This window comes from Ochlerotatus camptorhynchus, unplaced genomic scaffold (genome assembly GCF_037179485.1).
Source record: "Ochlerotatus camptorhynchus isolate MF236.1 unplaced genomic scaffold, CSIRO-AGI_Acam_v1.1 ptg000046l, whole genome shotgun sequence".
Classification (NCBI taxonomy): domain Eukaryota; kingdom Metazoa; phylum Arthropoda; class Insecta; order Diptera; family Culicidae; genus Ochlerotatus; species Ochlerotatus camptorhynchus.
The window spans coordinates 1,280,787-1,525,000 of NW_027040537.1; the positions used below are offsets into that span (position 1 = coordinate 1,280,787).

The 244,214-nt window shown below is 40.7% G+C and overlaps 2 protein-coding genes and 1 long non-coding RNA gene across 6 annotated transcripts; 2 read left to right on the forward strand and 1 right to left on the reverse strand.

Moving 5' to 3' along the window:
• Positions 1–44,493: 44,493 nt before the first annotated feature.
• On the forward strand, positions 44,494–231,084 carry Atf3 (Activating transcription factor 3). Of its 4 annotated transcripts, none has more exons than XM_065239020.1 (6): positions 44,494–45,666; positions 97,296–97,360; positions 184,301–185,258; positions 216,263–216,346; positions 226,777–227,058; positions 227,124–231,084. In XM_065239020.1, exons 3-6 carry the CDS (start codon positions 185,076–185,078, stop codon positions 228,348–228,350), a joined length of 1,776 nt encoding a protein of 591 aa, XP_065095092.1. In that variant the 5' UTR covers positions 44,494–45,666; positions 97,296–97,360; positions 184,301–185,075; the 3' UTR covers positions 228,351–231,084. The 4 variants fall into 4 exon arrangements, with proteins under 4 accessions (XP_065095092.1, XP_065095090.1, XP_065095089.1 ...); XM_065239018.1 differs by lacking the exon at positions 97,296–97,360 and adding an exon at positions 119,818–119,888; XM_065239017.1 differs by lacking the exon at positions 97,296–97,360.
• Positions 44,773–91,039, forward strand: LOC135716084 (uncharacterized). Its single transcript, XM_065238908.1, has 6 exons — positions 44,773–44,889; positions 59,064–59,198; positions 88,496–88,864; positions 88,928–90,060; positions 90,149–90,470; positions 90,593–91,039. The coding sequence occupies exons 1-6, from the start codon at positions 44,773–44,775 to the stop codon at positions 91,037–91,039; spliced, it is 2,523 nt and encodes an 840-aa protein (XP_065094980.1).
• Positions 228,976–234,058, reverse strand: LOC135717118 (uncharacterized). Its single transcript, XR_010520302.1, has 2 exons — positions 233,974–234,058; positions 228,976–233,589 (listed from the first exon to the last, which is right to left on the reverse strand). It is a non-coding gene; the product is annotated as an uncharacterized LOC135717118 (long non-coding RNA).
• Positions 234,059–244,214: the final 10,156 nt, after the last annotated feature.

Consider the following 244,214-nt stretch of genomic DNA (forward strand, 5'->3'; position numbering starts at 1 on the left):
ACGTTGACTGGGCAGGAGATATCGAGAGCAGGAAGTCGACGACTAGGTTCAGTTTCTTATACGGCAGTTCAACGGTAGCTTGGGCCAGTAGGAAACAATCATCAGTCACGCTGTCTTCAATGGAGGCTGAATACGTTGCATTAAGCGAATCTTGTCAAGAGATCATCTGGCTCAGATCAGATCTGTATAGCTTTCGTGAAGTCGGAGCGGTCATCTCGTCGGTCCAAGCACGTGGAGACACGAGAAAAGTTCGTTCATAATCTCTGCAACCAAGGAACGATTGAGTTGAAGTACTGCCCAACGGAATCTATGGCAGCTGGCTTTCTTACAAAACCTCTAGGACCTCAAAAGCTTCGTCGTTTTGCTGAGATGATGGGATTGCTTGTTGTTTCGTAGTTCTGCGGCTCACACTGAGGAGGAGTGTTGGTAATAAGTGTGTGCCCAATCGATGTTTTTCACGTTTGACAGCTTTGCCGACGCAGCCAACTACGATGCGTGCAGCGACCGACATCAGCCATTTTGTAGGCTGATGCAATTCATTCGTTACTGTACTACCGGAAGAGAAAGACGTTCAATAAAGTTTCTTTTAAGTTGTTCATTAAACCAGTTATTATCGAATCAATTCCTTCAATTTCCTCGTAAGTCAACAATATTCACCTGGCATGCGACAATTTCAACACCCGACACTGCAGGAAGGATAATTCTGTAAAACGAGTGACGTTTGTCGATCCCCAAAAGCACACCCCCATAGAAGTCTACACGATCGAGACGGACAATGCTAAAGCTGTGAAGAGAAAGATTGATGTCTAAGAAAGCTTGAAGATGCTTAGCAAGAATTTAAACACGTCTAGTTTCGGAAAAATGCTTCTACAATTCCATTGTAGGAGAGATACCGTATCGTTATTTGTAAAATTGTCCATTGAAGGAAACGATCGAAGATTGGAAGCTAGTTGCTTCAGAAGAAGTGTTCCTTAGAGGGTCAGAGATGTTAGGCAAATCGAGAATGCTGTCCACTATTCCAGAAAACGTGAACAAGGCGTTACGCTGTTCTGGCTGTGAAACTGGGACATCTGGGGTTTTAGATGTTCCCGGAAGCTGCGGAAATGCTTTGTCCGGTTGAACGGGTTTCGGGACATTTCCACGACCTCTTGATTTATCCAAGGGGGCTTGGGAGTCAGTACTAGTGGTATTTTTAGTTTTCTGCAAACCATTCCTGGCTCGCTTCCTAGAAGGACCTTGGAAAACAAAATGACTTCCGTCATTGCCCCCGGCATCAGTGTCGTCCTCATCAACCGGGAAAAGGTTGAAAGGATTAAATAATCCTTTATTGTCGTTTTTTTCCGGAGTGATTCTGGGAAGAGGATTAAAAGCCTTCAAGATCTCTGCAAATGAACGCTGAGAGCGAGCCTTCAGAGACCGCAAAGATTTAATGCTTCACAATCGAAATAATAGTAAAGGGTGTCCCACATCAAATTGCATCACGGAAAAAAAACGCTGTAGAAACTTACCCATTGGGTATTTTCTCTTGAAAATTTGGGGAGAAGTAGTTTAGAGTGTATTGTTTACACTGTATTTTTATAGCTGGCGAGTTTTTCAAATTTCTCATCGGGACATCGGAAAACAACTCGGAATCGTGCAGTCAACGGTGAGTCGTGTGATTAAACGTTGCTACGAAACTCTGAGCATCGAACGGAAGGAGAAATGAGGTCAGAATTGATGTTCTATTCACAAGCGTGTCGTGAAAGCATTTAAGCAGAATCCCAATGCTTCGGTCAGGGATGTGGCCAAAAAGTTGAATCTGTCCAAGTCTTTCGTTCAGATAGGCCAAAGTGCAGAAGGCTCCAAATCGTGACGAACGGCAAAATACGGTGAGAAAGTCACGAGCCCGGAAACTGTATGCTGATGAAGCCTCATTGTCTCATTATGGATGATGAGACTTACGTCAAGGAGGACTTCCGGCAGCTTCCGGAGCTACTGATTTTCACCGCTCAGCACAAGTTAGATGTTCCGGAGTAAGTGAGGAAGCAGAAACATTCAAAGTTTGCCAAGATATACATGATTTGGCAAACGATCTGCTTATGTGGCAAATTGAGTGCGCCGTTCGTGACTATCGGGGCTGTAAACGGGGAGATCTACCTCAAGGAGTGTCTACAGAAGCGCCTGCTTCCTCTGTTCAAGCACGACCTTCTGGCCGGATCTAGCTTCAAATGTTGTCCTGGAGTGGTACGAAGCCAACGGGGTTACTTTCGTACCCCCAAAGACATGAACCATCCCCCTACCCGGAACTACGGTTATGACATTGAAGTTGAATGAAATAAATATGTCAAAAGCTTACTAATGGGTCATATTTTATTGTCTGAAAGTTTGAAAAAGATCGGTCAACTAGGTAATTTCCTACAGCGTTTTTTTTTTCCGTGATACAATTTGATGTGGGACACCCTTTAAGCCTCGCCATCATAATAGGTCATATTATTGGTCGCAGAGGAAATGTACCCAAATTAAAACAACAAGTTGCTTTTACACCTTTTGACTTAATAGCATTTTCCCGAATTTTTTTTAACTGTCATCTCATGACCCATTTACGGACACCAGCAGCGCCGTTGGAACTTGAAACAATATTGGAACCCAACAATTAAGATGCTCCAGCCACCGGATCACTCTCTATCGAACAAAACGGCTGATTCATCCGGTACAACGCAGCGTTAGAAAAAAAAGTAAACAAACTGCCATAAATTGATAAACCACGACGGGTAAAAGGAGCTAAAGCTTTCAATCAACCCAATGCCCAGCCACGGACGCGGGATTGGGACGCTCAATGACAAGTCCCTCCCTTTTTCCATCCTCTCACAGTCAGCCACACCACCGCCCGGCAGTCGTTATTAATGATTAATCTCGCTAAAAATAGAAGCTTACATTGAGCATTCAAATTCCCTGTTCTAATGGTCCAAGCCTACTGCTGCTGCTGCGGCTACATGCAAGCGCACGACTACTGCGTCCCTGGTTCGAAGGCTCTGAGTCAGTGCATACTTAGATCAGAATCTCAACCACTCAGCAAAGGGTCGAACCTCAGTTCCAGGGATTGGTTGCAAAATTCCTGCGAATTCATCCCAGCACGGAGGAGGGTGGAGCGTGGGTGGATTCGTCGTCGATTGACTCAGCTAATCAAGTTTTCAGTTTGAATTATCGCGGAACGCGGAATTGCGTGCTTCGGATGGAACCGGATCGATGACCTTGTGGGATTTAGGAATCGATTTTGCGGGTAAACAACAAGATTCTCGCACCCTCCCCCAAACCAGGTGCCAACTTTGGCGGATCAACACATTGTGAGTGAGTGTATGTTAGCTCATCTTCACATTTGGTCGTGAACCGAAGGGGTCTTCGGGGTGCCAAGAGTCGGGATTCAATTAAACAAGACTCGCTTGGGCGCAAATGTGCCGAGAGTCGTGCCACAAGATCGAGCTGTTGATTACATTACATGCTGGCAGTTTGATGATAAATGTTGTCATTGACACCGTACCGAAGCATACACGCGGGTTAATGTTTTTTTTAACAGAGATTCTGTGTTTCTTTCTCATTTTGGCCCATTGTCAGCCAGGAATTGAATATTTATGAACCGTATGTCCATTCCATCATCTAAAAGACGACGACGACGACGAAAACGCACGGTACTTATGAGCCGAGCAAGCGTTGCGAATTATCATAATTCCATTTGCCTTTCGATTATTAGGTATTACCGTTGCCATGGTTCGATTGGATTCGTAAATGTTGTGTTGTCCTCCCCCTCCAAACCCCGGCGGCTCTCCAGACACAATATCTGCGATTGTTCTTCTGGAAAAGTTCCATAATGACAAGTAGGTATGTGCCGCCGTTCGCTTGCTGAGTACATATGGGCAACCGATGATGAAGTTTAAGTGCTAACAACAACAAGTACTTGTTGTTTTCGAAGGTGAGGTGTGTGACAAATTAATTCAAAACGGGTATCTCAAACATAGAACATACCTAATGAGGGGTGCTGTTCTAAAATCTACAAACTATTCTCTCATTATGATCTGCATGCAAAAGAATTGCCTTCTCCGATTGAGATTAGATACCACCTGGACATTCGGACAAGTGACGTAATGCGGAGGAATTCCTAGGTCATGAAAGGTGCCCAAAGAAACACGCGTCAATTCGATTCACTTATCAGTCCCCCAGAAAAAAAAGTAAACAAAAATTCAATCAATGTTCTCCGCTTGGTCAAACGTTATCGCGTCTGAGGTTGTCGTCAGTGTCTACCGCGTGGCATCAATCAGAGTGGCATTGGCAAAAGAAAGCAACGCCTGCTGGTGACTCGTTTGATGTTTATCTTCGTGACTTGTAAACGGAAATAAGGCCAATTTGTTATCGAAATAATAATGTCTTGGAATTGTTCCGAACAGTTTCTCACTTTACGAATTGAGTTTCCAATATTCAATCACCGCAGTAAACACCTGAAAGCCGATCGTAGCTTCGCATTAGACGTGGGTTTTTTTGGTAGGTAATCAAGATTTGTCATTTGCATATTTTGCATCGAAATCTTATCTGCTACTTATCAGTCTGCTTCCATATTTGCAACCAAATGACTCGTTGATGTATTTTCCATGCGATGATCAAATACAATTTGGCGCCGTTTTACTGCTTCAGTTCAAGGTACAGTAATCGCACAGACAAACAGACATAACGCTCACAATCACATACTTCGCAAATAAGGTTTTAGTAGGGGATGTGCTCGCATTTGCCTTGGTGGCGCTACTGAAGTGTTAAGAAGCCACCTTATTTCAACATGTCAGTGATGCCAGTTCTTTTTCAGGTAAATTTAGTAGATGTCAGCTCTTGAAAATTATAAGAGGGCCAAGACATCCCACTGGAGACATATACAACTTAGTAATTTGTATATTGGCTGGTGAATATCTCCTACGGGTCCGAATTTCTGCAAAATTCAATCAATTCTATAGATCTACGTAAAAATTGGTAGAAGCCACATCACTGACTTGCATTTGTCTTGTTTTGACGTAGGACTACGTCTGTGGTAACTATATGTGGGTACACTTTGTGAAAACCGAAAATGTAACATGTGACAAAATCATGAAAGATTTTGAACGTTAATAACTCAGCTGCCCCTGGACCAATTTCAATAATTTTATCACCAATTGATCAGATATATTTTTACGCATCTGTTAAAGTTTAGAATTTATCATTTTTCAAAATGTCACTATTGAAAATTATCACCGATTGCCTGCGAAAAGCGATTTCCCTAAAACAGATTTCAAAATTCAATTCCATTCGGTCTCACCAAACGGTGTGATGTTCTCCAGCACACAACGAAAGACTCCCTGCAAGCAGCTAGCTATCAATGCTGGCCTCAACCGTTGATCGGATTCAGTTCCAATCACTGTGTGTGGTGGTGTCCGGTCGTCGGCACCAGCACCAGCAGCAGTACTTTCGGCACGTGGTGTTAAACATTGTTCTCCAGTACACAACGAAAGGCTGCCTGCAAGTAGCGAGTTGTACCCACATGAGCAACCATAGAAGGAGGAAGAAGCCGCACCGCTATTGATCGTCAGTCGCTGTGGGCCATCTATGCCAAGCGCGTCACCCTTATTCCAAACAACATACAGCCTCATCTGTGTTGAACACCCTAATAGCATAGAGGTAACTTTAAGACCAGAAGGTCCCGAAGAAACGTGCTAACTTTTTGGCTCAGCTCTGCGAATCAAAACAAACATAGTGTAGTACTAGAATTTCGTCTAGAATGGAGTACGTTAATCTATTTGCTTGGGACCAATAGGCTAGCCAAGTAGTGAGCCAATTTCAAATCGATAGTTTCGTATTGATTGTTGCTAATAGCTCAGCATTACTCAATCATCACGACAAAACGGTCCTTTTCAGGACCACCATACATGTGTAAAAGAGTATTTTTTGGACATTTGTCAAGGTCATCAATCGGATGTCAGTTCCGATATCAAGATAGAGCTGGATTTAGGGCGTAACAGCTTTTGTACACAATGACTTCTTTCGATGATGTCTTGAAAGTCAAGGCTCGCCCACGCAAATCAACATCACCATCAGGTAGGGTAAGGCCATAGAGGTAACTCTAAGACTAGAAGGTCCCGAAATAACGTGCTCAACTTTTTGGCTCAGCTCTGGTACTCTCTTCGGTCCCAAGCTAATCGATTCACCCCTCGAAACATAGGAAAAACCAATAACCTCTCATTTTATCTGTCAAGCTTTCATAGCGAATCAAAACAAATATTGCGTAGTACTAGAATTTCGACTAGAATAGGGTACGTTAATCGTTACTAAAGTGGTGAGCCAATTTAAAATCGTTAGTTTCGTATTGATTGTTGGTAAGACTTCCTCTACCCGACGGTAATGTTGGTTTGCGTGGACGTGCCTTGAATTCCTAAAAATCATCGAGAGAAGTCATTGATTATTTACAAAAGCTGTTACGCCTAATTCCAGCTCTATCCAGATATATTTAAATCTAACATACCATGTAATTTAAGGCAACATTGGGGGTGCAATTTCAAAAACCAAAGTCGGTCGCGGCATGAAAGTTGTCTGATTTTGATCCAGTGATGATGGATTTTAATTCTCTATACGCCAATCGATAGGAATCTGTTAAAATAAAGACTTTATAATTTTTCAAAATGTCACTATTGAAAATTGCACGAATGTGCAACTGTTGCTATGATAATAAAAATATTCACCGATTGCCTGCGAAAAGCGATTTCCCTAACACAGATTTCAAAGTTAAATTCCATCCCGTCTCACCAAACGGTGTTTATTCATTCACCGCGTGGTGAGTGTCACCCTGGGGGCAAGACAGCTGCCATCAGAGTAAATATATTTGCAGCGAGTAAATTTGAGTTACTCATATTTACTCAAAAATGAACAAAGTAGTTTCGATTTTCTGATCAAAGAAATATCGTCTGACAGCATATTTCGTTTGAAGCATCTGTTCGCACATTTGACAGATCGAATCGCTCGTTTAACAAATCGAATTGTGGACAAACGAAATGCTACTGTGGTGGTTTGACTGCACGACGGTTTTACGGGGCTTGGATGCCTTTCAGGCGCCTTCCCTATAGTCGCTATATTCAATATTCGCTAAATATAGCGACTATAGCCTTCCCTCGTTGGTGATGATTGACACGGCCTAGGACGATACAGGAGTGACTGGAGTGACCCGTTCCAAAAGGGGAATGCTCCTTTTCGGTTACCTGAGGTACAACCTGAGCTTGAAACTTCGTTCGTGGTCAATAGAATTGGTCCTTGACTGCTGATTGTGGTATATTATGTAGCTGCTGATTCTAGGTCAGCTCTGGCCAGCTTCGCCAACGGAAGAAAACCACTTCAACTGTAGCGCTTGTTGCAAAACGACCTCTGCAGGGACAAAAGCATTGGTCGTACCGGCTAGAGCATGAATGACTACCACAACAAAACATACGATAACATAGTGCAAGCTTTATTTCCCTCCCATGTTACACCTAACTCCTGAGCTCCTGTTCTTCAGAATCGCCTAACTAGTTCTTTTTTCTTCTTCTTCAATGCTTCATCTCTTCACTGGTGTACTCACTGCTACCGGAACATCCGCACATCCTCTCGTTCACAGCTCATCACCGTCGATCTTCGGACTGTGCCGACGTGGAGGCACCGTGCATGCTCCACCGCGACCGGCTTCGAGGGCCTGATGACGGTTGGCGTCCACCTCAAAGCGATCGTGTTCAGATCGTCACCCGTTTACTGGCGATGTAGGTCCGCTTTCAGTTCGCACACCTTGCACGACAACGTATCGGCACGTACGGTCCAATCCGAGTTCCTTTGACGGTGCAGCGCCGACCAGGGGGCGACTCAATTTCGGACCGAGTTCACTCAGCGTTGCCGCTGTACCCTGAGCTGGTCAAACTATTATGTCGCTGATTCTTTCGTCGATTCGAGCTGGAAAACAAAAAGCCCTGAGGCAACAACTCGTTAGCCTCCATCTGTCGGCAGTGTACGCAGTGGGCAACTTACTTCGCATTGAAGGCTTTTATCTTTTGTCTTCCGAGGCTGGCCGTATCCAGCCGCCGTGGCCCACTCGATCGACTGTATGTAGGAGCAGATGCTGGAGGAAGGAAAACGTGTCAGCAATGCCATAACAGTCATGAACATGGAAGTGGCTTACCGCTTTTAGTATCGAATCACGACTTTTCGTCTCCGTCCGACTTGTGGCCGCAGTGAATATCGAGTCCCGAATCCAGCAGTGGTTCACGTGTCCCAAGTTGCCTCACGTGTCTGATGTGCACGATGAATCCCGCAGACTGATGTACAAGATGGCGTCCGAGGTCACAGCGTGAGCGCTCGTCGTTTCTCGGCGGTTCTGGTCAATGCCGATGTTGTTGCCACCAGCTGCCTACTTCCCCAAGGCAATCGTGTCGGAATCGAACGTCGCTTCAACCTGCCGACAATGGACTGTCGCTGATACTGCGCGCACCCGTCAAAAGAATCCACTCGCGACGACGGCAAATATGGGCAGTGACTGCAAATGACTTTTCGTGCCGTACTCGGCGCTCACAGTCTCCACAAACTGTCTCGATGGCCTCTTCGAAATGCCGCAGTTGCTTTTGGAGCTATTGCGATCGAATCGCGAAAGTTTTCGCGATTTTCACTACCGCGTCGGCGATCAATGAGGTACAGAGAGAGGTGAAGCAGATCGTGAAATATGGTTGTATTAGTAAACCAAAAAATCAACGTAAACGCAAGTAGTGACGTCACTACTTGCTTGTATCGTACAGGGGTTTTACTCACACAACTTAACCGATTGCTTCATCTCGGTAATCCAGCTCATTGGTCGGCGATGGCCGCCCAAATCAGACCACGCTTTTGCACTTTCTGCTGCTTTGCTGCTGCTTGAGTCCCTACACAGAAATTCAAAGAAAGCACGTCAACTAACTTTGCTTGACAGCATCGGTTTCAACGTAATTTTCAGTATAACAATCAGGTTGCTATGAGTATATAAGACATTGAGCAGCGTGAGTTACTCAGAGTTACTCAAAATTAACTTCGGTTTTACTCATGATCGATAGCTGTCTTGCCCCCAGGTGTCACCGTCATACTAAAGAGTATAAACAGAGAGAACCCCGCTCAAATTCCTATTCCTACACAAAACACAAGCTTCTACGGCAGTTAACAAATAAGATTAATTATATAAAACCACGTAGTCCTACGTCCCCATTGCGTACAATCCCTTGTAATTTTTAGTTCAACACAGCTGACGTGTTGACAGAACGAGGGAAAAGCAACTGGTGAAAAAAATGCATGAACGAGGGATGCTCCGGTTGCACATCAATGCTTGGGAATGTGGATGATAGAGGGTGCTAGTGGGCATGCAAAAGACGCTTGACGATATTTTTTGAAGAATTTTCTTTTAAGCGTTATGTCTGTTTGTCTGTGGTAATCGGTTGTGTACCGAATCTTCGAATCGAAGTCAAATGTCAAGATCCCTGCGTAAAATCTATCTATCACAACTATTAGGCTCAGTTTCGTGTACGAACGAACATGCTCCATTAATTTATTTATTAAGGCTCAAATGTTCAAAAGGACTCTACGGAGCCGAGAAACAGTGAATAAAATCATAATAATTCAAATATATTAATGAATTCTTCTTATTTTTCCTAGGAGGCGACCTGATTTTTGCTTGGCCTCCTTTTCGTCCTTAAGTATAGTCTACAGTTCTAAATTTGTAGAAGTATTTTTTCCGCTGTCTGAAGTCCTTTCAAACTACCTATTTTGATGTAAAAAATCACAAAAAATCTATTCGACATCCAAAATGGTCGAATTTTTGTAGAGTTTTCCGATTCGTCATTTGGTTGAAACTGCTCAATTCGCTTTCAGTAAACAATTCCCTAGATTTTTCATTCAAGCCAGAACTCTCCCGGAATTATTTTCCGACTTCCTTTGAAGTTCTTCTGGAATTATTGTCAGATTTAATTGCAATCCTCCTTGTGGAATACTCTCAAAGTATTCTCCGAAAATTGCCCTGGACTTATGCTCCAGATTATTCTTCTCCCTTAAACATCTTGAAATTATCCTCAAAATTCTGCTCGCAACTTCCTTGGCGGTCTCTTCAGAATTCCTTAAGAATTATCTTCAGAAATTCCTCTGAACATCCATGAAAATTTCCTTTGAATCCTATTCAAGCTTTACTTGGAATTCTACTCAGAACTATCATGGTATTCAGATTGCACATAGAATCAGGAGTTCCTCATTTTTTTTTTCCTTGGATTTGTTTTCCGTCGATCTTGTTTTCCGTGCTGAGCACCAATGCTACCGACGCCAGGAAGGCAGCTCCCACACCTGGACCCTACCTATCGACCCATCAACTCATGAACCGGGGACCAACGGCTTTACTTCCCTTCCGAAGGAAGGCGTGATTACAGATGTTATGCCTCAGAACATCCCGGCGGCGCCGACTGGGATTGAACCCAGGCCTGCTGGGGTGAGAGGTAATCACGCTTACCACTACACCACCGGCGCCGCTGGGAGTTCCTCATGACCACCATGAAAGCAGATTGCATGAGCCTTGAAAATTATGCAAGGTCCTTAATATTAGTGTTTTTTTTTCAAATGTGTGATCTTTGAAAATACCTAGTAAAATACTCAATGTCCGGCAGTATGAATATGTGCCTATGTTTCTGGTTCATGAAAATTACATCAAATATGAGTATTTTAAAGTCCAGAATTTGGACAAATTGGATCAAATATAAATTTTATGAACCTAGAACCAAAAAAAAAAACAATTCAAGTCTCTCAATTTTTAAAAATTAATTAGGTGATGATGATAAGATCCACTTAGGATCTGCTTAGTTAAATGAGTGCATAATAAAATGTATTTTATTCTTTAACTTGTTTGATGAAATTGCCTTAAAATTCCTGGTTTTTCCAGGAAAAATAAAATTTCATGAGTATTTCTAGTTTGCCAGGTTTTTTACAGGTAGTAGCGATAACAAATTACCAAAAAAAAAATTGAAGTACTTGCTGAAAAGTGAGATGCTAGATTAAATTGTTCGAAATAATAGTAATTTTGCGACTTAATTTGGATTTTTGTATTGCAAATATTTGAAACAATTTCAACTAGCATGTACTCGAAATTGACCTCAATTTTAAATTATTAAAACTCTACTAACTTAGCAACACCGTATATCAGTGTTCACAGTGCTGTCGACAGAAGCAGGCCACTCTCGATATGTATCACGCGATCGTCTGTTAACTCGGCAGCAACCATTGTGTGGTCCTCCTCATTGTTCTTCATCAGCAGTCGATTTCGGTCGATTTCGTCGTCGACTTTGGAAAGCAACCGTTTCGTGATGAGTGTGTGAGTGCTGACCACGTTTTGCGTCCATTGCTGCAATGGAAGCTCTCTGCCCCCCATATTGGCAATACTACCATACAATGCAACCACTGGAAGCGGCTCCCGTTCTGATGGAGGAGGCTTATTGGATAGCGGAAGATAAAGTGTTTAGTGTGTTGTACCTTTTGACCTGGGTACTGCGAACACAGCCGTTTTTGTTTTGCAAGTCAGCAGGAAACAACTTGAAAATTTTCCGATATCACAAATTGTTTTGCTAATGCACTGCTCACAATTTGCATATACATGCTGTCGAAAGTTCACCCTTTGGTCCATAAATAACGTGTACATGGTGTTGGGAGTGCACCTACCCACATGACTCTTATAAAGTTAGTTTGCATTCTTCCTTCAGCAGTTCGTGCAGGTTCGTTCGTTCGTTACATTGTTTACATCCGAGTATTTGAGCAAGTTTTTTGTTGAAGAATATTAGTAAAAAAATGCCGAAATGACAATATTTTCAACATTGACCACAATACTTTCTCTGCCGACGGGGATTGTATGAGAAAAGTATCACTTTTAGCAGCTCTAGATCGTTGGATTCTTTTTGACAACCATTTCGTGTTTCTCCGCACCACTCAGCTTTTGACTATTGTTTTAAGATGTATTGTATAGTGAACAAGAACCCTCGGCTCTGTAAAGTTAATTCGATTGAGCCTCATCAAATAAATTAATAAATAACAACACTGTGTATCACATTTTTTCGGAGGAAAAGGTCTCATATTATTCAAATGTCCATTAGGCCGGAAGAAATTAAATTATTTCCTTTTGTCATCCCCTTTCAAAATTGAAGAAGATCAGGAGGAAGGAACTAAATATGAGTAATTTTTGATTTTTTTTTCTATACTGTTTGGGTTGGGGGACAAATCATTGAAAGACAAAACGTCGAATTACAAAAGGTCGAAAATACAAAAGATCTAAGGTACAAAAGGTCTAATGGACAAAAGGTCGAATGGACAAATGGTCAATAGGTTCAAAGAGGGACAAAATGTCGAATGGTTCAAAGAGGGACAAAAGGTCAAATGGTTCAAAGAGGGTCAAAGGGTCGAATGGACTAAACGTCGCATGGTGACAAAAGGTTGAATGTTCCAAACAGCTTTAAAAGGTCGAATGGACAAAAGATCAAATAATTAGAAGGTAGACAAAATTTCTAATGTAAAAATTGTCGAATGGTTCAAAGAGGGACAGAACATCGAATGGACAGTAGGTCGAATGGTACAAATATTTAAAACAATATCATAATGCTCACAGATATCTTAAAACAATATAAGAATATTTTATTTCTAACAAACAAGCACAGTTCTTTCGAATAATAATGTGCTTATGGTTTATGACTCGAAGTTTTTTTTTTTTTTTTTTTTAATTATGGTCACTTTAACACTCTTGGGTCATTCGTGACTTGTCCGGGGGTGACAAGTCATGAATGACCCAAGAGTGTTAAAGTGACTATAAATAAAAAAAAAAAAAAAAAAAAAAATAAAAAAACAAAAAAAAAAATTGTTTTCCCTTCTTTTCGTCTCGTTCTTTCTTATAACCGCTGGTTGAATCCATGGGCACAGTATACGCCTTTTTAATGCACCACCAACGTAGAGTGCGCCACACGAGTTCGAGAAGAAACTTCAACCAAACCGTTTGTTTACATCATAATAACTATTTTTCACAACGCAAATTAAAGCATTTTTCATTCAACATCTTACCAATTTCTATCGGTAATTGTCTTATTGTACGATTTTCCACAGATCTGAACTGATTATTACCTTTACTATCCACACACAAGAAATCCGGAAGATCATAACCACTAAGACACTTTTCTTATTTTCCATTTTTCGCAACAAAAATATTCCTGGACACCAGCAAGATCTTTGCAAAAACGTTATAGAATTAAATTTTTCAACTGTAGATTAAGTTTTGGAGCATCTCAGATGCTTCAATTTATCAGGAAAAGTAAAAAAGTGTTCCGCTTCCTATGTCTCAAGGCAAAAATTTCAGCTTACAGCACTCTTTTTGACGTTCTCCTATTTACCACCAGAGGTTGAATCGATCGTTTAGTTCCCATTAAAAAGGCCTATTGGAATTAATTTGTAATGTTTTTTTTTGCAAGCTGATGTTGAACTAAACGGTTTACAAGTTAATTTCAGATTGTATAGTTTTTTTCTATCCCCATCCGTATGGGGAAAGTTAGTTAGAAAGTTAGAATTGCATTATCAATATTTTTTATTTTCACCAATGCTCGTTCTTTCACATATACAAATTATTAGTCATTTAATATTCAACGCAAGGGTGTCTTAAGCCTGTCAAGTATTTTTCAACTATTTACCATTTTTTTCCTTTCTCATTATTCGAACTTTTGTCCCACTTTGACTCATTCGACCTTTTTTAAATTTGGATTTTTGTAACTTAGACCTTTTGTCATTCGACGTTTTATCATTTTCACCTTTTTATTTTCTCCCACTGAACCGTTCAATCTGTTCTCTCTCTTTGAAAAATTCGACCATTCGAACTTTTGTTCTCCTCGTCATCATTCGACCTTTTTACATCCGAGTTTTTTCCATTCGACCTTTTTTTCCATTCGGCTTTTTTTTCATTCGACTATTTTTCCCTTCGACCTATTTCCCATTCGACTTTTGCACCTCTTTGAACCATTCAACATTTTTTTCCATGGGACCTTTTGGCCATTCGGCTAATTGTCCCCCTTCTCATTACTCGACCTTTTGTCTATTCGACCTTGTTTCCATTCGACCTTTTTCCAATTCGATCTTTTGTACCTCTTTGAACCACCTTTTTTCGACATTTTTTCCATTCGACTTATTGTCCCCCTTCTCATCATTCGACCTATTTTTCCATTCAACCTTTTTCCAATTCGATCTTTTGTACATCTTTGAACAATTGGAGCTTTTTTTCATTCGACTTATTGTATCCCTTCTCATTATTCGACCTTTTTTTCCAATTCAGTCTTTTGTACCTCTTTGAACCATTCGACATTTTCTCCATTTGGCATTTTGTCCATTAGACCTTTTTTTCCACTCGAACGTTTGTCCATTTGACTTTTTTTGCATTCGACTTATCGTCCCCAATCTCATAATTCGATCGTTTGTCCATTCGACGTTTTTCCAATTCGATATTTTGTACCTGTTTGAACCATTCGACCTTTTTCAATTCGATATTTTGTAGCTCTATGAAACAATTGAACCTTTTGTCCATTTGACCTTTTGTCCATTTGACCTTGTTCCATTCGACCTTGTTCCATTCGACCTTTTTCCATTCGACCTTTTTTCCATTCGACTTTTTTCCCATTCAAACTTTTTTGCATTCGACCTATTTCCCATTCGACCTTTTTTCCATGGGACCTTTTAACCATTCCACTAATTTTCCCCCTTCTCATCATTCGACCTTTTGTCTATTCGGCCTTGTTTCCATTCGACCTTTTTCCAACTCGATCTTTTGTACGTTTTTGAATCGTTGGAACTTTTTTCCATTCGACTTATTGCCCCCCCTTCTCATCAATCGACTTTTTTCCAATTCGACCTTTATACAATTCGGTCTTTTGTACCTCTTTGAACCATTCGACCTTTTCTACATTTGACATTTTGTCCATTGGACCTTTTTTCCATTCGAACTTTTTTTGACTCGAATTTTTTTCCACTCGACCTTTTGTCCATTTAACCTTTATGCATTCGACTTATTGTCCCTATTCTCATCATTCGATCTTTTGTCCATTCGACCTATTTTTCCATTCAACCTCAGGGATTTTGTGACAAGCAATGCATTAGGTATAGAAAAAATGTCACGATAGGGGGGGGGGGTAAGTTTCTCCTCGATTTAGCGTGACATAATTAATGCATGGGCCCTAATGGGAGAGAATACAAACTTAGTGTAAAAATTTACTTCGTAGTATAAACTTGCGATATTCCTATTTACTAGCCAAAATGCGGTGAGTGACTGCTGTCAAGTGATTGATTGATAAAAAGTAAACAAAAGGTTCAGTAATGATCAGGTTATATTTTTAAACCATTAATAAATAATAATATAGGGGAATTTACGTATTCTCGGCAACCTAAGCAGCGACCTTCTTTCTATAGCCTTTTTCTCTATGGAACGCACACATATGCAGTATTGGTTTGTTTACAATCTTTTGCTGCCAGCTGCTCTAACAATTTCAGTCGAAAGAATTGTCAAAAACTGTTTTGAAACGCTTTTACAAAGCTCCAATCTTCTCTAGTGAGAGCGAGTATTGTCGGCAACCAGTTTTTCTTCGGCAACCGTTCCATTTGAACTGCATGTAAATCTGCTGTTCTATTATCGGTAACTCGAAATCAGCTACAATTTGTAGTGCGTGTGTTTCATTTCAAGAAAACCCTGCTAGATTGCTTTTTCTCAGTGGTAAAAATATAGTCAAATTGAAGCTGAAAGCATAAAGAATCGTTTGCATGCATTCAGCGAAGTGTTTTCGTAAGAAAATCCAGTGAAAATAGTGTTTCAATTTGGGTTGCCGAAAATAGTCTTTCATGCCGAAGCCGTCATTTCCCCTACCACAAAAAGAAATAATAAAATTTTATTGCTGATTGCATCTGAAACGACTGTCCCAAAAATGCAAAAAGTGTGATAAAAGTGCACGTTTCCGTCAAATCGTTTTGATGTCTTCGGAGCACTTATTGCTTGCATCATAAGGAATAAGTGCACCGAAGACACCAAGACGATTAGACGTAAACTTGCAGTTTTATCACACTTTTTAATAAGTGAAAACGCGCTTATTAGTCCAATTTGGTGTGAAACGCGCAAAACATTGACTGAAAATATCCGCCCGATACCTCGTAATCAGCAATCACAGGCGGATCACAGCTGTAACAATGCTCTCTCGTCAATCGTGCAGTGTGCATTGGAGGAGGGCAATATTTTTGCCGGACCATCAGCGCAGGCTCGTATCACATACTGCTTGGCGATCATGCATCGGACTTTCCCAATACCTACCATGACTCTTTCTCCTTCTTTAAATCATCAGTAGTTCCTTGGGAAATTAAGATAACAAATAGTTACTATGCGTGTCATTGCAAATTAGGATACAAAAAGGTAGTTATCTCTAGAATATATTCTTTCTTTACACTCTGAGCGAAAATTTTCTAAACAATATTTTCTCAATTTCGATGTTCGTTTTTAGAACTTATGTCCACATCGGCTTTTTGCCCATTTCGATCTTTTGTCCATTCAAACGGCTTTTTGTACATTCGTCCTTTTGTCCCTGTAAATTCAATTCGACCTTTTGTTCCTTTAAGTTCAATTCGTTGTTTTGTCCCTTCGAACTTTTGTCCTTTCGACCTTTTGTCTGTTCGATCTTTTGGTTGGTTTTGATTTTCTATATTTAAGAGACTTTCAGCCTTTGGTCCATTCGAACTTTTGCCCTTCATCCTTTTGCCTTGGACCTTTTGTCAGAGATTCATCTTATCTAGTGCTGAGTTTGATCACAAAAAAAAAATTTAAAATTCATAACTTTTGAATCACTGGGCCGATTTCAAAGATTAAAATATCAAATGAAAAAAAATTAATAATACTTTTTCAAAAAAATATAAAAATACCCCAAAATTTGGGTTGTGTATCAAAAACATTATTTGTGTTTATTTTTTTATAGCTTTCATGGTTTGTAGACAAATGCAGCAATGTATTTTTTTTTTTTTCCTTTTTGAGTTATATTTTTTTGAAGTTATCAAATGTTGAGTACTTGCTAGCATCAGGGATGGAAAATCATTTGCATTCATTTCGTGCATTCATTTACATTCATTTGCCTCTAACTTTTTTCATCAACAGAATACCGTGGAATGATGTATGAAGCTTTTGTAGCTTTTGACATTAACTACAACTTTTGTTAATAACTAAAATCTGAATCTCTTATACATGACAAACTAGAGCTGGTAGAACATGTTATTGTTTTTCAGTGAATGCAATTTACATTCACTGATAAACAATGGTGGGTTCTTTTCCTTTTGATTCATCATGCATAACAGATACTGATTTGAGTTGATTACAAAAGATGTAGCTAATATTAAAGCCTACAAAAGCTTCAAACACTATTTTACGGAATTCTGTTTGTGAAAAAAGTTAGAGGCAAATGAATGTAAATGAATGCACGAAATGAATGTAAATGATTTTCCATCCCTGGCTAGCATGAATCGTGACCATGTTACAGTCGCTATAAATCAAAGGAGAAGCATGGTAGTCTAGTCGCATAGGAGTATTGAGCGAAAACCCTGATAACCATAAAAAAAAACAATCCTGATGAATGTGGGCGTCTTAGTGGAATACCTGTATAATGAGAGAGAGAGAAGGATTAGTATTTTCCATTTAATTCCACTACTTTATTTGCTTATCCTTGACAGATACGCGTATTTCGTCTACAATGTGCAGACTTCTTCAGTGTCTTGTACTAATAGTCGACTATTAGTACAAGACACTGAAGAAGTCTGCACATTGTAGACGAAATACGCGTATCTGTCAAGGATAAGCAAATAAAGTAGTGGATAAATGGAAAATACTTATCCTTCTCTCTCTCATTACATAAAAAAAAAACAAATACAATCAATGTTTGTCAATACAAAATCATTTTTTTTAATCTCATTATATTTTTTCAAATAAGTATTTTTAACATCCTTTCATTTGATATTTTGATCTTTAAAATCGACCCAGTGGTTTAAAAGTTATAATTTTTTGAAAAAAATTAAATGAAATGGCCACCCTAATGACAAAAAAAAAAAAAAAAAAATACGGGTCTAATATTTTGCGATAAGGAAAAAAATGTAACGAAATTCTGAGAATCGCTATATGGTTTTGTTATGGAATTGATGTACATATTTCAGCCCATATTTTTTTTTTTTTTTTTTTTTTTTTTTTTTATCATAGTCTCTTTAACACTCTTGGGTTATTTGTGACTTGTCCGGGGGTGAGATTTGAACTCGTGACTTTGGCGTGAGAGGTATGGATGTTAACCACTACGCCGGGGTCGCCCCCGCACACACACAGCCCATATCACGTAATATAGGCTCTCTTGCAATGAGCACTCATACATAGGATTTCCAGTGAAAACTAGATCTATGAGTGCTCATTGCAAGACAGCGTTTATCACGTGATATACGCTATAATGTGAACGGGGTATTAGTGTAATTCATGCAGATGAGGCCGTCGATTACTTTGATGGCTCTCAGCAAAGAGCACTCGGTCGAACGCCATTTCAAGACCAACAATTGAAAAGGCCTCAACTCCCTTTTGCAAACAAACCTTGTAATACCCCGTACAGACTATGGCTTATATCATATAATATAGGCTGTCTTGCAATGAGCACTCAAACATTGGATTTCCAGTGAAAACTAGATGTATGAGTGCTCATTGCAAGACAGCCTATATTACATGATATAAGCCATAGTCTGTACGGGGTATAAGGCCATTTTCTCGCAAACCAAAACTTACATTTGCAAAATTAAAACACAAACGGGTAGAGGGGAATTTCCTCTGCCTGTTCATTTTGTTGGTTTTCGTTGGCAGATTTCGCTTCACGACAAAATGGCCTCACAAGGTTTGTTTACAAAATGGAGGAGTTGAGTCTTTTTCAATAGTTGGTCTTGATTTGGGCGAGCAGGTCCGTAGTTCGAAAGTGGAAAGTGAAAGATTGAATGTGGAAATTGTTTTTTAGAAAAATATTAGAACTTAAGGTGAATCCTTGAAGAGTCCAAAAATGGCCGATATGCCCTATTACTTCGAGTTTTCTGGAGCACAAATCTCGGACACTGTTGCGATATCGTTCATGAGTTTTGGAACTCCCTGTTTGCTGCACTGAAGCAAACGTGGAGTTCCAGTTTAAAAGTTGTTTGTCTTGTGGGAGCTGGTATTTATACTCTTGAAATTTCGAGGTGGTCAATCAAGAAATAAGGTTTCCACAGCGATTCATCTTCATGTGAAGACTTTAAAGATCAACAGAGAGATTTGCTTCCCAAAGCATCTTATGACAATTTCGTCTGCAGTCGATCCAATTGCTAGGAATGTTTAAGATAAAATTGAAGGGCATTGTTTTGGAAAACTCCCAGTGTAGAGTTTTGAGTATAATTTCTAAGGTGAATCCCACGGAGATTGTGATGAAAATACTAAGAAGAATTCGAAAGAATTTTCGTGGAAACCTCCATTGGAATTCCAAAAAGACTTGCAAGGAAATTGAATTCTGAGAGTAGTTCAAAAGAAATATTGAGTATAATTCCAAAAGTTTTCTTTGGAGAATTATAAGTAATTTCTGGAAGCATCAAATTCTAAGAAGAATACCAAGGAGAATAATGAGAAATTTTTGAGAAGAATTGTAGAGTGATTCTGACAGGTATCCCAAGGGAATTCGGAGGAGTATGAAGCATTATTTAGTGTTTTGCATGGAGTTTCCAGAATTTAATGGAGAAATTTTCAAGGAAATATCAGAGAGAATCCACGATTATTTAAGAGGAATTCTGAAAATAACTTTGAGGAAATTATGGGATGATTCTAAGGAAGTTCTTGAGAATATTCCTTCGAAATTTTGTGAAAGTTCCAAAGAAATTATCAACTGATTCAGAAATAGCAAAAAATTAAGATTCAAAACACAAGCAAATTGAGATCTAGAATTTAAATAAGTGGTCAAGGCTGGTGTCGAGAAACGTACATGACAGTGAAGAAATCTACACATTTTAGACGAAATACGCGTATCTGTCAATGGTGAGCAATCAAAGAATTACTGATCTTTATAAAGGGTGATACGGTCAAAATTTGGTCAATATCAACTTGACGTATTTCTTTCAATTTTGCATTTAAAAAACCTGAATACCCCTCATTTTGAAGGTGTGTGTGTGTAGAATGTTGCTCCTATTTTGATTTTGGAATTCACTCTTCAGTTGTCAAAATGCCGTCCAAGCAAGAAGAGCAGCGTATCAAAATTTTGCTCGCGCATCGCGAAAATCCGAGCTACTCGCACGCAAAGTTGGCAAAATCGCTAAAAGTTGCCAAATCAACCGTTACAAATGTAATTAAAGTGTTTGGGGAACGTTTGTCGACAGCCAGGAAGTCTGGATCGGGGGGAAATCGAAAACCGGAAGCCGCTGAGACGACAAAGAGAGTTGCCGGTAGTTTCAAGCGAAACCCTAACCTCTCTCTCCGAGATGCCGCAAATAAGCTGGGTGTATCGTCTACAACCGTGCATCGAGCCAAAAAACGAGCCGGACTATCGACTTACAAGAAGGTAGTGACTCCAAATCGCGATGATAAACAAAATACGACGGCCAAAGCGCGATCCCGGAGGCTGTACACGACGATGCTGACGAAGTTTGTATAATGGACGAACGAACCTACGTCAAAGCCGACTACAAGCAGCTTCCGGGACAGGAGTTTTATACGGCAAAAGGAAGGGGAAAGGTAACAGATGTTTTCAAGCACATGAAACTGTCAAAGTTCGCAAAGAAATATCTGGTTTGGCAAGCCATCTGTACCTGTGGCTTGAAAAGCAGCATTTTCATAGCTTCCGGGACTGTCAACCAATTTAGCTTTATTTAGGAGGCTTTCAGCCTTAGGCTGGTTCGCCTCACTCAACCAAGAAATTTACGTGAAAGAGTGTTTGAATAAACGTCTGCTGCCTTTCCTGAAGAAACACGGTTGTTCCGTACTGTTTTGGCCGGATTTGGCATCTTGCCATTACGGTAAAAAGGCCATGGAGTGGTACGCCGCCAACAACGTGCAGGTGGTTCCCAAGGACAAGAACCCTCCCAACACGCCAGAGCTCCGCCCAATTGAGAAATACTGGGCTATTGTCAAGCGGAACCTAAAGAAGACCAAAAAAACTGCTAAGGGCGAGCAGCAGTTCAAGGCAAACTGGCTTTCTGCGGCGAAGAAGGTGGACAAGGTGGCTGTACAAAATCTGATGGCAGGGGTCAAGCGTAAGGCCCGGCAATTCGGATTTGGAAAAGCGGAAGCCTAACTGAATATTTTTCCTGAATTTTAAACTAATTGAACTTGAAAAAGAAATTTAATTTGATTTTTTAAATAAACGATTTCACCGATTTACACGCGTTTTCCCTTGACCAAATTTTGACCGTATCACCCTTTATGTTTCATTAGGTGGATTGTCTACAATAAAGTCTATACAGATCTAGAAAAAGGGCCTATTTTCTTTGATCGTTTCTGTTCGTCGATTTTCTCTTCCCTTAATAGCTTCAAAAACATTTCCTGTAATACTTTAACTAATCATGTTTGTATTACTTCATGCGTGAAGTTAACGATTTACATAGTTGGAGATGCTTAACGTCAAATATCAGACTTAAAGTGGTCATTTTATGCGATAGATGAAGAGATGAAAGTATTGAATTGAAATTTCCGTTAGAGCACGGCAGTGTGGCAATTGTTCCTAGAGAGAAGAAAGCGAGCAAAGGTCAATTTTGATGAAGGCACGAACAGGGTTGATCATCTCCTTTACCAAACTCCCCAAAGTGGCATCATGTGGATCAACCCGATTCGTTTCTTCCTCAAAATTGACCTTTGTACGATTTTTACAATTTTCACACTGCCGTACTCTAACGGAACTATCAACTCTATACTTTCGTCTTCTCATCTATAGTATAAAATGACCACTTTAAGTCTGATATTTGACGTAGAGCATCTCCAACTTTGTATTTCCTTTGTATTTGACGATATGGACGATGGATAAAAACCTCCTTTAAGAAAAATAGCTTGAAAACGGTTTGCATATTCGTGGTTATCAAATGAAAAAATCGATAAAGACAATTGATCGAAGCAGATAGGCCCTTTTTCCAGCTCTGTTTAGAAATGAGGTTAGATTCGGGTCATGTACTTATTTATTTTGTTGCCAATTAATTTGTTAAGACAAATTTTCCAGGAACCTATACACTTATTGTTTCCTCGAGGATTTCATGCTGGGTTTATAGAGCTCTTAGAAATGGGTTGCAATATAGGAAAGATCAAGCATACCGATACCTTAAATAAAAAGGAAACGGGAAAAAAATCAAGACCAGTCATACAGTTTTGAATTTTCATTCAAATTTCATTAAAAAAAACACAGCCGATTGCTGATCGCGGACCATCATTCATGATGCTACCTTCGTTTCACCTTTTTTTTTCAATTTGCAAACCCATTATGACAGAAGCAATAAATTACCCGTCACAAAAAGTCATGGCCTACCCTCTCTCATCAACTGCCACAATCTGCCTTTCTGTGGCTTTCGGATGGAAGTAACTTTTTACGAGCGCACTCTTCCTGCGATTGTCACCCGCTTTCAGCCTCTTACTCATGTGAGCGAACTTTGTGCGACTCGTGATTTGCATGTAATTATCCGTTTGCGTCCAGTTACCGAAAAACTCCCGCACCTAACCAGGGACAGGCAAACTGATGATAATTAAAATATTATAAATATAAAGACACACCAAGCGTGTGCTATCAGTTGACACAAATCTGCGTGGTGGTGCAACTGCTAGGAAAGCTACAGTCTCTCTATTTCTTAATCAGCGATCGCCATTTTAATACCGATCATGTCATCCGCATAAACCTGCCGATTTTACGACTCAACCTCCTCGACTGCCACCAGCAGCAGCAGTGACATTTTTACAACCCTTTCCATTCTGGTTTTGTTCCAACATGGAGCCGAAGTCAGAACACCTCTCCTGAATGAATGAACACGCACGCACCTGGCAGGCACGGTGTGTCAAGTTGTCATATTAACATTCCTGCGTTGTCAATCGGATTTACGGGTGGTGCGAAAAGCCTTTCAACTCTAGTAGGCATTGTAAATATGTACCCAAGGTATTCATTCATATAGACAAGCAAGAGCGGAGTCGAAGATCAATGTCGGCTTACCCCTCGGAGTCGACCGGCCAGACGCAGTGCCGCCTTGGATCGGGCTATGTTGCAAGAATAGTATTCCCTCGACTAAATGGTTTACGATGATGATTTGCGGTTGAACGTGAAATTCGAAAATAATTGGGGCTTATCTACCCTAGCCGTTTGGTGAGTACTAGTTTGCGAGTGCTAAATTAATCGACCAGGTTGCCTGCTGCTTGCACGGTAATTTGCTGATCGTTCCGGGGGTGGCATTGAACGATCGTAATTAGTGGCTTTGCACAAAGATGGAGAATCTTCAAAGAAGTCATAAGCCTCTGGGGGTTCCTTTTGATTCAAGTTTGATTAGCTTCTTTAGATAAGATGGCATATGAAGGGGAGAGAATATTTGTGACCGAATGGATTTTTGCAGATTGGACAGAATATTCACAAAATACTTTGAATTTGACCGCCGGCTTTGAAAATTAGAGTATGCATCAGCATGGAAATAATGATTCTCGTGCGCATCACATAAACAAAAAGTTTATAAATCTGTGGAAAATTCAAAAATGATAAAATTTACTCCGAACTTGTACACCGTTCGAAAAATTCATGTAAATTTCTGCGAGATATAGCGCACATAAAATTAACGCTAGATTTGGCATAAATTTACGCGATATTTCGTGTAAATTTAAGCGCAATATCGCATAAATTAGCAATATTGTATGCAAGCTAGTAAACGATTTCGCTGTTTATGCCAAGGTCAAAATTAAACGAAGGGAGATTTTAAGCGATAGTTAAAATTAAAAAAAAAAAATTTGTTCACATAGGGGAATTTACGTATTCTCGGCAACCTAAGCAGCGACCTTCTTTCTATAGCCTTTTTCTCTAAGGAACGCACACATATGCAGTATTGGTTTGTTTACAATCTTTTGCTGCCAGCTGCTCTAACAATTTCAGTCGAAAGAATCGTCAAAAACTGTTTCGAAACGCATTTACAAAGCTCCAATCTTCTCTAGTGAGAGCGAGTATTGTCGGCAACCAGTTTTTCTTCGGCAACCGTTCCATTTGAACTGCATGTAAATCTGCTGTTCTATTATCGGCAACTCGAATTCAGCTACCATTTGTAGTGCGTGTGTTGCATTTCAAGAAAACCTTGCTAGATTGCTTTTTCTCAGTGGTAAAAATATAGTCAAATTGAAGCTGAAAGTATAAAGAATCGTTTGCATGCATTCAGCGAAGTGTTTTCGTAAGAAAATCCAGTGAAAATAGTGTTTCAATTTGGGTTGCCGAAAATAGTCTGTCATGCCGAAGCCGTCATTTCCCCTACTTAGTTCTGTTAACCCCAATTATATTGATAGAAAATAAAATGTGTCGATTTCATTGATTTCTGACGGATAACTTGTAGCCGTCACTGGTCGATCTCAGTTAAGTATGCGGCTTAAGCGCCACACCGGTAAAGGAGACCGCATGCCATGAGACTGCCTCAGGGCGAGTCCAAGTGAAAATCTTCCTAGAAAGAAGAGATCGAGTCAGCTTCACTTCCACCGAAATTGATCGGGTAGAAACCCTTAAGCAGGGCAAGTCAATTGATCAACTCAGTTGAATTCAACTGACTTGAACGCAAATTGAACGATTAAACCATGCCATTCAACTGACTCTTGATCAACTCACTTGAATTGAAAAAGTTGAAGCAGGCTCAACTTTTCAAGCCAATTGAATTCAACTGAGTTGATCATTTGACTTGCCTAGTCTAAACCCAGCATTATTGCAAAAACAGCATAATCTCTCACACCTCGAAATATTTCCCCAAAGCTCACGGTAAGAGAGCACACAAACCTAAAACGACGTTACACGTCAAGCTTTCCTCATCGGTAGTTCCACTTATTTCCGCCAGAGCCGCAGCTGCAGCAAAAGAGGTACGCAACATAAAGTCAAACTTCGACCACGCGGAAGACAACAACAGAATTACAAGGACCCGAAACAACGTGAAGACCCTTTCTTCCTCTCATTCTAATTTTTAATAGGACAACATTACATCTAATTCAAATCAAACATTTATTTCACAACGGAAAACGGTAAGTTGAGATTTTATTGTAAACTAGGGCGTGCCTTTTCGAATTTCCGATTGCTTGTATTTTTCTACTCCCCTTTATTCTATTTCTCTACCTAGTCCTATTCATGTGTGCGTACGGTACAACTATCTTCTATCTGTGCTGTGCTCTTGTGTTTCTTCTCGGCGAATCCAACGACCATGCAGCAAGCGGGGAACGACAAAGCTTGGCACCCGCTTGCTGCATCTGCAAAACGAAACACTTCCACTGTAATTTGCGGTTCGAACGAAAGTGAAGCGAAACCGTGACCCAGAGATGCCAGATTGTTTTCTATGCAATTCCGTAGACTTATTCAAATCTACGGATTTCTACGGATTTTTTTTTTTGCCGAAGGAGATATTTTTTTTTAGTTCTGTGGTGATATTTTACGTTACATGATAAATCGATGAAAAGACTTAGGGACAGCCCTCTGGGGTTGTACGCAATGGTGACGTCGGACTATTTACGTGGTCTTATTTAATAAATGTTATTTGTTAACTACAGCAGGACTTGTGTTTTGTGTAGGAATAGGAATTTAAGCAGGGTTCTCTCTGTTTATACTCTTTAGTATGACTATGATTGCCCTGAAAAGAAGCTTTGATATGAATTTTAGTTGGGACATGTTCAGAAATTTAACTCTTTCGGAAAAGCTTGGTGGCCTTGAAAAGGGCATGAATACCATACTTTCACTGATTGCTTCCCGGGGATCCTTGTTCAGCCATAGCAAGATGTGTGCGTGAGGACTTCCACGGTGCTTAAAACTCAATCGTATCAACCAGCTTGTTGAAGTACACACAGAACGTGACTGGATCATCATTGACCAGAGTTGCTCTTTGTAGTGCAGTCAATTCCTGGATAGGATCTGTTAAGTCATTGCCATTGTGTCTTTCTGACAATGTAGGAGATTCAACAAATGGGGCCACTTCACCTCATTTGCACTAAGTGTGAGGAACATCGTAGGCTTTCCCAATTGTCGCATCATGGTGAACAATTTTATCTTCCTTTGTTACCAATACTGTACTAAATTCGGTATTGATTTGAGGAAGGATAGATTTCGCTCAAAAGAGCATTGCAAGCCTTCGGAAACTCTAAGGCGTAGAACTTTCATTTTCATGTACAACGAATGTTGTGGTTTGCCCACACGCCTGTCTTGACGACGAGTTTCACTGGATACCATCATGAAATATGTCATCCGAATCCCTGGCTTGAATTTCCGTAGATGGTTAAAACATATGGCTGGAAAAGCTATCTCTTCGCCGTGCTCGTCATATATTAATAACAGATGAACCCTGTTTTGCGCGGGTGTGATCTCCAGGCATTTGTTCTTATTCCAAAGGAGCGTTTCCTGTTGCCCAAGCAGCAATTCTGTCTCATTATCCACGGCAATGGTTTGCAGCTCAATGTGAGGATCCATTGCAGGGATTTCAAGACCATCTATGGCGATCTGATCAATTGTGATCCCGTAGCGGCGGTATAGTGGTGTCCTAATCTAATAAGAAAGCCACGTTTTAACCGTAGTTTCCTAGAACAACATTCGAACAAAAAGAAAATTACCAAATAACTTTCATATGACACATGTGATTTCGTTCTAATTCCTCAATTTGGTGTCAATTAAACCATTTCTGATCAGAAATGTTATAACTAGGACATCGTTGCTTGCTATTTTCAGAATTCACACAAGCACACATCAGCAGCTCTTATTATGAGAAAAACACAAATACATACATTCGTTACGGCCTTCGGTGACAGTGTCGTATGACAGGGCCTGTCGTATAACATTGGTACTGTTACTTGAAAGCTTGTTTTGCAAGTGTCAGAAGCAAAGGCAGTCGATTATTACAGAAAATGTGTCGACTACGGTCGACCGACACGACTTTTATTCGCCTTCACACGGCACCGTCGAAAATTTTTCTCTTCCAGCAAAGATTTACAGTATATTATGGGAACTTTCTCCGGAGTGAAGAGTTTCACGCACAGTCTGACGTTTGCTTACCGGATATTTCATAGGAGATAAAAGCTACAGAGTCGCCGTCAACGCCAATTCTATCAAAAAGCGGATAAGTGAGCAAGAGAACGGTGGTATTTTACTTTATGCTTCTTTCCCTTCAGAATCAGATTATACTCTAGATTGTAAAATTCGATTCTGAAGGGAGACGTATACTGAAGAAAAAATCCGTAGAAACTGTACCGAATTCCGTAGATTTTGCCTACGGATCCGTATTTCCGTAAAAAAATGTAAAATCCGTAGATCTACGGAGATTTCCGTAGATCTGGCATCTCGGGCAGTGTTGTGAAAATATCAAAAGATCTAATCTCACCAATGTGCATAATCTCATTTGAGTATCGTAGACCAAAAACTCAACACGCAAACAACAGCAGATGATATTACAAGCTGTGATACGGTTGCTATGATATCATGCTAACAAAACTCCCCGGCTACAATTCTCACCAAACTGTGTTGAGTTTGAGCTTCAAGATTTTTGCTGTACATCCGAACACGAAACGAAACTTCCATCACTGCTGGCAGCAGTAACTTCGTGTCTGCCATCTGTGAAGCGTAAAGAAAGATAGCAAACTATGCTTTCTCTTTCTAAGAAAACGATGTGCAAAGGAATCATTTTTGTGGTAAGTCAACTCGTGGCTGCAATTTTACATGTTCTGAATAGTCTCGCAATATCAAAGGAGCTTGTAAAAACAATATCATGCTTGATATTTTATTCCAATATCATGCGTGATATTGGGAGCCCTTGAGAGGGAAACAAAATCATTTGAGTGAAGATTATGCCATCACTGCTCTGCGGTGACCCTCAGATTAGAGAAGGTGACCTCGGTGACGAGCTTAACGGAAGTTCGATTTTTCCGCGAACTTCTTCGAACTAGATTGGCAGTGGGAGAGATTATTCCGATCGCTGGTCGTTCGTTCAAAGTCGGGTGTAGTCACAACTCTCTCTTTTCCCCTTTCCCGAAGATTTCACTGGAATCGGCCTTGGGAGAAATTGCACAAGGTTGAGTGCCTTTACTCACGAGGCATGATATTTTTATAGTAAATCGAGCAGTGTTGTTTCGCTACTGGCATAGTTTTTGGCGTATAGATTAGATCTATTTTGTCCTTAATTTATTTATGGATAATTTACTATTTACACTGTTACAAACTTACGGACTTTGTTACCGTTGGTCACAAATTTGTAGCTTGCTGGCTCCTCCACAAGCATCACAATGTCGATTATCCCGCCTGCCAGTAAGATCCTAACACCTTAATCCAACCTATAATATCGGACAGCCTTACTGGTGGCTGAATCCTTAGCTGTCAGAAGAAAAATACAGAGCCATCGATTTATTTATTTTGTTGACAGCGGTTTAAGCCGACATCCGAACCCATCGGTGTAATCGACAATGAGTTCCTGTCGATATGGTTGCCAACCGTTACGAATAGGAAATGGTCAAACTTCGGGTTTTCCTAGTCGTTTCCAAGTTTGCAGTCCTATAGAGATCTTAAAAAAAGAGGTTCAAGGCATAGGTCGGTCTCTTTCCGTTTGTAACTATCGTAGATAGCAGAAGTACGCCGGTCGTGAAATATAAATGTATATACTAATTTTTGGAGTGTTTGATAGTACATTAAGAGTTAAACCAGTTAAACTAGTAGAGTCGTAGGAAACAAAAGCCAACAGCGTCCTCCAATTCAATCTGCAAGAAAAGGTCTGGACCTTTTCTTTTCTCCTTTCTGGGGATAAACTCCAGAAAATCTTATCTCGTCTGCAGATACACCGGAACACGATTGTGAGTAAAAGCGCGTCGATATTGCCAAGAACAAGCTATTCTCCGACGCCATCTTGGGATTGACTTCATACGAACAGGAAGAAACATCCTGGCCGCCATTTTTCCGTCGCCAGAAGTAGCGACAAAATGGCACGTGTTTGCCCTTGAAGCAGTGCAACCACAACAACTACAACCAACCAATTTTAAGCGTCGACAAGCCGTCGATTATTACCCGCGGGCAACCCGAAAATTCCCGGAATTCGGTCGAACCCGACGGTGACCGGACAGAGAAGCACCTGTTTCACCGCCCCATCATCAAAGCCACTACGATCTCTCCAGCGCACCGATCTGGGATCGGTAAAGGAACCACCCGTCAGGCATCCCGAAACTTCCCGGAATTTGGTCGAACCCGAAGGTGACCGGACAGATAAGCGCCTGTTTCACCACCCATGCTAGACACCGTAGACACCGCCTGCCGTCAAACCGCAAGTACACCTATAGTGATGTCTCGCTCTCTTTTTTCCATACACAAAAGAAGCCCCAGATGGGGCCAATAAAAGCAAAGCAAGCATGTTAAACTAGAATAGGCGTCAACTTATGTCGTTTTCGTTTTTGCGGTGTAGCACTGGTGTAGTGTAAGCAGGAATAAGCGCGAGTCTTTGACAGCTCAACATCATTTGTTTGTAAACAAAGGTGCATCCTATATCTACACCCTAAAATATTTCGGTGCACGGCAGTGTAGCACCGGTGTAGCTACACCGCAAAAACGAAAACGACATTAATTTCCAAGCAAGTACTCCCTAAGATATTTATATACGCCATCTTTGTGTTTTTTCCTATTATCTTAAGGGGTATCCAGGCTTCGATCTGTGAAGCCCACTGAAATATATGACCTTTACCTTGGAGCTTTTTCACCTTGGTCTAAAGTTATGGTTGGTAACCGTTTCGTGCATCAGGAACTAACAATAGACGATGACTTTCGCTCCTGCTAGGGTGAGTGACTTGTGTTGAGGTTTATGTAAAAGTGCTCAGTGAATATAAGCGACCCAGTGCTCAGCTAAAACCCTGGAACATTTTCCCTTCTGTGTAGCTAGAGGTTACAACTTTTTCAGCAATTCACAAATCCAGTAAAAAATGCTGACTTCAGTAAAATAATCTAAGTGTGTACCACTCCTCGGTTGCTAAAAGTTGACGGATATCAATTTCACCAAGTAGAACGAACCATGCGAGAAACTGAAAGAATGTGAAAAACGTTCTCAGCCGAAAACAACTCCAGTTGAATGCGTAGCAACTGAACGGGAAAAAATCTAGACTCAGCGACTGAATTGTTTTTAGCTTAGCTAAAGAATCAGCTTTATTATCTTTAATGCAGTTTAAGTTTATTGCGTAATAGTTTCAATTGTATACGTAAAATCAATGATATTTTTATTCAATTACAAAATTTTATCATTGATTCTCTCACGCTCACTTACCTATAGCAAACGAATGCACTCGAAAGCAAAACAACATGGAACGCAAATCACTGAAATGAAAAAAATAATATATAAATAAAAAATAATTAAAATTTTTTGATCGAACAGGCATTTATTAAAATTTTATGGCGATCGGAAAATTGTAAGACGGTGTCTTTGAATGAAATACTTATTTAAAAAAAAATCAGTATCGCTGAAACACCCACCAAACAAAACCTTAGGGTTTCATATTAGACAAGTACGGAACTGTTCTATCGTGGAGAGATGAACTAGCCTACGGCTAAGAATCTCTATAATAAAGTAAAAAAAAACCTTTGTTTGTATTTTTCAGAGTAAATCACGTCCAAAAATTAACTCTCTCCACCATTGAACATTTTGAAAATAACCTCAAACGAAAGACATTCACATTTTTATAATAATAAAATCCTACCAGTCACCTTTGGTATGCCTAAATTTGGAATTATTATAAAAAAGATCGCCGACTTTTTTTCAGGGGTAATTTTTTCATTCCACTAATTATTAGTGAATTTTCATTTTGAAATTTCCGGTTTTGCCCGGTTTTCCCGGTTGAAATCTCGAACATTTCCCGGCTGGTAATATTCCGCAAGAAACGAAAATGTTTAATCATTAATTTTTTTTTATAACGTTATCAAATACAAACTGTCGAAGATGTTTGAAGGGAAACATTTTTTTAAACTAGTTTGTTTATTTACTAGGCTCAGTCGTGTGTGACACTTTGCGGAGCCAAAAATCTGTAATTTTTTAATTGACATTTTAAGCAGCAGTAAATCTAGGTTAGTGTTGGGTACCAATTACTCGTGGCGGGCTCGAGGTTAATGGGTAATAATTTCGATTGGAAGGAGCTAGGTAGGAAACAGGTTTCTGAAGCCTCCTTCAGATACTACTCTCGAACCGTTGACCAAATGCTGGCTGGGCAGAGGCAAGTACCATAGAAATAGGTGGATAATAAGACAGGGACGCAATGGCTGGAAAATGTGTGGAAAGGAGGGGATGGTCACATCAAACTCAAACACCAAACAAACAAAGGAAATCGTAGATCGCCTGCCAGTAGGGAAGATCACGGGTTCCCAGCACGCAAAGGCCAGTTGAATATCAGATGAATGCAACGCTAGACAATCGTTTGTTCGTTTACTCTTTCGGAAACCAAATTGCGTATTTGAAAGTAGGTTGTTTGATTCAACCCAATGGTCAAGTTTTGATAGGATCATTTTTTCTAATAACTTCCTCAGGCATGATAACATAGAGATCGGACGGTAAAAATTGTGATCAGACGCTGGTTTCCCAGGCGTTTGAATAGCTATTGCTTTGACCTGTCTCCATGCTGGTGGAACTATATTGAGTTCCATAAAGGAATTATACAGGTTAAGTAATCGACTTTTAGCGATATCGGGAAGGTTTTGTAGAAGGTCGAATTTGATCATATCGCTTCACTATCATTGGAGGATGAGCTGTTTCGCATATTTCCATAGCGTTGTTATCGAATTTTCTTTGCATTCAGTAAGTTTTTATGCTTTTTTTCAAGCTTTAGATACTTTTCAAAAAGCTCAGATCTTTCGTGTCTACGATAATCTTTTAAGGCATCGGATTTCTCAAAATACAACTTTGTATATTCGTCATCCTATCAAGGGGTCTTCTTTTGAAGGATGCACTTGGAACACGTCGTTTCTGAGCTTCTAATGCGCTTTTGTAGATCAGTTCAGTAAAGAAACTATACTCTTACAGAGGATCGGTAGAGTCAATACCAAGAGTTACCTCGGAAGCAATTTTTTTTCAATCAATATTCTTCGTGAGATCAAAAGGAACTTAAATTGACTGATATGATTTTTGACGACCACATTTGATTGAAATAATAATTGGTAAGTTATCACTTCCATGGGGATCTCATTGATTATCAGACAATCTAATGATAGTGAGTTAGAGCCCAAAGATATATCAAGACGACTCTCCCGAGCAGGAAGTTTTGCTATTCGTGTTGCTGCACCAGTGTTCAGGATAGTCAAGTTGAAATCGTCGCACAAATCATTTAAAGTACCCGCTCTATTATCATCGTATGATTCGCCCCAACCAGTACCGTATGAGTTCATATCGCCCAGTATTAGAACTGGAGATGGGAGAATAGTAACTAAATTCCAAAGCTGACGGCGGTTTATGGAAGTCCTTGGAGGGACATATACAGAAGCTATGCAAAGATCTTTGTTCTTCACATTTGTTTGGGAAGCGACAATTTCAATGCCTGAATTTGTTGGGATTGAGATTTTATAGAAGGGGTAGCACTTTTTGATCCCCAAAAGTACGCCACCACATGAATCATCTCGCTCCAGGCGGAAAATGTTAAAACCGTGGAAGTTTAGTTCATCTTCAGAAGAAAGCCATGTTTCACAGAGTGCAAATATATCACAATCAGAATTGTGAATCAAATACTTGAACGAGTCTAATTTAGGTATTGAAGTGGCGATTCGTCGGGAAAGCCTCTTACGGTTACCTTTATTAGGTAGCGGTGGTGTGGAATAGCTGCAGCAAGGATTAGAAGGAGCAGTTATTACCGATATGTTCGGCTTTTTAAATGAATCCCCGCTACCTGTAGAATTTTTGCAAGCTTTTGAGAGTGGGTTTAATCTTTTTCCAGCGCACTCCCGGGGAGCTAGTTGACTTCCTTTTACCGGGGGTGTGTACCTCCGGAGACTCACTCTCATCTGCTATGTCACGCTGGAACGATTCCACGGGGAGAAAGAGAGATGATTCACAAGCAAACAATCAGAGGAATGGGTATTAGACTGATGCAAAATTTGAAATTTCCGCTCCACAGTGCTCAAACGATTCCAAATTAGGCCCTGATTAGCCTCCCAAAATTTGAATTCATTTAGTGAGAAACTGACTTGGCACAAACCAGTTGAAGTTTATATGGGAATTACTATAAAGAAACGATAGTTCCGGTTCATATCTATCTCAAAATTCATCAGTTCACTCTAATTTAGAAAATGATAGCTGAGCTTGTTGAAAATTTTCCCAGCTATAACTTTGTTGAAGACCACTCTTCAATGTAAGGAACAAAAATTATTAATGATTCAAGTTACTGATATCTTATGATTATGCTCAATCAACTGTTCAGCAGGCAACATTGCTGTTTATGGCGCGTAGAATAGAGGACAAAAATCATGGCTACTATGTCACACTGCAGAATACAGTGTTGCCCACAATACAGTTGCTCAATCTTGCCATAAGATTATCAATCTCTTAAACAGTTAATAACTATTTAATATGAATTTGTTAACAGTACAATATGTAGAATATATTTGTTAACAGTACAATATGTAAAAAGGCTAGAAGACAATGAACAAAAAGTTTTGTTTTCCCATAGTAATTTCCATATAAACTTGAAATGGTTTGTGTCAAGTTAGTTTCTAACAAAATGAGCTTAAATTTTGGGAAGGTAATCAGTACCCGATTTGGAACCGATTGAGCACTGTGGAGCAAAAATTTCAAATTTTGCATCAGTCTAATGGGTATACAAAAAACAGATAGGGGAAATGGCTCTAATGTTGGCCTATGGATCTTAGATTGGGCCCATCGCAAAAAATCTGCTATTTATCAACTTTATCTAGATGAATACGTCATTGGGACGGTACTAATGGATATTTTTGGTCGCTATTGAAGATTTAGTCGATTGCTGAATTTATTAATGGGCCCAAATTAGGGGCATTTGGGCCGACATTACATCCATTTCCCCTATAATATCGACTTTGGTAGGTGAAATAGATAGAATAATTAATCAAAACACATCGAGTAAAGGAGGTATCGAATAAGAGCAATATCGTGTTAGGGAGAGAGTAAGGGAAAATATCGAAACACAGAATATCGAGTCAGGGAGAGTTGACTGTACTTAGAAAAATCTCTTTATGACTTTTTAAGCTCGACACCTCTTCTGTTTTCCAAGCCTCAGAATATACTGAGAACACTCCGTAGTCTGTACCAACATTTTTTTTTATTATTTGGGTTTCAAGAAACTTTCTATGATTCTGAGGATTTGACATTTGTTCAGAGTCGAAGACAATGATTACGATTTTTTTTCCAGATTTGTGGTTTAAATTTTTTTTCGTGATTCTACGGAATCGTAATGAGGATTTTAAAAACATGAGGGTTTTAAAAACGTTCCTGATCCTAGATTTGAACACTACAAAAATTGTTATAATTATCCTTGGAAAACTTTCAAGTTTCAGGGGCTTGGAAGAAATAAGAGGTATCAAACAATTTATAGGATACCCTAATACAAATAACCATAAAAGAGAGCTTAACGACGTGTTCGGGGTATCATTCAAACCATTTGTGGGATAATTTACACATCCGGGATACAATTGGTTTATGGAATTTGTTTATTAGGGTATTCCATAGAATTTTGACGCGAATTAAAAATCATTTTAGTGTTGATTTCTAAGAGAATTCCTCCAAACATTTTGGTAAAATTGTAAGGATTTCTGACAAGAATTGCAACATATTTCTGAGCTGAAGACCCAAAGAATTCTGAGACGAATTCCAAGGGAGTTGTGAGCAGAACTTCAAGGAAAATTTCAAGAAGAAGCTGAGAATTGTATGGAGATCTATAAAGAGAGAGAGATAAGGATTAGTAATTTCCATTTAATTCCACCACCTTATTTGCTTATCCTTGACAGATACGCGTATTTCGTCTACAATGTGCAGATTTCTTCAGTGTCTTGTACTAATACTCGACTGAAGAAAGACATTGCATTTACCGAATATATATTAACACAGGTAGGTAAAATAATTTAATTTCCTGTAGGAGCACGTACTACGCTGCTTACTCGTTGATGTGTCCTAGGTAGTAACTAGAAAAGCCATGTGCATCCGTTTCCTCGATCCTTGTTGAGTAAAGTTGAATTCCATTGTTTGTTGATCTCCAGGCTCTCTGCAACATCCAGTTTCCATGGTGTAGATACGGTTCGTAAAATCGTGATGTTCTCCGTCGATAGTTGGTAGTCCTCTGTGAAGATGTGTTCTGCAACCTTTGATTTGAAATCATATGTTAGGCCTTTTTCCTCTTGCTGTTTTGGCCTTATCAACCTCCGCTATATGTTCTTTCAATCTAGTTGCTAAAGTTTTCTTGGTTTGTCTTACGTCTTTGTTACAATGATTACAGCTTATTTTATATACACCTGCTTTACCTTAAACAATAACTGGGTCTCTAACAATGATTTCAACTGGTTATGTCTACATGTGAAAACTAAATCTAATCCGAATTGTTTTAAATGTGGTCTTAGTTTACAAGTAATATCTTGATCAAATGGAACGGACACTCGTTTCAAGGGTTCAGGTGCTGCGGTGAGGGTTGTAAATAATCTCCTTTGTAGAGTTCTCGCTTTTTTATCGATGATTGCCTGGATTGTGGTCTCCTTGAATCCGTTGATTCTCGCTGTTTCGAAGATGTACTAGACCTTTCCTGTTTCGCTGAGTGGAAGAGTCTGCATCCGATGAATCATGTGGTGGAAGGCCGCCATTTTCTACTGGAACGAATGGTTGGAAGTATAGGGGATAGCTCTTTTGGTGCTTGTTGGTTTCCTGTAAATTTCGTATTCAAGCGAAGATAATGATGGCGATTCCCTGATGACTAGAATATCGAGAAATCATCCCTATTCCTCGTTGTGTTAATAGCCAGTTCTACAAATGGTTGATCGCATCCTTGACCGGTACGCTGGGAAAAAGAGCTGTGACGTCGAAAGATACCATAATATCGTCCTCGTTGATGTATCCTGAACAGCGAATCCAAACACATAAAGCAACCGACGATACAGACAAAACGGTTGCTACGACTACCACGACAAACTCGCTCTGTAACATAGCTCGATCCGAGTGGTAGAAGGATAATGATATATTGCTTGCCTACTTTGTTGCAATGTACACGGAGGAGGACAAAGCTTGATGTGAATCGAGAAAAAATTCCCATTAACACACGTGTATCATCTTCGGGTTTACTTCGTGAAGCAGCTTGCCAACAATTTGCTCGTTTCCTTCTACCGCCCCGAGTGAGTTGTGTCGCACGGGCTGCTTGTCATGAAAAAGAACGAAGAAGATTATATCATTATTGCTTTCCACTTCTGACATTGCGTTATTATTCGGTTCGTTGATCACTTGCCATTTTGTCATTTGGAGATATTTTTGATTCCTTGCAGTCCTGAGGATTGTAATTACTGGGTGAACTCCTGGCTGTTACTAACAACCCTACTCTGGAACTGATTCAGCATAGTCTGGAACTCTGTGACTAGCCACTTCGCTAGTTTGTGGGTGGGGGGAACCAACTGCAGACACGATCTTGCGCATTTCATTCCCCGGTTTGTGGACTTTGGGGAGACCTTTGATCCTGCGTAGAATGGGATTGGATTCCCGAAACGACCTGCTCTATCTCCTAATATTGATTTCGCGTTTCACTATGTTCTGTAACGGGTCTACTCAAAGCTGTCTATACGGTCCGTTGTTAATCTTCGTTGTCATCTGATTGTCGTAATCGTCCTTGTCTTTGATATCGACCCCATTGCCCTTGTCTGCTTTCACATAGTATAACTACTGCTTCACTTTTTAGCTCCTTTACAATCCGAGTTTCCTTCTCGTTGGCACGACTTTGTTCTTGTCCGTCCTTGATTATGTTCGATGTGATAGTCCTGACCGTATTCTGTGATGATGTTGGAAGTGTCTTGGTAATCGCTGTCTCTTTGAGTTAATTTTCTGTCTAGTAGAAGTTGGTACGAATACTCGCGGCTTACTCGAGGTTAAAGGGGTACATTGTCGAAGGATAGGATCAGGGGAGTAGCGTGGAGGCGGGGTTTCGTTGTCTCATCAGAGCGTTGTCGCCAGTGAGCGACGATGAGACTCATCGAGACGGAGAGACAAGACAAACAAAAACTAATAAAGAAATACAAAAGTCAAAGGAATTAAATGCTTATACTATACATTTGCAGAAACACAGGAATCGACAGCATATAGCAGAGATCGCGGATTCCCAACACGTCTCTGATAGGAAGGAAAGTATGGAGATCTTGAGGAGAACAGAAGGTTAATTTTAATGAGAATCCAAAGAGAATTCTTATGAGCATTTAAAAAGAATTATGAACAGAATTCAAGGGAATTCCGAGAAAAATACCAAAGTAATCGTATTCTGAGATTAATTTTAAAAAGTGGTGGAGAATTAAAATGAAGTTCTTAGGAAATGTTAAACCTAATAGGGACGAAAAATTCTATATTTCTGAGTAATTAAAATAATACGAATAACTGATAGCAATTATGTATGTATGTAAAGGGTATCACTCATTGATGCAGGGCACAGCCATTAGACAGTGGACTGTCCACTTCGGATGACTTGATCAAGTACGCTGTATGAAGGGCCAAAAGCGGAGGGTAAACCCGTAAGAAGAGAAACTTACGCGTGATCCACGGGAGCAAGAATAATCTCCTTCCAATTATAAAAAATGTTCCAACCCGATACAGAACAAGCCATCATACGAAGGAACATCCCAATGAGTGGGGATAACCTTCACCTTCAATTCATGAAATATTAACAACAGGGAGTTGGCAATTCCATTCTCCCTATTCAAATCCCTACAATCATGATATCATGATATGAAAATACGTAGAAGATAAGATTATAATATAATTCCTGCCAACGGCGACTAATACGATGAAACCAGATAACTTGGAACTTACCATTTGTCTAGGATATAAAACCTTTGCTTGGTACCTCCACTGGATCTTCATGTCCACCACCTGAGACTGTCTGCAAAAATATCTAATAGCAATTACCTGTGGTGTGATACTTCCTTCAACGAAAACTAATTTACTTGCAGTGTCATGGTCAACTGGTCGAAAGTATCTTGGAATAACGTCCATGGTGCCTAAACGTAAAAGAAAAGGGAAATCTCTTGATCCCCCTTCTGATGAAGTTTATTTGAGCAATCAATTTGATATGCCCACGGATGATGAGAATGGTCCATCATCAGGGCAAAATTCCATTAAACATTACCGGCTTAATGCAAAAAAGGAAAAGATTCGCCCTATTGTGGTAACCACTTCAGATTTCCATGCTCTTCGCTCGGAACTTTTGAACTTCATTAAATTCAAGTTTTCACCTCAAAATTGGCCGTCGTATATTGACTGAAACCTTGGACGGATTCAAACTAGAGATGGGCGATCCGCTCCCGAGCTGTTCTAAAGACCCGATTCACTAAAGTGAGCTGATGACCCGCGGTTCTTTTTTTTTAGGAACCGCAGCTCATCAGCACACTGTTCTCACAAATCTAAACCATTCAGTCCATCACTTATAGCGGATTTTTTCAAAAAAAATCACGCATTGCTCCTTTACGCTTTGAACAGTCACCGCGTAAACCAAGATGCGCGCGTAATTCAACATGTGCCTACTGATCGATAGCATCAACGATAAAAGCAAACTTCTAAGCAGGGCTGGAATTTCAATGAATGATCTCACGCGATATGTACAGAGATACTTCAGTCGCTTTCGGGGGTGAGAAAACGATGATAGAGATTTTTTCTCAAAATCTCATCGAATTTCTTGTCATGACAGAGCGTGACAATGTTAAGATCATCGTAATTACAAGCTCATTTATTGCTATTAAAGTTTCTTGTACCGAGGAAATCGTAATAATGTATTCACTATACCGATTACATATAAACGTCAGAAAGATCAATTAAAATAAAAACCATAAGATCGATCTACCAAAGATCGATTCTTTGGTACCGATTTAATCAGTGGATCGATTCTAGAGCCAAATATAAGATCTATCCGTCAAGATCGATCTTTCTCTGAGGATCTCCCAATCCTAACCGGCTCGAATAATTCACTTTCTCGGACCCGTCCAGCTCTTCGGATATTTTTTTCTCTCGATTCTTCACGATTCAGCTCTGGATCCGGATCTGAGCTGATGATCTGGAGCTGAAGCCGAGAATAGAGAGAGCTCCGCTCCGCTAATGCATGTTCAGATCTGAATACAGACTTATGATATCAGTGAGCTGATGAGCTGCGGTTCCTAAAAATGACCCGTCATCAGCTGACTTTAATGAATCGGATCTAAAGAACAGCTTGGGACCCCATCCTAGATGTGAGCTGATGATCTGGAGCTGAAAGCGAGAATAGTGAGAGCAAATCTGCTGAAGAATTAACATCAGAAATAAAATCTCAGTGTTCACTCGACTGTCGACAAAAGCAGACCACTCTCGATGTGTGCTACGCGATCGTCTGTTTTCTCGGCAGCAACCATTGTGTGGTCCTCCTCATTGTTCTTCATCAGCAGTTCTTTCGGTCGATGCGTCGTCGACTTTGGAAAGCAACCGTTTCGTGATGAGTGTGTGAGTGCTGACCACGTTTTGCGTCCATTGCTGCAATGGACGCGCTCTGACCCTCGTTGGCGTACAACAATTTGCCATACAATGAAACTACTGGAAGCGGCTCCAGTTCTGATGGAGGAGGCTTTTTGGATAGCGGAAGACAAAGTGTTTATTGTGTTGTACCTTTTGACTATATTTTTAAGATGTATTGTATAGTGACCAAGAATCCTCGGCTCTGTAAAGTTAATTCGGTTGAGCCTTACCAAATAAATTAATAAACAAGAAATAAAATCTGTATGTAACTAGACTGGATTGCATAGCTTGAGAAAAGGCGTAATATCGTGTTATACGATGTCGATCATATCATCGCATGTGACAATTGTAACAAAATTTCTATAATTTAAAGGTGAGCTAAAGATCTGTTAAAAAGAATCGACGCCCTTTAATCAGCTGGACGGGTCTGATCCGCTCAGCCAGTTCAACCTATAATTCAAACGTCTTCTCAAGTATCGTAATGAGAAGCAACACACATGTTTTACTTACGACACCAAAACTGAACGTGTGTTCAAGGTTGTCTTAAAAGGTCTGCCCAGTGGTGAATCACTGGATCAGATCAAAGATGAATTGACAAAATTACTTGGAGTTGAGCCAGTCCAAGTAATCAAAATGAAAATGAAATTCCGTCCTGGTGATTCGCTCAACGCGATTTCTAATGATTTTTATCTTCAAATCTAGTGAACTAAACAACATTAATGCCTTAGAAAAAGCTAGCTTTATGCTCCATGTCCGAGTGAAGTGGGAAATTTCCAAAACCTCATCCAGTGCCGTAAGGGCCAGGGATGGGGTTACGGAACAAATAATTGCTACATACTAGCTAAATGCATGAATTGTGGAGATTTCTTTCAGGCATGAATGAAACTCCTAAGAAATTTAAATGTTCAAATTGTGGTGAAAACTACAATGTAAGACTCGCAAAGCGATCCTACAATCTCGTTCTAAGCGACCAGGTACAAATTTCTCTGCTGTTAACAACGTAGCTCACAAGCTTCAAATTCGTCATCCAACAATGTTCAGCAAGGAAATGGAGCTGCCTATGCCGCTATTGCCGCTGGTAGAAACCGAAGTCAAAATTCTAGTCAACATAAATCTAACGGAAATTTGGATGATGTTGACGTACTGCTCCAAAAATAGATTTTTTTTTATAGAAATCATGCTGAAAACTAACTTCATTATTTGCTGAAAAATATCTCCACGTTTGATGCTATTCAAAATGGAGTTGAATTTTCTAATGTTCATGACTTTGAAATTTACTAATGGATTTTAAATAAGTAAATATTTTGAATTGGAATGCTCAACCTCTTAAGGATAATGAGGACGAACTATTTAATGCAAAACACCACTCATGGAATAATGCACAAAGCAATTCCAATGGTAACATTCTGTTTGATGTCTGCATGTTATTACACTATTCAATATCCTAACAGCCCAAAATGCTTTTCTTCGGAAAGAAATCCCTCAACTATTGATTTGGTCTTAACTGATTCATGTCAACTTTGTAGCCAATTGGTTACCCATGCTGACTTCGGTTCCTTCCAGTGACTTTTTGAATATCCCAAGAAATAATTTCTAATCCCAACAGCTCTACTTTCAATTAACATAGAGCTGATTGGAACATAACTTTGATCCAAACATCCCTTTGCAAACCAAAGATGATGTTAATTATGCTCTTGAATCTCTGACTGCTTCTATAGTTGAAACAGGAGCTGCCTCAGTATCAAAATGCGAGGTTAATTCGATTCAATTATAATAGATGACGATCTTCAGCTCTTGATTCGTCTTAAAAATGTCCGTAAGAGACAATATCAAAGAACACGCGATCCTGCCATGAAATTTATCTGACGGGATTTGCAGAAACAAATTAAAAAGCGATTCTCTGCCCTGAAGAACAAGACTTTTGAAAATAATGTTTCGAAATTATACCCGAGTTCCAAACCCTTTTGAAAGCTCACAAAAACTGAGAGTTTGTCACAGAAACAAAAATCCTGAGTACGGCCAGTGACGGGTCGCTCTTTTGGGGCTTTTTCATTACTGTGTGGCGCATATCTTGTATTAAAGTTGCAGTGTATTATGTGCTCCATTGTGAAGATCCGGATATCCTCCAGAAAGGAATCCCCCAGCAATCGTCCTGCAAACACGTCTTACCTCGTCGAAAGCTGGCTGGCGAAAGAGGAAGGGAAAATGGCTGACTCTAGGACGAGGTACCTATTCTGACACTCACGATGAGCACCCATGCACAGGGTGATTACCTGAACGTTCAGCACATAATACACTGCAACTTTAATACAAGATATGCGCCACACAATTACCTTTCGTTATAGAATGCTAGTTGGTTGGAAATACTATACTAATATCAACATGAAGCTTTACTGGAGAGGACAGGTTGATAGAGTACGGCAGTGTGCCAATTGAATAGAAGTTGAAATTAAAGCTGGGTTTAGACAGTGCAAGGCAATTGATCAAGTCAGTTGAATTCAACTGACTTGAACGCGAATTGAACGTGTAAACCGGCATGGTCAACTCACTTGAATTGAAAAAAGTTGAACCAGGCTCAACTTTTCAAGCCAATTGAATTCAACTGAGTTGATCATTTGACTTGCCTAGTCTAAACCCAGCTTAAGGGAAGGGCCATTAATGCAACAGCCCTTCGTCCAATTTCAACTACTATTCCAATTTTCACACTGCCGTACTCTAGCGGAACTATCAACCTATCCTCTCCAGAACTTTCTCTAGTTGATAAATTATCAAACTAAAGCGTCATGTTGATATTAGTATAGAGATATTAATGTCCGGTTGTATTGGTACGAATCCGAGGAAAATACATAATAAATCGCTGTCAAACTCATTTTGGCAGATCCAATTTCATACATTTTTTAGGTTAGCCAGAGGAAAATAATAAACAACTATACACGGCGTTAAACGTCACTAATCTCTAGACTTATTTAAGATAGGTCAACTGAGCATTCTGTATTAAAAAGTAATGAAAAAGTCCCAAAAGAGCAATCCATCCCTGGTACAGCTCTGAGTAGATAAAGCGAATATTCAAGCGGCTGGAGGGCGTTGTTCACCCAGTACAATAGTCACCTCCGATTCCAATGGCAAAAACTTTTCCAAACTTTATTCGAACTTTGTCGTAGCATAAACAAATAGTCCTATAATGTTTACCCGAGTGCAAAAAACTACACTTTCCATGTGCCACGCCATAGTCATTAAATGTGCTATATTTAAGTCACACATTTATCAACCAAAAACGAGAAAAAAACGCACTCCGCAAAAAATAAAAAAATCGCAAAACTAAAAAAGAAGAAACCCACCAACAATCCGAAAGCAACGAAATTAGTATGCATAACAAATTACTAAAAATGCAAAGCGCGAAGATCACGATCCCACACACGCTCACAGGCCGCAATTCATTCGCACAGCGAGGAGAACAGAAGAACCAACGGAAAACAGTGAGATAGAGAGAGAGAAAGAGCGGAAAAGAGAGAACGCAAAAAAGCCTCTACTGTTGTGCGCCATGGCTCCAAAACTGCGATCGATTCACACGCCCATCATCCATCGCTCCTCCAGCCAACGATCATCGAATCCGATTCGTTAGAAGGAGGGGGAGGGGGGTGGGGGTGATGGTGCAGGGCTATGGAACGAGAGTGGGACTGGGGCCTGGCCCTAGCACCCCTCCGAATGTGGACGTGGCTACGGGAAAAATCGAACAACTCTCGGAACGAAAAACAAACGAAACACACTTTTGAAGGGGAGCTCAAGAGAGTACCAACAGAGACGACGAAATTCAAGAAGCGCAAGTTTTTGAGAACGAAAAAAAAGTTTAGTAAATAAATAAGAAAAATTAGGAACAACAAACTGACGGGCGATTGATCGAGAAGAATAGGGTCGGTTTGGGCACGGTTTATGGGAATTGACAGAATTGACAGAAATTGACAGAATTGACAGAAATTGACAGAATTGACAGGTTGACACTTATCTCAAAACACTATCACTTAAAGCACTAGTAGCAAACCCTATTCCGCGAGCGCTCAAATCCACACATTATCATCATAATGATCTCTCGCGTTTTAATTTTCGCGTTTGTTTTGTTGTTGTTGTGGTTGTTGCTGCTTTCCTCCGCTGCCGCCGCTGCTGCTGTCGCGAATATCCACCAAATCCGGCACTCGGCAGTGTTTTGTGTGCTTCGTCGAGTGTCAGGCTCATCCATTCTCTCGCCGCTGGACGCCGCGTCCAAACCACCGACCGACCGAAGACCGGCTTTTTGCCAGTTTGTTCGTGTCGTTCTTTCACTCACGTGCTTCCAACCAGTAACGACGACCACAGACACAGCCTACCGTATCGCTACACTGATACATTGGCACACATGCGTCCCACTCAACACCACGGCAACCGGTCGACCAATCAGAACCTCCAAATGACGTCTCCGCAGGCCAATCGGCCCCGGTAGCGATGACAGCATTTCTATTTTTAGCGACGTAAATAAACGACCCGAACGCGACGCGAAGCTTTGCGAATTTCGCTCCGCATCGCGACGCCGAGCCCATTCAGTTGAATATCGCACACGGACCGAACCGCATGCTCGTGTTATCGCGCCACCGAGAGTCGTATCCCTTTTTTGTTTGTTTATATTCCGGATGGGCGAGCAAGCCACAAAAACCCAACCACAGTTCCGACTTTCGTGTTCCAAATGTTCCGATATGCCAGAATTAAATCGCGCGGGTCCTGAACGAACTGCTTGCACTTGACAGCCAGAAGAAAAAAAAAAAAAAACACGCCGAAACCAAAACAGTACACACGCGGATAAATATGTCAAATTCTGCTGTCCAAAATAATCTGCCGTTTACGAACCGAGTCCAAGCCTACCTTGACCAGCAGCAGCAGCAGCAGCAGAACAAACACTTGAGTGACTATCGATACTGTGCGGTAATTAGACTCAAATAACGCCCCGCCCACGGCTCCCCAACGAGTGAAAACCGCGACGGGAATCACCCGCAGCCACAAATCCGACGCAACGGGTAGTGTGCAACGACGAGTGCATCTACCTGCCCGAGAAAGTGTAAACAAAAACAGTGCGTGCGTGCGGAATAATTGTGCAACACGAAAAAGAAAAAAAAAAAGAGGAAGGAGCGACCGGGAGTAAGAAGTTCGGGGGTGTGAGAGTGTGCTATTTATCGTCAACTTAACGAAGCAATCTGTCAAATTAATTTGCGACTGTCAACGAAAAGTAAAAACATTTTCCGTACTGATTTGCATTTTTTTTTTTTCGTTTTCGGTTTTCCCGAGGTTTTACTATCTGTTTTTTTTTTTGGTTGTCCACTCGGAATTCGTCGAGTGTATTTTAAAAGCGGAAGGTTACTTGTCGAAACTTGAAATTTTATCGCGGGTGAGGCGCCAACGTGATTGTTTTTGCCGTTGAGGAGGAAAGCGAAAATAAGAAGAAGCAAGGTGCGCCGAAGAAATTGCAAGCAATAGAAGATTTTTCCGTTCCCGGTCTCTGGAATTACAGCGTGCATCGCAACGAAGTACTAGAACGGAAAACGGAGCAGGCGCAGAAGGGCGAACAAAGCGGAGAGTCAGCTGTGTGCGGCTGGAAGAAGGCATCTATAAGTTGGTTGTTTGGCCGAGTAGATTGGATATTGCACCGTGGAGGAGGAGATCATAAGCAGCAGCATCGGCGGCCTGCGGTTGGAGAACAAACAGGTGGTTATTGCTATTTTTGTTGATTGCTTTTACGCTTAGTGCGATTCGTGGTGTTATCCGCGGGATGAGTGTGGGTGGACCTGTTAAAGGCCACCGACAGTTACTACAGCAAGACACGTGTGTGACGTCGTTCTGCGAAGAACAAGTGCCGAGTCTTGTCCAATCTTGCGACCTCGGTTGTTAAACGACACGGGGATATAAATTGTAGGTTTCGGCAATGTTACGTGTTCCGCTGGGACATTGAATTAATTGGACATTGATGAATTGCCGATGGGTTAGTCACAGCCCAGAAGATTTACGGCCGCGGTTAGGTTTTGCTTTACAGACATGCCGACGGGAATATGTGTGAAGTGCTCTTGTATGAAGTATTGTGCGATCGTTAAAAAAAAAGTAATTACAACAAATCAAAGTGCTATGGACTAGGGTTACAATGCACTTGTTATATAACAGTGTGATAAGAGAGAAGCGAGGCTTAGGACAACAATGCAACGATCCGAAACGGCTGTAAAACTATCGAAGAAACATTGTAGCGAACGACAGTCGACGTTTATGACGGTGCACAGTAACTAGAATATAAATCTGATCGGAAGTCCAGAAATACCAGTTGAGTTTATTTTGCTTTGCACCAGGGTTGCTTCCACTCACTAGCTATAAAAAAAATGTTTTTAGGAATTATTAAATCATTGGATCTTAATGATATGTTGTACTTGTAAGCTATAAGAAGAGGTTATAAAGTATGAATCGTAAAACATGTCAATTTCGCTTCCAAAACGCCACAATCAGCGTTCTTATGATTCGTGAGTGAGCGCTCACGAATCATAAAATCGCTTATTGTGAGGCTCTGGAAGCAATATTGAAAGGTTATATGTGTCAAACACATACTTTACATCCTCTTCTTGTAACTTACAACTACTGATTATTATTATAACATCTCATGATTCCATAATTCCGACAAGCATTGTTTTATAGCAAGTGAGTGGAAGCAAGCCTGCTTTGGACAGTTTTATTTTAGAGTGTGATGTTCATTGCATCATTTGACAGCTTATCGCACTGTTTCAAATGTTATGTTTACTCTCATTAAACGAAGTTAGAATCAACTGCATTCGAGCAACGTCAATCCTTCAAGGTGCTGTCGCGTGATTATCTGTCAAAACCGCTATGGAGATTGTTGAAACAGGTTAGATGAGTAAGTCTGTATATTTGTAATGCAAATAAATGGATTTGACATTTGCCAAACAATGCCTGAACATATGCATATAGTTTGTCCATGAAATATTTACAAATCGACTTAAAATGGAATAACTTGATTTTCCGGACGTTACCGGTTGAAAATATTGAGCATTTGAAAGATCTATGTCACTTTAAATATAAACGGGAAAATTTGTGATTTTTGTATTTTCCAGTTTTAACGTACACTGAAAAAAGTTTTCACTTAGTTTTTATTAAGAACGCACATAGTATTTTTACAAAAACAAAAACAATGATTTTTACCTGAATATCACATAGCATTAGAAATTCTATATGAGAAATCACATAGATTTCATTGGACACATAACGTTCATATGATTTAGTGGTGCAATTTCCAATTATGGGATCACATGAAAGTTATGTGAAATTCACATGGATATTTTCCACTGGTTATGTGATTTATTTTATGAGTGTAGGATAACGTCTTTCGGCAACATATTGGGGTGCAATTTCAAAAAAACCAAAATCGACCGCGTTACGAAAAGTGATCAGGTTTTGACCATTTATATCTCTGCCAATAGTGGATGGATTTTAATTCTAAACAAGCCAATCGATTGGAAATTTTTCTACGAATCTGTTCAAATCGAGACTATCAATTTTCAAAAGGTCGCTATGGAAAATTGCACGAATGTGCGACTGTTGCTATTATTATTAAAATTATCACCGATTGCAGGCAAGAAGCGCTTTCCCTAACACAGATTTCAAAATCGAATTCCATCCGGTCTCGCCGCAGTGCTTTCGGCGCGTGGCGTTGTACTACACATTTTTCTCCACTACATAACGAAAGGTTCCCCGCAAGCAGCTAGCTATCAAGGCTACCCTCAGGAACCCTCGATTCACCGAAGAATACCAAGCGCGTCACCCTCGTTCCAAACAACATACAGCCAGCCTCATCCGTGATGAACACCCAAATATCTCAGCATTACTCAACAATCACGGCAAAACGGTTCTTTTCAGGACCACCATAAATTATTGTTGTTTAAGAGTTAATTTTCCTTGAACGTTCGCTCGCCTTGCTGCCAGCCACATCACCCTCAAAGCTCTTTGATAATGTACCCAGCAACCAAACGTTTGTGGTAAAATGCGTAACAGTATTTAAGTGGTACATAAAAATTCTTACAATGACCGAATACCACATGACCTTGTCAGCTAACCTGAAACACTTCGAATTAAGGTAAGGTTTTTTTCCAGGACGCTAGAAAAAAGCAATTAAATCTCGAATTTATCTCGCGATTGGCAAAATTTAGCAAGAAATTCCTTCAATCAATTTTCGCTTTTTTACCGAATAAACCAAAAATTCCGTAATTTTGAAATCAAAAAAAAATGGGGCGTTTCTGTGATGGGGAAAAGTGGTTTCCCTAACACAGTCGCCGAATATTGATACAGAGCACGTAATTCTACGTCAAATCTACGGTCGTGTCTTGGATGCAACCTCTTACTTTTGACGTAGGACTTCGTCTGTGATTTGTATACGGGGGTACACTTTGTGAAAACCTAAAATGGAACATGTAACGAAATTATGGAAGATTTTGAACGTTAATTACTCAGCTGCCCCTGAACCAATTTCAATAATGTTATCACCAATCGATCAGAAATATTTCTACACATCGATAGCAATGCTTCCGACTGTTGATTTTCAACAAAAAACTATTGAAAAAGTGGAATATGTCAGAAATTGTCCAATGCTTATGCTGCTGCCCCAACACAGTCATCAGAGAATCGTTTCTAGACGAAACATGTCGAAGTGGCGTTCGCCTCCGATCTTCGAGCGTGTGCTAATAGGGAGGATGCAATTGCGTAACATTTTGGACACTCATCGCCATATTCAGAACCACACTTTTGAAGCAGGGGTGCAAGTGATTTTGATCGATTCTCTTCATCGACTTTCTGTTTCGTAAATAGCTCGTCGGCAAACACATTTATTGAGCATAGCAGAAATAGTGCGAAATAGTTTAGTGAAGCCATGGTTATCAAAAGAGGAAATCGATGAAGAGAATTGACTTTCACCCCTCTGCTTCTAAGCCCCTTAATTCAGTCGTTGAAAACTAGCATCGCACCGCATTTGGTTCTTGGGTTACACTTGCTGGTTGCAATTCTGCTGTTCGACATTTTCGAAGGAACACCAAAAATATGAAATTACACTATTTTCTAGGGATGCCTAAAAGTCCAATTATTCGATTAACGATTAATCGTTAAGATTTTTCCAGCCATTCGATTGAATATATTTATCGAATTTTCAATTATTCGAGCGCGTAACAGACATCACTTCTTATTTCTACTCGTTTGATTTAGCGCAGTAGAGTAAATAAATAAGACTACTAATTTATCTGAACAGGCATAGAGAAGAACCATGACGTGAAACAGGATCATAAATTCGCCGAAAAAAGTGTTAAGCGTCTTTCTGCTAAAGGCTAAGCTTTACCAACTTGTTGAGAGGGTGGAGTTTAACGAGAAAAACTAAAAAGGGGAGGAGCTTTGGCTGGGTGGACACTGATGTTCTGCGGCCTTCCAACCTGATGCAGACACCAGTTCAACCACTGTCCAGCAGCAGACGGGCCGAGACGCTTGCGAGTGTCCAATCATTGAACCAAAGAATGTGGGATTGTTCGGTCCGATTTGCTGATCCAACTGGCTACACGTCATCATCATCTTCCAAAGGCTTTAAGCCTGTACTACCATCGACCATTTGCAGGGCCACCTAGATTTTCCGAAAGAGTTAAATTTTTGAACATGTCCTAACTAAAATTCATATCAAAAGGTTCTTTTCAGGGCAATCATAGTCATACTAAAGAGCATAAACAGAGAGAACCCCGCTCAAATTCCTATTCCTACACAAAACACAAGCTCCTGCTGCAGTTAGCAAATAACAGGGTGGAAAGTGAACCAGGAAAACCAGGAAAACCGGGAAAAAGTCGGGAATTTATTTTTACCAGGAAAAACCGGGAAAAACCAGGAATTTCATAAATCCACCAGGAAAATAATCTTAATAGCAGACTTAAGCAGTGCCGACGCGTAACAACTTTGAAGTACCTGTTCAACATGTTCAATAAAAAAGTTCTATTTCTAAAAACTTCAGATAATGCCTTCAAACTTTATGCAAGTTCTACAAAATTCGGGAAAGTCTTACAAGTTTCAGAAAAATCCTGTGAACTACTGTGATGACCTACGACGGTCAGGAAATCGCTCCGAACCTTCAGAGAAGTTCTACAAATTTCAGAGAAGTCTTACGAACTTCATTGAAGTCCTTTAATCTTTAGGGAATAACTACGAATTTTACAGAATTTTCTACAGATTTAATGTAACTTCTACGACATTTAGGCATTGCTTAAAACTTAATAATAATCCTATGACACTTATGGATTTTTTCCGAGCTTCGGAGAAGTCTTCAATACTCTTGGGAAGTCCTCTGAACTTAACATAGCTCTCCAAGCTCAAAAAAGTTCCTAGAACTTCCGAGAAGTCGATTGAACTACAGGTAATCCTACGAAATTCATGGGAGCTCTCCAAACTTCAGGGAATTTCCAAGAAATTAAGGAAAGACCCACACACTTTTGGAAAACCCTTCGATATTTAAAGCCTTATGAGCTTCAGGGAAGCTCTTCTAAATTGAGGGTCCTCATATATTCAGTTGCCGGCGCCGGTGGTGTAGTGATAAGCGTGACTAATTTCTCACCCCAATGGGTCTGGGTTCAATCCCAGCCGAGGTCGGTGGGATTTTTCTGAGGCATAAAAATCTCTGGTCACGTCTTCCTTCGGAATGGAAGTAAAGCTGTTGGTCCCGGCCCATGTGTGTTGTTGAATGGGTGCGATATCCTACGCAGGTATGAAAGCTGCCTTCCTGCACATTCGATTGCCGTCAATGGATGGCAATCGATGTCCGTCGGTGATTGGCACTAGATTGCGGAACAGAGACCGACGTTAAATAAAAAGAAAAAAATATATATATTCAGTTAAGTCCTTCAAATTTCAGGGAAGTCCTCAGATCTTCGAGAAAGTTCTTCGAATTTGAAGGAAGTCTTACGAACTTCTGAGAATTTCTACGAACTACGATATTTAAGCAATTCCTATTAATTTAAAAAAAAACTCCGAACTTCAGGGAAGTCTTAAGATCTTAAAAAAGTCCTTCGAACTTCGGGGAAGCCCCATGAAATTCAGGAAATACAAACTTCAATTAACCCTTCAGGAAAGACCTTAACGCTTCAGGGAATTTCTACGAACTTTAGGAAATTTCTATTAACTTCAGTAGTCAGCCTTTTTAATAATAAGAGTTATTAAATCAGCGTTGTTTATGAAATCTTTTAATCATATGATTTTGAAATCATGTTGTAATTAAAATTCCGCTAAATAAGATCCTTAATCGTTGACAATTTGCCGAAAATTTAAACAAACTGGAAATCCGTAAAATTGTTAGAAGCAAAGGTTTGTTTAAAGAGTCCTCATTCAAATAGGTTCATTCAAATCTCAATAATAAAGTTAAAAAAAAATCGCAGTTTCAAAAACAGAAATCTAAAGATTTAGGAGCTTATAGATCTCTAAATTTCAGACATTAGATAGGGCTCCACGCTAGTCCGTCGTATCTCAGCTTTTCTTCGTCATGCACCCCTAAACTCGCTCATTTTACGGGTTATCGCAATTGTTTCAGTGTCAATCGTAATTAATCTTGTAAGCAAAGATGTTTTTGCAAAAACATGAGTGAAACGCTTTGCTATTATAGTTTTAGCACACAGAACGGAAATAGGCGCCATGATACGACGAAGTAGCGCGGCTCCCTACTAGCTTCTTTACAGCAAACAATCAGATAAAGATTTCACGGGCATTCTCAAGAACCTTAATACCTATTTTGGTTTGTGAAATTCCGCATTGCGCGAAGAATGATGGTTGAAGGATGCACTTATTTTATTTTATTAAAAATTGTTTTTTAAATAGGGTAAATGATGGCTTCGGCAGCCATCGACTGTTTTCGGCAACCACAATTTAAACGTTAATTTCGATGTATTTTCTCACTAAAACACTTCACTTAATACATTCAAAACGATTCCTTAGTTTTTCAGCTTTAATCCTAATACATTTTTACGACTGAGCAAACCTGTTATGCCAGGTGTTTCTGCAAAAGAAACATAAGCACATCAAAATACGGCTGATTTCGAGTTGCCGATAATAGAACAGCTGGTTTACACGCAGTTTAAACGGAAAGGTTGCCGAAGTAAAAGAGGCTGCCGACAATAGTCACCTGAGAAGTTTGTAGCGCCTTAAAAACGTTTTCAAACCGTTTTGGACAGTTTTGTTGATTGGAATGGATAGAATAGCTAGCAGCAGATGAATGTAAACAAACAGACACATCATATGTGTGCGTGACACTGAGAAAATGCTAATAGAAGTGCGGAAGCTGCTTAGATTGACGAGAATACGTAAATTCCCCTACATGGTTTTTAAAACCAGGAAATTTTTAAATCATTAACCAGGAAAACCAGGAAAAAACCAGGAATTTCAAAATGAAAATTCACTTGCCACCCTGAAATAACATTTATTATATAAGACCACACAGTCCTACGTCACCATTGCGTACAACCCCATTGTAGTTTTTCAGAAGCTAATCTTTACAGATGTTCCCAAAACAAATCCCAGAAAACTCTCAAAATTATCAATATTTTCCGGAACTTCCTACAATTGTCCGGACTTTTTTGAAACTGTCCTGAAATTCATGGAACTTTTCCGAAGCTATTTATCATTACCTAACGATCTTTGAACTTATCTGATGTTTTCTGAAGCTTCTTGAAGTTCTTGAAAAGTTCCTGAAATTTTCTGTCAAGTCATGAAGTTCATGGAACTGCCCTGAAATTCTCGGAACTTACCCTTAAAGACCTTCAAAATGTCCATACTTGTGAACTTTTATGTAGTTCTCGAAACTATGTTGAAGTTCTTAAAACTTTTCTGAGCGTTTATTTTTTTGAAACTTCTCTTAAATTCTTGGAACATTCCTTAAGTTTTAAAAATTGCTCTAAACTTCCTTGATTATTTTGCGGACTTCCCTGAATTTTTCAGAACCTCCATAAAGTCCTTGTAATTTATCTTAAAATTAATTAAGACGTTCTTGGATCACGTAAAAAGACCGCATGAAAACCGACCAACTGAATTTGATACATTCTCATGCTGTAATCTTTTTAAATGATGGATTATGATTTCCCGTCATTTTAGCATGCTAGGCAAATTTAATTTTTTTTTTAATTTGTGCGCAGCTGCAGGATGGTGAATGTGGATAGGGACCATGCAATAATTCCGTAAGACTTTAAAGGGAAATTTTCTACATTTACAGGAATCTCAGAAATACCTTTTATAAACATGAAGAATACAGAACATGTGCTCGATGTAAGATCTTACTAAGGAACTCACTTACAATGAAGCTTGCATGTTTTGTTATATCAGCGAAAAATATGGCGATTCAAATAGCAGAACTGTAACTTGACCTCTGGACGATACAGTGTTCACTCGGCTGTCGACAAAAGCAAGCCACTCTCGATGTGTGCCACGCGATCGTCTGTTTACTCGACAGCAACCATTGTGTGGTCCTCTTCATTGTTCTTCATCAGCAGTTCTTTCGGTCGATGCGTCGTCGACTTTGGAAAATAACCGTTTAGTGATGAGTGTGTGAGTGCTGACCACGTTTTGCGTCCATTGCTGCAATGGAAGCGCTCTACCACTGTTGTCGATACTGCCATACAATGATACCACTGGAAGCGGAATCGCGTTCTGATTGAGAAGACTTATTGGATAGCTGAAGATAAAGTGTTTATTGTGTTGTACCTTTTGACTATAGTTTTAAGATGTATGGTTTTGTGACCAAGAATCATCGGCTCTGTCAAGTTAATTCGTTTGAACCTTATCAAATAAATTTATAAACAACAATCTGGACCATAGAATTTCAAGATGGTACTGATATGCAATTATGGGTAGCATAGATAATCTTGATCTAATAAGAATACTTTTGAACATAGATATTCCCTTCCCTAAATCAGACTCGCCCTTTGTTGGATTGTTGAAATATTTACCTTCCGGAATTTTGAATCTAAATTGTTTAAATAACAAGATGCTTTCTTAAATAAAGGCTAAATCTTATAATTTGACTAGTGCTCAAACCAGTTGATTCTTGGTCACAGAGGGTACCGACGAACATTCGTTTCTGTTCCTTTATAATGTAGGCGTAGATGTTGGTTTTTTCTTGGCATTAGACTTGCGGATTTGAACCCCCGAGATAATAATTCATGTTGTTGCTATAAATATAAGGTATTGGTGGAGCCATTCATACTGGCGACAAAGCGCTGATGAGACAACGAAAATCCTCCCCTGATCCTATCCTTCGGCAATGTACCCTTCTAACCTCGAGTATGCCGAGAGTATTCGGCCCAACTTCTACTAGACATTGAATTAAGTGAATTTTGTTACAAACAGTGAACAATGAATTGTCGGCTCCGTAAAGCTAACGCGATTGAGCCTTCCAACTAAACGAACTGGATAATAAAGGTATTGCTAGAGACATCGTAACCAATCGAGTCAACTGGTCAATGCTGAAACACTCATCGAATACCAGGACAAACTGCCGGTTACAAAAAGCCGTAGGCGCTTCATGCCCAAATAGTAAAGGGTGTCCACAGTTAAATTACATCACTTTAAAAAATCTGTAACATTTTGCCCTTTGGGTTAATTTTAATTAAATGTTGGGTTAGATGACACCAGGGCTACTTCCACTCACTTGCTATAAAAAAATGTTTTTCGGAATTATGAAACCATGAAATAGTATAATGCTAATTATTTCTTGTAAGTTACAACAAGAGGTCATGAAGTATATGTTTGACACATAAAATCTGTCAATATTGCTTTCAGTGCGTCACAATCAGCGATTTTACGACTCGTGAGCACTCACTATGAGTGAACGCTCACGAATCATAAGATCGCTGTGACGCTCTGAAAGCGCAATTGACAGGTTTTATGAGTCAAACACATACTTTACACCCTCTTCTTGTTACTTACTAGCACAACATATCATTATAGCAAGTGAGTATAAGCAACCCTGGATGACACCAGCGTGCATTTTTTACACTGCGTAAGTTTCATTGTAAAATTTCTAGTAGTTTTGAAAATGGAGTCAAAGGAACAGTGCGTGCGCGAGAAAATTTTGCACACTCACCTCAACAACCCACATCTTCGGAATCGCACAATCTACTGTTTCTCGTGTCATAAAACGTTTCGGAGAACGTTCAACTGTCGCTCGGAAGCAAGTGAGTGCAAGAAAACGTGTTCCGTACTGCGTTGAAGAGCACAAGCGAGTGGTTGCTGCCTTCAAACGCAAACCCAACTATTCCGTTCGGGATGTCGCGAAAAAATTGGCCAAAAAGTTTCGTGCAGAAAGCCAAAAACGAGCATTCAAGGTTTTAGAAAGCACCAAACCGCAATGAACGACAGCATCAAAGCTGTACACACAAATGTTGACCAAGCTACACTGCTGTATCTTGAACGACGTAAAAGCGAACTTCAAACAAATTCCGGGAAACCAGTATGTGACTGCGAAAGACAAGTTCGACGTTTCAGAGTCCCTCAACAACAGCAATTGTCGAAGTCCCCCAAGAAAATCATGATTTGACAGGCGATTTGTTCGTGCGGAAACCGGGGCAAGTCTTTCGTAACAACTTCAAGTTGAAGTTGAAGAAACGACTGTTTCCGTTTCTCAAATCACACAACGTTCCTACATTTTTTTTGGCCGGATCTGGCCTCATGCCACTACTCCAAGGACGTTCTGGAGTGAAACAAGACGAATGGAGTCAATTTCGTGCCGAAGGATCTCAATCCCTCAAATACACCGGAGTTGCGACCGATCAAAAGATACTGGGCTATAAAGAAGCACGAACTCCGTAAGCATCCTAAAGTTGTCTCTACGGAATCGTGATTGAAAGCAGAAAAATATGTCAAACCTTTAGGGTGGAATTAAGAAGAAAGTTCGGGCATCTTCGGGAAAATTTCATTACAATCGGTCGAGAGACTTATTTTTGGCGAGTACTTCTAAGTGATTCAATTTAACTGTGCACACCCTTTACATGAAATCAATTCCAACGTGACCCCGATCTGATGAGCTTGCGATTCCTGCAGAAGAGTAGGATGTAAGATTGTCCCACCGAGACTCCCACCGGTGACATATTATGGTCGTCCTGGTAAAACTACCTGACGACTTCGACTCGGTCTTTACCCAGCTTTCCGGTACCGCTGAACTATGGTGTTGAACTGCTCCACACGTTTATCCTTTTGATGACAGAAATCAACATCACACCACATCATATTTCATCTAAATTCCCTTGCTTAACATGCATATCTGCTTCCGATTGGCCTGAAAACTTCCGCCAGATTCCCCATTTTCTTAACGGAGTGTGCTAAAATGTTTGCACTGCCACAGTGCACTCATCTGAACTAGTTTACTCAATTTGAATCCCCCACCCTGCACCCTCCACCACACACAAATCTCCCCCTAGCTCCTATGTGTAGCACTTCACACCAGCGACGGACAGACCGCGACCGGCCGGCCGGTTTCCTTTCGCAAACTCACATTCCACCATTAAACTGCTGAAGCACGAACCGCACCCCAACGGAGACTAATTCCAGCACCACACGCACGCACATACTCACACCTTAAAACGGCCGCGACTCATAAACATCCCGAATTAATGCCCATTCGCCCCATTCGGCGGGCCCCTCTCGCTCTCTCTCTCGTCGCTAAGCTCATGATGGCGAGCCCGTCGTAGCCGTCGACGAGGTCGGGTTCTTGATGTTACTGTTATTATTGCTATCGGTACTTTTTCCACCTATTAGTGTAATATGATTTTAATTCAAGCTGCGCGCTCTGGGGTGGACTCCCATCCCGAGGGAGTGAGAGAGGAGGCATGCCATAATTTAGGGCTACTTAAGTGTGAAATTCCCGGCTCCGGTTCTGCATCCAACGACCGAGAGCGCTAAAATGCATTCAGGAAACGGTGGATTTAAGCCACATATCGGCAATACTCGCTAATTTACAACACACACGGCTTGCGGGCAGGGCGACAGAGAGAGACAGAGAGAGAAAAGTGTGAAATTGTATGTGCGGTACACTCTAATTACACGAACCACTTTGTTTCAGTGTTGCAGCAGCAGCAGCAGCAGCAGAACATCCGATGAGATGGCGAGCACGACAATGGCAACCGGTCGGAACCGGATGATAGCTTCACCGGCGACGACGACCGGGTTGTTTAGATAACACAGACAGAGAGCTATAATGCAGCTGAATTAATTAAGCCTAATGGGAGGGGATATACAGAGAGATATCAATTTTCCTCTCTCAATTGGAGCGGACTTTTCGGTTCAGTTTCAATTGAGTCTGACACTTTGCAACAAAGCAACCTTTGTTTTCCCGCGCCTGAAAAAAAAACGGCCATCAATCGCAGTAGGTTCGAGGCAACCTCAGACCGAAAATCGCGTGAAAATGGAAGGGAAGGTGCCGAACATAATACTTTCGTTCCATTTCAGCTGATGAAAAATTGCAGTTTGGACTTTATCGCAGCATGGGACCACGCCGCAGTCTGTCACGGACAACGGGACGGCTTATAGTCTGTAATCGATTGTGATTCGCGATAGCTTAACCTATACATCAAGAAGGTAGAAACAAACAAACAAACATTCGATGAGAAAAGATTGTTACGTTTAATAAATGACGCGTTTTGCGACTTCCAATCCAGCTCTTCGCGAGATCTTTTCCAAAATATGCCATTCGGTTGTTTGTCGTTTGTCACTGGCTGACATTGGGTCGACACAGGATGGCTTAAAATTAACCCGACATTGATCAAACATCGGTTGCTTCGACTGATATGTTGTACTTGTAAGATAACGTTGAAAACTATGCCTCTGACACATGAAACCAGTAAAGTTCAGAGAGTCACAATCGATGATATCATGATCGAGTGAGTGAAAACGATAAACTGCTGATTGTGACTCTCTGAAAGCGAAATTGACTTGGGTGACATGTCTGTTTTGGGACTCTTTTTCTGGTTCGCTGCCACAGTCCAGTACCATACAGCAATAGATAGGGTACATGTCCCTATCCTGGGTCTTATAAGTAGCCATCAATTACGATTTCAATCGTATCTCAACAAATAATTGATCTGCAGACGAAATTTCACTGTCATCATACGTAGTAATCTATATCTATATATATAAAAATATATTTCTGTCAGTCTGTCTGACCCTTACAGACTCAGAAACTACTGAACCGATCGGCGTGAAAATTTGTATACAGGAGTTTTTGGGGCCGTGGAAGGTTCTTATGATGGTTCGAGACCCCTCCCCCTTCTGTAAGGGGGGGGGGGCTCCCATACAAATGAAACAGAAATTTCTGCATAACTCGAAAACTAATCAAGCAAATGGAACCAAATTAGACATGTGGAACCTTGGAAATTCTCTGGTTTCGGAGCTTTTTAAATGTTTTCAGTACTTCTTCGAATTTCCTTACTGCCCATAAAGGCATATTAATTCCCATATGAATGTAAAAATTGGACAGTTATGCATTTATGGGAAGTTAATTTGTTCGCTGAAATTCTAGAAAGTGAAAAGCTACACACAACAGGTATTCGGGACTTTCCTGAAGTTATTGAAACTTCTCTGATTTTCCTGGAGCATGTCTCATGTTTGGTATTTCTTTGGAAATCTTGGAAACTTGTTTTAAATTCTTGGTATTTCTCTGAAGCATTCGTAAAGTTCTTAAAATCCCTCGGAACATTTATGAAATTCGTCGAATTTCTTTGAAATGTTTGAAAATTCTCCGAACGCATGGTATTTCTCTGAAGATCTTGGAACTTCAGCTGTGGAGGCTTTGGGACTTTGCTTAAGTTCATAGAACATCAGAAGAATCATCGAAGTTTCCAGGTCAGTGCTACCATTGCGGTGAGTTTGGGCATGAGAAGTTTGATTGCCCAAAAGTGAAGAAATGGAGCGGCCGGGCTCAGGTTACAAATGTGTCGATGGATAAGGTAGTAGCACTTGTTTCCGGCGCATCAGTGTCACCCAAGCAATACGAAATAGTGTGGGTCCTGGATTCAGGTGCTAGCTGCCACATGATCAGTAACGAATGATTCTTCCAGGAGATACGGGAACTGGATGTACCGCAACAGATCGACAGTGCAAAGGATGGTGAAATGCTGATAGCCACCAAGGAAGGTACTGTGAAGGGCAAACTATGCGTCGGAGAAAATCGATACACCCTGTCGTTTGGAAAAGTACTTTGCAATTCAATCTCCTGTCCTTGGCAAAACTGCTGAAGGCTGGAGTGAATGTAGAATTCAAACCAGATCGAACAATCCTATCGAAGGATAACGAAATCATCGGTATTGCAAAGCTAAAGGGTAACCTGTTCTATTAGCGGATGGATCGATTGATATGGCAGCCGATGGAGATTCGAAGCTGCAGCTTTGGCAGAAGAAGCATGGTGGATGGATTGGACGACGCGAAGGGCGACGCAGAATTTTGTGATGCGTGCGCTGAAGATAAGATGGTGAGGTAACCATTCAACGGAACAAGACTGGAGACACGAAGGCCACTGGAACGCGTGCATACGTGCATGCGGGCAGATAACTCCGCCAACGGCTGATATACGTACTTCTGAGTTGTTTACCTGCTGAAGAAGAAGGGTTAAGTTTTCGAATATTTCAAGGTGCTACGAAGCAATGGCAACGGTGAAATTTGGAGTGAAGATATCGAATTTGCGATGCGATTTGGGGCGTGATTTTTTTCTCGAAGGAGCAGCTATTGTTCTACTCGTCGAAGGGCATGCAAGTGGAGTCCACGGTCGGATACACTCCGCAGCACAACGGCGTCGCAGAATGTTACAATCGAACTGAAGTTGAGAAAATGAGAACCATGCTGTTGGAATCCAGTGCACCAAAGTATCTTTGAGGAGATGCTATCCTTTTAACGTTCTCCGTGCTACGCTAAGCTGACGGCTTAAGCGCCACCTTCCAAAGAAGGACCGTCAACTTGTTCTTAATTACCCGGCAAGAAACCTCCCTTCTCAGGGCAGGGACACAGATGTTGACACAAACGAACTAACTTATTTTGACCCAAACGTGTAAAGCCAACCAATCAGACTAGGATACTCAAATTTAAAAACACAAATTCAAACCGCGATAATTCTTTAAAATCAACCAAGGGGAAATATGCAATAGTTATTTAAACCCAAACCAATCTAACAAATATAAACATATACAAATAACGTGACGCAAAAGATGTGTGTAGTAACTAATCTAAACTAGAAGTAATATTTATTTTATTCAATTCAGTTGGACAAAACCCGAATATACTTAACTTAAATTTATCGAGCTAGCGATTTATTAATTAAAAATTCAAGGGAAATAGAAATTTATTGAATTAAGGCAAACCTAACAGTTTCCTACTGTGACGTCACGTTTCTAGTTCATGTGTGTTAGCATAGCCATTCAAGATCAAATAAAACTAATTTGAGCAGTTTTCGGACAGATCTCACCTGGTTCCTCCAGCGTATCCGGTCCCTCTTCGGATGTCCCGCGACGTTCTAGTACGCGAACTCAAACAGGATCAGTTGGTCACCAAAAGCTTACGCACCAAGATGACTCGCGCGTGGGCTAGTAAGGGGTATAGGCGTCCCCAAGCGTAGTGGAGTGATGAGCTGTAGTAGCGGTACAAAGGCTACCAATTGCGCAGTACCAGTGGTAATGCGTCGTAGCCGAACGGTTGCGCTATGAGAAAATGCGCAGTAGCAGTAACGGGTGGGCGTAATGGCCGTCTGACTAACAGCCAGCATAGGACGGTGGATGTCCTAGCTGTTTGAAACAGCCCGCTCCAGTTTCGACGATATTTGCCAATTCTAGCACTAGCCAATACAAGCCGATACAAGCCGCCCGCGTTGACTGGGCAAGGAGGGCCTGTTAACGCGGAAATCTCACATAATTTGCTCACCAATTTACTACTAACTAATTAGGCTTACCTGAATTTCAACTTTCACCAACTTCACAATATATATTCAATATCAATTTTGATCAAGATATGATATGAGTGTTTGGATGCCAAGCGTTCTCCTAGGTACCGAAGCAGAAAAGAGGTAAGCTGGATACGCACCGACTGGATACCCTCTCTGGGACATACAATCGCGGAAAATGTTCGTGATGTAAAATTCAACGAGTCCGCATATCCATTCAAGTCAACAAATGAAAGAGCCGATCATAGATAGATTGGCCATACCGGTTCCACCAGTTTTCGAGCTAGAGGGGTATAATCATGATGATCAAGATCAACCTCAACCAAGTGATAATGATGATACTCAACAGGAAGACAACGAAGCAGGTGCATCGGCGGCACTCCCATCACGATCAGAAAGGAATGAAGACCACAAGGTCTAGTGGTCAGGAGAGTCAGAAACCAGGTCGGTTCGCAGATTTCATTTCTCCATATAGAGCTCTTTCTGCTGGTGCTAATTTCCAACAGGCCTGGAAGTTACAACGATGTCAATGGCCATCCGAACGAAGGTGAGTGGAGGCAAGCGACTCAAGACGAGCTGAGATCCCTGGACGAGAACGGAACATGGATCGTGGTCAACTGTCCTGACGAGGTGAAGCCCGTACCATGCAAGTGGGTGAAAACATACGACGTACAATATGAAGATTCATCAGCATTTTTGAATGGGAAGCTCAACATGCAGTGTCCAGACAGAGGGGGCAAAGTTCCATCATGGAGAGGTATGTTTGCTGCAGCGGTCGCTCTATGACGTGAAACAGCCTGGCTGAAACAGCCATTTCAACGAGTTCCTTACAAGTATGAAGGATTTGAATCATGGACTAACAAAGCTGTCCTAGACTAGCCAGATAGAGAGAGAGAGTGATAGTTCATTTTTATCCCCTTAGGACGCGAGCTGAACCAAGACTGCAGTTGAGTCGAGAGACTGGGTGTTGTGAGCATCCCTACCGACCTATGTTTTGTCGTTGGATAATTGGCAAGGTTTCAGGATGCAGCCGGTCATGAACATTTTAAGCACGCCAAACCAGTGCTGAGGTACCTTAAGTAGACGAAAGATTTGAAATTGGTCTACAGGAGGAAGCCGAAGGAACCAGTAGTTACTGCCTACGTGGATGTGGATTTTGCCAGTGACGAAACTGACCGCAAGTGCGTGTCTGGATTTTTGTTGAAGGTACATGGAAACATTGTTGCATGGTCGTCAAGAAAGCAATCAACCGTGGCGATGTCTTCAACTGAAACCGAGTATATTTCCATGAGTTGCTGTGTATACGAGACGATTTGGCTGACCGGCTTGATGACAGACCTTCAATGTGCAGAGTTCCTGTTCCCGGTACCACTATTTGAAGACAACCAAGGAGCTATTGCAATGGCCGAACGAGAGGAGACGAAGCGAGCCAAGCACATCGACGTGAAGTTACACTTCATCCGTGAAGCAGTTGCAGAAGTTGTATTGAATTCTTCAACCATCTTACAATTATCTTCAACAAATGTTTGGAACTTGGCTACTTCCCTGCATGCTGGAAGTTAGCCAAAGTGATTCCAATACACAAGCCTGGCCAAGATCCTACCAGTGAAAAAAGCTATCGCCCCATCAGCCTCTTGTCCTCCATCTCGAAGCTATTCGAAAAGTTGATACTCAGCCGGTTGCTGGAGTTCTCCAACGAAAATAACATCTTAGTCAAAGAGCAATTCGAGTTTAGGAAAAGTTATTCAACGATCCACCAACTAAGTAGAGTTACTAACATCATCAGGCGGAACAAGTCCGTTTCAAAAACATCTGCTATGGCATTGTTGGACGTTGAGAAGGCGTTTGACAAAGTCTGGCATGATGGCCTATTTAGTGTACAAACTGCACCGATACAACTTTCCGATCTACCTCGTGAAGATCATCAAAAACTACATGTCGGATTCCAGGTCTACTTGGACAATATCCCCTCTGATACGTTCAACGTTGAAACAGGAATCTCTGAGGGTAGCCTGCTCGGGCCTACCCTATTCAACTTTTTCACGTCAGACGTTCCTCGCCTGCCGGGTGCCTGTCAATGTTCGCAGATGACACCTCCTTCATCTTTATAGATGTCGAGTGATCCGTGCTCTGGCGAGTAAACTACAATCATGCCTGGATGTTCTGTCGAACTATTTCAAGATCTGGAAGATTTGTATCAATGCAGCTAAAGCACAAACCATTCTGTTTCAACACGCGAATTCACCTCGGCTTGTTCCGTCTGCTAACGTCAAGATCAATCTTGATAGCACTACCATTGAATGGTCGAGTCTACCTCGATAAAAAATTGCTATTCCGATCCCATGTGGACAAGACATCAACAGTGTAACATGTTGATCAGGTCGCTCTACCCTCTGATAAACAGGAAGTCCACCCTGTCCTTCAAAAACAAGCTGTCATCCTCAATGTGTAAAAACTGGTGATCTCAAAATAGGCAATACCAGCGTCGGCCGCGCCCGAACACAGGTCAAGAAAGGTGTTGACGTGACACTCGCTTTGATGGAAGCCGAGAACACCTCTGCACTTCCACGAGGAATCACTGGGATATAGGGTAATAGGGTTGGATTTGCAGCAGGGTTCGTTTTGGTAAACGATAAGCTGGGATTGAACCCAGGGTCTTCTGCTCAGTTCGCAAAAACGTTTGCCACTAGGCAGACGAGCTCCATTTTAATCATCGAGTTGCTGTTATTACCATGTAGTCATGTTAACAAATAAAACGATTGACGAATCTTGAATGTGGATGGGCTTGAGATTAGACTCATGATGTTCTGCTCAGTAAGCAAAATCGGTTGCTCTAAGGCCACCGAGACCCTCATATCACATTATAGCGTTACTCAAGTTTTTTTATGACTATTCAAACCCGGCACTGACGACAGCGAAAAGTTTTACAAAATACACGATGAACAAGCGATCTAACCATACATTTTTAATATGAAAGGATCTGGGACCGCGTTTTTCTGCTCAGTAAGCAAGCCACTGCAACCGACGATCTTTGAAATCCTTAAACTAAAAGCTATGAAAGAGGCCTTCATTAAGATCCATTTTCACGCGACGTTAAATGTTTCGATTTTCTCTTTACGCATGGTTCAGGTAATCATAACAAGCTATGACCGACGTGACGATTGTTTAAGACCTGGTTGAACAAGCTATTCAAATGAAATTACGTTCTCGAATTTTGCTTGGCATGTAATGAACAACAGAAATACGCGATAATTCATATTTTCAGCGGTTGGTGGTTAATTTTAAATATACTAACGGTACTGCCTACGACTACGACGGCGATTACGACAGCGACTACGACGGCGCCTACGACAACGACAACAGCGAATTTGTAACTTACCCTTTGGCTAGGATAAACACCTTTGCCCGGCACCTCCACTGGTTCTTCATGTCCGCTATCTGTCACTGTTTGCAAAATATCTAATAGCAATTACCTTCCAATACCAATACTTCCTGTATTGCCATGGTCATCTGGGAGGAGGGTCGCATCTAGTGCTTTCCCCAGGAACCGTTCACGGCCACCAGCTACTGCCCGTCCAGTCTTGGGCGTATCCAGCGAGGCATCCTTCAGATTACTTACAATCTCCGACACTCAATGCAAATCGCAGACACACTTACGCTAGTTACAAAAAAAAAAACACACCCGTGCAAAGAAACGGATCAAATAAACGTCACTCTCGCGAAAGCACACCCGTCGTCGTCGAACGGCAAAAAAAAAGGAATCGGTGGGCAATTTTGTGATACGGATTTCCAAAATCAACCGGGAATGCACGAATTTCACCACACCCAACTACGAAACACGTTCAGAAGCACTTTTGGTACACTTTCGTTGGAAAACACTTAATTTTTTTCACTGTTCCATCAATAAGAGGGTGATGTTCTATAAATGACCTACATGGAGCATTTATGCCAGGATCTTCAAGCTCTACCGGACCATCAGAGTTCCGACATTTACCGTCGTTTTTAGAGCATCTCCGTCTTATTAATCGGACAGGCTTGCATTTGTCAGATGTGGCGCCTCTCTTGCGTACTGTTCAACGAGTCCCATCGATTTGCCAACCAGTCACTCACTCTTAAGTCACTGATAAGTCCTCACTCTTAAAGCAGTTACTAACAATCTGACGAGAAGTTCACAGAACTTCCTTGAAGTTCCGGCGAAAAGTTTAGAGCACTTCCAACGAGAGGTTCAGAAAACTTCCGAAGAGAAGTTCAGAGATCTTCCGACGAGCAGATCAGAGTACTTTTGATGAGAAGTTCAGCAAACTGCCACCAGGAAGCTCACAGAACTTCCTTGAATTTCCTACGTAAAGATTAGAGAACTTCCGACGAGAGGTTCAGGGTACTTTTGAAGAAAATTTGATCAGAACTTCCTTGAAGCTTCACAGTATTTCCTTGAAGTCCACAGAACTTCATTAAAGTTCCCTGAAGTTCCGACGAGAAATTCAGAGTATTTCCGTCGAGAAGTTTGAAGATCTTCCGACAGGTTCAGTGGGTTTCTGACGAGATTTTCATTGAACTTCCAGCGAAAAATTCACAGAACTTCATTGAATTTCTCAAAAATTCAAAGAACATCATTAAAGTTCTCTGATGTTAGAAAGTACAGTGAACTTCAGTCGAGAAGTTGAGAGAACTTCCGACGATAAGTACTGATAACTTCTGACAAAAAGATCAGAGAACTTCCGACGAGCGATTCAGAGTACTTCCGACGACAGGTTCAGAGATCTAAAAAAAAGTTCCGATAAGTTCACAGAACTTCATTTAAATTCCCTGAAGATTCGACGGGAGGTTCACAGAACTTCCGATAATAAGTAAACAGAACTTTTGATCAAAATTTCACAGAGCTTCATTAAAATTCCCTGAAGTACTAACGACAAGTACAGAGTACTGTCGTTGAGAAATTCAAAGAACTGTCGACAAGAGCTTCTGAGAACTTCCGATGATAAGTTCAGAGATCTACCGACGAGAAGTTCAGAGAACTTCTGATGGGAAATTCCAAGATTTTCTGACAGCAAACTCTGTGAACTTCTGACGAGGAATTCAGAGCATTTCCAACAAGAAGCTCTTATTACTTGTTACAAGAAATGCACAGTATGTTCAGAGAAGTTCACAAAACTTCCGAGGAGAAGTTCACGTAATTTCCGACAAGAAGTCCAGAGGACTTCCGAGGAGAGGTACAGAGAACTTCCGACAAGAAGTTCAGAGAACTTCCGGTGAGAAGTTCGAAGATCTTCCGAGGATAAGTTCAAAGCTTCCGAGGAGAAATTCAGCGAACATCCGAAGAGAAGTTCAATGAAGCTCATTGAATTTCCCTGAAATTCATTCTCTGAAGTTAGCAAGTACAGTGAACTCCGGTCGAGTAGTTTAGAGAACTTCCGACGAGAAGTTCTGATAACTTCCGACAAAAAGATCAGAGAACTTTCGACGAGCGATTCAGAGTACGACGACAAGTTTAGAGATCTAAAAAAAGTTCCGAGAAGTTCACATAACTTCATTTAAATTCCCTGAAGATTCGACGGGAGGTTCACAGAACTTCCCGTAAAGAAGTAAACAGAACTTTTGATGAAAAGTTCACAGAGCTTCATTAAAATTCCCTGAAGTACCAACGACAAGTTCAGAATACTGCCGTTGAGAAGTTCAAATACAAGAGCTTCTGAGAACTTCCAAAGATAAGTTCAGAGATCTACCGACGAGAAGGCCAGAGAACTTCCAAGATTTTCTGACGACAAATTCTGTGAACTTTTGACGAGGAATTCAGAGCATTTTCGACAAGATGATCTTAGTACTTGTGACAAGAAATGCACAGTTCGTTCAGAGAACTTCAGAGGAGAAGTTCACAAAACTTGACATAATTTTCAAAAAGAAGTCCAGAGGACTTCCGAGGAGAAGTACAGAGAACTTCCGACAAGAAGTCCAGAGAACTTCCGGTGATAAGTTCAAAGATCTTCCGAGGATAAGTTCAAAGCTTCCGAGGAGAAATTCAGCGAACATCCGAGGAGAACTTTAAAGAACATTCGACGAAAAATTCAGAGAACTTCCGATGCAAACTTAACAAAATTTCCGACGAGAAGTTCAGAGAACTTCCGACGAGAGATTTAGAGTACTTCCGACGACAAGTTCAGAGATCTAAAGAAAAGTTTCGAGAAGTTCACAGAACTTCATTTAAATTCCTTGAAGATCCGATAAGAAGTAAACAGAACTTCATTAGAATTCCCTGAAGTACCAACCACAAGTTAAGAGTACTGCCGTTGAGAAGTTCAAAGAAAAGAGCTGAGAACTTCCGATGATAAGTTCAGAGATCTACCGACGAAAGTCCAGAGAACTTCCGATGAGAAATTCCAAGATTTTCTTATGGCAAATTCTGTTAACTTCTGACGAGGAATTCAGAGAATTTTCGACAACAAGCTCTTAGTACTTGTGACAAGAAATGCACAGTATGATCAGAGAACAATAGAGGAGAAGTTCACAAAACTTCCCAGGAGAAGTACACATAATTTCCAACAAGAAGTCCAGAGGACTTCCGAGGAGAAGTTCACATAATTTCCAACAAGAAGTCCAGAGAACTTCCGGTGATAAGTTCAAAGATCTTCCGAGGATAAGGAGAACTTCCGATGCGAACTTCACAAAATTTTCGACGAGAAGTTCAGAGAACTTCCGAGGAGAAATTCTGAGAACTACCGACGATAAATTTCGATTTCGACGAGTAGTTCATCTAGAAGAGCAGCATAATCAGAGGAAATTCGAGATTGGCGTATTATCCTCGATGGAGCTTAGCGCTATTCAGAAATTCCATAGCAAAACGATATAGGGGAAATGGCTCTAATGTTGGCCTATGGATCTAAGATTGGACCCACCGCTAAACATTTGCTTTTTATCAATTTTATCTAGATGACCGCGTCATAGGGACGGTACTAATGGATATTTTTGGTCGCTATTGAAAATTTAGTCGATTGCTGAATGTATGTATGGGCCAAATCAGGGGCATTTAGGCCGACATTACATCCATTTCCCCTACCTAGTGGTTCTGAGAGTTTCGGAAAAAAAATTGTAGTTTTGCTCCTTATCGCAACATATTAGACCCGTATTTTTTATTGTGTCATTAGGGTGATTATTTCCATGTTAGGACAGCCCTATGGGGTTGTACGCAATGGTGACGTAGAACTACGTGGTCTTATATAATAAATCTTATTTGTTAACTGCAGCAGGAGCTTGTGTTTTGTGTAGGAATATTCCTCAAAACTGATTGCCATGTCTTAAAAACGTTTGGGTTAATTGGTGTTATTTTTGATCTACCAAAAATAGGATATTTTTAACGCAATTAAAAAAATGACTTTCTTATTACAAGTCTGGAATTTATCCGTTAAGTTCTGGAAAAAACTGGAAAAATCAGGTAATTTTATTTAAAAAATCGAGTAGGGTGTACACAGAGAAAGACGATTAAACGTCACAAAGCATAGAATGATCAATCTTGAAATAAATTCACGCTAAAAAGTTGAAAATAGTGATAAGTACAAGAAAAAGTGACTTTAGTGACTTGGCCTTAAAAAAGGAGACTTTTTAGCGACTAGCTTGAGCCTAAGCTTGAGCTTGATTGACCGCCCACGGTTGCTACTCTGTTACTGCCAGATCAGCTGTAATTACACAGAGAACCAATAGACGATGCTTGGGACTAGCAATCATCTTCAATGTGTAAAAACTGGTGATCTTAAATTAGGCAATACCAGCGCCGGCCGCGCCCGAACACAGGTCAAGAAAGGAATGGGAAGGATTGTGTTGACATGACACTCGCTTTGATGGAAGCCGAGAACACCTCTGCACTTCCACGAGGAATCACTGGGATGTTGGATAAGAGGGTTGGGTTTGCAGCAGGGTTCATTTTGGTAAACGATAAGCTGAATTGATGTCCTAACGATCATATAACGTGAAGGAGCTTGGGACTAAACCCACGGTCTTCTGCTCAGTAAGCAAAAACGTTTGCCACTAGGCAGACGAGCACCTTTTTAATCACCGAGTTACTGTTATTACCATGTAGTCATATTAACAAATAAAACGATTGACGAATCTTGAATGTGGATGGGCCTGAGATTAGACTCAAGATGTTCTGCTCAGTAAGCAAAAACGGTTGCTTTAAGGCCACCGAGCCCCTCATATCACATAATACCGTTGCTCAAATTTGTGTATCCATTCAAACCCGGAACCAACGACAACAACGAGTTTCGCAAAATACACGATATACAAGCGATTTGACCATAAATCTCTTTGATATGTAAGGACCTGGGACCGCGTTTTTCTGCTCAGTAAGCAGGCCACTGTAACCGACGATCTTTCAAATCCGAAAACTAAATACTACGAAAAAGTACTTAGGCCTTCATTAAGTTCCACTTTCACGCGACGTTCAATGATGATTACATCTGAAAAATCCAAATCTGGCCAACGCCCACCCTAAACCTAAACCTGTTCTAATCCACCTGAAATGACTAACGAATGGAAGACTTTGACTACCAGCCATGCAATAGTCTCATTCCGTGCCTTATGGCAACTTAGGAGACTTTTTAGGGACTAGCTTGAAAAAAGTGACCAAGTCACTAAAAAGTGACACGCTACCAGCCCTGTAAACTTCATGGAATATAATAGTAACGTACAATGTTTGAAATTAAATCGTGGTTTGTTGCAAATGCAATGGATCATTTCCGAAAAAGAAAACCACTGAAAAATGCCGAAACATTGGAAAAATCAAAGTACCATGCCAAACAAAATTAAAACGACAATCACAAACTTTGTATCCAACTGAATAATACATTGTCCACACATAAAAAGCACAATTTTGTCTCAATTAGCATTCAACAAACTGGCCCTAATTAGCGGTGCCACCTTCTTTTTTTTTTCAATAGCGCGCGAGGTCTCGCGAGGGTGCTAGCTGATCAATCAAGATTTCCTCACCTGATAAAGATCATGCCCAGCGCTGAGCACCCCCGTTCTCGTCAATCTAATGCACGTATGGGTAAAAGTACTGAAACGCCCTCACTTCCGCTGCTGGATCGTTCGATCGATCGCACATTTGACGGGAGGAAACGCCAACGCGTCTACAATGGAACTCGCAGCGCCATATATGAGCGCCCTCGCGGCCAACGACTTCTACGCCGACCAGGTACCAAGTCGCGCACGGTTATTATGGCGCTAGATGGAATGGGGAACATGAGCATATTGTGTCTCTGGTAGCGGTAACATTAGAATCGACGGAACGTGTTTGCTGTGTCTTGATTATTCTTTGCCATTGAGGTTTTTTTTTTGGAATCAAGCGCGCGCATAGTTTATGACCGTCCAACAACGGCTATTTATCTAAACAACAGACGAAAAGTAGGCCCAGCCAACTGGACATTGCGACTGATGGTGGTGGCAGCAGGCTGCGTGTGATCTTCGATCAACTCAACCTCAAAGTCGACTTTGCAAGAGCAATGTGTGCTCGGATGGAATGCTAGATATATGTTTATCTATTTGGTTTATTGGTCCCACAACTTTGTCCGCAGTCTCTGATCCATTGTTTGTGGACGAAATAGCACGAAATAAATATTTGGATTGGCAAAAAAAACGGCCATACAAAATATGACCGTTCAATCAACATGCGGGTTGTGCGATTTATTCGATTCGTATTTATGACTCGTACCGTATGGAAAATTCTCCAATGTCAATGTTTATAAATAAAACAACTAACGGTCAAAATTTGATTCATTGGTTATTATCTTGAGGGAAATTTTTTCTATGTTTCTCCTACACCGACGTAAACGTCAAAACGTCACACGCCGTAGTAGGCCTTCGCTAGCCGCCGCCAACGTGCAGCTCACAACATTGAAACAAATTGCTGTTTAATTAAAAGATTGAATCTGGTTAACCTGTCGGCAGGCACGGGTCGGCACGAGTTTGCCACTACGAAAATTGCTCCGGTATGCAGCGGTTGTCATAAAAAAATATGAACTCGACTCGCGCACGTATTAGATACGTACATATGAATGCTCAGGCAGAGGTGACATCCCACTCGCCGGTTTTCGCCGACTTCGAAACATATTGGAGCGAGCAAGTGCAGCTAAATAGTCAAGAGACGTCAATTTGTTGAAGCATTTTATCGGCAGGGCACTATCTGTGTGAGCAGAGCACTCTCGATTAAGTGTAGCGAATGCAGGTTTCGATGGAGAGGCTACATCTTCCATCCGGAGAGGTTGTCAAAATTAAGTAAGTGCTCGAATTGATAAGCATCCAAAACTAGGAGATCCATTAGGGGGCAAATTCTGTTCCCCCTAAAAAAGTCGACCAGTAAAATAAAAAGAATAAATCACTTTGAAGAATTTTTAAGAGAATTTCTAAGGAAATTACATAGGAATTTGAGAAAATTTCAGTGTGAATTCAAGAGATAGTTCAAAGAAAATTTCCAATACAGTTTCAGAAAGAACTCCACGAGAGGCAATTGTGTGAGTTCAGAGTATAATTGTTGAGAAGATCTCTGGAAAATTCCACAACGATTGTGCAGAGGATTTCGAGATCCGCGAGAATTATCAAGGGAATCGAATTTTGAGCGGATATTTCCACAGGAGTTCTCAGAAGAGTTTTCAGATAATTTATCGCATAGTCGAGCAGTTCGTTTCGCAGGCTGTATCTACCTTCCTTTATCGGCAGCAGTTATGACGGCAATTTAATCATTTAAAAGCGATTATTGGCAGGTGAAATCCACTTGAAAGGAATTTCACCAATGAGAGCTGGAACTAGGATTCTGAGTGAGATGTGTTTGCCTCGTAAATTAAGTTGTATCGTAACTGTTGAGTGGATTCTAATGCTGAGATCTGAGCTTCTATTAATTGTTTTGATTCATCAACATTTGACGGCGGTAGAATATTTGAATTATAGATTGTGTTCGGAAAAAGTGCGGGAGTGTATTCGCCTATGAGATTTGCCTTGCAAAATTAAGCTGCGCGAAAATAATCGATGAGCTTTCAGGTCAAAAAAGTAACAGGTTGTATCCAAGATACGACCGTAGATTTGACGTAGGATTACGTGCTCGGTATCAATATTCGGCGACTGTGTTAGGGAAACCACTCCAATCAATAGCGGTACGGCTTCTTCCTCCTTCTTCGGTAAATGGAGGCTCATGTGGACTGCAGCTCGTTGCTTGCGGGCAGGCTTTTATTGTGTACTGGCAAACACGCCGAAAGCACTTTTTTGTCTTTATTAGAGAGATTTTTAGCCGTTGACTAGTTCATCTCTTTAAAATAGGGCGCCCCAGAGGAGGGTTCTGCCTGCAAATTTGGTTACGGAGTTGGCTTACAATTCACATGTACTCAAATAGAAGCAACTAAAACAGATTCCAGTAAAAGGATAACAACCCAAGTAACAATTTTGGTTTTATGAGGGTTCTGTAGACCACGATTCAGACTTGTAGAATGCTATAAAACCGCTATAAAACTTGCAATGTTACTTGAGAATACAGGCAACGAAAAAAAAAAAACAATCTGGTACATCAAAGTTATGTAGGGTTCTAAAAGAGATCGGAGCTCCACCGTAGGAGGGGTGTTCCCCCCTCCGACAGAGATGTCCCGTCAGCCAAAAGAAAGTTAAAAGGACCTAAATGTTGCTGTATAGGCCAGCGTCCTTGAGGAAATAAATAACTGTCCCTAAGGTGGAAGGTCCCTAATTCTGTTGGGAAGTGCGTACTGCTCCCGTAGTTGTTGGTATTGCGGACACAGGCGTAGGATGTGTTCCACCCATGCAGTGGTTCTGCAAACGTAGCACGTTCCCGTAGTTCCGACATTTTGCTGACTATCCATCGCTTCATGTCCTGTAGTGGCACTTCGTCGGTGTAATGGGGGCCAGATGGTCCAGATCCTACCAAGCTGTCGGCTTCGCTATTTCCTGGGGTACCGCAGTGTCCAGGGATCCAGGTTAACACCGTGTTCGGGGGTGTGGCCTCTACGATACCCTGTATCCAGGGGTGAGCCGGGGCCTAAGATGTAAGGGCTTGTATCACGCTGTACGAATCGGATAGCACCAGTATGGGCCAGTACGAGGGTGTTGTTTCGGCAACAAAGATGGCAGCAGCTTCGGCGGAGAAAACCGAGCATTGTGGCGGTAGGCTGCTACTCATCGGTGCTGAAATTCCAACTACTCAAATTCCGACCCCGGCTCGGGAAAGCGATCTGTCCGTGCATATGTGGGCATGGGTTGAAGTAGACCGAACATAGCAGTTCGGTTACTGTTCTCCTCAGCGCTGCATAGTTATCTCCAGCCTTGAACCTGCTCTTTATCCGACTCTCGATTTTTGGTGGAGGTATGCGCCAACTTTTGTCTCCGTACCAGTGGACCTTGGCCACTGGGGGGAGCTCCGAATTGGCAGTCATGCGGAGGAGTCTGTCATTGCTGTAAAGGCAGCGGCTTTCGTTGCAATTGCTGCGGTTATACGATGGCGGAAAGGCAGAATACCCGCTTCGATGCATGCGGTATCGGTGGGCTTTGCCGGAAGCTGACCGGAGACAATCCGAACGTAGGTGTTGAAAGTTGGTGCTAGTATCTGCACGAGCTTTTCGGTGGCGATGCACGTCATCTCAAGACCGTACAGTAGGCGACTATCGATGACGGCACTTGCAACCCGGAAACGAGTGTCGCGATTGTTAAAAAGTACCCCCAGAATACGGACCGTCTTTTTCAGTGGTATGGGCTGGCTTTGAACTTTGATAGGTGGCCCGCTGACACGGTGCCGGGATGGACACACGTGGCACCTGACGCTTTTGGTGGCCAAAAACTGAAAACCTACCGACCAGACACCACCGCACACGGTGATTGAATAAGCACCGTTCGGCGAGACCGGATGGAATTCGATTATGAAATCTGTGTTAGGGAAAGCGCTTTTTGCATGCAATCGGTGATAATTTTGATCACCATTGTAACAGTTGGACATTTGTGCAGTTTTCAATAGAGGCCTATTGAAAATTTATAAACCATTCATTCTAGCAGACTCGTAGACTAAATTCCAATCGATTGGCTTGTTTAGAATTAAAATCCACCCGCTATTGACAGAGTTATAAGTGGTCAAAACCTGACCACTTTTCGTAACGCGATGGATATTGTTTTTTTTTTTTTTCGAAAGACGTAATTCAAAAATTGTTTGCTCGTTATTTTTGCGTTATTCATTGTTATTACTGTTATTTTCGCATCAATGGAGCATTCATGAGCGTTCTATCAATTGATGTTTGAGCGGTTTAATGATATTTAAGTAGATTTTTTCGCAAATTTTCTCATAAACGAGTGTCCTTCCGATCATGCATGCTTGTTATTTCCACACAAATTGAGCGCAAAGAGCAAATTTTACAGCTTTATCATTATCTTTATCTTCATTCCGAGCAGAAAAAATCACATTTAAGTAGAGCTTACTTCAAGGCATTTTTTCTCAAATGGGCATCCTCATCTTTTAGCATCAACAGATTACAATCCAAATTATACAAGTTTTCTTAAAACTAGACAAACATTCTAAATTTAACTAGACAAATATTCTAAATTTAACAACTATCTATGCTAATCTATCGGAGCAATTCCCAGAACTTACTTTTATTAACAGAATGGGACAAGTGAAAGTCGAAGACATGATAAAACCAATTGAAAACCTGACACATACCTACTACTAATATGTGAGCGACGAATATCGAAATTCAACTCAACTAATAGAGCAGGGCAATCTATGTGAGACTGAAAAACATCAGCTACGAAAGAAGCCTTAGTTACGTTTCTACGGCTCTCGAGAAGATCGAGACCGATTAGTTTGCAACGATCTTCATAACTAGGAAGGATGAAAGGATCGTCTCAAGCAGTGCTGATAAAAATCATTCCTTCTACACTCAACTTAGCTGAAAATGAAGACAACCTGAACAGATAGACCAACTACCTGCATGACTTTGAATTTTCTCTTGATCAAGGCAACCTCTGAGTATCGAAGTCAACATTTGTTTTTGTTCATTCGTGGCTGGATGTTTGTTATCGTCTGTGTTGTTGTCAATATCAATATGCATCTTCATCTTGGTGGGGATGATTTTGAAGATCAAATGCAAAATGATTATTTTCATATTACACAAATATAGCGCTATAGAACGTGTTGTGTTAGTTTTTATACTTAGATTGATGGAAAATTATTGCCTCATGCTGAATTGATGATAATATCGAAGTTTAAGGCTCTGGAGTCGACAATATTCAAAATAATCATTTTTCCCAAAATGAATTTGATTATTTTGCTTTTGAGGATGACTTCTGATACTTTGACAATTCTGGGTTGGATAATCAAGCAGTGGTGAATATCAGTAAACGCGCATTCGTTGCTGCATAATGTACTCATTTGTTCGTTTCGCTCGTACTTCACAGCGAAGATATTCAAAACGAACGTAATTGGCGAATCAAAGCAAAGCCAAAACTGGTCATGCGACATCTAGTTTTAAAATCTGAAATTACAAAAATAATGATGTACTAAAAAAAATATCATGCAATTTGACAGATTTTAAAACGTTATTGCCATCTGTGAGTCAATCGTCACTTTGATTCTTCAATTCATCTACACTGGGTTGAACCGCTACTCCTCGCGTGTGATGGTAAATGATAAAAACAGACACTGGTCCCAAGGTGATCGTCGAGGAGCAAAGGGGACAACCTTACGTTGAATTGACTCTCCTTGTTGTATACTGTTTTGATAGTATGGAGCCCACACAACAGCTGCATACTCTTATGTAGAGCAAACCAAAGAACCATACATACCAACCGGTGGCAACTAACGATATTAAATTGGCTCACTACTTTACTAGCCTATGTTTGTTTCCCAAGCAAATCGATTAACGTAATCGAAATTCTAGTACTTTGGGACCTTCTGGTCTTAGAGTTACCTCTATGATACAGGGTCTTTAAGCAGTGAATATCTGATAGTTAATCATGTTACCATGCTTCTGCGTTAATTTTCCTTCAGAAGTCACTGCTGTTCTTAATGGTGACATCTATCTGAAATTACGCATGCACTTAGTTCCATTAATTGTTAACAGAGGGCAGTATGGTCAAAATATGTCTGGTACTTCTATGTATGCATGTAGATTAGCAGCCGTAGTCCCTACTTTTTTACATATTCTGCACAACAAGTAATTTCTTAGCCCCACCCCTGACAGGATTTTTCGCCAGTTTTTGGGGCAGAAAATATCTTTTATTTAATCTGAATGCATATATAGAGGTACCACCAGCGTTGCCAGTATTCCAGATTTATCCAGATATTTTCAGTCGTCGTGCCAGATACACAGACAGATCACGTTTATTTCCAGATTTTTTTTAAATATGGGAAATGGCTCTAATGTTGGCCTATGGATTTAAGATTGAGCCCATCGCTAAAAATCTGCTATTTATCAATTTAATCTAGATGAACGCGTCATTGGGATTTTTTAAATGTTTTGCTGTAAAAATATCACTGCAATTGATGGACCCTCTAATCAAAAAATAAAACTTACTACTTTAATAATTAAAGGCCATCAACGTTGGACATTATTGCAACATCATACATGGGATTGTTACAACATGTTTGCAATGGGTTGCAGAATCATGAAAATTGAGACATTTCCTAAGGATTATTGGCTGAAAAAAATCTTCAAGTTTTAAAAATATTGGGACAGGATTTTTTTGACGTAGGACTACGTCTTTCGGGAAGGTTGCCAATCCAGGGAAATGCAACAAAAATATTTAAATAGCTAAAAATTAAGAAATATGGAAACATTCAAATTTCTTATACATTTTCTTCGACCGCAAGATGCTCACCCCTAATACAGCCATCAGAAAGTTGATCCCGAACAACACAAGCCAAAGCCGCTTAATGATTCAACGTTGCACGTTGGACGAGTCGACCTCGAACTTGTTCGCTGCAGCGTGGACATTGTAGCATTTTTCTATTCATTCACCTGTATCAGCTCAATACAGAAAAAAGGAGGAGCATAGAATGATAATCCAAATGCTTAAGTAAGTGAAACGTAGAAAGTTTGACTGCAGTCATCGTTTGGCTGCCGAGTGATAAACAGGGGTGTTCATTGCGTTACACACTTAAAACGAATCAGTAAAAGAGACTCATTCTCTGAGTAATATTTGTTTTCTATGTATTTAGCTTGCCATCTCGGCTAGAAATGGGATATTGGGTAGTCAAGCTCAGTGTGCAATTTGCATCAAATTCCATGTTTTAGTAACATTTGATTCAAAAGGCTTGCTTAAGCAGTCTACATTCACTGAAAACGAATCTTATTCAGAGAGTGAGTCACTTTTACGGTGGTTACTCATGCGCTGAGTGACCAACGCTTTTAGAAATGTATTCTAATGAATGAGCAAAAATAACTCACTCTCTGAGTTAGTTTCGTTTTCTGTGTTTTGACTAGATAGGATATTGCTATCTCTAGTAATGTTATTCAGATGGGGGAAGTCGTGAAAATTCTGGAAATTCAAAATCACCGGAAGGAGTCCGTGAATTTCGATGATGAACCGGGGAAAATATACTTCGTCGTTTCTTTGGAAAATAATAATCTTCTCAACTACTAGATTTTCCGGATACAATCAATTTGAAGAACTAATTCGATAATTTTGATGAAAATTCCGAAGGAATTTAGATGAAATTTTAGAATGAATTCTAGAGATAATACGGTATGTTAGATTCAAATTCCAACGGAGTTTTTGAATGTATTTTAAAGAGTTTTGACTACAACGCCAAGTCTATTGTTTAAGTTCAAAGTAGAATTATTAAGGGGTTCTGTGTGAAATTACATGACGATTATAAAGAGGATTACATGTTAATTTTTAATGAATATTCAAAATGAATTCCGAGAAGAATGTAAAGAGAGTTCTTATGAGAACTTCGAAGAGATTCGAGAGTATTGAATTCTCAGGGAATTAGAAAGATAACTTCAAGTGAATTCTAATAAAAGTTCCTCTACTTTCTACCTTCTCAGAAGAATTTCTTCTACCTTCTCAGGGGAATTTCATCTACCCTCTCGGGGAAATTTCTTCTACCTTCTCGGAGGAATTTCTTCTACCTTCTCGGAGGAATACGAAATGTTTTAAATTTTGATATATCTAGGTAGATAATTTTGATAATTCGCTACGAACTTTTCACAGAAATTCTTCAGAATGATCTCAAGAACTTTTTTAGAATAATTCCCTTTCTCTTAAACATAGAGGCAAATAAGCTTTTACAAAAATAATATTGCATTCTTGAAATTCTTTGCAGAACAATCAACAAAATTCTTGGAAATAGATTATTTTCGTAGTTGGAAATGCTTAACATCAAATATCAGAATTAAAGTGGACATTTTATACGATAGATGAGAAGATGAAAGTAAAGAGTTGATAGTTCCGTTATAGTACGGCAATGTGAAATTTGTATATAGAAAGTAGTAAGCAAACAAACAACAATTTTGAGGAAGGTATGAATCGGGTAGAGCATCTCCTTTACCAAGCTCACCCGTTAATGATGGATGGTGAGGGGTGTTTTCCCTGCCACCACTCGCAAAAGGGATGATTGCCGATTTATTCATGTAACTTCGATGTGCGGAAACAGTTCTATCGATTGTTTCAAACTCAAGTCGCCATCTGACGTAAACAACTACCCGATTCGTACCTTCCTCAAAATTGTCCAATTTTTTACAATTTTCACACTGCCGTGCTATAACGGAACTATCAACTCTCAAATTTAATCTGCTCATCTATCGTATAAAATCTCCTCTTTGAGTATGATATTTTACGTTAAGCATCTCCGACTATGTAAATCGTTAAATTCACGCATGAAGTAACGACACATCATTAGTTAAATTAGATTATTTTTGATTTTTTCTTCCATAAATCCATTATAAATTTATTTGAATTCTCCTTAGAACTTCAATGCAATTAACCTCAGAAATTTCATTAATTTCTGCTTAGACAATAATCTTGGACTTCTCCCTTGCATTTGATTGGAATTCTCCTTAGAACTCCCATAGTATTCCCTCATAATTCTCAAAACCAAAAATCCATCACAGAATAACTTTGAAACTCTTCTCAGAATTCTTTTGAGATCGAACCCTCAAAATTCGATTCCATTGGAATTCTTCTGGGAATTTATTTTGAACTCTTTAGAATTCTCTTGGAAGTATCTTCAGAAATCACCCGAGAATTCTTTTAGAACTATATCCGCAGAGACCATCTTTGGAGTTCACGGGATTTTCATGGAATTTTCATCAGAGCTCCTTTAAACAAAATTTCAGAACGAACTTCTACCTTCTCAGGAGAATTTCTTCTACCTTCTCAGGGGAATTTCATCTACCCTCTCGGGGAAATTTCTTCTACCTTCTCGGAGGAATTTCTTCTACCCTGTCGGGGGAATTTCATCTACCCTCTCGGGGGAATTTCAACTGCCCTCTCAGGGGAATTTCAACTGCCCTCTCAGGGAGCGCCAGCAGCATCCTCGCAAAACAGAGGATGGTTCTCACTTACCGAGTTGCGCCATTGTCATGACTGGACCGAGGTTTCCAGCCTCGGTCACGGATCCACGAATCTGCTACTCCCTCTGTTGGTCCGCTAGTGTCGCTATCCCTTCTGCTGGTCGTCCGCTTTCTCCACAAGAATGCCGTCAACGAGCTTAGGTACCTCATGTTTATAACCCTAGCTGTATCAAAATTCCTGAACCAATCAGAACTCGTTTACATACGGTCTATCACGCTTCACGTTCACTTGATTCTACTCATTTCTATTCCACACTAACTCTATCTACTACACTTAGCAGTCTGAAATACTTTAGAATTCTGAATTGCCCTAGATTTCAGAATTTTAAGGTAATTCTGAAAATAGTTTACAGTGAAGTGTAAAACCAAATCTCACCAAAGAACAAGATCAAGCTTGATTTTCGTAGACAAAAATCAACAAGCTAACAATCGCGGTTGATATTGCGAGCTGTGATATCGCAGCTCGTAATATCAAGCTAGCAAAACTCACCAGCTGCAAATCTCACCAAACTGTGGTGAGATTGAGTTTCATAATGTTTGCTTTACACCCGAACGCAATCGAAACCTCCATAAAGCTGAGTTTAGACTAGGCAAGTCAAATGATCAACTCAGTTGAATTCAATTGGCTTGAAAAGTTGAGCCTGGTTCAACTTTTTTTCAATTCAAGTAAGCGGGCTGGTAGCGATCACTGCTGTAAAAAAAAAGTGATTTTAGTGACCATGTTGAAGAAATAAGTGACTAAATAGTGACTTATAGTGGTAAAAATAGTGACTAAAAAGTGACCCTGAATTGAATTAAAAGTAAATTTTTATGAAAACTCTTAGGAATTTCTGAGGAGCACAACTTCTGTGAAGTTCAAAGGAAAATTCCAAGGGAATTCTGAGGATAGTTTCATAGAGTTTGTGGGAGAAAACAAATTCGGAGCATAAGTCCTTGGATTTTTTTTCGAAAATACTAAAAGGAGGATTACAATTAAATCTGAGAATAACTTCAGGACATCTTCCAAGGAAATCGGAAAATAAATTCAGGAGAGTTTGCCAAACAAATTATAAGAAGAAATTTAAGGAATTTGTGAGGAGAAATGCCAATGAATTCTTAGGAGACTTTCAATGTGAGTAGAATTCTAAGGGAAGGAGTGAGATTCAAAAGGAAATCTGAAATGAATTCAATGAATATTCTGATAATCTTTCCAAAGGGTGACTTATTATGGAGAATTTCAAGGTAATTCCGAGGAAAACTAAAAGAAAATTGAATTCGGAGGATAGCTTCATCGAAATTTCTATTGAATATGAAGTATTTTCCTGAAGTTAATGAAACTGCCTTGAAGTTCTTTTGTAGTTTTGAGAAACTAGCCTGATGCTCACAATATTACTCATCAAATTCTTAAACTTCCCTGAACTTAATTGGACTTCCTAAAGTTTCCTTAATTTTTCTAACGATCATGAATCTCTTCTAAAGGTTTAACAATTCGCTGAAGTTCTCTAAACTTTTTTAAACTTTATGTGACTTCTCTAATGTTAACGGAACTGCTCTGAGGTTCTCTATTCTTTTCTGAAATTCTCTGAAAAACGTTAGAGTAGTTTTTCAGTTTTCATGAAGCTTGTTGTACTGCGCTGAACTTAATTGAACCGTCCTTAAAAATTTTAAGCTTCAGTGAACTTCTGAACTTATGCGAAGATCTCAATTAACTTTTTAACGTCTCTGAAGTTATCTGAAAATCTGGGAACTGCTTGAAATTTCCCACTAACTTTCTGAAACTAATAAAACTGACATCCTCCTGAAATTGGTCGAATTTTCGGAGCTTACTAAACTTCTTTCAAATGCTCCCGTATTTTGCTAATGTACATAAAAAATGCCTGAAGTTCGCGGATCTCCACTTAATCTCCATAGATTTCTATGAACTTCTAAAAATGCTTCTGAAGCCTACTGCCCTTCTGTGAAGTTTTCGAAGTTTTTCTAAATTTATGGAACTTTTGTGCTCCCGCAATTTTCATGGAATTAGAGCGAAATAATAGTTTTATGATCTTTACTCAAGTTCTCATGATTTTTATGAAGTTCATGTAACTTCCATTAAATTATCAACACTAATTTAAAACTTCTTCAATAGTCTAGATTTTCCTGGTGTTATGAAAACTACCTAAACGATCATTGCATGTCTTTAAAGCTCTCTACCCAAGTAACATTGCAAGTTTTATCAAGGTTTTATAGCATTCTACAAGTCTAAATCATGGGCTACAGAACCCTAATAAAACCAAAATTGTTACTTGGGTAGACAGCCCTGAATTGATCAGTATATTTTAAGAATCCGCAACTTTACTGCAATTAATTGATTTGCCTTGAAGTTTCGACAATTTTCCTTAACTATTCTAACCATTATGAACGCTCACTTATTTTTCCTGAACTTATCTACGGTTACCTGAAGTTCTCGTAATTTGTTTGATAATCCGGCAAATTTTCTGATACATATATATTCAAAATTCCCTGACGTTTTTGGATCAATCATAGAATTCTTGGAATACCCCATAATTCCACGGAATTCCTTGTAAGTCGCTGCAAATTTGCTTAAGTTAATGGGATTATTCTGAAGCTATCTGATCGTCCTGAAGTACTCGGAACTTCGCTGAATATCATGAAACTATCTAAATTGTTAGTTCTCTTGAATTTCTTGAAGATATGTATCGCTGCTTGCTTAAAGTTCTAGCATTTAATTTAATTTTTGGAACTTCGTTGATATTTTCTAATCTACTTAGCATTTTTTAAAGTTCTTGAAAACTCCATGAAATAACACCCTTAAAATACTCTCACGTTTTCCAGATGTTCATAAATTTTTTATCAAGTTTCAGAAATTCTATCGGAGCTTTGCTGAAGCTGTCTTGATGTTCGCGAAGCTCCCAATTAAAATTTCCCTGAACTTCTTTGGACTTCTGTGAAGTTCCTGAAATATTTCTGAAGTTTTCATAAATTCTTTGATGGTCTATGTACTTCCCTGAGATTCTCGAAATATCTTAAGGGTTCTCAATTTTTCTAAATTTACGATTTAAACTGCTCCAAAAAGTCTGAACTCAAGTCATGGGAACTGCTCTTAGGATCTAAAATTTCCCAAAGATCTCTAGAGCTAGCTTATCTGAGGTGCTTAGAACTTCTTGAAAATTTGCGCAATACCCCTCAAGGTTTCTATATTTCTCACGTTCGCTTAACACCTAAGATGTGCTCTGAAATTCTAGGAACTTCGTAAAAGTTCCTGAAAATTTTCGGATGTTAAAAGAACCGATCTGAGGATCCCGCAGTTGGTTTATGGAGCTTCACTGAAATTCTCAGCATTTCCTTTCATTTCTCGGAACTTCTTCGAAGTTCCTACAATTGTAGTAAAGTTAATGGGACTGCTTGATTAAGAACTTGAAATAAATTATTTTTAATGTTTTCCCTTAATTCAGGCACTTTGAAAATTTTCAATATCTTGAACTTGTACATGGAATACGAAACTTCAAGACATTGAATATTTTTAGATCTTGGACTTACTCAAATTAAGTACGTTTTTTTTAAACTTTATTAAAGTGAGAAATTAAATAAGTGCTAAACTTCAACATTCAATGGATTTGATTATAAAGTTGTTTCTTTAAAACTGATTACCATATATTAAAAACGTTTGGGTAAATTTACTGTTGTTTTTGATCTTCCAGAAAAAGTATATTTTGAACGCATTTTAAAAAATGCTTTCTTATTATAAGCCTGCAATTTATCCGTTAAAGTTCTGGAAAAAACCTGGAAAACTCAGGAAAGATTATTTAGAATAATGAGTAGACACTCTGAAGATAGAGAAAAACAATTTAACGTCACAAAGCAAAGAATGATGAATCTTTAAAAATTCACAAAGTTGAAAACAGTGACTGATTACAAGAAAAAGTGCCTTTAGTGACTTAACCTTAAAAAGGAGGCTTTTTAGTGACTGGCTTGAAAAAAGTAACCAAGTCACTAAAAAGTGACTCGCTACCAGCCCTGAGTGAGTTGATCAAGTCAGCTGAATGGCATGGTTTAAACGTTCAATTCGCGTTCAAGTCAATTGAATTCAACTGACTTGATCAATTGGCTTGCCCTGTCTAAACCCAGCTTAACGGCTGGCAGCAGTCACTTCATGTCTGCCATCGGTGAAGATAAATAAGAGATAGCATTGTTATACATTCTTTTTCAAAGAAAAAGAGGTGCAACGGAAACATTATTGCATCGATTCAACTCTCAGTTTCACGCGTGATATTGAGAGCGTATGAGAGCGGAAAATAGTAATTTGATAATGATTATGCCATCACTGCAGCTAACAAACACATATTTTGCCGATATATCAGCAAAAGTAAATGCCGAGCTAATCGGCTGTTGGAGATTTTACCGAGCTAGATTGAGTGTGATAAGATTTGTATTTTGAAAAATGCAAACTGACAGCACAAATCACAAATCACAAATTGTACTGACCTATTGCGGATTCGATCCTTATTTTCAATCGAAACGACCTTTAATTTTTATTTTCGATATTTTGATCATCCCAAATAACTCAACGAATTATTTTTTTTATTTGCTCTGTTCATGAATGTCAACTTTGCTAACCTTTACTACCAATTTTTTGTTCCTACCGCCCGGCAAATCATGAATAGTTCTAACCTTGCCCACTAGTCCGTCACATCCAGCGCGGAGGCATTTTAATAGCCCGCACGGCCAAATCGAGCGCGACATTCCTAATGAACAGGATCGTAAAAGTGAATTTAATGTGATACCCCTCGCTCCACCCCCTCCTCCTCCGCCAACCCCCCCAGCACACATACACATACCACTCATCACACTTTTCATCACTGCTAATCGCCCTCGGCATCAATTTAGATCACTTTGATCGTCGCGTAAATGTTGCAAATGATGCGCGGCGGCACGCTTGTATGGAACACCCCTCGTCTCGTCCCACCCCGCTTTGTCCACATAGAAATGGAGTCCTACGAAGACAAATCGTAGCAACCCACGCGTCAGGGTGGGGACCTACTTTTCCCATTTCATTCATGTTCATTCTCGGAAAGCCGGCCCGGCGCGGGTGTAAATCTACATTTGCAATCGATCTCCACCACCACCGCCGCTCGCAGCCTACTTGGATATGCGATGGACACACGCACGCACCTCCGTCCGTTTGTCATTGGGAAGACGATCCGCCGAACCGGACGAGAACGAGTTACGCCGCGTGTCTCTATGAAGACAAAAAAAAATCTTTCGTTTTGGGAGAGACCCCGTAGATGTTTGGACAGTTGTGTCCAACGGACCCGATGGAAGTTTGGAAAATATTTACCCAAACATTTGGAAAACAAATTTTCAAACTGACCATCATAGGTGGATCATCAATGGGCAAAAGGGCATTCCGTTAACTATGTTGAAGTTGTCATTCGTGTTATTTTTTGCCATTGACAGACAGACAAACGGAGACGACCATGGGACCAGTGATGCCAGATCTACGGGTATAAAAAAAAATAGAAACTATTTTTTGAACTAAACTGTGTTTGATAATTGGTAGTATTATTAAAGTGTCAAAGATGCAAAAAAGAGGCTGTCCACTTTGTTCGTGTACAAATTCCCGTAGATGTGGCATCGCTGCATGGGGGACAGTCAGTTAGTTGGTTAGTGAGAATGAAGGAAGCTGTTAAAACGCCTTCATTCATTATGGCAACTATTATTAGTTTTCATAGAAACATGGTCCACTTAGTGTGCCGCAGCAGCTGGTCTGGATATCTACTGTTGATGGCTATTCATTCTTGTCGACAGTCTATCCAGTCGCCCCGAAGAGCGCGAGCGAGGCAGTGGAAGAGGAAGATAGATGAATGAAAGTGATCTCTTTAGAGGTGACGGCATGGCCTGCTGTGCAACGGACGACGGTGGCGGCAGGGCGCATTTGTCATTCAGTAGAATAATCGTAGTAGCCAAGCCACCACCACGCCAAACGGGAGCCACTGGAAGCATAGAATAAATTAAAAGTGTCGCACCCCTCTCGCTCCTTATTTCTCCACCGATTGTCGATTTGACAGGCGTGAGAAAAGCTCGTTACTGGGTCACTTTTGCTGTGAGTGATTCGCTTCGTTCCGCTGAATGTAAAGTTTACAAAATGAAGTTGTCGTCTGAAAGCCCAACCTCAGCTTTACACGTTTACATTTGGGGATAGAATTTCAATTCCGGGGCTTTTGCGGGAGAAGGCATCCACGCCCACATGTCGATCAATCTTCTTTTCGTGGCTTCTGCTGGTCCGAAGATGGAAGGCGAGAAATCGTTGTGCGTGATTTGGGGATCTTTTCTGTTGTCGTCAAGGCTCGCAAGACGAAAAAGTTGAATATGCTTTTATGGCATTTTGCTTGGCCCAAAGCGAAGAAGTTGTTTACTTACTTTACTGCTACCGCGGACGCTTCTCTCCTCCCTTCTGTCTTAGTTTAGCATCGCAGAGGGAGTGCCCCTCGAATTTAAAGTAGGAAAAAAATGTCGTTTTGCTATTCGTGGATATCGGAAATCGCTGTAATCGAATCCTGCTTGAGATCCGAAAAAAGCTGCCTAAATGTAAAATGCGTAGCTTTATACTGTTTGCAGAAATGGATTTTTAAATCCAGCCAAGTGAAGCATTAAATACACTAGCGCACCTAGCGGTAGAACGAACGCATTTACGAGTAAAAGTCAATGCCTACTAGTAGTAGGCTACTATATGAAAGATTACTATCGGCTCGCAAAAATCGCATTTTTTCAGTTACTGTTACCGTTACGTCAAACCCCTGGCCCAAACTAGGCAAACATTGAGCCTCATCGCCACTTGATTTTAGATATAGCAGTTCTCCACTTTTGTTTTGCCGTGCAGAAAATTAGAAAAGAGTTGAAGATACAAAACATCCGCAACACTAAGAAGACGTAAGAAGGCACTTTGCAAAAATTAGCGAAGCACGATCCGGGTTCTTGCGTGTACGTCACGTTGTCACGAATAACACCGGCGAGCCGAGACCCCGTTCGCATCCGGAAACTCCGCTAATTGAAGTGTCTCTGTTGACACGAAATTGGTGTACACACTAATAACCTCAAACGTCGTTTTCCAGGAATACATTACCGCAATGGGCGGCGCCCGGAGCCTTGCTTCAATTCGATTGGGTTGGTATTGCTTTTGGCAAGTCATAAAAACGTCAAATCGGGAATCAATCTCCACCGTAAGCCTACTAAAGCCCAGCAGTGCTCTTATCGCTGTTTGTTTAGATCTTCCCCAAACAGGAATTCCGTTTCGCTTATCTTATTTGCTTTCAGAAATTACATCAAAACTGAAACTCATCTTTGCGAACGCGCGCTCGATTATCTAGCCTTCAGGTCATGTGTGCAAATTCCTTGGACCTTAGCTCATTAATCTTACCAGCCATTGGGAGTGAGTTTACTCAAAAGTTTATACGCGAAGTTCGCGTTGATTGATGAGCGAAAATTTCGCTGGTTCTTGTTGTTATTCTTGTCATCGTCGTTTGACGACGAACCGGACGGGAATCGGTTGGTTTTCAACAAGTTGCTATCAACCCAAATGGAGGTTAAGTGGTAGCGAGTAAATTTGAGTCATTCACTCTTTTTTTTCGGTTGCCAGCTTGAAATCTATTTTCACAGCTTGACGACCTACTGCCACGACGACGACGACGACGACGACGACAGTAAGTCTGGAAAGTACTCAGACGTGAACCATTTTTTGCTTCTGACAATTAGTGTGTATTAAAATCAAGCAAAAAGGATTTTCAGCAATTAGTTTTAGCGTGCATTGTTTTTTTGACAGTTAAATCTGGCTGCGTGCCGAGTGCGATCAAAGTGATCCGTGCATACTCTCAGCAAGCGCATTGTGCATTCCTGTGCATAATATGCCTTTCATTCTGATTAAACGGTTTTTATTATCGCTCGCGCACAAATGTGTGTCAATTGTATTCATTCATTACTGCACTACATTTATTTTTATGCTTTTCGCATACTCGAACGAAACCCTTTCTTTCCGCCACCGCACTTCTTCTGCGTTCCTTAGCTGCCATTCCCATTCGTGTGGGATTGCAAACATTCTGAATCATCTACTACTCGCCGTGTGCGTCGTTTCGCACCGCACACACTCAAGTTTTTTTTCTTTTCATTTCAAAGAGTTTAAATACACGATCCGAGAGCCGACGGCAGCCGCGGAGCGGAGCGTACATACCTACACAGGAAAAAAATAAAACAAACATTTTTATTATAACGCACTCGCACACTCGACTCGACCCGATCATCCCCCAGCTTCGCATCGTAGCAGGCCGGGTGAATCGTTCAAGTGCTAATGTTTGTTTTATTGTGCACTCCATCGTTTTCTCGACGCCAAGCTGGTGTTTGTAAGTCATACATGTGCGGGAGGAGACGATGAAGCGGTGCGGTTTGTTTTAATTTAAATTCGCGTTTTCTGCTTTCGAGAGCATCAAACTTACGAATTTTCGCCCACTTGACTGCGGTGACAGTTGTCAAGTTGTCCACCAGTTGTTGTTAGGATGACATTTGGGTTGACCGGACCAGTGGACCGTTGTTTACCAAACCACTTGGAATGTTTGAATTCTTGATCTTTAGGCTGCTTGGGAATGTTAGAGAAAAGGATCCGTTAATTTATTCGGATGTATTACGAATCATGTCTCAAGGGGGAAGGGCTCAGATCGCCTAGTCAGTTAAGGCACGGTATTACCAAGCTCCGGAGGCGGCGGGATCGATTAATCGATAAATTGGCAAAGCCCCCACTTTTAAATGGTGAAGGTTTCGGGAATGCTGATTGTTTTGGGTTAATTTTATTCTTAAAAAGACATCGTACGCTGAATTCAGATCACCGAAGCCGGTAGAATTTTACCGGGTTTTTGCACAGCTGACTAGATCGGTAAAATTTGCAAATGAACGTTACACGTGATAGGGGAAATGGATGTAATGTCGGCCTAAAAGCCCCTGTTGATTGCGCCCCGTCGGAAACTAAGTCACCAACTCGGTCCTTTTAAAGGGTCCCGATGAGCTGGCATCGCTTCTGTCCGTTTTAATCCGCTTCAGAGAGTTCAAGGTGGCCGTATGCGGGGATATCAGAGAGATGTTCCATCAGATTCTGATGCGGTATATGGATCAACACTGCCAACGCTTCTTCTGGTTAGAGGAAAACGAAATAGAACCCAGCTTGTACATCGTTCAGGTAATGACCTTCGGAGCCTGCTGTTCACCGAGCATCGCGCAACACGTCAAGAACACTAATGCGAAGCGTTTTGAACAGGACCACCCGGAGGCAGTCGACGCCATCATCAAGCGACACTACGTCGATGACATGCTGGTAAGCACGGAAACGGAACAGGAAACTGTGAAACTGGCCCAAGAGGTGAAGGTAATTCATGAGCGTGGCGGATTCGAGATATGAAACTGGATTTCGAACTCCAAAAGGGTTCAGGCAACGCTTAAAGGTGAAGCAACGGAGGAGAAAAACCTGAACATCGGTGAAGAAGCTACAACGGAGAAGGTGCTAGGGATGTGGTGGAACACCACGACAGATCGTTACACTTACAAAGTATCATCCCGATACGACCAAGCCTTGTTAACCGGAAGCCGTCGACCAACAAAGCGAGAAGTTCTTCGAATGCTGATGATGGTCTACGATCCGTTGGGATTTATCTCACATCTGCTAATGTTCCTGAAGGTGCTGCTGCAGGAGATTTGGAGGACAACGATCGGCTGGGATGATCCGATCCAAGATACGCAGTTCGAAAAATGGCTGACATGGTTGGCAGTGTTTCCATACATGAGTTCCGTCGAGGTTCCCCGATGCTACCGATCCTTGACATCCGTTGAAGCAGAGATTGAGATGCATACGTTCGTCGACGCCAGTGAGAATGGGTTTGCAGCGGTCGTCTACCTTCGATTCACTGAGGGAGACACGATCGAATGTGCCTTGGCGGGAGCTAAAACTAGGGTAGCTCCACTGAAGTTCCTGTCAATCCCGCGATCTGAGCTCCAAGCGGCTCTTCTTGGTGCGCGGCTTTCAGACACTATACTGTCGTCTCTGTCCATCAAGGTCTCGAAGCGGTTTTTCTGGACGGACTTCAAGGACGTGCTCTGCTGGCTAAGATCTGACCATCGGCGATACAGCCAATTTGTCGCCTTCCGGGTCAGCGAGATCCTAGAGTCGACGGAGATTAGTGAATGGCGGTGGGTTCCAACGAAGCTGAACGTGGCCGATGATGGAACAAAGTGGGCACGAACTCCAGATTTATCTACAGACAGTCGCTGGTTCAGGGGGCCAGAATTCCTTTGGCGAGAACAACAGGAGTGGCCTGTCTCACCAGGCTTCGGAAAAACTACCGACGAAGCACTGCGCCCACACTTGCTATTCCACGAATCAACAACAATCCCAGTTATCGATCCACAATACTTCTCTCGCTGGAGTCCTCTCCTTCGTCGCACAACGTACGTCCTCCGGTACGTTCACAACCTGAAGCAGTCCACCAGAAAGGAACAACGTGTCAATGGACCGCTGACTCAACAGGAACTGGTAAGTGCGGAAAACTACTTGTTCCGCCTAGCACAGTCCGAAGGTTGCGCGGACGAGATCGCCACGCTGGCAGCGGGATATCACCAAACAAGTCCACATTCGAAACAACCCACTCTTTCGTAGTGCTTTCCTGGACGAAAACGGAGTTGCCCGATTCCGAGGTCGAACGAAGGCGTGCGCATTCGTCGATCGTGATGCTGCTGAACCCATTATTCTTCCTCGTCGTCATCAAGTCACCCGACTAATCATAGCTGAGGCCCATGAGCGGTTCAACCACCAGAACCACGCAACGATTGTCAACGAGCTCCTGCAACGGTACCGCGTTCCTCGACTGAAAGCGACCTACAACGCTGTTCGGAAAGACTGTCAGCAGTGCAAGAATGACCTAGCGAAACCACTTCCTCCGATGATGAGCGACCTTTCGCAGTCACGCCTGCATGCAGTCGTCCGTATACCTACATGGGGGTGGATTATTTCGGTCCAATATTAGTCTCAGTGGGCTGACATTCCGGAAAACAGTGGGGGGTTCGCGTGACCTGTCTGACCACACGCGCTATCTACTTGCAGATCGCTCACACACTCACCACCGACTCCTGCGTTATGGCAATCCGAAACGTCATGGCTAGGAGGGGAATTCCTGCGGTGATCTTCAGCGACCGTGGGACCAACTTTCAGGCTACCAGCAAGGAACTTAAGGCGGCAATTGAGCTACGCGATCAGGACAGACTGGCCAGCGAGTTCACTACGAGTCGTACCCAGTGGACTTTTATTCCACCGGTTTCACCACACATGGGGGGAGCATGGGAACGGCTGATCCTTAGCGTAAAGCAAAATCTAGCTAAGGTGCAACCTAGCAGACTACCGACCGACGAAGTGTTGCAGAACGCGATGGTGGAGGTTGAAAATATTGTCAACTCTCGACCATTGACGGACCTTCCCGTAGACGACGACGAGTCGCCCGTGTTGACGCCCAACCACTTCTTGCTGGGGTCAGCCAACGGCCTTCGATCATAGGTTCCCTTCAACGATAGTCCCGTGTTACCAGTCACAACTTATGGCCGACATGTTCTGGAAGCAGTGGGTATGAGACTATCTACCCTGTCTTACGCGAAGGTCGAAGTGGTTCATTCCAGCGACTCCAATTACTGTCAGTGATATCGTGGTGATCGTTGACGCGAAGCTATTCAGAAACTGCTGGCCTAACGGCAGAGTTATCGCTACGCATCAGGCTCCAGACGGACAGGTACGTTGGGCGACAGTACAAACAGCGTCTGGTGGAATATACGAGCGCCCGGCCGTTTTGTTGGCTGTGCTCGACGTAGGCGTTCGGATGAATACGCTGTCGGAGGATCCAACGCGCATTCCAGGGGGGAGTGTTGATTGCGCCCCGTCGGAAACTATTCGACGCTGTACCACTGTGCACCACACCCAGCGCTGAACAAGGGATTGGAAACTTCACAAAAAAGGTGAACAGCTGCGGTGTAGGAGAAAAGGATCAATAAGGTGGCCATTGTATTGAAGTGAACGTAAACAAGTGAACTTGATTCCTCTACGGAGATTATTTACTACTAAATAAACAGTTAATTAGCCTAACTTAAAGCTAAATTTGTATAATCCTAAAGTCTAGAGTAGTGCTTAAAAAATACAAGAAACTAAATCTAGGTAAGGACAGAAGAAAGGAAGAAAAGTGAAGTTATCTTAAGCTATTGTATACTATACTAAATCTAGACAAAGGAGATCGAGAAGCGTTGAGAAATAGGCAAATGAAGTCCGGTTAATGCTAATTATCACAGTATTCCCAGTTCGTTAGCTCCAGGACATATGAACGCTATAATTGTTGTGAAAGAGTAGTACGAGGCTAGAAACACTAAAAGTAAGTCAAAACATAACCTGTAGGATCGTATTGTTTATACCCAAGGTTTCTTCCGGAGGAATTTTATAATTTTCTTTCTCTTCGTGAATAAATTGATGAAATTTGCTTCCTAGTTTCGCTGACTCCGCAACAGCCCCTTATTTGGGTTCATACATAAATTCAGCAATCGACTAAATTTTCAATAGCGACCAAAAATATCCATTAGTACCGCCCCAATGACGCGTTCACCTAGAAAAAATTGATAAATAGCAGATTTTTAGCAATTGGGGCAATCTTAGAGCCGTTTCCCCTATGCATATAAAATTAAATGCAGTTCCCTAAAAAAAAAGCCTGCACAAGCTCGGAATAAATTTACTAACTTTTCAATTTTTAATTAATTTTTAAACTTTTACCAAATAGGCCCGTAGTTCAAAATTTACCGGAGGTCTGCATTTAGATCGGTTTAACAATTGTAAAGCCAGTTTTTTCTTTAGTTTTGTTCAGGATTATTTTGAAAGATAATTGGACAGAAGGGTGAATACAGCGAAAGTTTATGAGATCGTTTTAAATTTTTAATTTTTTATTCTTGCTCATTGAAACAATTTGGACGGGGAGAGTGGGAATGCCAACTCCTTGTTGATAACATTTCGTGGATAAAGGGCGGGCTCTTCTCCCCACTCGTTTTCGTGGTACGTTACGGGATGTAAGATCTACCACCGATTCCTAGTCCTGACTACTTCAAACTAGATGAAGACTAACTAACTCATTTTTCCCTTGTTTAAAGATCATCCTCGGTCCAGGCAACCCGAGGACTTATCACTATCAACAAGGCATAAAAAGTAACAAGGACTAAGACCCAATCCTTTTTTGGCCCTTCATACAGCGACAATTTGAGGACAATCAGAGGTTATTAAACTTGATCAAGAGAAAAAGAAAAGAGGGCCCACGGCTATCGGACCTAGTTTCCGTGCTACATTGGGTGGTAGACCACTTCCATGCATCATTAGTAGTTCATATCATGATTGATCAAACAACGTTAATTTTGGCTGCCAGAAACTGCCGTTTTCAGAGAAATTTTAACTGTGAAATAGGTGATTTTTTTTTTATAAAATCACTTTACAAAGCAAATGAGGTGCTGTCAAAAGCTGTGTATTTTGATGATATAGCAAATATAAAGCAAAGGGCCCAACAGACTTCCTTGCGGAACACCTGCTGGGATGGAAAACGTGTCTGAAAGACAACCATTCAACGATACCCTAAACGACCTTTGCTGAAGGTAGTTACGAGTGATTTTAACCAGATGTAATGGGAAGTTAAAGTTACAAAGCTTGTACACAAGTCCGTCATGCCAAACATTGTCAAACGCCTTTTCAACATCTAACAAGGCCATGGCTGTGGACTTGGATACAGCCTTGTTACTTCGGATGTTATTCATCACCCTTACTAGCTGATGATTTGTGGAGTGCCCCTTCCTGAACCCGAACTGTTCCAGTAGGAGAATGTTGTGTTCCTCGACAAACTTGAGCAAACGATTGAGGATTAGTTTCTCGAATAATTTGCTCAGCGCTGAAAGGAGGCTGATCGATCTGTAGCTTGAAGCTAGCGTTGGGTCCTTCCCGGGTTTGCGGATAGGTATGATTTTTGCTACTTTCCAGATGCTTGGAAAGTAGTGCAGTTCCAAGCATCTGTTGAAGACAGCAGCCAGCAGAGAGTCAACCTTCATGCTGAGACTTTTCAACACTAGGTTGAATATTCCGTCGAACCCGGGGGCCTTCATGTTTTTGGTGCATTTCAGCGCTGAGCAAATCTGTTCCACGGTGATTCTATCCTCCGGAGGGGAGGAATCAAGGTTGAGTACGCATTGTTCATCCTGAACTTGGCAATATGCTCACCAATCGCATTTGCTTTCTCGTGAGGGGTGATTATGAGCCTATCGTCATCATATTAATCTTTAAGTGGTGCGTCTTGGGGTGCGTCTTTAGGACTTTGACAACTTTCCAGAATGGTCTGGAGCGGTCGAGCAGATTCTGGACGAGCCGCCCGAAACTTTCATTCCGGAGTGAGACCATTCTGGAAGCAATCTCCTACTCGTCGGACGCACGCCACGTCAGCCACGGTTATGGCTTGGTAGAGTCCTTCCAACGCTTGGTCGAAGTCGTCCACGGTGTCAAGCGGCGGGTTGTCGATGATGTGCCTGTCTACCACGCGTCCAAACTGGGCCCAGTTTACGCCATGGTAGTCCTTACGCAGGCTTGAAGCAGGAGCCACGTTGCAGTTCAGTCAGCCACCTCCGGTTGGTGGTCGGAGCTGAGTTCGTTCAAGGCTACCGGCTTGGACAAGCCAGTATTTGTCAGAAACAGGTCTAACGTCGAAGGGTTGCCCGCCGGTGAGATGAATGTTGGCTCATTCGAATACCAAACGGAGTACAGCCTATGCTGCGAGTGGTCGAACAGCAGACGACCGTTCTGGTTCTGCCTGTAGTTACGCCAGGCCTCATGGCGAGCATTTAGATCTCCTTCAACTACGCAACGGGAACCGGTACGGGTGATGGTGGACAGGTCCTTCTTGAATTTAGCCGCTAGTCCACTGCTGGCGGCACACTGTCGAGGGCAGTAGACGGCGATGAACTGGACGTATCCAGTCGACGACTCCACCTCCACACCAAGGGCCTCGATGATAGAGGTGCGGATATGGGACAGACTGAAAAGGAGCTGGTACGATCAAGCCGAATGATGGCAACCAGCAACTGCCGCCGGACTTGAGGTGGGTCTCGTGTTCAACGGGCGTTAGTTGGAGGGAAGCGGTGCACTCGCGGTTGCTGGTTGGTTCGAAGAGGCGGAAAATCGCCTGACCCGAAAGTCGGGGACTTATTTTTCTTACGTCCTGGTAGCCCTAATAAACAAATATCATTGACGAACAATAACCACGTCGTTAAGCAAAATAACCTTTCGGATACGCTTGAACTCCTCGCGTTTGGGGCACTGCCTGTCGGAGCCCTGATGAGCACCGCCACAGTTGACACACTTGATAACCTCCGGACTGTCCTCTGGGCAGTCGGAGGAGGCATGGTTCTTGGTGCAGAAGCTGCAGCGTGGGTTGATGTTACCGTTTCGGGTGCCGTGCCCGAAGTTGAGGCAGCGCTGACATTGCGTTACATCGCGGCGGCCACCACGATAGGACTCCCAACGGATGATGACGTTGAAGAGGGAGCGGATTGCTTGCAACGCATTAAGCGTCACCGTCCCCTTCTTAAAGTGTACCAGGAAAAGGCAATCCTGGTACTTCCTCTGGCTTTCGTTCCTCCTCTTGATCCGGAAGACGGCGATGGGGGCCAGCTTGTACCGGTCTTTAATTTCAGCTTCGATCACCTTCGTTTCGAAATCCGGTAAGCCTCGGATGACTACCTTAAATGGCTTGTCGCCCGGGATGTCATGTGTGAAAAGTTCTACTTTGGAATTCTTCAGGAAAGCCAAAGTTTTGTTGTAGTCCGCTTTGGTGTGGAGGATGATTTTCGTGCCAATCCCGCACAGCTTGTACTCGGCAGCGACGCCGAGGGTTGCCATATCTTGAGCCAGCTTGTCGAGTGGTACTGACTTCACCACCAGAGGTGGGAGTTTCACTTTCGGTCCGTTCTGGCCACCCGTGGCCATGTTTTCAACGGACCCGCCTAAATCACCGACGTCACTACCGTTGATTGCTGTCGCGTCATCCTGGGGACCACTGTTCTTTGGTGTATGGACACTTCCACGGTCGGATGTGTCTCTCTTCGTCTTTTTGCCGCCTTGGGCAGCGTTAGACTGGGTTGCAGGGTTTGAACCCTGGTTCGAGTCTGTCTTCTTCTTCCGCTTCGACACCACACGCGATGCAGCGAAACGACCGCAATCGAGAACAAACGCGTAGCACTACTAAATATCACTGTCACTGAGCGAGCGAATCAAACAACCGACTGTACTGTACTGCACAACGGTTTGATGCAGATTGCAGAATGGTCGGCCCGCTGCTGGACTGCTGGACACCGGTTGAACTGGTGTCTGCGACAGGTTGGAAGGCCGCAGAATATTCTGTTTCACGTCATGGTTCTTCGCTAATCCTGTTCAGATAAATTAGTTCTTTTATTTATTTTCTCTACTGCGCTAAATCAAACGAGTAGAAATAAGAAGGGATGTCGGTTACCCGCTCGAATAATTGAAAATTTGATAAATATTCAATCGAATAGCTGGAAAAATCTTTACGATTAATCGTTAATCTAATTATTGAACTTTTAGGCATCCCTAGAAAATAGTGTAATTTCATGTTCTTTTGTGGACCTTCGAAAATGTCGAACAGCAGAATTGCAATCAGCAAGTGTAACCCAAGAACCAAAAGCGTTGCGATGCTTGTTTTCACTGCTATGAAGACAACTGAATTAAGGGGCTTAGAAGCCGAGGGGTGAAAGTCAATTCTCTTCATCGATTTCCTCTTTTGATGACCATGGCTTCATCAACCTATTTCACACTATTTCTGCTATGCTCTTCTATCATCCAGAACAACAAACGTATCAATGAATGTATTTGCCGTCGAGTTATGAACGAATCAGAAAGTTGATGAAGAGAATCGATCAAAATCACCCTGCTTCCAAGTTTACGCAATTGTATCCTCCCTATTCGCACACGCCCGAAGAATGCCTCTTCGACTTGTTTCGTCTACGAACGACTCTCTGATGACTGTGTTGGGGATCTTGTAACATTTTCAAAATGGCGTCCTTGACACAAAGTTGTAGAGAAAAATTAAGAATTTATGTTAAGTAAAAATGAAAAAAAAATGTTGAGAACCCAAATGTCGCAAAATGGCTTTGCCCGAATTTTTTTTAATTCTTATGAAAAATGCAATCTTTTGGAATGTTCAAACCAATGGACACATGCAAACTGCCAAAAATCGTAGAACAAGAATTTTTGGTCAAATTTATGAACTTTAAAATAAAGTTTAAAATCTGGCCAAATTTTTGTCAATTTTTAGATGTCCATAATTTTAAACATTTCAAAAGATTGCTCTTTTTTTAAAACTTTTACTTGAAATTCTTAAAATATTTATTTACATATTTCTTCCAGAAAAACATAATTTTTCTCTACAACTTTGCCACAGACGTCATTGCGATCAGAAGTGCCATGCAACATTTTTTAGAATTTTTTACAAGATTCAAAATTATGCAAAGTTTTATGCAAATCGAAAATGGTCAAGTTTTTTCGATTCGTCATTTGCCGTGGTTTTCAATCGAACGGGCAAAAAGTAGGGTTCAAAGCTCCAAAACAGCCTTTCAAATCACAAAAGCCAGTCGTAAGACCTCGCACATGTTTTAAAAAGGTTTTAAGCCGTCAACAAAAGCCTGCCAAAATTAAAAATTTGTTCGCTAATTCTAGTTTTTCTCTCTTTACTTTACAGGTATTTAAACCACAGAGTTGCTCATCTTAAACGAAAATACGAATCTGGTTTGCCAGTAACATCAGGTAATTTTTCAAGGCTTTCAACACAGAACTACCTAGGTAGCAGTCAAACATTTAGTAGATGAATCGATTCTATTATATGTACTCTCTCCGGATTCAATGAAACTTCGCATAATTGTTCACCAGGGGCAATGAACCAAGTTTGTGCTGGAACTCAGCCTTTTGACTGTCGCCTAATTTTTCAAAATGGCGTATTGAATATTTATCTACAAATCGTAGCACGAAAATGGGTTATCTAATCTAATTTGTCCTCTGCTGTTCAAAGATGTCTTCTCCACTCTACTAAATCCATGGCCACACTTCGCCAGCCTCGTAGTCTGCGAAGGGTCCGCAGGTCGCCTTCTACTTGGTCGATCCACCTTGCCCGCTGCGCGCTTCTTCTTTTTCTTCCTGTTGGGTCACTTTCTAGAACCATTTTCACTGGGTCGTCGTGCGGCATTCTTACGACGTGCCCAGCCCACCGTAGACGCTCAATTTTTGCAATGTGGACTTCCATTCGAAAACACCAAGGGCACGTTGGGCCTCCACGAGCATAGTCCAGGTCTGGTGGCCGTAGAAGACCACCGGTCTATTCAGCGTCTTGTAGACAGTCAACTTCGTGTGACGGCAAATTGTATTCGAACGGAGCGTCCTCCGGAGTCCAAAGTGGGCCATAATGCGTCTTTGAATTTCTCTGCTGGTATCATTTTCGGCGGTCACCAGTGAGCCCAAATACACGAACTCATCGACCACCTCGATTTCGTCACCGTCAATCTGAACTCGGGGTGGAAGGCTAACATTGTCTTCCCTAGAATCTCTTCCTTTAATGTATTTTGTCTTTGATGCGTTGATGGCAAGTCCAATCCGCCTAGCTTCAGCCTTCAGTCCGATGTACGTTTCCGCCATCGTCTCAAAGTTCCGTGCCATAATGTCAATGTAATCGGCGAAGTCGAGAAGCTGGATTGACTTCCTGAAGATCGTGCCACTCGTGTCTATCCCTTGCCTTAACCCCATTTCGAGATTCAAAAGGAATCGAGAGTGTCCCCGATACTCGAACAACGCACATCACTCGATCCATCGTCGCCTTGACCAATCGCGTCAGTTTATCCGGAAATCCGTACTCGTGCATAATCTTCCATAGCTGATCTAAGTCATCTAATCTAAATGCTGTATGAATTAAAGGAAGCTGGATTGTCTTTTCACACAATTTTGTCAAATATGAAAACAAAATGGTCACAAAAAAACAGATCATTTTTAAATTGTTTCAATTTATGTTTATTTCAAATCTTATCAAAACTGCTGACTTTTCCGATATTGGACACAATGGACACATAAAAATTACCAAAATCGTAGAACTTCAACTCACGAATAATTTCTATTGTTTTTTATGCAGAAAACATGTTTTTCAGTTAAAAAAAAAAGTCGTTTGCTTTGCACAAATTACATTAAACATATTGCGTGAAAAATAAGTTCAAAAGTTTTACAAAAAGTTGATGCTCTACGATGTTTTGACAATTTTGAAGGGTCCATGGTGTCCAATAGTTATTATTGTTGATAACATAATGTAAAAGCTTAAAAGTGCACTTGCAGATTTTAACAGTTTTTTTTTTAAGTTTTTGACAACCATTTGTGATTTTTTTCCGTATGTATTTTTTTTTCTGAAAAGGCAATCCAGTATCCGACAAATATGCCTCAGACTACATTTCGATTAAAATAGTCTTTTTCGTGCTACGATTTATTGAAACAATTTGAATCTGCCATTTTATAAAATTAGGCAAGTGTCAAAATGGCACCTGCAGATTTTACGATTTTAATTTTTATTTTTTTTCAGTGTGTATTTTTTCTGACAAGGCAATCCATTTTCCGACCAATTTGTCTAAGACGTCATTTCGATTAAATAAGCCATTTTCATGCTACGATTTATTGAAAAAAAAAGAATACATCATTAGGCAAAATATTGAATACATCAGGCGATTTTTTCTGTGTGTATTTTTCCTGAAAAGGCAACCCAGCTTCCGACAAATTTGTCTCAGACCTCATTTCGATTAAATGAGCGTTTTCGTGCTACGATTTATTGAAAAATATTTAATACGACATTTTGAAAAATTAAGCGAGGGTCAAAATGGCTGAATGCCACCAGTTTTGACCAAAATTGGTGTATTGTTTTTTTATGAAAAGGCAATCCAGTTTCCGAACAATTAGTCTCAGACGTCATTTTGATTAAATGGGCCGTTTTCGTGCTACGATTTATTGACAAATATTGAATACGGTATTGAAAAATTAAGCGAGTGTCAAAATGGCCGAATTCCAGCAGTTTTTTAACAAAAATTCGTGATTTTTCTTTAGTGTGTATTTTTTTCTGAAATGACAATCCAGTTTCCGACAAATTTGTCTCAGATATCCATTTTAAAAAATTAGGTGGGTGTCAAAATGGCCAAACTCCAGCAGCTTTGGACAAAAATTTGTGATTTTTTCTAAGTGTATTTTTTTTTTCTTAAACCTACATATTTGTCTCAGACGTCTTTTCGATTAAATAAGCCGTTTTCGTGCTACGATTTATTGAAAAATATTGATAACATCAGGCGAGTGTCAAAATGGACAAAATTTCAGTAGTTTTTGAAAAAAAAAATTTTTATTTTTTTCAATGTGTATTTTTTTTCTGAAAAGTCAATCCAGTTTTCGACAAATTTGTCTCAGACGTCATTTCAATTAAATGAGCCGTTTTTGTGCTACGATTTATTGAAAAATATTGTACAAGTAATTGAGTCAAAATGGCCGAATTCCTGCAGTTTTTTTTTACAAAAATATGTAATTTTCTACGGCGTGTATTTTTTTTTTTTGCTGATAAGGCAATCCAGTTTCCAACAAATGTGTCTCAGGCATCATTTTGATTCATGCTACGATTTATTGAAAAATATCGAATACGTCATTTTGAACAATTAGGCGAGAATCAAAATGGCTAAATTTCAGCGCAAAACTTGGTTCTTTGCCCCAAGCGAACAGAGGATTCGTTTACTTTTTCGCTATTTGGCGTAGATTTGCTCATTCTCAGCCGCCGCCTATTCCTGCCAATAAAATAAAATCGCTTAAATCTCGATACAATAACCCATATATGAGATACATTTTACGCAAAGTATGGCTGTACCGCCAGCCATAAATACCAAAAGCAATAGGACACTCGATAAATGTTTGCTAATGACTTAATTTCATCCCTCCCCTCCCCTGGCTCGCTTGGCCTTTTTTGAGGTTATGTAAATTCAATTATCGGCTTACCCATTTATGGGCCATTCTCTCTACCTCCCTGCTCGGTGAACCAATAATACTCCGTCCCATTGTCTCTGCACCGGTCCGGATAGGAAGTTAACTATACATTGAAATTCGGTGTTTGATCTTAGACCTTTTACATAAAAAAAAATGATGCTTCCCAAATTGATACAACATTTTTTGATTTGAACCATTTTCTAACATCCACGGTCTACGGTCGTAATTCCGATAGTTTTCGTCAAAAGTCACCATGGCAACGCACCGCGCGACTCCAGGTCGTTTGGGATCCCATCCAGCGAGAAACCAATCCAAGTTGGCGTCGTTCATTTGCCGTCGTCGTCGTCGTCGTCATGGTGCGACAATATGATTTGTTGATGTTGTCTATGTTGGGCGATACTCCGTTTACGGTCTCAGCTTCTCCGTAGCACAGAGAAGCACAATGTTTAGCACATTGTGGTGACGGAGAACAGCCGATGCGGGAAGAGTTAGTTACCGGGAATCGCAGCAGCAGCAGCAGCAGCAACAATAAAGGTCACATGGCGGCGCCGCGGTGTTCGCAGCCATTGTGTGCTGTGTGTTTGTGTATCAAAGCGCGTTCTTTTTATGGCGCTCGATACGATGCTTCTAATACTATTATTATAATTGTTATTTCTAAATTAAGAGACGAGTTTGGGGTCGAGCATGGAAGTCGGGGGAATTTGATTGTATAGCAAAGCATAGGTCGATTTGATTAAATTAGTTAATTGAATTGCCGTTGACAGCTTGGTGGTTTACTCGGTTTGCTGTGATCGACCATGATTCAGACAACGCTTGCCATTTCCGCCGCCACTCTATATTAGTAGGCCGAGATTAAGCGCTATAGATGCAGTTATTATCACACCCCTTCCTCGAGCGAACGAAGGGCGGGCAAATTTGCTTGACTCTCGTTTGTGTGTGTGTGTGTGTGTGTGTGATAACATCCGCACCCTCAAGTGGGTTCTTATCGAGTTCGGTTACTCCCCGCTTCGTGCTATGGGAAAGGGTGAGGCCAATGGATAGACAAATTCTCACGTGAGCTTCGCCCGTTGAATGGCATTCCAACTTGTATCGGCTTGTTTGCCAGTAAACATCTCTTCGGAATTGCAGCTGCCCGTGATGGCACTTCACAGCAGGCGCTGAGCTTAGAAGAAAAGCTTTTCTCGGACTATGCCGGCACGTGATTATGGGTTGTTTGGATCAATTATATCTACAGACTGATATATCTAAGCAGGCGACAACCTTGACGATCGCCGTGGGGATTTGTTCTTCTCGTTCGGAGAAAGGGAAATTACTCGCAGTGAGTCCCAACCTTACCGCATGAGGTTTTGATATCTGAAAGTAAACCTTCCATACTCGGAACGACCTCCCGCTATGATTCACCACTGTAGAACTGCAAACCATCATCTGAACGGATGGGTTCTACAAATAAAACAGGCAAACACGTTGCGCATTTGTTGGGAAAATCCAGCTCTTGAGCAAATAATCAATATTACATGGTCGAATCACGACACCCAAAAGTTGCGATGTGTTTTCCGGGGGAAATTCCACTTCATTGTGCCGAGAAAAAAAAAACGGATCGCATTAGCCTCTACCGCTCCATCTAATTATTTATTTTTGAACGACTATTTGGCTCCTTGAGTTTATTTGAAGTTTCCGGAACTTCTTCAATGTCTCTAACCTTCTGTGGAGTTCCCTGATATTTTTTTAAAAAATCTATGAATTTTTGCGTATTACCTAGAAACTATTCAGATCCTCCTCTTAACTCTTTCCTACTCAAATTGTTGTCTAGTTCTTGCGATGGTTTTGTCTACTTTGCTTTGAAGATCTGTATGATAAACTGTTCCATGGTTGGAGTACTTCTAAACTGCTTTTAGTTTTCTGAAGTCCTTTTAAGGTTTCCTGGACTGCTCTGAAGATCCCCTGAATTTCTTCGAAGCAGTACTGTGCAATCAGTCAATCCGATAAGACGCATTTTTATTGGTACAGTGGTGATGATGAAAGTGCCAACACCGCAGAATGAGACGTGTCATGGAATAGAGTAATATTTGCGAGTAATAATGTAATTGGTAGTGATACGAGGGGCTCGGCGGCCTAACCGAAACCGTTTTTGCTTACTGAGTAGGTGATCGTGGGTTCAATCGAAAGCTCTTTCAGATTAAATAGTGGCGGTCAAATCGATTTCTTACAGTGTTTTGTTTTCTTTTCTTCTATTTATATGCACGGCTATACTTCCCATAAAAGCATAACTGTCCCATATGAATATAAAATTGGAGAGTGAGAACACTCTTTGTAAATCAAAATCGAATTCTTCGGCAGCAAAATCAAGGAATGACACCAATACCGACCATGCATCAGAGCCCTGGTCTTAACCCCTTGAAACTAGAGAACAACAAATAAAATGTTAGGAATTACATAGAAGACTAATCCATTTTTTCCCTTTAAGTGACGAATCAGTCAGTGACTGAAAGTCACTCTAATAAAGAAAAATTGAGCACCCCGAGTCTTATCACAGCAATGCGGAATACGGACTCAGATGTGTTCCTTGAATTACTTAAAAATCCTGTTCCCCTAGTTTGGAGTAGTCAATACTAAGGTTCGCTGGTGGTTCTAAACCGTTGGAGCACCACCAGAGGTGATTTTCCCGCGTTACGGGGTTTCAGCCAGCTCAAGAGATGTTCAACGAACTCCAGACAAGTTCTGAAAACGGTTCGAGAAGCTTTAGAAGTGCCCAAGCAGTTCCAGATGAATTTAGATAGATTAACGAGTGTTCAGAGAACTGCAGACAAAGTCGTACACAGTACATATTAGTGGGCTTCAGAGACTTCACCATGGTGACCAGCAATTTCCAAGAATTTTTGAAATTGTCCCAGCTGTGCGATACACTTAAGTTAAGCATTCAGTCGAATGCGATTGACCCGAAGCGATAACTAGGTTAAATGGGTCATTACTAAGACAACAATTTTTTCCAGGATTTGGTAAGGCGTTCAAAGTCTTCAAATTTTGCCTATATTTTAAGTGCATTGAAAACTCGCACAAAACGCTGTTCAGAATTCTATTGGGTTGTTCTAACGGATTTCCTGTAGACTCATTTCCTTTAACTGAGTTTGTTGTTGTATCAAGCGGAATTTTCAGTTTAGTTTTCGGAAATAAATTCGCGACGAACTATTTTGCGTTGTATCTTGTTTAGGTTTTTATTTGCAACTGACTAAAACAAAGGTACATAATGCGCGGGAATTCACTTGAGCGAGGGAGTGGTTGGTTGATGTACTCTAAAACAATTTACTCTAAACAACTCCCCAACTTGAGGCAGGAGCCTCAATATCTTAAGCTGTCGGCAGCGGTACCAACTTGTGGATCGGTCGTTGGTATTCAGATGATCCTCTGCGAAGTGTGACAGTCCTCACAACACCTTGACGATCCGGATGGACCGCGATAATCCGGGCAAGCTCCCACTGTGCTGGTGGAGTGTTCTCATTTTTTACTAGAACAAGTCTGTTGATCTGCAGGTTATCCTCCATAGATTGCCACTTGGTTCTTGGTTGCAAAGATGAAACGTATTAATTTCTTCAGCGCTGCCAAATTTCTTCTAGCTGCTTCTGACATATCTGCCAAGAGTCGAGTCGATTAACGGGTACGTTTGGGACTGATGGTTCTGGCAGCAGATTCATCGGCTGCCCAATGATGAAATGCCCTGGAGTCAAAACATTGTAGTCGTCCGGTGAATTGGATATGGCACACAACGGTCTTGAATTAAGGCAGGCTTCTACTTGGGTGAGAATAGTATACAGATGTTCGAAGGTTTGCGGTCCACGACTGAGCACCTTGTATAAGTGCGTTTTGACACTCTTCACTGCCACCTCCCACAAACCACCCATGTGGTGTGCGGATGGTGGTATGAATGTCCACTTGATGCCTACATTCGAAGAAAAGCGGCTTGCTTGAGCTCTAAATTCATCGGATTGGAAAAACTCCTGCATCTGGCGATCAGCACCGATGAAATTTGTCCTATTGTCAGACCAAATCTCTGTACATAAACCACGACGAGCGATAAACCTCTTGAGCGCTTCGATGAATACTGCGGACGACAAATCACTGGCAGCCTCTAGATGAATATCTTTAGTGGAAAGGACACGAACACAACTATGTAACCCTTGGTTAGGAGAGGTTTACAAGGATTGCCGCTTTTGAGGATGATTGGACCGGCATAATCAATCCCAACGTGGATGAAAGCTCGCACTGGCATGGTGCGAACGGCTGGCAAGCAACCCATAAGTTGAGTGGCAGTCTTCGCTTTCATACGACAGCAGCGGAGGCAGTTCTGTACTGCACGACGAATCATGTTCTGGCATCCAATTATCCAAAATCGTTGATTGAGTGTAGCTAGCAACAATGTGGGTCCTGCATGTAGATTGACAAGGTGTGTGTCTTGAATAATCAGCTCTGTGAAACGATGGTGACTTGGTAGAATTGCTGGGTGCTTCATTTCGTAGGAGATATTGGCGTTCTGGAGTCTTCCACCTACACGAAGTGTTCCTTCTCCATCGATGAAAGGATGTAGCGAGCGTAATTTGCTTTTACTGGGCAGGTTGGTTCCTTTGTGGAGACATGTCAGTTCGGTGATGAATGCGTCGTTTTGAGCCATGTGTATTAGCTGTAGGGTAGACGCTTGTTGTTCTGTTGGAGTTATTGTTCCCACTTTTCGGTCTTCTCTACGAACAGATTTGAGGTTACAAATGAATCGGTTGATAACCGCGAGAATTCGACATACTACTCGAATCGAAGAGTAGCGATTCAAAAGATACTGTTCTATGGTGAAATCACTCCTTGGGACAATATTGGTATTTAAAATCATGACTTGATGGTTTGCTTCACATATTGCAGGTTGTGCGACTAGGTGATCTAGGAATTCATCTTACTTGTAAAGCCAGGAAGGTCCTGCCCACCAAAGTGGGTGCTCCAAGAGTTCAGATGGCGTTATTCCTCTTGACGCACAGTCCGCTGGGTTTTCTCCGGAAGCTACATGATGCCATGAGCTTCTTGGAAGTACATTCAGGATGGTTGCAGTGCGATTGGCAACATATGTTTTCCACTTTCGTGGGTGCGATGATAACGATTCTAGTACTATTGTTGAGTCCGACCAAGCATGCATCTGCAGATTGAGGTGATCGAGAGCAGAAGAGATCTTCTTCATCAGCGTCGTCAGGAGCACAGCAGCATTCAACTCGAGACGTGGTAATATAATTTGCTTGATAGGTGCTACCTTGGTTTTAGCGGCGATTAGTGTAACTCGTACTTCACCGTTCGGATCAATCGAACGGCCATAGACTACTGCGGCATATGCGGACTCTGATGCGTCTGAGAACCCAACAAGCTGCATTCTACCTTCGTGATTAACAATCCAACGTGGTATACGGAACTTTTCCAACAGGTGAAGATTGTTTTTAACGCCAACCCACTCTTCCTCAATTGCTGCGGGAAGTAGGTCATCCCAGGTCAAGTCGTACAACCAGAGCTGCTGGAACAGGATCTTGATTTTGACGATGCACGGTGAAAGCCACCCAAAAGGATCGAACAGCTTCGATGCGTCCGACAGAAGCTGACGTTTGGTGTTGCTGCTATCGATGTTTAGATACACCTTGAAGTCGAACGAGTCTTCTCTGGGCGACCAACGTATACCCAAGGCTTTAACAGAATCCGAGTCATTTGTAAACTGCAAAGGAATTGGGCCATCTCTACTATCTGCAATGTCCTCGACGAGTTCTGGTAAATTCGACGACCATTTCCTAAGGACAAATCCAGCATGGCTTAGAATTGTTGAGATTTCGGTGACTTCGCTTCTTCTAGTGTGTCAGCACCAGACATCAAATCATCTACATAAAACCCTTTGAGGATTCTTTCAGCAGCAACCGGGAAATTTTCAGCACTATCTCTAGCGGCTTGTCGAAGAGATTCTGTAGCTAGATATGCAGCACATGATGTCCCGTACGTAACGGTAAGCAGGCGAAAGTGTTGGATGGGATCTTCGGGATTCTTCCTAAACACCACTCGAAGGTAGTCCACTTGATCCTCAGCTACCCATACTTGTCTATACATCTTCTCTGCATCGCTTGTGAACACTACTGGATAACTACGAAAGCGAGACAATACATCCAGCAAGTTTTCAGTGTTATTAGGTCCAATAAGCAATCGATCGTTGAGCGAGATTCCCGATGAACTAACACATGAACCGTCAAAAACGACACGTAACTTAGTCGTTGAGCTATCTTCATTGTGCACAGCGTGATGCGGTAAATAGAAACATTCGTTCGGCTGCTTGTCGATTTCCTCGTCCGGGACAGGTTCCATGTGGCCCAAACGCAAATACTCCGACATAAAGTGTTCGTACTGCTGCTTAAACGTCGGATTCACCAAAAAATTTCGCTCCATGGCATGCAACCTCTTGACGGCAGCCACTAGCGATTCTCCTAGCGCAGTTTTCGTTTCGTCAAATGGTAGCCGAACCACAAATCTGCCAGTTTCATCTCGCTTGTGAGTCGTTTTGAAAATCTCCGTAGCACGGATCTCATCAGCTGTGAGCACCTTCTGCGACGGAACTTCTTCACTCTCCCAAAACATTCGCAGCGATTTGTCGATGTTGACATCGGAGTCGACATTGAGGGACGTACAATGTGTTTGAATACAAGCTCCTCCTTCGAATCGTCCAGCTACCAGCCAGCCAAACACCGAGTTCTGTGCTACTGGCAATCCATCTTCATCGGTAATTTGACCCATTCGGAGCATAGGTAGGAACAACTCTACTCCGAGAATGACGTCGATTTCTCCTGGTTTCCAAAAGTTCGGATCAGCTAACGGGATCGTTTCCAAGAACATCATTCGCTTTACGTCGAAAGTCTGACTTGGCATAGTTGTAGTCAAAACATTCAGAACGTATGCTTGAGTAGTCAGGATTACTTCATCGTTGAATCGAGATGACAGTTCCACATGTACTATCCCCTTGGTAGTACCAGCTGCGGCGCCTGCCACCCCAGTGACAGCGAACCTGGCATTGCTTCGGTTGAGACCGAGACGCGTCATGCAAGCTTCACTGATCAGCGATGCGCCGGAGCAGGAATCGATCATGGCTCTCACTATCTGAAAAGTACCACTCTTACCTCGAATCTTAATGAGTGCCGTAGGTAGCACCGCAATATTGGTAGGCGACTGTGTTGGAAGTACATCCGCTTTGAAGCTCGAGACCTCATTCGTTGAGCGAACTTCCTGTACCGCTGGCTCTGAGGCCGGTGAGCTGTATGCCGATTGAATTGACGGTGCTTGCACTAAATGCGCTGCCTGGCTGTCACCCTGTTGACAGAGGAGCGTGTGATGTCGCTGATTGCAACCATTGACCCTACACGAAGACTTCGATGAACAATTCTTCACTGAGTGCGACGGCCTGAGGCAGTTGAAGCACAGTCTTGACTTCTGCACTAACTCCCTACGGTCAGCGACGCTTAAGGCTTTGAAGGAGTCACACTGATAGATCTGATGCTGTTCTGAAGAGCACTTCGGGCACAGCTGGGGTGCGATGTGAAAGCTTTGAAACTTCCTATCTATCGGCTTCGCTTGATCGTTCCGAATTTCCTTTTTCGTAGCTTCCGGATTCGTAAAGATCTTCCGCGTGAACGAGGAACATGTCTCGAGGGCATCACAACGGTTTTCGAGGAATTTCAGGAACTCTTGAAACGTAGGATTCTGCATATCGACGATTTTTGTGGCCCACTGAGAACGTGTTTCCTTGTCGATTTTTTCCAAAAGGAGGTGAATGAGCCACGGGTCACGCGATTCGTACTGGGCACCCATGCCACTCAGTTGTCTTATAACTTCGTCGGATGTCGTTACTAGTTTCCGAAGGCTGCTCGGGTGCGTAAATGACACGACTGGCTGTTCAAGGAATTCCTTCACTAGCGAGAAAACGGTGTACTTATGTTGATCATATCGTTCCACTAACTTGTCCCACACTTGGTTGTAATTCGCATCCGTGATCGCAAACGAGCTCACCAATGCCTTAGCGTCACCGTCAAGGTATGAAAGGAGATACTGCAGTTTTTGTGAGTCACACAACGTCTCCTTGTCGTGAATGGTACTAACAAAAAGGTCCTTGAAAGAGCGCCAGTACTTGCGGTCACCCTTGAAGATAGGAATGTTGATTGGAAGGAGTTGTACGTTGAGCATTGGTTCAGCTGCAGTGGCACGAAGTGATGCTTGTCGAAAGTCCCCTAGCTGGGCAGTTAACGCACTCGTTTGGCTTGAAACTGCAGCTTGGTTCGACAGGAGCAACCGTTCCGTTTCCAGCAGTGCCGAAACTGCATGCCGTAGATTGTTGGTTGGTTCCTCAAACGTGTCATCACCACCAACAAACCCTTCCTCCATCTGCGAGTAGATACATTTGGCTTCATAATATAACTCCTCAAACTCAGTCCGGTAGTTGAAAACCGATGAAACTGCTTCCAATGACGGCGTTTTGTCTTCGATTTCACACTGCAAGTCGAAAAAATTGTTTCCGAGATGGTGCAGCCGATCGACGCCGTTCCCTAACCTCACAAAGTGGAGGGCTCCGGCTCTGGACGCGTTTCGCCGTATTTAGCTCCCACTTCATCTTCTCGAAGAGCGAGTTCCGCTTGATCGTCAGTTATTCCATAGTCAACCGTTAATCGTGACATCCGGAACCGAAGGACCATAAAATGTTGTTGAATCAAGCGGAATTTTCAGTTTAGTTTTCGAAAATAAATTCGCGACGAACTATTTTGCGTTGTATCTTGTTTGGGTTTTTATTTGCAACTGACTAAAACAAAGGTACATAATGCGCGGAAATTCACTTGAGCGAGGGAGTGGTTGGTTGATGTACTCTAAAACAATTTACTCTAAACAGAGTTCATTTCAGAGGAGAAAAATTTGAGATTCTCTCTGGGAATCCCTTGAACATATCTTTATGACACTTCAGAAATTATGTGCACAGCACTCTAAAAAAATCATGAAATTCGTCCTTAGATTCTCTTCGATTTTTGAAGAGTTTTTCTACAAATTCATTGTTGATTTTTTGACTCGATTCCCAGAATTGCCTGCAGTTTTACTCCAAATTATCTTAGATATAGCCTCTAAAATATTTTGAAGCTTTACTTTTTATTTAAAAAAAACTCTTTTCGAGATGCCCATGAAATTATGCTCGGAATTCACTCCAAACTATTCGAAGGTATCCTTTGGAACTGAATCCTCAAAAATCGATTACCTTGGAATTTTTCACGGATCCAGGAATCCTTTCCACAATCGTCATGAAATTTCCCAGGACTGCTTAATTTTTTTACTCTGAACTCTCATCAGTTGAACTGAAGCTCTAGTCAAAACTAGGGATAGGGAACAGCACAAAGCACAGACAAAAATTAGAGACGTCCAATGTGCTAAGGATTTGAGCTTGTGCTAATGCGAGGCTCAAAACTTTGTAGACTATTTTTTTTCAATCTACAACTATTACATCAAATATTAAAAATCCATCATCACCATCGTGGCGAACAAAATAGTTTTTGCAGTTCTACAATAATTATTAAAAAGTCATTATGATAGCCAGTGTTGGCAAAATCATCAATCAAATTATATTTTTCCGCTCTCATACGCTGTCAATATCACGCGTGATGTTGGAACAAAATATCATGCTTGATATTGATGATTTTGATATTGCGAGACTATTCACAACGTGCAAAAATCAAGCTGAGAGTTGACTCGACACAAAAATGATTCCGTTGCACATCGTTTTCCTAGAAAGAGAAAGTATAGTTTGCTATCTCTTTTTACTCTTCACCGATGGCAAATACGAAGTGACTGCTGCTAGCTGTTAGTTATGGAAGTTTCGGTTGCGTTCGGATGTAAAGCAAAAATCATGAAGCTCAATCTCACCACAGTTTGTTGAGATTTGCAGGTGATGAGTTTTGTTAGCTTGATTTTCCGAGCTGCGATATCACAGCTTGCAAAATCAACCGCAGTTGTTTGCTTGTTGATTTTTGTCTACGAAAATCAAGCGTGATCTTGGGCATTGGTGAGATTTTATTTTTTGATATTTTCCCACCACTGATGACAGCTATCCATACAAAATAACCCGTTAGAGATAACTTCGTGAAGATAGATTTCAGATAGATTTCAGGTCCCACGCAGTTTGTCGACAGCTCAAGTGATCGCGGTTTAATTTTGGTCCAGTTGGATCGAGTCGACTTCGGCTCAATAGCAAAATTTGGAATGACCTCCTGAGAAAAGTCAGATCAGCCGGTGGGCCCGAGAGGTATCTGAGAGATCGCTCAGGAGGCAGCAACAGATCTTATTTTATGACGATCACTCAAGAAGGTGAAGTCCAAGAATGCCTATGTCAGCGGTTCGTGGACGAACGCAAAAAAATCTGCCTCGACGCAAAAGCTCCACATACTTTGTGTGCCGGATTCCGCCATACTAATGGAAATTAACGTACTGATTAAAACGGAACAGAAAGAAGGTGAAAATCGTAAAACAAACCCATAAATTTTATGAACCTCAACAATGTTGTGGTGCAAGAAAGCGAAATCAAGTAGCAGAAAAACCAGGACATGAAACATTCTACAGTCGCGTTCAACTACCGTAGTAGGCACTGCCATCCATAATACGAAAAAGGGGAACGAGAGAGGGAGAGCGAACTGGTAGCAGACGCCAGGTTGTCTGTACACTTGTGCATTCACCGAAAGGTGGGGCAGTGTAAAAACTCCACTCGAAGCTGTTGCTATGCGAGAGAGCATAATGTATCCCCACTCCCCTCCCTCCTTCCGCCCTAGACAGAGGCGGAGAACGATACGATTCTTTCTCCATCTCCGATTCCGATTCCACACACCATGTGAGAACGCCGTCGTCGTCGGTAGGACGCCAAGCTGCTCCAAAAGAGGCGGAAAACTGTCGGTGAAAAGTGCCGGCAAATGGAAAACAATAAACGGAGCGCAACAGAGTAGGCACCTACCTACCTACCTACATAGCAGGCCATGGAAGTACCGGCTGCAGTGGAAGCGGAAAACTCGATTAAATGCCGCAGGAATTGGGCGAAATTGAGTTAGCCAACACGGACCACATATGAACTTCACATTTATCATCCAATGACTTGGCAAAAGTGCAAAAAGAACGAGAGTGCTTGATTGCGAGGTTAGGTTTTTGCTCCGGCACGCTCTGCAGAAGCTCCCATCTGCATAGTAAATCATTTTCAATCGATCGTGTACAATTTACGATCATTCCATAGGGCATATACTTTGTATCGGACCGAGCTGAGGCGCAATTAGTTCTCATCCTTTCAACGGGAAGAGATCGTGCAAAAACGCGAGAAATTTCTCGCGGCTCGTCGCCACCTTTCGACACCTACACATGTCTTCCGCCGCCTGCATCTCCCGAACGGAATGGCAGAAACGTATACCGGTGTATAAACAAGGTGGAAAATTAGCTTGGTAAACATCGATCTCTGGTGGAGGTGGAAGTCGACGACGACGGAGAGATCCCGATCGCACCTCCATCCAAGCAAGCCGTTGACATTCTGTCACGCGCTCGCCAAGGTAACGAAACGAACGGCAGATCCAAGTGACCACTGACTGATTGACTGACTTACTGTGCCGCGATGCGATGCAATAGGATGGGATGCAGAGATTCACCAAAGCCGCCTGCTGCTATACTACCGATCATCGCAAGTCGGTCCCATTTGCGCTTTGGAAGAGTTAGATTCAAAAGAAATTTAGAAAAAACAGCCAAACAGAAGCAAACTTAAAACGCATTTTTGCCGGCTTGCTGATTTGTGCTATGGGACGGACTTGCCATGAGCGGCCGTATACTGGATCTACGGACCGAGGGGTTCGCCTGTATGCGTGAGTGGATTGACTGAGCTGCCAGCCGCCATACAACCAGCGCATCTCCCAGCTGGATTTTTCAATGTCAAAGTTAATTAGTGTCTCCACACTCGGGGGGATCGTTTGTTTGTTTGTTTGTTTGTATGTTTGGCCGATGGCAGTCGATGATGGCGATGGCAAAGTAGGACCGCGTGTGCAATATAATTTCCTAAGCCCCTCGATCGTAATTATAAATTATAACGTTTATTTAATGATAATGATGATGGTTCTCATTCCGCAGCCGCCGCCCGTCATCTTACGCTGGTTTATTTACTACACTATTCCACGACACCAAACCGGATGTGCTCGGATCTCTCACCTGATTCACCGGCTTGCTTTGCTGCTATGACCGACAACGACGCCTCCTACCTCGTTATTATTGTTACTGGTAGTAGGTTGCGGCGAATTTGACCAAAACGATGTACGAGTCGAGTGATCGTCAATCGCGTTCGTGATGCCGCCGCTGCCGCCGACGCGACCGTCGGCTTGCCCCCTGATCGTGATTTATTGTGATATTTAAACTGCGTTCGCATGGTTTTACTTCTTTTTTTTTTTTTTCATTCGTTGATTCGCTTAGCTTTTTTATTTAATTTAATTTCCTCCAGCTTCGCAACGTGTCTCTCCCCTTCCTTCGAATTCGCACGGGGTGAGCTGTCAGACGCGCTGAGCTCGTGCTCGGCAGCGCGGTCGGTAATGTTCTCTGCTGCTGCTGCTACTACTATTTATGGAATTTGATTTATATAGCACGTATTAGGGTCAATGTTGATGTGCAACGACTCGACCTACCCCTCGTGTCACGGGTTCCTTCGACGAAGACCGCAAGATCCATATCAGCATGCAGATTTGTGTGCGAGTGACACGCCCCTCGCGGTCGGGCGTCTGACAGATGGCGCTTGACATTTGCATCGCGTTGACAGTTGTAGAGGCAATTTGCATTTTATAATTACATGCAACGTTCGGGTTGATAACGAATTATTCATGATGCGAATGATTGTGCCTCGCATGAATCGGATTAATTCAAGGGGGCAATCAAAGCGCAGCACGTGCGCGGCTGGTAATTTCTCACGCATCGCAAAAAGTGATTCACAGTGGGTAGACCTGTGCGCCGATGTCGGGCGGGGTGGTTTTAAATCAAACCGAACCAAGCAACACACATGTTCTAAAACAGTTCATGTAACCGTTGTATGACTGGTTTTCGATGTTGAGCAGTTTACTCAACACAATTCTATGCATTTGTGTTACTCGGAAAGTCACTAGTCACTATTATATTTATCCGAGACCTTCAAATTTTAAAGCTTCCTCGGTCGTTGCGTTTGATTGTCGGTAGAAGAACCAGAAGAACAGAACTAAAGGCCCAAACGCAATGTGGATGGAAGTGGAATGGAAACGAAAAGTTTGACAGTTATCACAATCACAAATGACATCAAGATGTCTAACCGAAGTCGATTTGGTTCTAACTAGTTTTCAATCCAACAAGAAGCTTACTCAGATCGGACTTTTTGCTACCGCTGCCGTTCCGCTTCCGCTGTCATTGCGCTTGGGCCTTAATAGTGACACCAATTTGTGTTTGTATTCTCTAAATTTACCGAAAACCAGAAAACGTTGCGAGCGAAAGTGTTATATGATTCATGATACTATATTTCCAGTGCGGGATATCTCGTGAACTTGACCATATGGAATGTTACTCCCCCTTATTCTGTGAGTCACGTGACTCTCTCTCACCGGTGAGGTGACAATTGTCACCTCACCGGTGAGAGAGAGTCACGTGACTCGCAGAATAGGGGGGACTGTCTTCAGCTAAATTTTCCAGGTGACCAGAGTCTTTTGGATGCTATACAGATTAGTTCAGAATTATCTCACTACGTGGCACTAGCGTTCATATAATATTCCTGCATATACCGATGTATCTTAACATCCTGTTTGTGAAAGAAAATGCTAACTTCGAGAAAATTGTTTTCAGGTGATAAAGGCCCACAGAATGCTAGACTCTGAACTAGCTCACTATGCATCGCTTGTGTGCATACTAATGTACAGCTATCCCTTTTTCAGATCTTTAATTAATCTATTATTTTACCGAAAATGCTCGTATTTTTTTTAAGGCTAAATTGAGTTGTTGGTAGTAATTACGGAAAGCATCGACAGTAAATCTAATTTCTCTTCATCATGCCAGAAATGAATCTACCTGGTCGAACCATTACCGTTTCAAATCCACTGTAAAACTAATATTTTTTCAACTGAGTTGTCAAACGGCTCGCACCAGAGGAGAAGAAGAATAAGACAAAACGTCCGATAGCTCCTTTCATGCAAATTCGGCCAGGACTGTTTAGATGCGCAGTTTGGCGAATGTTTAACCTTCGACATCGTCCGGCCAGCATTGCGAAGGCAGCTCTAGCTCCTGCATACAAATTGAAGATGGTTCAAAACTGTGGCGTGGTAGGCTTTCTGGAGCTGCCTCCTCCGCAAAAAAACACTGGAGAACTTGCTTCTTCGCTGGAGCTACTTGCCGCCGTTATTTCATAGATAGCTAGTTTTATTGTGGCTGCTTATAAATTAATATTGGGATTGGTTGTTGGGTATAATGAGAGCAATTCAAATTCGCTTTATCAAACACTGTAAAGCAACCATAAAACCTTTCAGAAATCAAAATAGTATTAGCATCTGTTCATTTTATAATATGATTTTTAGGGTCTTGTAGATAGCTGTAAATAGTATTTTATATGACTTACTTTTTATGACAATGTGTATGACCGTCATAAAACTATTGGAAATTATTGTTGCTCCAATAAAACCTTTATAAAATTCAAAGAAAACCAAGTTGCTCTAGACTTGTTACTGCTTAATTGGTGGAATATCTCGTGATCCTGGACATATAGAAGGTTTCTGCCTTGGGCAAAGTTGTTCAGTGGACCAAGATCTTATGGTTGGTGGACAGTAGTTCAGAACTCTCTCACAACGCGGCGCTAGTGTGTACAGTAACTTCCTGTATAAGCTGTATCGTGGGATCCTTGCTTCATAAAACGTTACTGTCTTCAGCAAAGTTGTTCAGGTGACCAAGTCCTTGCGAATACTGTTCTTATTAGTTCAGAACTTTCTCACAACGTGGCGCTAGTGTGCACAATAACTTCCTGTACAAGCTGTACCTCGAGATCCACGCCATATAGAAGGTTACAGTCTTCAGCGAAGTTGTTCAGGTGACCAAATTCTTTCGAATAGTGCTCATATTAGTTCAAAACTTTCTCACAACGCAGCGCTAGTGTGCATATTAATTTCCTGTACAAGCTGTATCTCGGGATGCTTGCCATATAGAAGGTTACTGTCTTCAGCAAAGTTGTTCAGGTGATCAAGTCCCTGCGAATACTGGTCTTATTAGTTCAGAACGTTCTCACTACATGGCGCTAGTGTGCACATTAACTTCCTGTATAAGCTTACCTTGAGATCCATGCCATATAGAAGGTTACAGTCTTCAGGAAAGTTGTTCCGGTAACCAAATACTTTCGAATAGTGCTCATATTAGTTCAAAACTTTCTCACAACGCAGCGCTAGTATCCACTTGAACTTCTTGTACAAGCTGTATCTCGAGATGCAATGAACTCAATACCGCTAAAGGAGTGTTCATTAACTACGGACAGTTTTTTTTGGGATTCTTGTCCCCCTGACAAACCTCCACCCCCCCCCTTCAACCCTCAACTGTCTACGTAGTTAATGAACAGCCCCAAAGTTTGTGTTCTATTTGGTAAATTTTCACTTAAATTTGACACATGGAAAATTTTTAAATAACCCTGCTATTCCACCTGACTTATTTTTGACAGACAAGGAATTAGTTTTTACAAACAACTTTGTAAAAAATTGATGTTGATTCTCAGTAAGATACGTTTGCATCCGTCCAAGGTTACAGCCAATAGACGACGACCAATTTGAAGTGAAAACTTGAATTTAACGAAGTTCCGTGCGAAGAGCATGGAAATCGGAAGTGGTTATCACAATTGGGGGGACCTTTTCCTTCTTGGCATTAAGTCGGGAAAGTTTAGTGGAATTTTGCCAGGATGATGGATCATTCTCAACATCCGTGAGTATATCAAATTGATTGCTGAAATGAATTTCAACATAAGGGGAATCAAGAGATTGCTCTTTTCTTTTGTACTTAGGCGTCATGATGGCAGAACAAAGTTTCTCCAAATCGAATTCCAAGCAGATTACTCTAAGAATCTGAAGATCGAAGAGAAATTTTCCAAATCGATATCCAAGCAGGATTACCTCGGGTAGTGTCCAAACAAGGATGAATTTGTTGTAGCTTTAGGTAGCAGTAACGCTTCCTTCGGAAAAAAAAGCAAATAGATCCGCACGGCAAAGGAGGATTCTTCAATTTGCTGTTATAACAAAGCAAATTGTCGAAAAGAGGGTCGTTAAAATCGTAAGTTTTACAGATTTCATCTAGTAAGAGAAAAGATTTTCATTCGTTGTTTATATCCAGAAATAACGTATACATGGTGATGGGACTTCACCTGCCCACAAAGCTCACATGACTCTTATAAAGTTTGATTACATTCTTGTTTTAGCAACCCAGTTTTGGCATTATTAATATCAAATAAAAACACTTTTTCGAGCGTCACGCTCGATGATTTACATTATCCGCCTACTAAGGTTGATGTTTCGACAGTTTCATAATTATAATTCTTAATTTGTTTTCCGTAGAGGGCAACACCTTTACTTGTGGTTCAAACAGTAACTACCTACGTGACTTCTGAGCTCTTTTGAATGATTGGCTCCCGGTTGACAGTTTGACTCGGCTCCCAGATGACAAGCATTTTGAGTTAGTTCGCAGTACTCAGAGTTTACATTACCTTCTTTAACTTACCATTTCCAGACCTCGGACCAGATCGGAAAAGACAAAAATAAATTTTGAATGAAATAATTATTTAACTCAATTAAAATCGTTCCTGTCAAATTGCGATCGGCGCACAGCCCTATTCCACAGCCAACCGTTGAATTATTAATGAATTTTTGTTTTACAAACGCAACTGAACTATCATCACAAATAAGCCTCTAGGGAGAACAAAAACGGCAAGAAAATAATTAATCCTACATTGGTGCACACTCCTCTGTTTACTCGGCTCATTTAACGTTATCGAGTCGTCTCCCCGTCTCGCCCCTTCGACACTAGGGCACTCAGCCATTCATTCTTTCTCTTCTCTGGGTCGTTGTTATCTTCTTGATTCGAGTAAATAGATCGTCGTCGTCGTCGTCGACGACGATTTCTCGGAAAATTACTATCTTCTGTTGACTCGCGGCGATGGCGGCGATAAGCGTGGGGAAATGTGCAATTGAAAACAATTGCGATAAAACGCTGGGGGACGACAAAATGGTTAATTATATACAACAAACGGGGAAAAATTACGGCGACGGAATCCGGATTGATTGATTAGGGCAAGTATCGTAATTCGCGCCTTTGTTTACACACCGAATGTTCTCGCTTGAACTTTGTCCTCGCCGCTGTCGTCAAGTTTGGTTCGTTAAGTTAAGGTTTCGCAATGACGAAAAAAAAGCCCTTCTCTCGGTCTCGGTTTTACGAGCCACAACGTCGTTAGAACAATGCTGCTGCAATTACTATCGTTCTATCTTGGTTTATTTTTGCACAACCGATGGCAATGGGTTTTTGTCTATTCATTCCGAATGGAACACACACATATCTCGATTGGCTTTTACGACCGTTTCCGTTCTGCTGGCAGAGCCTCTACTTCAACTACTGCTCGCCAAATTGGACAGCCAAAACAAAGTAGGTCTAGGGGGGAGTCTTTTAATTAACTCTCAACAATCTAATCACGATCGGGCGATCGCATTGGCCAGAGTGACCTTCCCCATTGGTGGGATACGTCGGGGGGCGTTACATATACTCAAATCTGTCATGACGAGAGGGTATATCGTTAAAAATTTAACGATCCGTCAGATCGCGCAGTTGTGCGCCGCCGATTCCGATTTCGCATTCAAAGCGCAGTAATTGAATGATCACGCGCGGATCGCTTCAACCATGACATGATCGACGCCAATGTGCAAAATAAAGTAAACAAGACAATAGAAAATCACGCTTCTTTCTGTCCAGAGGACGACGAAAAGGTGCATCAACGCGACACCTGTTCACCTTCCCGTCCCGTGGCCAGCGATGCCTGAAATACAGATTTTTGTACACGAAAAAAGTTGGGACCCCCTGGACTTATTTTAAAACCAAGAAAAATAGTTCCAAAAATTAACTATTTTTTGAGCTAAAAACTGATTGCGGTATCAACATAAACAAGGGGGTCCAACTTTTTTCGTGTACCAAAATCTGTACTTGTGGCATCGCTGCCCGTGGCCCAAATCAGCAAACAACGAACAAAAGAAAGAAGCGTGAGAATCCACCGAACGAAAGCCTGCTTGGGTATTCGATAAAAAAAAATACAACTCAACGTTATACCTTGATAGGATCGTCGTCGGTCGTAGTTAAGCCCGCCGTAAATCCTTCACACGAAAAGAATGTTCTTTTTAATGCAATGAAATAGTAGTCGGAGCGCCGAAACAAATGAATCGTGCACAGCCATAAAGCACGCATTTTTTGTTGCTCACATTTCCTGACAGCTTGACGGTGCCGTCCGCGGACGCAGCATGCAGGCGCAAATAAACAAAATGAGGTTAGAAATTAATAACTGTCAAAAATGGTTGAACGTGTCGACACCCAGCCTGCTGCGTCGCGTTGTTGTCGTCAATTTTTCATCACACGATTCCCATGCGACGGATTTTGACTCTAGACATTCGGTAGCCGCACGCTGATGCTACTAACTAGTAAAAAACCATCATCAAATGACACTCGGTCCAACAAAAAAAAAGAAAAGCAGCATTTCCCGCGAGAGTACATAAAACTGGATGAAAAACGAGCCGACTGTCAAACGTGTCAGCAAAGGAAAGAGGTGGGGGTGGCGGTTGTACTGAGGTCCGATTTTTCAATTTTCGACTAACTCTGAGCATCGATCGTCGTTTTTGCTCTGCTCTGCGCTCACACATGGCATCTTTGAATCGATTCGTTTTCTTTTCGGACACATGTTTCAAATAAATTTTCAAAAGGGTTACAGTAAACCCAGGAAAAACTGAATCAGTAAGCAGCCGATTCAAAGTGTCACATTCGCTCGCCACCATGATGATGATGACAGCTACAATCGAGATAAATTGATTTTTTAAATTGAGACAACGCACAAGAAAGTTGTCATCCGTTGACGGAAATTAATTTTAACTCATGTTCCTCTTCTTCTTCTTTTTCAGGTCAGTTGGAAAAAAGTCACGCAGCGACAAAAAAAAAAACGAAAGGGAAAATCGCACACCCAATAAAACACGTAAGTTCAATTTAGCCCCACCATTCATCACGCAGTTTTGCTTTAGCAGTTATTAGTTCGAAGGAAGCATAAAAGAATGGATGCATCCTCGAAGAAAGACACACAAAAAACCCCGAGAAATTACTACCAGCTGCTAAAAAGCTGTCATAAATAACCGAAAATAATCTTTCGTTAAAATTTTTGACAGCCACCGTTGCTATCTTCGGCTCGGGGTCCGTTCAAATATTACGTAACGCAAAAAAATCCAATTTTTTTTACGAACACTCCACCCTCCTGTAACAAATCGTAACCATAGTCTAGTAACCTCTACCCGTATCGCGTAATATCTCAATTATCACAAAGAAAACTAAAACAATTTCGATTTCCTTGCGCCTTCGTTGAACGGTACAATCTAAAAATCTCTATTTTAATTATCTTAACCATTTAAACAACTAAAACCCCCACCCCTTAAATTTAGCGTAACAATTGGTCGCAAAAACTGAGCTACACGTAATATTTGAATGGACACTTAGCTTTGGCACCAAGCATCCAAGCAACCCAGCTAACCAGCAGCAGCAGCGCCATCATCAAGTGCTCGTTGACTGATTCGCTCTCTCGTATTTATTTCCTTTCCCAGTGGAGACGCGACGTATTCTTTTCCCGGTTTTAACGTATGTATTTTGTTTTACTGCCGCTTTTGTTATTACCGTGGTGTTTTCCTGCCATTGAGAAGGGGGAAAACGGGGAGGACGCTCTGACGTTTATTAATCGCTCGGTTGCGGAAATTTAATACCGTGTAGTTTTGGGATGGGTTTTACAGCCCCAAAATTGCCATCAGCAGCGAGTCAAAACCTATCAAAAAGAGTCATCTGTCAGAGGCAGGGGCAGCGCTGCCAGATTGTTTTCAAGCTTGTCGGTAGTAAAGGTTTTGCAAAATCGGGATCTAGGTACTTAATTATTAAAACGTTTTGGGGCAAGAACGGCCCTTCCAGGAAATATTGGAAGCCGAAACAACTTCAAGGAAGAGAAGAAATAAGCTCTTCTGGAGGAAACATATTGAGAAATTTCTGGGGAAAACTTAAAGAAAAAATCGGATGACACATCCAGAACAAGCCAAAAAGGTTTCGGAAATCGTAATAAAATTCCAGGAAAAGCCATTTCCAGGGGAAGCTGAGAAGCTGGCAAGAACCTCCAGAAACTTTCCCTAGTAGAAGATTCTACCGATTTCCGCTTTCGACAACCTCCATAAATCACTTTTTTCCGGAATTTGTTTCCTAAATTCTCCTAGAAGTTTCTTTCGACTGTCCCGAAAACCCTCTGGTTTTCGCCGGTAGAAGCTTCCGACCTTGTCCAGAAGTTTTTACCAAACTATCTCAGTTTCATCCAGTGCCAGTGTCTCCAGGAAGTTTCTTCTGTCTTCTCCAGGAAGTTCCTTTAAACTTCTACCGGAAGTATCTATCGAATTCTCCCAGAAGTTTGTTTCGTTTTCCTCTGGAAGTTCCTCCATATGCTTCTTCTGGAATAAAAGAGAAGGATTGGCTATTTCCATTTAATTCCACTACCATAATTGCATATCCTTGACAGATACGTCTATTTCGTCTACAATGTGCAGACTTCTTCAGTGACTTGTGTCAGTCGAGTATTAGTACAAGACACAGAAGAAGCCTGCACATTGTAGGCAAAATACGCGTATCTGTCAAGGATAAGCAAATAAGGTAGTGGAATTAACTGGAAGCCACTTATCCTTCTCTCGTTCTTTTACTCCAGAAGAAGCAGCGAAATTTCTGGGAGAATTCGATAGATACTTCCGGTAGAACTATAAAACAACTTCCTGGAGACGCTGGCACTGGAAGAAACATCCTGAGCAGTGGAAATTATTGTCAAACACCCTTCAATATTGATATTTTCGGAATCGGAATGACGTCTAGAGACCGTAAATCGATGTCCAGCGCCATCTTGAAATCAAAGATGGCAGCTGCCGGTTTTAGAAAAAGTAAAAAACACCTTAAAATACCCTTCAATGTGGATATTTTCGGAATCGAGGTGGCGTCTAGAAACCGAAAATCGATGTCCGACATAATTTTTAAATCCAAGATGGCGGTTTCTGGTTACTGTCAAATACCCTTCAATCCAGTCTTTTACGATCGCTTATGGCCGCGACAATCTGGCTGAGTTTCTGGTAGGGAACATAAGATTTGAAGTTTGGCTTGTGTCGTTTGACGTGTAAACGTTCAAATTTGAACGTTTACACGTCAAACGACACAACCCAAACGTCAAATCATAGGTTCCCTACCAAAAACTCAGTCAGTTTGTGGCGGCCATAAGCGCTCGTAAAATGATGTATAGAGGTATTTTCGGAATCAGGGTGCCGTCTAAAGACCGGACATCATTGTACGACGCCATTTTGAAATGAAAGATGGTGGCTTCCGGTTTCAGAAAAAGTGGAAAATACTGTCAAATTTCGTTCAATATGGATATTTTCGGAATTGCGATGACGTTCCAACACCAGAAATTGATCCAAGATTACGGCATCCAATATTAGAAAAAGAGAGAAATTTTGTCAAATTCCCTTCAAGATAGACATTTTCGGAATTGCGATGACATCCAAAGACCAGAAATTGAAATTTTGAAATCCAAAGTGGCGGCTTCCGGTTTCAGAAAAGAGGAAAATACTGTCAAATACTCTTCAATATGGATATTTTCGGAATCGGGATCACGTCTAGAGCGAAGTCTAGAGACCGTGAATTCATGTCCAGCACCATATTGAAATCCAAGATGACGGCTTCCGGTTTCATAAAAAGTGCGAAATACTTCAAAATACCCTTAAATATGGGTATTTTCTAAATTTCGATAACGTTCAAAGAGTAGAAATTGTTTTTTTTTTTTTTTTTTCCTTTGGTTTGTTTTTCCCGTCGATCTTGTTTTCCGTGCTGAGCACCAATGCTACCGACGTGTCAGGAAGGCAGCTCCCACACCTGGACCCTACCTATCGACCCATCAACTCATGAACCGGGGACCAACGGCTTTACTTCCCATCCGAAGGAAGGCGTGATCAGAGATGTTATGCCTCAGAACATCCCGGCGGCGCCGACTGGTATTGAACCCAGGCCTGCTGGGGTGAGAGGTAATCACGCTTACCACTACACCACCGGCGCCGTTGAGAAATTGATGTCCAATGCCATTTTGAAATCAACCTCCATAAATCACTTTTTTCCGGAATTTGTTTCCTAAATTCTCCTAGAAGTTTCTTTCGACTGTCCCGAAAACCCTCTGGTTTTCGCCGGTAGAAACTTCCGACCTTGTCCAGAAGTTTTTCCCAAACTATCTCAGTTTCATCCAGTGCCAGTGTCTCCAGGAAGTTTCTTCTGTCTTCTCCAGGAAGTTCCTTTAATCTTCTACCGGAAGTATCTATCGAATTCTCCTAGAAGTTTGTTTCGTTTTCCTCTGAAAGTTCCTCCATATGCTTCTTCTGGAATAAAAGAGAAGGATTGGCTATTTCCATTTAATTCCACTACCTTAATTTCATATCCTTGACAGATACGTCTATTTCGTCTACAATGTGCAGACTTCTTCAGTGACAAAATACGCGTATCTGTCAAGGATAAGCAAATAAGGTAGTGGAATTAAATGGAAATAGCTAATCCTTCTCTCTTACTTATACTACAGAAGAAGCATAAGGAGAAACTTCCATAGGAAAACTAACGAAAATTCTGGGAGAATTCGATAGATACTTCCGGTAGAAGTCTAAAGCAACTTCCTGGAGACGCTGGCACTGGAAGAAACATCCTGAGCAGGCTTGGGAATTGTCGCGTTTGTCATTGGTTTCAGAAAAAGTGCAGAATATTGTCAAATACCCTTCAATATGGATATTTTCGGAATCGGGATGACGCCTAGATACAGAAAATCGATGTCCAGCGCCATCTTGAAATCAAAGATGGCAGCTGCCGGTTTTAGAAAAAAAGTAAAAAATACTTTAAAATGCCCTTCAATATGAATATTTTCTGGATCGAGGTGACGTCTAGAGACCGAAAATCGATGTCCGACATCATTTTTAAATCCAAGATGGCGGTTTCCGGTTTTAGAAAAAGAGAGAAATACTGTCAAATACCCTTCAATATAGGTACTTTCGGAATCAGGGTGCCATCTAAAGACCGGACATCATTGTCCGACGCCATTTCCGGTTTCAGAAAAAGTTTTACTGCCAAATATCCTTCAATATGGATATTTTCGGAATTGCGATGACGTTTTAACACCAGACATTGATCCAAGATGACGGTATCCAATATAAGTAAAAGTGGGAAATTCTGTCAAATTCCCTTCAAGATGGACATTTTCGGAATTGCGATGACGTCCAAAGACCAAAAATTGATGTCCAATTAAATTTTGAAATCCGAAATGGCGGCTTCCGGGTTTAGAAAAGTGGGAAATACTGTCAAATACTCTTCAATATGGATATTTTCGGAATCGGGATCACGTCTAGAGCGAGGTCTAGAGACCGTAAATTGATGTCCTGCGCCATATTGAAATCCAAGCTGACAGCTTCCGGTTTCATAAAAAAATGCGAAATACTTCAAAATACCCTTGAATATGGGTATTTTCTTAATTTCGATGACGTCCAAAGAGCAGAAGTTGATGTCTAATGACATTTTGAAATCCAAGATGGCGGCTTCCGGTTTCGGGAAAAGTGGGAACAACTGTCAAATTCTCTTAATTATGGGTATTTTCGGAATCAAGGTGACGTCTAGACACCGAAAATCGATGTTCGACATCATTTTTAAATCCAAGATGGCGGTTTCTGATTTCAGAAAAAGACAGAAATACTGTCAAATACCCTTCAATAGAGGTATCTTTGGAATCAGGGTGCCGTCTAGAGACCGGACATCATTGTACGACGCCATTTTGAAATGCAAGATGGCGGCTTCAGGTTACAGAAAAGGTGGAAAATACTGCCAAATTCTCTTCAAGATGGACATTTTCGGAATTGCGATGACGTCCAAAGACCAGAAGTTGATGTCCAATGAAATTTTGAAATCCAAAATGGCGGCTTCTGGTTTCAGAAAAGTGGCAAATACTGTCAAATACTCTTCAATATGGATATTTTCGGAATCGGATCACGCCTAGAGCGAGGTCTACAGACCGTAAAGTGATGTCCAGCGCCATCTTGAAATCTAATATGACGGCTTCCTGTTTCATAAAAATTGCGAAATACTTCAAAATACCCTTAAATGTGGGTATTTTCTAAATTTCGATGACGTCCAAAGAGCAGAAGTTGATGTCCAATGCCATTTTGAAATCCAAGATGGCAGCTTCCGGTTTCAGAAAAAGAGAGAATTACCACTACAGTCTGTTATTTGAAATTAGCATCTTCAACTATGTAAATCGTTGACTTCACGTAGAAGTAATACTAAAAACATATAGTCAAAGTAGAGAAATACTGTCAAATACCCTTCAATATAGGTATTTTCGGAAACAGGGTGCCGTCTGGAGACCGGACATCATTGTCCGATTCCATTTTGAAATGCAAGATGGTGGCTTCCGGTTTCAGAAAAAGTGGGAACAACTGTCAAATACTCTTAAATATGGGTATTTTCGGAATCGAAATGACGTCTGGAGACTGAAAATCGTTGTCCGACACCATCTTGAAATCCAAGATGGCAGTTTACGTTTTCAAAAAAAGAGAGAAATACTGTCAAATACCCTTCAATATGGGTATTTTCGAAATTTTGATGACATCCAAAGGCTGGAAATTGACGTCCAATGCCATTTTGAAATCGAAGATGGCTGCTTCCGGTTTCAGAAAAAGTGGGCACAATTGTCAAATACTCTTAACTCTAGGTATTTTCGGAATAGAAATGACGTCTAGAGACCACATATCATTGTCCGACGCCATTTTGAAATCCAAGATGGCGGCTTCCGGTTTTAAAAAAGTGGGAAATACCCTTCAATATTTATATTTTCAGAATCAAGGTGACGTCTAGAGACCCTAAATCGATGCCCGATGCCATCTTGAAATCCAATATGGCAGCTTCCGGTTTCAGAAAAGTGGGAATATGGTCAAATATCAATCAATAATAGGTACTTCTAGAATCGATATTTTGAAATCCAAGATGGCATCATCCGAAAAGTAAAAGTGAGAAATTCAGTAAAAGACCCTTCAATATGTCATCTTGTCTTGAGACCGGATATCGTCGTCCGATGTCATTTTTAAATCCAATATGGCGACTTTCAGTTTCAGAAAAAAGTGACAAATACTGTCAAATACCGTTCAATATTTGTAGTTTTTTGATCAGGGTGCCATCTGCAGACCATAAATCGACGTTCGACACCATTTTTAAATCAAACATGGCGGCTTCCAGTTTCAGAAAAGTGGGAAAAACCGTCAAATACCCTTCAAAATATTGGAATTTTCGGAATCGGGATGTCATCCAGATACAGGAAAAGTTGGAAATACTGTCAAATATCCATCAAAATGGGTATTTTTGGAATCGGGGTGCTAGCTAGGAATTAACAATTGCTGTCCGATGCCATATTGAATTCCAAGATGGCGGCTTCCGGTTACGGATAAACTGGAAAGTACACAATATGGGTATTTTCAGAATGGGAACAATATGTAGATATGTCCGACGCAATTTTAGGATCTAAGATGGCAGCCCTCTGTTTTGATACAACTGTCAAATACCCTACAATAGATGGAAAATCGATTTCTGACACCATTTTTGGAATCCGGTATTTAGGCATTTCGCTTTTCGGCATCTACACGTCATCTTCGTTCCGAAAATATCTATAAAGGGTGTCCTCGATGAAATTGCCACACTATGAAATTGCTCTAACTTTTTAACCGTTGGGTAGAATTTAATGAAAATTTGGGTGGATTTAGTTCATAGTGCATTATTTACATCCTGCAAGTTTTAAAGTCCTGTGATCAAAACTCGCGGAAATGGAGTCGAAAGAACAGCTCGTGCGTGATAAAATCTTGCGCATTCATCACGAGAACAAGGATCTCTCGCATCGTTCCATCGCTAAAACGTTGGGAATCGCGAATTCCACGGTGTCGCGAGTGATTAAGCGGTTCGAGGAACGGTTGACCACCGATCGGAAGCCCAGAAGTGAAGGAAAAAGGTATTCCGTACAACACCAAAAATCACAACCGCGTAGTTGGGGCCTTCAACCGAAATCCGAACGCCTCCGTTAGGGATGTGGCTAAGAAGCTGCACCTAAGCCGAAGTTTTGTCCAGAAGGCCAAAACTAAGGCTGGGCTTCGAACGTTCAAGGTACAAAAGGCCCCTAATCGCGACGAGAAGCAGAACAAGTCCGCCAAAACCCGTGCCAGGAAGTTGTACCTCAACATGCTGACGAAAGTTGAATGCTGCATCATGGACGACGAAACATATGTGTAGGCCGACTTCAAACAGATCCCCGGCAACCTGTTTTTCACGGCCAAGGATAAGTTCAGCGTTCCGGAGCATGTCCGCACTCAGAAGATGTCCAAATTTGCGAAGAAATTCCTGGTTTGGCAAGCCATCTGCACGTGCGGGAAGCGGAGTGCACCTTTCGTGACCCAGGACACGATTAACGGACAGGTGTACATAAAAGAGTGCCTCCAGAAGCGGCTGCTTCCTCTCCTGAAGGCCCACAACGTCCCAACAATCTTCTGGCCGGATTTGGTCTCATGCCACTACTCCAAGGACGTGCTGAAGTGGTATGCGGACAATAAGGTAAATTTCGTGCCGAAAATGTTCAACCCTCCCAACACTCCGGAGCTCCGCCCCATCGAGAAGTACTGGGCGATTATGAAGCAGCACCTTCTTAAACGACCTAAGGTAGTGAAGACAGTCGAGGAACTGAAGAAAGTATGGGTTTACATGCAAAAAACGGTTGATTCACAGGTTGTGCAGAATCTTATGGCCGGGGTTAAGGCCAAGCTGCGGGCATTTGCGTATGGACTGTAAATAAAATACGAGTAAAATGGTAAAATGAAGTTTAATAGTTATTTCTCAATCCCTGAAAATTTGATGGCAATCGGATGAAAACTCGAATTTTGCGAATCAATTTTGTGTGTGGCCACCCTTTATTGTAGAGTATTTTCCAGTTTTTCTTAAATTAATGGCCGCAATCCTGGATTACAAGATGGCGTCGGACATAGTTTTTCAGCACCTACACATCGTCCCGTTCCGAAAATACCCATATGATATGGTATTTGACAGTTTATCTAAATCCAATGCTAGCATTGGTACTCAGTACGGAAGACAAGATCGACAGAAAACAAATCAAGGAAAAACAAAAAGTTTGCATTTTTCGTGAGTTTTTTATTTTAATGAAAATTTTGAAAAATCGGTCAAGGACATTTTGAGATAGGGGAAATGGCTCTAATGTTGGCCTATGGATTTAAGATTGGGCCCATCGCTAAAAAAACTGCAGTTTATCAATTTTATCTAGATGTGATTGGGACGGTACTAACGGATATGTTTGGTCGCCATTGAAAATTTAGTCGATTGTTGAACTTATGTATGGACCCAAATTAGGGGCATTTAGGCCGATATTACATTCATTTTCCAAATTTGAGTTATTTTAAAACAATATTTCTCTCTACAACTTTGTCTCAGACGTTGATCATAAATGTTGTTTTCGTGCTTCAATTTATTGAAAAAATTCAAAGGTGGCATTTTGAAAGTTTTACAAATTCAAAATGGTCGAATTTTATCAAAAATGTGAATCATTGCCCATAGCAAACAAATATGCAAAGTTTCATGCACACCAGAGAAGGTCGAGTCTAAAATTCTTTTTCATCTCCCATTGGACACCGAATATATTCGATAGTGTGTTGCTGGAGTCCGAGGAGGAGTGCAGCATCTGAGCGTTTGATCCCAATGTGATGTAAACAGGTGAGTCGATATGAATCTCGCCACGAATCCAGTCCCGTACGACTCGGTTTTGTCTGAACAGAGCTTAAAATCGGGCTCTCGGGAAGGGTGAAAAATTCCACAGATGTTTTGGATGACACCCTGAACACGTCGTTAAGCAAAATAACCATACAAATGTTATTAGGGAATACCGAAAAGGAACCGAAATTATCAAGGCTACTGTTCTCGAGAGAATTACTTTGCTTGACAAAAGTTCTCTCGCTCTTTGTTTTAACTTTTCATTCTCTGTACCGATGAAAAGTGCCGTTTCTCTTCTCACATCAGTGATCATTTCGATCTCTGAATTCTATTAAGCAGATGCACATAGACTCAGAACCGACAGCAGTAGAACGAAACAGGCGAGAATGTGAAGGAATATGCAAACCGAGTGCAATCTCGCAAATTGTAGATTGAATAACGTTTGCATTTAAAAAATGGACTTCTTTCGGATGGTGATAAAAAAAGCTAATACAGATAATTTATTTTGATAAATTTCCCATGGAAGGTAATTACGCCCTTGCGAGCGACCTTCCGGCAGTTAACCGGAACATTCGCCATGGCAGACGAAAACATGCGTGTAGGCATGTTTTTGAGTCCTTTCTTCGTTTTATTTTTCAATTCCTCCTCAGTTTTCGCGACAAAATTGTTGGAGTAGATCTTACGCTTCAGGTTGGCCTAGAAATTCTCGATGGGATGATATTCAGCCGCTCCATCTCCTCCAACGATCGCTTCGAGTAGTGGGCCAACGCCAGATACGGCCAGAACACCGCGTCTTCGCTCTTATGGTATTTCTTGATGAACGACGCAACTTCCGGCAGGCATTTCGTACTATAAATTTCCCCGTTCACGGCCAGTCCGGAGCGAAAGAAGAGCGGCTTTGACATCCTCTTCTCGCTCTTTGTCAGCCACAGCGGCACCTGCTTGGGGAACTTGGTGTGTGAAATGAACTTCACCTCGGAGCTCACTTCCTTCGTGGGGGAAGTAAAATACGAAGTGCCCTGCCAGTCGTTGCCATCCAGGGTGAGATAGGTCTCGTCGTCCATCACCACCGCCACGTCACGATTCGCCGGGGAAAACGAGTTGACCATCTTATTCAGCCGCTGCCGCTGCGTCATTGCCTGCAGCTCCGAAACCAGTGGACGTGACTTCCGCTTCCTGACATGTATGTTCATGTTCGCCAGGTACCTTTTCACTGTTTGGCCGGTTGCACCGACCTCCCGGCCAAGCGCACGCAGCGATGTAGCCACTTTTCCCTCGGTCTTCCTCTTCAACATCCTTTGGAGCTTCTTGTCGCTCAGGGTCGTTGGCCGTCCGGAACCGGGCTTTCTTTCGATGCTCTGATTGTTGTCTAATAGTGCCCAAGTGTTGTAGATGCCGGAACGGGCGTATCCGGCGTCCACAAAGTGCCGCACGATGTCCGTTTTCGACGCGGCGGGGTGCCGTTCTTTGAACGCGCACACTTCTGAACGGAGTTGCTTCACTGTTTTTGCCATCACGGTTAGAGTTCGGCTGATAGAGCTGTCAAATTTTGTCTGCTGACTCATGGGTTACTATGATTGATGCTGCATGGGTAGTCGGGTGAAGGTAAAGCGATGAAAAATCGACTATTTTTGTCCAAAAATTGTATCTACGTATCTATATATCAATATCAATATCACAATTGTGTATAATGCTAGAAAGCAAATGATTGATTCGTTCTACCAAGGTACCTGTTAGTCAGTGTTGGGAAAATGTCAAAAAATAAAATCTCACCAATGCCCAATATCATGCTTGATTTTCGTAGACAAAAATCAACAAGTAAACAAATGCGGTTGATTTTCCAAGCAGCTCGGAATATCAAACTAACAAAACTAACCTCAACAAACTGTGGTGAGATTGAGTTTATGATTTTTACTTTACACCCGAACGCAAGCGAAACTTTGATAACGGCTGGCAGTAGTCACTTCGTGTCTGCCATCGGTGAAGAGTAAAAAGAGATAGCAAACTATACTTTCTCTTTCTAGGAAAACGAAGTGCAACGGAATCGTGTTTGCGTCGATTCAACTCTCAGCTTCAACTTTACATGTTGTGAATAGTCTCGCAATATCAAAGGAGCTTTTAAAATCAATATCAGGCATGCAAATTTCCTCCAATATCACGCGTGATATTGAGAGTGTATGAGATCAAGTTGCCAATGATTATGCCATCACTGCCTGTTACAAATAAATATACTTTAAACCGATTCAATTAGTCACGGCATATTCAGTTGTCAATTTTTACTTTATTCTGTGATCAACCAAACATGTCGCTATTGTCGCAGAATCATACGTCCATTTGTTTCGGAAAATAACATGAAAATACAAAATATTACCTTACTTTAGGCTTTTTGATCTTGCTTCAAATTACTTGTTGCGTAGAACGAAATGATTAGTTTTGATCTGCTGACATCGATTGATTTACAAACGATGACATCAGGTTTACTAAACCAACGTGAAATTCAGAAATCACTGCAACAAGAATATTTTCCTGGAGCATTTTTCAAATTTCCGACTTGCCACCCTGAATTTCGTAAGGGTTCGGCAAACATCTAAGCACTTCAGTGAGCTTCGTTGCACAAGGTTAGGAAAATTCACACGTTGTTAACGCTAGATCTAGCGTAAATTTAAGCGCCATTTTACCTAAACCTGCAGTGTTGCATACAAGCTTGTAAACAATTGCGTTGTTTATGCCGAGTTTAGCATACAATTAAACGAGGAGAGATATTATGCGATGGTTAAAATTCAGTTTTTTGTCCTGTGCAGGTTAGGAAACTTCGTTTTAGTTTGTCAGTGATCTTATTTCAAAAAAGCTCAATGAACTTCAAATTAACAACACTATCTTGTTCAGTGTTCATTCGGCTGTCGACAAAAGCAGGCCACTCTCGATGTGTGCCACGCGATCGTCTGTTTTCTCGGCAGCAACCATTGTGTGGTCTCCTCCTCATTGTTCTTCATCAGTAGTTCTTTCGATCGATGCGTCGTCGACTTTGGAAAGCAACCGTTTAGTGATGTGTGTGTGTGTGTGTGTGAATGCTGACCACGTTTTGCGCCCATTGCTGCAATGGAAGCGCTCTGACCCCTGTTGGCGTAACTGCCATGTAATGAAACCATTGGAAGCGGCTCCAGTTCTGATGGAGGAGGCTTTTTGGATAGCGGAAGATAAATTGTTTATTGTGTTGTACCTTTTGACTATAGTTTTAAGATGTATTGTATAGTGGCCAAGAATCCGCGGCTTGGTAAAGTTAATTCGTTTGAGCCTTATCAAATAAATTAATAAACAACAAAACACTATCTTGTTGGGGAAACATTACCCTTTCTGATGGTGGTGTTAGTTTGTGTGGAAGGGCTAAGAATTTCGACAAATTGACGTTTGAATCTTTGTTTACAAAATCAGATACGTCACTTTAAAAAAGTAATCGAGATATTACTGAATGTTTGATAATTGTCTTATTTGATAGCTTACCAATGATAACTTACCAATGCTACGCACCTTTATCAAATCCCCGGCTTCGTCTACTTTGTAATTAAAATTCAACCGCCGCATCTGTTCGCATTTAAATCAATGGAAAAAAAGATAACAGACGCGAACGCACACCACACGCACCGAAGAGATACCGAGGTGGGGTTGAGTAAAGCCCTCAAGCAAAAGTTTGGACGACTGTCTCCAGAAAACTGAAAATAAAGCCATTCCAATCGAACAAAGCAGTGTATTTTGACCAGTGCTGCAAAATCCGGACCGTTCACAACGATGTTGACGAACTGAAAAAGATCTTCAAAGGATGCCATGTCATTTCTCGGTAAAAAATTGCCTAGATTCGGCGAATAAAAAACATATCCATGTTTTGTTTTCAGTCGAACAAAATTAAATGAATTAAGGAAAATAAATCCATAGATCCGTCAAAGTAAACATGCATCTACGTTCTCGCCTGCATGAATAACACTAATGTTACACCTTTTGTTCCCAGGTGAATATTTGCCACTGGCACAAAAATGAATGAGATTTTGACGAAGGTTCACATGAGAGTCAATTCTTCCAGTGACAATTTCAAACTTAATTTTGTCAAGCGGCAATGACAAAGCTCAGCCCCGATTTTGACAGTTCGTTCGGAACAGCCTTTGGTAGACGTCCAACCTTTTACTGGAGGACTTTAGGGTTGGGGAGCTAATTTATTCACCGATTAGCAGTATCTCCCGGGTGGTACGAAACGACTGTCAACTCTGGTGGTGATGACTGACTCGCGTCTGTCAGAAAAGAAGCCGCTGCGTCTAAAGCGGCCACTCCTTGTGTCATCATGTCGTGCCATCATGTCGGTGACAAATACACACACACACGTGTAATGTTTACCGCAGAAACGTTGCGTTTTTAGGTGAAGGTAGCACTTAAATCCGACGGCTTGAACCGAAATCACGCCTCCATTCCAAGACGACGACGTGACACGACGGCCAACCGTTTGGGTCGCAGCTGTTTGCTTAGCCGCAAACACTCTACCGCATCGCATCGCATCGGCTGTGCCCCGCGGGTTTGGTTGGAGATGCATAATGAGCAATGTCGCAAAAAAAAAAAAAGATCAACCAACAACAACCAATGAAAGGGAATGAAAAATATTTAAAATATTTCTCCGCGCTCAAGTGAGAAACATCAAAGAGCTCCGCGCTCGGCTCAAGGGTTCGCGCGGTAAACACCAGGCCAACTACGATGCGATGATGGCTGCGGCCCAACTTCTATATAATATAGCTGTCTGTCAGCTTGTTCGATCGTGAGTGCAACAGACACAATGTCTCTCTCTAGTTGTTGCTATTTGTTCACCCCTCGGTGCGGAATGTCAAAGCGACTAAAAATGGACAGCTCGTCCGTCGTTTTTGGCGTGCCTTATCACTCCTCCTCCCATGGCTAGAAGGCGAGCGAATGCGGAGCGCATCTACATAAAAAAAACGTTAAGTTTTACCCATAAACAAACATCAAAGCGATGGCAATCGGCGGCTTGATGGGAAAATAATCGGCGGAAAAGTCGTAAAGCGACATCGAACCGCGTTTTTTTTCAACTCAGTGTACAGTATATTCATCGTGTGCGATGAAAATGAAGTAATTAAATTCGAATAGCTATAAACCGATTGACAACCGAATGAGAAAGGTGGCCATAGAAACAACAATTGCGAACGTATGTATGTAAACACTTCCTGACTTAATCCCGCCGCCTCTGGCGGTCAAGTACTTCACTGTTCCGATAAAGTCCCACAGATCTTCAACAATCAATGAACAAATCAATTCGCTACAAAGCCTGACACGAACACGAACGCAGCCATCGGCAACCATTCGCTTATGATTTATGCAGATTAGAAGCATTGAACACTAAACAGTAAGTGTGTACTTGCTTGCTTGATCACCTCAAAATAGCTGTTTATACCCAGCCAGAACAAACAACAATCGAAGCATGCACTTTCCTCGCCGCCGCGCCGCCCCCATCGCCTACTATCCTCCACTGTTTCGCAAACAACACGGCGGCAGCGGCGTGGTGCCTTATTTGTTCTTACACTGAACATTTTCATTGATAGCAAAGCAAGCCGACGTTACTGATGTGGTGGGGTTGACATTGACTCTTTGACATTTGGTGAAGGTGGCTGCGTACGCGGAGGGTGGGCGGTAAACGAGCAACCGAACACGAACTACTAATTGACGTTATCTTACTGCCGCCTCCGGCTCGGCGGAGGATTCTCCTCTTGTCTTGTCTATACGATCAATCGAGCTTATTGCGAAACGATTAGGGATGGAAAATCAATTCATCAATCCGACCGCCGCGTCGCGGTATACTCTTTAATCGATTTTAGTTGTTCCGCCGCGGGCAATACTATCAGGCGGCGCCGCCTTCAACGGGGAATGGGGAATTCGCAGGGACGTTTGCTAACCTCAATCCAGCCCAGTTATTCCGAACAATCGAAATAACTCTTCTCATCTTATGCTACATGTTAGTCGTTCAAGTGTTGGCAGCTAGAAGCTTTCCGACTTCCGACACACTATCTACGCACACACACACACAAAGTAGTGAAATTACATTAGAATTTCAAATGAAAACGACTCATCCCATGGGAACCTTTCGATCATAAATTTCAATGTCGAACCGAGCCCGCATGCAACTAGTGGCTAGGTAGAGAGTATCTAGTAGGCACTGCCACCACCGAGTAGTATAGTAGACGACGACGACAACGACGACGACGGCAACGATGTAAAATATGATGAGATTCCTTGTTGGGAATTGTCAACTCTCGATGGCGCAGAGGGCGCTGCCTAGCTACCTACAATGGGTCTGGGCTGTCTGACTGATTGATGTATGTGCTTGTGCACAGTGCAGCCTAGCAAGGAATTTAATAAAGCCATTACTATGCGAACTATGCGTTCGAGGCACACTACTCTGCTGATGTTGACGGGCAACCGGCAAGGGCCGCGTGGTGGCTTATTTGGAGACTAACTGTCGGATGAACCGGTTTCTCCGGGTTGGAATGGGGCCCTGGATGCGGATCAAAACTTCACCATTGTTTGAGTTGTACCGTTTTTATCTAAATGACATCGGTAGTCAAATAAATCAACACGCGAAATCTGACATAACTGCTTACACAGAAAAATAAAACTATTCAAAGTTTGGGTTGTATTATCCCAAATTTGAGTTTAGCGACCGCTCTCCGTTTAATTCCCCCTCACTATTGTTGTCAAAAATGGAACGAAATATTCGACTGAACCATATTGTTCCGATTCTTCACCTAGATGATCTCAAGAAGAATCAAGCGATGACTGACTGATGAGGAGTAGCTTAGAAGATTCCTAGAGGAAGGAGATTTGCATAGAAATTCTCAGAGGGATTCTCAGAATATTGTAGGCAATCATAAAATACCGTGGGACATTTATGAGTATAACGGTAGTAGAGGAGTTCATAAAATAATCCTAGACCAATCCTTTTAGTCATGTACTGAAGAATTAATTGAGGATTTCCGAGAGGAATTTAACAAAGGCTGATAGAGAAATTCCTTGCCGATTCCTGGAGGGATTGCTTGAAGAATTTGAGAAGATTTCTCGAAGGCTACTAGAATAATTCTTTGGTCTGAAGGAATTCCTCGAAGATTCAAAGAGAAATTGCTTGATGAGTCTTCCAAGCACATAAAGTTGCCACAACTTGATTGTAATCAAAATAAGTCGCATAGGAATTACTTCTAGAGAAATTCATGGAAGGCTTCTAGAGATGATTTCTAGAAGCAGTTTGCGAAGATTCCCATAGGAATGTCACGAAGAGTCCTCGGATAACCTTTCGAAGATTGTTGGTGGAATTCCTTAAAAATCCATAGAAGAACTTCTTGAAGATTCCTCGAAGTGTTCCTTAAGGACAAGGTTGATCGAATCTTACCAATGCCCAAGATCACGCTTGATTTTCGTAGACAAAAATCAACAAGCAAACAACTGCGATTGATTTTCCAAGCAGCTCGAAATATCAAGCTAACAAATCTCACCAGCTGTAAATCTCACCAAACTGTGGTGAGATTGAGTTTCATGATTTTTGCTTCACACCCGAACGCAACCGAAACTTCCATAACGGCTGGCAGCAGTCCCTTCGTATCTGCCGTCGGTGAAGAGTAAAAAGAGATAGCCAACTATACTTTCTCTTTCTAAGAAAACGAGGTGCAACGGAATCATTTTTGGGTCGAGTCAACTATCAGCTTCAACTTTGCACGTTGTGAATAGTCTCGCAATATCAAAGGAGCTTGTAAAATCAATATCAAGCATGATATTTTGTTTCAATATCACGCGTGATATTGAGGGCGTATGAGAGCGGAAAAATATCATTTGATTGATGATCTTGCCAACAGGATCCCCAGAGGAATTTCACGCAGGCTTCTAGAGAAATTCGTCTAGATTCCTGGAGAGCTCCTTAAAAAATTTGAGGCGAATTTCTCGATGGCTTCCTTGGCTTGAATTCCTTGACTTAACGATACCTAGAGATTCCATGAAGATTCTTAAGGGAATTGCTTGATGATGCATAGATTACTCCTGAATGAATTCATAGAAGGTTTCTAGCGATGGTTTCCAGAAGCAGTTTTTTTTTAAGATTCTTAGGGTAATGACAAGAAGAGTCCTCGAAGAATCTTCGGAAGATTCCTGAAGGAGTACGATGAATTTCGGGATGAAATCCTTAAAAATCCTAAGAACAATTTCTTGAAGAGTTCCAAAAAGATTTCCAGAACAATTCCTTGAATATTTCCTCTGAGGAATTTTAAGGAAGGCTTCTATAGAAACTTTGGTAGAATAATTTCTTGGTTTGAAGATACCTAGAGAGATTCCATGAAGATTCGTAAGGGAATTGCTTGATGATTCATAGATTACTCCTAAGGGAATTCATAGAAGGTTTCTAGTGATGGTTTCTAAAAGCAGTTTTCGAAGATTCCTAGAGTAATGACATGTAGAGTGCTCAAAGAATCTTTGGAAGATTTCTGGAGGAGCTAGTTAAATTGCGGGAGGAGTTCTTTTAATTGCGGGATGAGTTCCTTAAAAATGCTGAGAGCAATTTGTTGAAGTTTCTTAGAACAGTTCCTAAATTTTATAAAGAACTATCCCTTGAATATTTCCAGACGAATTAATTTATAATCCCCTGAGAAATTTTACGAAGGCATCTATAGAAATTCGGCTAGAGGATTTCCTTGAAAATTCGTAAACGAATTGCTTGATGATTCATAATTGAATTCATAGAAGATTTCTAGTGATGGTTTCTAAAAGCAGTTTTCGAAGATTCCTAGAGTAATGACAAGACGAGTCTGCGAAGAATATTTGGAAGATTCCTGTAGGAGTTCGTTGAATTTCAGGATGAATTCCTTAAAAATCCTGAAAACTATAGCTTGAAGATTTTTAGAAGAGTTCCAAAAAGATTTCCAGAACAATTCCTTATATATTTCCAGGTGAATTCATTGATGGTCGTCTGAGGAATTTTACGAAGGCGAAGAAACTTCGCTAGAAGAATTCCTTGGTTTGAAGATACCTAGTGAGATTCCATGAAGATTTGTAAAGAAATTACTTGATGATTCATATATTACTCCTAAGGGAATTCATAGAATGTTTCTAGCGATGGTTTCTAGAAGCAGTTTTTTTTAAGATTCCTAGGGTAATGACAAGAAAAGTCTTCGAAGAATCTTTGTAAGATTCCTGTAGGAGTTCGTTGAATTTCAGGATGAATTCCTGAAAAATCCTGAGAACAATTTCTTGAAGATTTTTTAAATTTCTTCTGAGGAATTTTACGAAGGCCTCTATAGAAACTTCGCTAGAATTCCTTGGCTTGAAGATACCTAGAGAGATTCCATGAAATTTCGTAAAGGAATTGCTTGATGATTGATAGATTGCACCTAAGGGAATTCATAGAAGGTTTCTAGAAGCAGTTTTCGAAGATTCCTAGAGTAATGACAAGAAGAGTCCTCGAAGAATCTTCGGAAGATTCCTGAAGGAGTACGTTGAATTTCGGGATGAAATCCTTAAAAATCCTAAGAACAATTTCTTGAAGATTTTTAGAAGAGTTCCAAAAAGATTTCCAGGACAATTCCTTGAATATTTCCTCAGAGGAATTTAACGAAGGCTTCTATAGAAACTTTGGTAGAAGAATTTCTTGGTTTGAAGATTCCTAGAGAGATTCCATGAAGATTCGTAAGGGAATTGCTTGATGATTCATAGACTACTCCTAAGGGAATTCATAGAAGGTTTCTAGTGATGGTTTCTAAAAGCAGTTTTCGAATATTCCTAGAGTTATGACATGTAGAGTCCTCAAAGAATCTTCGGAAGATTTCTGGAGGTGCTAGTTAAATTGCGGGAGGAGTTCGTTTAATTGCGGGATGAGTTCCTTAAAAATACTGAGAGCAATTTCGTGAAGGTTCTTAGAACAGTTCCTAAATTTTATAAAGAACTATCCCTTGAATATTTCCAGATGAATTAATTGATAATCCCCTGAGAAATTTTACGAAGGCATCTATAGAAATTCGGCTAGAGGATTTCCTTGAAAATTCGTAAAGGAATTGCTTGATGATTCATAATTGAATTCATAGAAGATTTCAAGCGATGATTTCTAGAAGCAGTTTTCGAAGATTCCTAGGGTAATGACAAGAAGAGTCTTCGAAGAATATTTGTAAGATTCCTGTAGGAGTTCGTTGAATTTCAGGATGAATTCCTTAAAAATCCTGAGAACAATTTCTTGAAGATTTTAAGAAGAGTTCCAAAAGATTTCCAGGACAATTCCTTGAATATTTCCTCTGAGGAATTTTACGAAGGCTTCTATAGAAACTTTGGTAGAAGATTTCTTGGTTTGAAGATACCTAGAGAGATTTCATGAAGATTCGTAAGGGAATTGCTTGATGATTCATAGATTACTCCTAAGGGAATTCATAGAAGGTTTCTAGTGATGGTTTCTAAAAGCAGTTTTCAAAGATTCCTAGAGTAATGACATGTAAAGTCCTCAAAGAATCTTTGGAAGATTTCTGGAGGAGCTAGTTAAATTGCGGGAGAAGTTCGTTTAATTGCGCCATGAGTTCTTAAAAAATGCTGAGAGCAATTTCTTGAAGGTTCTTAGAACAGTTCCTAAATTTTATGAAGAACTATCCCTTGAATATTTCCAGATAAATTAATTTATAATCCCCTGAAAAATTTTACAAAGGCATCTATAGAAATTCGGCTAGAGGATTTCCTTGAAAATTCGTAAAGGAATTGCTTGATGATTCATAATTGAATTCATAAAAGATTTCTAGCGATGATTTCTAGAAGCAGTTTTCGAAGATTCCTAGAGTTTTCGAAGAATATTTGGAAGATTCCTGTAGAAGTTCGTTGAATTTCAGGATGAATTCCTTAAAAATCCTGAAAACTATTGCTTGAAGATTTTTAGAAGAATTCCAAAAAGATTTCCAGAACAATTCCTTGAATACTTCCAGGAGAGATTCCATGCTGATTCGTAAAGGAATTGCTTGATGATTCATAGATTACTCCTAATTGAATTCATAGAAGATTTCTAGCGATGATTTCTAGAAGCAGTTTTCGAAGATTCCTAGAGTTATGACAAGAAGAGTCCTCGAAGAATCTTTGGAAGATTCCTGTAGGAGTTCGTTGAATTTCAGTATGAATTCCTTAAAAATCCTGAGATCAATTTTTTAAAGATTTTTAGAAGAGTTCCAAAAATATTTCCAGAACAATTCCTTGAATATTTCCTCTGAAGAATTTTACGAAGCCATCTATGGAAACTCGGCTAGATGAATCCCTTGCTCTGAAGATACCTAGAGGAATTCCTTGAAACTTCGTAAAGGAATTGCTTGATGATTCATATATTACTCCTAATTGAATTCATAGAAGGTTTCTAGCAATGATTTCTAGAAGCAGTTTTTGAAGATTCCTAGAGTAATGACATGAAGAGTCCTCGAACAATCTTTGGAAGATTCCTGGAGGAGTTCGTTAAATTACGGGATGAATTCCTTAAAAATCCTGAGTACAATTTCATGAATATTCTTAGATGTTCCTAATTGATGTTCAGAACAATCGCTTGAATATATTCAGATAAATTAATTAATGACCCCATGAGAAATTTTACGACGGCTTCATTAGAGAATCGAATTTCTCGAACCTAGTAGTATTCATTTGATTGAAGATCTTGAGATTTGTAAAGAAATTGCTAGATGATTGATTCCTAAAGAAATCCATAGGAGGTTTCTAGAGTTGATTTCTAGAAGCAGTTTTTGAAAGTTCATATGAAAAGGACTGAAGATTCCCAAAAGAATCAATTGAAGATTCACGGGGGAATTCCTTAGGGGATTTCATAAAAGATTCCTTAAAATTCCTAGAAGAGTTCATACAAGATTCCTTGAACAATCCCCAGCAGATTTCCATAGCAGCGTTGGTGGTGTAGTGGTAACTGCCTCTCACTCCAAAGGGCCTGGATTCAATCCCAGTCGGCACCGTCGGTATTTTCTGAGGCATAAAATATCTGATAACGCCTTCTTGCGGAAGGGAAGTAAAGGCGTTGGTGCCCGGTCCATGAGTTGAAGGGTCGGTAAGGTCCAGGTGTGGGAACTGCCTTAATTTCGTCGGTAGTATTGGTACTCAGTACGGAAAACAAGATCGACGGATAACAAATCACGAAGGTTTCCAGAGGAAATTAACGAAGAAATTCTTTAAAGATCCCGGTAGTGATTCGTTGAAAATTTGACGAGAATTTCTCGAAGGCTACAAGAGTTTCTTGATTTTAAGATCTTTTCTTCTTCTTCTTCTTAGCATTTCAAGCTTATTGCATATCGCATATTAGCTTATTGCGTGCTCTCAACTTAGTGTTCTAGATGCACTTCTACAGTTATTAATTCAGAGCTTTCGATGCCTGTCCCAACAAACATTGGAAGCAGAATAAGAGCTTATTCAAACAAAAATGTGCTTCTTCAGCTAGAAAATGGCTTGTTCAGCCTTAAATCAGCTCAAATTGATTGTTGGGGTACCATTTCTGCATTAGTATAATTGTGTGGCAAGTACAATCATACTCTATTCTATGCCCAGGGAAGTCGAGAAATGTTCCAATTCGAAAAATTCCTAGCTCGAAACGGGAATCGAACCCAGCCACCTCCAGCATGGTCTTGCTTTGTAGCTGCGCCTTTACCGACTGAGCTAAGAGAGGCGCCAGATGAAGATACCTAGAGGAATTCCTTGAAAATTTGCAATTGCTTGATGATTTCTTAAGGAATGCACAGGTTACTTCTAAAGGAATCTATAGGAGGTTTTTAGAGATGATTTCTAGAAGCAGTTTTTTAAAAAAAAATCATATGGAAACGATTGAAGATTCCTAACAGAATCCATTACAGATTCTTGGAGGATTTTTTTTTAATTTATTAGAATTCCTTGAGACTTCCTAGAAGAGTTCAGAAGAAAATTTCAAGAACAATCCCTTGGAGATGTATTGATGAAAATTTGACAAGAATTTCTCGAAGGCTACAAGAGTTTCTTGATTTGAAGATACCTAAAGGAATTCCATGAAAATTTGCAGAGCAATTGCTTGATGATTTCTTAAGGAATGCACAGGTTGCTTCTAAAGGAATCTATAGGAGGTTTCTAGAGATGATTTCTAGAAGTAGTTTTTAAAAATTCATATGGAAATCATTGAAGATTCCTAACAGAATCCATTGAAGATTCTTGGAGGATTTTTTAAAAATTTATCAGAATTCCTTGAGACTTCCTATAAGAGTACTGATGAATTCATTGAGGATTCCTAGAAGAAGAATTGTAAAAGAATTTCTCGAATGCTAGTAGAAAAATTTCCTGGATTGTAGACACCTAGAGGAATTCCTTGAATTTTCGCATAGATCGTTGAAAGATTCCTAGAGAAATACATATGAGGTGTATAGATGCATTATTTTTAAGATTCCTTAGGGATTGCCATGAATATTCCTGGAGGAATTCCTAAAATTGTTGGTGGATTTATTTTGAAAATCCCCTGAAGAATCCTCGAAAATTCCTAGAAGAATCCGTAGAAGATTCCTATAGATATACCTTGAAGAATTCCTAGAGTAATATGATTTGATTCAAGGGATTCTCTAGGGAATTCTTCAAATCATATTACTCTAGGAATTCCTCAAGGAATTGAAGATTCCTAGACGAGACAGCGATCCCTTGAAGATTTACAAATTAATTCATTGGCGGTTCCTAAAGCAATTTCAGAAAAACTCCTAAAGAGATTGATAGCACATTCCAGCAGAAATTTCTTGAAGATTTTGCAGAAGAGTTATTAAGCAGAGTTCAGAAGACGATCCCTTGAAGATTTACAAATTAATTCATTGGCGGTTCCTAAAGCAATTCCAGAAACACTTCTAAAGAAATTGCTGGCATATTCAAGCAGAGATTTCTTGAAGATTTTGCAGAAGAGTTATTAAGCAGAGTTCAGACGACGATCCCTTGAAGATTTACGAATTAATTAATTGGCGGTTTCTAAAGCAATTCCAGAAACACTTCTAAAGAAGTTGCTAGCAGATTCAAGCAGAGATTTCTTGAAGATTTTGCAAAAGGGTTATTAAGCAGAGTTCAGACGACGATCCCTTGAAGATTTAGAAATTAATTCATTGGCGGTTCCTAAAGCAATTCCAGAAACACTTCTAAAGAAATTGCTAGCAGATTCCAGCAGAGATTTCTTGAAGATTTTGCAGAAGAATTAGAGAGTTCTCTCTAGAGAATTCTTCAAACCATATTACTCTAGGAATTCCTCAAAGAATTAAAATTCCTAGACGAGAAGACGATCCCTTGCAGATTTGCAAATTAATTCATTGGCTTCAGGAACCCATTCCAGAAACACTTCTAAAGAGATTGCTAGCAGATTCAAGCAGAGATTTCTTGAAGATTTTGCAGAAGAGTTATTAAGCAGAGTTCAGACGACGATCCCTTGAAGATTTACAAATTAATTCATTTGCCGGTTCCTAAAGGAATTCCAGAAACACTTCTAAAGAAATTGGTAGCAGATTCCAGCAGAGATTTCTCGAAGATTTTGCAGAAAAGTTATTCTCTAGGGAATTCTTCAAACCATATTAATATAGGAATTCCTCAAGGAATTGAAGATTCCTAGACGAGACGAAAATCCTTTGAAGATTTACAAATTAATTCATTGGCGGTTCCTAAAGCAATTCCAGAAACACTTCTAAAGAAATTGCTAGCAGATTCAAGGAGGGATTTCTAGAAAGGTTTTTAAAAGAGTTATTAAGCAGAGTTCATTGAACATTCCTGGAGGAATTCCTTTAATTCCTGGTGGGATTCCTTAAATTTGTGGAGGAATTCTTAGACAATCCTCAAAAGAATTCCTTAAAGATTCTTGTATAACTTTCTCAAGCAATTCCTAGAGTAACATGATTTGAGGAATTCCCAGAACAATCCCTGGAAATTCATAAGGAGTTCATAAAAGATGAATCATTGATCATTAAGATAGACAATTGACACCGTCTTCAACCAGAGGTTGTACAGACTGAATATTACGCAGACAACGGACAACACACACCATTCCACCGGCTGGAGCGGGAATCGAACCCTCACTTCGTGGCACTCTCAACACGCCTGAACGACGGATGACGCCGCTAACCGCACGACCTCGAAGCCCACCATTGAAAGGCTACTAGCATAGTAATAGCATTAGACACCAAGCTGAATTTCTTAAGAATTCACAGAGGAACCGCTTGATGATATCTCGATGTGATTCCTAGTAGCATTAGTTAAAGATTCCTGGAGGATTTTCAGGAGAAATTTTTAGAAAATCCTGAATAATCCTTTAAAGAATTCATTGAAATTCTCCAAAGGAATTTATAGAAGATTCCGAGAGAAACTTTTTGCGGATTTCTTGAGGATTGATTTGTGGAATTCCAATCAGAATCCCCAGCAGATTTCTGTGGGAATTCATTGAAGTTTCTCAGAGAAGTTCTACGAAGCTTCTGGATAAATTCCATGAATCTATTGAAAGCTACTGGAAGAATACTTTTGCGATTTTAGGAGGATACCTTAAGGAACTAAGTGAGGAATTCGTTGATGATTCCTAGACTAATCTGTTGAAGATTCCAACAGGAATTGCTAGAAGATCTTTAGAAGAATTCTCGCATTACTATTCAATAGGCCCTATCTACGTGACCAGAATTCCATGATAGTTCTGATCAGAATTCCAAGATATTACTGACCAGAATTCCAAGATTGTTCATGCAAGATGTATTGATCATTGATCAATGATAAATCATTGCATTACTTATCAAAGGCTACTAGAAGCATACCATGATTCGACGACACCAAGGCGAATTTCTTGAAGATTCACAGAAGAATCGCTTGATGATATCTCGAGGTGATTCCTAGTAACATTATTTGAAGATTCCTGGAGGAGTTTCAGGAAAAATTCTTAGAAAATCCGTTCCAGAATTCCTTGAAATTATCTAAAGGAATTTATATGAGATTCCAGGAGAAACTTTTTGTTGATATCTATGAGGATTGATTTGTGGAATTTCCAGCAGAATTCCAAGCAGATTTCTGTAGGAATTCATTGACGTTTCTCAGAGGAGTTTCACGAAATTTCTAAATAAATTCCATGAATCCATTGAAAGCTACTGGAAGAATCCTTTTGCGATTTTAGGAGGATACCTAAAGGAACTAAGTGAGGAATTCGTTGATGATTCATAGAAGCATTCCTTGACGATTCCTAGACTAATCCGTTGAAGATTCCAGCAGGAATTGCTAGTAGATCTTTAGAAGAATTCTCGCATTACTATTCAATAGGTATATATATGACCAGAATTCCATGATAGTTCTGACCAGAATTCCAAGATAATTCTAACCAGAACTCCAAGATAGTTCATATAAGATATATTGATCATTGATCATTGATAAATCATTGCAGTATTTATCAAAGGCTTCTAGAAGCATAGTATGATTTGAAGACACCAAGTCGAATTTCTTGAAGATTCAAAGAAGAATCGCTTGATGATATCTCGAGGTGATTCCTAGTAACATTATTTGAAGATTCCTGGAGAAGTTTCAGGAGAAATTCTTAGAAAATCCGTTGCAGAGTTCCTTGAAATTATCTGAAGGAATTTATATGAGATTCCAAGAGAAACTTTTTGCTGATTGATTTGTGAAATTTCCAGCAGAATTCCAAGCAGATTTCTGTAGGAATTCATTGACGTTTCTCAGAGGAGTTTCACGAAATTTCTAAATAAATTCCATGAATCCATTGAAAGCTACTGGAAAAATCCTTTTGCGATTTTAGGAGGATACCTAAAGGAACTATGTGAGGAATTCGTTGATGATTCATAGAAGCATTCCTTGACGATTCCTAGACTAATCCGTCGAAGATTCCAGCAGGAATTGCTAGTAGATCTTTAGAAGAATTCTCGCATTACTATTCAATAGGTATATAAATGACCAGAATCCCATGATAGTTTGGACCAGAGTTCCAAGATAATTCTGACCAGAATTCCAAGATAGTTCATATAAGATGTATTGATCATTGATCATTGATAAATCATTGCAGTATTTATCAAAGGCTTCTAGAAGCATACCATGATTTGAAGACACCAAGCCGAATTTCTTGAAGATTCACAGAAGAATCGCTTGATGATATCTCGAGGTGATTCCTAGTAACATTATTTGAAGATTCCTGGAGGAGTTTCAGGAGAAATTCTTAGAAAATCCGTTGCAGAGTTCCTTGAAATTATCTAAAGGAATTTATTGGAGATTCCAAGAGAAACTTTTTGCTGATATCTATGAGGATTGATTTGTGGAATTTCCAGCAGAATTCCAAGCAGATTTCTGTAGGAATTCATTGACGTTTCTCAGAGGAGTTTCACGAAATTTCTAAATAAATTCCATGAATCCATTGAAAGCTACTGGAAGGATCCTTTTGCGATTTTAAGAGGATACATAAAGGAACTAAGTGAGTAATTCGTTGATGAAGCATAGAAGCATTCCTTGACGATTCCTAGACTAATCCGTTGAAGATTCCAGCAGGAATTGCTAGTAGATCTTTAGAAGAATTCTCGCATTACTATTCAATAGGTATTCAATATATATGACCAGAATCCCATGATAGTTCGGACCAGAATTCCGAGATAATTCTGACCAGAATTCTAAGATAGTTCATATAAGATGTATTGATCATTGATCATTGATACATCATTGCATTATTTAGCAAAGGCTACTAGAAGCATACCATGATTTGAAGACACCCAGCAGAACTTCTTGAAGATTCACAGAAGAATCGCTTGATGATATCTCAAGGTGATTCCTAGTAACGTTATTTGAAGATTCCTGTAGGAGTTTCATGAGAAATCCTTAGAAAATCCGTTGCAGAAATCCTTGAAATTATCTAAAGGAATTTATTGGAGATTCCAAGAGAAACTACTTGCAGAATTCTACGAGGATTGATTTGTGGAATTTCCAGCAGAATTCCAAGCAGATTTCTGTAGGAATTCATTGACGCTTCTCAGAGAGGAGTTGCACGAAATTTCTAGATAAATTCCATGAATCTACTGAAAGCTACTAGAAGAATTATTTTGCGATTTTAGGAGGATATCTAAAGGATCTAATTGAGGAATTCGTTGATGAAGCATTCCTTGGCGATTCCTAGACTAATCCGTTGAAGATTTCAGCAGGAATTGCTAGAAGATCTTTAGAAGAATTCTCGCATTACTATTCAATAGGTCCTATCTATATGACCAGAAGTCCATGATAGTTCTGACCAGAATTCCAAGATAATTCTGACCAGAATTCCAAGATAGTTCATATAAGATGTATTGATCATTGAGCATTGATTATTCATTGTATTATTTATGAAAGGCTACTAGAAGTATACCATGACTTGAAGACACTAAGCCGAACTTCTTGAAGATTCACAGAAGAATAGCTTGATGATATCTCGAGGTGATACCTAGTAACACTATTTAAAGACTCCTGGAGGAGTTTCAGGAGGAATTCTTAGAAAATCCGTTGCAGAATTCCTTGAAATTATCTAAAAGAATTTATATGAGATTCAAAGAGAAACTACTTGCACAATTCTATGAGGATTGATTTGTGGAATTTCCAGCAGAATTCCAAGCAGATTTCTGTAGGAATTCATTGACGCTTCTCAGAGGAGTTGCACGAAAGTTCTAGATAAATTCCATGAATCTACCGAAAGCTACTAGAAGAATTATTTTGCGATTTTAGGAGGATATCTAAAGGATCTAATTGAAGTTGAAGATTCCAGCAGGAATTACTAGAAGATCTTTAGAAGAATTCTCGCATTACTATTCAATAGGTCCTATCTATATGACCAGAATTCCAAGATAATTCTGACCAGAATTCCAAGATAGCTCATATAAGATGTATTGATCATTGACCATCGATAAATCATAGCAGTATTTATCATAGGCTACTAGAAGCATACCATGATTATCTAAAGGAATTTATTGGAGATTCCAAGAGAAACTACTTGCGGAATTCTATGAGGATTGATTTGTGAAGTTTCCAGCAGAATTCCAAGCAGATTTCTGTAGGAATTCATTGAGGTTTTTCTGAGGAGTTGCACGAAATTTCTAGACAAATTCCATGAATCTACTGAAAGCAACTAGAAGAATTATGTTGTGATTTTAGGAGGATATCTAAATGATCTAATTGAGGAATTCGTTTATGAAGCATTCCTTTAGATCGCCACGGACGTTTTAAGGTATATCTGGATATTTTAGACACACCGACAGGAACCGTTTTCTGTAACCGAGTTATTAACGAAAGAGAGAGTCGATGAAGAGAATCGATCTATGTAGATTGGTCTATTTGAAAAGTGACGCGAGGATTCTAGAAGAAATTCATACCTTGTAGAATTCACAAAGGAATTACTATATGATTCAAATTGGAATTCTTTGAAGGATCCTCAGGTAAATCCTGTAATTTCTTGAGAATTTCAAGATTTCAGAAATTCATAGAAGTTTCCAAGAACAAGCAACGGATTGAGACATTGGGTTCAATTTTCAGATCTGTATGACTTTGGAATGTTGAGATTAATGCCCCTGAAAACGCGAAGGGAAGTCATGGTCAACATTGTCCTTAATATTCGACCATGACTGTATTCAATACACAAAGTAATCTCAATCAGACACTAAATATCTAAATCGTTTTACATCCAACATTCCAACTCAATTGAAACCATCGCAAGCCAATCCCGAAAGCACACTGCAACTAAATACGGCACCGAATGCCTCACAACCATCACTTGCAAAACAAAAATGCACTCAGCCAAAGTGTGACAAAAATGCATTATAATAAAATTTGCATTATATTTTGCCCCCCTCCCTCCGCCCCGGCCAACCTTTCCCTCCTGAAGCGGTGGACGGCTCCATAGCGAAACCGGACATGCACCGGACGCACTTTCCGAGAGTTGCCAGCGCAACAACACCAACTATTAGGCTTTAGTAGCATGGCAATAAAACAAGCCAATAAACTAATAGACCACCACCCTGCGGCATAGGCAGTGGGCCGGCCACGATCCCGCCCACATCCATAAAGTAGGCGAGGAGAACCGTGTGGCACAACTGACAGAAGTCAAAGATACTATAAATTATGGCAGAAAACAATGGCGATTGAAATTTGCGTTTCGCTGCTGACGGCTCTCTGTCACATATGCTTTTTTTTATTGGCGACGGCCGGCATATCCGTCACGGAGTGCTCTTTGAGGTTAGGAACGAAATCACCCTGCGGCGTGTGCATCTATTATTATTCCCGTTGGAGACGATGATGATGATGATTAATTATCAATCAGTCGCGCTTTTGTTTTTGCTCATTTTTTCTCTCGCTCAATAGGATTTGTTTTATTTTTATTCTTCTTCACTGGGCATTCATTTCAAAGGCGGCTCTAGTTGGTAGGATTTAAGGCGCCACCGTAATTGCTGTTTTCTCGCTTTCGTGGCCATAAACTAGATGTATCCCACTCGACCGAACTCGGTGGCTCTCCGAGCGAGTGTTCTGTGTGCGGGGGTGTCACCGTGAGCCGATTGACTTAATTAAGAATACACCGCAGCTCTACCATCATCGGTAAGCCCACCCCCCTGTTTGACCGAAATCAATTACATTACGACGACATTAAACTACTTTTACGAAAGCTTCGCTCAAAACGCCAGTGGCCTACTGAGGGGTAGACGGAAACAGTGCAATAAGCCCCCGGGGATACGCCCCTGACGGCAAATGTCCTCAAAAGAAACCGGACGTGATTCTCCGAAAATGGGTATCAAGTGTGTAGGTGCAGCAACGCGCACACACACACATTCACCATCAGAGTGGATGCATTCGATGTTTTCGTTTCTTCTTCTTTCGGGCCATTTGGCAAGATCAGACTAATGACCACTCCAAAATCGTCGGGTTTCGCTCAGAGTTTGCTCGTTTTATTATTATTATTTTCACGAACTCAAATTTATGGGCATAAAACGTTATTTTTTGCAAGCGAGCGGTTTCCACCGGTTCGCTGATGGCGAATTCGCTCGGGTTGTAAACTTTGTGCCGAAGATTACAATCAACTTAACCTCAATTATTGCTGCTCTCCATACACTGGGGTCGACGAGAGTGAGAGGAATCTGGGTGCCAGCCAAAGCCAAAAACTGAAGCCGCATGGGAATCTGATTTGAATAAAATGCTTCCTACTTACCGCATAAGGGCAGCAGGCACAGTACGCAGCCAAAGGCGATCGTCAAGGTGGAAACACTGAAAGGAAAAAAAAAATAGATTGAAATCTAGCATTAGAGTCACTCAAAAACCATCCAAGTAGCTAAGCCGACCTCGACCAAGCCCGTTCCCTCTGAACACGAAATTCCATAAAGTTCGGATTTGCATAAGTACGCCATTTCGGATGATTGAAAGATACACCATTATTCGAACTTTTTTTTTTTATAACCGATTGTTTTTCATTCCCCCCTGCTCATCCCGTGCCCTGCGACGAGGGGTGATTTATCGACTCCGTTGGGCAATCACCGCCGAACGAGCCGCCACCACCGTGACATTTGACCATTAAAACACATCCCATCCAGTTGGAATTTTTAAAATTTTGGCGACTCCTTTCCCCCAAAAATGAGTCACCACCGCTTCGTTTCGGGATGAGTCACAATCGGTTGGGATCCTAGACTAGTGGAGTCCAAACAAACACCCCATCTTGACCTGCCTGGCTGGTCGTTGAATCTGCCAAGCGACAGGCAGCCACTTGAATCGACTTTTGGATAATCGCAGCAACCGGGAAGAAGTCGGAGAGTGTGACACACGCGCACGCGGCCTACTACGAAGGACGGTAAATGCGCGTGTGTGCGGTCGGGCATCCAATTCTTCAAATTCAACAAGCCGCAGTGCGCGCTATAGTCAAGGTCGAGCAACCGAAATTTTTAATTTTAAACCGATATCCATAAATATCACGCGGGATACAATGTGCGCGCATCGTCTTCGTCGTCGTTGTCGTCGTCGTAGCACATCTGGCAATTCTTCCGCCGTCCTCGAATCGAATGTCTGTTAGATTTTGTAGTTACGTCCGAGGTTACGTGTCCGGAAAAAACAACAACAACAAATCCGATCGGTAAAACGACTGTTTAATACCGGGAATCCATCAAAATCCGCGAGCAAAATGAAGGCGAGTGATCTTGACTTGACAGCCGGACGGAGCGTGGGAAATGTCAATCGACTTCTTCGGGGAGTGTTTGTGTTCTAGTAGCGCTTCCCAGGACAGACATCGATAGGATTTTGAATGGATTTTCGGCGGGTGCGGGGTGCATAAAATGCTAATGCGTTATTGATGGGTCGTTCGAGTCGGCTAATTTGGGAAACTGGAAATGAGTTTAGAATTGCTGCTGGGGCCGTAGTTTGAAAGTGGATCATTTTTCACTGCTTTGTAGGAGATTTGTCGGTCAGACATCCACGCATCGTTTTAATCTTGAAAAATGATCTTTGGTAGATTCATTATGAAACATTTAGTTTAGTTTCGAAAGATGTACAGTAAGCTCGCGTTATTTTTTTTTTAAACGTCAAACTCATTGTTGTACATTTGTTTTTCATATACCGTAGACCCCCGGTAATCTGAACACTTTTTTTTTAATTTGGACCCCGCTAATCTGCAGGCCGTGCAAACTAAAAATTGCTCAAACATCATTCAGCATATGGAATGGAGTAAAGTGAAATGGAACACTGCGAAACGGAACGCATAATCAAAACAAAATAGCAAATAAGGCTACCAGAAGCACGCTTTTCTGGTGCGCGTAGGGTTACCAGAAGTTGTTTTTTTTTTCCTTTGGTTTGTTTTTTTCCGTCGATCTTGTTTTCCGTGCTGAGCACCAATGCTACCGACGTGCCAGGAAGGCAGCTCCCACAGCTGGACCCTACCTATCGACCCATCAACTCATGAACCGGGGACCAACGGCTTTACTTCCCATCCGAAGGAAGGCGTGATCAGAGATGTTATGCCTCAGAATATCCCGGCGGCGCCGACTGGGATTGAACCCAGGCCTGCTGGGGTGAGAGGTAATCACGCTTACCACTACACCACCGGCGCCGTTAGGGTTACCAGAAGTTCAAATTAGAAATTAACCCCGTTAATATTAGCGAGGGTCCACGGTAGCTTATATAGCGTTTATTTATCAAGGCTCAACTGCGAATGCTTTGCGGAGCCGTTTTTATGCATCTCAAACAAATACCCTTTGATGCAACCGACATAGAAAACAACACTTTTAAGGTGATACTCTAAGAAAGCCTTAGCGTGAAACTTTAAAGGCACAAATGTCAGCTTCCACAAAACATACAAATTTGAAATTGCTTCTCCTTGTTTGCTGTGCTACTACAAACAGAGAGTAGCAATTTCAGGTTTGTATCTTTTGTGGAAGCTGACATTTATGCCTTTAAAGTTTTACGCTAAGGCTTCCTTAGAGTATCACCTTAAGGTGATTCTTTGTAAAGTCCTTTTTCTTTATACTTCGTGATGGGCGACGACTCGTTGAATTCAAATCTGCGCCGAACGAAGTAACCGTCTCCATTGGTCTCGGTCCTGAGCCAATCGCTTCCAGTCGCCTTGGACGTTCAAGGACCTAATGTCCTCCTCAACTGCACAAAGCCAACGCGTGCGTGGCCTACCCCGAAGCCGACGTCCTCTTCCGGGTTCCCTGCTGAATATTGACTTCGCTTGACGCTCTTCCGGCATTCGTGCCACATGCCCAGCCCACTGTAGCCTGCCGTGTTTTATAAGCTTCATAATATTCATGCCGTTATTTACTTGGTACAACTCGTGATTCATGCGACGCCGCCAGATGCCATTTTCCAGTTTACCGCCGAGTATTGTTCGCAGCACTTTACGCTCAAAGACACCGAAAGCTCTCCGATCGGCCTCTTTCAATGCCCACGATTCGTGGCCATAAAGGGCTACCGGCAGAATCAACGTCTTGTACAGCGCGAATTTCGTTTTCGTACGCAAGCTGCGGGAATTCAGCTGGCTACGCAACCCGTAGAAAGCCCTGTTCGCGGCTGCAATACGCCTTTTCAACTCGCGGGTAACATCATTATCGCACGTCACAAAAGTACCAAGATACACAAATTCGTCCACAACTTCAAAACTTTTCGCCATCTAGCACCACTTCACTACCAACACCACTATTGCTCCCACGCTTTCCACCGGCGACCATGTACTTCGTTTTGGTAGAATTTATCGTGAGACCAATCCTCGCTGTCTCCCTCTTAAAAGGCGCGAACGCCTCTTCCACTGCTCTACGGTCGATTCCGATGATGTCGATGTCGTCCGCAAAACCAAGGAGCATATGCAACTTTGTGATGATGGATAGCAAGTTCGAAAGAGCATCTCCCTGCTTGAACCCATCTAAGGTCACGAACGAGGTCAAAATCTCGTCTGCAACCCGTACACATGATTTCGAACCATCCAGCGTTGCACGAATCAGCCTAATTAGTTTCGTCGGAAAACCGTTTTCTGCCATAACTCGTTTCTCTTTACTGAATCGTACGCTGCCTTGAAATCTATGAACAGATGATGAGTCTGCAAGTTGTATTCCCGGAACTTCTCAAGGGTTTGACGCAGAGTAAACATTTGATCCGTCGTTGATCGACCCTCACGAAAACCAGGCTGGTATTCGCCGACGAAGGATTCCTCAAGCGGTCTCAATCTGTTGAACAGAACACGTGATAATATTTTGTACGCCGAATTCAGAAGCGTGATTCCTCTGTAATTGGCGCACTCCAGTCTGTGTCCCTTTTTTGTAGAGGGGACAAACGAGACCATCCAACCAACTAGCGGGCAATTCTTCCTCCTCCCATATCTTGAGCAGTATACGGTGGATCATCTGGTGCAGCTGCTCACTTCCGTGTTTGAGAAGTTTGGCCGGGAGCTCGTCCTTCCCCGCAGCCTTACTGTTTTTCTGCTCTCGCCTTTTTCACCTCTTCTAGCGTTGGTGGTTCCACAGCTTGACCATCGTCGTCGATGTGTGTTCTGTTTGTAGATGCTCTCTCGTTCTCTCCGTTCAGCAACGTCTCGAAGTACTCCTTCCACCTGGCAGCCACCATCGTTTTATCTGTCAGCAGATTACCTTCACGGTCATAGCACATGGCGCTGTCTTACTCCTCACGCCATTGACAGTTGCGTAAAACCTTCGCATATCATTCTGCTCCATACTTTCTTGCGCCTCAGCAATAGCGCGTTCCTCGTACTGCCTTTGTTTCCTGTGATGGGTTCGTTTCTCGGCTGAGCTTGCTACCCTGTACCCACAGGAGTGGAACTTCGGATCAGAAAGTGGCTCCACTTGTTATTTGCGAACACTAGCGCACCTAGCGGTAGAAGGCATCTTCTGCCTGCAGTTAAGATAGGCAGCATGCTATGATAGTGTGAGTGCACATAGAAAGCCCGTGTGGAACGCTACCACAACGCATCGCTTGTTGAACAGGAAAACGAACCACTTTTGAATCACCGATTTGTTTGCACTTCCCCTTCTGTTCTGTGCTGTACCGCTCTCTGTCCTGACGGGTACTAGACACCAACATCCGGCTTCCGGCGACGTTCTTCTCCTCTGTCACTCGCTGGCACTCCTCGTCAAACCAGCCGTTCCGGGGGCGCCTCTGAGCTGTACCTATCACCTCTCGTGCTGTTGTGCTCACCGCTCCGTGGACAGCTTCCCACAGATTGTTGAGATTCTCGTTCACGTTGATTTCCGCTATCCGCTCATTTAGCTTCTGGTGGTACTCTGCAGCAACGCCATCTACTGTCAAACGCTGGATGTTGAAACGCATCGATCTCCGGTTTCTCGAACTGCAAAGTGGGTGCTACTGATGGCCATATCACGAGCAGCAGCGAAGTTTATCAGCTTCAGGCCATTATCATTCGTTGCAGAGTGAAGGCTCTCTGTTCCAATGATTGGGCGAAAGAATTCCTATCTTCTGACCTGCGCGTTTGCATCTCCGATGACAATCTTCACGTCGTGTTTAGGGCACTCATCATAGGTTTTATCCAGGCTTTCATAAAACGCGTCCTTCACGTCATCGGATTTATCGTTAGTCGGTGCGTAGATGTTTATCAGGCTGTAATTGAAGAATTTGCCACGAATCCTCAAAACGCAGATGCGCTCGCTAACCGGTTTCCACCGCATAACCCGCTTCATCTGTTTCCCAATCACTACGAAACCAACTCCGTGTTCTGCTCTATCGCCACCGCTGTAGTAGATATGGTATTTGAACGATGTGTTGGCGATAGGATCTACCGCCCTGAATTCGCGTTCTCCAGATCTAAGCCACCGTACTTCTTGAAATGACTTCTATGAGCAATCCCTTAATGTGCATATTGAGTAATGCAATGTCCCGACTAGGGAGTTGGTAAGAATAATTCAAGATAGAGCTGGAATTAGGGCATAACCGCTTTTGTAAACAATGACTTCTTTCGATGATGTCTTGAAAGTCAAGGCTCACCCACGCAAATCAACATAACCATCAGGTAGGGAAAGACTTCCCCTACCCGACGGTAATGTTGGCTTGCGTGGGCGTGCCTTGTATTCCTAGAAATCATCGAGAGAAGTCATTGTTTACAAAAGTTGTTACGCCCTTATTCCAGCTCTATCTAGAATTGTGGTAATCTTAAACCGCTTATAACACGTTACAACTCCCTGGTCTGAACATGGCATAAGCTTCCAGATGGAAAGTTATTAGTGTTTATTAGGGGCTTGGGATAGAACCCACTATGCTCTGCTCAATAGGCAACAGTCGACACAGGCCATTTTAAATTTTGCTCAGAATTATCTTGGAGTTCTGCTCTAAATTATTTTCAAAATTCACCCGAGCTGGTCTAAAGACCCGATTCACAAAAGTGAGCTGATGACCCGCAGTTCATCTTTTAGGAACCGTAGCTAGTTATTCTGGATTCTGATTATCCAAAATTGGTGTAATCCGATCAATTTTGTGCCAGAAATAGATGCACCAATGTTTATCAGCGGTTTACGTCATGCTAATAGGAATGGGTTCCCTAATAAACAAATACCATAAACGAACGGTAACCCGTATGGTCGAACTATCCCACAAATAGCTTGGATGATACCCCGAACACGTACTAGGGGAATTTACGTATTCTCGGCAACCTAAGCAGCGACCATCTTTCTATAGCCTTTTTCTCTAAGGAACGCACACATATGCAGTATTGATTTGTTTACAATCTTTTGCTGCCAGCTGGTCTAACAATTTCAGTCGAAAGAATTGTCAAAAACCGTTTTGAAACGCTTTTACAAAGCTCCAATCTTCTCTAGTGAGAGCGAATATTGTGGGCAACCAGTTTTTCTTCGGCAACCGTTCCATTTGAACTGCATGTAAATCTGCTGTTTTATTATCGGCAACTCAAAATCAGCTACAATTTGTAGTGCGTGTGTTGCATTTCAAGAAAACCTTGCTAGATTGCTTTTTCTAAGTGGTATAATGTAAATAATTTGAAACGAATCATTTGAATGCATTCAGCGAAGTGTTTTCGAAAGAAAATCCAGTGAAATTAGCGTTTCAATATGGGTTGCCGAAAATAGTCTTTTATGCTGAAGCCGTCATTTCCCCTATCAAATCTATCTGCGTACTCGGCTTTTATTGGTGATGTTATTCCTCCAGCATATGAGCTCTCACCTCTCCTCTTATCATTCTCTAGCGAGTGGAAGATCCGCACAAAAGCAAATAATCGAAAAGCGAAGTGCAGCTCTACAGCTCATCAGCTCTGCTCCGGATCCGAATCGTCGAACCGAATGCTACACTGGGAGCTATTTAAGCTGTATTCAGACCTGAAGGCGGTGTTTACACTTATGCTATTTCACTAGCGCTAATGAGCTAGCTGCTAGCAAAAAAGCTCACTAGCATAATGTAAACAGGGCATCAGCGTCTGTCAGCATGAAATTTCAGAAGCAACTGAAATTCGTGCTTGTTGGGGAGTACACTAGCGCGAGCAAATCCGCACAGATGTGAACACCCCATTAATTGGCATGCACCGGGCGGGATTTGCGTTGTTAAGAGAGGGAGAGAGAGAAAAGCACTCGGATACCAATGCAAATTTAGCTTCGCTCTGCTCATGCACGGTCAGGTTTGAATACACCTTTAGGCTGAAAGCTCTCGGTCCCATACTGCTCTCTGACCCGTTCGGCTACGAATCGTCCAGCTGATGGATGATCAGGGGCAGAAGCCGAATCGTATGGGTCACCGGTTATTTGCTTTTGCGTGGCGCTTCACCCCTTCCCAGAGAATAGTGAGAGCAATTCTGCTGAAGAAATAACATCAGCTATAAAATCTGTATGTAGACTGCATTGCATAGTCGTGCTACACTAGGCAATCCACTGTACCACCAGTCTTAAATCGCTCCGGATAGACATGGACCTATCCAGCGAAGATAGAAATAAACGTAGTCTATTCCTAATCACATTTTCCCGGATAATTTTAACTTGGATATTATCCATTATTTTTCTATTCGTACTCCCAAACAGCTTATGTTTAGAATAGAGATCTTCAATATCAAATACGTACCCATCAATATGGGTATTTTTAAATCTGGATAATGGGCCTAAAATCGATATCCGACGCCATTTTGAAATCCAAGATGGCAGCTTTCGGTTTCAGCAAACTGGGAAATACTGTCAAATACCCATCAATATGGGTATTTTTGGAATCGAGATGACATTTAGAGGCCGGGAATCCGACGGAAATCCAAGATGGTGGCCATCGGGTTCAGAGAAAGTGTCAAATTCACAACAATATGGGTATTTTCGGAATACATAGAGGCCGAAAATAGATGTCCGACGCCATTTTGAATCCAATATTGTGGCCATCAGGTTCAGAAAAAGTATCATATAACGGGTGAGGCCTAAGTAGCAGCACTAAATGAAAACACGTTTAATAAAAAAGTTTTTATTTCAAATTCAATTCTTTCTTGCATTTTTACCACAATTGAACATTAATAACTAAGCTGTCCCTGGACCAATTTTAATAATTTTATCACCAATCGATCAGAAATATTGCTACGCATCAATACCAATACTTCCGACCGATGATTTTCAACAAGAAACTATTGGAAAAATTGTAATGTCAAGCATTGCCCAATGTACAAATAAAGAGTGATAATTTTATAAACGTTCTTCCCAAACCCAGTCGTCATAATTGAGTACCACTTGGTTGCACATCATTCTGCTTTAACCTGAAAAGATTTAAAAAAGCGCTGCCGTCTAGTCTCAACTCATTTTCGCTTCGGACGACGTGGTGAGCAGGCAGCAGAAGCAGCAATAGCAGCAGTAGAAAGGTGGTGGCAGGTTAGGTAATCCACTCTTCTGCCTAACAAGCAACAATGACTGGTCGTGGCAAAGGAGGAAAAGGTCTTGATAAAGAAGGCGCCAAGCGTCATCGCAAAGTTCTTCGTAATAGCCGCCATCCGTCGTCTGATTCGCCGTGGCGGTGTCAAACGTATCTCCGGTCTGATCTACGAGGTGTTCCTGGAAAATGTGATCCGTAATGCTGTCACCTACACTGAACACGCCAAGCGTAAGCGGCCATGGATGTCATCCACGTTTTTTGGCACATCTGATGATACGGGATTTGAGTTGTTGAGCTGTGGTGGCTTCCCAACCATTTTCGTACACCGACTGGGGTACGTTTGGGGATTGTCTTCCTTACGTATGTTATGGGAGGTTAACCAATCCAGAGTGGCCTTTGGCTTTAAGTACTTACGGCTCAGCTTTCGGCACTTCCCCGGGATTTCCTGCAGCTGCTTCTCCGTGTACTTCGGTCTGGATGCTCGCTTGTAACGTTTCACGCCCTCAGGATTCGTGTCGAACTTCTTGGCCAGCTTCCCGATGCTGGCGCCAATCTTGTTCTTGGCGGCTCCATTAGCCTGGTTTTTTTGTTGTTGGCCATTGGCCCTCCAGCTTAGAAGCTTCGATCCAAAAATTTCGTCGATTTTCGTCGTCCTCGTTCCGAAAATACCCATATTATAGGGTATTTGACACTTTTTACGTGCTCGGTATCATTATTCGGTGACTGTGTGGTTATTCAATAGATAATAAAAAAAGCAAAAATTAATTGGAGAATTTTTTGGATAAAATTTTCCATTCCATTTAATTTTAAATATCATAGCAACAATTTAATATTCGTGCAATTTTCAATGGTGACCTTTTGAAAATTGATATAGTCTTAATTTTAACAGATTCGTAGAAAAATTTCCTATCGATTGGCGTAATAAGAATTGAAATCCATCATCTCTGGATCAAAATCAGACCACTTTCATGCCATTGCATTCATTGCAGAAAATATTCTTAAACAAATTTATGGTGGACCGTTTTGTCGTGATGGTTGAGTAATGCTCAGCTATTAAGGTGTTCAACACATATGAGGCTGGTGAGCTGTATGTTTTTTTGGAACGAGGGTGACGAGCTACTGAATCCGATCAGTAGCGATGTGGCTTCTTCCTCCCTCTTCGGTGAATGGACGGTCATGTGGGCTGCAGCTCGCTGCTTGCGGGCAGCCTTTCGTTGTGTACTGGAAAACAATGTTCAACGCCACGCGCTGAAAGCACTGCTGCTGCTGATGATGACGACCGACCGGACACCACCACACACGGTGATTGAATAAGCACCGTTCGGCGAGACCGGATGGAATTCGATTTTGAAATCTGTGTTAGGGAAAGCACTGTTTGATATTTATGATATGATGATATTATGATGATTATATTGATAAAGTGTTCATTTTAGCCGATTCGTAGAAAAAATTCCAATCGATTGGCTTGATTATAATTAAAATCCATTCGCTATTGATAGAGTTATAATTGGTCAAAACCTGACCACTTTTCGTAACGCGGACGATTTTGGTTGTTGCCCAAAGACGTCAAAAATGTGAATCATTTCCCATAACAAACAATTATGCAAAGTTTCATGCAAATTGGATACGGAGAAGTTTTTTCGATTCGTCATTTGGCGTGGACTCTTGCCTTTTTCAAAGGCTTAGGGAGCATTTCAACGTTCCAAAGGTACATTTCCGGAACTTTTTGCACCCCAGCACGGCAATCATCTAGGCTCCTTTCGCCGAAGACATAAAAAATATCAAAAAAGCCTAGAGAATTGGAAAATCAATGTCCAAACAGCAGGGGCAACCCCCATTAAATTGGATTAATTGCCTATCGTTTACACTAAATAATCCGGCGAGTGGTTGGCTGGTCGTCGGTGTCGGCGTCGCGATTGATTGAAAGACGTATGGGCGAAAGAAAAAAAAATCGTGGAATATATCTTTAATGGTCACCCGAGAACTGATCGGATCAGTTGCGACTAAAAACAAATCGAGCGCGCGGGACTTTCAAAATCGATTGATAGGAACTATAAAACACAAACGGAGAACTATTCGCGGACGGGAGGTGAAATTCGAGACTTAAGTTGGGGTTGTTGCAGTTTGTTTTCAGTAAGGCCATTTTGTCGCGAACCGAAGCCCGTCAAGGGAAACCACCAACATGAAAAGGTAGGGAAAATTTTCGTCTACCAGATTTTGTTTCAAATTTGCGAATGTAGGTTTCGGTTGAGACCTTTTCAATTGTTGGTCTTGAAATTTGAGTCTGTATTTGGAACGGTCTACTGTTTAAAATTGATATTTCGTTGTTGATTCTAGTTCGTGCTTAATTTTGTATGAATTTCTAAAAATTCAAAAATTTTCATAATTTGTAAAACTGGCAACAATTTGTGAATTTCGTACAAATTCAACCATTAACCTCAAAACCATGAAACCAACGCTATTGGATTCGGAAAGTAAAGAGCTATCAGGCAAAAATACAAAATTATTGCATAGGAAACAACGTAGTCAGTCATGATTTTTCTAAACAATTGATTTAATTTACGAAACTATGGCCTGCTGCCATCCGCAAAAGTCAACCCAGATTTAATCACCACGCCCACGGTGTCCTGCGGTGAGGGGTCAATAAAATCAAAACAAATCACCCACCAGCGCTCTCTTTTGTCTGTCAATCATTCTCTCTCACACACACACACAAACATAGAGAGAATTGCCCTAATGCTTAGCGTTCCTCGTTCGGTGTCCGATTGGATGATGGTTTTTTGGTACCAATAATTCCCTGCACGTTCCGAACGAGTCGTAAAACAAAACAAACCGAGAGTCGGGTGCGCGACGGAAAAAGGATTAATAAAAATCCGCTGAATTGTGTCCAGTCGTTCTTCGTTTGGCATGTTTGGTTCGTTTGATGGAATGCATAAATGTCGTGGTCAGGTTAAATTTATCGATAAAATTAATAATGATAATTGTTATGGCCGTCTCGTTCGCACTCCTCTCCCGGGGTATGCAGCAGTCCGTTCCATGGCGGAATATGATTTTTACGCGAATACTGTCTTTATTATTATTTGCAGCAACAACATGGCGTCTGGCCGTCGTCATTGGGCTGAATCACCACCGTTGTTGACCTGACGATGGTGTGGCATAAAGGCTCCAACCTGAACTTCCAAAGAGCCAAGGTTTGCTTTCGATTGCCTTCCCCCCACAGGGTTGCCACTTGAATTTTGCATACACAATTTCGATGATCCTCCGTGTGACCTACTGGCTTATGTGCGACTCAAAGAGGGAGTGGAGCGAACCTTGGACAGTTCTATAGTTTATGGGCCTCGAAATGCTCATCGTCCGCTCCGGCCGCGCAGTAGCTACTTTGTGATTTCGCGAGATCTCCAACGAAATGGCATAAAGATGTGGTGGCAAAGATTGGAAGAGAGAGAGAGTTACCAAGAGGATAATAAAACATAAAGCCAAGTCTATGCTGAGCTGGGCACTGGAGGGGGCGCAATACTGTGAAAAAGAAGTATGTTGATTGTTTTTATGGGCGCATAAAAAGATGATATATTGACTTCTAAGGTCAGTTTCGCGGCTCATGTGGCGGCTTCTAGAAAAAAAAATGGGGGTTTTGCGCGTCTCTTTTCGGTATTTTGCTAACAAGGTTAGGAGCTAGCAGAGGTACCTTGACGGATAGAGACAGAGATTAGATTGAGATATCATGGAAAGTGGGAGCTTGGTGCGTCTTGAGCAGAATTCCAGTTGGGTAGGGTTAACTTGACAAAGGATGTAATAACAGGAATCGGGCAGAGAGAGCTGGCAAATTTAATGATATGCAAAGCCGAATTGTGACTCATGTTTTGCTCACATTCGTTAATTCTAGCAAGTGGAGTAGGGCTAATCATTAATACGGTCACACAAACAATAGGATTTAACTTTGTATTACATAGGGGAAATGGCTCTAATGTTGGCCTATGGATCTAAGATTGGGCCCATCGCTAAAAGTCTGCTATTTATGAATTTTATCTAGATGAACGCGTCATTAGGACGGTACTAATGGATATTTTTGGTCGCTATTGAAAATTTAGTCGATTGCTGAATTTATGTATGGGCCCAAATTAGGGACATTTAGGCCGACATTACATACATTTCCCCTACTTAGAAATTTTGAACGAATTCGGTCTATTTGAACCGAACTTACAATTTCCAACAACTGAACTTTGAACTTAATTTAAAAGTATATTTTATTACAAAACGCTGCACAGCGGGACGAAATCAAAAAAAAAATCGGACATGGCCATTTGTGACGAAACTATTGAGTGTAGCATCTTGATGTCTTATATAATGTTTCTTGAATTTTTGTGTACTTGATTTGAGTGGTGAAAATTTTTGCTTAAGGAGGGTATTCACTTAGATAAACACAACTTTAAAATCGATGAACACTTATGGAAACATTGTAGATGAAGTCTTTTTAAGAAACTTTGTCCAATACGAAAATTGTCTATCTCTTAAGTGGATTAAGTTAGAGGGTCAAAACGGTAGTACCATAGAGGTAACTCTAAGACCAGAAGGTCCGGAAGAAAAGTGCTTAACTTTTTGGCTCAGCTCTGGTACTCTCTTCGGTCCCAAGCTAATCGATGCACCCCTCGAAACATAGGAAAATCCACGAACCCCTCATTTTATCTGTAAAACTTTCATAGCGCGAATCAAAACAAACATAGTGTAGTACTAGAATCCCGACTAGTATGGAGTACGTTAATCGATTTGCTTGGGACCAATAGGCTAGTCAAGTAGTGAGCCAATTTAAAATCGTTAGTTTCCACCGGTTGGTACCCAAGTAACAATTCAAGCTGAACATTAAGAACATAAGCTGATTATTAGTTGATTTAAGGTGTACAAAGCTGATTACCATCCGGCTGAATATATATTTGATTAGTAATGCATGAAGCGAATTGTATCCCCATAATCCAACTTCAATAAGATAGCTGATCCAAAGATTGAACAAGCCTTATTTAAGCTTAACACAACTCCACAAATCAGCAATGCGTTACACATATTTTGATAGCTTGATTTGTTAAATGTCGTCAGTGTCTGTGTCACTCGTTGGATGTCCGGCATTTTAGTTCTACTAAATTCACTGCCTATCTTTCTTATTACAAGCAGTGGCAGCAGTACAGACAAGGAAAAGGAGATTTTTCGGAATAGCTCCAGGTAGATGTGGGCTGCGACGACGTGGGAAGTATACATTTGTAATCCTGTGTTTTGTCTGTTATATTGCACTGAAGTTTCAGACCGCATTCCAAAAATATTACTCAATTATGGCACTAAAATAGCATCCAAATGGTGTCCACATTGTGTTAACTGCACTTGAAAATGAGAGGAATGTTTTACTGCCACTGTTTAAATGGTCCTATAGGTATGGTTGACGCTTGTGAATCAGCGACTGCCGGTTCGAATCCCGAAATGCAAAGGTAATTTTTAGACTTATATTAACAATATAAATATGTACATCCAATTAGTCAGCAACAAGTTAAAGCAGTTTCATATAAATGCATAAGATATGAAGCGGTCTTCCATTATTATTTTTGAAATAAAACTAGAAGGGGAACAAGGGTTGAAAAAGAATGTTATTTAATGCCTTAAAACGCTTATAATGTATATTACTGTTAAGCTTTTGGCTGATTAAAATCACCAGATTTAGATGTTTAAAAGCTGAACAATGATTACAGTGGTCTATATACAGCAATTAATAAATCTAAGACTGAATTAAAATCGATTAAACAACACTTGTTAAGCATCAAATTGTTACCTGACTAGAACCCCCCTATTGTTGATCGACAAATCGCCTTTGCGGAATTTTTCTCAATTACCCGTCAGCACGTCCTCACCAACTGACAACAACAATGGAATGAAAGTGATCTGGGAAGATGGTTACATTCTATTCTCCCACAGGTATCGAACAAGCCATGGTTCAAAGGATTGGACATGAGCCGTGACTTTATACGTGTCATATCAAGGCTCATGTCCAATCACTACTCGTTAGACTCGCATTTCTTCCGAATCAGGCTCGCAGGCAACAATTTGTGCGCTTGTGGTAGTGGCTATTACGATATCGACCACGTGCTTTGGTCATGCACCCTCCATTGTGTTGCTAGATCCGAGTTATCCGCATCCCTCAGGGCCCGAGGAAAACAACCTGTGCGGCCCGTTAGAGACATCTTGGCGAACCGAGATCTCGACTATTGCAATTTAATTTATGTGTTTTTAAAACGGATAGATCTGAGGATTTAGTAGTTAGAGTCATTTTGTGTTCCTCCAAGTTGTTAGCTGCCCATCGGTGTACCCCCATGTTTGTCTTTTTCATCAGTTGGTCGCTTAGTTCGAGATCAAGAGCACATTGCTCTACAAACCTTGTGTTCTCAATCCCTACCCTGCCATCCATTTGTTACAATTTGTTACCCCTAACCTCGAGATAGCCGCGAGTAATCGGCCCCCGCTATACTAACGTTAGCTTTAAGAAATTTTGTAATCTAAACAATAAATACCGGCTCCGCAAAGCTACGGCAAATGAGCCTGGAAAAATAAACGCATTTAAAAAAAAAATAGAACCCCCCATAAACTGCTTTTTTACCACAATTTTTTCGTTTGAATTTTCCAATTTTTTAAATGGTTTAAAAAGTTGTAAGTCCTCTAAAAATGCACATCTTCGATTAAAGTATTAATAATTTTTTAACACTATCTTAAAGGGGGTGTATCTTACAGGTTGGAAAATTTCTCGACTTCCCTGGGCATAGAAGTATGATTGGATTTGCCACACAATTATACCAATGCGAAAATGGTACAGGCATCGAAAGCTCTCAATTAATAACTTTGGATGTAAATCTAGAACACTAAGTTGAGAGCACGCACTAAGCTAATATGCGATAAACAATAATCTTGAAGAAGAAGCAGGTCAATGAACTATCAGTTTTATGACTGGTCTTTTAGACCTGTAATTCCAACATGTTGGCTTACTCCTTATGGAATACATTTATAAAAGCCACAAATGGCTGCTATCATGGCTGATTTTACAAGGCCATGACAACGGCCATTTTGGATTCCATCAACCGTGCCCTTAACATACCAGTGTTGGCAAACTCATCAATCGAATGTGATGTTACCGCTCTCATACGCTTTCAATACCACGCGTGCTATTGGAACAACATATCATGCTTGAAATTGATTTTATCAGCTCCTTTGATATTGCGAGACTATTCACAGCACGTAAAAGTGAAGCTGAGAATTGACTCGACACATCGTTTTCTTAGAAAGAGAAAGTATAGTTTGCTGTCTCTCTTTACACTTCACCGATGGCAGACACGAAGCTACTGCTGCCATCAGTGACGATAGTTTCGAGTCGCGTTCGGGCGTAAAGAGAAAATCATGAAACTCACCACGGTTTAGTTAGAATTGTAGCTGGTTAGTTTTGTTAGCTTGATATTCGTGGCTGCGATATCACAGCTTGTAATATCATCCACAGTTGCTATCTTGTTGATTTTTGTCTACGAAAATCAAGCGTCTTGTTGGGCATTGGTGAGGTTTGATTTTGTTTATATTTTCTCAACACCGAACCACCCAGTTTGTTTTCACCTTCCTGGGATGATTATTGGATCTAGTGGAAGTCCCATGTGGCATTATGGAAGCAAAGTTGATCCTTCCGATGAAAGCATGGCAAGTTATTTGAGAATGCTATTTTGAATAACTCTTCTGAAGGAACTACCTCTGCAAGTCCCTTAGTTTTTGTGATTTTGAGCATTTGTTTTTTGAGAAAAATCATTCAGTTCTTCAGAACTTTATAAAAATACGAAGAGCTTCATAGAGAACAGTGAACTTTATGGAACTTGTATTTTTTTAAAGTGTCAGGGAGTATCATTGAAGTTCAGGTAACATCCTAGAAATTTTGGGAATTTCATAGTAAATTATAGAACGTCATGTAAATGCATGGATCTTCACAGAGTTTCATGAAAGCGCTTACGTCTTTTACATCAAACAGATATTCTGCAATATTATACCAGGCTGCTCAGAAATTATTTCAATGATCTTCAGGTGTTCTAAGATCTCCATGAAGTCCTCTTGATATTTCTTCAATACTTCAGGATGATCAGGTATAATTCTAAAGATCTTCAAGTATCCAACAATTCAAATAAAGTATATTAGATGTTTTCATAGGCAGCTCATAAATTATTCCGAAGACCATCAGCTGATCAGAGATCCCTTATAATAGCCTCAGGCTTGTTCAAGACTTCAGGTTGATCAGCTCAGAATTTATTCCAAAGATCTTCATGTGTTTTGAGATTGAAGTCTTGAAGAAGTAGCCGGAGAACTTTAGTCTTCCGGGTACTTCTTCAAGACTTCAGGTTCCTTGATTTGTTTTCCGTCGATCTTGTTGTCCGTGCTGAGCACCAATGCTACCGACGCCAGGGAGGCAGCTCCCACACCTGGACCCTATCTATCGATCCATCAACTCATGAACCGGGGACCAACGGCTTTACTTCCCCCGAAGGAAGGTGTGATCAGAGATGTTATGCATCAGAACATCTCGGTGAACACTGGGATTGAACCCAGGCCTGCTGGAGTTAGAGGTAATCACGCTTACCACTACTAATTGATCAGGTAATATTCTGAAGATCTCAAATTATCCAACAATTCAAAACACATCTTCCAGATATTTTCTCATAATACCAGGAGATGTCCAAAAACTTCTCATTCTATTTCTTCAAGTCCAGATTGACCAAGTATTATTCTGAATATATTCAACTGTCCTACAATTTAACACTCTCACCTCCGATACCTTCAAAGACCAACAGGTGATCAGCGAACTCCATAAAATAATCTCCATAATCCATAATAATCAACAATCCAAATCACATCCCTAAGATATTTTCTCAGAATTCATTTCATAACCCTTCATCATAGTAATCAGGATATTTTTTTTTTTTCAAATATTCAGGTGGTTCAGGTACTATTTTGAAGACATCTGGTCGATGAATAATACTGTCCATTAATTCAAGCCACGTCTCTCAGTTATTCTCTTATGATACCAGGATGCTCAGAAATTATTCCACAGGCCATCAGGTGATCAGATATCTTCATTAAATCCTCAGGTTATTTTTTCAACCCTTCAAGTTTATTAAGTACCATGCTGATGGTATCCACCAATTCAAATACCGTCTCTCAGAAATTATTCCAAAGAACTTCAGGTGATCAGATAACTCCAAAAACTTCTTTGGACGTTTTTTTTTTTAATAATTCAGGACGATCAAGTATTATTCTAAAGATATTCAACTGTCCAAAAATTCAAATTGCTTCTCTCAGATATTCAACCATGACACCAGGATGATCTGAAATTATTTAAAAAGCATTAGGTGATAAGTCATCTCCAGGAAATCCTTAGGATATTTTTTTTCAAGACAGTCCAATAATTCAAATCACGTCTCTTACATATTCTCTTACGAAACCAGGTGTCTTAGAAAATATTCCTGAGATCATCAGGTGATCAGAGATCTCCAAAGCCTTCTCTCGACCGTTGTCTTATACTTGGTGCCGTTGTAAACCACATCACAAGCGGCTCCAATCACCCATGTACTCCAGAGCCCGCTGTTCCGTAGAAACCTTGATTGACCGTTTCCAGCATCGAAGCAGCATACCGTTTCAGCATATCCGTATCAATGTTTACCACTTGCCTAATCTCCTTATCCGAATCAGTACCCATTAGGGTGGTTCAAAATATCGATGTGGCCGGCGCCGGTGGTGTAGTGGTAAACGTGACTGCTTTCTAACACCCCAATAGGTCTGGGTTCAATCCCAGCCGAGGTCGGTGGGATTCTTCTGAGGCATAAAAATCTCTGGTCACGTCTTCCTTCGGAAGGGAAGTAAAGCCGTTGGTCCCGGCCCATGTGTGTTGAATGGGTGCGATATCCTACGCAGGTGTGGAAGCTGCCTTCCTGCACATTCGATTGCCGTCAATGGATGGCAATCGATGTCCGTCGGTGATTGGCACTAGATTACGGAACAGAGACCGACGTTAAATAAAGGAAAGAAAAATATCGATGTTCAAGCTCAATCGATTTCAAGTCAGGTCCTGGTAATTCTCCCAAAATTAAGGCTCATTTGGATGCGAACTCATACTGCCCTGGCCCTTTGGAAATCACCATGGGAAAAGTGAACTTTTTGTTCTCATCGTTCTAGTCGTGTGATATTTCCCGAACGATCGCTGTACATCTTTGGCATTTATCTTTGCCCGAATTCCGATGTAGGGTTATACTTGGCTCACGCCTCAGCTGTCCAACTTCTCATCGGATAATGACGTCATCCTTTGTTTCGGTGACTACAACCTCCCACAACTTCAGTGGTGTATCGACGAAGAAGTAACTTCGAATGCTTCTAGTTAACAGGAATTCAATCTCACCGACTCTATCTCTACGCGCGGCTTAGTGCCAGTGATGCAAAATATCATGACACTCACTCGACACTCGTCAACACATCAACCGACAATCGCTGACAGAACGTTCAGTGAGAGGTAGAGCCATGGCAAAGAACAATCACCAATAATGGTCGCTGCACACAGGCAAAACGTAACACTCGCTGCTGATGATAAAAAGCACAACGAAAACAGTGAAGACAACATGAGAAGAAGCGAAACGACAGAAGAAAATGAAAACAATGCCTACGCATTCCAAGTTCGTCTCGGAACGCGTGACTGTGTGAGTTACAAACAAAGCTGGCAAAATCAAACGGAACCTGTTGGGCTCACTCACCAACACACTCACATAAGCAAGCAAAGCAGCAATTGCTTCAAAACGAGCACAGATGAGTGTCGTGATTGTCGGGAATGACCAGATCGGTGATTCGTAAAAGTGGTGCATCGATGATACTGATTCTAGAAGTTTTTTTTCGAGAACACTTCAAACTGTGAAGTTTTCGAAAAAAATCACGGTTTTTTCACAGTTTCATTGATGAAACACTTATACGGATGTTCCGGATCTTCCAAATGACGGTCCAATGACCATCCAGGTTCATGTTTATGTCACGACTCCAAATTCATTCTTATAACGCAGTTTCTAATATTTTTTGAAATAAACTGTGGAGCCCTAGGATCAGTTTCATGAATTTACCACTTTTAAGGAAGTTCCAGATCTTCCCGAGGACAGTCTCATGCCCATCCAGGTCCATGTTTACGTCCCGACTTAATTTTTTTCTTATATCACAGTTCCAATTGACTAACTGCTGAGCTCTAGAATCAGTTTCATAGATAAACCAATTTTACCGATGCTCCGAATCTTCCGGAGGACGGTTCCATAGCCATCCGGGTTCATATTTATGTCACGACCCCAAATTCTTTCTTATATTACAGTTCCACGTGTTTACGAAAAAACTGCAGAGCTGTAGGATCAGTTTCGTGGATGGACCACTTTTATGGATGTTTCGGATTTTCCGGAGGATGGTCCAGGTTTATGTCATGATCCCAAACTCTTTCTTATACCACAGTTCCTAATGTTTTTGAAAAAAAAACCGCGGAGCTCTAGGATCAGTTTCATGGATGAACCACTTTTAAGGTTCTTTCGGATCTTCCGGAGGACGGTCTCATGGTCATCCAGGTCCAGGTTTATTTCACGACCCTAAATTATTTCTTATATCACAGTTACTAGTGTTTTCGAAAAAACCGCGGAGCTCTAGAATCAGTTCAGCTTTTACGGATGTTCCGGGTCTTTCGGAGGATGATTCCCATGGCCATATGGGTCAATTTTTATTTCCCGACCCTAAATTATTTCTTATATCACAGTTACTAGTGTTTTCGAAAAAACCGCGGAGCTCTAGGATCAGTTTCATGAATGGACCACTTTTACGGATGTTTTGGATTTTCTGGAGGACGGCCCCATAGCCATCTGGGACCATGTTTATGTCACGACCCCAAATTATTTATTATATCACAGTTCCAAGTATTTTCGAAAAAACCGCGGAGCTCTAGGATCAATTTCGTGGATTGACCAATTTTATGGATGTTGCGAATCTTCCGGAGGACCGCTCCGTTGTCTCCAGGATCCATATATAGGAACCATGACTGTATTCTGGCTATTTATGAACTTTTGTGCCCATTAATATAATTTATGGATATTAGGCCACTTGCAAAACTCATAAACACACCTTCAAAAAAAAACGTGTAACGACTCTTTTCGCTTTTGAATAAAGTAGACGACCCTATTTTTAATCTTTTTACAATCAAAATAATCTACCTAGGGATTCTAGTAGTACCACAATTTTTGAAATTCATCAATAAATGGCTAGGTTATGCTATTGCAAACTTGCCGTTACACGTTTTTCGGAGGCATCATATTCGGAGTGTTACGGTAAGCTTTTCTCCAGGACGCTAGAAATAAGCAAAAAAATCTAGAATATCTCGCGATTGGAAAATTTTAGGACGAAATTCCTCCAATCAATTTTTGGTTTTTTACTATCTATTGAATAAACTAAAAATTCCGTGCGTTTTGTGCACGAAAATGCGTAATTTCTTCATCAGAAAACGAAGTGTTCCCGTGATGAGAAAAAGTGGTTTCCCTAACACAGCCGCCGAATATTGATACCGAGCACGTAATCCTACATCAAATCTACGGTCGTGTCTTGGATACAACCTCTTACATTTTGTATTCTGGTGCATTTTATTTTTTTAGGGGTGCAAAAACTTTTTGCCGTTTAAAAATCTTTAAGTGGCCTCTTAGTAGTAGTAAAATAACTTTTATTTTCAATAATTCACGTGATTCATTTGTTGTTCCATTTCAATTGATTTAGCTTGAAGGACTCGTCCACTTTGGATTTGTGGTTGGATTTAATAATATAATTTGAAATGTTTCCTGACCTTGGCGAAAAAAAGCTACTGCATCCGATTTTAACCATGGGCAGGAGTACAACAACTGGTCTTCACTACCCGCCCGAAGCAAGTTTCTTTCAGGTGCGGTGCTATTATAATGTAAATTTGACTTCCCACCCGCCTACGTACAAATTGACCATTGTGATAAAAAAATGTTCCCTACAATTGCATTCGCCAACCATTCCATACCCTAACGATCGCTAATCATCATCATCATCATCAGCATCTCCATCGTCATTCATCACTTGTCGCACGTGTGTTTAATATGTTGAATCTAATTTTCAAATTGATCCCATATATGACTTATGCAACTCGCTTCATAACTAATAAGGTTTTGTAAGAAGCGTTTTCGAAGCAACTTTCTTTGTTCTTGGAAATTTGCATTTAATCACACCAAGAGTGCCGATTCCGGTCCATCAACCGTGCGAATTCATATGGGACGTGTTTGCCTTTATTGGCACGTACCGCTATTCGTCGTTCCCGCCGTGTAATGTATTCCAAACGGAGTAAGATCAGTAGTTCCGATAAGTTGCCCCCGATTAGTAGTATGTATTAGTAGTTTGTTAGTCGGGAGCGGTTCACTACAATGTATCACAAAGTTTGCACGATAAAGGCAATCCATTCGAGTAGCACTCAGATTGAATCCAAGGGACGCGGCCCTTCAATGAAATGTAGCGGGGCAAATTACAATCGCCATCCTAGCGAGTGCTTTAGTGGAGTTTTGAAGGGTAGATTTTTCTTTCGAGTGCAAAGTTGATTCGATTATCGATCGAATTCATAGTTTTTTTTTTAAAACTGCATATCATAAACACGGCAAATTTATTGGACAGTTTTATCACAAGCGACCGCACTCCTCCATCATCTGGTAATGCACTCTCATTCGAATCGCAGCAAAGTTCAACGACTCGACACCGAGTGCGTGTCTCCTGCAAGAGTTGTTTTCTCCTAAAAGAATATCTGGTTCGATCGACCGGCTTTCCAATTGCAGCAAGTGTTAATAAATTTACAACCGTCGTCGGTGTCAGCCAGATCGAAGAAGCGTAGGCGGCGGCGGTCGGTTCTGGTTATTTTTTTTTGCATAACGACTTGGTCACCTAAGCAGGCACTCGCGATCCATTCGGTGAACAACACACACATTCAGAAGTGCGTTTCATGTTCCAAAGAGTGTTGACAGAGCAGGGCCATCTCCATTCGAGATACGCATCGCATTTGGGACCCCGTAATGAACTCGTCTCTTCACAACGAAACGGCAACCGTCCATGCGTGGAACACAACATTTGAAATCCGTTGCCCTCGACTCCTCACAGTAGGTCCGAAAATTATTCAAAAATGGAATATTCCTCCATGGCCTCCCGAAAGCGAGCCAGTTTGAAGATTTACTTTGGCATCGAGCCGGACCGGCCACCACGAAACTAGCCTCTGCTTCTTTCGATCCACACGGGTGCCACTCTGAGAGGTGTGAGAGGTAAATGACACTCGCGCATCTCGGCGTTTCTTGCGTTGGTTTCTCTGGTGACAAACCCCCGTCTCATCGTCGTTGTTGAAGTTTACGTCCTTCGACCATTATTTATATAGCAGTTGTAGGAGCGCGCAACAACATCCGCCTTTACCTCCATCATGTGAGGTTTTTAGCGCTGCTTTTCGGGGTGGCTAATGGATGTCGCAGGTCACGACTTTAGCGTCTTTGATGAGTTTGCGTGTGCGGAGTACCTGCCTGTGGCTTATATAGTTAAATCAAAAGTGGAACTTAATTGGAGATTTCACCTCGAACGCGGACGGACGGAGATCCAATGCAGCTGGTGCACTTTTTGATACCTCCCAAAAGGTGTTAATGACGATGCTTGCTTAAAGGAGGTTTTTGATTGGCGACCATACATGGCATTCGGTCTGGCAATCACCTGATCGATAATCATGGGAATCTTGTCGGTGCTATGAGGAAGGTCTCAATTATAGACTCGTGGCAAGGTGAATGGCGCAAGTGGTTGCCAAAATGCATCCTCGGCATGATTGAACTTGCAAAGCGCGATTAAGCCTCTTGAGAACTTGCATCGTCAACAACCTATCCAAACCGGTTCATGCCAGCAGGTTGCTTTATTATAAGATGGTGACTTTGGCAATAGCTTTACCTATTATCATCAGGGGGTAAATGAAGTCCTTGATCGCGAGCGATAATAGGTATTGCCGAAGCCATCATTTACCCTAGTCACTGGGTCAATCTTGACTTGTCTGGGATGAGATTTGAACTCGTGACTACGTGACGACATCAAGACAAGTTGAAATTAAGACTTTCTGGGTTTTCATTAACTGTCACGAATTTATCTGTTTTTCCGCGGAGAGGTTTTCCAATTTAATTTTTTTTTACGTAGGATTACGTCTTTCGGCAGCATATTAGGGGCGAATATTCAAAAAAATAAAATCGACCGCGTTACGAAAAGTGGTGAGGTTTTGACCACTCATAACTCTGTCAATAGTGGATGGATTTTAATTCTAAACAAGTCAATCGATTGGAAATTTTTCTACATTATCAATTTTCAATAGGTCACTATTAAAAATTACACAAATGCCCAACTGTTGCAATGGTGATCAAAATTATCACCGATTGCTTGCGAAAAAGTGCTATCCCTAACACAGATTTCAAAATTTAATGCCATCTCGCCGAACGCTGCTCATTCAATCATCATGTGTGGTGGTGTCCGGTTGGTCTACATCAGCAGCAACAGCAGCAGCAGTGCTTTCAGCGCGTGGCGTTAAACATTGTTCTCCAGTACACAACGAAAGGCTCCCCGCAAGCAGCTAGCTATCAAGGCTGCCCTCAATTCAATTCACCGAAAAAGGAGAAAGAAGCCGCATCGCTACTGATCGGATTCAGTTGCTCGTCGTGAGTCATCTATTCTAAGCGCGTCACCCTCGTTCCAAACATCATACAGCTCGCCAGACTCAGCCGTGTTGAACACCCTAATAGCTCAGCATTACTCAGCCACCACGACAAAACGGATCTTTTCCGGACCACCATAAAATATTGTTGTTAAAGAGTTAATTTTCATTGAACGTGCGCTCGACTTACTGCTAGCCACATTACCCTCAAAGCTCTTTAATAATGTACCCAGCAACCAAACGTTTGTGGTCAAATGCGTACCAGTATTAAAGTGGTACATAAACATACTCGCAATGACCGAATACCACATGACCTTGTCAATTAACCAGAAACACATCGAATTAAGGTACACACTTAGAAATAACTAATTTTACACGTGACTGAATCCATCTTTGACATAAAGGATGAGACGTAAACAAACATGTCATGTAAAATTAAGTGCTCCGAGACTGAAAAGTTCGTTACTCGACGAAAAGTCCGTTTGATTGAGCTGAATTTTGCGTCTATTATGACTTAATTTTATGTCAAAATTGACGCTCGTATATGTCAGTCTCAGAGCACCTAAATTTACATCAAATTTTCTAAGAGTGTAGGCTTTTCTCCAGGACGCTAGAAAAAGCAAAAAAATCTATAATCTAATCTCGCGATTGGAAAATTTTAGCAAGAAATTCCTTCAACCCATTTTCGCTTTTGAATAAATCAAAAATTCCGTGCATTTTGTGCACGAAAATGCGTAATTTTGTCATCAGAAAACGAAGCGTTTCCGTGATGGGAAAAAATGGTTTCCCTAACACAGCCGCCGAATATTGATACCGAGCACGTAATCCTACGTCAAATCTACGATCGTGTCTTGGATACAATCTGTTCCTTTTTTTTATTCAAAATGTGTGATATGTATTTGGGCGAAATGTAGGAAGGAAATGTAGTCATTGCCAAGTAGACGAGTGAGCCGGCGCTGGTCGTGTAGTGTTAAGCGTGACTACTTTCTAACACCCCAATAGGTCTGGGTTCAATCCCAGCCGAGGTCGGTGGGATTTTTCTGAGGCATAAAAATCTCTGGTCACGTCTTCCTTCGGAAAGGAAGTAAAGCCGTTGGTCCCGGCCCATGTGTGTTGAATGGGTGCGATATCCTATGCAGGTGTGGAAGCTGCCTTCCTGCACATTCGATTGCCACCAATGGATGGCAATCGATGTCCGTCGGTGATTGGCACTAGATTGCGGAACAGAGACCGACGTTGAATAAATGAATGAAGGTGAAGAGTGACTTGGAAGAATCTTATCATCAAGGAAGTGAGCCATTTAACATTAAACATTTTAAATTTAACAAGAATCATTTAACTATTTAAATTTAACATTGAAAGTTTAAATTAAATATTTAACAAAAATAGTTTAACATTAATAATTAATGTTAATTATTCAATTTAAACTATGAATGTTAAGTTTAAATAGATGAATTATTCTTGTTAAATTTAAAATGTTAAATTATAAATGCTGAATAATAACTTTCAAACAAAGTTAACAATTTATGGAACATATTACTTTCCATATTTAGTATTTGCCATGTAATATTTTACATTTTAATATTTAACATAATAATTTTACATTAATTATTAATGTTAAATATTTAATTTAAACTTTGTACGTAAATTTAAATCAAAACAGCTAATTTTAATCGTTAAATTATTCTTGTTATATTTGAAAAGTTTTATGTTAACTGCTGAACAATAAATTTAAACTTTGAATGTTACGATTAAATATTTAAATTATTCTTGTTAAATTTAAAAAAAAAAACGTTAAATGCTGAATAATTAAATAATTAAAATAGTTAAATTATTCTCGTTAAATTTAAAATATTTAATGATAAATGCTGAATGATAACTTTTAAATAAAGTTAACAATTTGTTGAACAAATAACATTTAATATTTAGCATTGATCATATAGTATTCTACATTTTAAGTTCAACTTTCACAACGTAAACTTTAAAATTGAACATCCATCATTTGACGTTTACCATTTGTCATTTCACGTCAAATTTACAATTTATAATTCAGCATTTACCATTTAACATTTTAAATTTAACATTTAATGTTTACTAAAGAATGTTATATTTCAATAGTTAAATTATTCTTGTTGTATGTTAAAATGTAAAATGTTAAATGCTGAATAATAACTTTTAAATAAAGATAATATTTTATTGGCCATATTACATTTAATATTTACCATTTATCATATGCAGTTATCGTATAGTATTTAGAATATAAAATTAAACATTCATAACATGAAAATTGAACATGTAACATTTAACATTTTACATCCATCATTTAACGTTTACCATTGGTTATTTTCAAGTCAAATTTAAAATTCATTATTCAGCATTTCACATTTAACATTTTAAATTTATCAAGAACAATTTAAAAATTTAAATTGAACAGTCAAAGTTTAGTATTTTACATTCATAATTTAACATACCTTCATACATACCTAATACCTTCTAAATGAAGTTAACATTTTATTGAACATATTAAATTTAATCTCAAGCATTTGTCATACAGTATTGAAGTACATTAAAAATGTAACATTCATAACAATAAGTTTAAAATTGAACATGTAACATTTAACGCTTTGCATCCATCATTTAACGATTACCAGTGTCATGATCACTGAAAATTTATAATTTTAATCTCAGCATTTAACATTTAACACTTTAAATTATACAAGACTATTTAAATTTAAGATTTAAATTTTAAATTAGGTATTTTACATTAAAAATTTAACCTTAATTATTAATGTTCAATATGCAATTTAACCTTAGTATATTAAATTTAAACAGTTAAATTATTATCTATGTGTTATGTTAAGTTATGTTCTGTTATGTTAAGTGATGAATAATCAATTTTAAATAAAGTTAACATTTTATGGATTACATATTACATTTAATATTACGCATTTATCATATAGCATTTATCATATAATATTTAACATTTCAAATTCAACATTCATAACATAAAATTTAAAATTGAATACGTAACATTTAACATTCTACATCCATCATTAAACGTTTACCATTAGTTAATTTTTAGCTAAATTTAAAATTTATTGTTCAGCATTTAACATTTACATTTAAATTTAACAAGAACAATTTAACAATTTAAATTTAACATACAAAGTTTAAATTTAATATTTAACATTAATAATTTAACATTAATTATTAATGTTAAATATTTAATTTAAAATTTGAGTGTTAAATTTAATAAGTTAAATTATTCTTGTTAAATTTAAAATGTTAAAAAATGCTGAATAATAAATTTAAACATTGAATTTTAATTTTTAAAAGTTAAACATTTCTTAATAAACTTTAAAAGGTAACTGTTAAATGCTGAATACGTTTTAAATAAAGTTAATATTACATATATTGGACCTATTAATTTAATCTTAAGCATTTGTCATATAGTATTTTACATTTAAAATTTAACATTCATAACAAAAAAAAACAAAAAATTTAAAATTGAATACGTAACATTTAACATTCTACATCCATCATTTAACGTTTACCATTTGTTATTTTCAAGTCAAATTAAAAATTCATTATTCAGCATTTAACATTTAAAATTTAACAAGAACAATTTAAAAATTTAAATTGAAAATTCAAAGGTTATATTAAATATTTAACATTAATTATTAATGTTTAATATTAAATTTAAGCTTTGAGTGTTAAATTTAATATGTTAAATTATTCTTGTTAAATTAAAAATGTTGAATTTTAAATGCTAAAAAATAAATTTAAACTTTGGATTTTAAATTAAAAAAATGAAATTATTCTTGATAAACTTAAAATTTAAAAACCTTTTGAATATAGTTAACATTTTATTGAACACAAACATTCAATATTAAGCACTTTTCATATAGTATTTTACAATTAAAATTGAACATTCATAACATAAAGTTTAAAATTGAACATGTAACATTTAACATTTTGCATCCATCATTTAACGTTTACCAGTTGTCATGTTCACTGAAAATTTAAAATTTATTACTCAGCATTTAACATTTAACATTTTAAATTATACAAGAATAATTAAACTATTTAAATTTAAGATTCAAATTTTAAATTAGGTATTTAACATTAATAATTTAACATTAATTATTAATGTTAAATATTCATTTTAACCTTTTCATATTAAATAAAAATAGTTAAATTATTCTAGTTAAATTTAAAATGTTAAATGCTGAACAATAAATTTTAAATAAAGTTAACATTTTATTGATTACATATTACATTTAATATTTAGCATTTGTCATATAGCATTTATCATATAGTATTTTACATTTAAAATTTAACATTCATTACATAATTAAAAACATTTAAAATTCTACATCCATCATTAAACGTTTACCATTTGTTAATTTCAAGATAAATTTAAAATTTATTACTCAGCATTAAACATTTGCATTTATATTTAACAAGAACAATTTAACAATTAAAATTTAACATACAAAGTTTAAATTTAATATTTAACATTAATTATTAATGATAAATATTTAATTAAAACTTTGAGTGTTAAATTTAATAAGTTAAATTATTCTTGTTAAATTTAAAATGTTAAAAAATGCTGAATAATAAATTTAAACTTTGAGTTTTAAATTTAAAAAGTTAAACAATTGTTGATAAATTTAAAAAGTTAACTGTTAAATGCTGAATAATACCTTTTCAATAAAGTTAATATTTTATTGGACATATTACATTTAATCTTAAGCATTTGTCATATAGTATTTTACATTTAAAATTTAACATTCATAACATAAAATTTAAAATTGAATACGAAACATTTAACATTCTACATCCATCATTTATCGTTTACCATTTGTTATTTTCAAGTCAAATTAAAAATTCATTGTTCAGCATTTAACATTTTAAATTTTTTTTTTAATTTTTTTTTTAAATTTAAATTGAACTTTCAAAGTTTATATTAAATATTTAACATTAATAATTTAACATTAATTATTAATGTTAAATATTAAATTTAAGCTTTGAGTGTTAAATTTAATAATTGAAATTATTCTTGTTAAATTAAAAATGTTGAATTTTAAATGCTGAATAATAAATTTCAACTTTGGATTTTAAATTAAAAAATTTAAATTATTCTTGATAAACTTAAAATTTAAAAACCTTTTAAATAAAGGTAACATTCATATTAAGCACTTTTCAGATAGTATTTTACATTTAAAATTTAACATTCATAACATAAAATTTAAAAGTGAACATGTAAGATTTAACATTTTGCATCCATCATTTAACGTTTACCAGTTGTCATGTTCACTGAAAATTTAAAATTTATTACTCAGCATTTAACATTTAACATTTTAAATTATACAAGAATAATTAAACTATTAAAATTTAAGATTCAAATTTTAAATTAGGTATTTAACATTAATAATTTAACATTAATTATTAATGTTAAATATTCATTTTAACCTTTTCATATTAAATAAAAATAGTTAAATTATTCTAGTTAAATTTAAAATGTTAAATGCTGAACAATAAATTTTAAATAAAGTTAACATTTTATTGATTACATATTACATTTAATATTTAGCATTTGTCATATAGCATTTATCATATAGTATTTTACATTTAAAATTTAACATTCATTACATAATTAAAAACATTTAAAATTCTACATCCATCATTAAACGTTTACCATTTGTTAATTTCAAGATAAATTTAAAATTTATTACTCAGCATTAAACATTTGCATTTATATTTAACAAGAACAATTTAACAATTAAAATTTAACATACAAAGTTTAAATTTAATATTTAACATTAATTATTAATGATAAATATTTAATTAAAACTTTGAGTGTTAAATTTAATAAGTTAAATTATTCTTGTTAAATTTAAAATGTTAAAAAATGCTGAATAATAAATTTAAACTTTGAGTTTTAAATTTAAAAAGTTAAACAATTGTTGATAAATTTAAAAAGTTAACTGTTAAATGCTGAATAATACCTTTTCAATAAAGTTAATATTTTATTGGACATATTACATTTAATCTTAAGCATTTGTCATATAGTATTTTACATTTAAAATTTAACATTCATAACATAAAATTTAAAATTGAATACGAAACATTTAACATTCTACATCCATCATTTATCGTTTACCATTTGTTATTTTCAAGTCAAATTAAAAATTCATTGTTCAGCATTTAACATTTTAAATTTTTTTTTTAATTTTTTTTTTTTAATTTTAATTGAACTTTCAAAGTTTATATTAAATATTTAACATTAATAATTTAACATTAATTATTAATGTTAAATATTAAATTTAAGCTTTGAGTGTTAAATTTAATAATTGAAATTATTCTTGTTAAATTAAAAATGTTGAATTTTAAATGCTGAATAATAAATTTCAACTTTGGATTTTAAATTAAAAAATTTAAATTATTCTTGATAAACTTAAAATTTAAAAACCTTTTAAATAAAGGTAACATTCATATTAAGCACTTTTCAGATAGTATTTTACATTTAAAATTTAACATTCATAACATAAAATTTAAAAGTGAACATGTAAGATTTAACATTTTGCATCCATCATTTAACGTTTACCAGTTGTCATGTTCACTGAAAATTTAAAATTTATTACTCAGCATTTAACATTTTAAATTATACAAGAATAATTAAACTATTTAAATTTAAGATGCAAATTTTAAATTAGGTATTTAGCATTAATAATTTAACATTAATTATTAATGTTAAATATTCATTTTAACCTTTTTTATATTAAATAAAAATAATTAAATTATTCTAGTTAAATTTAAAATGTTAAATGTGAATTGTTGAATAATGAAAATAAACTTTGAATGTAAAATTTAAAGAGTTAAATTATTCGTGTTAAATTTCAAATGTTAAATGCTGGATAGTGACGTTTAAATAAAGTTTACATTTTATTGAACATATTACATTTAATATTTAGCATTCGTCATATAACATTTTAAATTCAAAATTTGACATTCATAATATACAATTTAAAATTGAATATGTAACATTTAACATCAATTAAATTTTGAATATTAAATTCAAATAGTTAAATTATTATTGATAAACTTTAAACGTTAAATGCTGAATAATACCTTTTAAATAAAGTTAACATTGTAGTGAATATATTAAATACATTTAATATTGAGCATTTGTCATATAATGTTTTACATTTAAAATTCATCATTCAGAACATAAAAATTAAAATTGAACATGTAACATTTAACATTTTTCATTCATCATTTAACGTTTACCAGTTGTCATGTTCACTGAAAATTAATAAAAAATATTATTCAGCATTTAACATTTAACATTTTCTAAAAGACAAGAATAATTTAACTATTTAAATTTAACATTCAAAGTTTAAATTAAGTATTTAACATTAATAATTTAACGTTAATAATAATATTAAATATTCGATTTAACCTTAGTATATTAATTAAAAAAAATTAATTTATTCTCGTTAAATTGAAAATGTTAAATGCTGAATAATAACTATTCAATAAAGCTAACATTGCTTGAACATATTACTTTTAATATTTAGCATTTGTGATACAGCATTTATCATTTAAAATTTAACAATGATAATATAAAATTTAAAATTGAATACGTAACATTTAACATTCTACATCCATCATTAAACGTTTACCAGTTGTTACTTTCAAGTCAAATTTAAAATTAATTATTCAACATTTAACATTTAATATTTTAACAAGAATGGTTTAATAAATTAAATTTAACATTCAAAGTTTAAAGTAAGTATTTAACATTAATTATTAATGTAAAATTTTAATTAAACCTTTGTATATTAAATTTAAATAGTTAAATTATTCCCGTTATATTAAAAATGTTAAATGCTGAATGATAAATTTGAACTTTGAATGTTTAATTCAAATAGTTAAATTATTCTTGATAAACTTAAAAATTTAAAAGTTAAATGCTGCAAAATACCTTTTAAATAAAGTTAACATTTTATTGAACATATTACATTTAGTATTAAGCATTTGTCATATAGTATTTTACATTTAAAATTTAACATTCATAACATAAAATTTAAAATTGATCATGTAACATTAAAAATTTTGCATCCATCATTCAACGTTTACCAGTTGTCATGTTAAATAAAAATTTAAAAATTATTATTCAGCATTTAACATTTTACATTTTAAATAAGACAAGAATAATTTAACTATTTAAATTTAACATTCAAAGTTTAAATTAAGTATTTAACATTAATAATTTAACATTTATTGTTAATGTTAAATATTTAATTTGACCTTTGTATATTAAATTAAATAGTTAAATTTAAATAGTTAAATGATTTTCGTTTAATTTAAAATGTTAAATGCTGAATAATAACTTTTAAATAAAGTCAACATTTTATTGAACATATTACATTTAATATTTAGCATTTGTCATATAGCATTTTACATTTAAAATTTAACATTCATTGCATAAAATTTAAAATTGAACATGTAACATTTTACATAAATTAAACTTTGAATGTTAAATTTAAATAGTTAAATTATTCTTGTTATATTTAAAATGTTGAATGTTAAATGCTTAATAATCAATTTTAAATTTTTAGTGAAAACGACAAATGGAAATCATTATATAATGGATTTTTTGGATTTTTTTTACATGTTCAATTTTAAATTTTATGTTATGAATGTAAAATTTTCAATGTAAAATACTATATGATAAAAATTATATGATAAATTCTAAATATTAAATGTAATATTTTAAATAAAATGTTAACTACGAAGTCCAGAAATAAAATTTAAAATGTTTCATGTTAAATGTTGAACACATGTTCAATGGAAATTGGTTAAATGTTAAACTGTTATAGTATGAAACGTAATATCAAGGTACATAAGCACAATTTAACATTTAAATAAAAATATTTTTTTAAGTGCAGTCTAGTGCGTTTGAACTCTGCGGTCGAAACAACCGCATTTATATTTTTAACCGCAATAACTTCATGAAAGATAATTTAATTTTGAGCATTTTATTTAGATATTGATAGCCTTAACTTGATTTACTTACTTTGCAAGGCATATTGACTTTCTGACCTTTTATTATTGTCCTTTTCAATTTCATTGGATCTTTTGTCCATTCTAGCTTTTGTTCATCCAACCTTTTTTTGACGTAGTACTACGTCTGTGATTTATATATGGGAGTACACTTTGTGAAAACCGAAAATGAAACATGTAACGAAATTATGAATGATTTTGACCGTTGATAACTCAGCTGCCCCTGGACCAATTTCAATAATTTTATCACCAATCGATCAGATACGCATCTGCTAAATTTAAGACTTCATCATTTTTCAAAATGACACTATTGAAAATTGCACGAATGTGCAACTGTTGCTAAGATAATTAAAATTATCACCGATTGCCTGCGAAAAGCGATTTCCCTAACACAGATTTCAAAGTTGAATTCCATCCGGTCTCACGAAACAGTGTTTATTCAATCACTCCGTGGTAAGTGGTGGTGTTCTCCAGTACACAACGAAAGGCTGCCTGCAAGCAGCGAGCTGCAGCCCACATGAGCATCCATAGAAGGAGGAAGAAGCCGCACCGCTATTGATCGGAATCAGTAGCTCTTCGTGAGTCGCTGTGGGCCATCTGTGTCAAGCGGTCATACTAAAGAGTCTGAACAGAGATAACCGCGCTCAAGTTCCTATTTCTACACAAAACACAAGCTCCTGCTGCAGTTAACAAATAAGATTTATTATATAAGACCACGTAGTCCTACGTCACCATTGCGTACAACCCTATTGGGCTGTCTCTTGTAGTTTTTTTTCCAGTTCGACCTTGTGTTCATTCGGTTTTTTTTTCCATGTCGACCAACCCTTTTCCATTTCGATCTTTTGTTTGCTCGGAATTTTATCGATTCGACTTTTTTCATACGACCATTTGTTAATTCTACCTTTTGTTCGCTTAAATTTCATGCGACTTTTTTTCCATTCGACCTTTTGCCCCTTCAACCTTTTGTCTTTGGACCATTAGTCCTGCAACTGCCCTGATGAGCTTTCGCTCAGACTAAGGTTAAGTAATCAACTTCAACATGATATAGGGGAAATGGCCCTAATGTTGGCCTAAATTTCCTTAATTTGGGCCCATGCATAAATTCAGTAGTTGGTCAAATATTCGTTAGCAACCAAAAATATACATTGGTACCGCCACGATGATGCGTTCATCAAGATAAAATTGATAAATAGGAGATTTTTTAGTGATGGGCCCAATCTTAGATCCCTGGGCCAACATTAGAGCCATTTCCCCTACATATTCAATAATGGCATTTATTTGACTTGTACACTGTTTCAAACAATCCAATTCCAATTTAAATGCACTCAATTCACGAGCTATTTTTCCTTTGTTCTCCTTTCCAGATTCCATCCCGAGTAGTTGCATCGCTCTCACACATTTTATTAATCAGCCGTGTGCCACCCAGAAGCGTACCGCACAAAGCGCCACCGCCAGCATCCAGCCAAACTGAGCAACGACGACGACGACGACGACGACGACAACGAGGAGCAATCGAACCCCCAAAACAAACCAATAAATTATCCCAATCAAATCGCTCGCTAAAGTGGACCACGTTCACAAAAAGCTCGTCGCGTTCGAAACGTCCAGGGAGGAGAGATTTCCTAGACACCGTACGCTATTAAACTTTGACCTTTGCGCGCGCTTGCAATAATACACTTTAAGAAGAAAAAGCCAGGCCGAGCCAACCCAGAATTCAATCAATTGTGATTTTCTACTGCAAGAGTATCTACGTTTAACTAGAAAGTAGTATGTATGTTTTATTTCGTGTTTGAGAGCTGATTTTTTTTTATTATTGAATGCTATCAAAACGACTCCGTCTCCAGCCGTGTCTTGAGAAAAAGAAGCTGCACCGGAAAATTTAAAACGCGAGTTCTTCACAAAGTGTAGAAAGGAGAAGAAGAAGAATCCAATCTGTGATTATTTTTGTTAATTTTAAAGTATCGCTTTTAATCAACTTGGAAAATATAAATACGCCGTATACTACCTTATTTGTCGCGCAATTTTTGAGTGAGCCAGAGAAAAGAGTGAGAGAAGAGACGCTACAAAATTCAATACCTGTTTTTTATTGATAATTTATAAAATCTTAAGAGCAAACGAGCAAAAAGACAACCGGCAAAAATGTTCAACTCCAACCTCAGCCTGACCGTGCCGCCGCTGCTGGGCATCGATGGTGGCGTTTGCACCACGCCCAGGACGCCGGAAATCCTCAACTCGCTGATGGCCATGTCAAGCCCCCTAGATTTTTACTCAGGCGCTGTGACGCAGGCCAACACGACCACCTCCACCAACTCAGTGTCACAGGTGAGCCCCTCTCCCCCAAAATAGGTTTAATAGAATTAGTTACCCTCAATGAGAGCAACCGGCACTCCATCGCCTACTGTTGATTGCAATCCAGCGAAACCATATCAAACCGAACAGGCCATGCGAGTCGAGTTGTCCATCGTCCATTCCCTCGCGGTTTACTTTTTTTTTTATTGAAAGTAATAAAATGATAAATTTTTATTTTCGCCAAACCAATTCCCCTGGAAACGTACACTGAGAACCACGACAACATCGGAACGAAGCGAAATGAACTGCAGTAAAATGTCTTTCCCTTCCCCACGAAACCCGACTCCACACAAGTTTTATTTTTAATATGGCCCGACTTTCGATGGATTCTCGATGCTCTCTCTCTCTCTCTTTCTACATACACGTGTGATTCGTTTCTTCCTTCCTTCCTTCGCAGTTGAGTTGCATCGGAGCGCCCCATTAGCTCCAACTCCAGCAACCAAACGGAGAACGAACGAAAAGAACATAAACCCCGGCGTCGCCAGCGACTCTTGCGATGCGATCCGGTGAGGTGGAGCCCGCGGGAAGGCGGGGGCTAAACGGACGTGCGACTGAACATAAACATCAATGTTCCACATGCTCCTCTGAAAATCAAACAGAAAGTGAGACAGACACGGACAACGAGAGTAACTCAGGAGTCGAATTCGACGCAACATTGCAGAAAAGTGGAATTACTCTCAGTGAATGAGTAAAATTTTTCTCGCTTTTCAAGGGAAAAACTGCTCGAATATGAGGAAAATGGGCGAAAAATTTTACTCAGCCAAGGAGTATACTAATAGACTGAGTGAAATATTGAAGTAATCGAGGAAAATTCTACTCACTCACTGCACGTTTTGCACTTTTGAGTTGAATTCGACTGGGGTTACTGAGTTACTCTCATTGACCGTGTAGGAGCCGCCGCAACCGATTGAGTTTGGATTGAGTGGTGGTGAAGTAGATATGCGAATGGGTTGCGTATCGATGTCATTTTCTTCACATACGATTCCGGAGGAAGGAGGTTGGGATTGAGGTTGACTCCTCAGTTTTTAAGGGAATTCCAACCGGAGTTCCAAGCAAAAGTATGCCAAGTTATATTTAGAACTTCATTGAACCTGGCCATCTACCACTCTACTAGTTAGTAAGATTTGCCTACAATCATGAGAGGTTCATCATCGCAGGCTGTTAGTGGAGACCGCATGAACGGAGGATGAGATATACCGAGCTGCAATGCAATGCAAGAAAATTGGAGACCGAAAAATGTGCTTTCTCCACTGCTCTCTGCATGCTTCGATAGGCTAAGCGCTCATTTTCTCTCATACTCGATTTCGTATGCTTTTTCTGCGGAACGGGAATTGGAGAGAGTTGTGGCAAGTGTCTGTATCGTTTGTTACTTTACTTTCCTTCAGGATTGCACCTGTGTCACAATGTTACGCCAACTAACTCGGTTCGTGGCTGCTTGTCTCCAAATTCTTGACCGTCCCACACTTCCGAGATCTTGCTCCACTTGGTCTAACCACCTTGCTCGCTGTGCTCCTCTGCGCTTCTCTGTACCGGTCGGATTCGAGGCAAGCACCATTTTTGCGCGATTGTTGTCATTCTTACAACGTGTCCCGCCCATCGTACCCGTCCAGCTTTCGCGACGTTCTGGATACTGGGTTCGCCATAGAGTTGCGCCAGCTCGTGATTCATCCTTCTCCTCCATACACCGCTCTCACAAACCCCGCCAAAGATGGTCCTAAGCACTCCTCGTTCGAAAACACGCAGTGCTTGCAGGTCATCCTCGAGCATCGTTTACGTTTCGTGCCCGTAGAGAACTACTGGTCATATCAGCGTCTTGTACATGGTACATTTATTACGGGGGCGAAGTTTACACGACCTTAGGGTCTTGTGGAGTCCGTAGTAAGCACGGCTTCCGGCAATTATGCGTCTACGAATTTCTCTGCTGCAGTTGTTATCTGACGTCACCAATGATTCGAGGTACACAAATTCATCCACCACCTCGAACTCATCTCCGTCGATTGTCACGCTTATGCCTATGCGAGTCCTATCGCGCTCGGTTCCTCCAGCTAACAGATACTTTATCTTCGATGTATTCACCTTTAATCCAGCCTTCTCTGCTTCACGTTTCAGCCTGGTGTATTGCTCCGCCACGGCCCGAAACGTTCTTTCGACAATGTCCACGTCGTCAGCGAAGCAGATGAACTGGCTGGACTTATTGAAGATCGTGCCCCGCATGTTAAAGCCCGCACGTTTCATAACACCTTCTAGAGCAATGTTGAACAGGAGGCAGGAAAGACCATCGCCTTGTCGAAGTCCTTTGCGAGTTGCAAACGGGTCCGATAACGCACCCGATATCTTCACACAGCACTGTACACCATCCTGCGTAGCCCTGATCAGTCTGGTCAGCTTCCCGGGAAAACCGTTCTCGTCCATAATCTTCGATAGCTCTTCACGGTCAATGGTATCACAGACGGCCTTGAAATCGATGAATAGGTGGTGCGTAGGGACTTGATATTCACGACACTTTTGGAGGATCTGCCGCAACGTAAAGATTTGGTCCGCTGTCGATCGCCCGTCCACAAAACCGGCGTGATACTTTTCCACAAATCTGCTTGCTATAGACGATAGACGGCGAAAGATGATCTGGGAAAGCACTTTGTAGGCCGCGTTGAGAATAGTGATCTCTCGATGGTTCTCACATTCGAGCTTGTCGCCTTTTTATATATTGGGTATATTCCTCCCTCCTTCCCGTGCCCATTTTGATAAGTTCCGCTCCGATATCATCTTTACCAGCTGCTTTGTTGTTCTCAAGCTGTAGGATAGCATCCTTAACTTCACCTATCGTGGGAGCTGGCATGTCCTCCTCATCAGAGCGTAAAATTATTCACTGCTTAGGATGAGCGTGAAGGCACTGCTCTATTCAATTCATTGCTCTATCCAAACCGTATGTACCAAACGGTAAAGGACGAGGCAATGAAAGAGCCAATAAAAATATTCAGTCACTCACGAAGGGGCGACTCACACCGCTTGCGTTCGCTCACACAGCATGTAATTGAGGCATTTTTCCATAGAAAATGTACGCTCAGTCATTCAAAACAAGGATTGGGTACCATTACGGAAGAATAAACGTGCTGCCTGAGCTACTGACTGAGTGCTCTGCTGTCAGTGACTCGTTTGATTCTCAATCATTCAGACTCTCGCGAGGCAGTGAATGATGAGACGGATGGCTGTTCATATTCATATGAAAATGACTCATTGAACCTGACTGTTTTGCGCACTGCTCCTCATCCGCTGTACCGACAAAGCCATTCCTCCTGCTGCCTTGGTCCTCTGCACCTGCGCCATTCAGATGTTGATCGTAGTGCTGCTTCCACCTTTCAATCACCTCACGTTCGTCCGTTCCTTATCCCGACGCATTTCGGCTCGCAGCACAAGGCCTTTGCGGGATCCGTTGAGTTTCTCGTAGAAATTGCGCGTTCAGCTGCTGCATTTCTTCGCACTCCAGCTCTTCCAGGCGGCGCTTCTTATCCCGGAAAAGATGGTTTTGGTGTCTTCGCATCTGTTTGTATCGCTCCACATTTTGACGAGTTCCTTGGGCAGCAACCTAGCCCGCGCTGCGTACTTCTCGTCCAAAACCGTCTGACACTCCTCGTCGAACGAATCGTTCCGACGATTCCGTTCCACAAACCCAATGGCACCTTCAGTAGTTTTCACGTTCATCCGGCAACGCTGCGTCGAGGCATTGCGCGTAATCAGTTGCGACTTCGGGCAGCTGCAGTCGCTCCAGATTGTACCGTGGCGGGCGTCGGTACCGAATGTTGTTGGCAACGAAAAGTTTTTGGCGCACCTTAACCATTAGAAGGTAGTGGCCCGAATCGATGTTTGCGCCGCGATAGGTCCTGACGTCGATAATGTCCGAGAAGTGCCTTCCGTCGATCAAAATGTGGTCGATTTGCGATTCTTTCTGCTGCGGTGATCTCCAGTTGTACCGGTATGGGAGGCTATGCTGGAAGTAAGTACTACGTATGGCCATGTTCTTAGAGGCGGCGAAATCGATGAGTCTGAGGCCGTTGGCGTTCGTTAGCTGGTGAGCGCTGAACTTTCCTGTAACCGGTCTGAATTCCTCCTCCTGGCCGACCTAAGATCTCCGATAACGATTTTGACGTCATGGCTTGGGCAGCTGTGGTATTCCCGTTCCAACAGCGCGTAGAAAGCGTCTTTATCGTCATCTTCACTTGCTAAGTGAGGGCTGTGCACGTTGATTATGCTGGCCTTTGATCCTCAACTTGCACATTCTGCTGTCGATTGGCCACCATCCAATCACGCGCTTCTGCATTTCGCCCATCACGATGAAAGCTATACCCAGCTCATGTATATTGCCGCAGCTCTGGTAGATGGTATAGCCATCCCTATACGTATGTACCGAAGGGGGCGACTCTATCTAAGATGCAGGAAAAATGTTGCTTTGTTGTTTTGAGATACTCGCACACTTAGTAGATATGAAGAAATTTTAAGAAGATTTTGAAGATTTCCTGCAAAAAGGTGGCGAGTAGATAGATTTAGATGCAAGAGCTGAAAAAAGATTTTTCGTAGATTGATTCGCTATCGTGACATTTTCTGACCATCTTAAATTGAGATTTAGATGTGTCGCATCCCCAGGTATGTACCGACAATCCCTTCCAGCATACCTCCTGCAGCGCTACAATGTCGAACTAGCGAACCCTCAATAAATCGGAAATAATGCGGGTACTTTCTAAGAAATTGCGAGACTTTCAGTTCTATGTTCCAAGTTTCCAATCGTTAGTCCGTTTTCGTTGCCTGGGTCTATGCCAATTTTTCCGGTCCGTTTTTACATTCCTTGCTTCCTGAACCTGAACTTTAGTTTTTTTTTACGGCTGGCTTGTAGGGCCTGCACCAACCCCCATTGTCTCGCCAGAGGACCATCGTACACAGTACTGTTTAGAGTCCCACGTTGGCACCAGGACGTTGATCAGTGAAGCGCTTCACCTGCACCGTGTGATTAGCCTTCACCGCAACGGACATCTTCGCGCCAAGTACTGCAGCTAGAAGTTCTATCCTAGGGATTGACATGTATTGCAGTGTAAGTTGAGCCACTTTGGATTTCGCCGATATAAGTGCTACTCTCGGTTTTCCATTCACCAGAATCCGGAAGAACGCAACGCAACCGTAGGCATCCTCGCTAGCGTCGGCAAATATGTGAAGCTCGAGGTTCTTGTAGTCTGAGGGCATTACTTTCCAGCAGCGGGGAATTTCCATGTCATGAACTCGTGGCAGCACAGCAATCCATTTGAGCCACTTTTGCGCCGAATTTTCATCAAGGATTTCTTCCCACGGACACCCGAACACAGTAAACAGTGCCCACAAACCAAGGCTGGGCAGAACACGGCGAGCATGTTGAGCCAAAGGTGGCAACATCCATGACATAAATCACAGGAGGGCCTGATGCATTCGGCCGGAACAGAAACGTCGCTCGATCGTATTTTAAACTGGTGGTACATCTCCGGGACATGACCCCCGAAAGCGACAGGGCGTTCACGGAAAGAACATAGTACTGATGGGAGACTGGAGAGAAGATCATGGCTCTTTAACAATTTTGAATTAAGCGACGTTCCTTGGACCGACGCCGCAGCGTCCCAGACCAGCCGGACCTTTTCCGGCTTTTTGGGGTTAAGCACAACATTTAGAGGAAGACACCAGATCTTACCTAGCCTTTACGTTGGTAGTCTTCAATTTGCTTCTCCACGTTCTGCTGCAGCTCCGGATTTCTTGCTAATTTACGCTCCAGACTCGCGTGCTAATGTTTGCTCCAGCAGTTCCCTGGCTCTGCGGTCTTCAACGGATTATGGAAGCACCGTTACAGACATACCGGTCTCTTCCAGAGTAAAATGTATTCGAAGAAGTTCTTGTAGGTCCTGGTATGTTAGTTCACCAGATACGTGATGGCCAGTGAAACCTGCTGACGGATTGTCGTTTCCTTGAGGGCCAAGTTTCGTCCGCACTGCAATCGGTTCACCAGGTTTACCGATACGAGACTCAATTGGTGCATATACGTATAGATTAGACTGATGCAAAATTTGACTTTTTCGCTTCACAGTGCTTAAATGGTTTCAAATCGGGTTCTGATTAGCCTCCTAAAGTTACAACTCATTTGGTTAGAAACAGACTTCGCACAAGCCATTTGAAGTTTACATGTAAATTACTATGGAAAATCTCATTTTTTTTGTGCATTGCCTTCTAGTCTTTTTCCATATTAAGCTGCGAAATAGTTCAATAGCCATTCTTATGGAAAGTTTTCTCAGCTACAACTTTGCTGAAAATCGTTTCTATGTAAAACGAGACAGGAAAAAGTTATTAATTATTTAAGAGATTGGTAAACTTATGACATGATCAAGCAGCTGCTCTGTAGGCAACACTGTATTTTGCAGTGTGACATAGTAGCCATGATTTTTGTGTCCTATTCAACGCCCCAGAAACACCAATGTTACCTGCTGAGCAGTTGATTGAGCATGATCATAAGACGTTAGCGCATTGAACCATTGATAACTTTCGATCCTTTCATTTAATCAAAAAGTGGTCTTCAGCAGTTGTAGCTGGGAAAATTTCCTACAAGTACAGTTGAATGCTTTTGAAGCAGACCGATATGGTGAATTATTAGATAGACATGAACAAAAATCTTGGTTTTACCATAGTAATTCCCATACAAACTTCAAATGGTTTGTGCCATCTCAGTTTCTCACCAAATGGGTTCAAATTTTGAGAGGTTAGTCAGGATCAGATTAGGAATCGTTTAAGTATTGTGGAGCGAAAATTTCAAATTTTGCATCACTTTAGTGTAGATGTTTGCGGCCGATGAGAACCTTGGGAGGACCGTCCAGACAATCGACTTCTGGCAGGCCACCAAGATGCTTAAAGCGATCCGCTACTTCTGCGAATCGTATCTTTTGCTCCGGCAGTTGCAGCCGTTGTACCGTATGGACGTTGCGTAGAAGGAACTTCTCCTTGGACCCTTTTGCAGAAATCGATACATCGACGGACCTTGAATCCCGTTCTAGTCGACTCATACCCGCCGTCCACTTGACGAGTATTGACTTCCAAACACCGCTCAGCTTCATATCCAGATAGAGCTGGAATTAGGGCGTAACAACTTTTGTAAACAATGACTTTTCTCGTTGATTTCTAAGAACGCCTTGAACGCCTACACAAACCAACATATCCATCGGGTAGGGGAAGTCTTCCTCTACTCGATGGTGATATCGGTTTGCCAGGGCGAGTAATGCCTTTCGAGAAATTATCGAGAGAAGTCATTGTTTACAGATGCTGTTACGCCCTAATTCCAGCTCTATTTAGATATGATCCGCAACACTGTTCTCCATCAAAGAATACGACGATCCTTCGTCCAAGAAGGCGATAACGTCCCTAGTTCGCTTTCCGTTGTAGAGCTTGATTGGGACCACGTGAAAAATAACTGGATAATGTTCCGAGTTATGTACGTGGCAGTTTGTCGAAAGCGGCGCGGTTGAATTCGGTGGATGGAGAAGTGGGTGATGACGATTTTTACAGTCACGGCAGCGCGTTTGTCCATGTTCGTTGAGGCACAGCTGACATAATTTCCATTGTCCTACAGTTTTCATCCTATCACTCCAGGCTAGCTTCTTGAAGTCCTCACAAAAGCGAATGCGATGGTCTGTTTGATTGGACGCACGGCATGGCTTGTGGTTTACGTACTTAACATCAGTTTTTTGCTGATCTGATGGTTACTTCGACCGTTGATCGATGCTCACTTGAAGTCTTCCTAAGTTTTCGAGGTTGCTCCAATTACATGCTGCATTCTCATTGTTGAAACTGCTAATAAACAGGGGCCACTCTTCCCAAGTAGCATTGCAAGTTTTATCGAGGTTTTAAAGCGTCCTACAAGTCTAAAACACGGTCTACAGAACCCTCATAAAACCCAAATTGTTACTTGGTTTCTGGTCTCCCTGTGAACACAGGAAATTTAGCGAATGGACCCTTTCGTTTCGCAATCTGCGATCGGATTGGGGAGAGGGTTTGAAAACTGTTCCGCAAAACGAGGCACTGGTAGAGGCGGCAAACCCGGCTTGTCTACCTTGGGTTCCGAAGCAGCGTATTTTCCTCCGAGACCTTTTGAAGCAGCGGTTGGTTGTTCTTGTCAGTACCCAGTTACGTCGGCACATTGTTGGGAGTGGATTTTTTTGGAAAAGCTCCCCGGGGATCGGCAATAGCTATGTTTTCCTCGATTGGGAATCTGAACTTCTCTCTCCACAAAGCTTCTAAATCTGCATCTGTTCGCGTCCGGTTTTGTACAGCATGACCACCTCGAACTTTATCCTCCTGATCCTAGAACTCCTTGTACAGCTCGCATCCTACTGAATTCTGCTTCCACCGCCTTCCTATTTTCCAGCATTTCGCTTTGCAGACGAAGTTGCATCTTAATTTTTTTCCGTTCTCCACTGAAGTTGACGTTCGAACTTTTTCTTCATCTGCAGTAGCAAATTTTTTTTTTTTTTTTTTTTTTTTTTTTTTTTTTTTTTTTTTTTTTTTTTTTTTTTTTTTTTTTTTAGCGGTGCCGGTGGTGTAGGGGTTCAATCCCAGTCGGCGCCGCCGGGATGTTCTGAGGCATAACATCTCTGATCATGCCTTCCTTCGGATAAAGCCGTTGGTCCCCGGTTCATGAGTTGATGGGTCGATAGGTAGGGTCCAGGTGTGGGTAGCATTGGTGCTCAGCACGGAAAACAAACCAAAGGGAAGTAGCTCATTTTGATGCTGCAGTTCAGCTTCCTCCTGCTCTTTTACAACTAGTACATCGGCTCCGTCAGACTCTTCGGGCGAATCGGAAACATCCACAATGGTGCCCCTGGGGTTTTAATTTGAGAGTTTTTCTCCGTATCTAAACCTTCTTTGCACTCATTGCACAGGCCTATGGGAGGTCTTCAATTTCCGCAGTCACTCCCACGCACATAAACTGGACCCATTTGTGGCATTTCTCGCAGAAGACTATCTCGCTATCTGCATGGTTGGGTTTCTCGCATAATGCACAGTCATACCCAGTCGATTCGGGGTTATGTCCATCATCATTGGAGGACGTTTCATTATTTTTTTGAGAAACTTGTTGTTGTAGAATTCACTTTCTTGGAGCAGGCCGTAGCATACAGCTCAAAAACTAGAAATATTTTATTAGTATCAATTAAATTTATAGAGGCGAAGTTTTAAATGTCAGTAGTCATGTTCGAGCAAAAATACCTGCTTTTAACTAATTGAACCTGATTGGAGTTGGGAGTGCATCCATTTGCCGTATACGTTAAAAGCAATTTATAAAAAAGGAAAATTACGATTTCACGCCAAATGAAGTCGACTCAAAGTTGAGATTAGTTCACACATATTCTTGACAACGTAGTTAACTCATAGACAGAGTAAAACTTTTACAGGAATTTGTTTTCTAATATGAGCAATAGTACACTGAAAAAAGTTTTCATGTAGTTTCCATTGGGAATGCACATAATATTTTTTTCCATTAACAAAACCAATGATATCTATCTGAATTTCACATAACATTCATGTGATAAATCACTTAAATTTCATTTGGCACATAATTTGGCACTTTCTGAAAATTTATGGAGAAAACAAGAATTTGGAATGGTAATGGTTCTTAACAACCTATTATTTGTAAGGTACAATGGCAAAAAAACATAACACATAATGTTAAAACTATATCACACAAACGTTCATGTAAAGTTCCATAACCATTTCAGTTAAAGTTTAGCAGGGCTTTTAATCAATTTTTAACCATTTTCGGTAAGCTCAATTTATGGTTCATGGAGTCATAGGAAAAGTTATTCAAATCGGGCAGAAGACCTGCCTAATGGATAAGATGTCATCTCTTTATAAATTCAGGCTCTTGACATATCCAAACAAACCATCAAATCGTATGGAAAATGTTCGTTTTGGATACAACATGGCAGCACATTGACAGGCCTATAACTAAGACCATCTATAACAATGACAGCTCATTCGTGTGGGGGATTTGAAAACGTGCGAATTTCTATCTGCCTGCTGCAAAATGTATCGCACATGTAATTTGATTAAAGATGTAAAACAGTGTAACCAAATAAATTTAAAAATTTTCTCTTGATTACAAAAGTCTATAAATATCAGTGAAAAACACTACAATGGACAGCCCTATGGGGTTGTATGCAATGGTGACGTAGGACTACGTGGTCTTATATAATAAATCTAATGCAGCAGGAGCTTGTGTTTTGTGTAGGAATAGGAATTTGAGCGGAGTTCTCTCTGTTTATACTCTTTAGTATGACGCGCTTGACATAGATGATCCACAGTAACTCACGAAAGCTACTGATTCCGATCAATAGCGGTGTGGCTTCTTCCTCCTTCTACGGATGCTCATGTGGGCTGCAGCTAGCTGCTTGCAGGCAGCCTTTTGTTGTGTACTGGAGAACACCACCACTTACCACGCGGTGATTGAATAAACACCGTTTGGTGAGACCGGATGGAATTCAACTTTGAAATCTGTGTTAGGGAAATCGCTTTTCGCAGGCAATCGGTGATAATTTTAACTATCATAGCAACAGTTGCACATCCATGCAATTGCCAACAGTGAAAAATAAAAGTCCTAATTTTAACAGATTCGTAGAAAAAATTCGATTGGCGTATTAAGAATTAAAATGCATAATCTTTGGATCAAAATTAGACCACTTTCATGCTGCGACCGACTCTGGTTTTTGAAATTACGGTGTTAAACACAGATGAGGCTGGTGAGCTGTATGTTGATTGGAATGAGGGTGACGCGCTTGGCATAGATGGCCCACATCCACTCACGAAGAGCTACTGATTCCGATCAATAGCTGTGCGGCTTCTTCCTTCTTCTGTGGATGCTCATGTGGACTGCAGCTCACTGCTTGCAGGCAGCCTTCCATTGTGTACTGGAGAACAATGTTCGGCATCAGCTGCTACTGCTGCAGCTGGTGCCGACGACCGGGCACCACCACACACGGTGATTGGAACTGAATCCGATTAGCGGTTGAGGTAAGCCTTGGTAGCTAGCTACTTGCGGGGAGCCTTTCGTTGTGTACTGGAGAACACCACCACTCATCACGCGTTGATTGAATAAACACCGTTTGGTGAGACCGCATGGAATTCAACTTTGAAATCTGGGTTAGGGAAATTGCTCTTCGCAGGCATTCGGGGATAATTTTTATTATCAAAGCAACAGTTGCAAATGCGTTCAATTTTCAATAGTAACATTTAAAAAAATATAAGTCTTAAACTTATCAGATGCGTAGAAATATATCTGATCGATTGGTGATAAAATGATTGAAATTGGTCCAGGGGCAGCTGAGTTATAAGCGTTCAAAATCTTTCATAATTGTGTTACATGTTCCATTTTCGGTTTTCACAAAGTGTACCCATATAGAAATCACAGACGTATTCCTACGTCAAAAACTAAAAAGTCTGTAAGTGTCTGTAACGAAAAAAAATAATTCACAGCCATGTCTGTAAATCTGGCATCTCTGTGCATGACAGATACGCATTTCGACTACAATGGGCAGTCTTCATCAGTGTCATTCGCACTAAAGAATTTATCAAAATCTAACCCCGTTAAGTACTCATCCCATAGGTAAAAATGTCAAGATCACTGGTATGAAAATTAAACTACAACGTGTAGAATCGGAACCTACCTACCTAATAAAACCAAAGATTTAAGTAAACTAAAGGAGAAAAATCTATACAAATCTCTAATAAGGAAAAAATCCCAAAGGCTTCGTAGCCACCATAATGAAGTAATGAAACATGGATACCAATATTAATTAAGTGGAATTAAATGGAATATGATGTAATTTCAATTGCCTTCAAAGGAAAAAGTCGGCGTTCATGTTGCGTAGGTTTAGATTTTTTTCTAAATTCCCTGCATAAAAAGAGTTTCACGATAAGAACTGAGAAAACTTTCTGAAACCCGGGCAAATAGCTATGCAAGGTATCGGTTTTGATTACATTTTCTATATCCTAGGAATTGAAAAAAAAATCAAGCTTTCCGACCAAGAAATAATCCTAAAACCTGGGTCCCACAAGAAAATAATGTGCCTAAAAATAGTGGCATCATGGATGGCTCTGATGGCCCCCCTAAAAATGCTTTGTTACTTAGCCTTGCTGTCAGCAAACAAAGCCTACTGTGTTTCATTTCTGCTTTAAACAAAAAAACTCGATTCGCACTATCGCGGCCGAATCGTAAACCTCCATAAGCTTCCCGCATCAAATCGCGTGCCCAAGTCACTCCATCTCCATAAGCATAAATTATACTGGCGTTTTGCTATTTTCAACCGACCCTCCTCGCCGTGCAATTTAGCAGGCATGGTCAACAGCGCCAGTTCCACGAAATCACACACCACCCTCCACGGAATTGTTTGAAGTTGAATGTAGTGTGCACCTACTAGAAGTAATTCCCGTCCATCCACCGCGGCGCCGCGCCACCACCTTCGACGACAACAGGTAGTAGGCGAGGGTGACTTGTCCCTTTTCTTTTGCTTTTTATTGCACCTGTGTCCGTGTGTGCGTGTGTGGTTTTAAGCTAACCTCCATTGAATTTCTTTGTAGGATTTTTTTTTAAATATAATTTAAAAAAGTCGTAAAACATTGCACACTTTTACGTGTGCTCCTGTGCTTTGGGTAGGAAAAAAATCGCAACAAAGTAACCACATTTTGTATGTATTAATTTTATAGCCCGAGCACGAAACATCTATCTGCCACTGCCATAGGCTTAGGGGAGAGAGGGGTTTCCGCAAATTTTATAAATTTGAACCAATCGACACAGTAACAGCAAATTTGAAATCTCCTATTCGAAGCAGCAAACGCTTTACGTCGTCATCGCATCGCATCTTTTGGCACCCCCATCTCCCAAAGTGCGCTACATTGCGGGGGAGTACGGGGTGTGCGCGTTCTTCCATTTCCGATTCATTCAGACAGCGACTTACACCGTGCCAGCCACAAAGTATTAGCTGCATTCAGCGGAGCGAATATCTCTGGCAGCATGTTAATCCCTGCACACAAAGGTTACATGAAGAAGCCAGTAGTGGAGAGAACCTTCCTCGCCGCGCGGACCATAAATTATACTACAGGTGGACCTTTTTCGAACTAGCTTTGTGGCTACCCAGCTCGGAGGGGGGCAGCAAGCGGAGATACGGAGGCAAGAAGCCGGAAAAGGAGGTGGTTTAATTCAATTTAGCCTGATAATAAATTAACCGGGGGACCATATTCAACACCACGCGACGAAGACGACGACGACGCACAGCTTGCTACGATGGAACCGCCTGCTAAATACAGCCAACTACTGTCCATTCTGATGATTCGACTGATTCGAAACGCAGTGGTCTAGTAGGCAGTACTCCACCATTGCGAAATACAGCAATAATGGATATTAGGCATTAAAGGTGAATGTACAACACGCGCGATCCCTCGCCGCCACCGCCGCCACCACTGCAGTCTCCGGTGCTGCGGGTCTATTGTTGTGAGAGACGGTGACATCGTGACGGGCTTTTCGGTTAGGAGGACAAAATTTTGATTCCGTGAAACATTTCAATTCACGAATAAGCAAGTGGAAATCTACGGAATGCATGTCATGGTCAACAAGCAGCCCTGGAAAGCAAAAGTACAGGACACGTGTCGGGCTATCAATCAAACAGACGGCGCCCCGAGCTGTCAGATTCTAGCCGCAGATAGTATGGAACAAGTATTCCCGATAAGTGCCATAATTGCACACATTTCACCACTTTTATTGCAGCCGCAGCCAGATAGTGGATTGAAATGGGGTGACTGTTTTGTGAAATTCTATCAATTCAATGTAGACAAGTTCTTATTTGGTTCGGGAGAATTTCTGAAAAATCAAGTGACAACGAATAGTGAAATGGGTGCATGATTTATCATTATTTTCAACGAGAGTGGAACATGTTCTGAGTGCTAAGAGGACTCAGGATAACAATCCAGAATATTTAAATGATCAAATCTGTTTAACTCACTTAAGTCATGGAAATTCATAAAATAGCAGTTCCAGGATCAATAGGATATTTTTTTTTTGGCTCGACGTTCTACGATTTGTATGAAACTTTAACTAATTATGTGTTATGGGTAAACATTCACATTTTTGCGAAAAATTCAGCCATTTTGGATGTTGTAATTTTTAACAATAACAATCCAGGATAACATATCTCACCCCAAAAGGCATGAGTTCAATCCCATTCGGCGCCGCCGAGATTTTCTGAGGCATAAAATCTCTGATCACGCCTTCGTTCGGATGGGAAGTAAAGCCGTTGGTCCCCGGTCCATGAGTTGTTGGGTCGATAGGTAGGGTCCAGGTGGTGGGAGCTTGGGACCTGTTCATCCGAACAATTTCGCTGTAGACGGGAACCATCCATATGAGCAGGATCTGTAGATGGCGTTATATAATGTGTATTTATTATGGCGTAACTCAGGGCTGGTAGCGATCAATGCTGTCAAAAATAATGATTTTAGTGACCATGTTGAAGAGATAAGTGACCAAATAGTGACTTATAGTTGTAAAAAAATTACTAAACAGGGACCTAAGGGAAGAAAATTAGTCGTTCTGATGGCATATCAAATAAATGTTTGATGTTTTAGTGTTATTCAGTTAGAATCTCATAAACACTTAAATATATACGATAGGAACCTTTAAAACGAAAGATTCAACCTAAACCTCCAAGTGTCTACTACCTGAAAAAAAAACCTGAAAAACCTGGAATTCTCATGCAATTTTATTTCTCCTTAAAATACCTGAAAGTATCAGGGAATCTTATCATTACCCAGGAAATTTTATATTTTTAGCACTAAGGATATTCCAAAGAAAAGAATGCATTTTAAAATAAAAACATTCACTATTTCTAGTTATTTCAATTCACACATTTGAAATCGGAGCATAAGTCCTCGTAATTTTTTGGTAAATACTTAGGGGGTGAAGGGGATGCTAAAAGGAGGATTACAATTAAATCTGAGAATAACTCCAGAAGATCTTCAAAGAAATTCGGAAAATAATTCCAGGATAGATTGCCAAACAAATAAAGGGGAGAAATCTAAGGAATTTGTGAGGAGAAAAGAAAATGAATTCTTAGGAGGATTGCAATGTGAGTAGAATTTTAAAGGAAGGAGTGAGATTGAAAATTTTCATGAGAAATCTCCGTTGAAATGTAATGGAATATTCTGAGGTCTTCAGAACAAATGGAAAGTTCCCAAAATATTCCTAAATTTAATTAAACTGCCTAGAAGTTCTTATGTAGTTTGAGAAACTAGCCTGATGCTCACAATACTTCTCATCATTGTTTTTCACTTCTCTAAACTTTTTCGGCCTTCCTAAAGTTTCCACAATTTTTCTAACGATCATGAATCTTCTCTTAAGTTTTAATAATTCACATGAATTTCTTCAAACTTTTTTAAAAATTTATGTAATTTCACTACTCTGGAATATCTTTGCTCTGATGATATCTGTTTTTCTTAAATGTTTTAGCGAGATCAATATCTTTCTTGAAGTTCTCGAAACTTCTCTTAAGTGTTGCGGTGCTCACGAAGCTTGTTGTACTACCCTGCATTTAATTGAACTGTTCTTAAAATGTTTAAGCTTCCGTGACCTTCTGGACTTATGTGAAAACCTCAATAATTTTCTTAACATTTCTAAAGTTCTCTGAAAATTTGGGAACTTCTTGATATGTTTTTTAGTGATTTTTAAATTTAGTGAAACTAATGAAACTGAACTCCGCTTAAATTCCCTTTGTTTTTGGAGCTTTACTAAACTTATTAGAAATGCTCCCAAAATGTCCATATAAGTTCCTGAAGTTCTCGGGTCTTCTCTTGCGTTCCATAGAATTTTATGAAGTTCTCGAAATGTTTCTGAAAATCTTGGTACTTCTGTGAAGTTTTCGAAGTTATTCTAAAATTTCTGGAACTTTTTTAAGCTCCCGCAACGAAATTATTTAATATAGCTCTTTGATTTTCACTGAAGTTCTCAAGATTTGTCGATTTTCGAAACTAATTCACAGCTGCTTTAATAGTCTAGAGTTTCCTGATGTTTTAAAACTGCCCAAAATATTTCTCAATTTCCTTAAAATTTTCTTAATAACTCAGTATTTTTTTAAAGAACCCACAATTTTACTGGAATTGGTTTAATTGCCTGTACAGGGTGTCTACTCAATCCAAGGAATCAAATTCCCTGAGTTTTCCAGGGTTTTCCAGGTCGAATGAAAAAAATTCCAGGTGCATACAAATTATACACATTATTATTTTATCACACCCCTCTGTTTGCTGGTGTTCTGTTTTCACATGTCGAAAGAACTGTCAATTTAGATTTCAAAACAAAACTGTATCAGGAATCAAAAGTAAATACTTCCATCATGAATTACCGGAAAATTGCTCTAGTTTCGGCAGACGTATTTGCTTTTCTTAGTTTAAATAAAATGAGAAAGAGAAGGTAAACTTTGTGGAGTAGGAAATGGTTGCTCATGAGGAACACAGGGATCTGGCTCATCTTGTCCTTCAAGAGCTGCGATATGAAGATGAAAATGAATTTCAAAACTTCGCCAGGATGTCGATACCAACTTTAGACAAGCTAGTGGGAAAAGTTCTCACTAGATCTACATGATTCCTTGAGTTCTGAAAATTTCTGTTAACAACTCAATTCTGCAAGGTCTTCAAATCTTCTGACGTCCCTGAAGTTTTGTTTCTGTTCTCCGGTAAAATTTCTTTAAAGATCAACAATCTTTCCTGACAATCTGCAAATGTCTCGGTAATTCTACAGATTTCTTTGAAGTTCTATGTGTTCTTCAGAAGTTCAGCAAATTTTCCTAAAACCTACAAAGTTCCTGAATCCCTGAAGATTTAAGATCTTTGAAGATCAACAATTATCTCTGATGTTCACAAAATTTCTAATAATCTACAAACTTCTCGAAAGTTCTGTAATTTTCTCTGCAGATTTTCATGATTCAATGAACATCTGCAAATATCTCTGAACATCTATACAATTTTCTAAAGAATTGAAAGATTATCTAGAAATTTTTGAGCTTTCCGGAAGTTTTAGGAAGTATTCTGAAGTTTTTCTAATTTTTCTGAAGCTGTGCAAACATCTCTAAAGATCAGCGAACTTACCTGAAGTTCTGTAAATGTCTTTCAAAATCCAAGAACCGCAGTAAAATTCTTAAAATTTATTTAAACATCTGCTAATTTTTGAGTAGATTTACGATCTACCCTCTGAACTTTTCTGAAGTTCCTAAAATTTATTTCAAATTCTGTAAAGTTTTCTGAAGTACTAAATTTCTGCACTAAAGATCTACGAACAGCCCTGAAGTTCAATAAATGTCACAGTAGATCTCCGAACTTTTCTAAAGTTCTTTTAATTTCTTTGTGGATTCTTGATCTAAAGATCGGCGAACTTTCCCGAAGATCTGTGAGTTTTGCTGAAGTTTTGCAAATTTTTCTAAAAACGTACGAACTTTCTGACGTTCTACAGACTTCTCTTAAGGTCTACGGACTTCTCTGAAGTTCTTTAGATCTATCTATTTCCGACTACCATGGAGGTTCTGCAAAATATTGTACTTTTGTACTTCGCTGCGATTTGTTTTTGGAATTGAGGTGCTTTTCTGACATTTAACGAATTTTTCTGAAGATCTCACATTTGTGTGAAACTGTGAAACTTTCTGTCAAATTCCTGCAAATATCGTTAAAGTTCTGAAAAGTTGTCTTAAGCTCCGTAGCTCTATTCCCAAGATCTACAAAAAATAAAAACTTGAGGCTCAATAAATTTCTCAGTAGATCTGCAAACTTCTCTGATGTTTTGTAAATTCCTCTAGGGTTACCCTGAAGATTTGAAAATTTCCTTGAAGATTACCTAAAGTTGTCAAAATTTATCTGAAAATATTTAAGCTTCTTTGAAGTAATGAAGTAATGAAATTGGGTTGTTGGCGGAATGCTTTAATAAAACAGCAAAAAAGGTTATCTTCCATTTAATTCCACTTAATTAATTTTGGTATCCATGACAGATACGTATTTCGACTACAATGTGCAGTCTTCATCAGTGTCATTCCCACTAAAGAACTTATCAAAATCTAACCCCCTTAAGTACTCATCCCCTAGGTAAAAAAGTCAAGATCATAGGTATAAAAATGAAACTACAATGTGTTGAATCGGAACCTACCTAACTAATAAAAACCAAAGATTTAAGTAAGCTAAAGGAGAAAAATCTATACAACTCTCTAATAAGGAAAATCCCCAAAGGCTTGGTAGCCATCATAATGAAGTAATGAAATTGGGTTGTTGGCGGAATGCTTTGAAGTTTTAAACGTCTCCCTCAAGATCTACAAATTATCCTGAAATCGTGTAAATATTTTTTTTTAATCGCCGAACTGCCCTGAAGTTCTGCAATTTTTACTGAAGATCCATTAACATTTCTGAGATTCTTGTGATTTTTTCAGAAGTCCTGTGATTTTTTTCAAAGTTCTGTAGCTTTGTTCTGAAGATCTACGAACTTTTCTGATGTTGAATAATGTTTTGAGGATCTATAAACTTCTGTGAAATACTTTATATTTCACTGTAGATTCTTGGACTTTTCTGAAGTTATGCGAATTTCCCTGGAGATTTGCAAAATTTTGCTTATAATTTTACAAATTGATTTGAAATTATTTTTGCTTGCTTGAAGTTTTGAAAATTTCTTTGAACATTTATCTGAAGATCTACGACCTCTCTTGTGATTTTGTTTTTATGAATTTCTATTAATTACTTTTAATTTGTTTGTAGTTCTGTTCTCAGGATCTACGAACTACCCTGAAGCTCAACAAATTTCTCAGTAGAACTCCGACCCTCTCTGAAGCTCAAAAAAATTCTATGTTGGGTCTCAGACCTGCTGCTGTCTGGCATGCTTATTCTTATACAATACATGCTTCGTATGCTTCCTTTTGACGGTTGCCAGTCTCTCTTTTTCGGCTGTTTCCTTTTTACGACGATTTTGATCCTCCACATACAAATCAGCGAAGAGCGAGCGTGACAAGACTCTCTGAATGAACTTGTCTCGTTCGCACACGTTGTCTTAGCCGTCAGATGCTTGTCAAGTTCAGTGTCCTTAAGAAACGTTTCGAGAAACTGAACGAAAAACTTCTTTTGAATTACGAATGAAGTGAAAATTGGAAAATTCCCTGAGTGGAACCAAAATTCCCTGAATATTCCAGGTTTTTCCAGAAAAAATAAAATTCCCGGTTTTCCAGGTTTTTCCAGGTAGTAGACACCATGTGTAAGTTCTACATTTTTTCTTAAATTTTATAAAGTTTATAAACGCTAACGGAATTTTGTCTTAATACCCTAATTTTCCCTGGAAAGTCCAGACCTGAAATTTTTTATGCTTACCTCGTCCACGACTACTAGTGATCGTCCACGGAGTACTAGGAACTTTTTTTTTTTTTTTGGCTATCGAACTGGAGCTGCGTGACAGCTTAATTTTCAAGACTTGACCCATTTGAATAAATTTTGCTTCTATCTTTGACAATACAGCAGAAGGACTAGCCTATGTTGGCCGCTTGAACACTGGTTTCCTTATGTATTGTTTCAAGATAGTTATAGAAAAAATGCTGTGACGTGTGCACATGGATACATCCGCGTAGTAAACCGATTGAATAAGTAAATCCGTTTCGAACGAAATATCTAAATTATGTAAGTTACGAAAACCGCGCGAATTCCGAAAGCCGTGCGAGACAACCCAAGCGATAAAAAAAGGCTTATTATCATTTAAAGAGTGCCACCAAAATAAATGTGATAGCCTATGTTGGCAAGTTGATTAATTTTGGTTTCCTCCCTAAATATTCTACTTATTTTACTGTTGAGCTTTGTTTCAATTTAGTTATTTTACCGCACGTATCAATCATTTCAAGATTTCCCGACCGTACCGAACAAATTCTATACTACAGAAGCTCAAAAAAACTTTTGGTGAGCTCTACCGCATTGCGAATCACTTCTGCGTAAGCTCCGTAGACGTAGCCGCGTTGATTCCGACAGCCGCGAAAAGTTAAACATGCATCAATACCACATAAGGAAAGATCGATTTTACGTATGGTTTAGTTCATCGATTAACATTGACTGCTGTTTACAAATGTAAGTACTTGAACACTAAGACATAAGTTAACTCAAATGCTTTAACCGCATATATAAGAGATTTCGCGTATTGAGAGAATTATATAGTAATCGAGTACAACAAACTCAGGGGAATACAATACCTCCAAAAGTTTAAAAGCTATTAATTGTCACATACCTCTACTTTTGCTTATTCCTCTACTTGTTAATCTGCTAAATGCTATTGGTCTTCCTGCGTTTTCTTTTTAAAGTTCAAGACTAAATAAGAAGATTTATTCTACAACTTTAAAGGTTAGTTGCCTCCCTAAGCGGACCCCCCGCATCCTAATTCTTTTGTTAATCTACTTAATGTCATTAGACTTTCTGAAGTTTCTTATTTAAGTTCATTTGATGATTATGATATCTCATTAGTCTAATTTAATAAATTATTAAAAGCTCTAATTCACCTAATCAAGCATAACCCATGCTTTATTAAGTACCTGCACTTGTGCTTGTAATCTAAAATTAAACGTGTTTCAAGTTCTTTTGATTTTGATCTATACCTATTTATTATATCTTAGTTCGACCCAGGTAACACCTTCATGTGACTAAAACGCTTCATTTTGAAGTTAGTTTCATAGCTGATTTTTAAATTATATAGGGTATTTCCTCCAATTACGCTCTCACGTTTCCACTATGTCGCACCACAAAAATACATATGGGTATGTCACAATAGAAGCACACCACAGTGGAAATCCCGAGCCATAGTTCAAACACTTATCCCAAATCAAAATGAAGCACAAATAAGATTAATTACAATACCATGTACAAAAATGATGTTTAACATTGTTTCCTGAGTAATACTTCAATGAAAACAACAATGAAAGCTTGTCACGCAAATAGAAGGAGCACTGTTGGGCACTTTCTGAAATATTTCAATAGTATAATTCCCTTGCAAACCCAAACAAATCTATCTGCGTAAAAATAAATAAAATAAGAGTGATTTGCGGCAAAACCCGCCAGTATCACACCCAACGTCAGTGCCTATACGTAAGCGTACTACGACGCGGCTCTCAATTAAAGGAGTAACAAGTGTGATATTATCACTGCTAGACTAGATCTTTGGTTCTCTCATGCAGTGGTTTATCAGAGAGGGGAAGCTTAGTAATCCCCATTGCCTGCCCATGACGCCATTCTATCGCGGCATGAGCCAGCAACGCTAACCATAAACCTACCGTCTCCAACACTCCACTATAAAGCATGAAATTAAGTCCGCCCACCAACAGCAAGGTGCAGAAACTAGCCAAGGGGAGGGTCCACGGAGTACTAGGAACTTCACTCAATATAACGAAACAATCTAAAATATCTAAATCTCTTAGAAGTTTCGAACGAATTTGATAACAAAGATTACATCCTCAGAAGAAAGGTTTGAGTATTTGCTCATTTTGCTTCCACCTTTGTTCAAGTGCAGCGTTACTGTATCTGTCCCTTGGATTATGGCAAAGCTGCCAGTCTTCTTGATATGATGTTTTCGACAAAATGTAGGACTATCCTACACATACGTGAGTGACTACCGACTGAGTCGGACGTGTGTGCTGTTTGCTGCTGCGTTCAGGCTGTTGCTGGTTCGAGGAAAGGGTTCGACGGAAGGCTGGTCCGGTAATACGGATTAGGAGGCGGATTGGTGGAGTGATACGAAGATAAGGTGGCGGTTAACATCCGCAGGTGATGCGCTATAACTTGCGTGACGGTTTCAATCGGTGGCGGTGATAGAAGAAGAAAGAAAAAGCGTGATTGAGACTGCTTTAGGCAGGATTGCTGCTGAAGGGGCGAAGGGTCTATGCGGGGAGGCCCAGTGTGCATATGTGTGCGAGGGGAGCGCAAGGGTAGCTGCGTTTAAGAGTGGAAATTGTGGATTCCACGCCGAACGGTAACGATAATTTCGAGTGCGAGAAGGCAGGAAAGGGGAAAAAAAGAAGAAGCTGATAGTGCGGGGAAAATAAAAAGCCAAAAAGATAGCGGCAAACAGTAGTGTGTGAGTGAGCACCCTAAAGGAATACAGAGTAAAGCGGTGGTGAAATTCTGTGAGACGAAGAGAGTAGAAACAGAAGCAAAAAGAAAACGGTGAAAGAAAGCGGCAGCGGTTTTAATGCAGCGACAACCGATAGTAGGAGAGTGAGTGCCACATAGGTGTTTCATCTTCTCGTAGTAGGGGTTAAAAGAGAAAAAGAAGGAGAAGAACAGTGAAGTCCGACCGCAACGCGGTCCGCAAGAAAATAGTTTCCCTAGAAGCCCTTCAATTTAGAGAAGAGGCTGAGTGGATGCGATGATGCGCGTTGGTGTCGGCCAAATGTTGTAAAGGATCGTGATCGGATTTACGGGAAATACCGATTGGAGCTTACGGCCATTAAGGACAGGTAAGTAATTGGTCCATCAAGGTAAGATAAATTAATAAACATATAAAGTATCCGTTCGATTTTGGCAACACGTTCTCAGTATATTTAAACTACTTGTGCTCTGCAGTTATATTATTAAATTCTGTTTAATAATTTCCTTAGATTTTCAGTAAAATTGTGGAGCTTTAAACGTCACCTGCAGGCCTGTTCTGCGAGTAGTATGGCTCTCTGTCGCTAGTAGGGTGACGGTGGTCGCCTCGTGTGAGGTGACTCTTCATTTGATTGCACGGAGAGTAGGGTGTTTCATTTTGAAAAAAGTGATGAATTTTTGATAGGCCACCCTCCAGTTCGATTCATAGCCCCAAAATATGAACCTGTGCAAAAAATGGTAAAGATTGATGAAGGTTTAGAGGTCGCGCCAATGATTTGGATTTTGTATGGAGATTTTGGTGAATTAGTATGGGAAATTATTGATTTTCGTTTACATTGCTCTAACTTTGGTTGTAGTTGTCCAAACGTTGAAAAAAAAAATATGTGGTTGTCATGACAATGATCAACAAGCCTGTTGTTGTTGCGATGAAATTGGCGTTGTTGCCTTGTACATATTCATCTGTCAATTTACCCTATTTTGCCATTTTTTCACATTTTTATAATTCTTGATACGCTGCAAAACTGAGCGTAGCAACTGTAGGCTTTTTGTTTATTGCCATAGCAATAACATACTAAATTTTTTCGACATTTGGACAAGTAGAAGCAAAGTTATAGCGATATAAGCGATTTTTTAAATTCTTCCATAGTAATTCCCATACAAATTTCAAATCATTGGCGCGACCTCTAAACCTTCATCAATCTTTACCAATTTTTGCACAGGTTCATATTTTGGGGCTATGAATCGAACTGGAGGGTGGCCCATCAGAAATTCATCACTTTTTTCAGAATGAAGCACCCTAACGGAGAGCCACCCCACTAGTGCGTGACTTTTGTTGACTCATTAGTGGTGGAGATTCGCACGACTCGCGGAATAGGTCAGATGATAAGATTTGCATTTATTAAAGATTTTGAAAAGCTAAGAAGGCAAAATTGTGTTGACAAAATCTAACGGGTAATGCCGAAATTAAAAATATATATATATACACACATTAAATGCAAAGGGGAGGGATGGGACCACCAGGGCACCGGATTGAAGCGATTTGGATGGGGAGAGTGGAATTGCCAACTCCCTGTCATTAACATTTCGTGAATTGACGGCGGGCTCTTCTCCCCACTCATTGGGACGTTCCCTCGTATGATGGCTTGTTCTACATCGGGTTGTAGGATTTTATCATTGGAAGGCGATTCTCCTGATCCCGCGCATTGCGCGTAAGTGTATCTGCTTACGGGTCCGCCCCTCCGTTTTTGGCCCTTCTTACAATGGTAAATTGAATACAACCAGGTATCGTACTTGATCAAGTCATACTTGGAGGATGATCCACTGTCTAATGGCTGTGCCTTGCAACAATGAGTGGTATCCTTTACATACATACATACATACAAATGTAGGACTATCCTACACACTGCAAGAAGAATGATCAATCTTGAAATGAATTCACGTAAAAGTTTAAAATAGTGACTAATTACAAGAAAAAGTTACTTTAGTGGCCCTAAAAAAGGAGACTTTTTAGTGACTTGCTTGAAAAAAGTGACCAAATCACTAAAAAGTGACTCACTACCAGCCCTGTCATTTTAAATTTATTTTAATTCTCCTTAGAATTTCCATGCAATTTCTGCTTAGAATAATCTTCGACTTCTCCCCTGCATTCATTTGAAACTTCAAATTCCCATAGTATTTCCTCAGAATTCTCAAAACAAAAATCCATCACAGAATATCTTTGAAACACTTCTCGGAATTCCTTTGAGATTGAACCTTCAGAATTCGATTCCATTGGCCATTCTGGATGCTAGATGAGAACCTCCTTTATCAAACTATGTGACAGAAATAGCGCAAAATCTGTTTATAAAGTTGTGTCAATTAAAAGAGAAAGTCGCTGAAGAGAATCGATCAAAGTCACTTACACCGATTTTCCTTCTAACCCCCTCAATACTTGTTAGAATTGGACCTAGAATCCTCATCCAATCATCATAGAATTCTTCTAAGAACTCTCGTTAAATGCACTCATAATTATATTGGAATTATTTCCAAAATTGTTTCGGAGCTGAATTTTGCGTCTCTAATAATTTAAACGATAATCATAAGCAACGCTCGAATGTTTTAAGCCAAGGTTTAACTATATGGGTAAACCTGTCTTAATATTTAAGCGGAGACGAAGAAATCGGTCCTCAGAGCACGTAATTTTACATGAGACTTCCGTAGTCTGTACTTTGGTATTCTTCTCTGATATATCTTGGTGTCATGCCTAGAATCATTTAAAATTGTCTTAAAATTTACTATGGATTTTTTAAAGTTCTTAATCATCCTTGAACGACTTTTGAAAATCTATCACAGACAAATACCTTTGGAAAGTTTCCAAGGTTTACAATTTATTTTCTGGGAAAGGAGGCATATTTTCTCCGATTTTTAATCGAAATTCAAAGCATTTCCCAACAGTTTTCCTGGTGTTCTAAAGTTTTGCGGTTCACTGGTCACCCTGATTAAAATTTTAATTTTTTAACAGATATGTATATTTTGTTAAAACTACTGTAGTACTCAATTTAAACATTTTGCTGATATTTTTAAATTTCACTCTATTTTAGTAGTGAAAAAGTGACTATTTTTAGGGAAACAGTGACTTTAGTGACTTTTTGCTGTAAAAAGTGACTTTTTAGTGACTGGCTTCAAAATAGTGACCAAGTCACTACAAAGTGACCTGCTACCAGCCCTGTAACTTGACCATTTTCGTTTTAGCGCCATCTAGTTAGTACAGTACAAAGGGCATCGTAAATCATCTTCATATATTTGCCTTACACTATTCATAGTTTTTTAAGACCTTATGTTCCTATTTCTTTCTCCTTGATTTATTTTCCGTAGTTAGTGCCAATTAGGGTTGACAATACCGGAGGATTATTTCTAAAACCGGGTTTTCGGTATTGGAAAATCTAATACCGGTAAAAACGGTATTAGGAGGAACTACAAAAAAAAAACTGTATAATGATAAGAAAAAGTGTTTATTGGTATGTGATGCAGTAAGAAATGCGCTTTTCAAAGCTAGGCTTGTTCGTTAAAGTAAAATTTAAGAACACAAAGAGCGTTTATAGTATTATATCCCAAACGAGAACGGATCTTACTGACGAAGTTTCCCGAAACCGAAAATGCTCTTTCGGAGTCCACCGAGGTAGGACGTACAGTACAAAGGGCATCGTAAATCATCTTCATATATTTGCCTTTCAAACCTTCAGAATCGTAGAGGGCGAACTCTTGTTTGATAACTTTTGTCAAGCCGTCTTTCTAATTTTTCCTTCACGGTCAACCCATCAATCCAGTCGATTCGGTTCCTCTCTTCGTTCGGCTTCTGCATTTATTCCGTTGTCTTCCAAATCAATCAAACGACGTAGAATTTCAAGCGAATTCTATATCATAGTAGTCCACGATGTCTTGAAGAATACTTCAAAGTCATTTGTCTCAGTGTATCGCAGACATAAGGATTGCTCATAAATGCAAACAAATCTGCGTATACGAAACGTCTTTCTGAAATCCTTCCAACAAGAGATTCAAGTAGCTGTTTCGCGATATTTGAAGTTTGTTCCGAGAGCTGCTCTAGCATAAACTGTAAACCCACGTCGGCTTCATAGATTGTACAATCCTTACGGCACAGCAGTTCAACAGAAGCTAGAACTGGTTCCAGCGCTTCAATAATTTCTTTGATTCTTATCAATTCTTCTTCGCTAAAGCTAATCAAATTTTTGGTTTTCAGATCGAGCGGAGATTTTTTCAATCGCAGTTTGGAGGTCGTAGAATCGGCGCAACATTACCAGCAGGCTATTCCACCTTGTTCTGCAGTCAGCAAGCAAACTGATTTCTATACCGTGGTCTGCTCTGACATTTTTCTGGAGTAGGGTTTTTGATCTAATTTCCGTCCTGCTAAGCACAATTTATTCACCTTTCCATACGTACCGTTGGATTTGATAAAGAGTCACACATTGATATTGTTTAAAATCTAATCCTGTTTCTTGATTCTAAATTCGTCCTACGAGTTTCAATTCCGTCCAAACGCATTGAAACGCCATTAGATTTTCTTCGTCCTACGGATAAACGTAGAAAAAGGAGATTCGCTAGGAGCGATTCTTTTGTTTTGAGAACAATGAGCGTAAATGTTCATACAATGCGCTCAAATAGGATTTATGTTGTAGCTAATGAACTAACGCATCGGAACAAACCCATTATTGATTTGTGCACGGTGAAATCATTGATATTATTGATCTTTTCTGATCGATAGAACGGAAATGGGCGTTTAGGACGAAGTAGCGCTCTACCCTATCTTCGAACTCCATGGAGGCTGGCTTAGAAGCTTTCTTGTATAAAACAGCGATTACTACAAGGTGGATTCCATGCGCTAAACATACCTTCGGGACTTCGTTTCAATTTTTTTCTTCATCACTGACGGAGCGTGATTGCCATATCGTCCTTCATCAGTGATATTCCACACACTTAATCTAGCTCGGTTAAATCTCCAACAGCCGGTTACCTCGGCATTTACTTTTGCTGATATCTCTGCAAAATATCGGTTTTTTAGCTGATATCTCAGCAACATGTTATTTATTGCCGACACCAATTGTTTTAATGATCTAAAATTGTTTAATGATCTTAAATCTCAGCAAAATAAATTGCAGAACAACTCAGCTGTTGGAATCTCGGTGAAAAAATTTAAGTGTTCATACTGTTCCGTTTTCATTGGTACATTTACTCTTTGAAGGCCTAGGTACCATTTTCTGTTGGAAGCATGAGCATTTACATTCGTGTAACGTCGATTCCTGTTGGATGTCCACTCGTCAAACGTGAGGTTTAGTTTCCTTCCATCCTTTTGACGTAGGACTACGTCTTTAATTTCTATACTGAGGGTCACATTAAAAAAAAAAATCAAAATTCATATATGTAACGGAAAATCCCAAACACGGACGTAGCGATAGAGCGCAAACCGAACACACGACACAATGCGCATGCTCACATAAGCGAGCTCACCGCTCGGTTGACCGCTCACCATTTCGCCAATGAATAGAAAGGAGGAAAAAATCAGCGGCAATAAAATCGCTTGCCACGTCGTTTTCTTCGTCATTTACTTTCGAGCAACGGACGTATAAGCGTCGGACGACACGACGTATGAGTATAACAATCCAATTCAATGCTGATCGGAACACGTCTTGGTCTTGTGTGAATGCTGCTATATACTTGCAACTAGGAACGCTCTGACGAAAAATACTCCAAAAGGGAGGGGTCTAATTAGCTATTCTGCAAGTATAAAACAGATTGTAATTCAATGAACGTGATCAGTTGCAATTGCATTAGCTGTGGGGACAGACGTCACAAGTAATTTGAAAGACCCAGAAAGTGGACGCGGACATCGGAATTACCAACGGCAACGACATCCGTCGAACGTTACACAGCTGAGTTTGACTTCAATGATCACCTGCGTAATGCTGCTGCCAGGAAAGTCAACTGAGCACGCTGTATGTGGAGATACCCAAGTAAACCCGTTTGTTCACTTCGATCCAAATGGCAGTTTCATTTGCGAAAAAATTTGGTAGGACCCTGAAGGACGCGGACATCGCAGGCTCTCTGAGTAGCTTCACCATTTTTCCAGACGTTCCACTGCATTCGTTCCGTTAGGTTGACTACAACATTGATCACCTGCAACATTTCAACTGCTGTGCAATGGTGAAAGTACCAGAATGTAAATCTCTTGGATCCCAAATGGCCTTTTTCAGGGTCACTATATTTTTACGCTATAGAATTTCTTTTAAGATCTCTAGATGCTGGGTAAAACAGATTTGCAAAATTTAAATATTTTTGAACCATGGAGAGAAATAACAGCAAAGAATCGTCAATCAGTGCCAAAAGCAGTGTTCGGAAAATCACTATCAGCTTTGGGTCATTGAGTATCGATTAACTAAAAGAACGAAAGGCGCAACATATTTGTTCCGTCCAGTAGCGGTCCTACGTCAAGATTCCGTTCGTGCCCCTAGGCACAGACCCTTATACTTTTGTATATCCTCGAAGTCCTTCCGGTATTCGTTGACGACCTTCTCAAAAACCATTTCCATTCGATTCCTTATTCCATTGTTCGTTCGTGGAATGTCCTTGAATCCACGAGCAAGCAACCTTTGCCTTATGCCTTCTGATTTGCATATTGTGTGTAACGAAATTCCGTCCTTAGCAGATAATCGAGCAAGAACAGCATCATCGACCGGGCATGCTTTTGAAAACTATTGAACGATGGTTCCGGATCCGAATGTTGATGCGATTTGCTCAGATGTTGTTTCAGGAAGAGCAGATACTCATCGTTTAGCCAATATTATTTCATGTTGTGTTCGGAGATGTACTATTAATCCACTTGTGATGGACCCTTCACACTTAATAATCTTATTGCACTTGACACACTTTGCAATTCCTCTGTTCTATTTTCCTCTTATGGGGCTGTTCATAAACTACGTAGACCGTTTATGGGTTGGAACGGGCTGTTGGAAATCATGCACTGTCCAAACAAATTTTAAAAATTGTGTATGGACAATTGTCTACGCAGGAGGGGGTCAAGAATCCAAAAAAAAAAAACTGTCTACGTAGTTAATGAACAGCCCCTTAAGAAATAGTTCCAAGCAGAACATTCTGACACTCCTGATTTCACTTTTTCTTCAAAATTAATTTCTTCCATATTTTTCATGCAATTAAATCCTAGGCACTCTTGTAAACGCCGCTTGCCAACTTGTCAGTGAGAACGACTACTACACGATTGCACACTTTTAACGGGAAACACAAAGTCAATCGTTCATGGCATCTCCCTCATTCAAACAGATTCATTGACCAGACCGAAAATGACGTTCGATGTTCACAACACGATTCATTCGTGTCATCAGAGCTTTCCGAAGCTTAAGTTCAACACATAGGTAATGCCAAAAAACTTGCTGGATGAATTCCCCGTCGAATGGCATATTGCATGACATATTTCACATTAATGCGTTGAAGAAATAAGCGTTTGAAAACTCCCTCATTTTCGTTACATGCCTCATTTTCGAAATCTTAATGTGACCCCCACTAGAGTAAAGAAAGACGTAGTCCTACGTCAAAAATAAGTTGATTTGGGAAAACCGGAAAATTCAAATAGGGGAAATGACGGCTTCGGCATGACAGACTATTTTCGGCAACCCAAATTGAAACACTATTTTCACTGGATTTTCGTACGAAAACACTTCGCTGAATGCATGCAAACGATTCTTTATGCTTTCAGCTTCAATTTGACTATATTTTTACCACTGAGAAAAAGCAATCTAGCTGGGTTTTCTTGAAATGAAACACACGCACTACAAATTGTAGCTGATTTCGAGTTACCGATAATAGAACAGCAGATTTACATGCAGTTCAAATGGAACGGTTGCCGAAGAAAAACTGGTTGCCGACAATACTCGCTCTCACTAGAGAAGATTGGAGCTTTGTAAAAGCGTTTCAAAACAGTTTTTGACAATTTTTTCGACTGAAATTGTTAGAACAGCTGGCAGCAAAAGATTGTAAACAAACCAATACTGCATATGTGTGCGTTCCATAGAGAAAAAAAGTCTATAGAAAGAACGTCGCTGCTTAGGTTGCCGAGAATACGTAAATTCCCCTATATGTCTGCTGGACTGAAAGCATTCATATTTTCAAGAGATATTATTTTAAAAAAATCACAAGTTTTAAATATAAAATTCTGTTCTGCATCCGATATCAAATTTGATTTTCCAAGCCTTAGAAAATTCTGTGAGCTTGAGATCACGGATTGTTCAAACTATCCTCTATTTTATCTTGCGCACGGTTTACTTCTCCGTAAACCATTTCCACCGTAATTCAATCTTGCTATTAAACAAAACCTCAACCATTTGCAGCGAAAATAGGCGCAACATGTTCCAGCACTTATACCACACGATTTTGATAGATAATATCACATTCCATCATATGACGCGTTTGCTACTACATACCTCCACCACCGCCAACCAAACCAACAGTGTGCCCCAGCTAATGTATTTATCCATCGCCATTAACGGGGCGCGACGAGTTCCGGTGGGGGCCTTATTGGCATCGTCAAAAAAATCCATCTTCCTTCCGCGCTCGCCGGAAAGATAATAAACAGTACTGTGCTAGCTAGCTGTTTGTGTGTCGGTGTCAGTTGTCAGCGCTGTCCGTGCCAAAATCCCGACCACTTGGCAAATCTAAAAGGTTGCTTCGATGGAAATATACCCTCACTCAATTTTTCAAAGTACCGGTGACAAATGCTAAAAACTGCTGTTTTTTCTCCACCTTTCCAGACCTTCCTCGACAGCCATTCCAACAGTTCCGATTCGCCCCTGGATTCGCCCGCCGGCCATCGCAAGACTCCGAGCGTACAACAGGTAATTTCCCCACGCCTACTAGGAACACGATCTAATCCAACCCAATGGAAAACAGAACATCCTCAGCTGACCTTAGTAACCGAATTGAAGAGTCAACATCTCAAACAACAAAAAACCACAACATCTGCCTAAAACCAAGATCGAGACCGAGAGACCGAAAAAAAACGGGTTTCCTCCATTAGGAAGTAAATGGCCAAAACCACCCGACGCAACGACGCGAAAAAAAACTGAGCTAAACAAACTTAAAACGCGCAACACTCGCGATCTGTTCCGTCACAGCTTTTTAGTAAAGGAGAAAAAACAAGTTAGCAAAAGAAGCATACGGGCAGAACTCGCGGGTAATTTATTTAGCATGCGCTATACGTGCCAAATTTTTGTCGAATTCAATAAAAATGAGGGGTTTCCCCCCCTCAACCCATCACCACGATCATCGAGCACCCACCCAGTAGTAAGAAACGAAAAAGAAAAAAGGCACGGAAAATTTATTGAAGGCAGGCAGGAATTGCGAGAAAGAAGAAATTGACGAGTAATGACCGCGCCCACACACCGACCCGACACGGTTTGACCGAAATTTTTTGACACCGACCGACCGACCGACCGAACAGCCGAGTCCTCTTACTGCTTACTGACTGGGGTGGAGGCTGACGATTTTCTGAGGGGCGAAGACATATAGATGTACAAATTGAATGTACATGGGGAAGTTGATTTGAATGGACAAACTCGAGGATTCGTTTCTGGAGAACGGTGTTTCTCAAGTTGTTGTTTCTTCGTGAATTCACTCAAACGAGATGGTGTGGATTTTTTTGAGTAGAATCAGCTCCAGTCTGCCCGTTTGTGGCAGGGATGACAATGGAAGCGTTTCCTGTGACAAACATAATCTTTTTTTTGGCAATAACTGCAGTAGGATTGGGCGATCTTCAGAGAAAAATCGATCTCATATTTGGCTCTAGGACCGATCCACCTGATTAAATCGGTACCAAAGAATCGATCTCTGGTAGATCGATCTTTTGATTTTTATTTTAATACGCTTGTTTACGTTGGTAGGTACCCCAAGAAATTATTTCCTTTATAATATTCAATTAAATGTCGTGACGGTAAGGAGCAATGAGCACAGGAGGGAGGTAGCACAAACCTTCAAATGTTGCTGTATTTGTAAATATCGGAAACGCAAATAGTGACGGCATTGTAGGGAGCGATGCTGATGTTGACGTTATGTTCGTTATATTTACTACGCAGTCTGCGATGAGAGTAAATCGTTTTTTCGATGTAAATATACTTAAAAGTTTAACACCTATTTTTTTTTTGAAGATCGAAAAGATCGAAAGAAGAGATCGATTATTTCGATCTCTTTGTGGGCCAAAAATCGATCCGAAAAATCGGAAATCGGGATGAAAAAGATCGCCCAATCCTAAACTGCAGTGGATTTTGCCTTTACCATAAAATAATATCTTCTTCTTCCTGACTTTTGTGCTTCTTTTCGTTTTGCCTGCCTCAATTGGTGTATTTTGAAGCAAGCACTTACCCAAGTAAGTTTTGTTTTATGAACCCTCAGGAAGATGTCCCAATCAATAGGGAGAAGAGCCCGCCCTTTATCCACGAAATGTTAGCAACAGGGAGTTGACAACTTCACTCTCCCCATCCAAATCGCTTCAATTGTGTGCCCTGATGGTCCCTCCTCGTCCCGATTTTTGTATATACAGTAATATGTAATATAATAATCAGATAATCAGAAGCATAACGTCTACAAAAATATGCGAGTCGATTGAAATCTGCCGAAAATAAATGAGGGCTAAGGTGATTCTTAACATAGAAGCGTAGATGCATAGGTGAAGGATAAGAGCAAGGAGAGTCAAAGGTGTTGACATGCAGAATAAGAAATCGTCGAGATTGAATGCGCATGTTTACATATACTTGATCTAGCTACCTATCATACATTTGCATTTCATCTAGTTATGATTATTGTCAATAGTACTTACAGATCGATGAAGATGATGTTACCTATTTTACCTTCTACACACTTAATCTAGCTCGGTAAAATCTCCAACCGCCGATTACATCGGCATTTACTTTTGCTGATATCTCTGCAAAATATCTGTTTGTTAGCTGATATTTCAGCAAATAGTTATTTGTCAGCTGAGTCTCGGCAATTGTTTTACTGAATCTCAGAAAAATTAATTGCAGAACTACTCGACTGTTGGAATCTCGGTGAAATTTTTTTAGTGTGTATGTGATACCAATCATCACAGAAACCAATCTTGAATCTAGTGGCGTTTCCTTAACCTCAATCTACCTGTGCACCAACTCTCAAAACATAAACAATTATCAAAATATTGCTTGCAATGGATAGATATCAAGTTAACTAGAAGATTAACCCTCCGTTACTCGCGCCAACTTTTTTAACACGAGTACTCGCGCGTTGTGTGAGTTTTCCATTGCCAGCTAGCAATCGATATGAAACCAACGGGTATTCATTGAAAAACTTGTTTTTAACTAAACAAGCTAAATTTTTATCACAGCTAACCCCTTAAAAATGCGGATAATAGAGAAAATGTGAATGGAAACCGCATAAACGGTGTCCGTACTAAAGGGTGATACGGTCAAAATTTGGTCAAGGGAAAACGCGTGTAAATCGGTGAAATTGTTTATTTAAAAAATCAAATTAAATTTCTTTTTCAAGTTCAATTAGTATAAAATTTAGGAAAAATATTCAGTTAGGCTTCCGCTTTTCCAAATCCGAATTGCCGGACCTTACGCTTGACCCCTGCCATCCGATTTTGTACAGCCACCTTGTCCACCTTCTTCGCCGCAGAAAGCCAGTTTGCCTTGAACTGCTGCTCGCCCTTAGCAGTTTTTTTGGTCTTCTTTAGGTTCCGCTTGACAATAGCCCAGTATTTCTCAATTGGGCGGAGCTCTGGCGTGTTGGGAGGGTTCTTGTCCTTGGGAACCACCTGCACGTTGTTGGCGGCGTACCACTCCATGGCCTTTTTACCGTAATGGCAAGATGCCAAATCCGGCCAAAACAGTACGGAACAACCGTGTTTCTTCAGGAAAGTTTCTTCAAACACTCTTTCACGTAAATTTCTTGGTTGACAGTCCCGGAAGCTATGAAAATGCTGCTTTTCAAGCCACAGGTACAGATGGCTTGCCAAACCAGATATTTCTTTGCGAACTTTCACAGTTTCATGTGCTTGAAAACGTCTGCTACCTTTCCCCTTCCTTTTGCCGTATAAAACTCCTGTCCCGGAAGCTGCTTGTAGTCGGCTTTGACGTAGGTTTCGTCGTCCATTACCACGCAGTCAAACTTCGTCAGCATCGTCGTGTACAGCCTCCGGGATCGCGCTTTGGCCGTCGTATTTTGTTTATCATCGCGATTTGGAGTCACTACCTTCTTGTAAGTCGATAGTCCGGCTCATTTTTTGGCTCGATGCACGGTTGTAGACGATACACCCAGCTTATTTGCGGCATCTCGGAGAGAGAGGTTAGGGTTTCGCTTGAAACTACCGGCAACTCTCTTTGTCGTCTCAGCGGCTTCCGGTTTTCGATTTCCCCCCGATCCAGACTTCCTGGCTGTCGACAAACGTTCCCCAAACACTTTAATTACATTTGTAACGGTTGATTTGGCAACTTTTAGCGATTTTGCCAACTTTGCGTGCGAGTAGCTCGGATTTTCGCGATGCGCGAGCAAAATTTTGATACGCTGCTCTTCTTGCTTGGACGGCATTTTGACAACTGAAGAGTGAATTCCAAAATCAAAATAGGAGCAACATTCTACACACACACACCTTCAAAATGAGGGGTGTTCAGGTTTTTTAAATGCAAAATTGAAAGAAATACGTCAAGTTGATATTGACCAAATTTTGACCGTATCACCCTTTACGTGGGATTTGACTTAATTGGTTACAACATGGAAAATATCGAGATCCTGACCAGCTACAACATTACTGTCTTCGGCAAAGTTGTTCTAGAGATCATAATCTATTCGCTGGTGGAGAGTAGTTTAGAATTTTCTCACTACTTTCGAGATCATAACCAGATAGAAAGTTATTGTCGTCGACAAAGTTGTTCAGAAGGTCAAGGCCTTTTCGTTGGTGGACAGTAGTTTAGAGTGTTCTCCCTTTGCGGCGCTAATATACATGTAAAATTCTCGCATGTATAAAATATCTCTTACCATACCATATAAAAAGTTACTGTCTTGGGCAAAGTTTTTCAGGAAGTCAAGATCTTTTCGTTGGTGGAGTAGTTCAGAAAATTCTCACTACGTGGTGCTAGTATATACGTGCAATTTTCGCATACACAATAGCTCGAGATCCTGAGCAGATAGAAAGTTACTGTCTTCGGCAAACTTGTTCAGGGGGTCAAGTATTTTTGGCTGGTGGACAGTAGTTCAGAATTTTCTCACTATGCGGCGCTAGTATACACGTAAAATTATCATATAAAATATCTCGAGATCCTGACCAGATAGAAGGTTACTGTCTTAGGCAAAGCTGTTCAGGAGATCATAGCCTTTTTGCTGATTAACAGTAGTTCAGAATCTTCTAACTAGGTAGTGCTCATATACACGTTAAGTTCTCGCATGTGATACATCACTAGATCCTGACCAGATAGAGAGTAAATGTCTTTGGAAAAGTTTTTCAGGAAGTCAAGATCTTTTCGTTGGTGGACAGTTGATCAGAATTTTCTCACTACTCCGTGCTAGTATACACATGCAATTCTCGCATATACAATAGCTCGAGATCCTGAGCAGATGTTTTCGACAAACTTGTTCAGGGGGTCAAGACTTTTTGGCTGGTGGACAGTAGCCTATAATTTTCTCACCACATGGCGCTAGTAAACGTGTACAACTCTCGCGTATGCTAAGCTCGAGATTCTTAACAGGTAGAAAATTACTATCTTCGAAAAAGTTGTTCATGAGGTCAATGCCTATTGCTTGGTGCACAATAGTTCAGAATTTTCACATTACGTAGCGTTAGTATACACGCGAAATTCTTGCATGTAAAATATCTCGAGTTTCTGATCAGATAGATTTCGCTAGTGGACAATAGTTCAAAATTTTCTCACTACGTAGCGCTAGAATACACGTGAAATACTCGCATGTGTTTTGTTTCGAGATCCTGACCAGACAGAAAGTTACTGTCTTCGACAAAGTTGTTCAGGAGGTCAATGCTTAGTAATGTCTTAGATCAAAACAAGTTTTTTTTTAGGAATACTCGTTGGTTCCAGATCGATTGGTAATTCAGTAGCAAAAGTACAACGGCGCGAGTAACGGAGGGTTAAGTGTATTTTTCAACCGATTCGAGTATGAATGTGGCATTAAATCTGGTTTTGAAAGTTGGTGCACAGGTAAAAAGTAGACCTGTGCGCCGCCGCGCCCCGCCGTCGATTTTCATGCGCTGCCACCGCCGATGAAATTGAGCCGGCGCGCCGCCGCAGTAAAATGTTCACGCCGCCGAATAACTTTATGTCACGCCGATGAAAAATCCGTAACATCTTTTCGGTAAATTGCATCTTGAACACGTTGAAATAAGAACACGCTCGTTCGTCGCTATTCAAAATTGAGTGAAAAATCACTCAAGTTATTTAAAACCAGATCTACTCTAAATTGAGTACCATAGCCTGAACTGAGGATTAATAAACCAAAAACAGAAACACATTTTAATCGAGCATTTTATTTCATAGCAAACAGAATGCAACACAATTACCGCTCAATTTGCGTTGCGTTACGTTTCCAAATCCACGGCGGCTGCGACAGAAAGGCAAGCTTCGTATTTTTACATTATCACAACGCCATTTTATTTTTCTTTAAATCAACAAATGGGCTGAAAACTCAAAATTGGGATCCACCCTTATTTTTTTTTTATTGTTGAGTCAAAGTTACTCATATTCACAAAATCACACTTACCTTACCAATCAGGCTAAGGCCTTGTTTTCCTCTGCTGCCCGAAGAAGTCGTCTCCACTCTACCCCTTCCATGGTCACACTTCGCCAGCCTCGTAGTCTGCGGAGGGTCCGCAGGTCGCCTTCTACTTGGTCGATCTCTTCTACTTGTTCCTGTTGGGTCGCTTTCTAAAACCATTTTCACTGGGTCGTCGTGCGGCATTCATACGACGTGCCCAGCCCACCGTAGTCGCCCAATTTTTGCAATGTGGACGATGGATGGTTCTCCCAGCAGCTGGTGCAATTCGTGGTTCATTCGCCTTCTCCACGTTCCGTCATCCATCTGCACTCCACCGTAGATGGTACGCAACACCTTCCGTTCGAAAACACCAGGGCGCGTTGGTCCTCCACTAGCATAGTCCAGGTCTCGTGGCCGTAGAGGACCACCGGTCTAATCAGCGTCTTGTAGACAGTCAACTTCGTGCGGCGGCGAATTTTATTCGACCGGAGCGTCCTCCGGAGTCCAAAGTAGGCACGATTCCCTGCCATAATGCGTCTTTGAATTTCTCTGCTGGTATCATTTTCGGCGGCCCAAACTCATTGACCACCTCAATTTCGACACCGTCAATCTGAACTCGGGGTGGGAGGCTAACATTGTCTTTCCTAGAACCTCTTCCTCTCATGTATTTTGTCTTTGATGCGTTGATGGCAAGTCCAATCCGCCTAGCTTCAGCCTTCAGTCTGATGTACGTTTCCGCCATCGTCTCAAAGTTCCGTGCCACGATGTCGATGTCATCGGCGAAGCTAAGAAGCTGGATGGACTTCCTGAAGATCGTGCCACTCGTGTCTATCCCAGCTATTCTGATCACACCTTCTAACGCGATGTTGAACAGCAGACACGAAAGTCCATCACCTTGCCGTAACCCCCTTCGAGATTCAAAGGGACTCGAGAGTGTCCCCGATACTCGAACAACGCACATCACTCGATCCATCGTCGCCTCGACCAATCGCGTCAGTTTATCCGGATATCCGTACTCGTGCATAATCTGCCATAGCTGATCTCGATCGATTGTGTCGTATGCGGATTTGAAATCGATGAACAAATGATGTGTGGGCACGTTGTATTCGCGGCATTTCTGCCGAATCGCGAAAATTTGGTCCGTGGTAGCGCGGGCACCCATCAATCCCGCCTGGTATCGCCCCACGAACTCTCTTGCAAATGGTGACAGGCGGCGGCATAGAATTAGGGAGAGTACCTTGTAGGCGGCGCTCAGCAGTGTGATCGCGCGGTAGTTGCAGCAATCCAACTTGTCGCCCTTTTTGTAGATTGGGCATACGACACCTTCCATCCACTCCTCCGGTAATATCTCCTCCTCCCAAATCTTGGCAGTTACCCAGTGCAGCGCTCTAGCCAGTGCTTCACCACCGCATTTTAATAGCTTACTTGGTAGTTGATCTACACAAGTTGCTTTGTTGTTCTTAAGCCGACCGATCTCCTCCTCAACTTCTTGAAGATCAGGGGGCCGCTAGCCTGTCGTCTTCTGCGCGTACTCCAAGGTCTGTTACCGTGCCACCTTCGTTTTCTGCTGCATCACCATTGAGGTGCTCGTCATAGTACTGCTTCCACCTCTCGATCACCTCACACTCGTTCGTGAGAAGGTTACCGTCCAAGTCCTTGCACATATTGGCTTGCGGCACGTAGCCTTTGCGCGAACTATTTAGCTTCTCGTAGAACTTCCGTGTGTCGTTTACGCGGTACAGATTTTCCATCACCTCGCGATCTCGGTCTTTCTGCTGACGCTTCTTCCTTCGGAAAACCGAGTTTTGTCTGTTCCGCGCTTGTCTGTATCGCTCCACATTCAATCTCGTGCGGTGTTGCAGCATTCTCGCCCGTGCTGCATTCTTCTCCTCTACTAACAGTTTGCATTCGCCGTCAAACCAGTCATTTCTTTGGTCCGGGATTGCAGTACCTAGTGCCGCTGCAGCAGTACTACCTAGAGAAGCTGCACCAAGCTGCTCTTCCGTGGGTAGTGCAACTTCCAGCTGCTGCGCGTAGTCCTGGGCAACTCCGGCGTCCCGTAGTTGCTCAATGTTGGGTCACGGCGTTCGACTTCGACGGGTGTTATGCACCGTCGAGAGTTTTGAGCGCATGCATACTGCAACTAGGTAGTGGTCCGAATCTATGTTCGCACTGCGGTACGTGCGGACGTTGTTAATGTCGGAGAAGAATTTCCCGTCGATTAGAACGTGATCGATTTGGTTTTCTGTGCGTTGGTCAGGTGATCTCCAGGTGGCTTTGTGGATATCCTTGCGGGGGAAAAAGGTACTTCGAAGTACCATACCTCACTTTGGCCGTTGTCGTTCGATACGGCATGCAGGCTGTTTGGCCCGATTGCCGGTCTATACATTGCCTCCCGTCCTACCTGAGCGTTCATGTCGCCGATGACGATTTTGACGTCCCGTTGCGAACAGCCGTCGTACACCTGCTCCAGCTGCGCATAGAACGCTTATTTTTCGTTGTCGGGTCTCCCTTCGTGTGGGCAGTGCACGTAGTTGAAGAAACGGCCCTTAATCCTCGACTTGCACATCGTTGGCGCATCTTACCCAGCACTACAAAGCCGGTTCCCAGCTTGTTGGTGGTGCCACAGCCCTGGTAGAAAGTATCCGCTCGATGCCCGGTTTTCCATACCTTTTGTCCCGTCCAACACAGTTCCTGCAGTGCTACGACTTCGAAGTTGCGTGGTTGAAGTTCGTTATAGATTAACCTATCGCAGCCCGGGAAGCCAAGCGATTTGCAGTTCCAGGTTCCGAGTTTCCAATCGTTGTCCTTATTTCGTCGCGTAGGTCTGTGCCGATTGTTCCGATTCGTATTTCTTTCTTCAGTATTTGCAACTTTATGTTTTTTTCCAGGGCGGCTTGTTGGGCCTACCCCAACCCCCTGTCTCGCCGGGGGACTATCGTGCACAGCTCTGTTTAGAGTCCCACGCTGGTACTAGGACGGTGATCAGCCGCTCGTAACATAAAGAACAGACGCCGTTTTGAGCCGCCCCTCCATGGTGAACAGACGCTCGGGTTTGGTGAAGCATTTCCTCTATCACCGTACTATGGTTACCGTGCCAGTGTTCGCGTCGCACCTCTTCACTTTGCTATTGCCGGACTGGCAACATTGCCCAGGCTACGCCACCCAGCTGTGTCCATGTTTCAGCTGGTAGTCTTTTGTTATCATGTGACTTGGGGAGGCGTGAAGTGATTTGACGCTTCAAAAGTAGTTCCGTAGGATGATACAAGGCTACTAGTTGTGTTTGTCGGCGAGTTATTAACGAAACAGAAAGTCGATGAAAATCACTTGCACCCCTGCTTCCAAGTTTGGTTACAAGATTACAACTCTGGAGAGCATTTTGTGTGGTCTTTGGGGGCGTGTGGTTCTCAATATGGTGATGAGTGTCCAAAATGTTACGTTATTGCATCCTCCCTATTAGCGCTCGCCCGAAGATCGGAGGCGAATTCCTTTTCGACTTGTTTCGTCTACTAACGAATCTCTAATGACTGTGTTGGGGCAGCAGCATATTCATGTACGTAAATCGTGGATTTGTTTGTTATTTCTACGCTTTCGGACAATGCTTTTTCAATAGTTTATTGTTAAAAAAGTCGAAAGCATTGCAGTCGATATATTTCTGATCGATTGGTGATAAAATTATTGAAATTGGTCCAAGGGCAGCTGAGTTATTAACGTTCAAAATCTTTCATAATTTCGTTACATGTTCCATTTTCGTTTTTCACAAAGTCTACCCCCATATAGAAATCACGGACGTAGTCCTACGTCAAAACATTTTGTATGGGGTATCTTTTTTAAATTTGAGATGATCATTTTCATTGGTACTTTTAGTTGAAAATTTACGTTTACTCGGTCATCAATTCCGAACTTTGTTTTTTGCGATATCAAAGTACAATCGTATAATATTGAGCTACTTTATATTATCTATTTGTATGACGCTTGAGCACATTTTATGAAATTGTTCTGAAATAATTGCTTTATGGAAAATTGAAGGATGCAACGTTTAAACATTTGTTAAGAGAGTTTTAATAATAGCCTAATCTGTCATTCTAGGTTTTTTTTTTTGGAACACCCTGTTGTAAACCCTTCTTTGTAAAAAGGGCATAAAGTAAACTAAATATGGGTTTCAATATATTTTCTCACAAAATTTTGGAAATCCTGTAAGAAGTTCGTGTTCAGTTTGAAATTATTTGCTTTCATGGAACAAAAAAGCCAGTTCAAAGATCAGATAATTGAAATCAAGTTGGAAAGTTGAAAGTCACCATTCAAGCGAGGTAGGAGTGCGTACCCGAAAAAGAAACATGACAAGCCATTCCGTTTTATTGCCATTCATTTATAACAATTCGAACGAACAGCATATGCGCACCCCCAACAAGTTATGAATTTTATGCAAATTTTGTCCAATCATTTCCTCCCATTCTACGCTATCGAAGTTGGATTGGTGTGCAGTACCCGAATCTGAATGCATTTATCAACCTGTTTCTCTTTCCTTTTTCCACAGACCCGCTCGCAACTGATCAAGGCCGGCGTGAAGCTGCTGATACAGAGTAAACGAAAGCACAGCGGTTGCGATTCCAGCGATGGCAACGAATCTTCCAGTGGCGGCGGAGGAGAAGGGAGCTACAGTGGGGGAACAAAGCGGGGTGGTACTCAGCCGAAGATGCGTCACGACACCGATAACCTGACGAGTGAAGATGACGTGGACAATCATCGAACCAACAGCTCGTCGACGGGAGGTGGCCCCGGTAGTGTCAGCAGTCCTCGTTCGATGACTGGGGTAAGAGTAAGAGTATTAAAGAGGAAAATCGATGTTCGGGGGTGATTGATTTGAAATGTGTTTCATTACAGTTGACTCCGGATGACGAGGATCGTCGCCGAAGGCGTCGGGAACGCAACAAGATTGCAGCCACCAAGTGTCGGATGAAGAAGCGCGAACGTACCGTCAACTTGGTCAACGAGTCGGAAACGCTGGATGCGCAGAACAAGGATCTGAAGCAGCAGATGGCCGAGCTGGAGAGCCAACGGCGGAAGCTGATCGAGGTTCTGCAGGCCCATGGTCCGACTTGCGTCCACCAGAAAGGTTACCAACCCCTGCCCAGCCTGTCTACCATTACGAACAACAACTGCAAGTTTTTGAATGACCTGAACTTCCTCGACAGCACTGCGGAGGAGATGAAGTACTCGGAATGTCTCAAGTCCGGTGGTGAACTGGGTGATTTCTCGAAACAAGACAACGTGCTACCTCCCGGTTATTGCAAACTATCTCCAACGGAGGTGACCTATACAACGCCTACCGATGTCATGGCTGTCAATAGCTTCGCAACGCAACAAACGTTGAAATCCGAATACATTCCAAGCAGCCAAGCTCGACCGCCCCGAGCCAAACCTGGACCCAAGCCACGGCAAAAGGCCACGAACGCAGCCAAGCGTTCGGTAACTATCACCAGCACGACAGCTACGGTAACGGAAACTCTTCCCTGCACGGTACCGGTAACTCTAACGAGTGCAGACTTCATCCTGAAGAGTGAACTCATCGATACCAGCAGCCCGTATACCACGGTCCAATCGGCCGATCGCTTCCTGTTCGAAAACTCCCTGGATCTGTACAACAACAATAACAACGACAGCAATACCCTGGACGGTCACCATACCAACGACAGCGACAAGCTAGCCTCCCTAGCCGTCAAGGATAACACTTCCAATGCCCTGCTAGAGTTCAGCGCCAGCTTCGACACTACGATTAGCAAGCCTTCCGACTATGGACTTCTACCAACGCACCAACATCAGCACAATCAACACCTGCACCAGCATCAACACCATCAACAACAACAACAACAACAACAACACCAACATCAGCAGCAACAGTGCCATCTGCAGCAGAACATGCACCAGCAACCTCTGCAGCACAGCCTCCACCATCAAATCCTCTCGCATACGGTGGGCATGCTCGACAGTGGTGCCAGTATCGTGACCAACGAATTCCTAATCCTGCCCGAGCATGACGTCAGCGAGTTCACCGACCTGGACAGCGGAATCACATCCTATGCCAACATCAACGGCGGCTGCCTGGCGTGACCTCCGCCGTCATCGCCGCTGCTGCCACCGTTACCGTTGATGCTGTAGTCGAAGGGTCAAATCAGTAAGAACGGAATGTTTCAGCCATGTTGTATAGGGAAAACAAAAATGTTTGCCAAAATTCTCGTACTAGTAGGCGTTGCCATGCGCCGCCGCCCCCCAGTGATCGCAGTTACCGTACTCGTTTTTAATTGTATTTGTTTTTATGCATACATGAATCGTACGCGTTACGTTTTTCATAGCTGTGTGTGTGAGTGTGTTTGGTAGTCAGTCAGTCAGTCAGTCGGTGTTGTATAAGGAAGCTCTTGAAGAAGACGCAAAACAAACTCAAAATAAGGAATTTTCCGAGAAAAAAAACAATCGGCTATAAGCCGGAGTTTGTTGTTTATAGGTTATGTGAGTGAAACGTAAAAGTCTCTCGGTCTCTCTCTCTCTCTCAGAATCGCTCGAAGTGTCATCAGTGAATGTGTGAATGTATGTGTGAGCGCAAACGGTTTTATTTAACTTTTTTTTTGTAGGAGAAAGAGAAAGAAATCTTTTCTGGAATTAAATTTTCATTCACATAGTAACTTTACAAAAACTTTTATGTATTAGTGCAGTGTACGTGTTAGGATTCTTTCTATTATTTTGTATACAAAACCAGCAAAAAATGCATTCCTTATTTGATTGTAAGTTTTTTTTTTTTGGTAATCCTATCTCAGTTTGTATTTGTTTCGCCATTTTGCATTCTTTCTCTTTCTCATCTCTCTCATAGATAACGGATAGATTTTAAATTTTAAATATTTACTATATCAGCATATTGTGATATTTGGTGCCCGCTGCGAATGAACTTCCAGAGTGATTCGGGATTTTTTGGGCGCAATTACTTTTGTGAAAAAATGGCCTCAATCATCGATTTCTCGCGTATTAAACCTCGTATCTGCTGCATTCGTCGAAACTCTTAGCTTGCCTTCGCAAACTAACACCACCATAGGGAAATGATTCCCCAATCGTTGTTTACAAAAGCAGATAGGTCCTTTTGAAAGATCATTCTTGAACTGCTCGGGCAATCACTCCCCCTACCTGTTTGCGTTGTTAGTTTTTGAGGAGGAGCTTCTATTCGCGAGAAATCGGTGATTGAAGAGTCATTGTTTACAAAAACAGTTACGCCCAAATCTCGAATCACTCCTGAATTCCACCTTACAGCTTTGAATTGACAGCTGTAAAAGAAAGCAATAACAATGTCGTAAGTGTACAGGTTCAAAGTTCATTTCGTTTCACCCAGGATATACCTGTGAATTGGTTTTGCTGATGGATTGAGTGCCAGGAACGCGGCACACCGAAATAGTAGGCCATGAATCGGATGTGCGCTAATGTGACAGCTGTTTGTTTACATTTATCTTAAGACTAACTGCGCCGTTCGCTCTGTTTTGGTCCAAGTTAGTCAGAAAGTAGACACCAACGCTTGCCGTTGGTGGGTTACGGAAGATTTCTGACCTGTGGAGTTACTCCTCATGCCCTTCGACATGAGGCCTTTGAAGTCCTGTGGAGTCATTTTATAAGTCGTGTGGAGTATCCTAGTAAATCCTATGAAGTAGCTTCTGAGGTCCTGTGAACAAACCCCCTAAAACCGCATTAAATTTTGCAGAGTGGTTATATGGATAAACCTGTTCAGTCCCCATTGATTCTCTTAATTCTTGTGCAGTAGTTCTTCATTCCCTGTGACCAGAGGCCTTTGAAGTTACTTTTATAGCAACAAAACGGTAGCCTTTCAAGTACCATGGACTGGAGTAGCTTTAAAGTTCCTGAGAAGTTCCTTTTGAAGTCATGCGGAAAAACTCCGCAAGTCTTGCAGAGAAGTTTATTAACTCCTGTTGAATAACGCTTGAGTGGAATGGACCCATTAAATATTGCGGAGTGACCTCCTAAGTCCTGTGGAGAAACCCTGGAAAAATCTTGCGAAGTAGCTCCTTCAACACTATTCACTATTCCCTCAAACTGTGTGGAGTAGCCACTTGAGCCCTTTGAACTGATCATGCCCTGTGATCAAGCTCTCGTGGAATTACTTTTATTGCTTTGATGAACAGTCATTTAAGAATTGTGCTGTAGTCCCTTAAGTCTTGCGGAGTACTTCACCATGCCACTATGTGACTTGAGACCTTTAAGGTCCTGCGGAGTTACTTCTGAAAGCTTGTGGAGTAGCCTCTTAAGTCCTGTGAAGATGCTTGCTGAGTGACCTCTTCGATAAATCCTTAAAAACCCTTTGCGGAGTAGCTAATTAGGACCTCTTCAGCAGCACTTTGAAGTAATGATTAGCAACTCTGAAAGTCCCGCTGAACGAAAGATCCATTAAACTTTGTGGAGTGACCTCTTCTGCCCTGTGGATAAACCCTCAGTAGCTTCTTCAATACCGTTGAGTAATACCTTAAAGCAATTGGAGTAGCCACTTGAGTCTTGTGGAACAGCTTCGCAGGTCCTGTGACCTGAGGCCTTAGAGGTCCTGTAGAAAAACTACGTCTGAAGGATTCTGGAGTAGACTTATAATTTCTCTGAAGTTGTCTCTGAAGTACTATAGAATTGTTGCGTGTCAAACGAAGCCCCTTAAAACCCTTCATGGAGTTGCTAATTCAGTCCTCTTAAACAACACCTTAAGTCTTGTGGAATAGCTCCTTAATCTCTGTGACCTGTAGATGAAGTGGAGTTACTTCTGGTATTATGAGGAGCATTTCTTGAAGCCATGATCAGCACTCTTGTGGTTCCGCTAAACGGAGAAACCGCTTTGGTCTTGCTCAGTAGCTCCTTCAATACTGTTCCAATAAATCACTGAGGAGTAGCCACTGGAGTCTGGTGGAGTAGCTTCTCAGACTCTGTCAGCATTTTAAGATTTGTGAAATAACTACTCAAGTTTAGTACAGTAGTTCACCATGAACCGTGGCTTGTGACCTGTAAGGTTCTGCAGAGTTACTTTTGAAGTATTGTGGAGTGGCCTCTTAAGTCCTGTGAAGATGCTTGCTGAGTGACCTCTTAACCCTTTACGGAGTAGCTAATTAGGACCTCTTCGGCAGCACCTTGAAGTCATGATGAGAAACTCTGAAAGTCCGGCTGAACGAAAGACCCATTAAACTTTGTGGAGTGACCTCTTCTCCCCTGTGGATAAACACTCAGTAGCTCCTTCAATACCGTTGAGTAATACCCTTAAAGCATTTGGAGTAGCCACTTGAGTCTGTGACCTGAGGCCTTAGAGGTCCTGTGGAATTACTACGTCTGAAGGCTTCTGAAGTAGGCTTATAATTTCTGTGAAGTTATCCCTGAAGTACTATAGAATTGTTGCGTGTCAAACGAAACCCCTTAAAACCCTTCATGGAGTAGCTTCTTCAACAACACCTTAAGTCTTGTGGAATAGCTCCTTATTCCCTGTGACCTGTAGATGAAGTGGACTTACTTCTGGTATTATGAGGAGCATTTCTTGAAGTCATGATCAGCACTCTTAAGATCCCGCTAAACGGAGAAACCGCTTTGGTCTTGCTCAGTAGCTCCTTCAATACTGTTCCAGTAAATCCTTGAGGAGTAGCCACTTGAGTCTGGTGGAGCAGCTTCTCAGACTCTGTCGGCATTTTAAGATTTGTGAAATAACTCCTCAAGTTTAGTACAGTAGTTCACCATGAACCGTGGCTTGCGACCTTTAAGGTTCTGCAGAGTTACTTCTGAAGTATTGTGGAGTAGCATCAAGTCCAGTGAAGATGCTTGCTGAGTGACCTCTTAACCCTTTACGGAGTAGCTAATTAGGATCTCTTCGGCAGTACCTTGAAGTCATGATGAGCAACTCTGAAAGTCCCGCTGAACGAAAGAACAATTAAACTTTGTGGAGTGACCTTTTCGGTCCTGTGGATAAACCCTCAGTAGCTACTTCAATACCGATCAATAACTCCTTAAAGCATTTGAAGTAGTCACTTGAGTCTTGTGGAACGGTTTCGCAGGTCCTGTGACCTGAGACCTTAGGGGTCCTGTGGAATTACTTCTGAAGCCTTGTGGAGTAGTTCGCCATGCTCCGAGGCGTGTGGCCTTTAAGGTCATGTGGGGTTACGTCTGAAGGCTTCTGGAGTAGGCTTGCGTGTGAAACGACTCCTTCATTCTTGCTTAGAGCAGCCTTCATGGAGTAGCTTATTCAGTTCTCTTCAGGAACACATAAACTCTTTTGGAATAGCTCCTTATTCCCGGTGACCTGTAGATAAAGTGGAGTTACTTCTGCTATTATGAGGAAAATCTCTTGAAGTCATGATCAGCACTCTTAAGGTCTCGCTAAACGGAGAAGCCGCTTAGGTCTTGCTCAGTAGCGCCTTCAATACTGTCCTTGTCGAGTAGCCACTTGAGTCTGGTGGAGCAGCTTATCAGGGCCTGTGAGCTGAAGCCTGTGTGAAGTTTTATGGAGTAGCCGTTTTAAGATTTGTGCAGCAGTTCCTCAAGTCTGGTAGAGTAGTTGACCGTGACCCGTGACTGAGTTACTTCCGAATTCATGTGGAGTAACCCTTTGAGAAATTCCTAAAAACGCTTTACGAAGTAGCTAATTAGGACCTCTGTGCTGCTGAAGTTATGAAGAGCAACTCTGAAAGTCCTGCTGAACGTTATTTTTTTAGAATGACCTCTTCGGTCCTGTTTAGAAAGCCGTATTGTTCAGTAGCTCCTTAAAGCATGCGGAGTAGCGACTTAAAGCATGTGGAGCAGCATCTCAGTGACCGGAGGCCTTACGGGTCCTGTGGAGTAGCCCTTTAAGAGTTGTGCATTAACTCGTTACGCCTAGAGTAGAGTGGTTCGTCATTCACCATGACTAGAGGCCTTTAAGGTCCTGTGGAGCTACTTCTCGTAGCTTGTGGTGTATTGTGAAGTTGTTTTTGAAGTATTTCACTATTGGTGTGTGACCTGAAGCCTCGTGAAATAGCTCCGTAAGGCCTTATAGGTCCTGTGGAATTAGCCCTTCAAGACTTGTGCAATAGCTCCTTAAGTCTTGTAGTTCGTTATGTTCTCTGACTTGAGGACTTTGAGGTTCTGTGTCCTTCTGAAGTATTGTGAAGTAGCTTCTAAAGTCCTATGTAGTTATCCCTGAAGTACTACAGAATTGTTGCTAATCCACATCCTTCCACACGACAATTCTTTCATTATTGCTGTGAGTGACCATTTAACGAAACCCCATTGTAGAGTAGTTTATTCAGTCCTCTTCAGCAACACCGAAAGTTTTGCAGAATAGCTCTTTATTACGTGTGATCTGGTAGATCCTGTGGAGTAGCATCTGATGTGGAATGACTTCTAAACTTAAGTGGAGCAGCTTGAGTCTATTATCTAAGGTCTTAGATATTATGTGGAGTTTACGATACACCTGAAGTCTTGTGAGATAACTCTTGAGACTTGAGAGACTTGAGGACTTTGAGTACCTGTGTCCTACTCAAGTACTGTGGAGTAGCGTCTAAAGTCCTGTGTAGCTGTCCCTGAAGTACTTTAGAATTATTCCTAATCCACATCCATCCACAGGAGAAGTCCTTGATTGTTGCTGTGAGTGACCTATTAAAGAAACCCCTTTATAGAGTCGTTTATTCATTCCTCTTCAACAACACCTAAAGTCTTGAGGAATAGCTCCTTATTCCGTTGTGACCTGGTAGATCATGTGGAGTTACATCTGATGTGGAATGACCCCTATGAAATGTGGAATAACTTCAATTTTGCGTGGAAGAACTAGCTTCTAATCTCAAGTGGAGCAGCTTGGCAAACTGCCTAAGGTCTTAGATATTCTGTGGAGTTTACGATTCCTGTGGAATCACCACTGCAGTCTAGTGGAATGGCCCTTCACGTCTTCAGAGAAACTTGTTAAGTCATGTGAAGTAGCTATTCGTCCCCCTGTCACCCGTGGCCTCAGTTCAGTTCTATGAAGTAGATCCTAAGTTCCTGGAAAGCAGCCCTGTAACTAGTATGGAGTAGCCTTCGAAGTACGGTGGAACTACTGCTACTGAAGTCTTGTGGAGTAGCTCCCGTACTGCTTCAGTCCTGAAAACAGGCTCTCAAGTCTTGTTGAGTGGTGCTCTGCGGAGTAGCCTCTTAGGTTCTAAGAAGGATCTTCTCAGCTGCTGTGGAGCAACTCCAACTTGTATTGTGGAGTGGCCATTGAAGTTCTATGGAAAGTTGCCATAAGTCCTGTAGAGTAGCCTCTTTAGACTTGTGAGTAGAAAAGTCACTTTGGAGTTTGCTGCCAGCTAAGTGATCCCTTTAGCCCTGTAGAGCAGCTTCTGAACTCTTGTGAGCACATTAAGTCCTGTAGAATTGTTCCACACGTTTTGTGGCGTAGAAGTCCTAAGGATTAGCCTTTCAAGTCTTGTGAAGTCACAACTTTCATCCTGTGGAGTTGACTTTATCGTCTTAGGGAGTTATTCCTTGAAGTCCTGTAGAGTTGCCTTTTAAGTTGCAGTTGCAGAAGAATTTTTCCTGGAGCTCACAAGTCTTGAGACAACATTTCGTATATAATGCAGTAGTAGCTTGAATTTTTTGGAGTAGTCCTTTCCGCCGTCTGAAGCAGATGCTTAAGTGTTGTGAAGTAGGGCCTGTTGAACAATCTCAAGAATAGTTAAGACTACATCTTAAATCTTTTACAGTAACTTCCTCAATCCTGTGAAGTAACCTGCAGAATTGGCCTTTAAGGTCTTCTGAGAAACTCCTTGAGCCATGGAACCGTTGTGCAATTATTGAATCCTTTGGAATAACCATTTAGATCGTGTGGATCGTGTGTGCCTTAAGAGATGTAGAGTGACTTCACAGTGTAAGGCCTGAGTAAAAATGCCTCTTAAATTAGGGTAATTATCTGGGATGCGAAAATTTCCCTGTAGAAAATTCAGTAGCGAGGGTTTGTAGTTTTGAGGAATCGCATAAATCCTGTAGAATTCCCCCCGAAAAATTGACCTGTAAATGCTATGAACTTATTCCATAAGTCTCAGAAGTAGTCGCTTAAATCTTGCCCCTTAAGTCTCACGGGACTTAAGGGGCAAGATTTGAGCAACTACTAGCACTTCCTTGAAATTGTATGGAAATCTCAATTGATCTACCAAGAAAATCTTAAGAATTGCCCCAGAAATTACCCTAAGTTCTTCTCAAGAATTCCTCCCAGACAAGCGGAAGTCGTAAAATACTTCAAAATCGTATATGAATCTAAATTTCATCGAACAGTTAAATGAGCATTTCTAGTCTCGACCTTCTCCGATTTGCAGGAGACTTTGCATAATTGTTTGTTGTGGTCAATCATTCGCATTTGAGTTGAAATTCGGCCATTTTGGATCTCGCAAAAAAAAATTCAAAATGGCGCATTTGAAATGTTTCAACAAATCATAACTCGAAACCGTTACTTCCAATCGAAATGACGTCTGAGACAAAGTTATATGAAAAACTAATTCCTTGAAAAATATACACGGTAAAATTTTTTAAGTAATTTAGGATAAAACAAAATGTTTTTCAAACTTATATAACATAAATTTAACCTTTTCACTATTATTGAAAAGCTTATGAAAAATGTTATCTTCTGTGAAATATTTCATGTTGGACTCTTAAAAATTAACAAAAGTTATACAATAAAATAACTACAACTTTTGGTGAATTTTTTTTTTAATTTTGTGCACTTTTTTAATAATTTTTCACAGAAAACGATTTTTAAAGTCTACAAAATGGTTTTCTGTGAAAAATTTGACAAAACATTATTTAATCAAAAAGTTCAAAAATTGTTTTGAAGTTGTTGTTTAATGATTTTTGATAATTTTTAGGTGTTCAACTTGAAAATTTCGCAGAAGATAGTATTTTTCGTGATGAAAAATATTGAATAGAGTCGTGTTTTGTTATTTAACCTTTAATCACTATTTACCCATAATAACGTGGATTTTTTTACAGTGTATATTTTTGCTGAAAAGGAATTATGTTTACCTACAACTTTGCCGCAGTAATCATTTTTAATAGAAGTAAGGTTTTCGAGTTATGATTTGTTGAAACATTTCGAATACGCCATTTGGAAGTTTTTTTAATGATTGACCATAGCAAACAATTCTCGCACAAAACGAGAAAAGGGCCTATCATTGTTGATCGATTCGCTTCATCGATTTTCTCTTTCGCGAATAGCCCGACTGCAAATGAATTTTGCATTGAGTGTGTTGTTTCAGGCGCAAGCTAACATCATCTTCTGTCGAACTGTACTGCGAGCTTAGCGAGAAATTCGATGAAGAGAATCAATCGAGAAATTCGATGAAGAGAATTCGAAAGTCGATGAAGAGAATCGATCAACGAGGATAGGCCCTTTTCAAATGTTACGCGAGAATTCACAATTCAACCTAACCAATCTCTATGTTCATTATTTCGCGCTGGCCACGTCCTCACGGTCATCGGGGAAGGGAAGGATTGTTAGTTTGACATCCGTTGTTGCTAGAGACCGAATACACCTCTGCATTTCTACGGCTCTCATGGGAAGGTCGTTTTTGTTAGTGGATTCGGTTTCACTTTGGAAAATGATGCCAAGTTGTAAGCAAATGATGCGACCCTATCAACTCAGTTAAGGGGCCTGAGAACCCACGATCTTCTGCTCAATAAGGCAAAATTGGTTGCCACTAGGCCACCGAGGTCCTTCCACTATAATCAACTACGAACGACAAGTCCGTAAGCTCAAAAATTCCACCAGTTTCTTAACAAAAATCCGTCGATTTACCTGCAACTCGCAGCATCAGGATTACAATGAGATAATATTTCGATTTCTGACGTGTTATTAGACACTCCAATATTCATCCAAATTGTTTGTAAACAACAAATCATCAGCTGTCATATTTCGATTCAAAGCGCCTACTATTTTCCAGCTGTCAAAGTGCACCCGTCATCAGCAAAACTAGGGCAAAGCCATTAACTTATGTAGGAGTTCTATCCCCATTCTCCCTTATTTATCAAAACAAACAAAACAAAAATACCACACAACAACAACAACAAAACCCAGACGCCAAAGGCCGTCAAATCAAAACAAACAAAATGTGCTAACACCCCTTTCCTCCTTAGTCTACAGAACGGTTAATTTATGACGTTAGTTATCCATTTAATAAACGCTTAACCCGTACGCTCTTGGCGCTTAGCCCAGCATTTTCTTTGCTAGGAAGTAAACATGAAACAAAACAGTAAGCTAAACGTTAAGAAGAAACAAACAATGTATATTATTATCTGCTCTAAGAATAATATATGTTTAAGAAAATGTATTTTTTATAAAAAAAAAGAAATAAGAAGAGCAACACAATCTCTAGTTCATAAGTAGGCTTTTCACCCGACAGATGTCGCTCTCCCCAATGGAAAAGACGCGCGTGCACAAAGTCACAAACCGGAATTTTATTTATGATGCTCTTTTTTTTTGTGTGCACAAAACGGACTGTTTTTATGACTTTTCACAGAACTAGGTTTATTCTTATTTTCAATCCGAAAATGACAGCTTAAGGCGAAGCCAACCTTGTCCACTTAACCTTGACGTCGCGCTTTTCAAGTCTTTTCCATCCGGGGAGATCCGCTGCCAGCAAATCAATAATCAAAAAAAAAAAACGCGACCAATATGACCAATTCAAATGCAATCAAGTTCCATCTTGTTTTTTGACATTGATGAATGGCCGACTGCGTATTGGATGTATTCGAAACAAGAAGACGCGAAGAAGAAATCTTTTGTGCTTTAGATATACAAACAAACAAAAATCGTGGAGCTATTTACATATACAAATGAAATACCAGAAGGCCTGGAGAAGGGAAGTCTAACAAGGCAAGCGCTGCAATCGTATGCATCACCATAAACAAACAAACAAACAAACAAATAAAACAAAACATCAGTAGTGGGCGATAATCCGCTTCGTCCGAAGTCGGAAACAAGTGGAAACATGGCTTTAAATGCCATTTTGCGAAGTAATTAATTGCACACTGCATCCCATCATAGCAACCGGTCGTCGAGTCCGAGAATCATAACAAGAAAATGCTAGTCACCACAATCACACTTTCCCATATAGTAGGCAGGCACGGCTGACACGATCGCCCACTCCATCTCTCTCTCTCTTCCTCTTCCCCTCTCTCTCTCTCTTTGGATGTCGCGCCCTCAAGATATGCTTCGAGCCGTCATTGTTGTAACGCAGCACACCCAGCAACCAGACAAAACAGTAATAGGAAACAATGACAAAACGACAAATGACTGCTACCACTACTACTACTACTACTGGAAAGGAAAGTAAGGAGAAAATGCCTTCCTATTTTGAGTAATAGGTTATAATGCATGTTGAAACAAACAAGTTATTCCTCTTGAGAAGATATATACACAAACAATTTACTGTAACTGTTTAAGACAAATTTTAAATACGAAAAGAGACACTGCTTAAATCGAAATCGGAGCCTTATATTAACATTGTTGTAGAGCTTGACCAAAATAAAAGCGGAAAATTGTAAAATTTCCTACATTAAAAAAAAAAACAAAGAAGAAAGTAAACCACAGTGGGTCAACGGCATCGCGCCCGTCGCACAAATATTAGTTCCATTTTACCCGTGTGTCAAAAAGGAAGCTTTGAATATTTGCCCCCCTGCCATCCCGCCCCTTATAGAAGTGCCATCTAGGAGCAAGCGGAGGAACTTTTTTTTATCTATGAAAAGAAAAAAAAAAGTCAACGGTTGCTCCGATTGTTTACATTTTAGGTTTTCTTTGGTCAGTTTAGTTCAGTCTCGGATACGGGCGGAGGAGTCCAACCAGGAAAGGACCAACGGTCTAGCCGAGTACTTTACTGTTCCATACCTTTTTTTTAAACGACTTTGAGACGATAACAAGAAACTACTTTGTACCTGTGCCGGCGTCGTCTTTGATTTTTTTTAAATAATTGAATGACACTCACAAAGCTTACATTTTTTTTTACCCTAACTTTTTTAAACTACGAGTAAGACATCACAGGTAGATTCAAAAATCCACAATAGAGTTTTAGTTCCATCTAGCCATAAGCAGTAATTGGATTATCATTTCAAGTACTGCGCAAACACTGATACTAATGAAAACAATCAATCGAAAGGAAATGCCCTAAAGCGAACAAAAAAAAAACAAAACAAAACAAAACAATATAGAAAGAATCTTATTCTATAACACACAGTGCTACATATATTTACTACTTTAAAGAAAATTGTTGTTGAACGAAAGCGGAAAACGCATAGCAGTTGCATAGCGATGGCGGAGTGTAAGTTATTTGGAAAGAAGTTGTAATCCAGAGTCTAAGGAGATAAGCTGAAGGAGCATCACACGAAGAACGAAAACAAAAAATAAACAAACAGCAAGGAAAAAATAAAACATCGAAAAAAAACCTAAACAAATAAATGCTTTTGTTTTGCTAAGGCGATTGAGATTCGAAATTCCAGACGAATAATTTCTCGCGTCTCTTTTCAATAGGTCCTAGCCTACATTGATCGACTTTCTCATTCAGCAGCAAACACATGTTGACCCATTTTAGAAACCCGCTTCCCGTTTCTTGCGTATTTTGATATACTTAATACTTAGCCGGCCATAACTTCTGCAGTAGACCCCCTCATCCACATCACCACCTCGCTAGAATGCTACGTCATTCATGAATCGACTTATGTTTGACGTGTTGGGTGCAAGATACTCTCACTCCACGGGGTGGCTACTCTACACACTTATTTTGCGCCCACATGTTTCTCAGTGTGCCTCATGTATGCTGCAGCTGTGCCAGCAGTGCCGACAGTGTCCGTCATCAGACTGAATTTGTTTACTTGCACACTATTTCAAAACTACCCAAATTTGGGTAGAATTCACCCAGATCGGTCAAATCTGAACCTACCCAAAAATGGGTAAACCATGTTTGGAGTGACAAGATGACAAATGATTGGATTTATGTCCATGTGTCAATTTGTCACTCCCAACATGGTTTTCCCATTTTTTGGGTAGGTTCAGTTTTGATCGATCTGGGTAGTTTTGAAATAGCGTGTGTATAATGATAACGGCAACCCGGTTAATTTGACAGGTCAAATGTATTCTTTTGAAGAAATAAAAAGAGGAGGTGACTACCAATATATATGGTGACTTCCTCTGTTTGACTATTGACTATTGGATTGCATACTTTTAGGCGCCAGGAGACTTAATGCAGAAAAGAAAAGTGTACACACCAAGGCCTACATGGCCATGATGGGGACTTCTCTGCATACACACACGCCTCGACGGACGCGCGCGCTCACCGCCATGATGATGACACCACAGAGCACACAGATGTGGTGCAACCTCCAAGCAAGGGTAGTCCTTTTTTTTTATACAGGGGGGAATCTGCTCCCAGACACCTGAGAAGATAACTCAGGGTGTGGGGATGGGAGAAGTAGCTCTCCCGACCCACTAAACCTTACCCTGTGCTCTAGGCCCTTGCCCTCCCCGGAACCGCCCGAAAGCATTACGTCATGGGAGGGGGCCGGTTGCGCTATGGCGCATCACTATGTGTTGTGTCCGACGTGACACTCGCTACTGCACAGTGAGCAGCTGTGCAGGGCCTTCCTCTTGTTGCTCGCTGTTCGTTGTTCGCCTGAGTTCTAGAGCAGACGTGATAGCCAGCCAACTGTCCAGGGCCCATTCAGGACAGATGTGACCGCTTACCAGCTGCGTGTGCTAAGCACTCTAAGAACCCGGCGTCACTCCTGCCTTTGCACAACGAGGGTTTGTGCAGGGCTTCTCTGCGGTAGTTCGTTTAGCCGCAATATCTCTCCCTTGGGTTCGATAATTAGCGTTTCCAGGGCACACCACGAGGAGGCGAACTACTTCATGCCCCTAGCAAGGGTAGTCCGAGAGGATCGAAATGTACACCTCTCTGCAACTCGCAACTATACCTATCGTTTGTAGGAGGTCTCAGGTATCGAAATCATATATTGATGCTGAGCAGCGCCACCAGCGTTCCAGTATCCCAGATACTTGCTCTGTCTGTGTGCATGCAATAAGATGTCAACGTGAGATCACGCTAGCAAGTCCTGTAGGTTTTTTTTCCACATGATCGCCGACCACCTATGGGGGACACTGTCAGCTCGGTTTGGTTACGACCTTAGAGGCGTTCAGGCATAATCCAACGAACGTAGCGTTATATCAAAGTCCGGTCGAACTAGTATCAACCGGTGGAAACTAACGATTTAAAATTGGCTCACTACTTGACTTGCCTATTGGTCCCAAGCAAATCGATTAACGTACTCCATTCTTGCCGAAATTCTAGTACTACACAATGTTTGTTTTGATTCGCTATGAAAGTTTGACATGTACAACAAGGGGTTCATGGATTTCCTTATGTTTCGAGGGGTGCATCGATTAGCTTGGGACCGGAGATAGTACCAGATCTGAGAAAAAAGGTTGAGCATGTTTCTTCGGGACCTTCTGGTCTTAGAGTTACCTCTATGCTAGTATTGAGTCATCGGTTCGTAGCTGTGATTCCATTTATTAACGTCCTTTCAAACGAACCACCTTGAAGAGGTGGAAAAAGTTCATTCAGGACGGCTAAGTCGCAACCAGCACCTACCATCCCCAGGTAGCGATAATAACGGGCTACTTAGAGTTGGCTATAACCTATCTGCTCTATCATCGTCATCACCGACACTAGCGACTTATAAACAATAGTGCATTAGTGACAACAATGATCCCCCGTTCTTGTTCGCATTACTGACGGCATATATCACACTCCCTCACACACCATGGTCGTTAGGACCTTAAAGACTGCCTCTTGTCGAATGAAGTGGCGTGACTATACCAGTCATTTTCTTTCCAATGCCACTTCAACTTACTCATGCTTATATCATATCGTATAAGTCGACCGCCCTCAGGACGTTGAGTACAGTTTGCTCTGTACTCCTGTCGTTGAACAATACCTCACGGTTTGTTCCAACGACGCCCATATCTTCCCTTAATTGTGCTCGAGCCGGGCACTCCACTAATAGATGATTTCCATCTAACACCGCACCGCAACCCTGGCAGTAGGCTACACTGCCGCTAAAACGAGGTCCATGAGTGAGCCGTGTATGACCACTCCTCAGCCGAGTCAGAACTTTCTGATCTCGAAAATTAGGTGCATCCTTCCACTCTTGTGTAGTGTTCTTGATACGACGCAGGAATGCATCACGGTTGTTATGCCTAGACACATTCCATGCGTATCGCAAGGTCTGCTTCACCCAGCGGGTAGCGTCACTATAGGGCACCGGACTGGCCTCTAGCTGAGCAAGACGACCCTGGTTAGCTAGTTTATCAGCAGCCTCATTCCCTGGTATACCTGCGTGTCCAGGTACCCATACAAAGGTTATGCTAGCGTACCGCAGCACCTCTAACAGCCACGGGTGTCAAACCAGCATATGATAAAGGGCAGAGAGACAACTCACAGAGTCAGAAAATACAACGGCCTGAGACCCATTTGTCAGCCTACAAGCTTGCAGGACAGCATAGGCCTCAGCTGAGAAGATACCACAGAGACCGGGTAACCGGCCGCAGCGGCTTATGTCCTCTCCAGACACCCCATAACCAACTTCCTCTTCGATTAATGAACCGTCCGTAAATAGCTTGAGCCTTCCCTCGTATGAGGCAGCGACCTCCCTAAATGTAGCTTTCGCCACACTAGAGCTAGCCCCCGCCCCGCACATAGCTTTAACCCTCCAATCAACTTTCGGGGCAGTAGCATCCCATGCCCGTTGCCACAGCCTAGCTCGCTGGGCTAACGTGGGAAAATCTACTCCCGTCAAGTCACTCCACCATTCTCTCGCCCTTGCAACTGTGGGCCTGTCATTGAGAATGGGATCCCGTTCTAGTAACCTCAGCGCCTTGGTGGTCAGGTCTTCGGTGACAACATTCACCAAAGGAACCTTTCCATCCTCCACCAACAGAGAAGCTATCGGTGAAGACCTCAACGCTCTGCTACAAATTTTGTACGCCTCATTGTACTGAGGTTCCAGAATCTTGAGCAGGGAGACACCACCCCTGCTCCACAGTTCCGCCCCGTAAAGGATGCTAGGGACAACCAGAGCCCTAGCAACCTTGGTCAATGTACGGCGAGAGGCTTCAGAGAAGCAACCATTTAGGGTCCGAAGGATATTCAACTTGTTGTTGACGTTATCCTTCACCAACTTGGCGTGCTTAACAAATCGGAGTTTGTTATCAATAGTCACACCAACCAGTTTCATCTCGCATACGACCTTGGCCGCATGCTCACCGATACTAACATATGGCAGGCTCGGTATGTGATGATTACCAAAGCAGACGTGCAGCAGTTTGGACTTCTCGGGGGAAATCACAAACCCAACACCATCTGCCCAGTCAACGACAGACTGCACTGCATCCTGCATCTTGTGCCTAACCACACTACCGTATTTACCTAACACGATAAGGGTAATATCATCGGCGTATACAATAATGTATACTTCCTTAGGAACGCGTTCAAACACTGAGTTCATCGCAATGAGAAACAGTGTAACCGAGAGGACAGACCCTTGCGGGATGCCATTCTCCAGCAACCTCGAGGAAGAGGTTGCGCCAGCATTCAATACTCGGAACCTACGGTTCCGCTACGGGAGTAGCGGTACTCCCCCTCAGCCAATTACTTTACACGCAGGAACTCATCACTGTGATTGCTGTTTGCCGACACCTTGGCAAATTGATCAGCAAAGGCCTCACTCATAGCCCTGGGTCTTTCGTGTAATCGCCATTCAACTTAATAACCCTCTCAACATGTCTGATCTTATCAAAAACAGACTATACCTTTCACCGTAGCTCACGAGAGCTAGTGGTTTCCGATATGTCCGCGGTGAAAGTAGACCATGTATCCTGCTTTGCAGCTTTGATTACGCTTCTAGATTTAGATCGAG

Bases quoted from the DNA above. Each gene is read 5' to 3' on its own strand.
- LOC135716084 (XM_065238908.1), top strand. From the start codon at position 44,773: ATGTCAAATTCTGCTGTCCAAAATAATCTGCCGTTTACGAACCGAGTC. The intron at 88,865-88,927 runs GTAATTCATGAG...AAAAGGGTTCAG, and splicing joins AACTGGCCCAAGAGGTGAAG to GCAACGCTTAAAGGTGAAGC. The intron at 90,471-90,592 runs GTCCGTATACCT...ATCTACTTGCAG, and splicing joins AGTCACGCCTGCATGCAGTC to ATCGCTCACACACTCACCAC.
- Atf3 (XM_065239020.1), top strand. From the start codon at position 185,076: ATGTTCAACTCCAACCTCAGCCTGACCGTGCCGCCGCTGCTGGGCATC. The intron at 185,259-216,262 runs GTGAGCCCCTCT...CCACCTTTCCAG, and splicing joins CCACCAACTCAGTGTCACAG to ACCTTCCTCGACAGCCATTC. The intron at 227,059-227,123 runs GTAAGAGTATTA...GTTTCATTACAG, and splicing joins GTTCGATGACTGGGGTAAGA to TTGACTCCGGATGACGAGGA.